The following is a 257,722-nucleotide window of genomic DNA, read 5'->3' on the forward strand; positions in this document are numbered from 1 at the left end:
TTCCCTGCACCTTAAATCTGTGTCCTCTCGTAGCGACCATTTCAACCCGGGGAAATAGCCTCTGAGAATCCACCCTATCTATTCCTCTCAACATTTTATAAACCTCTATCAGGTCGCCTCTCAACCTACGTCTCTCCAGGGAGAAGAGACCCAGTTCCCTCAACCTATCTTCATAAGGCATGCCTCCCAGTCCAGGCAACATCCTTGTAAATCTCCTCTGCACCCTTTCAATAGCCTCCACATCCTTCCTATAGTGAGGCGACCAGAACTGCGCACAGTACTCCAAGCGGGGTCAGACAAGGGTCTTATAAAGTTGCAGCATTACCTCCCGACTCCTAAACTCAATCCCTCGATTAATGAAGGCCAGTACACCATACGCGTTCTTGACCACATCCTCCACCTGCGAGGCCGATTTAAGAGTCCTGTGGACCCGGACCCCAAGATCCTTCTGCTCTTCAACACTGCTAAGACTCCTACCCTTGATAGTGTACTCGTTCATCCCGTTGGTTCTGCCAAAATGGACGACTACGCATTTATCCGCGTTGAAGTCCATCTGCCACTTCTCCGCCCAGTCTTGCATCCTATTTATGTCCTGCTGCAACTCCTGACATCCTTCCAGACCATCCACAGCACCACCGACCTTCATGTCATCGGCGAACTTACTAACCCATCCCTCCACTTCCTCATCTAGGTCATTTATGAAAATGACAAACAGCAAGGGTCCTAGAACAGATCCCTGGGGCACTCCACTGGTGACTGACCTCCATACAGAAAAAGACCCACCCACAACCACTCTCTGCCTTCTGCAGGCAAGCCAGTTCTGGATCCACAAGGCCAAAGCCCCCTGGATCCCATGCCCTCTCACCTTCTCAAGAAGATCTCAGCTCCCAGCATCATCTACCATACAGAAAGGGGCCATTTGGCCTATTAAGATTTGATTGTGAGGTATCATATCTTCTCGGGCGGCACAGTGGGTTAGCACTGCTGCCTCTCAGCGCTAGAGACCCGGGTTCAATTCTGGCCTCGGGTCACTATCTGTGTGGGCTCTGCACATTCTCCCCGTGTCTGCGTGGGATTCCTCTGGGTGCTCTGGTTTCCTCTCTCAGTCCGAAGGTGTGCAGGTTAGGGGCACTGGCCATGGGGAAAGGGTGGGGTTATGGGGATAGGCTAGGGGGAGGGTAAGATATTCTGTCAGAGTCAGTGCAGACTTGATGGGCTGAATGGCCTCTTCTGCTCTGTTGTGCTTGTCTGATTTTACCTGACTCCTCTAGACACTGCCTTGTACATTAGAGACTGCCTTATCTGCAAAAAGGATTAAAAAAACCACTCCATCCGCAAATTACTTACGGATTCGGTGCAAGTGGAATATCTCCCAATCCCTGTCACATCCACAAGACCCCACGTTCCCAATCCCAGTGGGAAAGCGATCGGACTCCTCGGCCCCCGTTCAGAGGGACCTTCTCCCCGCCCCACAGTTCCAGACAGCCCGCGGAGAAATCGGGAAGATTCTCACAATTCTTCCTCCGTGGCTCGCTCGCCCTTTCTCCTCCCTCCTCTTTGAAGACTCCCAGGATGTTTCTGGAGGTCCCCATTCCCACCACAACCAACCACTGGCCACATCTGTGGCCCCCCCCCTCCCCTCCCCTTCCAAACTCTAACCAGAACCTGTTACCGTTGATAACCATCAAGAACCTGAGGTGTTTCTCCCTCTGGTGCTTGGACCGCAGATGGATTTTTGCTTGTTCCCTTTCAGTGTGTCGAGGGTCGGGTGCGCCAGTTCCAGGGGGGGGGTTCGGTGGCCTAGCACACTGTCTAGAACCCCAGCGCCCCAGTGCCGAGGGTTAGCTGAACAGACCTTATTTCTCCCTCTCGCTTTGTGAGTGACACGAACCAAAGATCAGTCTTATTCTATTTTTTAATTTAGGTAGGTGAGTTTCGAGGTTTAGTTTTAGCTTTCGTAAGGGTTAGCGTAGCTGGGGAAATGGTTTCCATGGGGGATATCAGGAGGTGTGCACAGGTCTCTCTTTGACTGCGTTTCATATTTTGGTTGCGTTGTGCGTGTTTTAAGTCCAATACATTTCGAGCCAGTGGCCTGATGCCGGGATTTTAGTTTCTTGGCGCTCGCTGCGTCACTCCATCTCCTCTGTCCAATCCTGTTTGGAAGATAAATTTCTGTTGGTTGGGTTTGGAGGTGATTGACTGGGGAGTGCCAGTGGTGAGCTGCCTGCGTTCTGTCAACCTGTGTACGTCCCGCGTAACTGGCGCCTTTCACCATTTTTTTTATACTTTTTTTTTGTAGGGAAATTAAAAGTGAGCGTTGCAGGCGATTTGTGACGATCTCAAACTGATCCCCGTGTCCGTGTCTGCTGCTTTCTCTGTCTGATTCCACTCACTGTGAGTCACTCGGATCCGTCCAGCATTGTAAAAACAGACTTGCATTCGTATAGCGCCTTTCACGGCCTCAGGCACCCTCAAGCGTTTTGCACCCGATGGAGTGCCTTTGGAGCCTTGACACCGGAAGCGCCGGGTAAAGTTGCGTCAATTTGTGCACAGCAAGCTCCCACAAACACCAGTGTGATGAATGACTAATGGCCACGATTTTCCCCATCCCGCTGCAATATTAATGCAGTGGGCCTAGAAAACTGCGTGGCGGGGTTTGGGGGGGTGGGGGGTGACGCGCGGGATCCGTGCCCCATTCGCTTCTCCCAGGGAGGTGGGGCTAGCATTTAAATTATGTTTTAAATATCATTTAAATGCTATTAACAGGACCAGGACTGAATTCTCCAGGCCCGCTAGTCTCTTCCCCTCCCCGCCCCCCCTACCACCAGAGTATTTCACTCCAGTGGGGATTATACTAGCTCCCCACTTTTGGGGAACTAGCGGTCTGAGCCCACTGGAATTGGGGGGGGGGGTTACCCCCTGCATATGGGTACCTGGGCAGTGCCAACTAGGCACCATGGCACTGCCCATCAGGCATGGGTTAGTACCAAGGGGCGTGGGGCCTATTGATGGCAGGGCCTGGGGGGGCGCGATCAGTGGGGGTGACAGCTCCCTCTGCCCGTTGGGATCGATGGGGGCAAGGTGGAGGCCGGCAATCGGGCGGGGGTTGCTGGGGTAGGGGGAGGGAGGTGGGGGGGAGGGGGTGGGGCAGGAGGAAGGGGGCTGGAGATCGGCTGGTCCGGGATGGGGGGTGTGGTGGTGGGTCAAAGCTGGCTTAGGAATGGTCGGGGACAGTAATTGGGGGTTTGGTGGGGGGTGGGGGCAGCTCGACAGGGGTCCTGGTCGCTGGCCGGCAAGCGGGAGGCTGGCAGTCCGGGGCCACTGCACATCCGCACAGAGTCCCGCTGGTTTCAGGGTGGGGGCAGGTCTTGCATCCTGAGATCTAACAGTACTCGCAACTGCCTCTGCATTGCACGCAGTGTGGGAGATCCTGCTCTCAACTCCCGCTGAAAGAAAACCAGCGGGAATTACTCCAGCTTTCCCACAAATTCGACACTTAGAGTTTTCCCGGGAGAATTCTGCCCTGTCTCTTTCCTTCGACACCGTCGCTTCAGGGAACGAGCGCTGCCGAGACATGGAGGAGAATTTCCCTGCTCTTCGAGTATTGCCACTGGATCTTCGACAGCTGTCCGAGGAGGCTGGAGAACATCTAAAAAAAACCAGCTCCTCCAACAGGATAGCACTCCCTGAGTACTGGGAGAATCGGTATGGATCTAGCACTCACGTCTATGGAGTGAGCACTGAGACAGAGAGCATTATGCACTGAGCCCCAATTTTAGACAGTTGATGGATAGATGGATTTAAATCTAAACGTGTTCACTTCTACCTGGCAATTGCTGCTGACATTGTGCTGCTATAGATACTGGGAAGGTATCAGCCCTTTGCAACTCAACCCTTCCATTACAACACTGTCACTGCGAGCCAATACACTGTCTATCCATTTGTGCAGTCTTGGGCTGATACTAAGGTGCCGTGTGGTACCTTGTCAAAGGCCTTGCTAAAGTCCATGTAGACAACATCAGCTGCACTGCCCTCATCTACCTTCTTGGTTACCCCTTCAAAAAACTCAGTCAAATTTGTGAGACATGATTTTCCACTCACAAAGCCATGCTGACTCCCCAATCAGTCCTCGAGTCTCTAAATGCCTGTAGATCCTGTCTCTAAAAATACCTTCCAACAACTTACCCACCACAGATGTGAGGCTCACTGGCCTGTAGTTCTCAGGCTTTTCCCTGCAGCCCTTTTTAAGCAAAGGCACAACATTTGTCACTCTCCAATCTTCAGGCTCCTCACCCGTGACTATCGATGATTCAAATATCCCGGCTAGGGGACCCGCAATTTCCTCCCTAGCCTCCCACAATGTCCTGGGACACACTTCATCTGGTCCCAGGGATTTATCTACCTTGACGCGCCTAAAGACTTTCAGCACCTCCTCCTCTTTTATATGTTCACTCCTCAAGACACCACTATTTCCCCAAGTTCCCTAACATCCATGCTTTTAGTCAACAGTGAATACTGATGAGAAATATTCATTTAGGATCTCACCCATCTCTTGTGGATCTGTACACATAGATGATCCTGTTGATCCTGAAGAGCCCCTACTTTCTCCCTTGTTACTCTTTTGCCTTTTAACATCACTGAAGAAAATGCTGAACAAATATCTCCTACAGGGCTCCCAATCGGAGCTTCCCTTTCATAAGAACATAAGAACATAAGAAATAGGAGCAGGAGTAGGCCATCTAGCCCTTCGAGCCTGCCCCGCCACTCAATAAGATCATGGCTGATCTGTCGTGGCTCAGTTCCACTTTCCCGCCCTCTCCCCATAACCCTTAATCCCCTCTCTTATCAAAAACCCATCAACCCGCGTCTTAAAAATATTTAGCGAGGCAGCCTCCACCACTTCAACGGGCAGAGAATTCCAGAGATTCACCACCCTTTGAGTGAAGAAGTTCCTCCTCAACTCCGTTCTAAACCGCCCTCCCCTTTATCTTGAGGCTGTGCCCCCTAGTCCTACTGTCTTTTTTGAGCAGGAAGAGTCTCTCCACCTCTATCCTATCTATCCCATTCATCATCTTATACGTCTCAATGAGATCTCCCCTCATTCTTCTAAACTCTAACGTGTACAAGCCTAGTTTATTCAGCCTCTCCTCATAGCTCAACCCCCTCAACTCCGGTATCAGCCTAATAAACCTCCTCTGCACTCCCTCCAAGGCCAAAATATCTTTGCGCAGGTGCGGCGCCCAAAATTGCACACAGTACTCTGGCTGCGGCCTCACCAATGCCCTATACAGCTGCAGCAAGACCTCCCTACTTTTATATTCAATCCCCCTCACTATGAAGGCCAGCATCCCATTCGCCTTCCTGACCACCTGCTGCACCTGCAGGCTGGGTTTTTGCGACTCATGCACAAGGACCCCGAGGTCCCTCTGCACCGTCGCCTGCTGCAGTTTTTCGCCACGTAAGTAATAGTCCTTCCTACCATTCTTCCTACCAAAGTGGACCACCTCACACTTGCCAACATTAAATTCCATTTGCCATTTCCTGGCCCATTCGCCCAGCCTATCTAGATCCTTCTGCAGACTCTCCACACCCTCCGCACAATTTGCCTTTCCCCCAATCTTGGTGTCATCAGCAAATTTCGACACCCTACACTCGGTTCCCTCCTCCAGATCATCTATATAAATGGTAAATAGCTGAGGCCCCAGTACCGACCCCGGGGCACTCCACTAGTCACCATCCGCCAATCCGAATAGCACCCGTTGACCCCCACTCTCTGCCTCCTATTTGACAACCAATCCTCTATCCACGCTAACACCCTACCCCCAACTCCATGCCCCTCGACCTTCTGCAATAACCTCTTGTGAGGTACTTTGTCAAACGCCTTCTGAAAATCCAGAAAGACCACATCCACTGGCTCTCCTCTATCCACCGCCCTAGACACATCCTCATAGAACTCCAGTAAATTTGTCAGACACGACTTCCCTTTAATGAAACCGTGCTGCGTCTGCTCTATCAAGCAATTCCCTTCAAGATGCCTCGCAATTTCCTCCTTAATGACAGATTCTAACATTTTACCTACCACAGACGTTAAACTAACCGGCCTATAATTCCCCGCCTTTTGCCTGGCACCCTTCTTAAACAACGGCGTAACATTAGCCGTTTTCCAATCTTCCGGCACTTCCCCGGAATCCAGCGACGTCTGGAAAATAACCACCAAGGCATCCACTATCACCTCCGCCATTTCTTTCAGAACCCTCGGATGCATTTCGCAGCCTTTAACTATTGTTGTCTCCAATGTTTGACTTCAGAGAAAAGGCACAAGGACTAATGGATCCAGGACTCAATCCTGCATTTTCCAAGTCAGTGAGAAGTCTCGCAACACCAGGTTAGAGTCCAACAGGTTTATTTGATAGTAAACACCACCAGCTTTCGGAAAACCGTTTCCAAAAGCTAGTGCCGATTACTATCAAATAAACCTGTTGGACTTTAACCTGGTGCTGTGGGGCTTCTCAGTGTGTTTACCCCAGTCCAACGCCGACATCTCCACATCATTTCTCCGAATCCTCAGAGTCCATTATTAAAGATCAGATCGCAGAGTACTTGGAAGTGCCTGGTAAACTAGGACTGAGTCAGCACGGCTTTGTCAGGGGGAGGTCATGTCTGACAAATCTGTTCGAGTTCTTTGAGGAGGTAACAAGGAAGTTAGATAAAGGAGAACCAGTGGATGTGACTTAAGGAGATTTCCAGAAGACCTTTGACAAGGTGCCACAGAGGAGACTGTTAAATAAGTTAAGGGCCCATAGTGTTATGGGTGAGATCCTGGCAATTGATAGAGGATTGGCTGACTGGCAGAAGGCAGAGAGTAGGCTTTTCACAGGATGGCAGCCGGTGACTAATGGTGTGCCTCAGGGGTCAGTGCTGGGACCACAACTTTTCACAAAATACATTAACAATTTGGAAAAAGGAACTGAAGGCACTGTTGCTAAGTTTGCAGGTGATACAAAGATATATAGAGGGACAGGTAATACTGAGGAGGCAGGAGGGTTACAGAAGGACTTGGACAGGTTAGGAGAGTGGGCAAAGAAATGGCAGATGGAATACAATGTGGAAAAGTGTGAGGTTCTGCACTTTGGAAGGAGAGATGGAGGCACAGACTATTTTCTAAATGGGAAAATGCTTAGGAAATCAGAAACACAAAGGGACTTGGGAATCATTGTTCAAGATTCTCTTAAGGTTAATGTGCAGGTTCAGTGAGGAAGGCAAATGCAATGTTAGCACTCATGTCGAGAGGGCTAGAATACAAGAGCAGGGATGGACTTCTGAGGCTGTATCAGGCTCTGGTCAGACCCCATTTGGAATATTGTGAGCAGTTTTGGGCCCCGTATCTAAGGAAGGATGTGCTGGCCTTGGAAAGGGTCCAGAGGAAGTTCACAAGAATGATCCCTGCAATGAAGAGCTTGTTGTATAAGGAACAGTTGAAGACTCTGGGTCTGTACTCATCGGAGTTTAGAAGGCTAAGGAGAGGATCTTATTGAAACTTACAGGATACTGTGAGGCCCTGGATAGAGTGGACATGGAGAAGATGTTTCCCCTAGTTGGAAAAACTAGAACCAGAGGGCACAACCTCAGGCTAAAGGGACAATCCTTTAAAACAGAGATCAGGAGGAATTTCTTCAGCCAGAGAGTGGTGAATCTGTGCAACCTTTTGCTGCAGAAGGCTGTGGAGGCCAGGTCACTGAGTGTCTTTAAGAAGAGATAGATAGGTTCTTGAATGATAAGGGGATCAGGGGTTATGGGGAAAAGGCAGGAGAATGGGGATGAGAAAAATTATCAGCCATGATTGAATGGAGAAGCAGACTCGATGGACCGAGTGGCCTCATTCCACTCCTATGTCTTTTGGTCTCATCGAATGGAGGAGGTGAAGAAGGGAGAGGCTTCACCATGTGCAGTTCCAGCAGAAGGCACAGACTGGGTGACACAGCCAACCTGAGTGTGAACAGGAGGATGAGGAGGAGAGACCCAGAGAGCAGAGAGACCTCTCCAGACTGAGAGTATAACATCAAAGAGTCTCCGACTTACAACAGAGTGGGAAGCAGTGTCGGGAATGTCTGTGATTGTCCACAGACCTAATTCATCACATATTCTTCATAAAGACTTGACAAAGGGTCATCCAGACTGGAAATGATGGTTCGATTCTCTCTCTCTACAGAGGCTGTCAGACCTGCTGAGATTTTCCAGCATTTTTAATTATTGTGTTGGATAGTTAAAACACTAAAACTGATTATTGAATAATAAAGTTTATGGAAGTCTTTTCTATTAATATTTATTATAATTAAAAGGCTCTCATTCACATTATACAGAATATAATTCCAATCTCACCTTCTGATCATTTCAATGGGAGGCCCCTCTGCTCATTAATTCATTTAAACCTGGAGACCTGGATTCACACCCAGACACACACTCACACACACTCACGCTCACACACGCACTCACACACACTCACACACACTCACATACACACACACAACTCACACACTCACACACACACACACACACACTCAGACACACACACTCACACACACTCACACTCAGACACACACACACTCACTCACACTCACACACATACATACACACACACACACGCTCACACGCACAACTCACACACACACACACGCACTCACACAGACACACACACACTCACACACACACACTCACACTCACACACACACAACTCACACACACTCACACACACAACTCTCTCACACACACACACTCACACACAACTCGCACTCATTCACACACACACACTCACACACTCAGACACACTCTCACACACACACACTCACACACACACAACTCACAATCACAATCACACACACACTCACACACACTCACACACACACAACTCACAGTCACACACACACATTCATACTCACACACACACACTAACACACACACTCACATACATACAGTCACACACACACTCATGCACACACTCACACACACTGACACACTGTCTCTCACACTCACACACACTCACACACACATTCACACACACTCACATACACACTCACACACAAACACTCACTCACACACTCACTCACACAGACATTCACACACACTTACACTCACACACACTTACACTCACACACTCTTTCTCACACACACACACACAACTCACACACACTCACACACTCACAACTCACACACACACACAACTCAGACACACACACACTCATTCACACACACACACACAACTCACACACATTCACAGACACACACACACTCTCACTCATTCACACACACACACACTCACACACACACACAACTCACAATCACACACACACTATCACACACACAGTCACACACACAACTCACACAGTCACACACACACATTCATACTCACACACACTAACACACACACTCACATACATACAGTCACACACACTCACGCACACACACTGACACACTTTCTCTCATACTCACACACACTCACACACACACTGACACACACTGACACACTTTCTCTCACACTCTCTCACACACTCACACACACATTCACACACTCACATACACACACACACACTCACTCACACAGACATTCACACACACTTACACTCACACACTGACACACTCACACACTCTTTCTCACACACACACACACACTCACACACACACACGCACACACACACATACACACGCACACACATACACACACACTCACACACTCACACACACACACGCACACACACACACACACACACACCCTGGTCCCTGAAGCTGTGAGGCAACAGTGCTAACCACTATGCCACCCCTACTGCGTTATCTAAGAAACACTGACCGTTTAAATGCAGAAAGTCTGCAGAATTCTTTGGTATGAAGGGACCTAGGTGTCTTTTTATATTAATCACAAAAACTAATATGCAGCTACAACAAGTAATTTGGAAGGCAAATAGAATGTTGGCCTGTACTGCAAAGGGGATTGGAACATAATATCGTTAAAACCCTTGCTACAACTTTACAGCACACCAGTGTGCCCACACCTATAGTGCATAGAATTTTGGTCTCCTTACTTAACAACTGATGTACTTGCATTGGAACCAGTTCAGAGAAGATTCCTGGAGTGTAAAGATTGAAGTCCTGGATGTGGATTCTTGGTGAAGTCATCCATGATAAAGTGTTATTGGGGAGAGGATTCCAAGCCTGTTGTTTAAGAATGAAGCTTAGAAACATTCTTGTGGAAGTCAGGACTCTAGTGAGACCAGTTGGTTCACAGTGTGACAAGCATCTGGGGGATTTAGATAAGAAAGTCACAGAAGTTATTTTGGGTGCCTGACAACAGTTTGCCCATTGTTCACACAGACTGTTTACTTACTGTGAATGTTAGAGTATAGGATATAGCGTATAAGTGAGTGCGTGCGTGTGTGTGTAAGAGTATGTATGAGTGTGAGTGTGTGTGTGAGTGTGTGTGTGTGAGTGTGGTTATCTCTTTAACCTATGTTAATGCTATCTCCACTCACAATTTCTACATCTTTAAGACTTGAATAGCAGGTTAGCTGTAAAGACTCACATTCTAATCAGTATTCTGGAAACTGTGTGTGACTTTATATTCCCTTCTCTGATAAGAACCCTCTACACACCTGACAAAGGAACACTGTTTCTGAAAGCTTGTGAGATTACTATCAAATAAACTGGTCGGACTTAAACCTGGTGTTGTGAGACTTCTTACTGTGTTTACCCCAGTCCAACGCCGGCATCTCCACATCGTTGCTGTAAAGCAGACATAGAAATGCAACATTAGTGTGGATAGAGGATTGGTTGTCTAATAGGAGGCAGAGAGTAGGTGTCAATGGGTGCTATTCTGATTGGCGGATGGTGACTAGCGGAGTGCCGCAGGGTTCGGTGCTGGGGCCTCAGCTATTTACCATTTATATAGATGATCTGGAGGAGGGGGCTGAGTGTAGGGTGACGAAATTTGCTGATGACACAAAGATGAGTGGAAAAGCAAATTGTGCGGAGGGTGTGGAAAGTCTGCAGGGGGATCTGGATAGGCTGAGCGAGTGGGCGAGGACCTGGCAGATGGAGTACAATGTTGGCAAGTGTGAGGTTATCCACTTTGGCAGAAATAATAGTAGGAGGGAGGGATTACTATTTAAAGAGCGAAAAGCTGCAGCATGCTACGGTGCAGAGGGACCTGGGGGTCCTTGTGCATGAGTCGCAAAAACCCAGTCTGCAGGTGCAGCAGGTGGTCAGGAAGGCGAATGGGATGCTGGCCTTTATAGCGAGGGGGGATTGAATATAAAAGTAGGGAGGTCTTGCTGCAACTGTACAGGGCACTGGTGAGGCCGCAGCTGGAGTACTGTGTGCAGTTTTGGTTGCCGCATTTGCGCAAGGATATATTGGCCTTGGAGGGAGTGCAGAGGAGGTTTACTAGGATGATGCCGGAGATGAGGGGGTTGGACTATGAGGAGAGACTAAGTAGGCTGGGTCTGTACTCGTTGGAGTTTAGAAGAATGAGGGGAGATCTCATAGAGACGTATAAGATAATGAAAGGGATGGATAGGGTAGAGGTAGAGAGATTCTTCCCGCTTAGAAAGGACAGCAGGACTAGAGGGCACAGCATCAAGATAAGGGGGAGGCAGTTTAGATCAGAGTTGAGGAGGAACTTCACTCAAAGGGTGGTGAATCTTTGGAATTCTCTGCCCGTTGAAGTGGTGGAGGCTGCCTCGCTAAATATATTTAAGTCACGGGTAGATCAGTTTCTGATAGCCAGGGGGATTAAGGGTTATGGGGAGAAAGCGGGAAAGTGGAACTGATCCACTTCAGATCAGCCATGATCTTATTGAATGGCGGGGCAGGCTCGAAGGGCTAGATGGCCTACTCCTGCTCCTATTTCTTATGTTCTTATGTTCTTATGCAGGGATTCTATGAGCTGGGCTGGCTGATGTGCAGTAAGGAGGACGAGGGAAAGCTTTGCCCAGAAGTTCCCAATTAATAACGTTTGCGACTCTTCAGAACAATTTCCCAAGTAAACATTCCTCAAGAAGTAGCTTCCGCTCCAAATGTTGACTCTTTATCAGAGCTTCCTGTCACTCCAACACTGGAACCAGCCATTATTTCCATATAGATTTCAGGAAAGGGTTCCTTAAGAAGAATGACACATCATGTTTATATAATTCTGGGTATTTAAGTTTAGCTCAGTCTTGTGTCTCACCGTGTCAGCACTGAGTGGGTCTTTGCAGCCTTTTAAACCTATTGTTTCCTTCTCTCTCACTCTGAAAGGGGTCGGTTTGTGAAGAGGTTGGAGTGAGGACTCTTAACTGCTCACATTTGAAGGTAGGCTGGATGGTAAATCTTAATCCGGGATCTTGCCCTTTACGTGGGAGCGGTTTATCGGAGAGGGGGACAGTCAGTCTGGGACTGAAACATCGGAGCACAGCTCGCCCTCAGGATGTGCCTTTATCCCCAATTCCGCATCTGTCCGATCGACAAACTCCCCCCACTAAAAGAATCCCAACGGGAAATACCGGAAAAACGCCTTTAGCCAGAGAGTGGGGGGGGGATGTGGAGCAGTCGAGGCGAATAGTATCGATGTCTCTGAGGGAAAACTGGATAAACACATGAGGGGGAAAGTAATAGAAAGACAGTGAGGGGGGAGATGATGGGGATAGTCGAAGGAGACTCAGGGGGGGCACAAGCTCTAGGCTAGACCCGATGGGCTGAATGGCCTCTTTTATTACTCTAGCTTTCTCTGTAAATTTGAAACTGGAACACTCCAACACATTCTCTGTGTTGTGTTTACTCTTGCTCCTGATCTGTCATGCACACACATTCTCATGCACACTCATAAGAACATAAGAAATAGGAGCAGGAGTCGGCCATCTAGCCCTTCGAGCCTGCCCCGCCATTCAATAAGATCATGGCTGATCTGAAGTGGATCAGTTCCACTTTCCCGCTTTCTCCCCATAACCCTTAATTCCCCTGTCTATCAGAAACCTGATAGATTTCTCTCACTCATTCTCTCTCACGCTCTCTTGTGCTCTCTCCCTCTCTTCTCCTCGGGATCTGTCTCTCTCTGTATCTCTTCCTCGCTCTCTATTTCTCTCTCCCTCTCTCTCTCTCACTATTGTCATCAATGAGAAACCTGCCGCTGGAAGATAATTTTTGTGGAGACAGGAGATAGCAGTTTTTCACTGACTTTGAGAGGTGTTGGGTCTAATCTCCAAATGAAGAACTAGAGGGCATGATATTGGGTTGATTGTGATACAGTGAGGGAGTGAACCCGTGGGAAATCGGACTTTGTGAAACGATCTCCTTCCTTGCCTCTTTTTCCATTTCAAATTCCTTTCATTGTTGTTGGTTTTTGAAGGAAGAGATTGTTGATTAAACACAATGACACGTCCTGTAATGGACTAGCCCGCTACAAGCTTCCTGTCAGTTATTAAGCAGCCTGGCTCCTCCTCTTCGAAACAAAACCTTGCCCCGTTTTTCGAAGCGCGGTGATGTAACACTTTATTAACCCGCTGCATTTCAACTGGGAGAAACTTCCCACCAACTGGTTTGGAAACCTGCCCAAGGTGCTCGGACATTCGCAGCAAGGGTCTGCCCAAGGCTGTGAGGAAATGAACCTGTTTCCCGCGTAACTCTGTTTTCAGACGGTATTCAAAATGTGCAGATTCTGTTCCAATAACCGATGCTGCTTTTGTTTGTAACTGACAGCCTCTGTTGTTGCTGCAGCAACATAATTGATCTAAATTGCTAAAACGTTTGTTTTAATCTGGGCTAATGCTGTTCTGATATTTTAGTGTTTTCCCCTGTTTTGTCTGCAGTCCGGTTTGATTAGGTTGATTGACAGAGTGGGTGGGATGAGGCTCACACAGAGAATTCAAGTCATTTGTTGCGTGGGATCTTTAGTGAGAGGGAGCTTTGCCTGTCTCTCTCTCTCTCTGGTTTGGAGTCTGGGATTTGCAAGGAAACAAGTCCCTTTTTCTGGAGGCTACAGACCTAACTCCTCCCACTAACCACATTATCCCATGACCCTGTGTACCTAAACCCACATTCCATTCCTGTCATCCAAACCCCAGCGGAAATCTCCAGCTATAAACAAAAATCCATTAGCTCTATCCTAAGTAAGCATTCAATGGCTAAAATGAGCAATTATCCTGCTCCCCCGGCATCTGAGCTGAGTGTTTCCAGACACACTGACTGCCTTTTGAATAAAACTGAATTTTAAGCGTTCTACAGAAACATTAAAACAAACATACACGTGTATCTATAGCAACTGCCCACTATGATCAGAGACCTCTGACCGAACTCTTTGAATGGTGTGCAGCAGAGGTGGGGTGTCATCTATCCACGATGGCATAGACATCCTCCCAGTCTGGAAGACAGTGGCAGCCTGAGTGAGTGCCAGCTCACTACAGAACAGGGAGGGGTAGCAGTCGGAGGAAGCTGAGTCAGTGGCCAGGGTAAATCTACCTCCTCCACTCTCCCCTGCACACACGCCTAGCACCCCCAAGTCGATCTCTCGCTCACGGGTTCCCAACACCTATCACAAGCCCCTCACCCCCCCCCCCCCACCCACCCCCGCCCCCAAACTACTCCCACCTCCATATTCCCCACCGTGAGCTGTTCTGCTCTCCCACTCCATCCCCATCTGTCTCATTGCAAGCAAACCCCACCATAAGAGGTGTGAGTGGACGCAGTGTTGCAGATTCCTGCCAGAGCTCCGAGCCCTCATGCCCTTTGAGGAGCGAGGATTGGAGCTGGCCAGGGGAGGAGGAGGACTCTTAGTTGATAAGGTTTTGTGTGAGGCTCGAGCATTGGCGCTGCTTTCCTCGCAACAGCTACAGCCTCTCCGTCACCTGCGGGGCACTGGTCCTGACCTGGTGGCCCTCCAGGGTCTCTGCTGCTGCTCTCTCGCCATGAGGGGCATTGCCAATTTACCCCCAGAATCATTCACTGAAAAGGGGGGTAACACCACAGTGTGCAGTGAGGATTCCTGATGTGGAGATGCTGGCGTTGGACTGGGGTGGGCACAGTAAGTAATCTCACAACACCAGGTTAAAAACCCAACAGGTTCACTTTTGTAGCACGTGCTTTTGGAGAATGATGAAGGAGCAGTGCTCCGAAAGCTCTTTCTGTGAGGATTTCTGAGAGAGTCCTGACCCTCACCCCTGTGGGATTTCCACCCTGGCACTCCCTACTGAGTGACTGTCTCTCTGCTGTCCCTCACACCCTTCCCTCTGACACTGTAGGGCGGCACGGTGGCACAGTGGTTAGCTCTGCTGCCTCACGGCACCAAGGACCCCCGTCCCATTCTGGGTCACTGTCTGTGTGGAGTTTGCACATTCTCCTCGTGTCTGTGTGGGTTCCCTCCGGGTGCTCCGGTTTCACCCAACAGTCTGTAAGACATGCTGGTTATGGCGCGTTGGCCGTACTAAATTCTCCCTCAGTGTACCCGAACGAGTGGCGATTTTCACAGTAACTTCATTGCAGTGTTAATATAAGCCTTACTTGAGAACTAATGAATAAACTTTAAACAGCCTGACATTGGTCCTTCCCAACGGCACCGAGATGAAGTGAGTAGACCCTCCAGAGTCTACAAATTCCCCACCCGTACCCCACCCCCACAAACACCTTCCTCCTGCCCCCGGCCAAGCCGGGAATGGGACGTTGAGTGGTTGTACGAGGCCAGCTTCTGCACCCTGACTGGGTACCTGTGTTTGATCGCTGTTTTCTGTTGGTTCCTTTCAGTGTTGGATTGGAGGCCTCACTCCGTCAAGATGAGCTGGTCCGTGCTGGCACGGTTTCTCAAGGAGGTGGACAGCCACTCCAGGTTCGTGGGTAAGATCTGGCTGGTTGTCCTGATGATTTGCCGCTTTGCCCTCCTGGAGCTGGGCGGAGCTGCCGCTTACGGGGATGAGCAGAGCGCCTTCAGCTGCGACTCCCAGCAGCTGGGCTGTGAGACCGCCTGCTACAATTCCTTCGCGCCCTTGTCCCACGCCCGCTTCTGGGCCTTCCACATCGTCACGGTCTCAGTGCCGCCCGTCGCGTACCTGGGCTGCGCCCTCCAGCGGATCGCTCGGGCGGAGGGCAGGAGGGGGGCGCGCCGCGGGGCCGAGGAGGGCGCGGAGCCTGACGATAAGGTGGGCCCCACGGCCTGCGTGGAGATTGGGCGCCAGCCCGAGGCTGACAGGAAAACCCCTGAGAAGCAGCAGCATGATGGGCGGAGGCGTACGAAGGAGGACGGCCTCATGAAGCTCTACACCTCCCAACTCCTGCTGAGAACACTCTTGGAGGTCGCTTTCCTGGTGGGTCAGTACTTTCTCTACGGGTTTAAGGTGCCAAACGTCCACAAATGCGGTAGCCACCCGTGTCCCTTTCAGGTTGACTGCGTCGTGCCCCGTTCCACGGAGAAAACCATCTTCTTGCTGGTCATGTTCACGTCCGGCGCTCTCTGCTCCTTCCTCAACTTTGCCGAGCTCTTTCACCTGGGCCTTGGTGGCGTCCGGGACGGTTTGAGGGGCAGGCGCTCGGCCTTCCCTGTCTCACGCACTGCCTCCTTCACCCTGGACAGCGAGGACGAGGCGGCCAGGGAGGCCGGGCAAGCTGGACCGGGAAGACTGGAGATGTCGGAGGCCGTTCGCCAACCCGTGAAGAGTCTCCAGGGGCGGCTGAAGATGGCTAACCGCGAGCCGGGGGAGATCCCTCACCAGCTGAGGAGTGAGTCAGGCGGCATGGTGGGCGACCAGAACCGACTGAACTCTGCCCAGGAAGAAGCCTCCTCCATCTCCTCATAAACCAGACCCACCATCCCAGGGATTCATCAGGTGAATGTCCATTTCACTCCCTCCTCTGTGTATCTTTCCTTAGGGAATGGGACTCTGCACACTGCTCCAATTGAGGCCTTCCCAAGGCTCTGTAAACTTGCAGCAAGATATCGTTACTCCTGCACTTAAATCCCGTGTAATAAAGTCCATCACCTCACTTGCCTTCTTCACAGCTTGCTGAATCTGCCTGCCAGCTTTTAGCGACTTATGAATAAGGGCAACCTTTGAATTCCCCAACCTCTATCTAAAAACAATCTTACTTTCTGTTTTCATCAAATCCTACAGTGCAGAATGAGGCCATTCAGCCCATTGAGTCTAGACCAATAAAAATCCCACCCAGGCCCCATCCCCATAAACCCATGCATTTACCCTAACTCGTCCCCTGGCACTAGGGGCAATTTAGCATGGCCAACCCATTTAACCTGTACATCTTTGGACTGTGGGAGGGAACATGGGTGGCACAGTGGCACAGTGGGTTAGCACTGCTGCTTCACAGCGCCAGGGACCCGAGTTCGGTTCCCAGCACGGGTCACTGTCTGTGTGGAGTTTGCATGTTTTTCCTGTGTCTGTGTGGGTTTCCTCCGGGTGCTCCGGTTTCCTCCCACGTTCAAAGATGTGTGGGTTAGGTGGATTGGCCGTGCTAAATTGCCCCTTAGTATCAGGGGACTAGTTAGGGTAGTTAGTAGGACTAGGAGGCACAGCCTCAAGGTAAAAGGGGGGGCGGTTTAGAACGGAGTTGAGGAGGAACTTCTTCACTCAAAGGGTGGTGAATCTCTGGAATTCTCTGCCCGTTGAAGTGGTGGAGGCTGCCTCGCTAAATATTTTTAAGACGCGGGTTGATGGGTTTTTGATAAGAGAGGGGATTAAGGGTTATGGGGAGAGGGCGGGAAAGTGGAACTGAGCCACAACAGATCAGCCATGATCTTATTGAATGGCGGGGCAGGCTCGAAGGGCTAGATGGCCTACTCCTGCTCCTATTTCTTATGTTCTTATGTTATGTTCTAAATGCATGGGTTTTTGGGGATAGGGCCTGGGTGGGATTGCGGTCGGTGCAGTCTCGATGGGCCAAATGGCCTCCTCTCGCACAGTAAAATTCTATGAAGTGGAAACCGGAGCACCCAGAAGAAAACCCACACAGACACGGGGAGGACATACAAACTCCGCAAAAACAGTGACCTGAGGCCGGAATTGAACTGGGGTCACTGCAGCGGGACTGGAGAATCCTGCTGGCGTGAACAGCCAGGGAACCCCATCCATGATTTCCCTTTGACAAATCCATGCGACCTTGTCCAGTTTTACCAGTAATTTCTAGATGTTTTTAGTCAGAGGTTGGGGAATTCAAAGGTTGCCCTCATTCAAAAGTTGCCAAGAGCTAGCAGGCAGATTCAGCAAGCTGTGAAGAAGGCAAGTGAGGTGATGGACTTTATTACACAGGATTTAAGTGCAGGAGTGAAGATCATTCTCGCTACATCATTGCTTACAGTAGATTCTAACGTTCTCCCCACTGCTGACGTCAGACTCGAGGGGCTAAGTGGCCTTCTCCTGCTGCTATGTTCCTTCCTGTGTCTCGCTGATGATGTGAAGAAACCAACCACTCGCTACCCTCACAGGTAACCATTTCTCCTTTTACCTTTTGCAGGTCGGCAGATGCAATGCCGATGGAACAGGCTCTTCGACCGTGAGATTTGGAGACAGTTGATGCTCGCAGCAGTGAGAGGATCTTGACTATGTTACAATCCCAGCTGATGATACGAGTGGACAAGTCAGATCCCAGGATGGAACTTGGTTTGATGGACCCTAAGTTCAGCTTTTGCTTAGAAGGCAGTAACTGAGATTCTGCAAATGAGCTTTTAACGAAAGTAAACGTTTATTAAACACAAAAAGAATAATTACATTACACTATTCCTTCTACACTTTTATAAATATGTACAGATTCATAAGGATAATGCAACATATAAAATCCATCTTGTACCCTCATGTTCAGAGTAAATACACAGTCCACATAAACCAATAGACAAACTCTGCTCTGAAACCTAGCGACAGTTCCCACTCAGAGTAACTTCTACGGACTTGTCATCAGCTCCTCAGATACTGAAGCAGCCTATGTCCAAATGCAGCGAGGCCTGGGCCATATCCAAACAGGGGGTTTGAGTTTAAGAGTCGTGGGGTTATGCTGCAACTATACAGGATCTTGATGAGACCACATTTGGAATATTGTGCGCAGCTCTGGTCACCTCACTATAAGAAGGATGTGGAAGCATCGGAGAGAGTGCAGAGGGGATTTACCAGGATGCTGCCTGGTTTGGAAGGTAGGTCTTATGAGGAAAGGTTGAAAGAGCTGGGGCTTTTCTCTTTAGAGTGGAGGAGGATGAGAGGCGACTTAGTAGAGGTTTATAAGATGATGAGGGGGATAGATAGAGTGGACGTGCAGAGACTATTTCCTCGGGTGGATGTAGCTGTTACTAGGGGGCATAACTATAAGGTTCATGGTGGGAGATATAGGAAGGATGTCCGAGGTAGGTTCTTTACTCAGAGAGTGGTTAGGGTGTGGAACAGACTGCCTGCTGTGATAGTGGAGTCGGACACTTTAGGAACTTTCAAGCAGTTATTGGATAGGTACACACCAGAATGATAGGGAGTGGGATAGCTTGATCTTGGGTTCCGACACAGCTTGGCACAACATCGAGGGCCAAAGGGCCTGCACTGTTCTATGTTCTATATTCTATGTTCAATCTTGTGCTGAAAACTGGCAAGTAACATCCGTGCTACACAAGTGTCAGACAATAACCACCTCCAACTATCCAGTCATTGACATTCAATGAGATCACCGTCATTAAATTCCCACAATCCACCTCACCGAGATTACCATTGGCCAATAACTCAACCAGACCGGAGATATAAAAACTGCAGCGACAAGAGCAGCGCAGAATCTCGGGATCAGCGTTCTGGAGATTGATATTCAGTTCCTGGAGACTCCAGGACACCTCTGGAGGGGAGGTGACTAGGTGTGTAGATGAGGATAGTGCAGTTGGTGTAGTCTACATGGACTTCAGTAAGGCTTCTGACAAGGTACCTCATGAGGTATTAATCAAGATGTTAAAAGCCCATGGGATCTGGGGCAATTTAGCAAACTGGGTCCAAAATTGGGTCTGTGGCAGGAGGCAGAGAGAGTGATGGTTGAAGGTTGGTTTTGTGACTGGAAGCCTGTGTCCTGTGGTCTTCCACAGGGATCGGTGCTGGGTCCCTTGTTGTTTGTAGTGTACATTAATGATCTGGATGTGAATGTTGGAGGTGTAATAAGTAAGTCTGCAGAGGATACTAGAATTGATGGTTTGGTGAACAGTGAGAAGCAAAGCCTCAGATTACAGGATGATATAGATGGACTGGTTAGATAGCCAGAACAGTGGAGTTTAAGGCTGAAAAGTGTGAGTTGATGCATTTTGCAGGTTCTAACAAGGCTGGGGAATTTATAATGAACAGTGGGACACTAAGAAGTACAGAGGATCAGAGGGACCTTGGGGTGCATGTACATAGATTTCTGAAGACAGTGTGACAGTTTGATAAGGTGGTTAACAAGGCATGTGGGATATTTAGTAGTGAATAAGTGCTGGAAATTGGGATTGGAATAGATAGGTGCTTAATGGCTAGGGTGAACGCAATGGGCTGAAAGGCCTCTTTCTGTGCTATAAAACTCCTTGGGCCAAACCTTCTCACCCAACCCATCAGAGGAATTGTAACGGGTGGGACAGGACCATGCAAATTTTCATTAACCTCGGATGGGATTTTTTGGTTTTGGCGCAGCCAAAAGATTCCATCCTCGGATCTACATCACTAAACCCCCCAGCTCTATATTCTTCCACAGGAGGAAACATTCTCTCTACACCCACCCTGTCAACAGCCATCAGGATCTTAAAGGTTTCAGTCAAGTTGCCTCTTACTAATCAAAACTCCAATAGATACAAACCCAACCTGTCCAACTTCTCCAAAGACAATCTCTGAACTATTTCCATTTATACTGTCCATTAAATAAGGAGACCAGTACTGTACACACTACTCCAAATGTGGCTTCACCAATGACCAATACAACTGAAGTATAACCTCCCTTCTTTTGTATTCAATTCCCCCCGCAATAAATGATAACATTCGACTACCTTTTCTAATTACTTACTGTACTAGCCTTTTGTAATTCATGCATTAGGACACCCAGATCCCTCTGCATCTCGGAGCTCTGCAATCTCTCGCCATTTAGGTTACATGACTTTCATTCTCCCAGCCAAAATTACACATTCGCCCACGCCGTACCCCATTTTTTATTCATTCATGAGACATGGGCATCGCTGGCTGACCAGCATTTATTGCCCACCCCTAGTTGCCCTTGAGAGAAGGAGAGAGGAACTTTGCAAGGAGAAGAACGTTGCAAGGAGAGGTTGAAACCTTGGAGGTGGATCCTCGGTGAGGGCACCTGAGAGAAAGCATAATTTGGGAGAAGATTCAAGACGTGTTTTTTGTGAGCGGAGGTAAGAGTTTTGAGTATGAAAGATAGAAGCATCTGTCTTGGTTTCAGTGAGTGGATGCCTGACCACTTTTCACCTGTTGGCTCACATGGTCTGTATACTTACTGAGAACATTAGAGCATAAGATAGATAGTGAAAATGGTGCAATCTGTATAAATCTGTAAATCTCTGTAAAGGTGTAGCTGTGGGATAAAGGAGTTGTGTAATATAACTTATCAATTCTTGCTGGATGAATGTTTTATTATTTTGCTGTAAGTTTATCTGCTGAGTCCTGTGACTGTTCAGTTGCTGCCCTCCACGTTCCTCAATAAAAGATTAAAGTTGGGATTGATCAAGCCAGATTCCATCCTGGGATTCGACGCACCTGGCAACAACATCAGCTGGGATCATAACACTATTTTCCAATCAAATGAAACTTCTCCTAACGTAGAGAATTTCGAAAGATTAAAACTCATGCATAAACCATGTCTCACACTCTAATTGTTCCCCGCTGACAAACCTGTTTGTTATTCTTTGTATATTTTGTACAGCCTGAATTGGATCTCCCTTAATCTGATGCACATATAATTCCCTAAATTTGTACCCCCTTTATTGTGGAGTTCCACTAGAGGCAGACAAAAGTGTCGGGGATCAACGAAAGACTTGAATAAGACACTCACCGAGTGTTAAAATGGGCAGCATTTTAAATTTTAAATTTCCTTCAACCAGTTTAACAATGTTCTATATTCTGGTCGCCACATTACAGGAAGGATGTGGCGACTATGGAGAGGGTGCAGAAGAGGTTTATCAGGATGCTGCCTGGATTAGAGGGAATGAGCTATAAGGAGAGACTGGGCAAACCAGGCTTGTTTTTTCTGGAGCAGTGTAGGCTGAGGGGAGACCTGACAGACGTCTATAAAATGATGAGAGGCATCAATAGGGTTGACAGTCAGAATCTTTTTCCCAGAGTTGAAGTGTCTAAAACTAGGAGGCGTGCACTTAAGATGAGAGGGGGAAAGTCAAAGGAGATGTGAGGTGCAATTTTAGTTAATCGCGGATGGTGGGACCTCTCTTGGAATCTTTCGCTCTGCTTGGAATCTTTCTATTCTGTGCATTCAAGTCTGCAACTGCATCTCAGTTAATCAATCATTTAACCTCATTTCCATGCCCTCAATCCGCCATCTACAAAGCACAAGTCAGGAGTGTTTGGAATACTTTCCATTTGCCTGGATGAGCACAGCTCCAACAACACTCAAGAAGCTCAACATCAGCCAGGATAAAGCAGCCCTGCTTGATTGCTATCCCTTCCACAAACCTTCGCTCCCTCCATCACTGGCACAGAGTGGTAGCCACGTGCACCATCTACATCACAGGAACTCACCAAGGCTCCTCAGACAGCACTTTCCAAACCCACGACCTCTACCACCTGGAAGGTCAAAGGCAGCAGATACCCGGGAGCACCACCAACTGGAGATTCCCCTCCAGGTCACTCACCATCCTGACTTGGAAATATATCAGCCTTTCCTTCACTGCTGCTGGGTCAAAACCCCGAAACTCCCTCCCTAACAGCACTGTGGGTGTACCTACATCACAGGGACTGCAGCGGTTCAAGAAGGCAGCTCACCACCACCATCTCAAGGCACAACTAGGGATGGGTAATAAATGCTGGATTGTGAATTGATTTTTGAAAATTCTGTGCTTTAATCAACGACTTAACTGTTTTATTGAATCATTGATTTGATTTTTTGTATTCTATTAGCCTTGTCGTGCATTTCTATATGGTTGTAAACCCGGAATAGAACAGACCTTAACTACTCTCCAGCTACTTAACAGATACCTGCCAAGCGATATCCCTGAAATAGGGCAAGAACCTAGAAAAAGTTTTGAAAAAACAAAGGCGAACCTCCCTGTCCTCCTCATCGGGCATCCTCAGCTTCCGGCTCTCTGCTAAGGTCACACACTAGTGCTCGGTGACACAGTTTGTCATTATGTGCTCTGAAAATGAAGGTATTCGCTAGACCCAAGTACACACAATTCACATGATGAGAAACACCACGTGACCAAGACTCAAGAGAGAGAGAGAGAGAAAGAGAAAGAGTTTCTGGATTCAGCAGAGTAACTGCATATCATATATATACAATACGGTTATACCCTGATAAACCAGTTATTGTTTAAATATACCAATGTCTCAGCAGTTGTCCTTCAACCAGTTTAACAATGTTCTATATTCACATGAATATACAAGGAATAGAGGGATATAGACCAAGGGCAGGCAGAAGGGATTAGTTTAATTTGGTGACATGTTTGGCCAGAGGGCCTGTTCATGTACAGTTCTATGTTCTAATGTGTAACATGGTGGCAGCTTTGATGGATCCCAAAATCTTGCAAATTCTGTTTTATTGGCAATTGCAAGTCTGACCCAGAAGAGGAGTGCCAAAGTCACTGGAGTCAGTTAGAGAACTCCAAACTGTTCCAGTGGGACTCCAGCACAGCGCGTGATGGTCCATGAATAAAACTCCTGGCCAACCCATCATAGGCTTTGAGTCGAAGAACCAAGAGAAGAACATGGCACCGCTGAGCACTCCTTCAAATGGGTGAAAAAGAAACTTGTATTTTCTTAAGGTGCCCTGGGCACCTTTAAGCTAGCAAGTGTGGGTTTCAACAAGTCAGTAAGATATAGGAGCAGAAGTAGGCCATTCAGCCCATCCAGTCTGCCCTGTCATTCAGTGAGATTGTGGCTGACCTGATATGGTAGTCACCAACTTCACTTTACTCCCTGATCCCCCTAACCCTCGATTCCCTTACTGATTATATATCTGTCCATCTCAGCCTTGGACATACTTAATGACCCAGTCGCTACAGCCTTTTGTGATAAAGACTTCCACAGTTTCACTACCCACAGTTCTGGTGCCCTTATCGAAGGAAAAATGTGTTGGTATTAGAGGCAGTCCAGAGAAGGGTCACGAGGTTGATTCCGAGGAGAGAGGGATTTTCTTATGAGGAGAGGTTGAGTAGGTTGGCCTGTACTCACTGGAGTTTAGAAGAATTGAGACATACAAGATTCTCAGCGGGACTGACAGGATAGATGATCAGAAGTTGTTTCACGGTTTATTTATTAGTGTCACAAGTAGGTTACATTAACACTGCAATGAAATTATTGTGAAAATCCCCTAGTTGCCACACTCTGGCACCTGTTTGGGTTACACTGAGGGAGAATTTAGCAATGCACCCTAACCAACACGTCTTTCAGACTGTGGGAGGAAACTGGAGCACCCGGAGGAAACCCACACAGACGCGGGGAGAATGTGCAAACTCCACACAGACAGTGACCCGAGCCAGGAATCAAACCTGGGTCCTTGGCGCTGTGAGGCAGCAGTGCTAACCACCGTGCAACCTTGTGGGAGAGTATAGGACCAGGAGGCAGAATCTCAGAGTAAGGAGTTCATCCATTGAAGAATGAGGTGGGGAGGGATTTCTTCTCTTGGAGAGTAGCCAGGGTGACTCATCGCTCAACTTCCCCCACAATTGACATCTCATCAAGGCATCACGTAGCAGCACATGACACAGTGGTAGCACTGCTGCACAGGGATCCGAATTCAACTCTCTGTCTGTGTGGAGTTTGCACATTCTCCCCGTGTCTGCCTGGGTTTCCTATGGATGCTCCGGTTTCCCCCCCACAGTGCCGGTTAGGTGGATTGGCCATGCTAAAATTGCCCCTTAATGTCCCAAGATGTGCAGGTTAGGTGAATTGGTAAATGTGTGGGGTTATAGTGATAGGGCTCCATCCTCTGGCCCTTTTGTGTAGAGCAAATCACACATAGGGGACATGTATTGAACCTAATCTTTGCTTAATCACTCTAGTCAAATGCTTTTCTTACACCCTCATACAGGCCAAGTGTAGTGAGTCCACACCCAGGGAGGGACGGCAGAGATCACTAACCTTATGGAATCGGAGGGTTCTGTGGCTGACATTGAACATAATAAGAACATAAGAACATAAGAAATAGGAGCAGGAGTAGGCCATCTAGCCCTTCGAGCCTGCCCCACCATTCAATAAGATCATGGCCGATCTGTCGTGGCTCAGTTCCACATTCCCGCCCTCTCCCCATAACCCTTAATCCCCTCGCTTATCAAAAACCCATCAACCCGCGTCTTAAAAATATTTAGCGAGGCAGCCTCCACCACCTCAACGGGCAGAGAATTCCAGAGATTCACCACCCTTTGAGTGAAGAAGTTCCTCCTCAACTCCATTCTAAACCGCCCCCCCTTTATCTTGAGGCTGTGCCCTCTAGTCCTACTGTCCTTTCTGAGCAGGAAGAGTCTCTCCACCTCTATCCTATCCATCCCATTCATCATCTTATACGTCTCAATGAGATCTCCCCTCATTCTTCTAAACTCTAACGAGTACAAGCCTAGTTTATTCAGCCTCTCCTCATAGCTCAACCCCCTCAACTCTGGTATCAGCCTAGTAAACCTCCTCTGCACTCCCTCCAAGGCCAAAATATCCTTGCATAAGTGCAGCGACCAACACTGCACACAGTACTCCAGCTGCGGCCTCACCAATGCCCTATACAGCCGCAGCAAGACCTCCCTACTTTTATATTCAATCCCCCTCGCTATGAAGGCCAGCGTGCCGGGGAGGACAGGGGGATATCACTCCTGTTGGGGGGGGCGGGGGTAAGTTTATTTCTTAGTGTCGCTAGTAGGCTTACCTTAACACTGCAATGAAGTTACTGTGAAAATCCCCCAGTCGCCACACTCCAGGGCCTGTTCGGGTCAACGCACCCTAACCAGCACATCTTTCAGACTGTGGGAGGAAACCGGAGCACCTGGAGGAAACCCACACAGACACGGGGAGAACGTGCAGACTCCGCACAGACAGTGACCCAAGCCGAGAATTGAACGCGGGTCCCTGTCACTGTGAGGCAGCGGTGCTAACCACTGTGCCAACGTGAATATTGGAGAATGGATGAATTCTGAAATGGCTCTGAAAGTGGTGATGGATAAAAAGGGAAGTTTTAGGTATTTTGTCCGGGTAAGGAGCTGAATATTTGAAAAGTCTGACCTCGGTGGTTCACCCTTCAACCAGATTAATTATCAGAAACAACACATTTATCAAGGGCACTCGGTTAGAATAGAATCAACAAACCTTGTTATAATAGTGGCTTCATGGCCCTGAGTTTAAACATTAGACCCTAACAGCATTCAAAGGAATTGCTTTCACAATGCATAGATTTCCATTTTATTCCTTATTTCACACCCATTCCCACACGGAGCTTCCAATTCAGCAACACCTGAGCTTTACAATTCATATCCATGGACTCACCCGCACCACCCACCCCCCACCCCCCCACCCCCCACCGTACCCCTGTCATCTCCTCCAACCCCACAACCCTTTGAGATCCGAGGATGTCCGAGGTAGATTCTTTACCCAGAGAGTGGCTGGGGTGTGGAATGCACTGCCTGCTGTGATAGTGGAGTCGGACACTTTAGGAACTTTCAAGCGGTTATTGGATAGGCACATGGAGCACACCAGAATGGTAGGGAGTGGGAGAGCTTGATCTTGGGTTTGATCATAGCTCGGCACAACATTGAGGGCCGAAGGGCCTGCACTGTGCTGTAATGTTCTATGTTCTACGTCTATCTCACTGCTCCTCTCATTCTGTTCTCTTGAGCATCCACTAAATTATGATCCCTTGAGGTTCATTAAGGTTTGAAGCAAGAGGGACTACATCTACTCCTGTGAATTTGCAGGCTCCATAAATAGCCTCATTTTCTCCATCAGTCCAGAACACACGGTCTTCAAATACTGTCACAGTGAAAGGATGAACAAGAACCTCACTTGACAAAATAATTCTCCTTCTATCTTGTCCACTTAGGTCTTCATTGGATAATGTGTGCACTTCTGAGTCAACCTAATATTGGCACCTTATAATGTCTACACTGTACCCCGCCCAATCCCCTTCATCGTAAACACAGACACATTCATTGCACGTCACTGTAAATACTGACACACTCCCCAGGGACACCCCCTGTAAATAGACCATAAGACACAGGAGCAGAATTAGGCCACTCGGCCCATCGATTCTGCTCTGCCATTCAATCATAGCTGATTTTTTTTCTCATCCCCATCCTCCTGCCTTTTCCCCATAACTGCTGATCCCCTTATTAATCAAGAACCTATCTATCTCTGTCTTGAAGACACTCAATGACCTGGCCTCCACAGCCTCCTGTGGCAAAGAGTTCCATAGATTCACCACTCTCTGGCTGAAGAAATTCTTCTTCATCTCTGTTTTAAAGGATCATCCCTTTAGCCTGAGGTTGCGCCCTCTGGTTCTAGTTTTTCCTACTAGTGAAAACATCCTCTCCACATCCACTCTATCCAGGCCTTGCACTACTCTGTAAGTTTCAAAAAGATCCCCCCTCATCCTTCTAAACTCCAATGAGTACAGACTCAGAGTCCTCAACCATCCTCATACGACAAGCTCTTCATTCCAGGAATCATTCTTGTGAACCTCCTCTGGACCCTTTCCTAGGCCAGCACATCCTTCCTTAGATACAGGGCCCAAAACTACTCACAATATTCCAAATGGAGACTGACCAGAGCCTTATACAGTCTCAGAAGTCCACCCCTGCTCTTGTGTTCTAGCCCTCTCGACATGAATGTTAACATTGCATTTGCCTTCCTAATTGCCAACACCAACATCCTCCCCCCGCACCTGAAGATCCCCCTATAAACCCTGACACACTCTCCAGGGATGTTCCAGGAAGTGTGTCAGTAGATACAAGGGGTCCCCAGGGGAGTGTGTCAGTATTTACAGAGGGACCCCGGGGAGTGTGTCAGTATTTACAGGGGGGTCCCCGGGGAGTGTGTCAGTATTTACAGGGGGTCCCCGGGGATTGTGTCAGTATTTACAGGGTGTCCCCGGGGAGTGTGTCAGTATTTACAGGGGGTCCCCGGGGAGTGTGTCAGTATTTACAGGGGGTCCCTGGGGAGTGTGTCAGTATTTACAGGGGGTCCCTGGGGAGTGTGTCAGTATTTACAGGGGGTCCCCGGGGAGTGTGTCAGTATTTACAGGGGGTCCCTGGGGAGTGTGTCAGTATTTACAGGGGGTCCCTGGGGAGTGTGTCAGTATTTACAGGGGGTCCCTGGGGAGTGTGTCAGTATTTACAGGGGGTTCCCGGGGAGTGTGTCAGTATTTACAGGGGGTTCCCAGGGAGTGTGTCGGTGTTTACAGGGAGAGTGGGTAGGGGAAGTGGGGGGAGGGTAAAGGTGGTGTCAACATCTTTGGAACCTGTCCCACAACAACAATGACTGGAGGACTGGAGTCCGTGAGAATTGCTGTCAGTGTCTGCACCCTGGGGGATACTGAAGCAAAAATGAAAGAAGATCTTCTAAATTTCCTGCTTAATGAAGGAACGTTTACAACTGATTAAAAGGTGGGATGCCTTGTGAATTTACCTGACTGGTTCTGCCCGTGAACCAGGAACTGTGAAATATGAGCTGTTTCTTTCGAAGGTTTAAAATGGTGCATTGTCATCGTGGTGGTATCGGGTGGTGTTTTGTTATAATCTGAAGGTGCAATGTGTCCAAATGACTCAGAATGAGGGTGATGTTGGAAGTTGCGGAGGATTCATTACGTTTTAATGGAAGAAGATTTATTGGGTTCGATTTCGGTCGCAGAGCAGGGAATCTGTAACATCCTGTCCGTTTGTCATTCAATATCTGGATTTATTGGCAACAAGCAACTTTATAAAAGACATTTATCAAAACAGTGTTAGTTCACCAATCAGTTCAATCCATTTGCAAACAATGGAGACAAACCAGTTTCCAGGATTGTGCTGGGGTTAACAGGGGGTCCCCGGGGAGTGTGTCAGTATTTACAGGGGGTCCCCGGGGAGTGTGTCAGTATTTACAGGGGGTCCCCGGGGAGTGTGTCAGTATTTACAGGGGGGTCCCCGGGGATTGTGTCAGTATTTACAGGGGGGTCCCCGGGGATTGTGTCAGTATTTACAGGGGGGTCCCCGGGGATTGTGTCAGTATTTACAGGGGGGTCCCCGGGGAGTGTGTCAGTATTTACAGGGGGGTCCCCGGGGAGTGTGTCAGTATTTACAGGGGGGTCCCCGGGGAGTGTGTCAGTATTTACAGGGGGTTCCCGGAGGGGGAGTGTGACAGTATTTACAGAGGGTCCCCGGGGAGTGTGTCAGTATTTACAGGGGGGTCCCGGAGGGGGAGTGTATCAGTATTTACAGGGGGGTCCCGGAGGGGGAGTGTGTCAGTATTTACAGAGGGTCCCCGGGGAGTGTGTCAGTATTTACAGGGGGGTCCCCGGGGAGTGTGTCAGTATTTACAGGGGGTCCCCGGGGGAGTGTGTCAGTATTTACAGGGGGGTCCCCGGGGAGTGTGTCAGTATTTACAGGGGGTCCCCGGGGAGTGTGTCAGTATTTACAGAGGGTCCCCGGGGAGTGTGTCAGTATTTACAGGGGGTCCCCGGGAAGTGTGTCAGTATTTACAGGGGGGTCCCCGGGGAGTGTGTCAGTATTTACAGGGGGGTCCCCGGGGAGTGTGTCAGTATTTACAGGGGGTCCCCGGGAAGTGTGTCAGTATTTACAGGGGGGTCCCCGGGGAGTGTGTCAGTATTTACAGGGGGGTCCCCGGGGAGTGTGTCAGTATTTACAGGGGGGTCCCCGGGGAGTGTGTCAGTATTTACAGGGGGACCCCGGGGAGTGTGTCAGTATTTACAGGGGGGTCCCCGGGGATTGTGTCAGTATTTACAGGGGGGTCCCCGGGGAGTGTGTCAGTATTTACAGGGGGGTCCCCGGGGAGTGTGTCAGTATTTACAGGGGGGTCCCCGGGGATTGTGTCAGTATTTACAGGGGGGTCCCCGGGGATTGTGTCAGTATTTACAGGGGGGTCCCCGGGGATTGTGTCAGTATTTACAGGGGGGTCCCCGGGGAGTGTGTCAGTATTTACAGGGGGGTCCCCGGGGAGTGTGTCAGTATTTACAGGGGGGTCCCCGGGGATTGTGTCAGTATTTACAGGGGGGTCCCCGGGGATTGTGTCAGTATTTACAGGGGGGTCCCCGGGGATTGTGTCAGTACTTACAGGGGGGCCCCTGGGGAGTGTGTCAGTATTTACAGGGGGGTCCCCGGGGAGTGTGTCAGTATTTACAGGGGGGTCCCCGGGGAGTGTGACTCCACCAATCGACATGGACCCAGTAGTAGGATAGAGGATGGTTGGCCTAAAAACGGGGAAGTTATGTTGCAGCTGTATAAGGTGCTGGTGAGGCCACACCTGGGGTACTGTGTACAGTTTTGGTCTCCTTATTTGAGAAAGGATATACTGGCACTGGAGGGGGTGCAGAGGAGATTCACTAGGTTGATTCCGGAGTTGAGAGGGTTGGCTTATGAGGAGAGACTGAGTAAACTGGGGCTATACTCATTGGAATTCAGAAGAATGAGAGTAGATCTTATGGAAACCAATAAGATTATGAAGGGAATAGATAAGATAGAAGCAGGGAGGTTGTTTCCACTGGCGGGTGAAACTAGAACCAGGGGCATAACCTCAAAATAAGGGGGAGCAGATTTAGGACTGAGTTGTGGAGGAACTTCTTCACCCAAAGGGTTGTGAATCTGTGGAATTCCCTGCCCTGTGAAGCAGTTGAGGGTCCCTCATTGAATGTTTTTAAGGCAAAGACACATTTTTGAACAGTAAAGGAATTAAGGTTCTGGGGAGTGGGTGGGTAAGTGGAGCTGAGTCCACAAAAAGATCAGCCATGATTTTATTGAATGGCGGGGCAGGCTCGAGGGGCCAGATGGCCGACTCCTGCTCCTATTTCTTATTTTCTTAAAACTAACAATTGGAAACTAAGATATGCCCTGTAAATGCTGACACGTGTAATACATATGTTCATTATCATTTCCCAAAGTTGTTTAGATTTGGCACTGATCCTATTAACTTGTAAGTTTGCAAATGATACACCACTTTTTAATAAAGAAGGAATAAAAGCAATGAATTACAGGCCAGTTAGCCTGACATCAGTTATGTAAATGCTTAAATCTATTATTAAGGACGTCTTAATGATGCACTGAGAAAAGTATGATGAGATTAGAATAAACCAGAATGGTTTTAACGAAGGAAAATCATGTTTCACAAATTTATTAATGTTTTTTAAGGATGTAACTAGTAGGATAGATAAAGGGGAACCAGTAGATGTGGTATACTTGGATTTCCAAAAGGCAAAGTGTTGATTTTCAAAGAAACTGGCTGTGTTTGTACAAGGATACAGAAAGTTAGTATTCAGGTACAGCAAGCAATTAGGAAGGCAATGTTGACCATCATTGCAAGAGGATTGGAGTATTCGAGTAAAGAAGTTTGTTATAGCTATGCAGGGTTTTGATGAGACTACATCTGGAGTATTGTGTGCAGTTTTGGTCTCCACTTTTAAGGAAGGATATACTGACATTGGAGATAGTCCAGCAAAGGTTCACTGGATTGATCCACGGCACAAGAGGGTTGTCCTATGATAAGGGGTTGATATTCTCTAGAGTTTAGAGGAATGAGAGGCAAACTCATTGAACCTGATAAGATTCTGAAGGGGCCTGACAGAGTTAACACTGAGAGATTGTTACCCCTGTTCGGGGAATCTGAAATGCGGGCGCACAATCTCAGGATAAGGGGCCAATCATTGAGGACTGAGATAAGGAGAAATAACTTCACCTGAATGGAATTATGAATTCTCGACCCCAGAGCTTTACGGTTGCTCCATCGTTGAATATACTTAAGGCTGGGACAGGCAGATTTTTGGTCTCTTGGGGAATTAAGGGATACGGGGAGCGATCGGGAGATAGAGTTGAAACCACAAGTCAGCCATGGTGGTATTGGATGGCAGAGCAGGTTTGATGGGCCGAGTGGTCTACTCCTTGTGTGCTGATGTCCCTGTGACTTTCACAATCCTGGGGCTTTATCATGTGACCTCTACCCTCCAATTGCCTGCTTCCCCCTTCAAATCTCTACCCCCAATGGCCACCAGTCACAGGGTTTTCTCCAACTGGAAAGGGCACAGACTCTTTGAAAGCTGATTGGATGATTCTTAATTGTATTCCTTTCCTTTCCCAAATGCCAACAACTTTATAATTAACAAAGAACAAACACGCTGAGAGAATTGAATGCGTTTTATTATTCATGAGGGTTCTTTTCCTGAGTTCTACCCAAGATGAATCTCCAGTTTGTGGAGGGTTTCAGATATTCTTGAGTGACCCAGCTACTCTGGGAGGGGGATTTAAATGCAGGCACACTCCTCGATGATGATGTTGGGGATAGTCTCGTATTTGAAGGTGTAACCATTGTCGGAAGTTGTCCTCACTCTCAGGGGCTTCATTGTTCCGGGGACGGAAGTACAGCAGACCTTGAAGCCGAGGCTGGACGTGAGGCAGTTGGAGTTGGAGCAGGTGCCGTTGCAGTAGTAGAAGGTGAAGCTGCTGGGCTGGACAATCCAGTTGCTCCATCCCAGCTCCTCGAAGGAGATGTTGACAGAGGAGCGATGGCAATCATTGTGGATCAGCTCGGGAGGCGGAGGCCTCTGCAGGAGGCTGATGTAGGCGGGCGACCAGGGGATGGTCGCACGCCTGGATCGGGAGCGCCTGGCGGCCCTGGTGGTGGACAGGATGAAGGGCAGGTTCACCTCGTCCTTCTGGCACCGGCACCTGAAGCACTCGACCTGCAGGAACAGCATCTTGTGCGAGATGTACGGGAGGAAGTTCTCGGAGATGTGGAAGATGACCCAGAGCCCCTTGATCGCCATGCTCTCAGCTGCCCGGGCCAAGCTGCCAGACTCGGTGTGGAAGTACAGCACAGCGGGGGGGTCAGCGCTGAGGGTTAAGTAGGCTCCAGCATAGAACCAGAGCTCAGCGGCAATCACCTCACAGCGGTGAGAATGCAACGAGGTCTGGAAGATGTAACTGAAGTTCCTCATAAATCCGTTATACTCTAAATTACACAGGAGATCTGTAATGAAAGGAGAGTGGGGTGGGGGGGGAGGGGACATGGAGAGGAAAGGGTTAAAACTAAATTTAAACTGCAGAGAAAACAGAAAGATTCACACCGTCTTTGTTTGTTAATGACCAATGTGGATTGTCACATTGCTGTTCCATTTGTATTTTAGTTCAATATTTCGTTGGCTCTCTCATCGAATCAATCAGAGAATCCCCTACAGTGTGAAAGGAGGCCATTCAGTCCATCAAGCCTGCACCGACATCAAACCTACCCATAACCCCGTGTATTTACCCTGCTAATCCCCCTGACACTAAGGGGACGATTCTCCCAAGAGTGGGAAAACTGCTCTAAATCCCGACTGTTTTGTCAGTTCAGTTCCTCACCCGAATCTCCGCACTCTGTGCCCCAAGCCGGGAATTACGTCAGAAACCCCGGATCCAAGGAATATTCACGCCGGAGTCTGACAGTTCTGGAACACTGCGAACGCGCAGTGGTCCCGACCTGTCAGTCTCCCCGATCGCCGGTCAGCCTGAGACCCCCGCAGCGCTGCCCCTCCAGCTCCCCCCCCCCAACTCCCGCCATGGCCCGATCGTGGCTCCCATAACAATTCCCGGGCCAGCCCTGACCCCCCTACCCCCCCAGCGTGGACCACTCTGATATCCAGCCCCCTGCACCCAGCCGTGGTGACCGCCCCCCCCCCCCTCCCCCACCCCCTTCACCCCGGCAGGCACCTCTCCCCCCCCCACCCCCCCCTCCTGCAACCTGCTGACTCCCCCGGGGTCAGACTCCCCGGGAAGCAGGCGCCCCCCCCCCCCTCCCACCCCCGCCCCCTGACAGGCCACCCACCTCCCCTGGCCCGCCCAATCACTGCCCTCCCTCCAGCCCAGACCGATCCCAATGCAGAGTGGCAGTGGGAGCCCCCACCACCACCAATCGCACCTAGGCCGTGCCCACAATAGGCCCCACCTCCTTGGCACTGCCCAGTGCCAAGGAGGCGGTGCCAAGCTGGACCCTAGGCATGGACACTTTGCCCCTTGTGCAGTGCCGGGGGTACTGGCTGGCACTGCCAGAGTGCCTGTCTCCGGGGGGGGGGGCACCCCCCTCCCGCCCAATCCCTTGGAGGGCCCCGAAAGGCCCTGTTAATTACCTAATTAGCATACTTAAAACAGATTTAAACGATATACCTGCCTTCCCGCCGGTTTCCGGCGTACTCTGACCGGTGACTGTTCCCCGGCTCCAGGAGACGCACGTGCGTTCCTGGTACAGGGCCGCGGGCATGCGTCTCCTAGCCAGACACACCCAGAAAAGTGACGAGCCGCAATGGGAGAATTGTATCACGGCCAATCCACCCATCCTGCACATCTTTGGACTGTGGGAGGAAACCCATGCAGACACGGGGAGAATGCGCAGGCTCCTCACAGGTAATGACCCGAGCCGGGAATCGAACCCGGGTCCCTGGCGCTGTGAGGCAGCAGCGCTAACCACTGTGCCACCCTGCCACTCTACTAACCCCCGAAACTTCCACCCAAGTTTCCATGCTGTCTGTAAACTTCATTTACTTTAATAAAGACTTGAGCCAATTGTGTCAAATGTGCTCTGTCAGCTCCCCCTGTGCTCTTTGCCTGCTGTTGCTCACTGGGTGATAATTTCACCTTTCACTCAGGCAGTTTTGGGCTCGGGAGCCACTGGCGCTGATGATCGGGGCTGAGCCTGCCATACAGAGGGAGTGCCGCACTGTCGTAGCTGCTTTCCTTCAGAAGCAATGCTCAGCTTGTCAGCTGCCTCACTGGAGGATGTCAGAGATCCCACAGCAACTGATTCGAAGAAGAATCGACAGGTTGAGGGAGCTGGGTCTCTTCTCCCTGGAGAGACGAAGGTTGAGAGGCGACCTGATAGAGGTTTATAAGATGTTGAGAGGTATATAAGAACATAAGAACATAAGAAATAGGAGCAGGAGTAGGCCATCTGGCCCTTCGAGCCTGCCCCGCCATTCAATAAGATCATGGCTGATCTGTCGTGGCTCAGTTCCACTTTCCCGCCCTCTCCCCATAACCCTTAATCCCCTCTCTTATCAAAAACCCATCAACCCGCTTCTTAAAAATATTTAGCGAGGCAGCCTCCACCACTTCAACGGGCAGAGAATTCCAGAGATTCACCACCCTTTGAGTGAAGAAGTTCCTCCTCAACTCCATTCTAAACCGCCCCCCCTTTATCTTGAGGCTGTGCCCCCTAGTCCTACTGTCTTTTTTGAGCAGGAAGAGTCTCTCCACCTCTATCCTATCCATCCCATTCATCATCTTATACGTCTCAATGAGATCTCCCCTCATTCTTCTAAACTCTAACGAGTACAAGCCTAGTTTATTCAGCCTCTCCTCATAGCTCAACCCCCTCAACTCCGGTATCAGCCTAGTAAACCTCCTCTGCACTCCCTCCAAGGCCAAAATATCCTTGCGCAGGTGCGGCGCCCAAAACTGCACACAGTACTCCAGCTGCGGCCTCACCAATGCCCTATACAGCTGCAGCAAGACCTCCCTACTTTTATATTCAATCCCCCTCGCTATGAAGATCGGGTGGATTCTCGGAGGCTATTTCCCAGGGCTGAAATGGTCGCTATGAGAGGACACAGGTTTAAGGTGCTGGGGAGCAGGTACAGAGGAGATGTTAGGGGTAAGTTTTTCACTCAGAGGGTGGTGAGTGAGTGGAATCGGCTGCCGTAGGTGGTGGTGGAGGCGAACTCGCTGGGGTCTTTTAAAAGACTTCTGGATGAGTACATGGGGTCTAATGGGATTGAGGGTTATAGATAGGCCTGGTAGGTATGGATATGATTGGTGCAACTTGTGGGCCGAAGGGCCTGTTTGTGCTGTAGTTTTTTATATTCTGTGTTAATCAGGAAGTTCCCCCGGGCCCCTGGCCATCATCACCATTATCGGTCATTAGCGCGCTGCTCTGTGTGGGATCTTGCTGTGCGCAGTTGTTACCACATTGCGAGAGGGTTCGAGTACTGGAGCAGGGGCGTGTTGTTGCAATTATTACAGGTGAGGCCACACCTGGCGTGTGGTGAGCAGTTTGGGTCTCCTTTTCTGAGGAAGGATGTTCTTGTTCTCGAGGGATTGCAGCGAAGGGATTACCAGGGGATGGTGGGGCTGATGTATGAGGAGAGATTGACTCGGTTAGGATCAATGGGATCGAAGGTTTTGGGGAGAAAGCGGGATTAGGCTATTGAGTTGGACGATCAGTCATGACGGTGATGAACGGTGGAGCAGGCTCGATGGGCTGAGTGGCCTCCTCCTCCTATCTTCTACGTTTCTATGTAACAGTCAGTGAAGTTTAGAAAGTTCTTTACTGGCTTTGCAGTGTTTCATATGAACCTGGGGTTGTGGAAGGTGCTAAAAGCAAGTATTTCTTTCTTTTATATAGAAAACAGCACAGTGGATGGTAGCACAGTAGTTAACACTGCTGCCTCACAGTGCCAGGGGCCTGGGTTCAATTCCTGGCTTGGATTAATTTCTGCGTAGAGTCCATAAGACATTGGAGCAGAATTAGGCCATTCGGCCCATCAAATCTGCTCTGCCATTCAATCATGGCTGATATTTTTCTCATCCCCATTCTCCTGCCTTTTCCCCATAACCCCTGATCCCCCTATTAATCAAGAACCTATCTATCTCTGTCTTAAAGACACTCAAAGGTCTCCACAGCCTTCTGTGGCAAAGAGTTCCACAGATTCCCCACTCTCTCTGGCTGAAGAAATTCCTCCTCATCTCTGTTTTAAAGGATCGTCCCTTTAGCCTGAGGTTGTGCCCTCTGGTTCTAGTTTTTCCTACTAGTGGAAACATCCTCTCCACGTCCACTCAGTATCCTGTAAGTTTCAATAAGATCCCCCTCTCATCCTTCTAACTCCAGACCAAGAGTCTTCAACTGTTTCTTATACGACAAGCTCTTCACACCAGGGATCATTCTTGTGAATCCCCTCTGGACCCTTTCCAAGGCCAGCACATCCTTCCTTAGATACAGAGCCCAAAACTGCTCACAATACTCCAAATGGGGTCTGACCAGAGCCTTATACAGCCTCAGAAGTCCATCCCTGCTCTTGTATTCTAACCCTCTTGACATGAATGCTAACATTGCATTTGCCTTCCTAACTGCCGACTGAACCCGCACACTAACCTTAAGAGAATCTTGAACAATAACTCCCAAGTCCCTTTGTGCTTCTGATTTCCTAAACATTTTTCCATTTTCCCATTTAGAATCTGCACATTCTCCCTGTGTCTGCGTGGGTTTCCTCCGGGTGCTCCGGTTTCCTCCCACAGTCCAAAAGACGTGCTGGTTAGGGTGCATTGACCCAAACAGGTGCCCGAGTGTGGGACTAGGAGATTTTCACAGTAACTTCCTTACAGTGTTAATGTCAGCCTTACTTGTGACACTAATCAACTTTAATCAACAAGTTTACAGAAAGAAGGGTGAATCTTACAGGCCATCGGGAACGAAATGACATTCGATTTCTCATCGTCCTTGTCGGATTTTTGGTGGCCAATCCACCGGGTGATGCGTCGCGCCAGTCTGTCCCTCTTGAATGGATTGCGCAGCTCCTGGTTGGTTGCGTTGTAGCTATGCGGAGGTTCAGTTAGTCCCAGGCTCTGCAGAATCTTCTCCTGCACGGTGGTAATGATTGCATCCTGGCTGAGACTGTGCATTGAGCAGGAACCTCCCAGCGCAGAGACCAGGAACTGCCAAATCAGCAGCGCCACGACCAGCGTAACCCGGGGCACTGGCATCACAGAAACCCTCTGAGAAATGAGTAGCCCAGACATCGAGAGAGTGGGAGAGAGAGACAGAGAAAGAGAGAGAGATAAAGGGAGGGAATGAAGAGTATCAGGATAGGAGGGTAGGAGGTACACAGGCACACAGGATGAGAGAGATGATGAGAGAGGGGAGAATAGGGTGCAGAGAGGTAAAGTAAGACAGAAACATAGAGCAAGAGAGACACACAGAGAGAGAGACAGAGAGAGAGACAGAAAATGGGGGAGACAGAAAGAGAGGGACAGAGAGACAGAAAGTGGGAGAGACAGAGAGATACACAGAGAAAGAGAGAGGCAGAGTGAGTGAGAGAGAGAAAAACAGAGAGAGAGAGAAAATGAGACAGAACAAAGATCCAAAGAGTGAAGCACAGGCAAAGAAAGATATTTATAGAGAGAGAAAGTGGTAAAAAAAAAGTGTGAGAGAGTCTGAGAGACAGCGAGAGAGACAGACAGGGAGAGACAGAGTGAGAGAGAAAGCAAACAGCAGGCAGTGAGAGGGAAAATGAGACTGGGTGAGTATGGGGGGAGAAGCAGACAGAGATGTACTCACACTGAGATTCAGAGAAAACGAGACAGAGAATGAGACAAAATGTGACACTGAATGAGAATGTGAGAGAGATAGGCTGCCAGATTTACACTGAGGGTGAGAGGGATAGGTAAAGACTGGGAGTAAGTGAAGGAATCAGAGAGACAGGCACAAGGGCCCAGAAACAAAGATGGAATATAGCAATGGGGACTTAGAGTTGGAAAGACAATGGGACAGTCACAAAGAGCGGACAGAATGAGACAGAGACACAACTGAGCACAGATACAGACTTAGACAAGAGAGAGGGATAACAACGGCCTCGTATTATAGTCTTTAGAATTCCAACAGCCCCAGTAAATCGACACGTCCTCAAATGTTCACGTGGAAGGAGACTCTTGTCATTCACCCTGAAGGTATTGGTCAGTGTCCGGCCCCTTGACCTAGCTGCCCTTTGTCTCTCTCCTCAGCTGAGCCGCAGTTCAGTGTGAGAGAGCTGACTGGCCACTCACTATCAGAGCCCTGATAGTCTAGTGACATTGGGTACATCCTGTACGATTGTAGTCAGAGCAATGACGCAACTCCCTCCGTTCTAGTCCTGTGCTATCTCATCTCAGAAACACAAAGCTGTATCTGTGGAATTTCTTGTTTTGGACCCAGGAGTAAAGAGGTTGCTGTGTCCCAGTGATTGCAACCCAAATAAAAATTTCAGAGAGAGAGAGAGAGAGAGAGAGGGAATGGGGCAAAGCAACTCCTCACTGACTGGGATGCACCTCCACACCACTCTCACAGTGTGGGGCCTCCACTCCGCTATCACAGGGTGAGGCCTCCACACTGCTCTGGCAAGGGGTGAGGTTCCCTCTGTCGGCCACGTCATGCCTTTAGCTGACCATCCCCCTCACCCCTTTTGTTAGCCTGGAGTGGGGAAGGAGAGAAGGCCAGTTGGGTTTGTTTTGGACAGATACTGCATTCACATTTCTATAGCACCTTTCACATCCTCAGCATAATCCTACAGCTTGTTACAGCCAATGATGTGAAATGAAGTCATTGTAGGAAATGCGGTGGAAAGTTTGCACGAGAGAGTTTAGTTGAGGGACAAATATTGGTCAGGACACAAAGGAGAAATCTCCTTACCTTCAACATAGCATTGTGGCACCTTTGATGCCCATTGGAGAGGGCAGACGGAGTCTTGGTTCCTCATGGTTGACAGTGCGGCACTCCCTCAGTACTGACCCTCTGACAGTGCGGCACTCCCTCAGTACTGACCCTCTGACAGTGCAGCACTCCCTCAGTACTGACCCTCTGACAGTGCGGCACTCCCTCAGCACTGACCCTCTGACAGTGCGGCACTCCCTCAGCACTGACCCTCTGACAGTGCGGCACTCCCTCAGTACTGACCCTCTGACAGTGCGGCACTCCCTCAGCACTGACCCTCTGACAGTGCGGCACTCCCTCAGCACTGACCCTCTGACAGTGCGGCACTCCCTCAGCACTGACCCTCTGACAGTGCGGCACTCCCTCAGCACTGACCCTCTGACAGTGCGGCACTCCCTCAGCACTGACCCTCTGACAGTGCGGCACTCCCTCAGTACTGACCCTCTGACAGTGCGGCACTCCCTCAGTACTGACCCTCTGACAGTGCGGCACTCCCTCAGTACTGACCCTCTGACAGTGCGGCACTCCCTCAGTACTGACCCTCTGACAGTGCGGCACTCCCTCAGTACTGACCCTCTGACAGTGCGGCACTCCCTCAGCACTGACCCTCTGACAGTGCGGCACTCCCTCAGTACTGACCCTCTGACAGTGCGGCACTCCCTCAGCACTGACCCTCTGACAGTGCAGCACTCCCTCAGCACTGACCCTCTGACAGTGCGGCACTCCCTCAGTACTGACCCTCTGACAGTGCAGCACTCCCTCAGCACTGACCCTCAGACAGTGCGGCACCCCCTCAGCACTGACCCTCTGACAGTGCAGCACTCCCTCAGCACTGACCCTCTGACAGTGCGGCACTCCCTCAGTACTGACCCTCTGACAGTGCGGCACTCCCTCAGTACTGACCCTCTGACAGTGCGGCACTCCCTCAGTACTGACCCTCTGACAGTGCGGCACTCCCTCAGCACTGACCCTCTGACAGCGTGACACTCCCTCAGTACTGACCCTCTGACAGTGCGGCACTCCCTCAGTACTGACCCTCTGACAGTGCGGCACTCCCTCAGCACTGACCCTCTGACAGCGTGACGCTCCCTCAGTACTGACCCTCTGACAGTGCGGCACTCCCTCAGTACTGACCCTCTGACAGTGCGGCACTCCCTCAGCACTGACCCTCTGACAGTGCGGCACTCCCTCAGTACTGACCCTCTGACAGTGCGGCACTCCCTCAGCACCGACCCTCTGACAGTGCGGCACTCCCTCAGTACTGACCCTCTGACAGTGCGGCACTCCCTCAGTACTGACCCTCTGACAGTGCGGCACTCCCTCAGTACTGACCCTCTGACAGTGCGGCACTCCCTCAGCACTGACCCTCTGACAGCGTGACACTCCCTCAGTACTGACCCTCTGACAGTGCGGCACTCCCTCAGTACTGACCCTCTGACAGTGCGGCACTCCCTCAGCACCGACCCTCTGACAGTGCGGCACTCCCTCAGTACTGACCCTCTGACAGTGCGGCACTCCCTCAGTATTGACCCTCTGACAGCGTGACACTCCCTCAGTACTGACCCTCTGACAGTGCGGCACTCCCTCAGTACTGACCCTCTGACAGTGCGGCACTCCCTCAGCACTGACCCTCTGACAGTGCGGCACTCCCTCAGTACTGACCCTCTGACAGTGCGGCAGTCCCTCAGCACTGACCCTCTGACAGTGTGGCACTCCCTCAGCACTGACCCTCTGACAGTGCGGCACTCCCTCAGTACTGACCCTCTGACAGTGCGGCACTCCCTCAGTACTGACCCTCTGACAGTGCGGCACTCCCTCAGCACTGACCCTCTGACAGTGCGGCACTCCCTCAGTACTGACCCTCTGACAGTGCGGCACTCCCTCAGTACTGACCCTCTGACAGTGCGGCACTCCCTCAGCACCGACCCTCTGACAGTGCGGCACTCCCTCAGCACTGACCCTCTGACAGTGCGGCACTCCCTCAGCACTGACCCTCTGACAGTGCGGCACTCCCTCAGTGCTGCACTAGTAAGACAGGCCTGGACCTTGTGCTTAGGTTTCTGCAGGGGGGTGGCGGAGTTTGGACCCACAACATTCTGACCTACTGTATTGACACTGCCTACAGTGTGTGTGTGTAGTTTAAGGATAAATGTGGGAATTGGGATGAGCTGGGAGGACACCATTGCCAGCATGGACTGGCTGGGCCGAAGGGCCTGTTTCCATGCTGTATGGCTCTGTGGTTCTATTGACGGGATTTTCCTGTCCCGCCAGGCATGGGAGTCGTTGCAAAGATCCGTTGACCTTGGGCAGGATTTTCCAGTCTTGGGGCAAGTGGGCTGGTAAATCCCACCCTACCACCCTCTGACAGCGATAAGATCTCCGGCCTATAGACACCGGGCTGCCACACAAAGGGGCCGGAGTCGCACGTGGAGGTCCCCAAACTGCATCTCAGGGTACGCCCTTCCGTTATTTTCCAGAACCTTCTCAATGCAGCCAGGCTTTGTCACCAGTATAGAGTGTGGTCCATCGCCAATGCAGGGTGGCTCCCACTGTCAAGTATCTCAGCGGGAGCGTAAACAGAGCTGTCAGCAAGTCAGCAATTTCACACAGAGCCGACGGATACTTCCAGAAGAGTGACATCATCGGGAGAGATCAGCGCCTTGGTGATAAATGTTGTTTTACATATATATAGAGAGAGAGAGAGAGGATTTAACTCACTGTTATCCTCCAGTCACTCAGTGAGGCGTCACATGGAATGTCTAACATGCCCCCGCTCGAGTGAGGGGAATATTCCAGAAGGCATCGTCAAGAACTTCCCCTGATAGGTGGCTCACGGCCTGTTGTTAGCGTGTCAGCGGGAGGAGATACCAGTGTAGGCCAACAGGTAGGCCGGGGCGGACGGTGGCTCACACTGCTGCCTCACAGCGCCAGGGGCCCTGGTTCGATTCCCGGCTCGGATCAGCGTCCGTCCGGAGCTTGCACGTTCTCCCCGCGTCTGTGTGGGTTTCCTCCGGGTGCTCGGATTTCCTCCCCAGTCCGAGAGACGTGCTGGTTAGGGGTGCGTTGACCCAAACAGGCGCTGGAGTGTGGCGACTAGGGGAATTTCACAGTAACTTCGTTGCAGTGTTAATGGAAGCCTGACTTGCGACTAATGAATAAACGTTCTGTCCTTTCTGGGAAGGGAATCCTCACCCGGTCTGGCCTAGCTGGGACTCCAGAGCCACGGCAATGTGGTCGAACCTGAACTGCCCTCTGGCAATGAGGGATGGGCAATAAATGCTGTTAAAAAGTCTGACAACACCAGGTTTTAGTCCAACCGATTTATTTGATAATAGATTCACAAGCTTTCGGGGTTAGTCCCTTCGTCAGGTGAAGAACTTCGTCACCTGACGAAGGGACTAACCCTGAAAGCTTGTGAGTCTATTATCAAATAAATCGGTTGGACTAAAACCTGGTGTTGTCAGACTTTTTACTGTGTTAACGCCAGTCCAACGCCAGCATCTCCGCATCATGACAATAAAGGCTGGCCAGCCAGTGACACCCATGTCCTAAGAATAAATAATAATAAAAAACTACACTTCAGAAGTGGCTGTAAAGCACTTTGGGATATTCTGAAACAGTGAAAGGTGCTATATAAATTCAGAGCTTGCTCTCTCTCCCTTGCTCTCTGTTCCTTGCCTCTAACTCTAACCAGTCTCATCTCCCTCAGCTGCTGTGTATCAAATATCAAGGCAGTTTGGATCCATCGAATTCCATCAGCCTCCCTCCCGGCTTCTCCCAACCCCCCCATTGCTTGGCTGAGGAAGCACAGATCCTTAGTGTCACTCAAATGCAGTCACATACCACTTTGTCCCCCTCCCCTCCCCTCCCTATCCTAATGACTAATTCTGAATTCCTGCCACGACACAGATAAGGGGCTTCCAACTCAGGCACTCACTCATGCCCCCTTCCACCTCTCCTCATGCTGGCACACTAACAACAGCCAACTTAAGCTGCCCAGTCAATGAAAGTTGTTCATCCCCCCCCCAACCACCCAACACAACTCCCTCCTGACGGCACCACCACCGCCCCCCCCCCCCCCCTCCCCCCCCCCCCACCCCTCACTGTCACCCATCAGTCCAACTTTATCAGCGGCAGGGGATATTTTAGGAGGTAAAACAGCTGAACAAACCCAAGCTCCTTCAAACAATGACCTGCAGAGCAGTGCGGGAGGGCAGAGAGCGACACGGACCGGCTGAGGGGAACTGGGGGGGTTGGGGGGGGGAGACACGCAGAGCTTAAAATAGTCTTGTTGCTGAGAGGGGCTATTCCTGTGGGACGGGAGTGCACACTGTTAACACTCTGACTCATGGGGAGGAAAGCTTAAGAAATAAGCTTCACAGAAGGTTGGAGAGAACTCTGAGGGAAAACAAACTGCTCTGTGACTGTCCCCGAACCCTCGGCTAACTGGCTGGTGAGTAAAATATCCTGGATTGTTTCATTCTGTTCTGTGGAAGGCAAGTAGCAGTGAAGATCTTTAAGAGGGGGTTGGAATTCTAATTGGGATATCAAATGGCTTTAATGTTTTTGGGTAATGAGTGATATCGTATTAGATAGATTTCATACTGCAGTGTTACAAAGCCCTGGTCAGACTGCGCCCGGGATACTGTCAGGAATTCTGTACGTCTCAACCTATCCGAACCCAGTCCGGGATATATATATTTAAATATATTTAAGACGCGGGTTGATGGGTTTTTGATAAGCGAGGGGATTAAGGGTTATGGGGAGAGGGCGGGAATGTGGAACTGAGCCACGACAGATCAGCCATGATCTTATTGAATGGCGGGGCAGGCTCGAAGGGCTGGATGGCCTACTCCTGCTCCTATTTCTTATGTTCTTATGGGATCTCCTTCTCCTCCTCCTGGACGGTCCCTGAACATCGAAGAGGACTCGCTCCCACTCCTGGTTCTGGGATGGTTAAAATCCAACCTGTGCAATCAAAAGAGAAAATGCTGGAAAATCTCAGCGGGTCTGGCAGCATCTGTAAGGAGAGAAAAGAGCTGACGTTTCGAGTCTCGATGACCCTTTGACAAAGCCGCTGCGATTTTCCAGCACTTCCTCCTCTGATTCCAGGTTCCAGGATCTGCAGTAATTTGCTTTTATCCTGTGCCATTTAAAGAATCTGTCGCAGGGAGACGGGTGATGTGCTAACGGTTGGCTGAATGGGTTATTTGGAGGTTTGTATGCTCCCTCCAATGCCTCAACTTCACCTCTTTAAGTTTATTCATTAGTGTCACAAGTAAGGCTGACCTCTGGGTGCTCCGGTTTCCTCCCACAGTCCAAAGATGTGTGGGTTAGGTTGATTGGCCAGGCTAAGAAATTGCCCCTTAGAGTCCAGGGATGCGTAGGTTAGAGGGATTAGTGGGTATACGGGGGGGGGTAGGGCCTGGGTGGGATTGTGTTCGGTGCAGACTCGATGGGCCGAAGGGCTTCTTTCTGCACTGTAGGGATTCTATGATTCTATTAACGCCACAATGAAGTGAGTGTGAAAATCCACTAGTTGCCACACTCGGGCACCTGTTTGGGTACACTGAGGGAGAATTTAGCATGGCCAATCTACCTAACCAGCATATGTGCCAGACTGCAGGAGGAAACCGGAGCACCCGGAGGAAACCCACGCAGACATGGGGAGAACGTGCAGATTCCACACAGACAGTGACCCAGGCCGGGAATTGAACCCGGGTCCCTGGCACTGTGAGGCAGCAGTGCCAACCCACTGTGCCACCGTGGATGTTTGTTATGACGTCTGTCAATATATTTGGTAAGAAGTCTCACAACACCAGGTTAAAGTCCAACCAGTTTATTTGATAGTAAACCCACAAGCTTTCGAGGTTTGCCCCTTCGTCAAGTGAGTGTGTTTACTATCAAATAAACCTGTTGGACTTTAACCTGGTGTTGTGAGACTTCTTACTGTGTTTACCCCAGTCCAACGCCGGCATCTCCACAATATATTTGGTGCCATTCTGAATGAATCTTCTCCATTTGGGTCGGTCACAAGCCAGGCTCTCCCATGAGTCGATGGGAATGTTTAACCTCTTTGGGAATGTTTTGAGAACGTCCTTAAGGTATTCCCACTTTCCCGCTGAGAGCCTGCCACTGCAGTCGAGTGGAGCAGTTGCTCTGGGTGTTCAGTGTCATGGATGTGAGCCACGTGCCCCTCCCAATGGAGCTGCCTTGATGCTGGGTGGGTTGATGTGGGGGAGGACATTGTGTTGAGCCATCTTTCTTGCTGACGGATTTGAAGGATCTTGTCCAGCCTGATCTCTCCTTATCTTTGAGATGCTGATTGTCGCTAGTCCAAGTCTGGGATTGTCACCGTGTAAAAGGCAGAGGTTCTTTTCTTGAACCTGTTCAAGAGAACTTCCTTGGAGCCGTAGAAATCCTACAAGTGCAGAATGAGGCCATTCGGTCCATCGAGTCTGCACCCACCCTCTGAAGGAGCGCCCTGCCTGGGTCCACATTCCTCAGCCTACCGCTGTAACCCCACTTACTGATCATGGCCAATCCACCTCACCTGCACATCTTTGGACTGTGAGAGGTCAGTTTGGTTCCGTGCCCGATGAGGAAGGATTCCTGGGAATGTCGCGGGTGATGTGGATCAGGTGTCAGGAGAGAAATATTCGGGGAAACGTGATCATAACATTTAGACTAGCCCTGGGAGAAGATCAAGGAGAAATGTGGAGGATGCTGAAGTTGAGTGGGTTGAGACTGGATCTACTCTGGGTGAATTGGAATTCCAGATTGACAGGAAGAACTGTAACAGGGCAGGGGGATTGTCTTTAAAGAGGATGTGGTTTGGGTTCAGTCGAATAACAATCCCATGGAGGGCAAACATAGGACAAACAAAGCCAGAGCTACCTATGACAAAGAACAAAGAACAGTATAGCAGAGGATCAGGCCCCTCGGCCCATCAAGCCTGCACTGACACATGACTTTCTAAACTAAAGACCCTTTGCCTCCCCGTGGTCTGTATCCCTCTACTCGCTGCCTATTCATGTATCTGTCAAGATGCCTCTTAAACGTTGCTATTGTATCTGCTTCCAGTCAGAGAAAACACCATCCAAAGATGTGGGGGTTAGGTGAATTGGCCATGCTCAGTTGTCCCTCAGTATCAGGGGGACTGGCTAGGGTAAATGCATGGGGTTATGGGGATAGGGCCTGAGTGGGGTTGTGGTCGGTAAAGATTCAATGGGCCAAATGGCCTCCTTCTGCAGTGTAGGATTCCATCCTGCACCCAGTCAATCCAGCCCTGTTGGAATTTTATATGGCATGAGACTGTTGGTATAATGTCCCATCCATTGCTGGGATCTGTCTGCACATCCCCCTGCCTTGGCAAAGCAGCCAGCATAATTCAGGATCTCACGCACTCGGACATTCTCTCTTCCACCCTCTTCCGTTGGGGAAAAGATACAAAAGTCTGAGGTCACGCACCAACCGACTCAATAACAGCTTCTAATAAGAACATAAGAACATAAGAAATAGGAGCAGGAGTAGGCCATCTAGCCCTTCGAGCCTGCCCCGCCATTCAATAAGATCATGGCTGATCTGTCATGTCTCAGTTCCACATTCCCGCCCTCTCCCCATAACCCTTAATCCCCTCGCTTATCAAAAACCCATCAACCCGCGTCTTAAAAATATTTAGCGAGGCAGCCTCCACCACCTCAACGGGCAGAGAATTCCAGAGATTCACCACCCTTTGAGTGAAGAAGTTCCTCCTCAACTCCATTCTAAACCGCCTCCCCTTTATCTTGAGGCTGTGCCCCCTAGTCCTACTGTCCTTTCTGAGCGGGAAGAGTCTCTCCACCTCTATCCTATCCATCCCATTCATCATCTTATATGTCTCAATGAGATCTCCCCTCATTCTTCTAAACTCTAACGAGTACAAGCCTAGTTTATTCAGCCTCTCCTCATAGCTCAACCCCCTCAACTCCGGCATCAGCCTAGTAAACCTCCTCTGCACTCCCTCCAAGGCCAAAATATCCTTGCGTAAGTACGGCGACCAAAACTGCACACAGTACTCCAGCTGCGGCCTCACCAATGCCCTATACAGCTGCAGCGAGACCTCCCTACTTTTATATCCAATCCCCCTCGCTATGAAGGCCAGCATCCCATTCGCCTTCCTGACCACCTGCTGCACCTGCAAGCTGGGTTTTTGCGACTCATGCACAAGGACCCCGAGGTCCCTCTGTACCGTCACCTGCTGCAGTTTTTCGCCACGTAAGTAATAGTCCTTCCTACCATTATTCCTACCAAAGTGAACCACCTCGCACTTGCCAACATTAAATTCCATTTGCCATTTCTTCCATCAGACTTTTGAATGGACCTACCTCGCATTAAGTTGATCCTTCTCTATACCCTAGCTATGACTGTAACACTACATTCTGCACTCTCTCCTTTCCTTCTCTATGAACAGTATGCTTTGTCTGTATAAAGTGCAAGAAACAATTCTTTTCACTGTATACTATTACACGTGACAATAAGTCAAATCAAATCAAAATTGTATGGATAGATGTGAAGATCTGAGAAGGATGTCCCAGATGCTTTTGTCATGAATATTGTTTATCTACTAGAAAGACACCGAACTACATTAATAGATATACACAATCAATGGAGTTTCCCCATCTCGTTCTCCATGGGAATCACAGCGGGCAGGACACGGACATGCATTGTGATTAGTATGGCCAGAAAATCCCGCCCAGTATCCTTCAATTTTCAGAGTCCCAAATCTCCCTGCTTCCCTATCTTCAGAACAAAACCTCCCCCCCACTCCCTCCCCCACCGCACCAAAACAAAAGTCCTTTAGGCGTTTAACAACTTTGGGAATATCCAGCAATAGTTACCATACCAGGCACTTATATCTTTGGGTAAAAGCAAAATACTGTGGATGATGGGAATCTGAAATTAGCACAGAAATGCTGGATTGCCCCAGGAATAGAGGGGACTTAAACCATTCATTATACAAAGGACAAAGAACAAAGAACAAAATCAGCCCGGGGAACAGGCCCTTTGGCCCAACGAGCCCTCGCCGCCATCTCAACACCACCAGTCCCCCTCTCCACCCACGACCCTTGTCTAATGTTTTATGGCCATCCAGATTGAGGGAAACTGATTTAGGGACAATTTATTCCTGCCAATCAGCCTAACAGCACATCTTTGGGGTGTGGGAGGAAACCGGAGCACCCGGAGAAAACCCACGCAAGCACGGGGAGAATGCGCAAACTCCCACAGACACCGGCCCAAATCCATGTGTCTGCACAGCAATCAGCGATAGTCACTGAGCTGTCGTCTTGCCCAGTATCTGGTCCAGTTTAGGCACACACTAACGACATGAAGCACTAGGCCAATCTCGAACAACCAAGAGCAGCCCCAGTACGACCCATCGCGTGTATGCCCCTCATTGGATGCAAGGCGGACCAACTTAAAACCTGTGAATGAAAAGAGAAAAAAAAAATTATGTTTCTGTCTCTGCAGATGTGACCAAACCTGCTGAGTTAATCCAGCATTTTCTACTTTCACTGCTTATATCCTCAGGGTTGTTCCTGACTTTGAGCAGAAAAGCTGATTTTCCAAACAGGCTTCTCTGGGGACGCAACTCGTTGGTAACTCTCACAACTTTTCCTGCGGCAGGCTCTGTCCTCAAAATAGCTAACATTCATCGGGTGAAGTTGCTCCTGATGTACCATTCTCCCTTTCGATCTTCTGAACTAACTCCTCAGAACTCATTCGTAATTATCGTCATTTCATGAGCCCACCTTTTAGAGCACACTTACGAAGCTCACACTGCATTTTTAAAACATTCATTCTTGGGACATGGGGGTCACTGGCTGGGCCAGTATTTATTGCCCATCCTTAGTTGCCCGAGAGCAGTTGAGAGTCAACGACGTTGCTGTGGCCCTGGACTCACACGTAGGCCAGACCAGGTAAGGACGGCAGATTTCCTTCCCGAAAGGACATTGGTGAAACAGATAGGTTTTTCTGACAATCATTTCATGGTCATCAGTCAGTTCTTATTAGCTAGCTTATGAGGAGAGATTAAATAGGCTGGGCCTGTACTCGTTGGAGTTTAGAAGGCTGAGGGGGGATCTTATAGAGACGTACAAGATAATGAAGGGGATGGATAGGGTAGAGGTAGAGAGATTCTTCCCGCTTAGAAAGGATAGTGGAACTAGGGGGCACAGCCTCAAGATAAAGGGGGGGGTGCAGTTTAGATCGGAGTTGAGGAGGAACTTCTTCACTCAAAGGGTGGTGAATCTCTGGAATTCTCTGCCCATTGAAGTGGTGGAGGCTGCCTCGCTAAATATATTTAAGCCACGGGTAGATAGCTTTTTGACAGACAAGGGAATTAAGGGTTATGGGGAGAAAGCGGGAAAGTGGAACTGATCCACTTCAGATCAGCCATGATCTTACTGAATGGCGGGGCAGACTCGAAGGGCTAAATGGCCTACTCCTGCTCCTATTTCTTATGTTCTTAATTCCAGATTTTTTTTATTGAATTAAAATTCCACTATCTGCCATGGTGGGATTTGAACCCGGGTCCCCAGGACATTGGCAGAACATTCAGCATCTCCTCCTTTGAACTTCTAATATCTGTTTCTCAAATCCTTGACATTCCATTTCCCATTCTTAGCAACTTGCCTTCTATAAACATCTGTTTACAGCGATGCTGGGCTTATCAACCTAGCAAAAACACAAATTATATCAACCCAGCTGAACTGTATCGACCTCTGGGCTGGCACAGCGGCACAGTGGTTAGCACTGCTGCCTCACAGCACCAGGTACCTGGGTTCAATTCCAGCCGAGGGTCACTGCCTCTACAGCGTGTTTGCATGTTCTTCCCGTATGTGGGTTTCCTCTGGGTGTTTCAGTTTCCTCCCACAGTCCAAATATGTACAAGTTAGCTGGGTTGGCCATGCTAAATTGCCCCTAAGTGTCTCAAGATGTGTGGATAGCAGGGTAGACATGTGGGGTTACAGGGATAGGGCCTGGGTAAGATGCTCTTTAGGAGAGTCAATGGGCCGAGTGGCCTCCTTCTGCACCGTAGGGATTCTATGACCACACAGTTTCCATTTTTAAAGCATTTATAAAAGCATCCAACCAACAGAACACATTCCCAATTACTGGATTCCCTTGATTTTTCCCCATTAGCACGACTTCCGAAGGAGAATGTATCAAATCTGCATTCACTGAGGGCCACTGGAGGTCATCAGTTTGTCCTGGAGGTCATTTGCTCTCTGGTGACTGAGTGACGGTGTGAGTGTGGAATGTTTGACCCCACTTACCAGGAATCAGCTTCCAGTAAGGAATAAGTGAACAGGAGAACGTGGTTATGCTGTATCAGTGTCAGCACCTTGGAGCTGCTATCAACAGTGCCTGCATTCCAGCCGGGAGCGAGTGTGAATTCCTGCCTGGGCAGTGTCAGAGCACAATTCACAGCCGGTTAAATCTTTGGGAGCTGAACCATTAGGAATCAACAACAACAACCTGCATTTACACGGAACCCGCAGCACAGTAAACTTTCCAAGGCATTTCACAGGAGCAAACCAATTCTGATCTCCAGTACGGAGATTCTGGGCAAATCTCCAAAGTCTTGGTCACTGAGGGAGAATCATAGAATCCCTACAGTGCAGAAGGAGGCCATTCAGTCCATTGAGTCTGTACCGATCACAATTCCACCTTGGCCCTATTGCCATGGTGGCACAGTGGGTTAGCACTGCTGCCTCACAGCGCCAGGGTCCTAGGTTCGATTCCCAGCTTGGGTCACTGTCTGTGTGGAGTCTGCACATTCTCCCCGTGTCTGCGTGGGTTTCCTCCGGGTGCCCCGGTTTCCTCCCACGGTCCGAAAGCCGAACAGGCACTAGAGTGTGGTGACCAGGGGAATTTCATAGTAACTTCATTGCAGTGTTAATGTAAGCCTTACTTGTGGACACTAATAAATAAACTAAACCAGAAAAACTATTTACATTGCTAATCCCCCTGACACTAGGATCAATTTAGCTCAGCCAATTAATCAAGGGGAAGCGATGGCCTAGTGGTATTATTGCTAGATTATTAATCCAGAAACTCAGCTAATGCTCTGGGGACCCGAGTTCGAGTCTCACTGCGGCAGATGTAAAATTTGAATTTAATGAAAAGAAATTTGGAATTAAGAATCTACTGATAACGCGAAGTCATTGATGATTGTTGGAAAAGCCCATCTGGTTCACTAATGTCCTTTAGGGAAGGAAATCTGCCATCCTTACCCAGTCTGGCCTACATGTGACTCCAGAGCCACAGCCAATGTGGTTGAATCTTAACTGCCCTGGCAACGAGGGGTGGCTAATAAATGCTGACTGAGATGAAGGTAACTCAGCAGTTGAGTTTATTGTCAGCAGGAGGCCATTCAGCCCTTTGGACACTGCTCCGACTGTTCCATTACATTATATCTGGTCTGGATCTTGACCTCGGCCTATCCAGGCTGGACCCTTGACCCTGAACTAAAATAATTGATCATCCCAGGATTGGAAAGTCACACCCGATCCTCAATTTCAACAGCTTTGGAGACAAAAGTAAAGTTTAAGGTTGATTTATTAGTGTCACAAGTAGGCTTACATTAACACTGCAATGAGGTTACTGTGAAAATCCCCTAGTCACCACAGTCCGGTGCCTGTTCGGGTACACTGAGGGAGAATTTAGCACGGCCAATCCACAGAACCAGCACGTCTTTTGGACAGCGGGAGAAAACTGGAGCACCCGGAGGAAACCCATGCAGACATGGGGAGAACATGCAGACTCTGCACAGACAGTGACCCAAGCTGGGAATCGAATCTGGTCCAAAGAACAAAGAAAATTACAGCACAGGAACAGGCCCTCCAAGCCTGCACCGACCATGCTGCCCGACTGAACTAAAACCCCCCTATCCTTCTGGGGACCGTATCCCTCTATTCCCATCCTAGTCATGGATTTGTCCAGACGCCCCTTAAAACTCACTATCATATCCACTTCCACTCCCTCCCCTGGAAGCGGGTTCCAGGCACCCACCACCCTCTGTGTAAAAAACTGGCCTCGTACATCTCCTTTAAACCTTGTCCCTCGCACCTTAAACCTGTGCCCCCCCGCGTAATTGACTCTGGTCCTGTGAGGCAGCAGTGCTAACCCCTGTGTCACCGTGCCGCGCATGTATTAACATACAGTGAAAAGTATTGTTTCTTGCGCGCTGTACAGACAAATCATACCATTCACAGAGAAGGAAAGGAGAGAGTGCAGAATGTAGTGTTACAGTCACAGTTAGGGTGTGGAGAAAGATCAACTTAATGCGAAGTAGGTCCATTCAGAAGTCTGACAGCAGCAGGGAAGAAGCTGTTCTTGAGTCGGTCGGTACGTGACCTCAGACTTCAGTATCTTTTTCCCAACGGAAGAAGGTGGAAGAGAGAATGTCTGGGGTGGGTGGGCTCGTTAATTATGCTGGCTGCTTTGATGAGACGGCGGGAAGTGTAGACAGAACTTACCCTGATGCTAATTATTGTTTGAGAAAAGGTGTTGAGATGATTTGATGTGGATTTTTTTAGGTGGATGACCTAAAGGCGACTCCTGAATTGCTGTTTCCTTTGAATATTCTTCATCAATGGATGTGTTTGGTGGAGCCCCGAGATTCTTGTCGTACCCCCGGACTTTCACCGTGCCAAACGGGGCTGACGCAGTCCTGAAATGTCAAATTGCAGGAGACCCTCGGCCCACGGTGATCTGGGAGAGGGACAAGGCCCAGATCCATCCCTCAGAGCGGTTTCACTTCCTGGAGGACGGGAACATCTACAACCTGGTGGTGTCGCAGGCGAGGATGGAGGACAGCGGGCAGTACATCTGCAAGGCCAAGAACGGGGTGGGGGAGACCTACGCTGCCGCCACCCTCATGGTGGAGGAGGAGGACGCCAACCCTGGGAACAAGCCGGCCTTCCTGGTCAAGCCCACCTCGGCCAGGGTGGCGCGAGGGGACAATGTGGTCTTCACCGGCCAGCTGGCCGGGTGCCCTGTGCCCACGGTGACCTGGGAGAAGGATGGCCAGAAACTGGGCGAGATCTTTGAGAGCGGGCATTTCAGCGAGGGCTGCGACGGGGGCGGGTGGCATCACCTGAAGATCTTCAGCATCCGCGTACCCGACGCGGGCGTGTATCTCTGCAAGGCACGTAACGCTTTTGGTGAAGCTATGTCAGCAGCTGTTCTCCTGGTAGACCCTGGCACCCATACCCATGAGACGGAGCCCCCCGCGGACCCCGCTGCCAGTCACCCCAGCGCCAACGGCATCCTGGATGGTGAGGGGCTGGAGGGCGGCCGTTTCCTCCAAGAGGCGAGGCGGGAGAGGCGGCATCGGAGCCGACATCGCAACCGTGAGTCGCGGCCGACCTCTCGAAGCGGCCACCAGCACCGGGACGGCGAAGACGCTCCCAGAGTGTCCAAAGTCAAAGTCTTCTCCGTCTCGGAAGGCAAGCACGCCAAGTTCCGCTGCTACGTCACCGGCAAGCCCAAACCTGAGATCATCTGGAGGAAGGATGGCAAGCTGATTGCCCCTGGTAGGCGTCACCTCCTGTACGAGGACAGGGAAGGCTATTTCATCCTGAAGTTGCTGTACTGTAAGCAGCAGGATAACGGTCTGTACGCCTGTGCGGCCTCCAATGCAGCTGGTCAGACACTCAGCGCAGTGCTACTCCATGTTAAAGGTAATGACCCCTCACGCAGTGGAATTCTTCTCCAACAGCGGGAGTGGGGGGGGGTTAGAAGTGGGAATAAAAAACACCTCGGGACATGGAGCCTACGCTTTGTTTTAATTCATTCACTCATTGAATGTGGGCTCAAGGCCAGCATTTATTGCCCATCCCTATTTGCCCCTTGTAAAGGTGGCGCTGAGCTGCCTACTTGGACCCACTGCAGTCCCGGGGGGGCGTAGGTACACCCGCAGTGCTGTTAGGGAGGGAGTCCCAGGATTTTGACCCAGTGACAGTGAAGGAACGGCCGCTATATTTCCAAGTCAGGATGGTGAGTGACTCGGAGAGGGACCTCCAGGTGGGGGTGTTCCCAGGTACCTGCTGCTTTTGTCCTTTTGGGTGCCAGAGTCATGGGTTTGGGGTGCCAGTCAAACGGGCTGCTTTGTGTTGGATGGTACATAGAACATAGAACATAGAACATTACAGCGCAGAACAGGCCCTTCGGCCCACGATGTTGCGTCGACCAGTTAAAAAGCAATGACCCTCTAACCTAAACCAATCCCTTTCCATCCATAAACCTATCCACGGATCTCTTAAACGCCCCCAAACTAGGCGCATTTACAACTGCAGCAGGCAGGGCATTCCAGTCCCTCACCACCCTCTGGGTAAAGAACCTACCCCTGACATCCGTCCTATAACTACCTCCCCTTAATTTAAAGCCATGCCCCCTTGTGCTAGCTTTCTCCATCCGAGGAAAAAGGCTATCACTGTCCACCCTATCTAAACCTCTAATCATCTTATATGTTTCAATAAGATCCCCTCTTAGCCGCCTTCTTTCCAGCGAAAACAACCCCAAATCTCTCAGTCTCTCCTCATAGGACCTCCCCTCCATACCAGGCAACATCCTGGTAAACCTCCTCTGCACCCTCTCCAAAGCCTCCACATCCTTCCTGTAATGTGGGGACCAGAACTGCACACAGTACTCCAAGTGCGGCCGCACCCGAGTTGTGTACAGTTGCAACATGACGCTGCGACTCCTAAATTCAATCCCCCTACCAATAGTGTCGAGCTTCTTGAGTGTTGTTGGAGCTGCAGCCATCCAGGCAAGTGGAGGGGTGTGATAGCATTGGGAAGGGTGCGGAGGAGATTTATCAGGATGCAACGTGAGAGTTTTAGTTTTGAAGTGAGATTGGATAGACTGGGGTTGTTCTATCTGGAACAGAGGAGACTGAGGGGGAACATGATGGAAACGTATAAGATTATGAGGGGTTTAGATATAGTAGACTGGAAGAAACTTCTCCCTTTGGTGGAGGAATCAATAACTAGGGAGGAAAGATTTAAATGTAAGTGACGGGAGGCCGAGAGGGGACTTGAGGAAAAACTTCACCACCCACAGGGTGGTGGGAATCTGGAACTCACTGCCTGAAAGGGTAGGTGGAGGCACAGACCCTCATAACATTTAAGGATATTTAAATGTGCTCTTGTGATGCCAAGGCATACAAGGCTATGGGCCATGTATTGGAAAACGGGATCCGGATAGTTGGGTGGTTTGTCTTTGAGTGGCACAGATGCGATGGGCTGAAGGGTCTTTACTGTGTCCTACGCCTCTATAACTCTATCACACTCCTGATTTCTGCCTCATCCATCACCTTAAACATTCACTCCCTCCACTACCAATGCACCGGTGGTTAGCACCGCTGCCTCACAGCGCCAGGGACCCGGGTTCGAATCCCAGCTCGGGTCACTGTCTGTGCAGAGTCTGCACATTCTCCCCATGTCGGCATGGGTTTCGTCTGGGTGCTGCGGTTTCCTCTCACATTCCAAAGATGTGCGGGTTAGGTGGATTGGCCCTTAGTGTCCCGGGATGCGTAGGTTAGAGGGATTAGTGGGTAAATTTGTAGGGATATGGAGATGGGGCCTGGATGGGATTGTGGTCAGTGCAGACTCAATGGGCCGAATGGCCTCTTTCTGCACTGTAGGGATTCTATGATTCATTGCAGTGTTAATGTAAGCCTACTTGCGATACTAATAAATAAAGTTTAAACTTTAAAAACACAGTGACAGCAGTGTGTACCATCGATAAGATACACCAGCCCGTGATGCTCACATTCCATGCATTAATGATCATCAAATTCTTCCAAAGAGAGATAAGTTGTTCCAGAAAGCTGATCCTTTCTGTCTCCTCTCTAGAACCTCGCATCAAGTTCAAGAATCAGCTGCAGGATGTTGAGGTGAATGAGAGAGAGCAGGCCGTTCTGGAGTGTGAGGTTCCGGGAGACTCCATCCCAGCTGTGTGGTACCTTGAAGACCGTAAGCTGCACTCCAGCGCCAAGTACATCATTGAGCAGCAAGGCAGCCTGCGACGCCTCACCATCAAGGACATCACCATGGACGATGATGGCGTTTACCTCTGTGAGATGAAAGATGGCGGCAGGAGCATCGCAGAGGTGGCGGTGAAAGGTAATGGGCTGGAAACCCGTGTAATGGCGGAGTCTCTCCAAGGAGAGGGACGTTGATGGATTGCGGAGAGGGCAAAGCTGGGAGGTCACCATCCACCCAACGCCCCAGCCGCAATCTGGAACCAGCTAACCCCACCATCAGGACTGGCAGTGCCAACCAGCCACTCTCCCTGTTGAATTCTCCGCACCGGTTCCTTTCCAGGACCGAGGGCAGGATGGGTGGCCGTGTCCACCATCTCCCCCAGTCGCACTGCCGGCCAATATGATCGAGTTCTTAAATGCCGCACTGTCAGAGGATCAGTACTGAGGGAGTGCCGCACTGTCAGAGGATCAGTACTGAGGGAGTGCCGCACTGTCACAGGGTCAGTGCTGAGGGAGTGCCGCACTGTCAGAGGGTCAGTGCTGAGGGAGTGCTGCGCTGTCAGAGGGTCAGTGCTGAGGGAGTGCCGCACTGTCAGAGGGTCAGTACTGAGGGAGTGCCGCACTGTCAGAGGGTCAGTGCTGAGGGAGTGCCGCACTGTCAGAGGGTCAGTGCTGAGGGAGTGCCGCACTGTCAGAGGGTCAGTGCTGAGGGAGTGCCGCACTGTCAGAGGGTCAGTGCTGAGGGAGTGCCGCACTGTCAGAGGGTCAGTACTGAGGGAGTGCCGCACTGTCAGAGGGTCAGTGCTGAGGGAGTGCCGCACTGTCAGAGGGTCAGTGCTGAGGGAGTGCCGCACTGTCAGAGGGTCAGTACTGAGGGAGTGCCGCACTGTCAGAGGTTTCCACAACCAATATCGCTTAAATAGATGATCCAATTATTGTCACAATGTTATTATGGAGCTTTGCACAAATTGTTATTTGAAAGTGGGTGCCTGTGACAGTGCAGCACTCTATGTGTGGGACTGCTTTTAGTGTTCAGATCCTGGAGTGGGATTCGAACCTGCAATGTTCTGAATCGGAGACAGGTCTGAGGCCCACTCGCGGTGAGTGAAGGCAAAAGTGCTCGCGGGTCAGGGTTTATTTTAATGTCTCAAAGTCTTTGCTCTCTCCCCTCCCCACCCCACCCCACCCCCGCAGGTAAAATAGTGAAGCGGTTACCACGGAAACTGGACGTGGCGGAGGGGGAGAATGCGGCATTCTGTGCCGACTTGGATGAGGAGAACGTGGAGGTTTCCTGGTACAAGGACGGGGAGTTATTGAGGGAGTCGCACAAGACCATTATCAAATCCTTCGGGAAGACACACATCCTGGTCTTTGTCAACGCCACGACGGAAGATTCTGGAGTCATCACCTTTGTGATCAGTGACTCCAAGTCGTCGTCCCAGCTGCGAGTGAAACGTAAGTGGCTCAAAGCCAGACTGAGCAATCAATACCCAACTGGTACCAATCTGTATCTTAACTTCTCATCTTCTTAACTCTCCACCTACCCAACCAAATCATTTAATCTCCTTAAATCTTCAACGGGGGGATTACATGGCGTTACAGGATAGGGCTGGGGTGGGATTGTTGTCAGTGCAGACCCGATGGGCTGAGTGGCCTCCCTCTGTACTGGCATCCTATGAAAGTACGGCGTAGAGTACTGGTCTCCCTATGAATGAAAGGATATCGCTGTGTTAGGAGCCGTTCAGAGAAGGCTGGCTTGACTGATACCTGGGTTGGCGGTGTTTATTCGATGGGGAATGATTGGATAGGTCGGGCCTACACTCATTGGAGTTTAGAAGATTGAGAGATGACCTTATTGAAACAGATAAGGTCCTGAGGGGACTTGACAGTGTGGAAGTTGGGAGGATGTTTCTCTTTGTGGGAGAGACCAGAACTTCATGACACAGCTTAAAAATAAGGAGGTTGGGAGGTGGGGGGACTCCCATTGAAGAAAGAGATAAAGGAAAATATTTCCTTTGAGGCTTGTGAGTCTTTGGAATTCTCTTGCCAGGAAGTGGTGGAGTCAGGGTCCATGAATATCCTTAAGGCACAGAGATAGACTCTCGACTAACAAGGAAGTTGGAGGTTATCGGGGGTGGGCAGAATGTGGAGTTAAGGCCACAGTCAGATTGGACATAATCTTATTGAGTGGCAGATAGGCTCAAAGGGCTGAATGGCCTACTCCTGCTCCTAACACACACATTCCCGGGCCATTGACCAAGCTTTTGGTCACCTATCCTCACCTCAGCTAATGAGGTTTGATGACAGAGTTTGTCTGACAATGCCGTGACGCACATTGGGATATGATACTATGGGAGGCACGGAGGGTTAGCACCGCTGCCTCACAGCGCCAGGGACCCGGGTTCAATTCCCGGCTTGGGTCACTGTCTGTGCAGAGTCTGCACATCCTCCCCGTGTCTGCGTGGGTTTCCTCCGGGTGCTCCAGTTTCCTCCCACAGTCCATAAAGATGTGCGGGTTAGATGAAATGGCCATGCTAAATTGCATCTTAGGGTATATACCAGGATGTGTAGCTTAGGGGTATTAGTGGGGTAACTATGGGAATATGGCCTGGGTAAGATGCTCTGTCAGAGAGTTGGCATCGACTCGATGGGCCGAATGGCTCCCTTCTGCACTGTTCTATGACTGTGTGAATGACACTATAGAATTGGAAGCTGTTGTGTGTGTTCCATCTTGTAGCCAGAAGACAGACGCCACCAGGTGCCCCAGTGAACGTCCGGATGAGTTGCGACAAGCCCAATGTTGCCTCCCTGCTGTGGGCTCCACCGCCCGACTGCCGCAGGAACGGGGTGACGGCGTACGTGATCGAGCGGCAGGAGGTGGGCAGCGAGGAGTGGGTGCGCTGCCTCACTGCTGACAGCAACACGGCGGTGGAGATACTGGGCGACAGTGTCCCTGCTGAGGCGCGCTATCGATTTCGGGTCTGCTCCGTCAACAACTACGGGAGGAGCGAGCAGGTGGAGTTTCCCGGAACGGTACATCTGGGTAAGAGGGGGAAGGGTAACACTGGGGGTGATGTGGGAGGGGGGGTGGGGGGAGGGGGCGGTGAGGGGCAGTGGGGGAGATGGGTCTGAGAAGGCTGCAGAGAAAGTTGTGGAGCAGCAGTCCAACATTCTGCATCCCTTCCTCATTCCCCATCCCAGGGTTAGGATTTTGGGATTGGACAGAGAGAGGACATGATCTCTTTTCTTCGTGCTCTGTCGGTTTTCCTTCAGCTCACGTCTAACCCTCATTGTCCCCTGTGATGCCTTGCCCTCTAGTTTGGCTTTGGGTTAGAGTTAGGGTTAGGGTTAGGATTAGAGTTAGGGTTAGGGTTAGGGTTAGAGTTAGGGTTAGGGTTAGAGTTAGGGTTAGGGTTAGAGTTAGGGTTAGGGTTAGGGTTAGAGCTAGGGTTAGGGTTAGGATTAGAGTTAGGGTTAGGTTTAGGGTTAGGGTTAGGATTAAAGTTAGGGTTAGGGTTAGGGTTAGAGTTAAGGTTAGGGTTCGGGTTAGGATTAGAGTTAGGGTTAGGGTTAGGGTTAGGGTTAGAGTTAGGGTTAGGGTTAGAGTTAGGGTTAGGGTTAGGATTAGAGTTTGGGTTAGGGATAGGGTGAGAGTTAGGGTTAGGGTTAGAGTTAGGGTTAGGGTTAGGGTTAGAGCTAGGGTTAGGGTTAGGATTAGAGTTAGGGTTAGGTTTAGGGTTAGGGTTAGGATTAAAGTTAGGGTTAGGGTTAGGGTTAGAGTTAAGGTTAGGGTTCGGGTTAGGATTAGAGTTAGGGTTAGGGTTAGGGTTAGGGTTAGAGTTAGGGTTAGGGTTAGAGTTAGGGTTAGGGTTAGGATTAGAGTTTGGGTTAGGGATAGGGTGAGAGTTAGGGTTAGGGTTCGAGTTAGGGTTAGGGTTAGGGTTAGGGTTAGAGCTAGGGTTAGGGTTAGGATTAGAGTTAGGGTCAGGTTTAGGGTTAGGGTTAGGATTAAAGTTAGGGTTAGGGTTAGGGTTAGAGTTAAGGTTAGGGTTAGGGTTAGGATTAGAGTTAGGGTTAGGTTTAGGGTTTGGGTTCGGATTAGAGTTAGGGTTAGGGTTAGGGTTAGAGTTAGTGTTATGGTGAGGGGCAGAGCAGTGCAGAGTTAGCAACAAAGGCTGGATTTTACCATCTGCAGCAATGAAATGATCCACGTTGCTGCACTTGAATATCACTGCCCACAAACATTTCACCACCACTGGACCTCCCCTTTCCCGAAAGGAGTTTAATTCTTCTCTGCAGTCAAGAGGGTCTCCAGGGGTGTCGCTTCAATGATGTCAACAACCAGCAACCAGTAAATCACGTTGTTGCACTCTCACAGACAGGAAGGCAGGGATTTAGTAACCCTTCATAATTTACTTTTAATTTAAAATTTCAGGTATGGAATATGTGGGTTGGAATTTTCCAACCATTCACTCCAGCAGGATTTTCCTGCTGCAGTCTGGCTTGTTGCCAAGTTCTCCATCTTCGCTGCAGTGGGAGTGTGGCATGAACATGTTTGCATGTTCTCCCTGTGTCTGCGTGGGTTTCCTCTGGGTGCTCCGGTTTCCTCCCATGGTCCAAAAGACGTGCCGGTCAGGGTGCATTGTCCATGCTAAATTCTCCCTCGGTGTACCTGAACAGGCACTGGAGTGTGGCGACTAGGGGATTTTCACAGTAACTTCATTGCAGTGTTAATGTAAGCCTACTTATGACACGAATAATAAAAAGGCAGAGTAGAAGATGGGGGAGGCTGTTACGGTGCTGAGTATAACTGTACCTCTCTCCCTCCAGTCCCATCCGCCAGGATTCACACTCACCTGAACGATATGATCGTGTATCAGGGCACCGACGCACAGTTTAGCATCGAGCTTTCCACCTCAGTCCTTGGAACTTGGCACATGAAAGGACGGCAGCTCCATGACGATGAGAGGTTCAAGATTGAGCAGTCCAGATCGCACCATTCGCTGCTCATCAGAGGGGTCAGGATGGAGGAGAATGAGTCTGAGATCACATTTGTTGCTCATGGAGTGAGGGACTCCGCCATTCTGTTTGTCAAAGGTAAGGTCAGCCTTTCCCTGAAGAAGTGAGGAGAGTCAGTGTGCCAGGCAACAGCAGGAGGCCATTAAACCCCTCAGCCTGTTATAAAAGACCAGGAGGAGGCCATTCGGCCCCTCGAGACTGCTACACAGAGCAGGTGTTTCTTATTTTATCGTTTTCAGATCTTTCCATCTCCTTACCCCTCTGTAATCTCCACCAGCCCCCCAATCCTCTGCACTCCTCCAATTCTATCCTTTTCCTCGTTCCCTTTGTTCTATCACAGGATTTCACTCCCTAAATCTCTCGGACTCTCGACATTCCTCTGCTCCTTAATCCTTCCTTAAAACCTACCGCTGTGACAAGAGGCGGAATTTTCTCATTCCGCCTGACACGGGAATCGTTCTGGGTGGGACAAGGACCCTGCGTTGGCCTCGGGTGGGATTTTTCGAACTTGGGTTGAGCAAGCCTAAAGAGTTTGGTCACTGGTCACTAATACCTGGTTATCTGGCTCAGAAACAATCTCTGTTGGGTTACGGTACCCGGGAAACAGTTTTGGGGTGGTTCTTTGGGGTGCTATACAAATGCAATATTGTTACTTTGAGGTTACTTAGCACAGCAGGTCTGTTCCACCATTCAACTCAATCGTAGTTAATTTGCAACCTCAACATTCCTCCATTGGGCGGTACGGTGGCACAGTGGTTAGCACTGCTGCCTCACAGCGCCAGGGAACCGGGTTCAATTCCGGCTTGGGTCCCTGCCTGGGTGGAGCCTACACGTTCTCCCCGTGTCTGCGTGGGTTTCCTCTGGGTGCTCCGGTTTTCTCCCACAATCCGAAAGACGAGCTGGTCGGGTGGATTGGCCGTGCTAAATTCTCCCTCGGTGTACCCGAACAGGCGCTGGAGTGTGGCACAGTAACTGCATTGCAGTGTTAATGTAAGCCTACTTGTGACACTAATAAATAAACTTAAAATCCCTCAGTAACATCACGTGGGAGAGGTGAGTTGGCCCTTCCTGAGCTGAACAGTCCCATCCTGACTTGGAAATATATCGGCCGTTCCTTCACTGTCACTGGGGCAAAATCCTGCAACTCCCTCCCTAACAGCACTGCGGGTGTACCTACACCACGGGGACTGCAGCGGGTTCAGGAAGGCAGCTCAGCACCACCTTCTCAAGGGGCAATTAGAGATGGGTAATAAATGATGGTCCTCGCCTAGCACATTCCGTTAAAGAATAAATTGCAAAGAGGAACCATCAGATGTACAAAATCCGCAGACTGATCCTTGAATATTTCTTTTATCGGCTTCACTTTGTCGGGACAATTCAAAACACAGTTTCAAAATATTCAAGAACGTAAATGCAGTCGGCTCATTCCCAATGCTGATACAGCAATCCAAGGTCATCGTTGCGAAGTCAACCTTTAACCACTGGAAATTGACACACCATCCTGACTTGGAAATATGTAGCTGTTCCTTCACTGTCGCTGGGTCAAAATCCTGGGACTCTAACAGCACTGTGGGTGTACCTACACCACATGAAGGCAGCTCACCGCCGCCTTCTCAAAGGGCAGATAGGGATGGGCAATTAAAACTAGCCCAGCCAGCGAAACCCACATCCCGCGAATGAATAACAAAAGCAAAATGCCTTTGAATGGATGACACGGTGGTCAGCACAGCCGCCTCATAGTGTCAGGGACCCAGGTTCAGTTCCTAGCTTGGGTCGCTGTCTGTGCGGAGTCTGTACCTTCTCCCCGTGTCCACGTGGGTTTCCTCCGGGTGCTCTGGTTTCCTACCGCGGTCCAAAGATGCGCAGGTTAGGTGGATTAGCAATGATAAACTGGCCAATAGTATCCCAAGATGCATAGATTAGTGGGGTAAACGCATGGGGTTACGAGTAAAGAGCCTGAACAAGGTGCTCTCGTGAAGAGTTGGCGCCGACTCGATGGGCTAAATGGCCTCCTCCTGTGCTGTAGGGATTCTATAATATCTCCACGTGCGCCTCATTTGGTTTCGTTCCTCTGAAACACCTTGCAGTATTTACGATGGGAGAAGGTGCCGTATAATTGTAAGTTGTTGTTGTTTAGCTGCCCCGGTGAGAATCACAACGAGTCCTGGGATGGACCGAGTTCAGCAGATTGCAGCCTCAGAGACCATCGTCCTCTGCTGCCAGCTCTCGAGGTCAGACGCCAAGGTCCGCTGGAGCAAAGACGATGAGGAGCTCGCCCCCAGTGACCGACTCACTATCCAATCGCTGGGCCGGATGCGGAGGCTGACCGTCCAGTCCGCACGGCCGTCGGATTCTGGTCAGTACGCCTGCGACGCGGTGGACGACGTCGTAGAGTTCAGCGTCAATGTTTTCGGTAAGTCCTGCCGCGAGGCCGGTGACGGTTTGCGGGACTGTTGAAGATTAAGGGGAAATTTATTTTGGTGTTCAAGATCATGGAAGGTTGTCACAGCGGAAATAAAGAGAAAATATTTCCCCCCCACTATCCCTGTGACCTCCTCCAGCCCAACACCTCATGGTTTCTGAACTCCACTAATTCTGGGCTTGAATCTTGCCTGATTTTAGCCTCTCCATCACTGGCGACCGTGCCTTCAGCTGCCTGGACTCTAACCTCTGGAATTCCCTCTCTAAACCTCTCCGGTTCTCTCCTTTAAGACTCTTCATAAAAGTGACCTTTTGCTACTCATCCATGTATCTCCTTCTGTGACCAAAATGGCGTGAAATTTTGTCTGATTATATTTCCACGCTTAAGACTTTGTGTTATTACAAGTTATTTTCATAGAACTATGGAATCCTACTGTGCAGAAAGAGGCCATTCAGCCCATCGAGTCTGCCTCGACCACAATCCCACCCAGGCCCGATCCCCAAAACCCCATGCTTTCACCCTAGCTCGTTCCCCTGACTCCAAGGGGCAATTTAGCACGGCCAACCCACCCAACCCGTACATCTTCGGAGTGTAGGAGGAAACTGGAGCCCCCGGAGGAAACCCACGCAGACACGGGGAGAACGTGCAGACTCCACACAGACAGTGACCCAGGTCGGGAATCGAACCTGGGACCCTGGGTTGTGAGGCAGCAGTGCTAACCACTGTGCCACCGTGCTGCCCCTCTTGTTGCTGTTGTGTCCTGCAATGTTGGAGGACAATACCTCAGCTTGCTCTCGCCTCTGAGTCAGGAAGTTGAGGTTGTAAGGCCTACTCTGCGCCTCCTTTGGACTCGTATTGAGGGAGTGCCGAGCGATTCAGGGAGGTTTCGCTGGAATCATATACAACATTATTAGTTAGACCACAACTTGAGCTCTGCGTGCAGTTCTTGTCACCTCATTACAGAAAGGATGTCATTGCATTAGTGAGGGTACAGAGGAAATCCATGAGGATGTTGCCAGAACTGGAAAATTGCAGCTATGAGGAAAGATTGGATTAGCTGGGGTTGTTTCTTTGGAACAAGGGAAGGTGATGGCCTCGCAGTATCATCGCTAGACCGTGAAAGTCAGCTAATGTTCTGGGGACCTGGGTTCGAATCCCACCACGGCAGATGGTGGAATTTGAATTCAATTTAAAGAATTCTGGAATTAAGAATCTACTGATGACCATGAAACCATTGTCGGAAAAAAACCATCTGGTTCACTAATGTCTCCTTTAGGGAAGGAAATCTGCAGTCCTTACCCGGTCTGGCCTACATGTGACTCCAGAGCCACAGCAATGTGGCTGACTCTCAACTGCCCTCGGGTGACGGGGAATGGGTAATAAATGCTGGGCCAGCCAGCGATGCCCATGTCCCACAAATGAATACAAAAAAAACTGAGGAGGATGAGGGGAGATTTGATTTGAGATGTTGAAAATGGTAAGTGTTTAGAATGGAGGGGAAGGACATACTGGAGCGGGTGTAGGACAGACCATGCAAAGACCTGTTGATTTTGGGAGGGATTTCCTGGTTTTGGGGTGAGCTTGGTCAGAAAAATTGCCTCAGCAAAGCAGTCAGCATAATTAAAGACCCTACACACCCCGGACAGTCTCTCTTCCACCTTCTTCTGTCGGGAAAAAGATACAAAAGTCTGAGGACACGTACCGACCGATTCAAGAATAGCTTCTTCCCTGCTGCTGTCAGACTTTTGAATGAACTTGCCTCGCATAAAATTGATCTTTCTTTACACCCTAGCTATGACTGTAACACTACGTTCTGCTTTCCTTCTCTACGAATGGTATGCTTTATCTGTACAGCGCGCAAGAAACAATACTTTTCGCTGTATACAAATACATGACAATAATAAACTAAATCAAACAATACAGATGCCCAGACTATCAGCCTGGATCGCGTGCTGCAGCCTCTACTCAGACCCATGGCCTATCGAGTGACACATTGTTCAGTGTATCAGCTGGGATGGACGGAGGACAGTGAGGTCAAACCAGGGGACAGTGGCTTGTTTCTGAAGATATGAAAGGGTTGAGGAATCGGGTGAAGAGGCAGTGGTTGCCGGGGTTGAGTGGTGCGTACTGGTTCTCAGAATGCTTATGTTCTTAAGTAACCTGATAGGCAGTGCAGTAATGGGCCCTGAATAGCAACTTACACAGAATCTGCCTCTCCACAGCAGCTATCTCTGTTGGCAGCTGTTCACTGTGCTTGTAATGTCATTTATAACACTTCAGACAAGAATTCATGGTTTCTGGAACTCACTTGTCCTCTCTTGTTTAAGTGTAGCATCGGGCATTCCTCACATGCCAACTGTCTGCGAATGTTTCTGAATGGATCACAAGTATTGAAGAGGTTAGCTCTGAGCAGAATCTCCTGCAGTGAGACACAGCCTTGGAGAGAGGGTGCGGAGGAGGTTTATTAGAATGGTACCAGGAACAAGAGATTGGGCAACATAGTGGCACAATTGTTAGCACAGCTGCCTCACAGTGCCAGAGACCTGGGTTCGATCCCTGGCTTGCGTCACTGTCTATGTGGAGTTTGCACATTCTCCCCGTGTCTGTGTGGGTTTCCTCTGGGTGCTCCGGTTTCCTCCCACAGTCCAAAGATGTGCGAGTTAGGTGGATTGGCCGTGTTAAGTTGCCCCTTAGTGTCGGGGGATTAGCGGGGCAAATACGTGGGGCTAAGGGAATAGGGGCTGGGTGGGATTGAGGTCAGTGCAGACTCGATGGGCCGAAAGGCCTCCTTCAATACAGAAAGTAGGGATTTTATGATTCTATGACTTCAGTTAAGGTGGAGACGAAGCTGGGGTTGTTCTCTTAGAGGAAAGAGGTTAACAGGAGGCTTTCAAAATCATGTGGGGTTTTTGATAAATAAAATGAAACTGTTTCCCCCGACAGGAGGACCAGTGATCAGAGGGGCACAGATTGGCGATAGCCAGCAGGGATGAGGAATTTCTCAGTGAGTTGCTGTGATCTGGAAGGTCCTGCCTGAAAGGGCAGTGGAAGCAGATTCAACAGGAACTTTCAAAAGGGAATTGGATACATAGTTGATGGGGTCAAATTTACAAGGGTATGGGGTAAGAACAGGGGAATGAGTGGGACCAATTGGGTGGAACTAGCACAGACATAGTGGGCTGAATGGCCTTGGTCTGAGTTGTAAGCTTTGATGAACAGGAGGCACAGTGGGTTAGCACTGCTGCCCCACAGCACCAGGGACCTGGGTTCAATTCCGGCCTTGTGTCACTGTCTGCGTGGGGTTTGCACATTCTCCCCGTGTCGGCATGGGTTTCCTCTGGATGCTCCGGTTTCCTCCCACACTCCAAAGATACGCAGGTTAGGTGGATTGACCATACTAAATTGTCCCTTAGTGTCAGGGGGACTAGCTAGGGTAAATGCTTGGGGTTATGGGGATAGGCCCTGGCTGGGATTGTGGTTGGTACAGATTCGATGGGCTGAGTGGCCTCCTTCTGCGCTGTAGGGATTCTATGATCTTATTCGATGAGGGTGAAGGTTGTGTCATTTCCCTATTGGTTTCCTCCCTCCCTCCGAGGCTTGAGTCCAAATCTACCTGCCTCGTTCTCCAATTTTCCGAGCTTCATGTGTGAACTTACGCATTGCTGCCTGTACCCCAACTCGTGCAAGCTCCCCTTTATCTGCTCTGCTCACTCACCGACACATTCAGCCCCGCAACAACCTGATTTCCAAATTCTCATCCTTACTTTGAAATCATTTTGGTCCTCACTGTGTTTCATCCGGCTCAGGAGAACATGGAGAGACGATATAAAATAGAATGTACAGTTACAAAAAGGGGAGCAGAGGGAGCCGGGTGTATCTGTGCACAGATCACTGAAGGTGGCAGGACAGGTAGAGAGAGCAGTTAATGAAGCTTATAGTATCCTGGGCTTTATTAATAGGAGCACAGAGTACAAGGGCAAGGAGGTTATGCTGAACTTACACAAGACACTAGTTAGACCTCAGCTGGAATATTCTGGGAGCCACAGTACAGGAAGGATGTGAACACATTGGAGAGAGCGCAGAAGAAGTTTACAAGAACGGTTCCAGAGACGGGAAACTTCAGTTATGAGGATAGATTGGAGAGGTTGGGACTGTCCTCCTCGGAGCGAAAAAGGCTGAGGGGAGATTTCAAAGAGATGTTCAAAATCATGAGTTGGCTGGTCAGGGAGAAACTGTTCCCGCTCGTAAAAGAATCGTGAAGGAGGGGGAGCGCACTTTAAAGTGGTTTGTAAAAGAACTAAAAGTGAAGCGAGAAAAGCTTTTCCACCCAGCGAGTGGCTGGGGGCTGGAATGCGTTGCCTGGGAGTGTGATGGAGGCAGGTTCAATCGAGGCAACCAAGAGGACGTTTGGTGATTAATCGATGAGAAACAATGTGCAGAGGTATGGAGAAAAGACAGGGGAGTGGCACTAAGCCTCGTTTGGAGAGCCAGGACTGACATGATGGACTGAATGGCCTCCTTCTACACCATAACAATTGTGATCCTGTGAACACCTCCTTACTGACCTGTTCCCGATGCCTCAGGGCTACGCAGAGACGGACCGACTGAAACATGTGTAACAAGAGCTCATTCACATTGCTTTCAGCTGTCTGCTCCACGCTCACAGCTATTTTAGTTCCAGTAACTTCTACAGTTTGTTTACTTTTCTCTGAATCCACACCCAGGCTTAACCAATCAAATATGATGGGGGCGGCACTGTGGTTAGCACTGCTGCCTCACAGTGCCAAGGACCCCATGTTCGGTTCCCGGCTTGGTTCTAACCAGAGTCTGCACATTCTCCTCGTGTCTGCGTGGGTTTCCTCTGGGTGCTCCGGTTTCCCCCCACAATTTGAAACACGTGCTGGTTAGGGTGCATTGGCCGTGCTAAATTCTCCCTCAGTGTACCCGAACAGGCGCCGGAGTGTGGCGACTAGGGGATTTTCACAGTAACTTCATTGCAGTGTTAATATAAGCCTATTTGTGACGCTAACAGATAAACTTTAAAACTTGATACTTAACTGTAAATAGTAAACAGCATTAACGGAGGGATTGAGGGAGAGTGAGGGCATTAATGGAGGGATTGAGGGAGAGTGAGAGCATTAACGGAGGGATTGAGGGAGAGTGGGAGCATTAACGGAGAGAGTGACAGTATTTACTGAGGGGGTTATTCGTTATAGGCCATGGGCATCGCTGGCTGGGTCAGCATTCACTGCCCATCCCTGAGAGTATTAGAGAGTTAACCACATTGCTGTGGCTTTGGAATTACATGTAGGCCAGACCAGGTAAGGACGGCAGATTTCCTTCCCTAAAGGACATTCATGAACCTGATGGGTTTTTACAACCAATCAACAATGGTTTCACGGTCACCTTTAGACTTGCAATTCCAGATTTTTATTGAATTCAAATTTCACCATCTGCCATGGTGGGATTCCAACCCACAGAGCGTTACCCTGGGTCCCTGAATAACCAGTCCAGTGACAATACCACTGTGTCACTACCTCAACTGAGGGCGTGGGGGTTGGGGCGGGAGACAGCATTAACTGAGGGATTGAGGGGGGAGACAGCATTAACTGAGGGATTGAGGGGGGAGACAGCATTAACTGAGGGATTGAGGGAGAGTGAGAGCATTAACTGAGGGAGTGAGGGGGGAGACAGCATTAACTGAGGGGTTGAGGGAGAGTGAGAGCATTAACTGAGGGATTGAGGGGGGAGACAGCATTAACTGAGGGATTGAGGGAGAGTGAGAGCATTAACTGAGGGATTGAGGGGGGGAGACAGCATTAACTGAGGGATTGAGGGAGAGTGAGAGCATTAAATGAGGGATTGAGGGGGGAGACAGCATTAACTGAGGGATTGAGGGGGAGACAGCATTAACTGAGGGATTGAGGGGGGGAGACAGCATTAACTGAGGGATTGAGGGGGAGACAGCATTAACTGAGGGAGTGAGGGGGGTGAGACAGCATTAACTGAGGGATTGAGGGGGGAGACAGCATTAACTGAGGGATTGAGGAGGAGACAGCATTAACTGAGGGATTGAGGGGGGGAGACAGCATTAACTGAGGGATTGAGGGGGAGAGACAGCATTAACTGAGGGATTGAGGGGGGTGAGACAGCATTAACTGAGGGATTGAGGGGAGAGAGCATTAACTGAGGGATTGAGGGGGAGTGAGAGCATTAACTGAGGGATTGAGGGGGGAGACAGCATTAACTGAGGGAGTGAGGGGGGACTCAGCATTAACTGAGGGATTGAGGGGGGAGAGACAGCATTAACTGAGGGATTGAGGGAGAGTGAGAGCATTAACTGAGGGATTGAGGGAGAGTGAGAGCATTAACTGAGGGATTGAGGGAGAGTGAGAGCATTAACTGAGGGATTGAGGGGGGAGACAGCATTAACTGAGGGATTGAGGGGGAGAGACAGCATTAACTGAGGGATTGAGGGGAGAGACAGCATTAACTGAGGGATTGAGGGAGAGTGAGAGCATTAACTGAGGGATTGAGGGGGGAGACAGCATTAACTGAGGGATTGAGGGGAGAGACAGCATTAACTGAGGGATTGAGGGAGAGTGAGAGCATTAACTGAGGGATTGAGGGGGGAGACAGCATTAACTGAAGGATTGAGGGGGGAGACAGCATTAACTGAGGGATTGAGGGGGGAGACAGCATTAACTGAAGGATTGAGGGGGGAGACAGCATTAACTGAGGGATTGAGGGGGGAGACAGCATTAACTGAGGGATTGAGAGAGAGTGAGAGCATTAACTGAGGGATTGAGGGGGGAGACAGCATTAACTGAGGGATTGAGGGGGGAGACAGCATTAACGGAGGGATTGAGGGGGGAGACAGCATTAACTGAGGGATTGAGGGGGGAGACAGCATTAACGGAGGGATTGAGGGGGGAGACAGCATTAACTGAGGGATTGAGGGGGGAGCGTTAGCTGCACAGTTTAGTTTTTGCACAGTATTTCTGTCACGTCTCTGCCTCTTTCAGAATCTCCGGTGAGGATCGTGAACAGTGCAGACGATACCAAGGGGGAATATCTGGTTTCTGAGCGTATCGTGCTGACCTGTCAGCTTTCCCGCCCGAACGCTGACGTGACCTGGTACAAGGATGGATTGGAAATTGAGGAAGACGGGAATATCATTATGGAGTCACAGGGAGTCCGCAGGAGTCTGATTATCCAGACGGCCGGAAGGGAAGATTCTGGAGAATATGTTTGCGATGCTGGGGATGATTCCATCTTTTACGATATCACGGTGAATGGTCAGTAACTATCCAGCCCCTCCCCCCAACACAATAACCCGCGTTGCTCCAATCAGATTCCACGTTGGGTGTGGAGAGTTTTGGGGTAATTTGGGAATGAAGTTAGGTGCGTCAACAGTGAACAGTCAGTAACACCCCAAATCACAACGTTGTGGGTTCAAGACCCACTCCAGTCCGGTACTGAGGGAGTGCCGCACTGTCAGAGGGTCAGTGCTGAGGGAGTGCCGCACTGTCAGAGGGTCAGTACTGAGGGAGTGCCGCACTGTCAGAGGGTCAGTGCTGAGGGAGTGCCGCACTGTCAGAGGGTCAGTACTGAGGGAGTGCCGCACTGTCAGAGGGTCAGTGCTGAGGGAGTGCCGCACTGTCAGAGGGTCAGTGCTGAGGGAGTGCCGCACTGTCAGGGGGTCAGTGCTGAGGGGGTGCCGCACTGTCAGAGGGTCAGTGCTGAGGGAGTGCCGCACTGTCAGAGGGTCAGTGCTGAGGGAGTGCCGCACTGTCAGAGGGTCAGTGCTGAGGGAGTGCCGCACTGTCAGAGGGTCAGTGCTGAGGGAGTGCCGCACTGTCAGAGGGTCAGTGCTGAGGGGGTGCCGCACTGTCAGAGGGTCAGTGCTGAGGGGGTGCCGCACTGTCAGAGGGTCAGTGCTGAGGGAGTGCTGCACTGTTAGAGGGTCAGTGCTGAGGGGGTGCCGCACTGTCAGAGGGTCAGTGCTGAGGGGGTGCCGCACTGTCAGAGGGTCAGTGCTGAGGGAGTGCTGCACTGTTAGAGGGTCAGTACTGAGGGAGTGCCGCACTGTCAGAGGGTCAGTACTGAGGGAGTGCTGCACTGTTAGAGGGTCAGTGCTGAGGGAGTGCCGCACTGTCAGAGGGTTAGTACTGAGGGAGTGCCGCACTGTCAGAGGGTCAGTACTGAGGGAGTGCCGCACTGTCAGAGGGTCAGTGCTGAGGGAGTGCTGCACTGTTAGAGGGTCAGTGCTGAGGGGGTGCCGCACTGTCAGAGGGTCAGTGCTGAGGGAGTGCTGCACTGTCAGAGGGTCAGTGCTGAGGGGGTGCCGCACTGTCAGAGGGTCAGTGCTGAGGGGGTGCCGCACTGTCAGAGGGTCAGTGCTGAGGGAGTGCTGCACTGTTAGAGGGTCAGTACTGAGGGAGTGCTGCACTGTCAGAGGGTTAGTACTGAGGGAGTGCCGCACTGTCAGAGGGTCAGTACTGAGGGAGTGCCGCACTGTCAGAGGGTCAGTGCTGAGGGAGTGCTGCACTGTTAGAGGGTCAGTGCTGAGGGGGTGCCGCACTGTCAGAGGGTCAGTGCTGAGGGGGTGCCGCACTGTCAGAGGGTCAGTGCTGAGGGAGTGCCGCACTGTCAGAGGGTCAGTGCTGAGGGAGTGCCGCACTGTCAGAGAGTCAGTGCTGAGGGAGTGCCGCACTGTCAGAGGGTCAGTGCTGAGGGAGTGCCGCACTGTCAGAGGGTCAGTGCTGAGGGAGTGCCGCACTGTCAGAGGGTCAGTGCTGAGGGAGTGCCGCACTGTCAGAGGGTCAGTACTGAGGGAGTGCCGCACTGTCAGAGGGTCAGTACCGAGGGAGTGCCGCACTGTCAGAGGGTCAGTACTGAGGGAGTGCCGCATTGTCTGTTGTGCCATGTTTTGCATGAGACATTAATCCCAGGCCCTAGCTGCTGTCTCAGATGAGACCATAGGAAATAGGAACACGAGGAGGCCATTCTGCCCTCTGAGCCTGCTCCAACATTTAATGAGCTCATGGCTGATTTAACACTCATTAAGACCATTTTCCTGCCTCATCTCCATAACCCTAATTCCCCGACTGATTATAAACCAATTGATCTCGGCCTTGGGAATGTTCAAGGACTCCACCTCCACAGTTTCCTGTGGAAAGAATTCCAAAGGTTCATGACTCTCTGAGAGAAGAAACTCATCCTCAAATCTGTTTTAATGAGCCCCCTGTTATTCTGTGACTCTGTCCTCTAGTCCCACACTCTCCCCTGATGGAAAACTCCTCCCAATATTTACCCTGTCTAACCCGCTAAGAATCTGATCTCTCTCAATCATAGCACCTTTCATTCTTTCTCAACTCCAAGGGGGACAGACCCAACCTGTTTAATCTTTCCTCATAGGGCAGTCCCTCTGTACCCGGGACCATCCTGTAAACACCCTCTGTACCACCCCCAATGATAATATGTCTTTCCTTCAATAAATGGACCATAACAGTGCACAGTATTTTAAATGTGGCCTCACTCGTACTTGTACAGTCGCAGCATCACCTCTTCACTGTTATATACTCTAGCCCCCTTGAAATAAAAGCCAGTATTTCATTTCCCTCCCCTATTACCTCCTGCATCTATATTCTAGTTTCTGCGTTTCAGGAACAGGGACCCCAACTCCCTTTGTGCTCCAGCTTTCTGCAGTCTCTCTCTCTGTTCAAATAATAATCCACCTTCTCATTCTTTCTTCCAAAATGAACAACCTCACATTTTCCCATATTTAATTCCAGTGGCCAATTTTTTGCCACTCCCTCAAACTGCCAATATCTCTCTGTAAATTGTTTATATCCTCCTCACAGCCTGCCTTCCCTGCTGCCTGCGTATCATTCACAAATTTGTCCAAAGCAGCCAGCATAATTAAGGACCCCACGTGCCCCGGACATTCTCTCTTCCGTCGGGAAAAAGATACAAAAGTCTGAGGTCCCGTACCGACCGACTTAAGAACAGCTTCTTCCCTGCTGCTGTCAGACTTTTGAATGGACCTACCTCGCATTAGGTTGATCTTTCTCTACACCCTAGCTGTGACTGTAACACTACATTCTGCACTCTCTCCTTTCCTTCTCTATGAACGGTATGCTTTGTCCGTACTGCGCGCAAGAAACAATACTTTTCACTGTATGCTAATACATGTGACAATAATAAATCAAATCAAATCAAATCACATCGGTACTCTGTTCCTTCCTCCAAATCATTAATATAAGTTGTAAAGAGCTGTAGTCCCAGCACTGATCCCTGTGACACTCCACTGGTTACCACCCTTCAGCTTGAGAAAGACCCCCTTATCGCTACTCACTGCTTCCTGTTAGTTAGACAATCCATTATCCACACTAGAATTTTACCTCCAGCACCACGAGCTCCAATCTTGTGTAGAAGGCTTTCATGTGGCATCTTATCAAATTGTCTTATGAAAATCCAAAATATACGACATCGATTAGTTCCCCTCTATCTACCCTGGCTGAGACCTCCTCAAAGAACTCTCAGGTGGGCGTATTTAGGGTTAGCGCTGCAAAGAGGAGCAGGAGAGTTCCTCCCGGTGACCTGAGGCCAATCTTTACTCCTTAAACAACATCAGGTAAATAGAGAATATAGTTCTGATCACAGTGCTGTTTGTGGGATCTTCCTATGCAAACGAAATGACTACACTTTGGAAAGCAGGTGATTGCAAAGTGTTTGGAAGTGGTTAAAGGTGCGATAGAAATGAAAGTTTGAGAGGAAAGGATTTTCCTTAGTAAGTTCAGTAAGGCCTCCAGGAACAATTGGATTTAGAATGGAGTCCAGCCATAATCTAACTGAATGACACAACCGGCCTGAGGGGCTGAATAGATCCCCCCTGTTCCTGTGTAATAGATGGAGGGGCTGAATGGCCTCACCCTGTTCCTGTGCAACAAGTTTTAGGGGAAAATAACCTCTTTCTGTTTCTCTTTATAATGCTTGAGGGGCTGAATGGCCTTCTTCTGTTCCTAAGTTCTTTCTCCCTTTCACCTTCAGAGCCCCCGGCGATGTTGCGAGCCCTTGAGGATGGTGCTCAGGGTGAGTACCTGAGCTCTGAGCCAGTGGTGCTGCGATGTGAGACTTCCCAAGTGGACACCCCAGTGAAATGGTACAAGGATGGCCAGGAGCTGGAGGGAGGCCAGGGTGTGAAGCTGGAGGCTGAGGGGACCCTCAGGAAGCTGGTGATCCTCAGAGGCTCCAGGAGTGACAGCGGGAAGTACGTCTGCATGGCAGCGGACAAAGCTGTGTCCTTCGATGTCAGTGTATCAGGTAAGGGCACTGAACCGGGGCGGGGGAGGCAACTTGAGGGTCCCAACTAGAAACACCACACACACAGTCTCACTCATAGCCCGAGGGATAGAGTTAAAACGGTGCTTGATGGTAGGCTGATAAGGCAGGGGGGAAGGAGAGAAAAGAACTCCCATCTCCCAGTTAGAAGATGGGACACAGCTGGTGGGAATCTTCAGCATTTGATATTTTGTTCTTAAAGCTTCCAGTTATTGTGTCTAATTTCTTTTTCTCCCTTCTTTTCTATTTCTCTCTGTCGCTCTCTTTCACTTTCTTCTACTCTCTATCTGCCTGTGCCTCTCTTCCCTCCCTCTCTGGAATGGACTCAATGGGCCGAATGGCCACTCTGTGTGCCATAATGATTCTAACTCTCTTTTGCTCATCCCTATCTCATTATACCACTCTGCCCCTCTCTTTCTGTCTCTCCTGTTTCTCACACTCTCTATTTCTTTCCTCTCTTTTTCGTTCTTCCTCTATTCTCTTCCTCTCCCTCCCTCTCTCCCCCGTGCTTTCTTACTCTTTCCCCTCCCCCTCGCTTCCACGGTGTTGGATCCAGAGCCTCCGGTGAAAATCATCGACAGTTCCCCTGCGGTGAAGAGCGTGCTGACCGGTGATGAGCTTGTCCTCTGGTGTGAGCTCTCGCGGCCCGAGGCGGAGGTGAGATGGTACAAGGATGGGGTGGAGGTGGAGAGGAACAAGAGGTCCATGATGGTTGTGGACGGAACGTGGAGGAAGCTGACCATTCGCCCGGTTACAATGGAGGACCGAGGGATATACGTGTGCAACGCAATGGACGATACAGCCAAGTTTGAAGTGACCGTCTCCGGTGAGTCCCCGGTCATGCTACATGTGACCCATTGACCCATTCACCTCTACCCATTGACCCCTGACCCATTGTCCCTTTGACCCATTAATCCATTGACACATGACCCCTGACCCATTGATCCATTAACCCATTGATCCATTCCCACTGGCTCTCATCCAGGATGAGGCTACTAAGGGCCATGAGTGAAGCCCAGCCCATAGACAAACCAGCCTCCCATCCATTGACTCTGTCTACACTTCCTGCTGCCTCGGAAAAGCAGCCAGCATAATTACAGACACCACACACCTCAGACATCCTCTCGTTCTCTTTTCTCCATTGGGAAAAAGATACAAAAGTCTGAGGTCACGCATCAACCGACTCAAGAACACCTTCTTCTCTGCTGCTGTCAGACTTTTGAATGGGCTTACTTCACACTAAATTGATCTTTCCCTACACCCTAGCTATAACTGTAACACTACATTCTGCATTTCTCCTTTCCTTCTCTATGACCGGTATGCTTTGCCTGTATAGCGCACAAGAAACAATACTTTTACGTGTATTAATACATGAGACAATAATAAATCAGAGCTCCAAACAGTGGGAAAGAGAAAGTCCAAACTATTTTCGGGATGAATTGTCACATCCAGAGACAAAACAAGAAAATCAAAATCATGTGGGCCAAAGGGCCTATTTGTGCTATACTTTTTCTATGACTCTATGATTCTACGTCCCGGTTTTCAGTAATTAAAGGCACAGCCACTCGTGGAGTAGTGATTAGAATCTGGAATGGTCCACAGGTTAGAAACGGAGGAGAACAGAGATCTTGGAAGGTTTGTTTTTATTCATTCACAGGATGTGGGTGTTGCCGGCTAGTCCAGCATTTATTGCCCATCCCTAATTGCCCCTTGAGAAGCTGGTGCTGAGTTGCCTCCTTGAACTGTTGCTATTCATGTGGTGTAGGTACACCCATGGTGCTGTTAGGGAGGAATTTGACCCAGCGGCAGTGAATGAATGGTCGATATATTTCCAAGTCAGGAGTGCTGGTGGAGAAGATCCAGGTGGTGGAGTTTCCAGGTATCTGCTGCCCTTGTCCTTCTAGATAGTAATGGTATTGGGTTTGGAAGGAGCTTGGTCAGGCAGTGCGGTGCATCTTGTAGATGGTGCATCCTGCTGCCACTGTGGTGGAGGGAATGACTGTTGAAGGTGGCGGATGCAGTGGCAATCAAATGACTGCTTTGTCTTGGATGGTGTCGAGCTTCTTGAGTGTTGTTGGAGCTGCACCCATCCAGGCAAGTGAACATAAGAACATAAGAACATAAGAACATAAGAAATAGGAGCAGGAGTAGGCCATCCAGCCCTTCGAGCCTGCCCCGCCATTCAATAAGATCATGGCTGATCTGTCGTGGCTCAGTTCCACTTTCCCGCCCTCTCCCCATAACCCTTAATCCCCTCTCTTATCAAAAACCCATCAACCCGCGTCTTAAAAATATTTAGCGAGGCAGCCTCCACCACTTCAACGGGCAGAGAATTCCAGAGATTCACCACCCTTTGAGTGAAGAAGTTCCTCCTCAACTCCGTTCTAAACCGCCCCCCTTTTATCTTGAGGCTGTGCCCCCTAGTCCTATTGTCTTTTTTGAGCGGGAAGAGTCTTTCCACCCCTATCCTATCCATCCCATTCATCATCTTATACGTCTCAATGAGATCTCCTCTCATTCTTCTAAACTCTAACGAGTACAAGCCCAGTTTATTCAGCCTCTCCTCATAGCTCAACCCCCTCAACTCCGGTATCAGCCTAGTAAACCTCCTCTGCACTCCCTCCAAGGCCAAAATATCTTTGCGCAGGTGCGGCGCCCAAAAATGCACACAGTACTCCAGTTGCGGCCTCACTAATGCCCTATACAGCTGCAGCAAGACCTCCCTACTTTTATATTCAATCCCCTTCGCTATGAAGGCCAGCATCCCATTCGCCTTCCTGACCACCTGCTGCACCTGCAAGCTGGGTTTTTGCGACTCATGCACAAGGACCCCGAGGTCCCTCTGCACCGTCGCCTGCTGCAGTTTTTCGCCCCGTAAGTAATAGTCCTTCCTACCATTCTTCCTACCAAAGTGGACCACCTCACACTTGCCAACATTAAATTCCATTTGCCATTTCCTGGCCCATTCGCCCAGCCTATCTAGATCCTTCTGCAGACTCTCCACACCCTCCGCACAATTTGCCGTTCCCCCAATCTTGGTGTCATCAGCAAATTTCGACACTCTACACTCGGTTCCCTCCTCCAGATCATCTATATAAATGGTAAAAAGCTGAGGCCCCAGCACCGACCCCTGGGGCACTCCACTAGTCACCATCCGCCAATCCGAATAGCACCCGTTGACCCCCACTCTCTGCCTCCTATTTGACAACCAATCCTCTATCCACGCTAACACCCTACCCCAACTCCATGTCCCTCGACCTTCTGCAATAACCTCTTGTGAGGCACTTTGTCAAACGCTTTCTGAAAATCTAGAAAGACCACATCCACCGGCTCTCCTCTATCCACCGCCCTAGACACATCCTCATAGAACTCCAGTAAATTTGTCAGACACGACTTCCCTTTAATGAAACCGTGCTGCGTCTGCTCTATCAAGCAATTCGCTTCAAGATGCCTCGCAATTTCCTCCTTAATGACAGATTCTAACATTTTACCTACCACAGACGTTAAACTAACCGGCCTATAATTCCCCGCCTTTTGCCTGGCACCCTTCTTAAACAACGGCGTAACATTAGCCGTTTTCCAATCATCCGGCACTTCCCCGGAATCCAGCGACGTTTGGAAAATAACCACCAAGGCATCCACTATCACCTCCGCCATTTCTTTCAGAACCCTCGGATGCATTCCATCCGGTCCTGGGGACTTGTCCACAATCAGCCCTTCCAGTCTGTCGAGCACCGCCTTTCTAGTAACAGTAATGTCATTAAGACCCTCCAGTCCTATCACCTTTCCATCGCTAACACCCGGCAAATTATTCACGTCCTCCTCCGTGAAGACAGAAACAAAAAAGTTATTCAATATCTTAGCCATATCCCCATCCCCTACCACTAGGTCCCCTTTCTCATCCTCTAAAGGACCAACATTCACCCTAGCCAGCCTCTTCCTTTTTATATATTTATAAAAACTCTTGCTATCCTTTTTTATATTAAGCGCTAGTCCAGCTTCATAGTTTCTCCTACCCTTCTTTATCAACTTCTTTGTCAATCTTTGTTGACATTTAAACCTCTCCCAATCCTCTTCTCGCCCACTACTCTTAGCTACTCTAAATTCCTCCGCTTTTAGTTTAACACTTTCCTTCACCTCCTTCGTTATCCACTGCTTATTACCTCTCCTCCCACTATCCTTTTTGACCATCGGAATAAATTTCTGTTGAGCACCAAGAAAGATCTCCTTAAAGATCCTCCACTGCTCCTCAACAGACCCTCCCTCCAACGCGCTCTCCCAGTCCACATTCGCCAATTCTTCTCTCATCCTACCGTATTCCCCTCTATTCAAACAAAGGACGCGTGTCTGGGAACCCACTTTCTCCTCCTCCATCTGCACCAGAAACTCCACCATACAATGATCACTCTCCCCAAGAGGATCCTTCACCACAAGGTCCCTAATTCTACCCGCTTCATTACATAGTACCAGATCCAAGATAGCTCGCTCCCTCGTCGGCTCCAACACACACTGTTCGAGGAAACTATCCCGGCAGCATTCCAAGAACTCTTCCTCGAGCCCCCCACGTCCAACAAAGTGGAGAGTATTCCATCACACTCCGGACTTGTGCCTTGTAGACGGTGGACAAGCTTTGGGGAGTCAGGAGGTGAGTTACTCACTGCAGAGTCTTCAACCTCTGAGCTGCTCTGGTAGGCACAGCATTCATATGACTAGTCCAATTTCAGTGGTAACCCTCGGAAAGTTGATAGTGGGGGTTCAGCCATGTCACTAGCGATTGGGCAGTTGGGAAATGAAGTTCTTTTTTGCAGGAACTATATCAATGGCTTCAGTCTTCCTAATAATTGGAGAAAACCCCTGCTCCTCCAGCGCTCGATGCTGGATAAGCAGTGTGATAAAAGTGGAGGAGTGGAGAGAGGTGGTGGGGAGATGGAACTGGGGGGTCATCAGTGTACATGTGAGAACTAACGCTGTGTTTTCAGATCTAATACAGCATGTGTCACCCATGAGACTGTCCCTGTCCCTTCAAACACCTTGTCACTAGCTCACCCCCAGCAGTGTGACAGAGTGACCGGAGAACAAACAGTGGTGATAACGCTGTGTGGAGTAATTATCAGGGTGCTCGAGGTATATACATCGGAAATGGGTCTCTGGGATTTCCTCCAGTTTCATGTTTCCACCTGAATTCTATTCCTGTTTCATATTCACCACAGTAACTCTCTCTCTTTACCTTCCTATTTTCTCTTAGTTACAAAAATGTCCAGAGGGGCAATTTTTTTCACACAGAGGGTGGTGAGTGTCTGGAACAAGCTGTCAGAGGTAGTAGTAGAGGCGGGTACAATTTTATCTTTTAAAAACCATTCAGACTGTTACGTGGGTACAATGGGTATAGAGGGATATGGGCCAAATGCAGGCAACTGGGATTCGTGTAAGGGATTTAAAAAATAAGGGCAGCATGGACAAGTTGGGCTGTTTCCATGCTGTAAACCTCTACGATTCTATGACTCTGTCTCTTTTCTTACTAAGAAGCTTCAGAACATCAAGTTAAAGTCTAATAGGTTTATTTGGAATCATGAGCTTCCGGGGCGCTGTTCCTTCCTCCGGCTAGTAATGAAGGAGCAGTGCTCCGAAAGCTTGTGATTCCAAATAAACCTGTTGGACTAGGGGGCACAGCCTCAAGATAAAGGGGGGGGCGGTTTAGAACGGAGTTGAGGAGGAACTTCTTCACTCAAAGGGTGGTGAATCTCTGGAATTCTCTGCCCGTTGAAGTGGTGGAGGCTGCCTCGCTAAATATTTTTAAGAAGCGGGTTGATGGGTTTTTGATAAGAGAGGGGATTAAGGGTTATGGGGAGAGGGCGGGAAAGTGGAACTGATCCACGACAGATCAGCCATGATCTTATTGAATGGCGGGGCAGGCTCGAAGGGCCAGATGGCCTACTCCTGCTCCTATTTCTTATGTTCTTATGTTCTTAACCTGGTGTTGTGAGACTTCTTACTGTGCTTACCCCAGTCCAACGCCGGCATCTCCACATCTTTTCTTACTGTTATTTGTGCCTCACTTTCCGTTTCATGTTCTCTCTGCATTTCACTCTTCCTCCATCTCCGTTTCTCTGTCTCACTCTTTGTCTGCCTCTCTCTTTCTCTTCCTCTCTGATAATCTCTCTCTTTCTCTCTCTCATTCTCTTGTTTGTCTTAATATCTCACTCTATATTTATTTCCTTTCCCTCTCGCTGTATTTCTGTTTCTCTCCTGCTCTCGTGCTGTTTCTCTCCATCGTTTTTTGTCTGCTCTCTATATCTTCCTTGCCTTCTCTCTTCCTGCTTCTTTCTCTCACTTCCTCTTTGCATCTTCTTCCTTTTTCTTTCTCTCTCGCTTCCACGGTGTTGGATCCAGAGCCTCCGGTGAAAATCATCGGCAGTTCCCCTGCGGTGAAGAGCGTGCTGACCGGTGATGAGGTTGTCCTCTGGTGTGAGCTCTCGCGGCCCGAGGCGGAGGTGAGGTGGTACAAGGACGGGGTGGAGGTGGAGAGGAGCGAGAGGTCCATGGTGGAGGTGGATGGAGCGCAGAGGAGGCTGACAATCCGCTCGGTTACAACAGAGGACCGAGGGACGTACGTGTGTGACACAGTGGACGATATGGTCAAGTTTGGAGTGACCGTCTCTGGTGAGTCCCCGGTCAAACTGCACACAAACTTTGTATTTCACTTCCTAGACCAGGGTCACTGACTTTCCTCTGCAGAGGTCACACACACAGAGGTCACATGCCAAATGTTAGACTGCAGAGGTCACACAGAGGAGTCCAGTATCCTTGCTGGGAGGTACCCTCACACTATGTGGGAGGTTTTAAACTAATTTGGCAGGGGGAAGGGACACAGACTAAATGTACATTTGGGAGCAAGGTTCAGTCAAATAGTAGAAATAAAACAGGCAAGTCCAGCAGGCAGAGCAGACACGGGCATGGTAAAGCTCATGGGAGGACTGGAAGACTAAATACATCTATTTTAACACAGGAGCCTGTCTGGTAAGGCAGAGGAACCTGGAGCATTGATTAGCAAGGGAAATATGATATTGTTGCAATCACTGAGACGTGGTTGAAAGAAGCTCTGGGTTGTGTGCCGGTGGTGGAGGGAGTGACTGTTGAAGGCAGGGGATGCAGTGGCAATCAAATGACTTCTTTGTCCTGGATGGTGTCGAGCTTCTCAAGTGTTGTTGGAGCTGTACCCATCCAGGCAAGTGGGGAGTATTCCATCACACTCCTGACTTGTGCCTTGTAGACTGTGGCCAGGCTCTGGGGAGTCAGGAGGTGAGTTACTCACTGCAGTCTTCAGCCTCTGAGCTGCTCTGGTAGGCACAGCATTCATAACATCCAGTTTCAATGGCAGCCCTCGGAAAGTTGATATTGGGGTTTCAGCCGTGTCACTAGCGATTGGGCAGTTGGGAAATGAAGTTTTTTTTGCAGGAACTATATCCATGGCTCCAGTCTTCCTGGTATTTAATTGGAGAAAACTTCTGTATATACACCGAGCACCCTGATAATCACTCCACACAGCATTATCACCACCGTTTGTGCTTTGGTCACTCTGTCACACTGCTGGGGGTGAGCTAGTGACAAGGTGTTTAAAGGGACAGGGACAGTCTCATGTGTGACACATGCTGTATTAGATCTGAAAACACAGCATTAGTTCTCACATGTACACTGATGACCCCCCCCCGCAGTTCCATCTCCCCACCACCTCTCTCCACTCCTCCACTTTTATCACACTGCTTATCCAACATCCAGACTCAACATTCCAAGTTTCAGGTCTGCTAGAGGGGGGGAATGTAAGAGAGGAGGGGGCATTGCATTATTGATAAAGGAGATCATCACTGCTTTAATAGGGAGGGTGCCTGATCTCTTCAAGTGTGGCTGTATGGATGGAGTTTAGAAATAAAAAAAGGGGCAATATTTTTGCTGGGGTTATACGATGGGCCTCCCAACCGCCAGAGGGCGATAGAGGAGTAGTTCTGTTGGCAAATCACAGAGGGGTGTAAGAGAGATGGGATTTTAGTAAGAGCGGATTTCAAACTCACCAACATTAACTGGAATTGCCTTAGTGTGAAAGGCATAGATAGGGTGGAATCCAGGAGAACTTTTTTGTGTTATTACATGGATAGTCCTATTCAGCACAGGGCAGTGTGCTAGACCTAATTTGAGAGAATGAATTTGGGCAAGTGGTCAAAATGTCATTGAGGGAGCATATTGGGAATAGTGACCATAACTCTGTAAGGTTCAAAGTCACTCTGGAAAGGGATAAGGATAATTCAGAAAGCAAGTGTCTGGGCTGGGAGAAGAGGGATCTCAATATCATTAGGCAGGATCTGTCAAACGTGGACTGGGAGCAGCTATTTACGGGGAAATCTACATTTGGGAAAGTGGGAGTCTTTTAAAAGTGAAATAGTGAGAGTTCCTCCAAGAGTGAAGGCAAGGGTGACAAAGTCCAGGGAACCCCGGATATCAAGGGATAAAGAAAAGAAAGGATGTATATGGGAGGTATAGAGCCCTAAAAACAGGGGAGGCCCTTCAGGTGTGTAGAGAGTGTAGAGAGGTGCTTGGTAAATGGGATTAGCTACTTCATGGTTGGTACAGACATGGTGGGTCAAAGGGTCTGTTTCTGTGCTGTATAAATCCACGACCCAAGGTCACACCTCAAAAATCACACCCCAAAGGTTAAACCCCACAGGTCACACCCTGGACACGATGATCCTGAAATTCACCAGGATTCTCCTGGTCTCTGCAGAACCTCCAGAGAAATGGTCACTTTCCACATTGTCGTCATTCCGGATGCGAGCTAAGGGATCACAGAGGGAAACGGGTCAATGACTGGTTTCAGTGAGTTACACAGGGTGACGGGAAGGCAGTCCGCAGGGCCGAGTGGTCACACTCTGTGCTCTCCAACCTTGTTACAGAGGCAAAATAATCTGAGAAAAGCAGTTACTGTTCATTGGTTTATATTTCCCACATCAGTTTTTTCGCTGTATTTGTAACTCACTCTTTCATTCCCTCACTCTCTGTCACACTCTGACTCTCACTCTCACTTCATAAGTGATCTTTATCAATTTGTACCTCTTCATTCTTCTCTCTATCTTTTGCTATTCCTCTCTTGCTCCATTCATTGCCTTTCATTGCCTCTCTCTCCTTCTCTCTTCCTCTAACTCATCTTTTTTTCTACCGCTGTCTCTCCTATTTCTCTCTGTTTCCCTCTTCCTCTCTTGCTCTGTCACTCTGTCTTCATCTCTTTCACTTCCTCACTCCCTTTCTATCCCCTCTGTTTGTATCACTCATTTTCTCTACCCTCTACTTTTTTTCTCTTCCTCTCTCCAACTGTCTTCCAACAATTCTCTCTTTCTCTCTCTCCATCTGTCTCACTCTGTTTCTCTCTTCCCCTTCCACGGTGTTGGATCCAGAGCCTCCGGTGAGAATCATCGACAGTTCCCCTGCGGTGAAGAGCGTGCTGACCGGTGATGAGGTTGTCCTCTCCTGTGAGCTCTCGCGGCCCGAGGCGGAGGTGAGATGGTACAAGGATGGGGTGGAGGTGGAGAGGAGTGAGAGGTCCGTGATGGAGGTGGACAGAGCGTGGAGGAAGCTGACCATTCGCTCGGTTACGCTGAAGGACCGAGGGACCTATGTGTGCGATGCAGTGGACGATATGGCCAAGTTTGAAGTGACCGTCTCCGGTGAGTCACCAGCACTTGATACTTGACCCAATGACCCTTGAACCATTGGCCCTTGACCCATTCAACAGAATTCTATTTCTCCTTCATCTTCTTCAAGTAATTGTGACTCTCTCTCTTTCATTCTCCCATTCACTCTCTCTGTTTCCCTATTTCTCCCTCTCCTTGTCTCTTTTTCTCTCTGTCCTTTGATATTTCTATTGTTCTTGCTGTCTGTTTCATGTTCTCTCTCCATTTCATCCTTCCTCCTGTTTCTGTTTCTCTCTCTTTTCCCTGAACTCTCCCTATTCTCTCCCCCCTCTCTTGCTATCTCACTCTTGTTGGTTCCGCCTTTCTTTCTGTCTTCATCTATGTCTCTCTGTCTTTCTCTTCCTTTGCCTTGCTCTCTTTCTTTATCTCTCTGTTGCATCTCTCTGCATATCTTCCTTGCTTATGTTTCTCATCTGCTCCATTTATATCTCTCTCTCTACTTCTTCCTATCCACGTCTCTCCCTCTTTTTTCACACACACTTTCACTCTTTCTGCATTTCCTCCTATCTCTCTTTCTGTACTTCTCTCTTTCTCTCTCTCTTTCTTTCTCTCTCTTTCACGATGTTGGATCCAGAGCCTCCGGTGAAAATCATCGACAGTTCCCCTGCAGTGAAGAGCGTGCTGACCGGTGGTGATGTTGTCCTTTGGTGTGAGCTCTCGCGGCCCGAGGCGGAGGTGAGATGGTACAAGGATGGGTTGGAGGTGGGGAGGAGCAAAACGTTCTTGGTGGAGGTGGACGGAGTGCGGAGGGGGCTGACAATCCGCTCGGTTACGATGGAGGATCGAGGGACGTACGTGTGTGATGCCGTGGATGACTCGGTCGAGTTTGAAGTGACCGTCTCCGGTGAGTCTCCGGTCAACCACACCCAAACTTCATATTTCATTTCCTAGAACTGGTTCGCTGACCTCACACCCCAGGGGTCAAGTCCCAGAGGTCATGTCCCAGAGGTCATGTCCCAGAGGTCACACCCCAGCGGTCATGTCCCAGAGATCACATCCCAGAGGTCATGTCCCAGAGGTCACACCCCAGAGGTCACGCCCCAGAAGTCACATCCCAGAGGTCACATCCCAGAGGTCACGTCCCAGAGATCACATAACATAAAGTCACCATAATCCCAGATGACCATTGACTGTTTTCCTCTTTGAGGCAGAGAGCTAACTGGTGATGATTTAACCTGAGGATCACCACAACTCAGGCGAGGGACAAGCCTGCAAAAGCAGGACTTTCATAGTAACCTCAGCCGGTCTGGGAATTGAACCCAAACTGGAATAGTTTAGGTTAGAGGGTCATTAGATTGGTTCCACTGGTGGGCGCAACATTGAGGGCTGAAGGGCCTGTACTGCGCTGTAATGTTCTATGTTCAAACTGTTGGCGTCGCTCTGAATCAGCTGTCTAACCAACTGAGCTAAAGTGACCCCAAAGGACATGATCCAAAAGTCACATTCCGAACATGATGACCATGAAATCCGCTAGGATTCTCCTGGTCTCTGTGCAACCTCCAGAACAATGGTTATTTTCTGCCATTGACCTCATTCCCTCTGGGATTCCCAGTGGTTTCACTGAGTTACAACGGAAGACAGCCAGCAGGGTCTGAGGGCTGAGTGGCCACACTCTGTGGCAGGGCTGGGTAACCCATGCCAGTGTGTGGGCCGTAGGAATGGCCTCAGTCAGTGTGGTGAGCAATCAGCTCACACCTCACTTACCCTTGCTTTCCATGCCAATCACTTCATTAGGAAAAAAGATCGTGTGGACGGGAATCAGTGGAATGTGACAACTCCGAGCGTGGGGAACAATCAACAAAATATCTGGTGGGTCGGAGGGATTTGTAATCCAGGTGGGCAGCGTGTGGTCCCAGGGCTGCAGGTTGTCCATCGCTGCTGTGTGCTCTCGAACCTTGTTAAACGATCTGGGTAAAGCCCTCACTGTTCATTGGTTTATATTTCCCTCTTTGCAGCTTTTTTGCTGTAATTATAACTCTTTCATTCACCCTCACTCTCTTGACACACTCTCCCTCTCACTTCATAATTACCACCTTTATCTTTCCCTTTTTCCCTCCATCTTTCTTTCTCGCTCCATGTTTTCGTGCCTCTCCCTCCGCTCTCTTCCTCGACCTCATTTTCTTTTCCTCTCTCTGCCTCTCCATATCTACCTGCCTTCCGTTGCTTGTTTTTCTCTCTCTCTCTCATTCTGTTCCTCTCCCCTTCTCTCTGATTCCTTTTACCCTCTTGCTCGCTGCCTCTCTCACTTTCTTTCTGTCCGTCTCACCCTATCCCTCCTTCTTTCGATCCTCTCCCCCTCTACCTCTATTTTCTCCTCTCCCTCATTTTCTTTCTTTCTCTGCCTTGCTCCAACCCTTCTATCAACTGTCTCTTTCTTGTTCACCCTTTCTTTCTTTCTCTCTCTCTCCCTCGCTCTCTCTTCCGCGGTGTTGGATCCAGAGCCTCCAGTGAAAATCATCGACAGTTCCCCTGCGGTGAAGAGCGTGCTGACCAGCGGTGAGCTTGTCCTCTGGTGTGAGCTCTCGCGGCCCGAGGCGGGGGTGAGATGGTACAAGGATGGGGTGGAGGTGGAGAGGAGCGAGAGGTCAGTGATGGAGGTGGATGGAGCGTGGAGGAGACTGACTATTCGGCCGGTTACGATGGAGGACCGAGGGACGTACGTGTGCGATGCAGTGGACGACTCAACCAAGTTTGAAGTTACCATCTCCGGTAAGTCCCCAGTCGAGTTGCAAATACAGTTCATATTTCAGCTCCCCAGCCCCAGTTCCTCGGCTGACTCATCTCGTGGGATCTTGCTTCGATCAGACAGGACAAAGACTGGACATCGAAAGGTCAGGAATGGGGTTCATCAGCAGTGACGGTGTAGAAGAAACCTTCATCTATATAGCACCATTCATCCGGGTCTCCCAAAATTGTTTACAGCCAACGAAATACATTTAAAGTTTGGTTACTGTTGTGACGTGGGAAAGATGGCAGCCAATCTGCGCACAGGAAGATCCCACAGGCGGTAACGACTTGGCTTCAGGACACTGGGGCGAGCTCCCCTGCCCATCCTCCCAATCCTGCCCCCTTTTTACATCCACCCGACAGGTCAGACTGGGCTTATTGCCTCATGCGATCAACGGCACCTCCGACAGTGCAGCACTCCCCCAGGGCCGGCCCAGGACCCGGCTTCAATCACCGTCCGTGTGGCGTTTGCACATTTCCCTCTGTGACTGCGTGGGTCTCCTCCGGGCGCTCCGGACTCCCACGATCCGAAGATGTGCGGGTTAGACGGATTGGCCGCGTTAAATTGCTCCTTAGTGTCGGAGGGACTAGCTGGGGTAAATGCACGGGGATATGGGGATAGGGACTGGGAGGGATTGTGGTCGGTGCAGACTCGATGGGCCGAATATCCTCCCCCTGCACTGTAGGGAATTCTATGATCTATGACAGAGTGTCAATTTGTGTTGGATTGGGACGTTTTTTTTAGAACGTCAAAGGTGCTATATAAATGCAAGTTGTTGTCATTGAGTTGTCGTTGAACCAACAACTCGCTGCTTCTACCTGCAGAGCCACCGGTCAAGATCATCCGATTGGCTAACGAACAGACAGACCGCAAGTATGTGACCTCCGAGGGCATTGAGCTGGAGTGTGAGCTGTCTCGCTCCAGCGGTGTGGCCAAATGGTACAAGGACGGGGAAAAGCTGGTGGGAAACGAGAGGATATCCATCGGGAAGGAGGGGACGGTGCGGTCGCTGCGGATCCTGGACGCTCGGACAACAGACTCGGGGGAGTACCTGTGTGATGTCCAGGACGACAGCGTCATATTCCAAGTCTCCGTGGATGGTAACGTATCTCGGCCTCAGCCCCCTCACTGAACCTCTGCCCAGGTTCTCACCCCATCGCTGGGGTGGGGGGGGAGGAGTGGTGGGGGCAGGGGGGTGACATGTGGGGTCTCTGAGATTTCCCCCACCCCCCCAACCTGGCTGAGGCTATAAATAGGCCCCCCCCTGCTGTGATGCTGAGCTATATCGCACAGGCAGGAACTCCAGCCTCAGTACCCGTCACTGATGGGACAGCAGGAACACTCTGATATTCCTGACTGACTGACACTCTTTTTGTTCCTGCAAGCCACCGTCCCACCCCCAACCTCCCGATCCTCTCCCGAAATCCTGGAACATGTTCCTCCCAAACTACAGCACACTACAGGCCAGTTAGTATAACTTCAGTTCCTGGAAAAATATTAGAATCCATTATTCAGGATGGGATAGCAGTGTATTTAGAACATAGAACAGTACAGCACAGTACAGGCCCTTCAGCCCTCAATGTTGTGCCGAGCTATGTCATAAGAACATAAGAAATAGGAGCAGGAGTAGGCCATCTAGCCCTTCGAGCCTGCCCCGCCATTCAATAAGATCATGGCTGATCTGAAGTGGATCAGTTCCACTTTCCCGCTTTCTCCCCATAACCCTTAATCCCCCTGTCTATCAGAAATCTATCTACCCGTGACTTGAATATATGCAACGAGGCAGCCTCCACCACTCCAACGGGCAGAGAATTCCAGAGATTCACCACCCTTTGAGTGAAGAAGTTCCTCCTCAACTCTGTTCTAAACTGCACCCCCCCCCCTCCCAACTTATCTTGAGGCTGTGCCCTCTAGTTCTGTCCAAACCCAAGATCAAGGTCTCCCACTCCCTATCATTCTGGTGTGTTCCATGTGCCTATCCAATAACCGCTTGGAAGTTCCTAAAGTGTCCAACTCCACTATCACAGCAGGCAGTTCATTCCACACCCCAACCACTCTCTGAGTAAAGAATCTACCTCGGACATTCCTCCTGTACTATAATTTAGAAAGTTATTGTCCGATCAAACAGATTCAGTGTGGTTTAGTGAAGGGGAATTAATCTCTGACAAATGTGTAGAGTTCTCTGAGGAGGTCTCAGCCAGGGCAGAGAGAGGAGAACCAGTCGATGTTGTGTATTTGGATTTTCAAAAGACAACAAAAAAACTAGCAAGCAAGATAGGAGCTCACGGGATTGGGGGCAATATTCTGGTCGGATGGAGGATTGGCTAACCAACAGGAGGCAATGAGTAACGATAAGGGGGGTCTTTCTCAGGTTGGAGAGCAGTAACCAGTGGAGTGTCACAGGGATCAGTGCTGGGACTGCGGCTCTTTACAATACGTATTAATGATTTGGAGAAAGGAACAGTGTGTGCTGTGGACAAATTTGTAGATGAAAGTTAGAATACAGGTGATAAAAGGGGAGGGAATTGGAATGCTGGCTTTTATTTCAAGGGGGCTGGAGTATCTAAGCGAAGAAGTGTTGCTGCAATTGTACAAGGTACACGTGAGGCCACATTTACAATTCTGTAATTAAGTACCATTATGCTCCTCTTATTTAAGGCAAGATATTGGAGGCGGCACAGAGGGTGTTTACAGGATGATCCCGGGAATGGAGGTACTGCCCTACGAGGAAAGATTAAACAGGTTGGGTCTGTCTCTCTTGGAGTTGAGAAAGAACGAGAGGGTCTTTTTCTGCATGGAGGTCGGTCACCAGTGGAGTGCCCCAGGGATCTGTTCTAGGACCCTTGCTGTTTGTCACTTTCATAAATGACCTGGATGAGGAAGTGGAGGGATGGGTTAGTAAGTTCGCCGACGATACGAAGGTTGGTGATGTTGTGGATGGTCTGGAGGGATGTCAGAAGTTGCAGCGTGACATAGATAGGATGCAAAACTGGGCGGAGAAGTGGCAGATAAATGTGTAGTGGTCCATTTTGGCAGGACCAATGGGATGAACGAGTACACTATCAAGGGTAGGAGTCTTAGCTGTGTTGAAGAGCAGAAGGATCTTGGGGTCTGGGTCCACAGGACTCTTAAATCGGCCTCGCAGGTGGAGGATGTGGTCAAGAAGGCGTATGGTGTACTGGCCTTCACTAATCGAGGGATTGAGTTTAGGAGTCGGGAGGTAATGCTGCAACTTTATAAGACCCTTGTCAGACCCCACTTGGAGTACTGTGCACAGTTCTGGTCGCCTCACTACAGGAAGGATGTGGAAGCTATTGAGAGGGTGCAGAGGAGATTTATAAGATTGTTGCCTGGATTGGGAGGCATGCCTTATGAAGATAGGTTGAGGGAGCTGGGACTCTTCTCCCTGGAGAGACGAAGGTTGAGAGGCGACCTGATAGAGGTTTATAAAATGTTGAGAGGAATAGATAGGGTGGACTCTCAGAGGCTATTTCCCAGGGCTGAAATGGTCGCTACGAGAGGACACAGGTTTAAGGTTCTGGGAAGCAAGTACAGAGGAGATGTTAGGGGAAAGTTTTTCACTCAGAGGGTGGTGAGTGAATGGAATCGGCTGCTGTCGGTGGTGGTAGAGGCGAACTCGCTGGGGTCTTTTAAAAGACTTCTGGATGAGTATATGGGATCTAATAGAATTGGGAGTTACAGATAGTTCTATGGCTTGGTAGGTATAGATGTGATCGGTGCAACTTGTGGGCCAAAGGGCCTGTTTGTGCTGTAGTGTTCAATGTTCTATGATATGATTGATAGAGATCAGATTCTTAGCGGGTTAGATAGCGGGTTGGCCTTGGAGGGAGTGCAGAGGAGGTTTACTAGGCTGATACCGGAGTTGAGGGGGTTGAGCTATGAGGAGAGGCTGAATAAACTAGGCTTGTACTCGTTAGAGTTTAGAAGAATGAGGGGAGATCTCATTGAGATGTATAAGATGATGAATGGGATGGATAGGATAGAGGTGGAGAGACTCTTCCCGCTCAGAAAGGACAGTAGGACTAGGGGGCACAGCCTCAAGATAAAGGGGGGGCGGTTTAGAACGGAGTTGAGGAGGAACTTCTTCACTCAAAGGGTGGTGAATCTCTGGAATTCTCTGCCCGTTGAGGTGGTGGAGGCTGCCTCGCTAGATATTTTTAAGACGCGGGTTGATGGGTTTTTGATGAGAGAGGGGATTAAGGGTTATGGGGAGAGGGCGGGAATGTGGAACTGAGCCACGACAGATCAGCCATGATCTTATTGATTGGCGGGGCAGGCTCGAGGGGCTGGATGGCCTACTCCTGCTCCTATTTCTTATGTTCTTATGATATTGGGAAGATGTTTCCATCAGGGGAGAGTGTGGGACCAGAGGACAATTTTACTGCCACACCTGTGCTGCAGTTGGGCAAGGCTCACAGAACGGCGTTCTTCATCGGCCTCGGGGCGAGATGTTATGAACATTGGGTGGGTGAGGCAGTAAAATTCTGGCAATAGTCGCAGAATAAGGGGAGCTCATTTAAGATGGATTTGAGGAAGAATTTCTTCTCTCAGAGAGAGGTGAACTGCTGGAATTCTTTCCCGCAGGAAGCTGTGGGGGTCGAGTCCTTGAACATTTCCAAGGCCGAGATCGATAGGTTTGAATCGGTCGGGAGGATTTAAGGATTACGGAAATAAAGCAGGAAAATGGACTTCCCCTCCCCCCTCGTCCTTCTCCAGCTGTCTGCAGTCTTTGGTCGATTTTGGGTCTCACCGTCCTCCCCTGACACCCTCTCCACTGTCATCCAGCTGGGCGGAACTGCCCTCATCCTGTCCCATTCTTATCATAGATTCCCTACAGTGCAGAAGGAGGCCATTCGGCCCATTGAGCCTGCACTGACAACAATCCCACCCAGGCCCCTATTCCCATAACCCCACATATTTACCCTGCTAATCTCCTGACAGTAGGGTCAATGTAGCGTGGTCAGTCAACCTAACCCACACGTCTTTGGACTGTGAGAGGAAACCGGAGCCCCCGGAGGAAACCCATGCAGACACGAGGAGAATGTGCAAACTCCACACAGACAGTGACCTGAGGCTGGAATTGAACCTGGGTCCTCGGCGCTGTGAGGCAGCAGTGCTAATCACTGTGCCACCGTGCCACGCCTGTCTCATCTTATCCAATTTACTGCCTCGTCTTACCCAATCACAGCCAGAACATCACCATCAATGGTGTCTCTTCCTGCTCCTGCACTGGTACCTCTGGGATCCCTCGAGGGTCTATCCTTGTCCCCTCCTATTTCTCATCTACATGCTGCCCCCCTCAGTGAGATAATGTGAAAATACATTGTTAGTTTTCACAGGTAACTGACCACCACCAGTTCCACCTCCCTGGCACCATCTCTCTCCAGCCTTCCTGAGATCAACGATACTCTATAAAACCTTTGACAAAGCTTCTGGTTGCCTCTCCTGGATCACCATCTATCAATCCACGTCAAAGTTTCAGGCACTCCAATAAGCCTGACTGCATTGAACGTGCTATATAAATTCACATTGCTGTTGTTGTTTAGCTCTGGCAGTGATGGTAGCACACTCTGATACCCTGAGTGGCCGCCACAGTCTCTCCCTCCCGACTTCTTCAAAACATCTGGAACTAAGAACCATTGCTGATTGTCGGAAAAACCCATCTGGTTCACGAATGCCCTTTAGGGAAGGAAATCTGCCTGGTCTGGCCTACATGTGATTCCAGAGCCAAATTAATGTGGTTGACTCTCAACTGCCCTCAGGCAACTCGGGATGAGAAATAATTCCTTCGGGAAAAAGATACAAAAGTCTGAGGTCATGTACCGACCGACTCAAGAGCAGCTTCTTCCCTGCTGCTGTCAGACTTTTGAATGGACCCACCTCGCATTAAGTTGATCTTTCTCTACACCCTCGCTATGACTGTAACACTACATTCTGCACCCTCTCCTTTCCTTCTCTATGAACGGTATGCCTTGTCTGTATAGCGCGCAAGAAACAATACTTTTCACTGTGTGTTAATACGTGTGACAATAATAAATCAAATCATAAATGCCCATATCCCAGGGATGGATAAATAAAAGCTAACTCGGCAGCTTTCCTTGCAGACGCTCCAATGACGATTGTGGGAAGCTCCCAGATCTCAGAAGATCGCAGCTTCACCGAGTCGGAGACCATCGCGATGACCTGCCAGCTCTCCCGCTCCGACATGCCGGTTCGCTGGTATAAGGATGGGACGGAGCTCCGGCCCAGTGAGAAGATCCGGATCGAGTCGCGGGGTCTGATACGGGAGCTGATGATCTTCGACTCGGAGCCCGGAGATTCCGGCCAATACGTGTGTGACGCAGGCTCCGCCAAACTGACCTTCAGAGTGACCGTTGCAGGTATCAGTTAACGTGGTGCAGCGACGGCTAGCCACAAACACCCCTGCTTTACACCCCTCGCGCCAACAAACATCCTTACCCCAGCCTCCTGCAAAAGTCACGAGGAAGTGTCAGCTTGCTGTTCGACCATGGGGGGCCTCGCTATTCCAAATATTTCTTCATTGGGTGTCCAAAGGCATGTCGCTCGCCCTCCCTGGGCCAGATCCCACACTGCAACACCTCTCCCCCTTCCAAGCAGGGGTGAGACCGCTCGGCAGGGAGATGTATGAAACATAGAAGATAGGAGGAAGAGGAGGCCATTCAGCCCCTTGAGTCTGCTCTGCCATTCATCACGATCATGGCTGATCATCCAACTCAATAGCCTAATCCTGCTTTCTCCCCATAATCTTTCATCCCATTCACCCCAAGTGCCACCTCTAGAATATTCATTGTTTTGACATCAACTACTTCCTGTGGTAATGAATTCCACAGGCTCACCACTCTTTGGGTGAAGAAATGTCTCCTCATCCCCATTCTAAATGGTCTACCCCAAGTCCTCAGACTGTGTCCCGTGGTTCTGGACTCTCCCCACCATCGGGAACATCCTCCCTGCATCTACCCTGTCTAATCCTGTTAGAATTTCCTGTTAGTCTCTGTGAGATCCCCTCTCGTTTGTCTGAACTTCAGTGAAAACAATCCTAACCTAGTCAATCTCACAGATCAGTCCCGCCATCCCCAGAATCAGCCTGGTAAACGTTTGCCGCACTTCCTCGCGAATGTGTACGGTGACCCTTCAGACACAATCCATCTTGGATCTCCAGATGAAGTTGAAGGCGGCTTGGGTGACTGCTGCAGGGTTGGGGTTTGCTCTGGGAGTGCCGGCCTAGCTTACTTGTCCAAGCCTCTGGACTTGAAAAAGAGACGGGGGACTCTCTGCTCTCATCTGCCACTGTCCACTTTAACCTTCCTCCAGACCGCTGCATCCAACCCACCCCATGTAGACCCAACAGATTCCTCAACTTGTTCCCCAATCGCAGCAGACGTCCATCCCGCTGTTTTCTAAAACCATCAAATCGCTTCTTCAGCATCAGCCTATCAGAAATGAATGTCACCCAAGCAAGTGCCGAAAAAAATGACCAGCAGCCAATCACAAAGCCTGGGGCTCACGATCACTGACCAATCAGGGAGGCAGATCCTGGCCAATCACGGAAGCACAAGTGTTGACTTTTGTCCAGCTGCTGTGCATTGTGGGTCCATGTTGCTAAGGGGATGGACTGAGACCTGTTGCCTGGGGAACAGCTGAAACCTCGGATGGGATTCCGGGGATGGGATGGGATGTCCTCTGGGCCAGGTCCCGACCAGTTCCGGAGTTTAGCAGCAGAGCGGCCAGTCAGATGGGTTGGTGGCCTGAGAGGTTCCCCGGAGTTGTCCACCTTGAGCCTGAAGTCTCTCAGCGAGGCCTTTCTCTCGATTATCACAGTCACTCTGAGGCCCAACGCTGAAGCTATTTTGATGGTAACCCAGTCAGAGCGTAACCTAATCCCCAAAGACCAAATTAGACTGGTTCACCACGGGGTTAGGCCACTGGGACTTTGATCAGAAACAACAGGTGACTTTGGTTTAGATTTTAAGTTAAGCCCCCCCCCCCAATATTAACCTTAGAGACTGCATCTACATGTGCTGGAGAGAGAGAGAGAGACAGACAGAGAAAGAGAATGAGAGAGTGAGAGAGAGAGAAAAACATAGAGAACAAGAGACAGTGAGAGAAAGAATGTGAGACAGAGAGAGACAAAGGCTAGAGCAAGATCGAGACACAGAGAGAGAGAGAAAGAACCATAGAGAACAAGAGACAGTGAGAGAAAGAATGTGAGACAGAGAGAGACAAAGGCTAGAGCAAGATCGAGACACAGAGAGAGAGAGAGAGAAAGAACCATAGAGAACAACAGACAGAGAAAGAAACAGACAGGAGAAGAATGAAAGACACAGAGAAAGAGAGAGACAAGAGCGAGATAGAGACAGAGAGAGCGAGAGAGAGAGAGAGACAGCGAGAGAGAGAGAAACTTACAGAATAAGAGACAGAGAGAGAGAGACACAGAGAACAAGAGAGAGAGAGGAAGACGAGAAAAAGAAACAAGGAGAGACAGAAATGGAGACAGAAACAGAAAGGGAGAGAGAGACAGAGCAAGAGAGAGAGACAGAGGACTTAATACTCTAGAGTCACAGTCATACACAGAGCCTATCGACTCTGCACTGACAATAATGACCACCAAAGAAGTACTAATCCCAGATCGTTGAACATTATGATATTTCAGGTGTTTATCCAAATACTTTTCCAGTGATCCTCCCAGCACAGAACGTGCTGCCTGAGAGAGGAACACTAACTGAGCTGCCTGGAATTTTCAGAAAGGAAATTGGGCAATTATTTGGAAAAGAAAAAAACATTTGCAGGGGTACGGGGAAAGAGTGGGGGGAGTGGGACTAATCTGGGGATAATTCCTTCAAAGAGACGGCACAGGCTCGATGGGCTGAATGGCCTTCTGTGCTGTGTGATTCTATGAAACCATCACTTCATTCACAGGCAGGATGTGGGAAAGTGTTGGGTGGATGCATTCGGGGTTTTAGAAATACAGAAAGTGGTCCAGATGTTAATGATCTGCGGCTGAGAGGAAACAAGAAACTTTCGATAGCTTTTCCCAAAACACCTCACAGTTATTGTGTCAGGAGTTCATGTTCTTGCCTGTTTCCAGGGGCTGTTAGGCATCAAACTCTCCTTACTGCTTCTGAACTGTTTAAAAAAATATATACCCCATTCTTAAAGTTACAAAGTCAGTGCTCAGAGCGGGCAGACCAGGATCTATCTCCTTGCTTACTCCAAAAACCAAATTCAAACTAAATCCATTTCATGGTCCCCACAGGAGAGACAAACAAGATCCAGGTTGACAAGATAAGGCATCGCACCCCATCTTGGGCTTGATCTGAAGCTCGTTTCTTTACATTGCCAGGGACCCGGGTTCAATTCCCGGTTTGGGGTCACTGTCTGTGTGGAGACTGCACGTTCTCCCCGTGTCTGCGTGGGTTTCCTCCGGGTGCTCCGGTTTCCTCCCACAGTCCAAAGATGTGCGGGTTAGGTGGATTGGCCCTGATAAATTGCCCCTTAGTGTCAGGGGGATTAGCGGGGTAAATACTTGGGGTTATGGGGCTAGAGTCGATGGACTGAATGGCCTCTTTCTGAGGACTCTATGATTCTACGATTCACCTTACCAAAAAGACTAAGAATTAACATGAAACTAAAATGTAAGAATTCATAGAACACACTACAGCACAAACAGGCCCTTTGGCCCACGAATTCACCAAATGCAAAATATTACTTACAAGAAGTCAAAGCAAGCTGACATCTTCATCTGGATATGTTTTTGCCCATTGTTTTATATTGTTACACAGGGACCAGTCACACTAACAGCATGAAGCGATTCCGACAGTAACTGTTGACCAGTAAGTTCACTAGTCTTAGAGATAAAAACCTGAACATTCTTCACAAACTTGGTTACAAATTATGCAACTGCTTTTCCTGAACCACACAAAGGGTCAGTGCTGAGGGAGTGCCGCACTGTCAGAGGGTCAGTGCTGAGGGAGTGCCACACTGTCAGAGGGTCAGTGCTGAGGGAGTGCCGCACTGTCAGAGGATCAGTGCTGAGGGAGTGCCGCACTGTCAGAGGGTCAGTGCTGAGGGAGTGCCGCACTGTCAGAGGGTCAGTGCTGAGGGAGTGCTGCACTGTCAGAGGGTCAGTACTGAGGGAGTGCCGCACTGTCAGAGGGTCAGTGCTGAGGGAGTGCTGCACTGTCAGAGGGTCAGTGCTGAGGGAGTGCTGCACTGTCAGAGGGTCAGTACTGAGGGAGTGCCGCACTGTCAGAGGGTCAGTGCTGAGGGAGTGCTGCACTATCAGAGGGTCAGTACTGAGGGAGTGCTGCACTGTCAGAGGGTCAGTGCTGAGGGAGTGCCGCACTGTCAGAGGGTCAGTGCTGAGGGAGCGCTGCACTATCAGAGGGTCAGTACTGAGGGAGTGCTGCACTGTCAGAGGGTCAGTGCTGAGGGAGTGCCGCACTGTCAGAGGGTCAGTGCTGAGGGAGTGCCGCACTGTCAGAGGGTCAGTACTGAGGGAGCGCCACACTGTCAGAGGGTCAGTACTGAGGGAGTGCCACACTGTCAGAGGGTCAGTGCTGAGGGAGTGTCGCACTGTCAAAGGGTCAGTGCTGAGGGAGTGCCACACTGTCAGAGGGTCAGTGCTGAGGGAGTGCCGCACTGTCAGAGGGTCAGTGCTGAGGGAGTGCCGCACTGTCAGAGGGTCAGTGCTGAGGGGGTTAGATATCTACCCTCTCGGCGGAGAGAATATCTATTATTTGGATAAGTTTACAGGACTCCTTCCCTATGGCTAATTGTATTATCTCTCAGTGAACATTAATCAGAGAATGAGAGAGTGCAATGGGATATTCATCACGGCTAAAAGGTGTCCAGATAAGATTTTCTTTTCTGTTTTCTCTACCAGAGGCTCCCGTGCTGTTTACAAACAAGGAGAAGCATCCGGAAGAGGTCCACGCCAATGAGAATGGCAAGGCTGTACTGGCAGCCATTGTCTCCAAGGAGCATGTCACTGTCACCTGGTACAGGCACAAGGAGGAGGTGTCCGAGGGAGAACAGTACGAGATGAAGAGTGAGTCCCGAGTGCACAGTCTGATCATCAAGAATGTCCAGAAGGAAGATTGCGGATTCTACATCTGCCGCTCCACTGATGATGAGATGGTTTTCAACGTGAATATGGCTGGTAGGAGCGAGCAAAGTTTTGTGAAAGGAAAATCACAGTTGACCAATTTATTTGAGTTATTTCAGGAAGTGCTGGGGATAGAGGGGAACCTGTGGATGTGCCAGAATGCATTGATGAGGTGCCACATCAAAGCTTATTGGGGAAAATAAAAGCTCTTGGTGTAAGGGGTAACACTTTGACATGGTAGAAGATTGGCTGGCTGGCAAGAAACAGAGATTAGGCATAAATGGGATTTTTTTTGCTTTGGTTGTTAGGATGTGATGAGTGGTGTGCCACAGGGATCAGTGCTGGAACCTCAACTGTTAACTATTTACATCAATGACCTGATGAAAGGGATAGGTGGATGGCTGTTAATTTTGATGATAATATAAAGATTCCTTCATTGTGACATGAGATCATCCTACAGAGGAGATGTTAGGGGTAAGTTTTTCACTCAGACTTCTGGATGAGTACATGGGATTTAATGGGATTGAGAGTTCTACATAGTTCTATGGCCTGGTAGGTAGGGATATGATCGACACAACTTGTGGGCCGAAGGGCCTGTTTGTGCTGTAGTGTTCTATGTTCAATTCTCTTTGATCTTTGCAGAGCTCCCGCTCCTGTTTGTGTTGAAGTTGGAGGATTTGTGTGTTCAGAAAGATGGGTCGGTCACTCTCTGGTGTGAGCTCAACAAGGCCAAGGGTGATGTCATGTGGCTGAAGGATGGGAAGGAGGTCCAGCCCAGCCGCAAGCACGTGGTCCGAGCAGAGGGCCGCCTCAGGTCCCTGACACTGACCAAAGTGACGCTCGAAGACGAGGGTGAATATTCCTGTGAGTCCAAGGATGACAGGACGTCAGCACAGCTGTCTGTGCGAGGTTTGTGACGCTGCCCATTTTGTTTGATCCTGCATGCGTTCTGAAACATTAAAGACCACCCACTTCCACCCCTGTAGCATCGGCCACCCTGGCTCTGCTGCTGAAACCCTCACCGGCTCCCTTACTGCCTCCAGACTCCGAATCTCCCAATCCCATCCTGACCAGTCTCCTATCTGCTATTCTCCATAACTCTGAACTCAGCCTGGGCTCTCACTCACACCACGTTCCATTGACCCACCACCCCTGTGCCCGCTGACCTTCACCGGCTCCTGCTCCGCCAACCCCTCGATTTGAAAATTCTCGCCTTTGTTATCAAATCCCATCGTGTCCTCCCCTCTCCCTCTCCCTAACCTCTGTAATCTCCTCCAGCTTCACAACCCTCCGAGCTCTCTGCTCTCCCCCAATTCCCACCTCTTGACCATTCCTGGTTTTAATCGCTCCTTCAGCTGCCGGGGCTCCCAGCGCTGGAATTCTCTTCCTAAACCTTTCCAAGTCTCTATTGTCCATTACGATGTTCCTTAAGATGTATCTCTTTGATCCAGCACTTGATCAACTTCCCAGCATCTCTGTACATGACCTGGTGTTGAGTTATGTTTTCCAAAGCTCCTGTGAAGCATTTTGGGACATTTTTGAAGGTTTTCTTGGTGGGACATGGGCGCCGCTGACTGGGCCAGCATTTATTGCCCAACCCTAGTTGCCCCTTGGGAAGATGGTGGTGAGCTGCCTTCTTGAATCGCCGCAGTCCACGTGCTGTGGGTTGACCCACAGTGCCGTTAGGGAGGGAATTCCAGGATTTTGACCCTGCCAATGTGAAGGAACGGTGATATATTTCCAAATCAGGACGGTGAGTGGGTTGGAGGGGAACTTGCAGGTGGTGGTGTTCCCCTATATCTGCTGCCCTTGTCCATTGAGATGGGAGTGAGTTTGGAAGGTGTTGTTAATAACAATATTAATGCAAGTTGTTGTGCCTTTTTTGCCACCTGGAAGCTGAACGGTTTCTGCCCCCCCTTGTTCCAGTTCCCCGAGTTGTGGAGTTTGTCTCTGATCTCCACAGCATCACGGTGCTGGAGGGAGAAGATGCCAAGTTCAAGTGCATGGTGTCTCCGGAGGACGTGACGCTGACCTGGCGAGTGAACGGTACCGAGATCCCACCCGGCAGTGATAAGTATGTGGCCACGCGGAACGGCCTGTGCCACATGCTGCTGATACGCAACTGCCAGCTGACAGAGGCCGGCAGGGTGACGGCGGAGGCGGAGGGAATGGTCTCCAGTGCCAACCTGCAGGTGCAAGGTAGGACCTCAGATCTGCTCCCAGAGGGGAAGGGAAGGTTAATCCGTATCCAAGCTGGTGTGTTGCCCCCTGGGATATTGACACTGTGTTAAAGATACTAAAAGTGTACACTGTTGCTGCAGAGTGACATCCCCTCCGGACAATAGACTTCAGGTAGGACAGGATTCTGAGAAAGGATGATTTACACTGGCCAGATTCTCATGTGGAATTCAAAAGGGTAACTAGTGATGTTGTTTGCTGTATTTGGATTCACAGAATCACAGAATACTACAGTGCAGAACAGTCCCTTCACCCACTGAGTCTGCACTGATGCATAGAGTCATAGAGGTTTACAGCATGGAGACAGGCCCTTCGGCCCAACTTGCCCATGCCGCTCCTTTTTTTAACCCCCAACCACCCCCAGTTGCCGTGTTTGGTCCATATCCCTCTATACCCATCTTACCCATGTCTTCATGCTTTTTAAAAGACAAAATTGTACCCGCCTCTACTACTACATCTGGCAGCTTGTTCCAGACACTCACCACCCTCTGTGTGAAAAATTTCCCCTCTGGACCCTTTTGTATCTCTCCCCTCTCACCTTAAACTTATGCCTTCTAGTTTTAGACTCCCCTACCTTTGGGAAATGATATTGACTATCTAGCTGATCTATGCCCCTCATTATTTTATAGACCTCTATAAGATCACCCCTCAGCCTCCTACGCTCCAGAGAAAAAAGTCCCAGTCTATCCAGCCTCTCCTTATAACTCAAACCATCAAATCCTGGTAACATCTTAGTAAATCTTTTCTGCACTCTTTCTAGTTTAAAAATATCCTTTCTATAATAGGGTGCCCAGAACTGTACACAGTATTCCAAGTGTGGCCTTCCCAATGTCTTGTACAACTTCAACAAGACGTCCCAACTCCGGTATTCAATGTTCTGACCGATGAAACCAAGCATGCCGAATGCCTTCTTTACCACTCTGTCCACCTGTGACTCCACTTCCAAGGAGCTATGAACATGTATCCCTAGATCTCTTTGTCCTGTAACTCTCCCCAGTGCCCTACTATTAACTGAGTAAGTCCTGCCCTGGTTCAATCTACCAAAATGCATCACCTTGCATTTATCTAAATTAAACTCCATCTGCCATTCGTCAGCCCACTGGCCCTATTGATCAAGATCCTGTTGCAATCCTAGGTAACCTTCTTCATTGCCCACTATGCCACCAATCTTGGTGTCATCTGCATGGCGCGCCAAATACTCATCCAGGTACTTTTTAAAGGATGTGAGGCATCCCACCTCCACCACCCTCCCAGGCAGCGCATTCCAGACCCTCACCACCCTTTGGGTAAAAACGTTTTTCCTCAAATCCCCCCCTAAACCTCCCACCCCTCACTTCCGACTTGTGTCCCCTTGTGACTGACCCTTCAACTAAGGGGAACAGCTGCTCCCTATCCACTCTATCCAAGCCCCTCATGATGTTGAACACCTCAAACAGGTCGCCCCTCAGTCTGCGCTGCTACAGAGGAAACAATCCTTGCCTATCCAACCTCTCTTTGTAACTTCGAAAGAGGGTAGATGATGTATGGTTGCTGGTCGCAGTTTGTAAGATGTTCCCTGGACATGGGAAGGACGACTGAACCATCATTCTCTACCAGAGAATGGTCGTGGCCCAGGACAGTAGATTTGAAAGACATGATCTGCCCCTGAAGGGGGGAAGGGTTCAATCTGTGGAAACAATGGGCAAACAGCCTTTATTGTGGACCAGAGAGAAGGGTCACGTTTATGGCTTAGAAATATAGAATCCCTACGGTGCAGAAGGAGGCCTTTTGGCCCATCGAGCTTGCACTAACAACAATTCCCCCCACCCCCCAATCCCTGTAACCCCAAGCATTTGCCCTGCTAATCCCCTAATGAGAAATTTAGCATGGCCAACCCATCTAACCTGCACATCTTTGGAGCGTGGGAGGAAACCGGAGCACCTGGAGGAAACCCACACAGACATGGGGAGAATGTGCAAACTCCACCCAGACAGTCAGCCAAGCCAGGTATCGAACCAGTTCCCTGGTATTGTGAAGCATTAGTGCTAACCACTGTGCCACTGTGCCGTGCCGCTGGTCAGCCTACACCTTGGACCCTACAACACCGGTCCCGGTCGAATAGATTTAAATCCCCCCCTGCTGGCCACTTTGCACTAAGTCTCCCCCCACTCAATAAGGAAGCTCATACCCACCATGGCGACATGGGGAGATGTACCGATGATTCTCCCACAGCTTTCGTGGCCATTGTAACAATATGGAAATCAGGTTTCAACCTTCTTGGACAGGAATTTCATTACATCACAGGTAGGGATTGGGGAAAATCTGGATCTCGCTGGTGAACTATTATTTAAATGGTAAAATATTGCAGCATGCTGTTGTGCAGAGGGACCTGGGTGTCCTTGTACATGAATCACAAAATGTTGGTTTGCAGGTGCAGCAGGTAATTAAGACGGCAAATAGAATTTTGTCCTTCATTGCCAGAGGGATGGAGTTTAAAAACAGCGAGGTTATTGGCGGAGCAGGCTCGAGGGGCCAGATGGCCGACTCCCGCTCCTAGTTCTTGTGTTCTTTATTCTTGTTAGCCCACTCTCATAGCTTTGACATTCACCTGATCATTCCCACTGGGTGTTCGCTGCGAGTGTGAAACCTCTGCCACAGTGTGAGAGCCATAATGAGAGGGCTGCAGGGGGAAATAAAGGGGAAACTTGTTGTAAACTCTTGAGCTCCTGTTCCCACAGAAACACAAATTGTGTTCAGCAGGAAGATGGCAAATGTGGTGGCAGAGGAATTTCAGGATGCCACCTTCGAGGTGGAGGTGAGCAGTGAGTCAGCCGAGGTCCAGTGGATGAAGCAGGGAGTGGTCATCCAGCCCAGTGCAAAGTTCCTCCTGCAGCAGGACGGCCGTAGCAGGCGGCTAACAGTGTGCAACGCCACGTTCACTGACCGAGGGAGCTACCGCTGTGAGACTCTACACGACAGAACACAGGCCAAGCTCAGCGTGGAACGTAAGTGTGACCCACCTAACCAAACTCCAACCGAGAAGGAGCTTTACTCTGTATCTAACCCTGTGCTGTACCTGTCCTGGGAGTATTTGATGGGGGACAGTGTAGAGGGAGCTTTACTCTGTATCTAACCCCGTGCTGTACCTGTCCTGGGAGTATTTGATGGGGGACAGTGTAGAGGGAGCTTTACTCTGTATCTAACCCCGTGCTGTACCTGTCCTGGGAGTGTTTGATGGGGGACAGTGTAGAGGGAGCTTTACTCTGTATCTAACCCTGTGCTGTACCTGCCCTGGGAGTGTTTGATGGGGACAGTGTAGAGGGAACTTTACTCTGTATCTAACCCCGTGCTGTACTTGCCCTGGGAGTGTTTGATGGGGGGACAGTGTAGAGGGAGCTTTACTCTGTATCTAACCCCGTGCTGTACCTGTCCTGGGAGTGTTTGATGGGGGACAGTGTAGAGGGAGCTTTACTCTGTATCTAACCCCGTGCTGTACTTGCCCTGGGAGTGTTTGATGGGGGGACAGTGTAGAGGGAGCTTTACTCTGTATCTAGTCTGTGTTTGGGGTGTATATATGAGTGTGGTTGGTGATGGAATTGGTCTCCTTTGTTGATTGAATGAGGAGTCTGACATCACCAGGTTAAAGTCCAACGGGTTTATTTGGTAGCACGAGCTTTTGGAGTGCTGCCCCTTCACCAGGTGAATGGTGAATTGGGTTCACAAATAGGGCAAATATATCGACACAGACTCAATTACAAGATAATGGTTGGAGTGTCCAATGCCGGTATCTCCATATCATTGTTGATCGCGGTGAGATCAGCCTGTGGAGGAGAATGTGTTGGGAATGGGATGAGGGGGGACAGAGTGGTGATGCCGGGTATATTTAGCTGCAGGTTTGATATTGTTTCTCTCTCTTTTCCTTTTGGAACCAGCTCGAAGGATAACAGTGAAAAAACCTCTGGAGGACCTGGAGGTTTGCGAGAAAGAGGCGGTCACAGTCCAAGTGGAGTTATCCCACCCGAATGTGGACGGCGTGTGGATTAAAGACGGGATTCGAGTGAAGCCTAACAACAATCGGAGGATCAGCTCATCTGGGAGAGTTCACAGCCTCACGCTCTCCGCCCTCACGCTCGAGGATTCCGGGACCATCACGTTCCAGGCCGGCAGTGTCCGGAGCTCCTCACGGATAACGGTCAAAGGTGAGATTCCCTCCTCCCAAGCCACACCTCGGTGCTGACCATCCTGACAATGCGATCCAGTTTGGACTCACACCTTGAGTAATGGAGCCAGGTAGAGCCGGAGATCCTGGAGGAACAGACGGGTGCCTTCCTGCCTGTTCCAACTCTGTGAAAGATTTATCCAGTCAGTCCCAATTCCTCCATTCAAAAGTCTGACAGCAGCAGGGAAGAAGCTGCTCTTGAGTCGGTCGGTACGTGACCTCAGAGCTTTGTATCTTCTTCCGATGGAAGAAGGTGGAAGAGAGAATGTCCGGGGTGCGTGGGGGGAGGGGGGGGGGTCCTTAATGATGCTGCTGCTTTTCCCGAGGCAGCGGGAAGTGTAGACAGAGACAATGGACGGGAGGCTGGTTTGTGTGATGGATTGGGCTCACCAGAGAGTGGTGATAATGTGGAACTCGCTCCCACAGGGAGGGTAATGACATGGATGTATTTAAAGGAGAAGCTGGATAAACACGGGGGGGGGAAGGGGGGAGGCAGAGACAAAAGAAGGATATGATGATGGGGTGGATTGAAACAGAGTGCGAGGAGGCTTTGCAAACATAAGCAGCTGTATGGAGTTAATGGCCTGTTCCTGTGCTGGGGGAATTGCAGGGACAATGGTGGGGTAGTGGCAACGTCGCTGGGCTAGGTAATCCAGAGACCCCAGGCAAGATTCAGGGACCAGGGTTCAAATCCCACCACGGCAATTAATAAATCTGGAATATAAAACTAGTCGCAGTGATGGTTACTACCGATTGTTGCAAAAACCCATCTGGGTCAATAATGTCCTTTAGGGAAGGAAATCTGCCATCCTTACCCGGTCTGGCCTACCTGTGACTCCAGAGCCACAGCCAATGTGGTTGAATCTTAACTGCCCCTCGGAAATAGCCAAGTGAGACACACAGTTCAGGGGCAATTAGGGATGGGTAACAAATGCTGACCCAGCCAGCCACACCCACATCCCATGGGAGAATAAAGAAATCTATCTTCAGGTATGTGGATATATTGGAGAAGTTGAGAATTGTTCCCCTTGGAGAAGAGAAGTTTGGGAGGAGATTTAATCGCCGTGTTTAAAAGTATGAGGGGGCTGCAGAGCCGGGAGACAGAAACTGCCCCCATTGATGGAAAAGTAGAGAACCAGAGGCAACTTGAGGAATAGCTTTCTCAGAAGTGGCTCGGGTTTGCCGGTGCAGCAGGTAATTAAGAAGGCAAATGGAATTCCGACCTTCATGGCCAGGGGGATGGAGTTTAAAAACAGCGAGGTTATGTTGCAGCTGTATAAGGTGCTGGTGAGGCCACACCTGGAGTACTGTGTACAGTTTTGGTCTCCTTACTTGAGAAAGGATATACTGGCACTGGAGGGGGTACAGAGGAGATTCACTAGGTTGATTCCGGAGTTGAGAGGGTTGGCTTATGAGAAGAGATTGAGTAGACTGGGGCTATACTCATTGGAATTCAGAAGAATGAGGGGAGATCTTATATAAAATTATGAAGGGAATAAAGAACAAATAACAAAATCAGCCCGGGAAACAGGCCCTTCGGCCCAACGAGCCCGCGCCGCCATCTCAACACCACCAGTCCCCCTCTCCCCCCACGACCCTTGTCTAATGTTTTATGGCCATCCAGATTGAGGGAAACTGATTTAGGGACAATTTATTACTGCCAATCAGCCTAACAGCACATCTTTGGGGTGTGGGAGGAAACCGGAGCACCCGGAGAAAACCCACGCAAGCACGGGGAGAATGTGCAAACTCCCACAGACACCGGCCCAAATCCATGTGTCTGCACAGCAATCAGCGATAGTCACTGAGCTGTCGTCTTGCCCAGTATCTGGTCCAGTTTAGGCACACACTAACGACATGAAGCACTAGGCCAATCTCGAACAACCAAGAGCAGCCCCAGTACGACCCATTGCGTGTATGCCCCTCGTTGGACAACAAGGTGGACCGAATTAAAACCTGTGAATGAAAAGAAAAAAAAAATTATTATTGTACCATATCCATTTACCTTATCAGGGATGCCCCAATGCTAATGACCCTTAAAACAATCTCCTATATCCACCCATCTCCAACCCACTCATGTGCCTGTCTAAGTTACTCTTAAATGACACTAGCATGTTTGCCTCCACCACCTTACTTGGCAGAGCATTCCATACCCCCACTACCCTCTGTGTGAGAAACCTCCCTCTAATATCTGTGTTGTACCTCTCCCCCCTCACCTTAAGTCCATGGCCCCTTGTCCTATGTGTCTCTATCATAGGAAATAGCTTACCTCTGTTTACTCTATCTATACCCTTCATAATCTTATATACCTCTATTAGATTCCTCCTCAGTCAGCGTCTTTCAAGGGAAAACAGCCCCAATTTCTTCAATCTTTCCTCATACCCCAGTCCTTCCATACCAGGCAACATTCTGGTAAACCTCCTCTGCACTCTCTCCAGAGTCTCCACGTCCTTCCGGTAGTAAGGCGACCAGAACTGGATGCAGTACTCTAAATGCGGCCTGACCAACGTTCTGTACAACTGCAACATTAGACTCCAGCTCTTATATTCTACACCCCTTCCTATAAAGGCTAACATACCATAGGCTTTCTTCACCACACTCTCCACTTGCACTGCCACCTTCAAAGGCTTGTGCACTTGCACCCCCAGGTCTCACTGCGATTCTATACTCCTTACAGGCTTACACTTTATCATATAACTCCCCCCTACATTATTCCGGCCAAAATGCATCACCTCACATTTATCCGGATTAAACTCCATTTGCCATGTATCTGCCCAATCAACCAGCCTATCAATATCCCGCTGTATTGCCAGACACTGCTCCTCACTGCCCGCCAATCCAGCCATCTTGGTGTCATCAGCAAATTTGCTGATCATAAAAATTGGCTGAGATAGAAGCAGGAAAATTGTTTCCACTGGTGGGTGAAACTAGAACTAGGGGGCATGGCCTCAAAATAAGGGGGAGCAGATTTAGGACTGAGTTGAGGAGGAACTTCTTCACACAAAGGGTTGTGAATCTGTGGAATTCCCTGCCCAATAAAGCAGTTGAGGCTGCCTCGTTGAATGTTTTTAAGAGAAGGATAGATCGATTTTTGAACAGTAAAGGAATTAAGGGTTATGGTGAGCGGGCGGGTAAGTGGAGCTGAGTCCATGAAAAGATCAGCCATGATCTTATTGAATGGCGGGGCAGGCTCGAGGGGCCAGATGGCCGACTCCTGCTCCTATTTCTTATGTTCTTATTGCTGGAATGTGCTGCCTGAGAGTGGGGGAGGCAGAGAAAATCGAGGATTCAACAGGGAATTAAGTCTGTGATTGTACACGAGCAGTGAGAGGGACTTCATCTGAGTGAGACGCAGTGTGAGTGAGAGATCTGGGAATTGGGTGTAAAGGGGTAAGACGCACTTTTTTGCTTTCTAACTTTCACAGAGAGTGTTCTTGCCTGGCTGCAGGAGATGAGGTGAGTTAGTTGGTGATTTGGTGATTAGGCGATTTGATGATTTGGCGATTTAGTGATTTGGAGTGCACCAAGGATTTGAATATAAAAGTAGGGAGGTCTTGCTGCGGCTGTATAGGGCACTGGTGAGGCCGCAGCTGGAGTACTGTGTGCAGTTTTGGGCGCCGCAGTTACACAAGGATATTTTGGCCTTGGAGGGAGTGCAGAGGAGGTTTACTAGGCTGATACCGGAGTTGAGGGGGTTGAACTATGAGGAGAGGCTGAATAAACTAGGCTTGTACTCGTTAGAGTTTAGAAGAATGAGGAGAGATCTCATTGAGACATATAAGATGATGAATGGGATGGATAGGATAGAGGTGGAGAGACTCTTCCCGCTCAGAAAGGACAGTAGGACTAGAGGGCACAGCCTCAAGATAAAGGGGGAGTGGTTTAGAACGGAGTTGAGGAGGAACTTCTTCACTCAAAGGGTGGTGAATCTCTGGAATTCTCTGCCCGTTGAAGTGGTGGAGGCTGCCTCGCTAAATATTTTTAAGACGCGGGTTGATGGGTTTTTGATAAGAGAGGGAATTAAGGGTTATGGGGAGAGGACGGGAATGTGGAACTGAGCCACGACAGATCAGCCATGATCTTATTGAATGGCGGGGCAGGCTCGATGGGCTGGATGGCCTACTCCTGCTCCTATTTCTTATGTTCTTATGATTAGAGTGCAAGCTTAGCGTTTGGATTGGTTGTTACTCTATGACAGAGAAAGGAGCTACCTGTTTAGTAATAATCTAGAAAGTGGATAAGTCCCACTCTCCCCTGGGTGTTAAACAGTGTACAACCAGATGGTTATTTAATAAAACATATAAAAAACATCATAAATAAGTGGGTAATTTAATAAAGTAGTTTTTAAAAACGTGTTAAGGATGACAGGGCAGGTGATGTTGTAAACATGCAGATGCAGCAGGCAGTAAAGAAGGCAAGTGGTATGTTGGGCTTCACAGCGAGGAGATTGGAGTACAGGAGCAGGGATGTCTCGCTGCAGTTATACAGGAGCCTTGGTGAGACCACACCCGGAATATTGGGTGCAGTTTTGGTCTCCTTTTCTGAGGAAGGATGTTCTTGCTCTCGGGGGAGTGCAGGCTGATTCCAGGGATGGTGGGACTGATCTATAAGGAGAGATTGACTCGGTTAGGATTGTTTTTGCTGGGGTTCAGACGAACGAGGGGGGATCTCATAGAGACTGATAAAATTCTAACAGGCCTTAGACAGGGGAGATACAGGAAGGATGTTCCTGATGGTGGGAAGTCCAGAGTCAGGAGTCACAGTCTGAGGATAAGGGGTAAACCATTTAGGACTGAAATTTCTTCACTGTAAGAGGGGTCAGCCTGTGGAATTCTCCACCACAAGAAGTAGCAAAGGCCAAAACTTTGCGTGTTTCCAATAAGGAGTTAGATATCGCTGATGGGGCCTTAAAATCTTCATCTTTATCTAAGTTTCCCTGACGTGTCCTCAGGCTCCTTTGTGATCCGGTGTAAAAATTAGTCTCATAATTGTTCCTGCAAGTGTCCTGGGCTGTTTTACTACATTAAAGGTGCTATATAAATGCAAGTTGTTATTGGACCCGCACATTGAGTGCTGCACTGAGTTCTGGGTAGGAGCTCCTGGGCAGTTCTTCAAACAGCTGCTGGACAGTGGGAGACATCACATGTCCCTGATGCTAAGGGCTCACCAACATCTTCCAGCAGTGAGCAAGGCTTCCCAGCAGGTCAATGACCCTTCTGCAGGAGAGGCGGAGGGTGGGGGCGGTGGGGGTGAGGTGGGGGCAGTGTGTTCAGGGGGTAATGTGTTCGGAGGGTCTGGGGGGAGTGTGTTCGGTGGGGGGGGGAGTGTATTCAGGTGGGGAGTGTGTTTGAGAGGAAATGTGTTCGGGGTGGGGGGAGTGTGTTCGTGGGGGAGGTGTGTGTTTGGGAGGGAATGTGTTCTGGGGGAGTATGTTCAGGGTGAAGGGGGGATTGTTTTCCAGGTTGGGGCTGGAGTGTGTTTGGGTGTCTGGAGGTGACAGGACCTTTTTTTAACGAGGCACTATACAGCGTGTTACACAGAGCTGCAGTGGAATGGGGACTGGGTGCCAAGTGGTTCCCCCATGGGCACTGTCCAATCTCCTGTGCTGGGAGCCACCCTGGTGTCCTCTCACCCAGCCTTGTGCCTGGTCTGTTACAGAGCCCCCTGTGACCTTCCTGAAGCCACTGAAAGATCTGCGGGTTCCAGAAACTACCGTCATCACCTTGGAGTGTGAGCTGTCCAGGCCGAATGCAGACGTCACCTGGTATAAGGTAGGAGGGAGCCAGCTTTCCGCACTCCCCTGATGTACAATCAGATCAGCTGCAGGATTTCACTTTTCCTTGTCCTCTCCTGAAAGGGGCTGGGTCAGTGGGGTCAGGGGTCAACAGAACTCACTGCAAGTTAGAGCACGGGCTGCAGAGGTTTGCACAAGTTCAACTTCACAAAAGTAGAATGTCGGAGAGCAGTCAAGAAGTTAATTAGAATATTCAGCTCTTGAGATAGCGAAGGTATATCTGTCCTGGGAGTGTTTGATGGGGGACAGTGTAGAGGGAGCTTTACTCTGTATCTAACCCCGTGCTGTACCTGTCCTGGGAGTGTTTGATGGGGACAGTGTAGAGGGAGCTTTACTCTGTATCTAACCCCGTGCTGTACCTGTCCTGGGAGTGTTTGATGGGGGACAGTGTAGAGAGAGCTTTACTCTGTATCTAACCCTGTGCTGTACCTGTCCTGGGAGTGTTTGATGGGGGACAGTGTAGAGGGAGCTTTACTCTGTATCTAACCCCGTGCTGTACCTGTCCTGGGAGTGTTTGATGGGGGACAGTGTAGAGAGAGCTTTACTCTGTATCTAACCCTGTGCTGTACCTGTCCTGGGAGTGTTTGATGGGGACAGTGTAGAGGGAGCTTTACTCTGTATCTAACCCCGTGCTGGAACCTCTCCTTTTTACTCATTGAACTTTCCATTGACAGGATGACTTGGAGCTGAAACCCAACAAAAATGTTCGTATTTATTCAATGGGGAGGAAGCGGTTTGCTCACCTGGGGAAATGCGGAGTGCAGGATTCAGGAACTTACACCTGTGAAACCGGTGATATCGCAACCTCTGGAATGCTGACAGTTTATGGTAATTATCGATCCCTGGGCCTTATCTTCACTGGCTGCAGAGCTCACCAATGAGCTTAAGAACATAAGAAATAGGAGCAGGAGTAGGCCATCTAGCCCTTCGAGCCTGCCCCGCCATTCAATAAGATCATGGCTGATCTGTCGTGGCTCAGTTCCACTTTCCCGCTTTCTCCCCATAACCCTTTATTCCCCTGTCTGTCAGAAACCTATCTACCCGTGACTTAAATATATTTAGCGAGGCAGCCTCCACCACTTCAACAGGCAGAGAATTCCAGAGATTCACCATCCTTTGAGTGAAGAAGTTCCTCCTCAACTCCAATGTAAACTGCCCCCCCCCTTATCTTGAGGCTGTGCCCTCTAGTCCTGCTATCCTTTCTAAGCGGGAAGAATCTCTCAACCTCTACCCTATCCATCCCCTTCATAATCTTATGTGTCTCTATTAGATCACCCCTCAGCCTTCTAAACTCCAACCAGTACAGACCCAGTCTATTCGATCTCTCTTCAACCTTCCAGCTTGACTGAAATTCACTCATCCTCTTTTGAAACATTAATATTTTCTTTTGTGTCGGCCATGATTCCGTGCGTAACCTCCTCCCAATGAAGGGCTTGGAGTTTTGATTAATTATTGTCACACATATTGGGATACAGTGAACATTTTGTTTCTCATAAGAACAAACATAAGAACATAAGAAATAGGAGCAGGAGTAGGCCAACTAGCCCTTCGAGCCTGCCCCGCCATTCAATAAGATCATGGCTGATCTGTCGTGGCTCAGTTCCACCTTCCCGCCCTCTCCCCATAACCCTTAATCCCCTCTCTTATCAAAAACCCATCAACCCGCGTCTTAAAAATATTTAGCAAGGCAGCCTCCACCACTTCAATGGGCAGAGAATTCCAGAGATTCACCACCCTTTGAGTGAAGAAGTTCCTCCTCAACTCTGTTCTAAACTGCCCCCCCATTATCTTGAGGCTGTGCCCCCTAATCCTACTGTCCTTTCTGAGCGGGAAGAGTCTCCCCATCTCTATCCTATCCATCCCATTCATCATCTTATACGTCTCAATGAGATCTCCCCTCATTCTTCTAAACTCTAACGAGTACAAGCCTAGTTTATTCAGCCTCTCCTCATAGCTCAACCCCCTCAACTCCGGTATCAGCCTAGTAAACCTCCTCTGCACTCCCTCCAAGGCCAAAATATCCTTGCGTAAGTACAGCGCCCAAAACTGCACACAGTACTCCAGCTGCGGCCTCACCAATGCCCTGTACAGCCACAGCAAGACCTCCCTACTTTTATATTCAATCCCCCTCGCTATGAAGGCCAGCATCCCATTCGCCTTCCTGACCACCTGCTGCACCTGCAAGCTGGGTTTTTGCGACTCATGCACAAGGACCCCCAGGTCCCTCTGCACCGTCGCCTGCTGCAGTTTTTCGCCACGTAAGTAATAGTCCTTCCTACCATTATTCCTACCAAAGTGGACCACCTCGCACTTGCCAACATTAAATTCCATTTGCCATTTCCTGGCCCATTCGCCCAGCCTATCTAGATCCTTCTGCAGACTCTCCACACCCTCCGCACAATTTGCCATTCCACCAATCTTGGTGTCATCAGCAAATTTCGACACCCTACACTCGGTTCCCTCCTCCAGATCATCTATGTAAATGGTAAATAGCTGAGGCCCCAGCACCGACCCCTGGGGCACCCCACTAGTCACCAATTGCCAATCCGAATAGCACCCATTGACCCCCACTCTCTGCCTCCTATTTGACAGCCAATCCTCTATCCACGCTAACACCCTACCCCCAACTCCATGCCCCCTGACCTTCTGCAATAACCTCTTGTGAGGTACCTTGTCAAACGCCTCACGTGCTATACAGACAAAACATACCTTTCACAGAGTACACAGGGAGAAGGAAAGGAGAGGGTGCAGAGTATAGTGTTGCAATTACAAAATAGGGTGTACACAGTAAGAAGTCTCACAACACCAGGTTAAAGTCCAACAGGTTTATTTGGAATCACGAGCTTTCAGAGTGCCACTCCTTCATCAGGTGAGTGGGGAAGGAGCAGCGCTCCAGAAGCTCATGATTCCAAATAAACTTGTTGGACGTTAACCTGGTGTTGTGAGACTTCTTACTGTGCCCACCCCAGTCCAACACCAGCATCTCCACCAGATAAGTTGTAGAGAAAGATCAGCTTAATATGAGGCAGGTCAATAGTTTTTGAGGAGGGATGTGGTGGCCCTGGAGGCAGTTCAGACGAAATCCACCAGATTGATTGCAAGTTTGAAGGGGGTGTCGTGTGAGGAGTGGTTGAGCAGCTTGGCCTTGTACTCACTGGAGTACAGAAAAATGAGGGGGGATTTGATGGAACATAAGAACATAGGAACATGGAGGTTTATAAAATACTCAACAGGATTGGTAAAGTAAAAGTTAACCAAATGTTCCCCCTTCTAGAACAGTCGAGGACAAGAGTTGTAGAGTAAGAGGGGGGAGGTTCAAGACAGATAAGGAGAAACTATTTCTCACAGAGAGTTGTGAACCAGTGGAAACCACTGGCCCAGAGAGCAGTGGACTCAGAATCAATCAATGGATTTCAGAAAGAGATAGATAAATATTTGATCAAAAGTGGGATAAAGGGATGTGGGGAAAAGGCAGGGAAGTGGAGTTAGGATGAGATGGAGGTTAGACATGAACACATGAAGTGGTGGGACAGGCTTGAAGGGCTGAATTATCCACTCTCACTTCTAATTCCTACGTTCCTATATTCCTATGGAAACAATCCAGGTCACTGAGAATGGATGTGTGGATGGGACTTGGTGTGAGGTTGGACAGAGGCAGCGGAGTTTGGATGAGCTTGCGTTTTCAGCCAGTGTGATGTGAGAAGCTCAACAAGACGGCAATGCAATCGTTAAGTTCAGAGGTCACCACTGCACAGGGAAGACAGGAGGAGATGGACAATGTTAGGACTTAAGTAAATGGTCCATGTGTTGGAGAGGGTTTGAAGCTCAGCCAAGCATTGGTTAGAATGGTGAGCCTGCCAGTGGTGTGGGTTTGGTTTCAAAGTAGGATAGGGTGGGTGGGAGAGGTTTTGCTGCGCAGTTTGTATCCAGTGAGTGAGTGATGTTTGTGTTTTTGTCTTCCAGAGCGGGAAATTCAGATTGTGAGGGAGCTGGAGGACCTGGAGGTGCGAGAGAACGACAACGCAGTCTTCGTGTGTGAGGTTTCTCATGAAGAAGTGAAGAGTGAATGGTTAAAGGATGGATATAAAATCAAATCAAACAGCAACGTTAAAATAAGACAGGAGGGTGAGGAAGCCTGGGGCGTTTCACACTTTTGGTTCTTAAAAATATTTCTATGCAAGATATTGGAATGGAGCAAACAACAGTGGGAGTAATTTCCAAATCCATCCAACTAATAAATCAAACCAAATCAAATGAAAGTTTGTTAATGAGATGATATAATACAGATGGAGCTTTATTCTGTATCTAACCCTGTGCTGTACCTGTCCTGGGAGTATTTGATGGGGACAGTGTAGAGGGAGCTTTACTCTGTATCTAACCCCATGCTTTACCTGTCCTGGGAGTGTTTGATGGGGACAGTGTAGAGGGAGCTTTACCCTGTATCTAACCCTGTGCTGTACATAAGAACATAAGAAATAGGAGCAGGAGTGGGCCATCCAGCCCTTCGAGCCTGCCCCGCCATTCAATAAGATCATGGCTGATCTGTCGCTGCTCAGTTCCACTTTCCCGCTTTCTCCCCATAACCCTTAATCCCCTCTCTTATCAAAAACCCATCAATCCGCGTCTTAAAAATATTTAGCGAGGCAGCCTCCACCACTTCAACGGGCAGAGAATTCCAGAGATTCACCACCCTTTGAGTGAAGAAGTTCCTCCTCAACTCCGTTCTAAACCGCCCCCCTTTTATCTTGAGGCTGTGCCCCCTAGTCCTACTGTCTTTTTTGAGCGGGAAGAGTCTCTCCATCTCTATCCTATCCATCCCATTCATCATCTTATACGTCTCAATGAGATCTCCCCTCATTCTCCTGTCCTGGGAGTGTTTGATGGGAGACAGTGTAGAGGGAGCTTTACTCTGTATCTAACCCCGTGCTGTACCTGTCCTCGGAGTGTTTGATGGGGACAGTGTAGAGGGAGCTTTACTCTGTATCTAACCCCGTGCTGTTCCGTCCTGGGAGTGTTTGATGGGGGACAGTGTAGAGGGAACTTTACTCTGTATCTAACCCCGTGCTGTACCTGTCCTGGGAGTGTTTGATGGGGGACAGTGTAGAGGGAACTTTACTCTGTATCTAACCCCGTGCTGTACCTGTCCTGGGAGTGATTGATGGGGGACAGTGTAGAGGGAGCTTTACTCTGTATCTAACCCTGTGCTGTGTGCAGGTATAGATTTATGTTTATGCTTCTGAGGGAAGAACTGGGAACAGAATTGCGTTTGGTTTTGATTTCCTTCAATGTGCTGCCTGACCCTCGTCTCCAGCTCCCCCTCCTCTCCATCCCCCGCACCCCTGCAGTTTACAATGAATCCTGGCCTAGTTTGGTTTAGTGTCTTGCATGAAGCGTCAAGAATGTTGTGCGATGAAAAGCCAGTTTTGTTACGTCTGGTTTTTCTAGGAACCAAACATTTCCTGCTGATCTACAGGGTGAAGGCAGAGGACGCCGGCGAGATTCGGTTCACAGCCAAGAATGTGGAATCTGTGGCCCGCCTGGATGTAAACGGTATTCTATTCTCACTCTGCTATTTCCCGATATTATCAGTGACGGGAGCTGCTGTAAAGTTGCTCAGGGACAGCGCACGGGAAGGTTGTGGGTTAAAGAGAACCGTTCACTCTAACTGGGCGGACACTCCCAGTGCGGCACTGAGGGAGTGCGGTACTGTCAGGGGTGCTGTCTTTCCAGTAAGACTTTTAACTGGGGATCCCTCTGCTGGATGGCAATGTGGCACGATTTCGATAAAGCCATGATGTGGAGATGCCGGTGTTGGACTGGGTTAAGCACAGTCTCACAACACCAGGTTAAAGTCCAACAAGTTTATTTGGTATCACGAGCTTTCGGAGCACCGCTCCTTCATCAGGTGGTGAGGACGTCAGATCATCAGGACTCACCTGGTGGCCGCTGTCCCTTGACTATCTGGAAGGTAGAATCACAGAATCCCTGCAGTGCAAAAGGAGGCCATTCTGCCCATTGAGCCTCTACCGACCACAATCCCTATCCCCGTAACTCCTCACCTTTACCCTGGTAATCCCTCTAACCTACACATTCTGGGACACTAAGGGGCAATTTAGCTTGGCCAATCCACCTAACACATATATCTTTTGGACTGTGGGAGGAAACCGGAGCACCCGGAGGAAACCCACACAGACACGGGGAGAATGTGCAAACTCCACACAGACATTGATCCAAGCTGGGAATCGAACCTGGGTCTCTGGTGCTGTGAGGCAGCAGTGTTAACCACTGTGTCACCTTGTCATGAGCAACAGGTGTAAGCCCCCGACAGCGAGGGAGAGAGAGCAAGAGAGAGAGAGAGGGAAAGAGCGAGAGAGAGGGAGAGAGCGAGAGAGAGAGAGGGAGAGAGCAAGAGAGAGAGAGAGAGGGAGGGAGAGAGAGGGAGAGACAGAGAGAGAGGGAGAGAGCGAGAGAGGGAGAGAGCGAGAGAGGGAGAGAGTGAGAGAGGGAGAGAGTGAGAGAGAGAGAGAGAGAGGGAGGGAAAGAGAGAGGGAGAGAGTGAGAGAGAGAGGGAGAGAGCAAGAGAGTCAGAGAGGGAGGGAGAGAGAGGGAGAGAGAGAGCGAGAGGGAGAGAGCGAGAGAGAGAGAGGGAGAGAGCGAGAGAGAGAGAGAGTGAGAGAGAGAGAGAGAGAGTGAAAGAGAGAGAGAGAGAGAGAAAGAGCAGGGAATCTCCTGAGGTTGATGTGTTCCTCTGATGTTCCGCACATATCTTCTTCTCCCCCAGAGCTGCCAATCAAGATTGTGAAGCCTTTACGGGACAAGACAGCACTGGAGAAACACAAGGTGATCCTGGAGTGTAAGGTCTCCAATCCACGGGCCAGGGTGCGCTGGTTCCGGGGTGAAGGGGAGCTCCATTCCACGGACAAGTACGAGATCTGCAGCGAGGACTGTTACCGCCAACTGGTCATCCATGATGTCAACTTCGAGGATGAGGACACCTACACTTGTGACGCCTTCGATGACAGCTCGTCCGCCAGGGTCCTAGTCGAAGGTACGTCAGACAGTCAGGGGTCCCGATGTCCCCTGGGGCCAGGCCCGTCGGGGTGGGGGGGGGGGGGGCGGTGGTGTCAGGAAACGGTTCCTGAGGAAATCCGGAACCTTCTCCCTCAGGTGCACCATTGAGGCTGGAGTCTCGCTGAGAACTTCAAGCTGAGATTGATGGATATTTACTGGGAAGGGGATTAAGGTTTGTGGATTAGCTGGAGTTAAAATACAAATCAGCCATTGCCTGATTGAATGGGCAAGGAGGGGCTGGAGGGGCTGAATGGTCTCCTCCTGTTCCACATGTACAATGGGAAGGAAGTATCAACAACAGAGAGAGAGAGGGAGAAATAGCGAGTGAGAGAGAGAGAGATGAGCGGGTTAGGTGGATTGGCCAGGCTAAATTGTCCCTCAGTGTCAGGGGGTCTCACTAGGATAAAATGTGTGGGGATGACCTGGAGGAGGGAACCGAGTGTAGGGTGTCGAAATTTGCTGATGACACCAAGATTGGGGGAACGGCAGATTGTGCGGAGGGTGTGGAGAGTCTGCAGAAGGATCTAGATAGGCTGGGCGAATGGGCCAGGAACTGGCAAATGGAATTTAATGTTGGCAAGTGCGAGGTGGTCCACTTTGGTAGGAATAATGGTAGGAAGGACTATTACTTACGTGGCGAAAAACTGCAGCAGGCGACGGTGCAGAGGGACCTCGGGGTCCTTGTGCATGAGTCGCAAAAACCCAGCCTGCAGGTGCAGCAGGTGGTCAGGAAGGCGAATGGGATGCTGGCCTTCATAGCGAGGGGGATTGAATATAAAAGTAGGGAGGTCTTGCTGCAGCTGTATAGGGCATTGGTGAGGCCGCAGCTGGAGTACTGTGTGCAGTTTTGGTTGCCGCACTTACGCAAGGATATTTTGGCCTTGGAGGGAGTGCAGAGGAGGTTTACTAGGCTGATACCGGAGTTGAGGGGGTTGAGCTATGAGGAGAGGCTGAATAAACTAGGCTTGTACTTGTTAGAGTTTAGAAGAATGAGGGGAGATCTCATTGAGACGTATAAGATGATGAATGGGATGGATAGGATAGAGGTGGAGAGACTCTTCCCGCTCAAAATAGACAGTAGGACTAGGGGGCACAGCCTCAAGATAATGGGGGAGCAGTTTAGAACGGAGTTGAGGAGGAACTTCTTCACTCAAAGGGTGGTGAATCTCTGGAATTCTCTGCCCGTTGAAGTGGTGGAGGCTGCCTCGCTAAATATATTTAAGACGCGGGTTGATGGGTTTTTGATAAGAGAGGGGATTAAGGGTTATGGGGAGAGGGCAGGAAAGTGGAACTGAGCCACGACAGATCAGCCATGATCTTATTGAATGGCAGGGCAGGCTCGAAGGGCTGGATGGCCTACTCCTGCTCCTATTTCTTATGTTCGTATGTTATGGGGTTAGGGTCTGGGTGGTTAGTGCAGATTCGATGGGCCAAATGGCCTCCTTCTGCACTGTAGGGATTCTATGAAGCAAGAGAGAGAGAGAAAAATAGAAAGAAAAATGGTGAGATACAAAGAGAGAGAGAAAGAGAAACTGGAATTCCACCACCCCACTCGCCACGGAATCGGAGCGAGCGAGCGGCGGAGAACGGAAAGGTCTTGTCCTCAGGCAGGAATTTCCAGTCTTGTTCAAGTGAGGCTGTAAAATCCCACCCAGAGAATCAGACCCGGAAAGGGAAATAGGGAGATCCAGGAATGGAGAGAGAGATTGAAATGGAGAGAGAAATAGAGAGAGAGAGATATAGAGAGAGAGAGAATGATAAAGAGAGGTAGAGAGAGAAATAGAGAGAGAGATAGAGAGAGAGAAAGATAAAGAGAGGTAGAGAGAGAAATAGAGAGAGAGAGAGCTAGAGAGAGAGAAATAGAGAGAGAGAAAAATAGGGAGAGAGAGAGGTAGAGAGGGAGAAATAGAGAGAGACAGTGTGAGAGAGAGAGAGAGAAATAAAGGAGTGACAGGAAGAGAATGGAAGAACAGGGATACGGAGGAAGAGCTTGGTTCCATTGGAGTGAGAAATTCTCTGACATGTTGTTCCAGAGCAGGCCATTCTGATGGTGAAGGATCTGGAGGATGTGGAGGTGACGGCTCCTCAGGGCATCCAGCTGGAGTGTGAGGTGTCAGTTCCTGTGATCAGACCCCCCAGTGGAGTCTCAATGGACAACTCCTCCAGCACGGGAAGGGAGTCCTCATGGAGAACAAGGGCACAATCCAGAGGCTGATCCTCAGCAGAACCTCCCCCAGCATGAGTGGGGTGGTGAAGTTCATGGCAGGAAAGGCACGCACCAGCGCCCAGCTCACGGTCAAAGGTAAAGCTTCACAGAACAATACAGCGTCACACGGGCAAGAATGTCCATGTATAGAACACCAGAAACAGATGCCGAGGTCCTTCAGAGGAGATAACCAAACAAAATGTTCTTGCTCATTGTAATGTGTTAAAACAGCAAGGAGAAGCTGAGAGAGTTAGGGAGAGAATTCCAGAACTGAGGACATAGTAAGTGGAGGCCTGGCCACCTATAGTACAGTGATGCACATTGGTAAAGCACTGTATAGATACCTCCCTGACAGAGGGGGACTGAGAGACACCAGTCAGTGTTCAGATATCTCCCTGAGAGAGAGGGGATTGAGAGATACCAGTCAATGTACAGATATCTCCCTGACAGGGAGGACTGAGAGATACCAGTCAGTGTACAGATATCTCCCTGAGAGAGAGGGGATTGAGAGACACCAGTCAGTGTACAGATATCTCCCTGACAAGGAGGACTGAGAGATACCAGTCAGTGTACGGATATCTCCCTGACAGAGGTAGGACTGAGAGATACCAGTCAGTGTACAGATATCTCTCTGAGAGAGAGGGGACTGAGAGACACCAGTCAGTGTACAGATATCTCCCTGAGAGAGAGGGGGTTGAGAGATACCAGTCAGTGTACAGATATCTCTCTGAGAGAGAGGGGATTGAGAGATACCAGTCAGTGTACAGATATCTCCCTGAGAGAGAGGGGATTGAGAGATACCAGTCAGTGTACAGATATCTCTCTGAGAGAGAGGGGATTGAGAGACACCAGTCAGTGTACAGATATCTCCCTGAGAGAGAGAGAGAGAGGGGACTGAGAGACACCAGTCAGTGTACAGATATCTCCCTGAGAGAGAGAGAGGGGACTGAGAGACACCAGTCAGTGTACAGATATCTCCCTGACAGAGGGAGGACTGAGAGATACCAGTCAGTGTACAGATATCTCCCTGAGAGAGAGGGGACTGAGAGATACCAGTCAGTGTACAGATATCTCCCTGAGAGAGAGGGGACTGAGAGATACCAGTCAGTGTACAGATATCCCTCTGAGAGAGAGGGGACTGAGAGATACCAGTCAGTGTACAGATATCTCCCTGAGAGAGAGGGGACTGAGAGATACCAGTCAGTGTACAGATATCTCTCTGAGAGAGAGGGGACTGAGAGATACCAGTCAGTGTACAGATATCTCCCTGAGAGAGAGGGGATTGAGAGATACCAGTCAGTGTACAGATATCTCTCTGAGAGAGAGGGGACTGAGAGATACCAGTCAGTGTACAGATATCTCTCTGAGAAGATTGAGAGACACCAGTCAGTGTGCAGATGTCTCCCTTAGAGGGAGACCAATCAGGATACAGATATCTCCCTGAGAGAATGAATAGACTGATCTGCAATAGTTAATATAAAAGGTGTAAGTTACTGATAATTATGGATCTTTCAGGTGAATTAAGTTTATTACTGGGTGTGTTTAACTCCATATTATGACTGGTTTGGGTATTCCTGCAATGCCCAAGTGCTCCCACAGGGTGTCAGCAGTGAGCTTTGAATGTCCTCACTGAAATTCTAGCTGAATTCAGAGCAGTAAATTGGCCTGAAGTAGTTCCTGTTTATGTTCACTGTGTAATTCCGAGCTGCCTGACAGTGTTTTATAGCAAAGTCTCTCTGCCAGTGCAGTGAGGCCTCGATAGCCCTCTCTCTGTAAGAGTGAACATGTTCAGTGATCCTCCTTTCTATCACTGGCTGTTATCCCTGTACCATCTAGCTCTGATTGCTTTCTCTAAACATCTACACAACTATTTACATGATGTTTGGCCCATCTGGTCTATCCCAGCCTTTATGTCCCTCCTACTTTCACTCACCCTATTAATAAATCTTTTTATTCCCCCCCCCCCACCCCTGTTTGTCAAGTTTCCTTTTAACGTATCGCTGCTCCTCACCTCCGTCACTCCTTGGCGTCGAATATTTTTATTCATTCACGGGATGTGGGTGTCGCTGGCCAGGGCAACAGTTGTTGCCCATCCCTTGAGAATTGCCCCTTAAGGAGGTGGTGGTGAGCTGCCTTCTTGAGCCGCTGCAGGCCATGTAATGTAGGTACACCCACAGTGCTGTTAGGGAAGGAGTTCCAGGATTTTGACCCAGCGACGGTGAAGGAACGGCCGATATATTTCCAAGTCAGGATGGTGAGTGACTCGGAGGGGAACCTCCAGGTGGCGGTGTTCCCTGGTGCCTGCTGCCCTTATCCTTCGAGATGGTCGAGGTTCGAGGTTTGGAAGGAGCCTTGGTGAGTTGCTGCAGTGCATCCTGTAGATGGTGCACATAGAACATTACAGCACAGTACAGGCCCTTCGGCCCTCAATGTTGTGCCGAGCTATGTCCAATCCCAAGATCAAGCTTTCCCACGGCCTATAATTCTGGAGTGCTCCGTGTGCCTATCCAATAACTGTTTGAAAGTTCCTAAAGTGTCCAACTCCACTATCACAGCAGGCAGTCTATTCCACACCCCCAACAACTCCGTGCCTTCTGTGTCACTTACTGGTGAGCACCTCATAGCTGATGATCCACAGCATGGCTGCCACTGCATCAGTGATAGAGGAAGGAAGTGCTGACGGTGATGGATGAGATGCTATCAAGTGGGCTGCTTTGCCATGGATGGAGTTGAGCTTCTTGAGTTTTGTTGAACTGCAGCCATCCATCACACTCCTGACTTGTGCTTTGCAGATGGTGGACAGGCTTTGGTGAGTTACTCACTGCAGGATTCCCAGCCTCTGACCTGCTCTGGTAGCCACAATATTTATATGGCTGGGTCCAGTTCAGTTTCTAGTCAATGGTAACTCCCCCAAGATGTCCAATCAGTCCGCCTTGTTGGCCAACAAGAGGCATACACACTGTGGGTCGTACGAGGCCTGCTCTTGGATGTTGCTTCGAGAGTTGTCTAGTGCTTCACGTTATTAGTGTACGCTTAAACTGGACCAACTGACGGGCGACACGACAGCTCAGTGACTATCACTGTTTGCTGTGCAGTTACAGGGACCCGGGTCGGACCTCTGACTTGGGTCGGTGTCTGTGGGAGTTTGCACATTCTCCCCGTGCTTGCGTGGGTTTTCTCCGGGTGCTCCGGTTTCCTCCCACACCCCAAAAACGTGCTTTTAAGCTGATTGGTGTTAACAAATTGTCTCTAAATTAGACCCTCCCTTAATCTGGCGCACATATAATTCTCTAAATTTGCATCCCTTTATTGTGGAGTCCAAGAGGCGTAGACAAAAGGCGTAGGTAGGAGAAGGATTGGAATGAGGCACTCACTGAGTGTTAAAATGGGTGGCATGGGCTCGTTGGGCTGAAGGGCCTGTTTCCTATGCTGTGCTGTTCTTTGTTTGTTGATAGTGAGATTCAGTGATGATAAGGCCACAGAATGTCGAAGGGGCAATGGTTAGATTCTCTGCTCCTGGTGATGGTCATTGCCTGGCATCGTGTCGTGTGAATGTTACTTGCCACACAAATACTAGGCGATGACTGTCACCGACAAGAGAGAATCTAACCATTTCCCCATTCGATGGCCTTACCCTAACTGAATCAGCCCAAGCCTGGGATATTGTCCAGATCTTGTTGCATTTGGACACGAACTGCCTCAGTATCTGAGGAGCGGTGAATGGTGCTGAACATTGTGCAGTCATCGGCGAACATCCCCATTTCTGACCTTATGACACAAGGAGGGTTATTGATGAAGCAGCTGAAGAGGATTTGTTCTTGAACACACACCCCCTGCAGCAACGTCCTGGGACTGAGATGATTGAACCTGACCATCTTCCTTGGACGTGACCCCAGTCGATTTTCCCCCAGATTCTATTTTCTCAGACGTCAGTTTTGCCAGTGTGGTTTGATGCCACACCCAATCACACCCAAGTCCCCACTCTCTGGGTAAAGAGGTTTCTCCTGAATTATCTGCTGTATTTATGAGTGCCTATCTGATATTAATGGTACAATAGACTGATTCCCTAGACAAGCTGAAATATATCTTCTATATTTATCGATCAGAACCTTGTTGATTCCTATTTGTTTTGTTTCCAGCCGATTAGCACCCAGTGGATCAGATTTCCCTTTCACCTGGGCAATTGAACATACAGACTCACGCACTCCAGCGACGGCTCCTCACCGGACCCTGAAGACAGTCGTGTTTTGCCACCCGACACTCGGGGACCTCTCGACCCACTGTCACCCTTCGCTCGGGAACAGGCGACATCGCTGCAAGGACTCCCCGAGTCAGCTGCCTCCCCCCACCCCCTCTCCCCCCAACAACCCCCCCCCCAACCCCCTCTCCCCCCAAAAACGCCCCCCCACCCACCCCCCTCCCCCCAGCTGACACAGATTAGAGCTGATGTGTTTCGGGGGTTATCAAATCTCCTGGACTTTCCAGGAATTCACCTCCAAGGTGTGGCTACAAAACCGAACCCGGGAGTAATATCACAACCACATTATTATTTTTTAATAAACTAATATTTAAATTCTCTTGGGAAATGTGTAATGAGATATGAAAATATTGGAGCTGGGGATTACTAGGTTCCCAATACTCGTGAGAAGTTAGACACATGTTGAGTGGCTGTTGGGTAGAGGGAGTGTGTGAGTGATGTGGTTGGCAGCGTTAGGTTTAGTGGGTTGGCAACCCCTGGGTTTATTAGGCACCTGTCTGGTTCAATCCCAGTCTCCTCTCCCTCTATACCAAGTTAGCTGATTTTTGTCTTGGGGGGGGATTGGGGGTGGTGGCTCCAAGATTGACCTCAAGAACTCCTGGGTTGCTGCTCAGAATAGTAACCTCCAGCATGCCAGCCCCTGATCCCTAGCCAACGGTCCGTTTGCCCAGAGGAACGCGTGCACGCAACCAGGGGACACTTGGCAGTGAAGCACTCCAAGTTCAATAGACACACACTGCTTGGCCATCTGACCGCCAGCCCAGAGTGGACCAGTACCTTCAGGGTGAATCCCCCACCCGCTCCTTAATCATCGCCACTCACTGCCAATGCTCAGCATTCACAAACCTGCTCCTCTTGGGCTGCACAGCCTGGATCCTGGAACTCTACTGACCAACTGCCCTTCCTTCCACTCTGCAGAGTCTGGGCACTAATCCCTACCAACCCCCCCACCCCCCCCCACCCCCCACCTCCCCTCCCCGCCCCCCACCTCCCCTCCCCCCCCCCCACACCTCCCCTCCCCTCCCCCCCCCCCCTCCACCTCCCCTCCCCTCCCCTCCCCCCCTCCCCCCCCACCTCCCCTCCCCTCCCCTCCCCTCCCCCCCCACCTCCCCTCCCCTCCCCTCCCCTCCCCCCCCCCCTCCCCTCCCTCCCTCCCCCCCCCACCCCACCTCCCTCTTCCACATCTGTGATGGAGTCCCCAGTCATTACCCATTTCTGTCGCCCCCCCCGCTGTGACCCACATCCACACCATTCTTGTCTCTCGACTCTACAATTCCAATGCTGCCCTGGACAACCTTCCACTCTCTGTAAATATCAGCTCATTCAGCTGCTGTCCTGAGCCCAAACACACATCAAGTCATGTCCATCCTTCACACCAATTTCCAAAATATTCCCTCTATTGAGTATCGTAGCCCAGGTCAAACCCCTCAGAATTTGAACTCCTCCTCCAAAGTCTTTGTCCGAACCAGCATCCTTTGCTAAATTTCAATATTCCGACCCCCCCCCCCCCCCCCCCGGTTTAGTCACTGCCAGCTCTCTATTCTGGACTGACCCACCTCTCTGATTCACCTCGGCCCTGGAGACTGTACCTTCAGTTGTTGGGGGAAGCTCCACTCAGTAAATTCCCTTCCTCTCCTCCAAGGCAGATTGTCCAGCCTCAAACCCACCTCACTGACCAAGTAATTGGTCATCTCCCTCAATCTTCTGCTCCGTCTTATCACCCACCCACCCACCCACCCAAGCTCCTTTGGGTCATTTATTTCGGTAACAATAGTAGCTGCGATTTCACAAAAGATCTACAAAACGTTGTGACTGTAGCCCAATCCATCACGCAAACCTCCCATCTATTGACTCTGTTTACACTTCCCACTGCCTTGGCAAAGCAGCCAGCATAATTAAGGACCCCACACACCCCGGACATTCTCGCTTCCACCCTCTTCCATCGGGAAGATATAAAAGTCTGAGGTCACGTACCGACCGACTCAAAAACAGCTTCTTCCCTGCTGCTGTCAGACTTTTGAATGATGTGGAGTTGTCAGTGTTGGACTGGGAAAAGCGCAATAAGAAGTCTCACACCAGGTTAAAGTCCACCTGATGAAGAAGCAGTGCTCCAAAAGCTCGTGCTACCAAAGAAACCCATGAGACTTTGACTTGGTGTTGTGAGACTAGTTACTGTGACTTCTGAATGGACTTCCTTGCATTAAATTGATCTTTCTCTACACCCTAGCTATGACTGTAACACTACATTCTGGACCCTCTTGTTTTCTTCTCTATGAACAGTATGTTTGGCTTTATAGTGTGCAAGAAACAATACTTTTCACTGTATGTCAATACATGTGACGATAATAAATCAAATCAAAATATGTACACAATCTGCTGACAATACTTCCTGGCAGTCATGTTTACACTTTTCTAACACTGAATAAAGAAATATCAGGATCCTGCCCAACAATTCTTACACACCCCACCATCACTCTCACATGCTCCATTATCTCATACTCAACCCCCCCACCATCACTCTCTCATGCACACACCCCACAATCTCACATTCACACCCCCACTGTCACTCTCACATCACACACACACACACACACACCCCACCATCACTCTCACACACACCCCCAACAATCACACACACACACAGCCCAGCATCACTTTCTCACACTTTCACCCCCACAATCAGATACACACACCCCACACATCAGTTGGCAGTGTGAGTTGGCCAGTGTTTTGTCACGCTGGGTCTTTCTGAGCTCCCTTGATTCCAATCAGAAACACAATTGCTTTATGATGTTATTATTTCCTGTAATAAAAAGTCGCACCAGATGGCACTGTGTGTTTTACTTCCGCCTTCGATCTTGGACTGAGTAGAATTAGACCATTCAGCACCATCAGGACTGGTCTTCTGCTTCAACACCATTCCCTGCCACCACGGCCCCCCCGTCCCCCGATTCCTTTCAGTCAGTTTGTGGGTTCGAATCCTGCTTCAGGGACCTGAGCACAAAATCTAGTTCCTGCCTCCTGCACGGTGCTGAGGGAGTGCGGCACTGTCAGAGACTTCATCGTCTTTCGGTGAGATGCCAACACCAGATCCCTGCCTGCCTGCTCAGGCGGATATAACCGATCCCGTGGCGTTCCTTTGAAGAGCAGCAGAGTTCCCCCCCCCGCGCCGGGTCTCCTGGTCAATGTTTATCCTCACAACACCAGGTTAAAGTCCAACAGGTTTATTTGGTGACACGAGCAACCAGCTTTCGGAGCGCTGCTCCTTCGTCAAGTGGGAGTTCTGTTCACAAACAGGGCATACATAGACACAAACTCAATCTACAAGATAATGGGCTTTAACCTGGTGTTGTGAGACTTCTCACTGTGCTTACCCCACCGGCATCTCCACATCATCAATACTTATCCCACAGCTGACATCGCTAACAGAGATCATTTGGTTGTTTTCACACTGCTGATCATGGGATAAAGAACATGGAACAGGCCCTTCGGCCCACTAAGTCTGTGCTGACACAGATGCACCGCCCCCCCCACCCCCAATCTAATATTTTCTTGCCTCTACGTGGTCCATATTCCTCTATTCCCTGCCTACATCCAGATGTCTCTTGAACTTCCACCACCTCCTCCAGCGTTCCAGGCATTCACCACCCTCTGTGAGAAAAACCTGCCTCTTACCTCTCTTATAAACTTTCCCCCCTCTCACTCCCAACCTATGCTAGTGACTGACACATGACAGGATTTAAAATAGTTTGGCAGGGGGTGGGAACCAAAGCAAAGGTGAATTAACTGAAGGGGAACTAGAGAGTAGGGCCAGTAAGACTCAGAGAACGAGCAAGCAGGGTGGGCTTGTGAATCAAAGTGGGTCTGGTGGACAGAAGTGCATTTAACATAGGACACTACAACACAAACAGGCCCTTCGGCCCACAAGTTGCGCCGATCACATCTATACCTACCCAGGCCTATCTATAACTCCCTATCCCATTAAATCCCATGTACTCATCCAGAAATCTTTTAAAAGACCCCAGCAAGTTCGCCTCTACCACCACCGACGGCAGCCGATTCCACTCACTCACCATCCTCCGAGTGAAAAACTTACCCCCGACATCTCCTCTGTTACATCTTCTCTCATTTGTTTCAATGCGAGAACTGTAACAGGTAAGGCAGATGAACTGAGAGTTTGGATTAATACTAGGAACTATGATATTGTTGCTATTACAAAGACTTGGTTAAGGGAAGGACAGGATTGGCAGCTTAAGATTCCAGATACTGATGTTGCAGGCGAGATAGAGGGGGATGTAAAAAGGGTGGGGGAGTTGCACTGCTGGTTGAGGAGAATATCGCAGCTGTACTGCAGGAGGACTCCTCAGAGGGCTCGTACAGTGAGGCAATATGGGTAGAGCTCAGGAAGGGTGTAGTCACAATGTTGGGTGTTTACTATAGGCCGCCCAACAGCCAGTGGGAGATAGAGGAACAGATATGTAGGCAGATTTTGGCAAGATGTAAAAGTAACAGAGTTGTTGTGGTGGAAAATTTTAACTTCCCCTATACTGACTGGGACTCACTTAGTGCTAGGGGTATGGACAGGTCAGAGTTTGTAAGGACCATCCAGGAGGGTTTCTTGAAACCGTACGTAGATAGTATAACTAGTGAGGGGCCATACTGGTATGTGGAATGAGCCCAGCCAGGTGGTTGATGTTTCAGGAGGGAAGCAGTTCAGGAACAGTGACCACAATTCAGTAAGCTTTAAGGTACTGATGGATAAAGGAAAGTGTAATCCTCAAGTTAAGGTGTTAAATTGGGGGAAGGCTAATTACAACAATATTAGGCAGGCAGGAACTGAAGGGGGCAGATGTTTGAGGGCAAATCAACATCTGGCACGAGGGAAGCCTTCAAGTGTAAGTTGATAGGAATTCAGGACCAGAACGTTCCTGTAAAGATGAAGGATAAGTATGGCAAGTTTTGGGAATCTTGGATAACAAGAGATATTGTGAGCCTAGTCAAGGAGAAAAAGGAAGCATTTGTCGAGGCTAGGAGGCTGGGAACACTCGAAGGAAGTGTGGAATTACAAGGAAAGTAGAAAGAAACTTAAGCAAGGAGTAAGGAGGGCTAAAAGGGATCACAAAAAAATCATTGGCCAACAGGATTAAGAGAAATCCCAAGGCTTTTTATACATATATAAACACCAAGAGGGTAGCCAGGGAGAGGGTTGGCCCACTCATGGGCAGGGGAGGGAATCTATGCATGGAGCCAGAGGAAATGGGTGAGGTACACTGGGGAGACCATGCAGATGCTACAACAACAGATGAATAAACACCACTGGACAATCACCAGGCAAGACTGTTCTCTTCCTGTTGGGGAACACTTCAACGGCAATCACTGGCATTCGGCCTCTGATCTTCAGGTAAGCGTTCTCCAAGGCGGCCTTCATGACAATGCAGAGTCGCTGAGCAGAGACTGATAGCCAAGTTCTGCACACATGAGGACGGCTTCAACCAGGGTCTTAAGTTCATGTCACACTGTCTGTAACCCTCATGACATGCCTGGAGTTGCAAAATCTCACTCACTGTCCTGTCTGGAGACAATACACATCTCTAACCCTTTAAGACTTGATTAGCTGTAAACTCTCACATTCCAATCATTATTCTGTAAATTGAGTCTGTGTCTTTATATGCCCTGTTTGTGAACAGAACTCCCACTGACCTGACAAAGGAGCAGCGCTCCGAAAGCTAGTGGCGTTTGCTACCAAATAAACCTGTTGGACTTTAACCTGGTATTGTGAGACTTCTTACTGTGTTTACCCCAGTCCAACACTGTGGGCAGTACAGTAGCACAGTGGTTAGCACTGCTGCTACACAGCTCCAGGGTCCTGGGTTTGATCCCCGGCTCAGGTCACTGTCAGTGTGCAGTTTGCACATTGTCCTCATGTCTGCGTGGGTTTCCTCCGGGTACTCTGGTTTCCTCCCACAGTCCAAAGATGTGCAGGTTAGGTTGATTGGCCAAGCTAAGAAATTGCCCCTTAGTGTCCAGGGATGCGTAGGTTAGAGGGATTAGTGGGTATAATATGTAGGGATATGGGGGTAGGGCCTGGGTGGGATTGTGGTTGGTGCAGACTTGATGGGACGAAGGGCCTCTTTCTGCACTGTAGGGTTCTATGATTCATGAACACTGGCATCTCTACATCACGACTATAAGGGAGATCCCAGAGGATTGGAGAATAGCCAATGTTGTTCCTTTGTATTAGAAAGGTAGGAAGAATAATCCGGGTAATTACAGGCCGTTGAGCCTTACATCAGTGGTAGGGAAATTATTGGAGAGGATTCGAGACGGGATTTATTCCCACTTGGAAATAAGTGGACATATTAGTGAGAGACAACATAGTTTTGTGAAGGGGAGGTCACGTCTCATTAACTTGATCAAGCTTTTTGAGGAAGTGACCAAGATGATTAAAGATAGGGCAGTGGATGTTGTCTACATGGACTTCAGTAAGGTCTTTGACACAATCCCTCATTGCAGACTGGAGCAGAAGTCACACGGGATCAGAGGTGAGCCAACAAGGTGGATATAGAACTGGCTTGGTCAAAGAAGACAGAGGGTAGAAGTGGAAGGGTGTGTCTCCGAGTGGAGGGCTGTGACAAATAGCGTTCCTCAGGGATCAGTGTTGGGACCTTTGCTGTTTGTAGTAGGTATAAATAATCAAGATGAAAATATAACTGGTTTGATTAGTAAGTTTGGGAATGACACAAAGGTATGATTCTAAAACAATCCAAGGTTGTTCAATCTTTCTTCAGAGTCCATACTCTCCAAACCAGGCAACATCCAGGTGAATCTCTTCTACACCCTTTCCAACACATCACTGGAATCTTGCTATGCGCAAATTCATCGCTGCATTTCGACACTTCAACTGTGTCTACACTTCAGAATGAAAACTTACTTTGTTAGTGCTTTGGGATATCCTGAGATCGTGAGAGGCAAGTTTGTTTTCTGACAGGCAGCCTCAGACTTACGGGCGTCCTGTTAAACTCAAAACCAGCCACGCCCTTCCAGCACACTGCAAATCATCGGATCAAAGCTCAGTTCTCACGGGTCCATCTGTCCCTTCGTCTTTTTAATAGGACTCAGGATCACATTTAGCACAAAAAATGCTTTTTTATCCTCGGGTTCTGTACATTCAAGCTGAACATATACATTTGATTAGCACATAGTCATTGAGTAATATATTAATATTTCTAATCAGGAGTGCAGTTTGAGAAATATCATCTCCTCCACCTTAAATACTTTCCACAGTCCTGCGGATCGGGCAATGTTGTCACAGTAACCACCTCTCGTGTTCCACTCTGCCTCCCCAGCTCAATTCTCTCCAGTCCTGTTCAGGTGTGCTGGGTCCATCAGCAGCGAGATCCCCCCCCACCCCGATTAGGGGACATTCTAGGGAGGAGGCAAGGCTGCTTTAAAGGTCTATGAAGCTGCTCTCTGCCTGTTCTCAGGGCCACAAGGTATCACAGCGCTGGATGAGACAGTGCCTGGTTCACCTGGGTCGCTGGCTAATACACATTGCACCCCCCCACCCATAAACAATGAAGTGGTCCTTCACTGATCGGAGTTGGTGAAACGTGTGGGACAACCGCACTGTTTGTTTACACAGCAGTGTGCTTGCCCAGCACAGAGCAGCCAGGGACGCATTCACCTAATTCAGCCACACTCTCCAAAACCTGCTTCACAATATCTGCTCCGAGCTTTGCCTTTTGTCTATCCCTCCTCTCTGGGTTCTTGCTAATTTGCCTTAGCTTGATGATATAAAAAAAAATCTCTGCCCCTTTCCCTCAATTTTTATCTCCCCTCCTGTCTGTTACAGGCAACAATTACCCGAGGTGATGGGGTGGGGACACCATGAAGTGAGTATGGAGTTCATGAGAAGAGACAGCTCAGTGGTTCACCCTTGGGGTTGATACATGGGGTTTGTCCAGTAGGGTAAGGAACAACAGACTGCAGCTGGCCCAGCTTAACCGCTTAGAGCAATCTTGGGGTCCAATACTGACATCTCTGAACAGTACTGACATTGGGAATGGAGTTTGGACCCTGGGCTCGTCACCTCACTGGGTGGATCTAACTGACTGTGTCAAAAGCTGGGCAGACAGGCCTCCAGGCTACACAAGACCATCCCTGACTCAGCACTCATTGGCAGTCACAAAGAAGGGGGACAGGGAGGCCTGTGAGAGCTGCTCAAAGACATGGCAGACTGGCACCCAATGGGGAGCGTACCTGTGCAGGTGCAGAGGCCAGGTGAGCACTTCCACATGATGACCCTCGAGGGAACATTTACCAAGCATGGCACGGGGAATCTAACCTGGTTCCTTCCACCCCAGCAACCCCCCCCCCTCCCCCCATACCTTTTAGCTTTGACAAAGGATCATCTGGACTCGAAACGTCAGCTCTTTTCTCTCCTTAGAGGCTGCCAGACCTGCTGAGACTTTCCAGTATTTTCTCCTTTAGTTGTCAGGTGTATCTAGTGAGTGGCACTCTCATCTCACACTCAGAAGATTCAAGTCCCCATGACAGTGAATTGTGCCCCATAACTAAGTCTGTCACTTACACTGCATTACTGGAGGAGTGCAGCATTGTCAGAGGTGCCACCTTTCTGATGAGTCATTAAATTAAATCCCCATCTGGCCCCCTCTGGGTGGATGTATAAGATCCTGCAACAGGAACCAAGTTTATCCCTTAATCAACATCATTAAAACAAACCGTATCTGGTCATTATCACATTGCTGTTTTGGAACTGGCTGCTCACATCCTACATGATGAGGAGATGGCGGAGTTATCCTATATTACAGCAGTGACTACACTTCAAAGTTACTTCACTGGCTATCAAGCACTGAGGGAACTCCCAAGGTCATGGACAGAAGTCTTTTGACACACAGCAGAAGGGAGAGACACTCAAATCCGAGAGACAGATCAGATCCCAAGTCTTGGCAATGTTTAACCCCATCTCTCACTGTTCTATTTGTCTTACCTCCTCTACCCCGGGAATCAGGCTGTGTTAAGTCTCTGCTCTGAACACGTAGATGAAGCACGCACAGACTTATCCTCCCAATCAGAGCTGCAACAAAGAGGCTAGCTAACCTCCTCCAACCACTCGGCATTCTGCATTCGCTCTTGCTCCAGTGCCAGAGAGGGGGATGGAGAGATTTGGGAGTGGGGGGTGGTGGTCAGTGTCAAAGTGACAGCACTCACAAAGAAACAGGTCCCTCTGTCCCCATGATAAAAAGCAGGGGAATGGGTCCAAGGCCAAGCTGGGAATATTCTCCGGGAACAGACAGTTAAGGGGGAGAAGTGTTCAAAATGATGGGGGGGGGTTTCTAATGGGAGAAATAAGAAAAGTAACAAGGAGAATGTTTACTGCTAAAGGTCCATTACCAGAAGGATGTGGAGGCTTTGGAGAGGGTACAGAAAAGATTTACCAGGATGTTGCCTGGTATGGAGGGCATTAGCTATGAGGAAAGGTTGGAGAAACTTAAGTTTGGTCTCACTGGAGAACTGGAGGTTAAGGGACGACCAGATAGAGGTTTACATAAGTGGCATGGACAGAATGGATAGTCAGATGCTCTTGCCTTGGGTAGAAAAGTCAAGTACTCAGCGACATAGGTTTAAGGTACATGGGGAAAAGTTTAGAGAGGTGGTGAATGTTTGGAACGCACTGCCCGGGGAGGTGGTGAGAACAGGTACGATTGCGTCATTTAAGGGGCAACTAGACAAATACATGAATAGGATGGGAATGGAAGGATACAGACTCCGTAAGTGTGTACGCTTTTAGTTCAGGCAGGCATCGTGATCGGCGCAGGCTTGGAGGGCTGAAGGGCCTGTTCCTGTGCTGTACTGTTCTTTGTATTACCAGAAAAAGGTTCAAAATGATTGGCAGATGAAACAGGAGGTGGATGAGATCACTGATGCTGAGAATATTGCAGGAGCATGAGACCGGGATTTGGATAGTGGCCTGCAGTTGATGGTGGAAGGAGATTCCATGGTGACTCTCAAAAGGGAACTGGATAAATACTTAAAGGGTAAAACATTCCCAAGCTCTGGGGAAAGAACTCGCGGAGCAGGATTGATGGGATAGCTCTTTCAAAGGGCCAGTACGGTCCTGTTGGGCTGACTAGCCTCCAGCTGTGCTATAAGAAACCAGAGGTTGTCTCTCCACACGCTCCCACGTTTGGGAATTTATCTTGGGATTCCCAGCATGGGTTGTACACACTGTCTCTGTCTCCTGCTCCATTCTGAGAGAGACAGAACAGTCTCTGAGCAGCTACAGGAGACGTGAAGATGATTGACTGACACAAAAAACTCTCGTGGGCTCAACTATTCTGGCACCAAGCCAAAGAAGCCCAGGTTTGAATGTACTGAGCTGGTTCGTCAGTGTATGCAGGGAATTGGGATGTTAACTGGCCTCACTGGGGGATGGAGTCTACAATGGACCAACAGCCCTGGTCGCCATTACCTGGCTGTCATTGGTGGAGGAAGGGGGTGGAGAACAGTGGAACTGCTCAATTACAATGCCCTCCATTGTCTAATATCCTGTCAATACCCAGTAACAGGGCTCATACACAAAGGGCACATACTTGGGGCCCAGTGCTGATGGACTGCACCCTGGTAATGGTGAGAACCTTTAAGACTGGCCTGCAGCTGTGACAACAAAGACCAACATAAAGACTGTGTTCGGGACCTGGCTCAACCTGCTCTCTGTCCCCAGCGACACTCAGCAAACACAGAACAGTTTCCCCTGGCTTCGATTCTCAGGGTCATTCTGGCTGTTGCTCTGTATTGCATATGCATTGTGATAAAAAGAGGGAGGGCAGAATTCCTGCTGCCAGGACCTCCCTCCCCCCCACCTCCCCCCCCCTCCCCTCCCCCTGTGGAGCTGGGTAACAAAAATTCCCCAGTGCGAAGTCCATTCCAAAGTGGCTCTTCAATTTCCATACATTCTACACCGAGGGTTCGTTAACCGCCCGACTCCAGCATCACGTCTCGTGGACACGTCATCGTCAACCTTCCATTACGCCGCGAGGCTGATGGCGTGAAACCAATATTGTTTAGTTAGTTAATCGTGTCCTTCAGTGGAAGTTCAGTTGATTAACAGATTTCTCAGTCGCCGCTCAAGAAGTAAATGCAGCCAGTGAGGTCGATTATCACATCTCTTTACCATGCGCTGTCAGCCATCTCACTCTATGGTAACCCCGCATCCTCCTCCTTGCCTTCCAGAATCTTCTGTGGAGACTGCAGCACTGCAGCAACCCGGCCCCACATGCTGCGGTGATGCTGTGATCGGTTATGTTTGTCCAGTTTGCGTCCTTCTCTTCACCTCACTTCTCTACTTCAAGGCACCAGCCCTTTTCCACAGGGGACTGGGGTTTCTCTCCTCAGCCACAGTGACAGTCTTGATAGACATAACGCAACAGTGGGTCGGACTGAGTTTAAAAATGGCAAATCCTTGGTCCGCTTTGTTTGGGTTCTTGCATCAATATGAGGCAGGTTGTACACACGCACACACGCCTGCTGATTTACACAGCGAAACACCCAGGCCACATTGGACCAGCCCCACTCTCAGTTGCCGGCAGCCTCCTGAAGATGAAGGCTTTCCCGTTACCTGCCTGTCCAACCTTTCCGTTGACTAGGAGCTGGCGTTCAGGCTGAGCAGCTGCTTGTCGTTGGCATCGGCCGAGCCGGGGGGGTGGTCAGGCTGCGGCTCCCCGTCTCTGCTGTCCCGCAGGCAAAGGGCATGGCTCACCTGCACCTTGCCCACCCCCTCGCCTGGGTCGCCCACCGCTTTCAGCGGGTGGTGCCGCTGGATGTGCTTGACCACCTGGAACTTCTGCTTGGCCTTGTAGCTGCAGTGACGGCAGAAGAAGGGGTGCTCGTTGGTGTGGGTGAGATAGTGGTGGCGCAGGCCAGCCTGCCAGCGGAAACCACGGCAGCACACGCTGCAGACGTACGGCTTCGCCTCGCTATGCTTCTTCAGGTGAGTCTTCAGGAGGAAGCGAGTCTTGAAACCCTTCCCACACTGCTCACAGATAAAGCTGCGAGTTTCCTTGTGCCGGGTCTCCTTGTGGGTCCTCAGTGCATCCGCACGGTTGGTGCAGTAATCACACTCATCGCACTGGTAGGGTTTGGCACCTGTGAACGAGAATGCTGCGATTAACTGAGCACAGGGAGGAGCTTATCCAGCCCAATACCATTAACCAGGCTCCCGAACCCAGGACTGAACCTTTAACTGAGCTAACATTAATCAAACACCCTAATCAGGTCACCGCCATCAATCAACATTTAACTAGAGACATTCCCAGCCAACCAGACTAATAGCATTAACCAGACATACTAACTAATCACTGCTACATTTATTTATATTTTAATTTATTTATGGGACATGGGTGTTGCTGGTTGGCCAGCATTTATTGTCCATCCCTTATTGCCCTTGTTCAGAGAGCAGTTGAGAATCAACCACATTGCTGTGGCTTTGAAGTCACATGTAGGCCAGGCCAGGTAAGGACAGCAGATTTCCTCCCCTAAAGGACATGAGTGAACTAGACGGGTTTTTCCAACAATGGTTTCACGGTCATCAGTAGGTTCTTAATTCCAGAGTTTTTTTTATTGAATTCCAATTCACCATCTGCCGTGGAGGGATTCGAACCCGAGTCACAGAACATCAGCTGAGTTCTGGATTAATAGTCTAGCGACAATCCCACTAGGCCATTGCCTCCCCAACTAGATGCACTAACACATTTAGCCTTGCAAACCACGGACTATACATGCTAATCAAGCTGACTGCACCCCACACTGATGTGAAGCTGCTATTGGGCATCCAGTGAGTGACTGGAGTCCGACTTGTTTTCTCAAATCATCTGAACACTGAGAACAGCTGCTCCCAATCCGTCCCTAGGAACACACTGGACGTGTGGTGGAAACACTGAAACTGCAAAGATACACTGGGGTGGCACAGTGGTTAGCGCTGCTGCCTCACAGCACCAGGGACCCGGTTCAATTCCCGGCCTTGGGTCACTGTCTGTGCAGAGTCTGCACGTTCTCCCCATGTCTGCATGGGTTTCCTCCGGGTGCTCCGGTTTCCTCCCACAGTCCAAAGATGTGCGGGTTAGGTATTGGCCATGCTAAATTGCCCCTTAGTGTCAGGGGGACTCGCTAGGGTAAATAAATGGGTTTGCGGGATAGGGCTTGGGTGGGATTGTGGTCGTTGCAGACTCAATGGGCTGAATGGCCTCCTTCTGCACTGTAGGATTTTGATTCTATATCACTTGCAGCACATATAACCCACTTCCCCTGCAGGGATCAACGTCAGTGGCCACTCCTTTAACCAGCACAGCTATGGTGGGGTGATCCCTGGCTATCAGCTAATACATTTCTCATGATGTGACACTGTGCTGTGGCAGTACTTTACCTGTGTGTTTCGTCATGTGGTACTTGAGTTGGTTAATCCACTTGCATTTATAGCCACACTCTGGGCACAGGTATTTCCTCTCCTCTTGGTGAATCCGCATGTGGTACTGAAGGACAGAGAGAAAATTTGGTAATGTGTGGCCACACACATCCATACAAAGCAATGTGAGTCTTGTTACTAGGACACCAGTAACAGCTGGATGACAAATCTGCCCACTTCAACACTGGAACATTTTGAAGACAAACAATACCTGATTGTGTCCTTACTTAAACGGACATGAGCCTGTAGAGTTGTTTAAGTCTAGGATACAGCACAGGTGGAGATGGGGCTGTCACTGTATAACACTAGGGTACAGTACTGGTGGGGACGGGTCTGTCACTGTATAACACTGGGGTACAGTACTGGTGGGGACGGGGCTGTCACTGTATAACACTAGGGTACAGTACTGGTGGGGACAGGTCTGTCACTGTATAACACTGGGGTACAGTACTGGTGGGGATGGGTCTGTCACTGTATAACACTGGGGTACAGTACTGGTGGGGATGGGTCTGTCACTGTATAACACTGGGGTACAGTACTGGTGGGGATGGGTCTGTCACTGTATAATACTAGGATACAGTACTGGTGGGGATGGCTCTATGTTTTAGGTTGTGGGTGTGGTTGACATGGCAAGTCTTTCCTCATGTTCTTACACCCATCCTTAACATACGAGTTTAAAAGCCGGTCACTGAATTTTGCCCAGGCCGATGTGATTGGAGACTTTGGGAAGGTTCAGGTAAGCACTAAGACCATTCTCCAGTTAATTGGCCTCTGCTGGGACGGGTTTTCAGATGAGTATTTATCAGGGCAATGCTGAAAAGTGTTTTGGGATACCGGGAGAGGTCAAAAGGCGCTATATTAATGGAAGACTTTGCATTAAATCAAGTTACAATTTTCCTGGCATTTTTCACAATTTTGGCGTACAGATCAAAGTGGAGCGAACGTTTAGCCTGATTCCACACCTTACAGGGAGGGGAATTAATCATTCGCAGATCAAAATCAGGTGAGATAATGAAATTCAAAGTGAATCAGCAAATTGCTGCAGCGTGCACCGGACAAAACCAGACTCAACAACCATACAATGAGGTGAGGATGCAGAGAAGTGGTTTCCAACATTAAGGTTTTCACACAAATCAAGTGTGTACAAGAACTTTACTCTGTATCTAACCCCGTGCTGTACCTGTCCTGGGAGTGTTTGATGGGGGCAGTGTAGAGGGAGCTTTACTCTGTATCTAACCCTGTGCTGTACCTGTCCTGGGAGTGTTTGATGGGGGGACAGTGTAGAGGGAGCTTTACTCTGTATCTAACCCCGTGCTGTACCTGTCCTGGGAGTGTTTGATGGGGACAGTGTAGAGGGAGCTTTACTCTGTATCTAACCCCGTGCTGTACCTGTCCTGGGAGTGTTTGATGGGGGACAGTGTAGAGGAAGCTTTACTCTGTATCTAACCCCGTGCTGTATCTGTCCTGGGAGTGTTTGATGGGGACAGTGTAGAGGGAGCTTTACTCTGTATCTAACCCTGTGCTGTACCTGTCCTGGGAGTGTGTGATGGGGGACAGTGTAGAGGGAACTTTACTCTGTATCTAACCCCGTGCTGTACCTGTCCTGGGAGTGTGTGATGGGGGACAGTGTAGAGAAAGACGGGCTTCTGGATGTCCTCAAGTGCTCTACGGGCAATAAACTATAGTTGAAGTGTAATCATTGTTGCAGAAAATTAAATAAACAGGCAGATGGTTGACTGTTGAATATTGTCCCGGACACCAGGAAAATAAAAATATAAAATAATATTCCAGTGTCAATAGAACAGACATCATACTCTTATCACTGAGAGTCTTTCTGAAATCCTTCTGTCATCAGGAAATACAGTCTCCTCTCTGAATGCTGACCCTGCCTTTGGAATACACACCCTCTCCAGTTGTATGAAGTCCCACAACATTTATTTAATAATAAGCAAGGAAATCAGAGCTCTGTTACTGAGATCCTTCATCCAATGCCACCAGAAACACATCAACTGCACAAACATCTATTGATGATTGCCTGACCTTACATTGTATGAAATAGATGACACCATCAGCCTATTTAAAAATCAGTGTCAACTTTTAAATTAATTGTTGAGGAATGCACATTTAGTCCTGGCCTTGCTAGCAACATTCAAAATCCTACGAAATGAATAACATTCTCACACAGTGCTTCAGGACATTCTGAAATCATTATTTTTTGGGATGCGGGTGTTGCTGGCTCGACCAGTATTTATTGCCCACTGCTAATTGCCCTCGAGAAGTTGAAGGGGAACCGCTTCACGAACCACTGCAGTCTGTGTAGTGAAGACATTCTCTCTCAGTCTGTTGGGAAGGGAGTTTCAGGACATCGACCCAGCAATGATGGAGGACAGGTGACAAATGTCCAGATCAGGAGGGGTTATAACTTGGAGGCATCAGTCTTTGTCCCTCTGTGCAGGGGCAGGGAGAGAAATCAATGCTCCTGGTGCTTAACCTGTTGCTAGGATCCTTATTCCAAACACCCTTCCCTCCCATCCTTCAGATATCAAGAACTGGTGCATATAATCAGAGAGCAAAGTGCTGCAAAGCTGGAAATCTGAAATAAATAGAAAATACTGGAAATACTCAGCAGGTCAGGCAGAGTTTGTGGAGAGAGAAACAGAGCTAATGTTTCAGGTCCACAAGCTGCACTATTCTGATGAAGGCTCACTGACCTCTGTTTCTCCATGCACAGATGCCGCCAGATGTAATGAGCATTTCCAACAGATCGCATTCTGCGATCTTCCCAGCGCAAATCCCTCTTATGAGAGTTTGCAGCCATAACAGGATTTGCATCCATGTCGATGGGCGTGGAAAATCCCAGCCACTGGCTCTGCCTTTCTGCATTAAGATTTTCTAAGTGCTCCACTATAATCTCCGTAATAATAGATTCTAACATTCTCGCTATGACAGATTTTAATCTAGCTGGCCTGTAATTTCCCACTTTCTGTCCCCCTCCTTTCTCGAACAGAGGAGTCACATTCACCATTTTCCAATCTGATTGGACTGTTCTAGAATCACGAACTATTCTAGAATCTGATATTTTGTAAAAGTAGAAGCAACGAATCCACAATCACAGCAGCCTTTTCTTTAAGACCCTCAGGTGAAGTCCATTGGGACTTGGGACTTGTCAGCCTTTAGTTTGAGTAGCTTTCTCAGTGCCCTTTCCCCGGTAACTGTAAATGTTTTGAGTTCCTCCTTCCCTTTCACCCTGATTCACAATTATTTCTGGGCTGTTATTTGTATCTTCAACAGTGAAGACAGATGCAAAATATCTGTTCAATATTTTCACCATTTCATTACTTTCCATTATTAATTCCCCAGACTCACTCATTAAAGGAATAAACATTCACTTTACTTACTTTTTTTTTAAAATACCTAAAGTTTATTCATTAGTCACAAGTAAGGCTTATATTAACACTGCAATGAAGTTACTGTGAAAATCCCCTAGTCGCCACACTCCAGCACACTCCACTTCAGGTTGCACTGAAGGAGAATTTAGCACAGGCAATGCACCCTAACCAGCAGATCTTGGGACTGGAGGAAGCACCCGGAGGAAACCCATGGAGACATGGGGAAAATGTGTAAACTCCACACAGCGTGATCCAAGCCGGGAATTGAACTCGGGTCCCTGGCGCTGTGAGGCAGCACTGCTAACCACTGTGCCGCCCTATAGAAACTATTGCTGTCTGTTTTTATATTTCTATCAAACTTCATCTCAGGGCCTAATTTCTCCCTTATTACTTTTTAAGTCACTCTTTGCTGGCTTCTAATATTCTGTCCAATCATCTACCCTGCCAATAACTACATTCTTTTCTTTTTAACTACCATCGTTAGCTGTCAATGATGCATTCTTCTTTTCGGCTTCTTCCTTCTGACGGGGATGTGCCTTTCTTTGATGTTATAAAATATCTCCTCAAATGTCATCCACAGGTCCATCCCTTAACCCAATATTCCAACCCATTTCAATCAGCTCTGTCTTCATACCTTCGTGTAGTTTTAAATTTAAAACAGTAGTCTTAGTGTGTACTGTAAATTACACAGATTAATACAAAGGCCTCTGTTCTTTGCAGACAGAAAGAACAGGTACACACATTGCACCTGTTTCAGTGACTGTCATTCGCTGATTCATCCTCCAAGGCAATGCCCTGACCAGTCAGGGTCGGGCTGTCTGGTTTAAATTTCAAACAATGCATGGCTGTTAACTATCAGTCAGCATCAACTCTTTCATTCTCCATGGCAGCAGCACTTGCCAACCATTCAGCACTTTCTTCTGTACAGTAAAAATTGTTTGCCCCTTAAACTAGTTTTCTTGCGAGCATCCTGATGAGTGCAAAACTGAAAGTTTCAACAAGTCTCTTTCTTCAAGCATACAGGGCCCTGATTTATCCCATCAAAGCTTTTGTTGATGAAACCCACCCCTTTCTTTTCTTCCCCCTAATATCATTGTTGCAAGGGCAGCTTGCATTTATAAGGCGGCTTTAACATAGTAAAACTTCCTAAGCCGTTCACCTCACAGAAGCAATGTCAAATTTGGCATCAAGCTTCACAGGAGATATTTGGCTGGGTAACTGAAAGCTTGGTCAGTAAGATCAGGGGGTGGGGCGGTAATTCCGGAGCATCGGGCCTGGTTGCTGGAGGTACCACTATAAATGGTAAGGCAGTGAAAATCAAGGATAAGGAAGAGATCAGGAATGAGAGGAGTGCAGGGATTAGGGAATGTGGGGCTGGAGATTACATAGATACGGGCGGCACGGTGGCAGTGGTTAGCACTGCTACCTCACAACACCAGGGACCTGGGTTCAATTCCCAGCTTGGGTTACCGTTTGTGTGGAGTCTGCACATCCTCCCCGTGTCTGCGTGGGTTTCGTCCCACAGTCGAAAAGACACGCCGGTTGTGTGCACTGGCCACCCTAAATTCTCCCTCAGTGTACCAGAACAAGTGCCAGAGTGTGGCGGGGATTTTCACAGTAACTTCATTGCACTGTTAATGTAAGCCTTACTTGTGACACTAATAAATAGATGTTACTTTTTAAAAGGATGTGTGTTGGTGGGGCTGAGGATAAGGATGAATTATTGAGTGTGGCCAGACTGGGGAATTAGTGCCGGTGAGCAGGCACAGTAATGACGGGACTGCTGTGGAATAACGTGTGGCGCTCACACCCCTGGACGCAAAACGTTCTCACCTTCAAGCGAGATGGGTCTGCACAGGCATAGCTGCAGAGGTGACACTTGTAGGGTTTCTCGCCGGTGTGAATACGGATGTGCCAAGTGATCTTCTGTCGGTTCTTGGTGGTGTAGTCACAGTCGGTGCACTTGTAGAGGCGCGTGCCCCCGTGAGCCTTCATGTGGTAGTCAAACACCATCTGGTGACGGCAGGCAAAGTCGCAGAAGGGGCAGCGGAAGGGCTTGCCTCCCTCGGTCCCCGGTCCGTCCTCCTCTTCGTGGGTGTCCAGTAGGTGCTGGATCAGCTGCTGCCGCTCCCGGGTGGCAAAGCCACAGTGCTGACAGTGGTGGCTGAAGTGAACCTTCTTGTGCTCCTCCAGCGTCTCCCGCCTCTCGAAGCGTTCCTTGCAGACGGAGCATTCCAGCTGCGGGTGCTGCCGCTGGACGTGGCTCCTGAGGGTGGACTCGCTGTAACAGGCGAACACGCAAGAGGGGCAGCCGTGGCAGACTTTCTCCTCGTGTTGTCGCAGGCAGTGCTGCTTGAGGGCTCCCTCCGAGCTGAAGCGGGCCTCACAGCGCCCGCAGGCCGCACTGGGCTCACCGGCGTGGCAGCTGCTGACGTGCCGGGTGATATCGTTCTGATTGTAGCCGCTATAGTCGCACAGGGCGCAGAAGTGGGTGGGTCGCTTCTCGTGGACCCGCAGCTTGTGGATGCGGAGCTTGGAGCCGGTGCCAAACGTCTGCTGGCAGGCGTCACATGTCAGACGTCCCACGCCCGTGTGCAGGGACTCGTGGGCGTCGAGGCGGTAGCGCCGGGTTGTGCTGAAGTTGCAGTAGTTGCACTTGTAGGGCTTGATGCCGTCGTGCTTGATGGCCACATGCTGCTTCAGGCACCTGGCCTGCTTACAGGTGAACGGGCAGAGCTGGCAGCTCAGCCGTGGCCTCTTACGGCAGCACTTCTTGCCGTGCAAGCGGGTGTGGTGTTTGAGGGCCGCTGCAGACTTGCAGACAAACGAGCAGAGGTTGCACTGGAGCTCACCCGGCTTCATGCAGCCTTTCTTCTTGTGGGTGTCCAAGGCTCGCTCCTGGTAGCAGCTGAAGGGGCACGAAGGGCAAAAGAAGCGCCTCTGCTTGGGGCTGCCCTCCACCTCCGAGCTGCCACTGTTCTCCAGGTTGTCTCCATCTCCGCTGCCCTCCTCCTCCTCCCCACTGGAGGACCCTTTCTCCAGCTCATCCGAGTCACTCTGCTCCGACATCTCCTCTTCCTCGGTGTGTTTGATGGCCTGATGGTTCCTCAGCGCCCTCTCCGAGCGGAAGAGCAACTCGCAGAAGCCGCAGGGCAGTTTGAGGGGAGCCGGGCACCCACTGGCCATGTGATTGCTGATATCCGACTCACTGGAGCAGACAAAGGGGCAGGAGGCACAGTGGAACCTGCCCTGCTCGCACCGGAACTTCCAAGTCCCGGAGTCCTGCTGTGATTCCTCGTTCAGCTCTGTACGCGGTGACGATACTTCCCTCGGGCTGGATGGGAAAGTCCCGCTGTGAACTGGTGGAGCAGAATCCAAAGACTCCTGGGTGAAGAATCCAGCTTCCTCCCCCTCGCAGGCAGCCAGGAGTTCCCCTTCAGTGTGGCCACGCTCCGGGACATGGACTGATGGCAGGAGCTCCCCTTCAGTGTGGCCATGCTCTGGCTCATGGACGGATGGCAGTTCTTCAGCTGCATTGTCTTCGCCAACTCCACACTCCGCTGTCACTTTGGCGACTGGTCTATCAGGCTTAGCCGGATCTGGGCTTGGCTCCTGCCTCTCGCTCCCATTGTCACTGACTGGATTGTCTTTCCTCTTGGGTACTGCTCTCACTTTCCTCACCTCTGTCTCGGTGCCTTCCTCCTTCTCTCCATCCAGCCTGACCTGGGAGTCTCGAACTGTTGCCTGCCGCATGTACAGCTTGTGTTTCTTTATGATGACGGGACATTTCTTTTGTAGGTGGGTGTTGAGTCCTCGCTGTTGCTTAAAAGTGGCCCCACAGGCCGTGCACACCAGGGGGGACTTCTTGTTCTGGCAGCCAGACTTTGTATGAAGGACCATGGCTTTCTCCTTCCTGGTGACGTAGGAGCACCTCTCACACTTGAACACCTGGGCATCGGTTTGCACCACCAACATCTGCACTCTCCCCTCCAGGACCAGGGCCTGGGCCTGCTGCTTGTCCTGTTTCCGCAAAGCCTTTATCTCGGATTCAGACTGGGAAAGCTGTGCCTGCTCCTGACTTTCAGGATGGTCTGGGTCAGCACTGGCCTGCCTCTCCGTTTCAACCTCCTGAAACTCAGCCTCGCCCTGGTTTGTGTTACCAGCCTGAGGCAGGCAAGGCTCGATCGCGCTAATCCAGCTCCCATCCGCCTTGACACCCGTGGCTGCGTCAACTTCCAGCTGGGCGGGCCCGCCAATCTGTTCGCTTTTACCCGAAAGCTCATAACCATTGTCCTGATCCTCATCAGCAAAGACGTCGACACTGTTCCCCACCTCCTCGCCGTGTCCAATGATGTGGTCGCCACCCCCAGCCCCTTCCTCCTCCTCACAGTGATCCCCAATGTCAACCTCGTCAGTGCCGTCCTCAGCCTGTACGTCAACCCCAGTATTCAGCCCAAAGTCCCTGTATATGGTTCCAGTGTCGCAGGGACCCCAGGAGTCCAGGATAGGCAGCTGCGGGCCAGAATTTGTCACTTCGTCTGATGGGGTGTTGTGAAATTCCAGTTGGGCTTCAAATACCTGTTCCAGTTGGGAGTTGCTTCCACCCAGGCTTTTCTGCAACTCCCTCTCCACGTCACAGCTGATGTCTGTGGCTGCTTGGCTGGGTTCTGTGGTGTCGGGCACAGCTCCAGGCCCCGCAGGGACAGGATACACTAGGTGCTGCTCTAACTGTCCCGGTTCTTGTGGTGCGGCACTACTTTGTGGTGCTTCCCCAGGATCTGAGAGCCCTTGTCCATACAGAGAGGTCCCAAAGGCATGCTGGTACACCTTATCCTGTTCCTCCACAACAACAGAGTTCTTCTTTGGCCACACCTCGCTCCTCGGAACTGCCACGGTCATTTCTGTCCTGGCCGAGGTGGAAAGAGTTATACTTGTGTCGCTGTACCCCAGAAGGATGTGGGTGGAGTTCATGGCCATCTCCTCCTTGGCATAGTTCTCCAGCCACTCTTTGTCCCCCGGCACGTAGCCATGGACCTTCCTCTTGTGAAAGAAGAGGCTGGTGTTGCTGAAGGTCTTGTAGGAGCACAGGGCACAGCGGAACTCCTTGTGCTTGGTGTGTTTGCAGTTCTCGTGGTTGAGGAGCGCCTGTTTGTACCTTGTCTGGTAGCTGCAGTACTGGCATTGGTACAGGGGTACCTGATAGTCTTTCGAATGCTTCACTTGCATGTGCTTCTGCAGCTCGTACTTGCGCTTGCAAGCAAAACCACACACCTCACAGATAAGTGACTTGCCCTGGTGTCTGAGCTTGTGGCTACTGAGCTGGTCTGCTCGGTGACAGCGATATGAGCATTGATTACAATGGTACCTGCAAAGAGACAGATAGCAGGAACACAATGACAGGTATTCAGTTTCAAAGAGAAGACCGGGGTTTGGAAACCACAACCTCACACTTCCCTCATTTCCTCTTACAATGCTTCTGATCTTTTCCTATTTCTGCAAACGTGCTTTTTCCTAAAAAGCTGCAAATAAACATTTTGATGTATTTGCTCTCTTCATTCTGGGCGCCGATATCAAGCATCCGCTGTACCTGTCTTAGGAGTGTTTGATGGGGGACAGTGTAGAGGGAGCTTTACTCTGTATCTAACCCCGTGCTGTATCTGTCCTGGGAGTGTTTGATGGGGAACAGTGTACAGAGAGCTTTACTCTGTATTTAACTCCGTGCTGTACCTGGCGTGGAGTGTTTGATGGGGGTTATGCAGAGGGAGCTTTACTCTGTATCTAACCCCGTGCTGTACCTGTTCTAGGAGTGTTTGATGGGGACAGTGTAGAGGGAGCTTTACTCTATATCTAACCCCATGCTGTACCTGTCCTGGGAGTGGTTGATGGGGACAGTTTAGAGGGAGTTTTACTCTGTATCTAATCTGATGCTGGACCTATCCTGGGAGTGTTTGATGGGGACAATGTAGAGGGGGCTTCACTCTGTATCTAACCCCGTGCTGTACCTGTCCTAGGAATATTTGATGGGGGCAGTTTAGAGGGAGTTTTACTCTGTATCTAATCCGGTGCTGTACCTATCCTGGGAGTGTTTGATGGGGGACAGTGTAGAGGGAGCTTTCTTCGCTCTGTATCTAACCCCGTGCTGTACCTGCCCTGGGAGTGTTTGATTGCAATAATGGATATCGCCCCCAGTAAAAAGTACATTCTTTGTCAAGCAGACAGTTCATACACAAGACAGAGTATTTACCTCAGGTCTCCAGTGTGCTTGCGCATGTGCACGGTCAGGTAGTGTTTCCACTTAGTGATGTAACCACACTCTGTACACATGTAGTTCTTATCGTCAGAATGTGTAAGCATGTGCTTCGACAGATAGCCAACGTCCCTGCAGGTGAAATCGCACAGTTCACATTTATGTGGCTTCTCGCCTAGAAAGGAGGGTTTAAAACCACAAAAAAATAAAAAAATAATTAGACCCAGGCACATCCTCCACCAATATGACTCCAACTCTTTAAACCTGGACAGAATGTTGGTTAGACCGCTTGGAGTAACTGTGCACAGTTTTGGTCTCTATATTATTCATAGAATTCTACAGTGCAGACAAGGCCATTCAGCCCATCAAGTCTGCATCGACTCTCTGACAGAGCATCTGAACCAGGCCTTCTCCCTTGCTCCATCACCTACCCCACTCATTTCCCAGACGCATCTTGGGAGACTAAGGTGCAGTTGAGCATGACCAATCCACCTAATCAGCACATCTTTCGGACTGTGGGAGGAAACCGAAGCACCTGGAGGAAACCCATGTGGATACAGGGAGAACGTGCAGACACTGCACAGACACCCAAGGTTGGAATCGCACCCGGGTCCCTGGTGCTGTGAAACAGCGGTGCTAGTTATAACAAAGGATTAACAAATATGGAAATGTGGCAAAGAAAATGTTTCCAAAGATATCATCATCTCCTTGCTGTTGCTTGGTGAGTGACTTGTATCAGGCAGATCCAAGCTCTGCGGCATTCCCTTCTGCAACCCAGTTCAAAGAGCTTGTTAACACCTATCAAGAAAGGCCACTTCAATGGGAATCCTGATCTTCGGTAATACAAGACAGTCACTATTGTGGGTGTGTAGGTTTGGAATTCTCTTCCACAATAACAACTGAAGCTAGATCAATTGTTAACCTTAATTCTGAGACTTAGAGGTTCATATGAGGAGTTGGGTGGCATGGTAGCACAGCGGTTAGCGCTGCCGTTTCACAGCGCCAGGGTCCTGGGTTCGATTCCCGGCTCGGGTCACTGTCTGTGTGGAGTTTGCACATTCTCCTCGTGTCTGCGTGGGTTTCCTCCGGGTGCTTCGGTTTTCTCCCACAGTCCAAAGATGTGCGGGTTAGGTTGATTGGCCATGCTAAGAAATTGGTCCTTAGTGTCCAGGGATGCGTATGTTAGAGGGATTAGTGGGTATAATATGTAGAGATATGGGGCTAGGGCCTGGGTGGGATTGTGTTTGGTGCAGACTCAATGGGCCGAAGGGCCTCCTTTGGCACTGTAGGGTTCTATTCTATGGTCGCTCAGACCACAGAACCTGCTCTGTCATTCAATCTGCTGATCTGTCTGTGGCCTTAACTCCACTTCCCAGCCCATTCACCAGGACCCTCAATTCTCTGGTCGATCAAAAATCTGCCTAACTCAGCCACAAACGTATTCAAATCGCCCAGCATCCAGAGGGAGAGACCCTCAGAGAGAAAATATCCTCCATGCACGGTGGCACAGTGGTTAGCACTGCTGCCTCACAGCGCCAGGGACCCAGGTTCAATTCCAGCCTCTGTGTCACTGTGGAGTGTGGAGCTTGCACATTCTCCTCGTGTCTGCGTGGGATTCCTCCGGGTGTTCTGGTTTCCTCCCACAGTCCAAAGACGTGCGGGTTAGGTTGATTGGCCACGCTAAATTGACCCTAGTGTCAGGGGATTAACAGGATAAATACGTGCAGTTACAGGATTGGGCCTGAGTAGGATGTGATTGGTACAGACTCAATGGGCTGAATGGCCTCCTTCTGAACTGTAGGCATTCTATGATAATCTATGATTCTCTGTTTTAAATGGAGACCCTTAACATCAAACTGTGCTCCACTGTTCTAGCTTCCCACAACAGGAAGCTTCTCTCAGTATCTATCCTGTACCACTTCCCGAGAAACTAACAGGTTTTAATCAGATCACCGATGAGGAATGGGCAGGTTGTCTTGAGAGGAACGGTTGGACAGGTCGGGATTGAATCCGCTGGAGTTTAGAAGAGTAAGAAGCAACTCGATCAAAATCTTTCAGATCCTGAGGGGTATGGAGAGGGTGGATGTGGAGAGGACGTTTTCCACTGTTTAAAATTAAGGGATCGCCCATTTCAGACAGAGATGAGGAAAAATTATTTCTCAGAGGGCGGTGACTCTCCAGAACTCTCTTCCTCAAAAGGCAGTGGAAGCGGAGACTTTGAATATTTTTAAAGCCGAGCTGGATAGATTCTTGAGTAACAAGGGTGGGGGGGGGTGGTGGTTGAAAGGTTATCAAGGGGGGGGTCAGCAGGAACGTGGGTTTGAGGTTACAATCAGAGCAGCCATGCTTTTATAGAATAGTGCAGCAGGTTCAAGGACCCCCACACAGCAAAGCCTCCATTTTAAAATTCTTGTACTTGCAATCACAACTCACCAATCCCCTATTGTTCTCTTGTGTATTGGTTTTTATTATTGATCCACCATCCTGGAATTCCTTCCCGTAACCTCTCCATTCTCTCTCCGCCGTTAAGACACTCCTACAAACTTCCCTTTGTAACCAGCGTTTTGCTTCCCAGCCAAACTGTCCCCCATCAGACACTCCCAGGACAGGTACAGCACGGGGTTAGATACAGAGTAAAACTCCCTCTACACTGTCCCCCATCAAACACTCCCAGGACAGGTACAGCACGGGGTTAGATACAGAGTAAAGCTCCCTCTACACTGTCCCCCACCAAACACTCCCAGGACAGGTACAGCACGGGGTTAGATAGAGTAAAGCTCCCTCTACACTGTCCCCATCAAACACTCCCAGGACAGGTACAGCACGGGGTTAGATAGAGTAAAGCTCCCTCTACACTGTCCCCTCCATCAAACACTCCCAGGACAGGTACAGCACAGGGTTAGATAGAGTAAAGCTCCCTCTACACTGTCCCCCATCAAACACTCCCAGGACAGGTACAGCACGGGGTTAGATACAGAGTAAAGCTCCCTCTACACTGTCCCCCATCAAACACTCCCAGGACAGGTACAGCACGGGGTTAGATACAGAGTAAAGCTCCCTCTACACTGTCTCCCATCAAACACTCCCAAGACAGGTACAGCACGGGGTTCGATACAGAATAAAGCTTCTCTGTGTGCTTTACTGGGTGACAGTGAGAATTCCCCTCTCTGAGATGTCTTTCTGCTGCTCTACCCATGTGTTCTGGTTATTCGCACTGACCTGTGTGCAGGAGGATGTGTCTGTTGAGAACTCTCTTGTGCGCTGTGGCAAAGTCACATTCGGTGCACTTGTGGATCTTCTCGTTGGCGTGCATCTTGCCCACGTGGTCATTGAACTCCACCGGGTTGAAGGTCTTGTACGGGCAGAAGTTGCATGCCAGCTCCTCGCTGCCTGGGTGCCCTCTCCGCTTGTGCCGCCGGAATACATGCTTGTTGGAGCAGACAAAGTCACACTGGTCACAGTGGAAGGCGTAATGAGTCCTGCGGTGGGCCTCCATTCCCGCCTCCGTGCCAAACAGCGAGCCACACGTGCGATAGCGGCACTCGATCGCCCTGGCACCGTGCACCTCCTTCAGGTGACGGACAAAATCCTTGCGCTCCTCCGCCGTGTAGCTGCAGCCTCCCTCGAAACAGTCCAGAGGCCGTCGCTCCTCCTTGTGGGTCTTCATGTGCTCCTTCAGCGAGTTACTGACAGTAAACTTCTCCTCGCACGCCGGGCACGAGTACACGTCTGAGTAGAAGTTGGTAGTGTTCTCATGCATGCTGGCCATGTGTCGATTCAGGGAGTTCTTCTCCACGGCGCTGTAATCGCATAACGGGCAGTGGTGGGTCTTCTCACCCAGCTCCCGCATCAGATGGACTTTCAGCTTGCCCTTGCTGGTAAAGAACTTCTGGCAGTGAGGGCACTGGAGGCTGGGGTCTGGGAAGTGCAGGTGAAGGTGCTCGACCAAATGTGTTCTCTTTTTAAAGCAGCGCTTGCATTCGGGACAGATGTGTGTCTTGTACAGATGTTCCATTCCTTCTTGGACGTCAACTGGGACAGACAATTAAAAACAAAGGAGGTCAAAGAGATACTTCAAAAGGGTTAAAACACACACACACACACACACACACACACACACACACACACACACACACAGACACTCTCACACATCGGCTGTGGCTCAATGGGTAGTGCTCTCTTTCCAAGTTAGAAGGCTGTGGGTTCACAGACACTTGGACATAAAATCCAGGCTGACACACCACTGCTGTACAGACAGGAGTGCTGCACCGTCACGTGTTGTCTTTCAGATAGGAAATAAAACCAAGGCCCCACCTGCCTTTTCCCGAGGGACCCAAAGTCCTCTGAAAAGGAGTTTTCCTCGGTTTCCCACGGCCAACGTTACTTCCACAGCCAATGTCACTCGTACAGACTACCCAGTCATTTATCTCATTGCTGCTTTTGGGATCTTAACTGTGCACAAATTTGTTCTGGGGTTTTCTACATCACAGCAGTGTTTACAGTGAGATGTTGGTTGGTTGTATAGCGCTCTGGAGTGCCCTGAGGTTGTCAAAGATGCTATGTAAATGTGGGCTCTTTCCAGCTCTTATTCACCTTTGAAGTGTCTCTGTCTGAGGGACTTGGATTCTCTGCTGCTATCTCTTTCTGAGCCTGTTTCTGACAGCAGCTCTTCCTCTTCACACCTGGGCCGCTTCCGCTTTCTGGACAGTCTCTGCGCCAAGCTATCACCTTCTTCCGTCTGCTGTCTCCTTCCCTCTTGGTCTCCATCCTCTTCCCCAGCGCTCCCGCTCTCATCTACAAGGAAACAAAGAGCCCGTCTCACACCAAGTGCTGAGTTTGACATTCGATATGATCATTCTAAATGGAATGGAAAGTTTGATTACTAATCCAGTTTACAGCCTGACCATCAGCCAATGATACTGTGCAGTATTAAAAATACTTTCATATTTGCTTAATTCTTTATAGTAGAAGTTTTAAAATTTATTAGAGCCACAAGGAGGCTTACATTGACATAGGAACATAAGAACTAGGAGCAGGAGTGGGCCATCTGGCCCCTCAAGCCTGTTCCACCATTCAATAAGATCATGGCTGATTTTTTTGTTACACTGCAATGAAGTTACTGTGAAAATCCACTAATCACCACACTCCAGCGCCTGTTTGGGGACACTGAGAGGGAATTTAGCAAGGCCAATGCTCCTAACTAGCGCATCTTTCGGGCTGTGGGAGGAAACCGGAGCACCTGGAGGAAACCCACGCAGACACAGGGAGAACGTGCCAACTCCATACAGGTACTGACCCAAGCCAGGAATTGAACCCGGTCCCTGGCCCTGAGAGGCAGCAGTGCTAACCACTGTGCCACCGTGCTGCCTATTACTGGGCTATATTGAGTTTATGGCACAGAAGCAGGCCATTCAGCTCAACTGAGCTACACCAGAGTTTACACACCACACCAACCTCCTCCCACCCTACTTTATCTCATCTTATCTGCATATCTTTCCATTCCTTACTCTATCATATGTTTATATAGCTTCCTCTAAAATGTTATTCATCTCAATGACTCTCTGTATGATAGCGAGTCCCACAATCTTACCACTCCTTGAGTTCCCAGTTGGATTTATTAGTGACTATCTGATAGATCTGGATCCTAGTTTTGGTCTCCCTTAGGAGTGGAAACATCCTCTCGACATCTACCAGCAAATCTCTTCATCACTTAAAAGCCCTCTATTATATCACCCCTCAATCTTCTCTTTTCTAAAGAACAGAGATCCCCCCCACCCATAAAATCTTTCCTGATAGGAATCATAGAATCCCTACAGTGCAGAAGTAGGCTACTCGGCCCATCGAGTCTACACCGACCACAATCCCACCCAGGCCCTATTCCCGTAACTCCATGCATTTATCCCAACTAGTCCCCCTGACACTAAGGGGCAATTTAGCATGGCCAATCCACCTAATCAGCACATCTTTGGACACATCTTTGGAATAATCTCGTCATTTTGGAAATTTGAGAAACATTTTTGCACCTCCTTCCATGCCTCGCAAGATTTGAACCAGAGCTACGCACAGTACACCAAATGTGGGCAAACCAAATCTGTGTTTGTAATGGATATTGCCTATGTAAACTTGTCACAGTGTAACTGCACCCCCTGCCAGTGGGGGGTGCTGTAGCATCACCACTAGCTTGCTACAATGTGAGCAGAGTTTGCAGATGCAATTCACTCCCCGTGGTCTAACCAAGGTTCTGTACAAGTTCAACACAACTTCCTTGCTTTGCCATTCAACTCTCCCAGAAATGTACCCAACTCTGTATTACAAACATCGGCCAGAGCAGCCCTAGAGTCCTTCGTTCCTCCAGCCCATTACCCAAATAGAATGTCTCCTAGTTACCTTTCCTACCAAAATGAACTACTTCACACACTTCTACATCAAAATTGACTCGCCGCTTGCATGTTCTTTCTGCAAATTTAGCAATAATGCCTTCCAGCATTTTGTCACACTCTTCCCTGGGATTAACAATATCATACATCCTTGCTGTGCTTACCACTCATGATTACAAATGGTTACAAACCAAGTACCAATAGTATTGTTCATTGTCTATTCATCTATGCATTTACAAAACCAGCTATGGGGTTGGGCAACTTAAAAAAAAACCCTTTGCCGCAGAACCGGCTCAAAACCAGAACCCCTGACAGCACTGTGACAATTCACACCATAAAACAGAACGAGACAACGTTGATATAGAAATTTGCAATGGTAAATGTCAACCGAGATGTTTGATGAAAGGCTGCAGCAGTGGAAAGCATTGCTTGCAGACAGATAACAAACTAATCAATGCAGGAGGAGTCTGGACTCAGTGAAACAGGGGTGCAGTATTCGGGTACACCGAGGGACAATTTAGCACAGTCAATGCACCCAACCAGCATTTCTTTCAAACTGTGGGAGGAAACCGGAGGAAACCCACGCAGACACGGAGAGAACGTGCAGACTCCACACAGACAGTGACCCCAGCCAGGAATCAAATCTGGGTCCATGGCGCTGTGTGGCAGCTGTGCTAATCACCGTGCCGCCCGTTAGAGGAAAGAGAAGATAGAGAAAGAGGCAACAAGAATTAGGGAAGTTATTCCAGAGCTTTTTCCAGCAGCTGAAGGCGAGGCAGCCAATGGCAGAGCTATTAAAATCAGCAAAGCTGAACTAGAGGAGCTCAGACAGCATGGAGGGTATGTGGGACCAGTGAAATTACAGAGATCGGGAATGGGCCACGGAAGGATCTGAAAGCACTGACAAAAATTGTAAAACTGCAGCGCTGGCAGATCAGATTAGTGAGGATAGGGGTGGTGGGTGAAATGGACCTGTTGCAAGTTAGGATGCAGGCAGTAGAGTCTTGGATGACATTCCATGGTGGGAATTCTTTGGAGTAGAACGAACGAGAAAATGTTTGAGGGACCACAGTCCTCTCTATTCTGCAGTCCCATGCTTCTCCAGGTTTCTACCTCTCTGCCTTCCTTGAAGCCACAGTAAAAAGTCTGACAACACCAGGTTTAAGTCCAACCGATTTATTTGATAATACTCACAAGCTTTCGAGGGGACTGCCTCTTCGTCAGGTGAATGGAGAGTTCTGGCCTCAGACAGAGCATATAGAGCACAGACAGTTTAGAGATTACAAGGCAAGAATCAGTAATCTCTAAACTGTCTGTGCTTTATATGCTCTGTCTGAGGCCAGAACTCTCCATTCACCTGACGAAGAGGCAGTCCCCTCGAAAGCTTGTGAGTATTATCAAATAAATCGGTTGGACTTAAACCTGGTGTTGTCAGACTTTTTACTGTGTTTACGCCAGTCCAACGCCGGCATTCCCACATCATGACTTCCTTGAAGCCTACCTCTGACTAAACCTTTCGCCACGAGTCACAGTGTAACAACTGCCTCAGTATCAAATTCTGTTTCTGACCATTCCTGCCAGATTTATAACATTTAATTGCACTGAAGGCAAGACAGTGTCATATGCAAAAACAGCAAAGCAATATTTATTGTTTCAGTTCTGAGTATTAACCACATGATGTGGGGCTGGAACCATGCCCAGGCCAGACTAAGCACGGCAGATTACCATCCGTGAAGGACAAGGCAAACCCTTGTTGGACTTTTAAATCATGATCATTCAACTAACCCTATGTTACTGAATTCAATTTGCCACAGGGTGATTTGAGCACTCAAACTCAAATGGGCAGCACACGATTAGCACTGCTGCCTCACAGCTCCAGGGACCCGGGTTCCATTCCCAACTTGGGTCACTGTCTGTGTGGAGTCTGCATGTTCTCCCCGTGTCTGCGTGGGTTTCCTCTGGGTGCTCTGGTTCTCCAAAGATGGGGTTAGGTTGATTGGCCGTGCTAAATTGTCCCTTAGTGCCAGAGGGACTGGCTAGGGTAAACGAATGGGATTATGGGGATAGGGCCAGGGTGAGATTGTGGTTGGTGCAGACTTGATGGGCCGAATGGCCTCCTGCCACATCATAGCTCCTGTGATGCTATGAACTCTGGATTGCTAGTACAGTATTATCAGTATAATTGTGTGAATGAGTGTGTGCCAGGCAGTTACCTACCAGAGTGTACAGTCAGATGCTTCTTCAATACTTTGCGGTAGGGGCTGGTAAAATCACACCTGTTACAGCTGTAAGCTGCTTTGTCGCGATGCGTCCCGCTGTAGTGCTTGCTCAGGTCGTGTGCTACACAACTCTTAAAAAGGCAAAGTTTACACTTGAACTTCTTTTCTTTCAGCCTCCCCCGCTTCTTGTGCTGAGCTAGGAGCTTGGTGCTGGAGCAAGCAAAGTCGCACTGGTCACAGCGAAATGGGTAGTGGTCACGTCGGTGCTCTTCCATCTCTGCCACGCCCTGGAATACCAATCCGCAGGTCCGGAAAGAGCAGGGGACGGGAGTGGCACTGCAATTGGTTCTCAACTGCCCAGGTTGCTGGCCACTGCAACCCTCCACCTTTCCAGCACCATGCGTGACCGCGTGCTCCTTCAAAGCCCTTGCCCGGGCAAACTCTTTGCCGCAAACCAGACACGGGTACTTTTCCCGGGTAGCAATGCCCGCAACGGCCAGGACAATACTGTTTTCCTCACTGACGGTGCCCTGCTTCCTACACGAGATCCTGGGGCTCTTTGCCTGCAATCTGTCCTCGTCACCGTGCCTGGGAGACAGGGCTTGCTGCGTGTCCGGTGTATGATGACGCAGGTGGATGGCCAATAGGTTCTGGTCCTCAAAGCTCTCGTTGCATTGATGGCAGCAGTAAAGTTCCTCCATCTGAATCAAAGCATCTGGTGAGAACATAAAACGGTCAGTGACTCACTATTTATCCAATGGACAGAGTACAAGCCAGTGTCGTAGTCCAGGGCCTCTGTGCAAGGTGCTGGGACCTAGCTCTGCTCCTGCTTTTCAGAGGAAATTGAGTGGCCTTGTGCATGAAACAAAAGTCAATGTGCAGGTACAGCAATCAATTAGGAAGGCAACTTGTGTGTTAGTCTTTATTCCAAGGAAGAATAAGGAAGGCTTGCTGCAGTTGTGGAGTTAAGATACAGATTAGCTGTGATCGAATTGAATGGACAGAATAGGCTCAAGGGACTGACCGGTCTCCTATCAGAAAGGTTAGATCCCATCAGCTGCATAATAGGTTCCACAGACACTGAGCTCCTCTCAGTACCTCACTTAGTTGTGAATTTTGTAATCACCCATGTTTAATTATATGCAAAGGGCATTAATTTGGGTTTCAATAAGAACAATCAGCGGGGCAGTGGGGGTTTAAGGGAGCTTGTCTCTCGGCTCTCTGCCTCTCTATAATGGCTACACTCGAGGCCGTATGGCCTTGGAGAGGGAGCATGTTGTATCCACACTCAGGTCTGCCTTGCCCTGCGGGCACCATGGGGGCACATCACCACTCCCAGGAATGACATCTTGATTTGATTTATTAAGTTTCCTTCTGAAGTTATATTTTAGTTACAGGGGCCCACCAGGGGCTATCATCCTGTAATTTCTGATTAATTTTTAGATTGCTTTCTTAAATGCAGGGCATTTTGATTGACTGATTTTCAGATGTTGAGAGACTATCAATAAGGATGTCCCCACCAGAGGTCTCACCTTTTTATCAGTTTATTTTATATTGCTTCCCCTCCCCGTCATACTGAGCCACCACCACCACCATACCCCCTGCCGCGCTAGGGTCACTGTCGATTCAGAGCCTGCACATTCTCCCTGTGTCTGCGTGGGTTTCCTCTGAGTGTTCCAGTTTCCTCCCACAGTCGGAAAGACGTGCTGGTTGAGTGAATGTAAATTCTTCCTCAGTGTGCCTGAACAGGCACTGGAATGTGGCGACTAGAGGATTTTCACAATAATTTCATTGCAGTGTTAATGTAAGCCTACTGTGACACTAATAAATAAATAAACTTTAACTTTACATCAACAGCCCCAGCAACAAAATCTGAGTATGATAAGTTTTTTGGGCACTGTGTCCCTTTGAGGGGCTGTTAACCTGTTTATCCGTATATCCATTAATGAGTTTATTTTTATTGGTGTGCTCAGAGTATAAAGAGACAGTTATTGAAATGGTGATGTGGTTGTTAGCTGTACATTTGTGATGACTCATTCTGCAAATAAACGATGCACTGAGTAAAGGCTGGCTCCAACATTATTCCTTCATCAACTGGTTTTCTGGAATGGAACACAGTTTCACGAGAGGGGAGCCATATCCTAACCCCACTTGTGCAGGGGGGGAGAGGGCGCGGGGGGTGGAGAGGGGAGGGCGCGGGGGGTGGAGAGGGGAGGGCGCGGGAGGCGGAGGGGAGAGGAAGCGGGGAGGCGGAGGGGAGAGGAAGCGGGGAGGCGGAGGGGAGAAGAAGCGGGGGAGGCAGCGGGGAGAAGAAGCGGGGGAGGTGGCCGGGGAGTAGGGGGGAGAGTGAGGAGGCGGGGGCGGGCAGGGGGAGGGCGGGAGGGTGCAGGGGGAGAGAGGGTGCAGGGGGAGAGAGGGTGCAGGGGAGGAGGGCGAGGAGAGGAAGGAGGGGGAGGAGGGTGTACAGAAAGATCAACTTAATGCGAGGTAGATCCATTCAAAATTGTACCTTCAGACTGATCCTTTCCAATAGTTTCCTGGCTCACCTCATGCTTATCAGACGGCACAGTGCACAGTGGTTAGCACTGCTGCCTCTCAGCACCAGGGACCCGGGTTCAATTCCAGCCTTGGGTAACTGTCGGTGCGGAGTCTGCACATTCTCGCCTGTCTGCGTGGGTTTCCTCCAGGTGCACCGGTTTCCTCCCACAGGCCAAAGATGTCCAACCTAGGGTTTGGTTGATTGGCCATGCTAAATTGCCCCTCAGTATCAGGGGGATTAGCAAGGTAAATAAGTGAAGTTATGGGGATAGGGGCTGAGTGGGTTTGTGGTCAGTACAGATGCAATGGGTCAAATGGCCTCCTTCTGCTCTGTAGGAATTCTATGATTCTAAACCCTCTGTATACACCAGCTTATCCAAGATTCTCCTGCCTGCACTCTAGCGCGTACCAGTCACCCATCACCTCTACGCCTGCTCACTGACCTACACTGGCTCCTGATCCAACAACCTCCCTGTTTGAAAATTCCCATCCTGGTTTTCAAATCCCTGCATGGTCTCGTTTTAACATTCCCTGTATGGAATTTCCTGGCAATTAGGAATGTGCGGTGCAGGGAACAAGCTGGCCACCCACGAGCAATGTTCCTTTTACCACGTGCAAGTGCAAAACCTGGTGCCAATCTTAAAGGGCTGCGCAGCGCCTCACATACATAGCAAGGGCTGCAGAGGACATTGGCCTCACTCTCGCCTCGCTCCGTAATCTGACCCAGCCCCACAAAGCTCCAATAACAAAAGAAATACCGCAGATGCTGGAAATCTGAAATACAAACAAAACAGAAAATGCTGGGGGAAAACCCAGAGAGAAAATAACAAACTTCTAAAGATATCTGCGCTCCTCCAATCAGCTTATCACTACCAACAGCAGAAATCCCCAGGTACAACCTCACTTGGCAACACTGGACAGAGCACGACTGAATTCAGAGATGACAGACGATTCTGTAAAATGGAAGATGTGGGAAGTGTGATTGTGGTCATGAGTCTAGACCATGGAATGTGTCACAACAACTTGCCCGGTAAGATTTGTTGTGGGAGTTCCCTGGAACCAACGGCCCTGATCTGTATCCATTCAGTTGCGCTCTGTCCAATGTCTCCAAGCAAGATTGAAGTTGGGGTCTTCTGCTGTTGATGAGCTGTAAGCGCATTTCCAAACTTGGCTTCTGAAGAGGCCGTTGACTGCACAGACAAACTAGACACCACAGTATTAGCTTTTCCCATCATATAATAACACTCTGATAGTGCACCAGACTTAGATACCATGTTAAGTACCTGGAGGGGTGTTGGTTGCCTCCATCGTCTCATCCCGCTGGGCAGTTTCTTCACTGCTTGCTGACAGTTCCTGTGTGGACGTCACTGTCACCTCCAGGGTTACTGTCTGACACATGTCCTTGCGGCCAGCCTCCTCCTGAGGATCGACACTCTGCCCTTCCTCCACCATGAGGTGTGCCACGTCCGCCTCAAAGCACCCATCACCTTGGAGACCATGCGGCCCGCTCCGCAGCTCGATGATGCCGTGGAGTGCATAGTCCTGCTCGGAAGCAAATTCCGTGAAGATACCACCATTCTCTGCTACTCCCTGCTCTTCCATCTCGGCTGCCTTCAATTTCTTTGGCCCTCGTTCACCTCCAGTCACGATGGCCGTTAACCTTTCCCCCGCAGAACCGAGATCTGCCAACATACGGACAAAGAAAAGGAATAAAGGAGGAGAAACTGTTTCCAGTGGCAGATGCGCAACAGATGTCAAATAATTAGCAGAAGAACTGGGGGTCGGGACGGGGTGGTGGGGGGTGTGGGGATCTTTTTACGTGGCAAGTTGTTCTGAGCTCAAATGCACTGCCTGAAACAGATCCAACAGAGACTTTCAAAAGGGAATTGGATAAATACTTAAAAAGGAAATCTTTACAGGGGTAAAGGACAGAGAAGCAGAACATGTTCCATAACTCTTTCAAGTTATTACAGCACAAAAGGTGGGTGAAGAGATAAGGGGATCGATGATGGGGTGCAGGGAAGGGGGTTGAACAAGTTTTGGAGAGGAAGGGGCCAGACTGAGGATTTTTTAAATCATTCATGGGATATGGGCGTCACTGGCTAGATGTAAGAAAGGAGAAAAGATATCGAAAGGACGGCAGATCACGAACCCACTCAGGTCAACCTACAACACAGGTCAGGCTGAGAGACTTTGCCGTCGCACCTCTCTCACACTCCTCAACCACCTCACACACCAGCTCTACAGCAAACGCTGCATCCTGGAAACCAAGATAGAGTCCATATTCTCAACTTAAGCTCAGGACACAGACCAGCTGCGAAACTCTGTCAAGCTGATGAAACAAAGAAACTACACCAACTACATTCACACCAAGAACAGGAAACTTGAGAAACTCAGCATCACCACCAGCAACAACCAAGCCTCCCCCGGCACCACAATAGGAAACAGTACCACCGCAGGAAGTCTATTGTCAACTTATCAGACAACATACCAGATGAAATCGAAGTTCTCAGCCGAGTTCTGCCCCACCACCAAAATGGACCCCATCAGTCTCGTAGTGGACACAGAGGAATTCATCAGGCGAATGAGGCTGCGGCAGTTCTTCCACAAACCCCAAGAGGCCAACAGCGAATATAATGAGACAGCCAATGAACCGACAGAGAGATCCGCAGTGCAGCAACTGAAGAGGAAAGAGTCCAATTGGACTCCTCCGGAAGGCTGCTGCCCTCAACTGGACATGTATGCCCAAACCATCAGGAGGTGTGTCAACACCAGATTCATCAACTGCACTCACAAGACAGTCCCGAACATCACCCAAGCACAATACAGTGCCATCCATGCTCTCAAGACCAACCGTTGTCATCAAACCAGCAGACAAAGGAGGGGCCATCGTCATCCTGAACAGAACAGATTACTGCAAAGAACTGTACTGACAACTAAACAATGAGGAACACTACAGACAGTTACCCACAGATCCGACCAAAGAACATACCTGTCAACTCACCATTTTGATCAAGATCTTTGATCCAGACCTTCAGGGCACTCCCCGCATTGGAGATCTCTACTGCCTCCCAAAGATACACAAGGCAAACACACCTGGCCGTCCCATCGTATCAGGCAATGGGACCCTGTGCAAGAACTTCTCTGGCTACATCGAGGGCATCCTGAAACCCATTGTACAAAGAACCACCTGCTTTTGTCACGACACGAACGGATTTCCTACAGAAACTCAGAACACACGGAGCAGTTGAACCAGGGACACTCCTCGTCACTATGGATGTCTCGGCGTTCTACACCAACATCCCCCATGACGATGGCACTGCTGCAACTGCCTCAGTACTCAACGCCGACAACTGCCAGTTTCCAGATGCAATTTCACAACTTATTCACTTCATCCCGGACCACAATGTCTTCACCTTCAACCAGTTCTTCATCCAGATGCACAGAACAGCCATGGGGACCAAATTTGCACCTCAATATGCCAACATCTCTATGCACAGGCTCGAACAAGACTTCTTCACCACACAGGACCTTCAACCAGTGCTATACACTAGATACGTTGATGACATTTTCTTCCTTTGGACTCATGGGGAACGATCACTGAATCAACTATATGACAACATCAAGTTCCATCCCACCATCAGACTCACCACAGACTATTCTCCGGAATCAGTGGCATTCTTGGACACACGCATCGCCATCAAGGATGGTGACCTCAGCACCTCACTGTACCGCAAGCCCACAGATAACTTCACGATGCTCCACTTCTCCAGCTTCCACCCTAAACACGTTAAAAAAGCCATCCCCTACAGACAAGCCCTCCGTATACACAGGATCTGCTCAGATGAGGAGGATCGCAACAGACACCTCCAGACGCTGCAAGATGCCCTCATAAGAACAGGATATGGCGCTCAATTCATTGATCGACAGTTCCGACATGCCACAGCAAAAAACCGCACCGACCTCCTCAGAAGACAAACACGGGACACGGTGGACAGAGTACCCTTCGTCGTGCAGTACTTCCCCGGAGCGGAGAAGCTATGACATCTTCTCCAGAGTCTTCAACACATCATTGATGAAGACGAACATCTCACCAAGGCCATCCCCACTTCTTGCCTTCAAACAACTGCACAACCTCAAACAGACCATTGTTTGCAGCAAACTATCCAGCCTTCAGGAGAAGTGACCACGACAACGCATAGCCCAGCCACAGCAATCTCTGCAAGACATGCTGGATCATCGACATGGAGACATCATCACACGAGAACACCATCCACCAGGTACACGGTACATACTCTTGCAACTTGGCCAACTCGACCAGCTTGAGACGTGGAAAATTACGACAGTAAAGACATTGGCTGGGATTCTGTGGCCGTTCACGCTGGTGGGTTTCCCTGGTCCCACAGGTGGCGCACCCCCTGCCACAGGTCTCCCATCAGCATGGGGTGACTTCAATGGGAATTGCCATGGTCAGTGGAGGGAGCAGAGGACCCCACCAGCAGCTAAAAGTGTACCACTTCCCACTGCCAAGAAAAGCACAGAGACCAGGAGAACTGAGGAGTTTAGAAGGATGAGGGGGGATCTTATAGAGACGTATAAGATAATGAAGGGGATGGATAGGGTAGAGGTAGAGAGATTCTTCCCGCTCAGAAAGGACAGCAGGACTAGAGGGCACAGCCTCAAGATAAGGGGGGGTGCAGTTTAGATCGGAGTTGAGGAGGAACTTCTTCACTCAAAGGGTGGTGAATCTCTGGAATTCTCTGCCTGTTGAAGTGGTGGAGGCTACCTCACTGAATGTATTTAAGTCACGGGTAGATAGGTTTCTGATAGACAGGGGAATTAAGGGGAGAAAGCGGGAAAGTGGAACTGATCCACTTCAGATCAGCCATGATCTTATTGAATGGCGGGGCAGGCTCGAAGGGCTAGATGGCCTACTCCTGCTCCTATTTCTTATGTTCTTATTATGTTCTTATGTTGTCTACCTGATACGCTGCAGGAAAGGATGTCCTGAAGCATGGTACTTGGGGAGACCATGTAGACGCTACGAAAACGGATGAATGAACATCACTCGACAATCACCAGGCAAGACTGTTCCCTTCATGTTGGCGAACACTTCAGTGGTCACAGGCATTCAGTCTCTGATCTTCGGGTAAGCATTCTCCAATGCGGCCTTTGTTACACATCTCAGCGCAGAGTCGCTGAGCACAAAACGATAGCCAAGTTCTGCACACATGAACACGGCCTCAACTGGGATCTTGGGCTCACGTCACAGTATCTGTAACACCCATGACTCGCCTGGGCTTGTAAAATCTCACTTACTGTCCTGTCTGGAGACAATATACATCTCTTTAACCTATGTTAATGCTATCTCCACTCACATTGTCTGCATCTTTAAGACTTGAATAGCAGGTTAGCTGTAAAGACTCACATTCTAATCAGTATTCTGTAAACTGTGTGTGACTTTATATGCCCTTCTCTGATCAGAACCTTCCACACACCTGACGAAGGAACACCATTTCCGAAAGCTTGTGAGATTACTATCAAATAAACTGGTTGGACTCTAACCTGGCGTGTTGAGACTTCTTACTGTGTTTACCCCAGTCCAACGCCTGCATCTCTACATCGTCACTGGCTACTTGAGTACTTGCCCTTGAGTAGGTGGCAAAGAGCTATCTGTATGGCATGCAAGAAACAATACTTTTTACTGTATACTATTACGTGGCAATAATAAATCAAATCGAATCTTTGCTGCTAGAGGAGTTCCAGGATTTTGACCCAGTGACAATAAAGGAACAGCGATATATTTCCAAGTCAGGATGGTGAGTGATTTGAGGAGAACCACCCGGTGGTGGTATTCCCAGGTATCTGTTGCTCTTGTCCTTCGAGATGATAGTCATGGGTTTGGAAGGCGCTGTTGAAGGAGCATTGGTGAGTTTCTGTAGTGTATCTTGTATCTATGACTGTTCATCAGTGGTGAAGGGAGTGAATGTCTGTGGAAGGGATAGGAATCAAGCGGGCTGCTTCGTCCTGGGTTGTGTCAAGCTTCTTGAGTGTTGTTGGAGCCGCACTCATCCAGCAATCGGACAGTATTCCATCACACTCCTTATCTGTGCCTTGTAGATAATGAACGGGCTTTAGGGAATCAGGAGATGAGTTCCTCACCACAGGATTCCTAGCCTTTGATCTGCTCTTGTAGCCACTATATTTATATGGCTTGTCCAATTTAGTTTCAGACCAATGGTAACCCCTAGAATGCTGATAGTGGGGAATTCGGTGATGATAATGTCATTGAATGTCAAGGGGTGATGCCTAGATTCCCTCTTGCTGGAGATGGTCATTGCCTGGCACTTGCCAATCGTCAGCCCAAACATGGATGATGTCCACGTCTTGCTGCATTTGGACATGGATCGCTTCAGAATCTGAGGAGTGGCGAATGGTGCTGAACATTGTGCAATCATCTGCAAACATCCTCACGAGGATGGAAGATCATCCCTGAAGCAGCTGAGGATGGTTGAACCTAGGACATTACCCTGAGAGATTCCCACTGTGATGTCCTAGAACTCAGATGATTGACGTCCAATCACTATCTTCCTTTATGCCGGGTTTGACTCCAGCCAGCGGAGGGTCTTCCCAATACCCACTGGCTCCAGTCACAGCAGCTCATGGGTGACCAGTCTTGAGTTGCGAGATGTGTTTGAAGTGTATCCTATTTAGCACGGTGGTAGTGTCACACAACACAATGGAGGGTATCCTCAATGTGAAGATGAAACTTTGACTCCACAAGAACTATGCAGTCGTCACTGCTACTGATACTGTCATGGACAAATTTGTCTGCGGCAGGTATGTTGGTGAGGATGAAGTCAAGTATGTTTTTCCCTCTTATTGGTTCCCTCACCACCTGCTGCCGTCCCAGTCTAGCAGCGATGGCCTTCAAGACCTGGCCAGCTCAATCTGTGGTGGTACTCCCTGTCCACTCTTGGTAACTGACAGTGAATTCCCCCCAACACAGAGTACATTCTGTGCCTTTGCCACCCACAATGCTTCCTCCAAGTGGTGTACATCATGGAGGAGAACTGATACATCAGCTGAAGGGGACAGTACTTAATAATCAACAGGATTGCCCATGTTTGACCTGGTGCCACAAGACTTTGTGGGGCCCAGAGTCGATGTTCTTGACTCCCAGGGCAACTCTCCCGATTGTACACCAGTGTGCCACTGCCCCTGTTGGGTCTGTCTTGGTGATGAGAAAGGACATATTCAGGAAGTGATGGTGGTGTCTGGGACATTATCTGTAAGGTACAGTTCTGTGATTTATAACTATGTCCTTTGCAGTGATTGAATACGATTGCACAAAGGAGTCAGAGAGCTGCTAGGGTTGGTGGGAGGGGGGTGATCTAGGGTCAGGGAGGTGATCTTGGATCAAAGGTAGGGGTTCAGGAATTGAGGATAGGGTTTAAGGGGTTTGGGTTAAGAGTTGGGGAAATGTTTTGGGAGTGTGATTTTGGAGTGGGGGAATGTTGGAGCAGGAGAGTTGGGGGTAGGAATTCTGTTTTTTTTCTCAGAGGCTTTGACAGGTTTTTTTGAGAGGTTTTGGGGCAGATGTGAAATGTTTTGGGGAGGGTTATTTAGGGATGTTACGGTGAGGGTTTGGGCAGATTTGGGATGTTTTGGGGGTATTTTTTGGGAGTTGGGGTTGTGTGAGGGGTTATGCATGCAGGGGGGTTGGTGGTGTGGGGCGTGTTGTGTGTGTGTGGGGGGTGTTTGTGTGAGGGGTTGTGTAAGGGGGGGTGTTGTGTGTGTATAGGGGTGTTGTGTGTGTGTGGGGGGGGGGTTTGTGTGAGGGGTTGTGTAGGGTGGTGTTATGTATGTGTGTAGGAGGATTGTGTGTGTGTGGGTGGGGGGGGGGTTGTGTGAGGGGTTGTGTGTGTGTGTGTGTGTGGGGGTTTGTGTGAGGGGTTGTGTGTGTGTGGGGGTGCTATATGTGTGTGGGTGGGGGGGTTGGTAGTTTGTGAGGGGTTCTGTGTGTGTGGGGGTTGGTTGTGTGGGTGTGTTGTGTGTGTGTATGGGGGGGTTGTGTGGGTGTGGGGGGGGTGTGTGAGGGGGTGTGGGTGTGGGGGGGTGTGTGAGGGGTTGTGTGTGTGTGGGTGGGGGGTTGGTTGTGTGTGTGGGGTTCTGTGTGTGTGTGTGGGGGGGAGGTGGTTGTGTGAGGGGTTCTGTGTGTGTGTGGGGGGTTCTGTGTGTGTGTGTGTGGGGGGGTTCTGTGTGTGGGTGGGGGTGTTGTGTGTGAGGGGTTCTGTGTGTGTGGGGGGGGGGTTGTGTGTGAGGGGTTCTGTGTGTGGGGGGTTGTGTGTGAGGGGTTGTGTGTGTGTGTGGGTGGAGGAGTTGTGTGTGTGTGGGTGGAGGGGTTGTGTGTGAGGGGTTCTGTGTGTGGGTGGGGGGGTTGTGTGTGAGGGGTTCTGTGTGTGTGGGGGGGTTGTGTGTGAGGGGTTCTGTGTGTGTGTGTGGGGTTGTGTGTGAAGGGCTGTGTGTGTGTGTGGGTGTGGGGGGGGGTTGTGTGTGTGTGGGGGGGGTTGTGTGTGAGGGGTTGTGTGTGTGTGGGTGGAGGGGTTGTGTGTGAGGGGTTCTGTGTGTGTGTGTGTGTGTGTGTATGTGTGTGTGTGTGTGGGGGGGGTTGTGTGTGAGGGGTTCTGTGTGTGTGTGTGTGTGGGGGGTTGTGTGTGAGGGGTTCTGTGTGTGTGTGTGGGGGGGTCTGTGTGAGGGGTTCTGTGTGTGTGTGTGGGGGGGGGTTGTGTGTGAGGGGTTCTGTGTGTGTGTGTGTGTGGGTCTGTGTGAGGGGTTCTGTGTGTGTGGGTGTGTGGGGGTCTGTGTGAGGGGTTCTGTGTGTGTGTGTGTGTGTGGGGGGGGTTGTGTGTGAGGGGTTCTGTGTGTGTGTGTGTGTGGGGGTCTGTGTGAGGGGTTCTGTGTGTGTGGGTGTGGGGGGGTCTGTGTGAGGGGTTCTGTGTGTGTGTGGGGGGGGTTGTGTGTGTGTGGGGGAGTCTGTGTGAGGGGTTCTGTGTGTGTGTGTGTGTGTGTGGGGGGGTCTGTGTGAGGGGGGGGGGGGGTCTCCTCTTTCTCTCTCTCCCCCGGCGGGGCCCGCCCGCCTCTCGGACTCTCCCTCCCGCGGCCTCTCGGGGCGCTGGGCCGGCGCGGTACTCACCGTGCGGGGCCGGGGCTGCTCCCCGCTCTCAGCCCGGGCTCTCTGTGTCCCCGGGGGGGGTTGTCCCGGGCCGCGGTGTCCCCGGGCCGCAGTGTGCCGCTCCCTCCCGCTCGCTCTCGGTTTATTTTCCGCCCGCCCGCCTGGTTGATGACTGGGACCTTTCCCGCCGCGGGCGACTCTCTGCCGGCCCCGAACGGGGGGTAGGGGACGGCGGGGCGGAGAAGGTGGGGGAGGGGGGAGTCTATTGTACGATCTGCCTCGCTTCGTGCAGTGCTGCCCAATGGAAAATACTGAGAGCGGGGCACCGATTCTGAACCTGTGTTTGGAAAAGCATTCAGGCATTAGCTAGGGCAGCCCTGCCCACAGCCGAAGGACCTTTGGGCGGTGGCTTGGCCAAAGTGAAGCCACGGCGGCCATCTTGGATTAGGGCAGCTTCTGGTAGAATGGGCAGAGTGTGACCCATTGCACACTGTTGACAGCTCTGGCCAGTGACCCATTGCACAGTATTGGCAGCTCTGGCCAGTGACCCATTGTACACTGTTGACAGCTCTGGACAGTGACCCATTGAACACAGTAAAAAGTTTGACAACACCAGGTTTTAGTCCAACTGATTTATTTGATAGTAAACTCACAAGCTTTCGAGGGGACTCCCTCTTGTCCCCTCGAAAGCTTGTGTGTTTACCCCAGTCCAACGCCGGCACGTCCATACAGTGGCCCATTGTACAGTGTAGGTAGCTCTGTAAGAAGTCTCACAACACCAGCTCTGGCCAGTGACCATTGCAGCCCATGAGAAAGAGGAGAGAGCTCCCATACCCCAAAATATAAACAAATAGCAGCACAAAGAGAGAACAAAAACAAGAAAGTTCTGACAAATCAAAAATTATGAGGAGTTGCCTTTGCCATCTCATTTTTAACCCTGAGATGGGAAGAGTAGCCCTATAGTGAAAAGGTTAACAGATATGTCAAGCAGGAAAAAAAAACATGCACCCACCAAGCTTAACTACAAAACAAATAGCCAGAACACTAAACAGTGCACTATTAGTTTTCAGGCAGGAATCTCACAACAAACAGAAAGAGCCTGTCTAAATGACAGACATGGTCTTCAGATAACTCCATTGCTCTGCTCCCCACATTAAGACTCAGTCTGGGACAGACCATTAAATCAGACATTTAGGTGTGGAGTAGTTGATTGCGACCTACAATCCATATGCAAGCTGGGATGTCAAAGATATTTTGAACAGTAGCCTACTAATGTAATCAAACTTCATGCTGATTGGATATGATAAATACATAGTCATGCAAGGATTGTGATAAGAGTTATATCTATCTTATTCATGATGTGACCTTAATCAATAGTTGTGAGTGGATAGAGATAATTCCTATACTTTGATCGGCCTATGTTAATTATTTGTAATTGAATTTGAAACTATATTTGTTTGTGAAGGTGGCACAGTGGTTAGCCCTGTTGCCTCTCAGTGCCAGGGACCTGGGTTCAGTTCCAGCCTCAGGTCACTTTCTGTGTGGCGTTTGTACATTCTCCCCATCCAAAGATATGTGGGTTAGGTTGATTGGCCCTAGTCACAGGGGATTAGCAGGGTAAATATGTGGGGTTGCAGGAATGGAGTCTAGGTGGGATTGTGGTCAGTGCAAATTTGATGCACTCTAGGGATTCTATGATTCTAGAACTCTGTGACTCAGTCTAGTTGCTAGATGGGAACAAGGTTGTAATCAATTAAAAGCCTGAATACCAAAGCCAACAACAGATAATCTGTGCCCTCTAGTTCTTGATTCTTTCACGATTGGCAATGGTTTCTCCCTATCCACCATCTCCAGACCCCTCAAATAACTCCATCAGATCACCTCTCCTCCCAGGAAAACACTTCCAACGATCTTAGAACGAAGTTTTACACTACACAACACCGCCACAGCAATCTCTAGGATGTGCTGGATCATTGACATGGATGCCATCATCTCATGTGAGAATACCATCCATCAAGTACATGGTACATAGTCTTACACTGCAGAAAAGGATTCCCAAGGCATGGTACTTTGGGGAGACCATGCAGACGCTATGACAATGGATGAATGAACACCGCTCGACAATCACCAGGGAGGAGTGTTCCCTTCCTGTCAGGGAGCACTTCAGCAATCATGGGCATTCAGTCTCTCATCTTCAGGTAAGTGTTCTCCAAGGTGGCCTTCAAGAAACACGATAACACAATCACCAAGCAGAAACTCATGAGGATGACCTCAACCAGGGTCTAATGTTCATGTCACACTATCTGTAACCCCCATGGCTTGCAAAATCTTATTAATTGGCTTGAGACAATTCACACCTCTTGAACCTGTACTTAACGCTCTCTCCACTCGCGTTGTCTGCACGTGTAAAGACTTGATTACCTGTTGAGGCTCAAATTCCAACCGTTATTTTGTAATTGAATCCGTGTCTATATATGCTGTGTTTGTGAACTCAACTTTCCACTCACCTGATGAAGGAGCAGCACTCTGAAAGTTTATGCTACCAAATAAACCTGTTGGATTTTAACCTGGTGTTGAAATTTCTTACTGTGCCTATCCCAGTCCAATGCCAGCATCTCCACGTCATGACATTCAATGAGATCATGACCGACCTGATGTGATAACCTCACCTCCCACCTTAACCCTAGATTCCCTTACTGATTAAGTTCTGTCCACCTCAGCCTTGAATACACTTAACCACTTAAATTTGGTAAAGAATTCCACAGACTCACTATCCTCAAGAGAAGAAATTCCTCTTCATCTCTGTCTAGTATAATGTCATCCCTGGAGAATGGCGATACAAATCAGTTACCAACCGAAACACAAAAATTGAGTCAAGTACTGGCTTGGTTTCAAACCTGTCTGGATTTTGCTGTATTTGAACAAGGGCTGCTTCAGTACGAGTCACCACAAATGGTGCTGAACATTGTTCAGTCAGCAGTGAACATCTCCACTTTTGACCTTACGATGGAGGGAAGGTCATTGACGAAGCAGCTGAAGATGGTTGGGCCTCGGACACCACCCTGAGGACCTGCTGCAGAGATGTCCTGGAGCTGAGATGATTGACCTCCACAACCATCTTCCTTTGTGCCAAGTATGATTCCAATCAGAGAGTTTTCCCAATTCCCATTGACTCCAGTTTTTCTGGGACTCCTTGATGTCACACTCAATCAAATCTTGATGCCAAGGGCAGTTACTCGCACCTCATTTGAGTTTGGGTCTTTTTAGGCATGTTTGAACAAAGGCTGTAATGAGGTTAGGAGCTGAATGACCCTGGCAGAACCCAAATTAAGCGTCAGTCTATTACTAAGCACATGACGCTGGATAGCACTGTTGATGACCCCTTCCATCACTTTACTGGTGATTAAGAGTAGACTGATTGGATTTATCCTGTTTTATTTACAGGACACACTTGGGCAATTTTCCACATTGCCAGGTAGATGCCAATGTCACAACTGCCCAGGAACAACTTGACTAGGGGCATGGCAAGTCTCCAGTACTGTTGAAGGGATGCCAGGGCTCATAATTTTTGCTGCATCCAGCCGTTTCTTAACATCACGTGGAGGGAATCGAACTGGCTGAAGACCGTGATGTTGGGGAACTCTAGCAGAGGCCGAGATGGATCATCTACCAGACACTCCAAAGCAAATTCTATTTTCAGAAGAGAGAATTTTGGTGCTGGAGGGAAAAGGGGGCAACCCCCAGCTTGGCCTCTTTGTGCTGTAACTATTCTATGTGTGGACCACCTGGTCCTTTGCCCATTCCACCATTTGACAGGATCGTGGCTGTGAATCACATTATCATCGGATCCCTACAGTACAGGAGGTGGCCATTTGGCCCATCAAGTCTGAACCAACTCTAAACAGAGCAGCTTACCCAGCTCCACCCCCCACCTTATCCCCATAACCCTCCTGCATTTACCTCCAGATTCTGTGGACCCATATGAACTCTGGGTTTTACCAAATGACATTACTATAAGTGAATAATATATTACAATATAGAATCACTGCTGAAGAGGGGTGTGGAGAAAGCTACATCACTCCTCCAGTTATCCCATTCCACACAACTTCTCCAGTGTATTGCTGTACCTTAGCCCCCTCCACAAAAAAGAATAAATCGCACAATTCATTTCAAACCTTTATTTGTGGGCTATTTATATGCAAATACATCTCATTGCACCATCAGTAGTTGTGGTGAATTAACACGCGTTTTGCTAATGGACACTATGTTATTCAGAGACCTCCGTTCTTATCTCCACCCCAAAATTAGAGACATTCTCCATTTCCAATTCTCGCTGCTGTCGGCCACATTCCAACCCTGGGAAAGAAAAGGGGTGGAGAAGGGAAAGAGTGGATGCTGGTCATGTCTGTGCGAGGTCAGTAACGTGATTTACATGGGGATGTTCAATTTAGACCCATCTACAGTGTTCACAGCATCTAGACAATGCTACTGTGCTTTGTTCAAAGAGATAATAAAAGCAAGTGCCAATGTGCATTGGCAAATCAAAGAGGATGCAGTAGAATGAGCAACTGTACAGTGCACAAATGATCAAGCCCAAAAGGATCAAATTTTAATACATCTTAACGATTCATCCATGGTATAAAAATAATGTGGAGATGCCAGTGTTGGACTGGGGGAAAACACAGTAAGAAGTCTCAACACCAGGTTAAAGTCCAACAGGTTTATTTGGTAGCAAACGCCACAAGCTTTGGGAGCACTGCCCCTTCGTCAGGTGAATGGGAGATCTCATTGGCTCTGAAAGCTAGGGGCGTTTGCTACCAAATAAACCTGTTGGACCTGGTGTTGAGAGACTATAAAAATAAGCAAACATTAAAGAATCTACATCCTTCCATTACATTCTAAAAGCACTGGAAAAAGGAGCCACACCTTGCACCCTGGGAATAGATTCATTGCAAGTGTTGATTCTGTTGAGTGCTGATGGGACTGAGCTTCTGCCCAGTGTCACTGCAGAACCATATACCCGGTGACTGTAGTGCTTCTAATAGCCGATTTGGGGAAATGCAGTTAGTAATCTCAACATCGATAGAAAGCCACCTCAAGTGTAAGTTTTACGGTAACTCACCGGGAGCAGAAAGATTTTGTTGAGGTGGGTTTGGCAGAACAGGTTCTAAATAAAGTTGACAGCCTCCCCAAAACAGAATTTGATGCGTCCCTGATTGAATTTGGAATTAATACAAATCATTTTATTAAATCAGAACCAATTAGTTCACATCTCTAAAACATTCCCTTTTCTTTCTTCAGGTTTCTCTGTTTCCACTCTGGCATGGCATCGAACTTCAGTCTGGAGACATTAAAAACCTTCTGGAAGTCTTGATTTGAAAGGTACTCCTGTGGTGAAGGCAAAATAGGATGACAAGGGCATCAGCTCAGAGCTACAGGCAAGGAGGATCTTGTATTGTGGAAATATACATCAGTAGAGAATGCACCAGTGTTAGGGAGTTGTTGTTCAATAACCATTCCGCATCCAAGCCGACACTTCCAGTGCAGTACTGAGTGAGTGCTGCACTGTCTGGGATCATAGAAACTCGACAGTGCAGAATGAGGCCATTAGGCACATCAAGCGTGCACCGACAACGATCCCACCCCAGGCCCCATCTCCACAACATTTATCCCTCTAATCCACACATCCTGGGACACTATGGGCAACTTAGTATGGCCAATGCACCTAACCAGCACATCCTTGTACTGTGGGAAGAAACCAGAACAAATCCATGCAGACACAGGGAGAATGTGCAAACTCCACTCAGACAGTGACCCAAGCCGGGAATTGAACTCAGGTCCCTGGAGCTGTGAGGCAGCAGTGCTGACCCACTGTGCCACCCAATCCTATTAGACCCAGCCCCTTTCGGACCTCAGGTACTTCAGTGTTGAGAGTAGAAGAATCTGTGGTCTTGACAAAAACATATCCCTCAGCTGAGATCACTAACCATGTTATCTGGTCATTATTTATATCCTGTGGGTTACCACTGACCCAAACACTAGACAAGCCACACAAGCACTATGGTTCTGCAGCAAGTAACCCAACTCCTCATTCCCCAAAGTCTGTCTACTGAGTGCCACTCCAACAACACAACCACCCATCCTGGTCCTCCCATGCTAGTCGAGAAAGCCCACCAATGCCTTTCTCAGGAGGTTAAGGAAATTTAGCACATCTGTTACGACTCTCACCAACTTGAACAGATACATCCGGAAAGAATGTTTGGTGCATCACAGCCTTATATGGCTCCTGCTCTGTCCAAGAGTGCAAAAAACAAACTACAAAAAAAGGTGTGAACTGATTCTGTTGCTACTTCCTGCTGCCTCAGAAAAGCAGCCAGTATAATCAAGGACCCTGTGCACCCTGGACGTTCTCTCTCCCACCTTCTCCTGTCAGAAAAAAAAGATACAAAAGTCTTAGGTCATGCACCAAACAACTCAAGACCAGCTTCTTGCCTGCTGCTGTCAGGCTTCTGAATGGACCCACCTCGCATTAAGCTGATCTTTCTTTTCACACTAGCTATGACTGTAATACCACATTCTGCACTCTCTCCTTTCCTTCTCTATGAATGGTATGCTTGGTCTGTATAGCATGCAAGAAACAATACTTTTCACTGTATACTGACACACAACAATAAATAATAAAACATCTCAGTTCACCTGCTGCTGAAACCCTCATCACCTCTAGATGTGACTATTCAACAGCCCTCAGGTCACCACCCATTAGAACAGTACAGCACAGTACAGGCCCTTCGGCCCTCAATGTTGTGCCGAGCTATGTCCAAACCCAAGATCAAGCTCTCCCACTCCCTGTCATTCTGGTGTGCTCCATGTGCCTATCCAATAACCGCTTGAAAGTTCCTAAAGTGTCCAACTCCTGTCAGGGGTAGGTTCTTTACCCAGAGGGTGGTGAGGGATTGGAATGCCCTGCCTGCTGCAGTTGTAAATGCGCCTAGTTTGGGGGCGTTTAAGAGATCCGTGGATAGGTTTATCGATGGTCAGGGTTTGGTTTAGGTTAGAGGGTCATTGTTTTTTTTAAAACTGGTCGGCACAACATCGTGGGCCGAAGGGCCTGTTCTGCGTTCTATGTTCTGCGTTCTACGTTCTAACTCCACTATCACAGCAAGCAGTGCATTCCACATTACCCCAGGCACTCAGTGAAGAATTTACCTCGGTCGTCCCTCCTATATCTCCCACCATGAATCTTCTAGTTATGCCCCCTAGTAACAGCTACATCCACCCGAGAAAATATTCTAAATTTCAGATCTTCCAAAAGTTCTAACTCACGCCAGTTGTCATTCCATTAACACCTCTGTGTTTCCTGACTGGCATCTTGTTCTTTTACGGGATGTGGGTGTCACTGGCTAGGACAACATTTATTGCCCATTCCTAATTGTCCCTTGGGAAGGTGGTGGTGAGCTGCCTTCTTGAACTGCTGCAGTACCTGTGGTGTTGGTACACCCATTAGGGAAGGAACCCTAGGATTTTTGACCCAGTAACATTGAGGGAATGGCAACAAATCAGGCTGGTAAGTGACCTGGAGGGGCACCTCCAGGTAGTTGTGTTCCCAGGCACCTGTTGGCCTTTGGTGGCAGAGGTTATGAGTTTGGAAGGTGCTATCGAAGGAACCTTGATGAGTTCCTTCTTGTACACACTGCTACCTGGCAGAGTAAATAGTATGCCAGTCAAGTGGGCTGCTTTGTCCTGGTTGGCATCAAGCTTCTAGAGTGTTGGAGTTGCACTCCTGATTTATGCCATGTAGATGTTGGACAGGCTTTGGGGAGTCAGGATAGGAGTTACTCTCTACAAGATTCTTAACTCCTGACCTGCTCTTGTAGCCACAGTCTTTATATGGCTAGTGTATTCAATTTCTGGTCAGTAGTAACCTCCAGGATACTGATAGTTGGAGGGTATCACTGAATTTCAAGAGGAGATGGTTAGATTTTCTTTCTGGTGATGCCATTGCCTGACATGTGGCACAAATGTTATAAGCCCAAGCCTGAATTTTGCCCAGGTCTTGCTGCATCTGAGGAGTTCCAAATGGTGACCATTGATCAGCAAACATTCCCAGTTCTGACCTTATAAATGGAGGAAAGGTCATTGATGAAGCAGCTAAAGATGGTTGGGTGTAGGACACTCCCGAGGAACTCCTGTAGAGATGTCCTGAAACTGAGATGATTGACCTCCAATCACCACAACCATCTTCCTTTGTGCCAGGTATGACTCCAGCCAGCAGAGTTTTCCCCATCCTCATTAACTGCAGGGTCCCTGGATGCCCACACTGGATCAAATGCTGCCTTGAGGCAGTCACTCTCACCTCTCCTCAAGTTCAGCTCTTTTGTCCATGTTGAACCAAGGCTATAATGAGGGCAGGATCCTGGCAGAACCCAAACTTGTTGGTGCTTTTGATGACCCTTTCCATCATTTTACTGACCGCGAATAGACTGATGGGGCGGTAAATGGCCAGGTCGGATTTGTCCAGCTTTGTGTACGGGACATACCTGGGCAATTTTCCACCAGATGCCAGTGTTCCACCTGTACTGGAAGAGCTTGGTTAAGGGCACAGCAAGTTCTGGAGCACAAGTCTTCACTGTTGCTGGAATATTATCAGGGCCAATGGCCTTTGCAGTATCCTGTCCCTTCAGCCATTTCTTGATATCGCAGGGAGTGTCAAACCTGGTTTTATAATCACTCCTGTGAAGTACTTCCAAATATATTTACGTTAAAAGGTGCTACGTAAATGCAAATTGTGCTACATAAGTGCTGTATCAATGAGAACCCAGGGTTTCTCCTTGTGCAGAGGAGGTAATCAGAAACATGATGGACACCTCCTTCCCCTCCCCAAACACTGGAGCCACGAGGGAGTGTTATCTAATGCGGCAGGCATCAGGATTCCCCCTCCACCTCCCCCTCTTCTCACACTCTGACCTGGTGTTTATTTCTTCTCTGCTTTCATCCACTTTCCTCAGTTACTTGTCATTCTCACCGATCCCAATCTTCCCCTCCCGCTCCAATCCCAGTGAGCACACAATTCCCAGTCCAATCTCCATCTGACTCACCTCCTTCCTTGTTGGATCCACTCCCTGCGGCAGCTCCTCGGGCTGTTTATTGATCAGTTGCTCCGCAGGATAGGAGGGCAAGCACCCCGACCCCGAATATGTACCCTCACAACTTGTAGAGTTTTGAAGTCTGTCTAGATCCTGGAAAGGAGGGAGGTGCAGAAAAAAAAAGGATTAAAAAGTAAAAAGTAAAACAGAATTATGTCTTGAATCCATAGAATCCCCCCAGTGCAGAAAGAGGCCATTCAGCCCATCAAGTCTGCACTAACTCTGCAAAAGAGCATCCCACTCAGGTCTATCCCTTCCATCCTATTGCTGTAACCCCATGCATTTACCTTGGCTAATTCACATAACCCAGACATCTCTGGACACTAAGGCACAATTTAGCGTGGCCAATCCACCAAGCACCTGGAGGAAACCCAAGCAGACACTGGGAGAACGTGCAAATTCCGCACAGACAATGACCCAAGGCTGAAATCGAATCCGGGTCCCTGGTGCTGTGAGGCACAGTAACCTGGTGTTGAGAGACTTCTTAAAGTCCAACAGATTTATTTGTAGCAAACCCCACTAGCTTTCGGAACTGGCTGTTCCCGCGTCAGGTGGGTCAGCAGTGCTACCCACTGTGCCACCCACTGAGTTGTGGGTTCAAGTCCCCTCCAGAGAGAGTTCAGCACTCATACCCAGGCTGACAACTACAGGACTGAGGGAGTGCGGCACTGTCAGAGGTACAGTCTTTTAGATGAGATGTTAAACAAAGGCTGGTCTTCCCTCTCGGGTGGGCTTTTTCTTTTTAATTCATAGGCAGGGTGTGGGTGTTGCTGGCTAGGCCCAACATTTATTGCCCATCCCCGATTACCCTTCAGAAGGGTGGTGGTGAGCCGCCTTCTTGAACCTGCTGCAGTCCACATGACTTAGGTACACCCACACAGTGCTGTTAGGGAGGGATTTTGACCCAGTGACAGCGAAGGAACGATGATTTATTTCCAATTCAGAATGGTGAGCAAATTGGAGGGGAACCTCCGGATGGTGGTGGTACCAGGTATCTGCTGCCCTTCTACCTTCTAGATAGTAGGGATTGTGGGTTTGGAAGGTATTGAAGGAGTTCACTCTTTCCTCAATCCCACAACCTTTTTCCTTTAGATAATTATTTACTTCTCTCTTGGAAATTACTATTGAATCTGCTTCCATGCTTTATCAGATAGCGCCTTCCAGATCACAACAGTGTGCGGAGTACAAAAAATTTCAAGTCCCTCTGATGTTTTGAGTCATTATTTATAAATCACTCTGGTTAGTGATTTTTTTGTTTTAAACTTATGCCATCAAAACCTTTCATGATTTTGGCACCTCTGTCAGGTCTGTATTTAAACCTTCTCCACTCCAAGCACCACCCTCTGCAGTCTCCCAGACAGAAGTCCCTCAGCCCTGGCATCATTCTGGTAAATCCCACACCCTTCAAGGCCTCGACATTCCAGCTCTGATGGCAAACGACGGACCTGAAACGTTAACCCAGGTTCCTCACTCCACAGATGCTGAGTATTTTCCGGCACGTTTTGGAACGAAAAGAAGCCCCTTATGTGAATATGAAAATTCAGCATCATTCCCCACATCCTGTTTTGCTGTGAAAATCTTGCTTACCTGTATCAGTCCATCAATGCCTTGAGGATCATCCAAATCAGTCTTCATCTCTTCATCTCTTCCATGCTTAGAAAAGGAGAAATAGAGGGGGAAACGAGAGTATCAGAATCCAATCTCACTACAATCCCGGAACAGTGCCGAGGGAGTGCTGCGCTACTGGGAGTGCCATCTTTCAGATGAAGACGTCAGACATACGTGCACATGTGTGGATAACAAAACTCGGACGGATTGTAAACCATGAAGAGAACAATGGAGAATTTCTAAAGCACAGATGTCTTGTTGAAGTTGTACAAGACATTGGTAAGGCCACATTTGGAATACTGTGTGCAGTTCTGGTCACCCTATTATAGAAAGGAGATTATTAAACTAGAAAGAGTGCAGAAAAGATTTATTAGGATGCTACCGGGACTTGGTTTGAGATAAGGAGAGGCTAGATAGACTGGGACTTTTTTCTCTGGAGCGTAGAGACTTAGGGGTGATCTTATAGCGGTCTATAAAATAATGAGGGGCATAGATCGGCTAAATAGTCAACATCTTTTCCCAAAGGTAAGGAAATCTAAAACTAGAGGGTATAGGTTTGAGGGGAAAGACATACAAAAGAAAGAGTCCAGAGGGGTAATATTTTCCCCTACACAAGGTGGGTGTCTGGAACGAGCTGCCAGAGGCAGTAATAGAGGTGGCTATAATTTTGTCTTTAAAAAGCATTTAGACAGTTACATGGGTACTTGGGGTATGGGCCCAACACGGGCAATTGGGACTAGCTCAGTGGTTAAAAACTGGGCAGCATGGTCAAGTTGGGCCAAAGGGCCTGTTTCTATGCTCTAAACCTCTGATGCTAAGCTAGTGGAGTGGCAGGTAAAGTTCAATGCAGAGACATGCGAGATGATGAATCTTGGTAAGAACATTAGGGAAAAAAAAGGGATAAAATTCTTAAGGGGGGAGGTGGTGCAGGAGCAGAGGGAGCCGGGTGTATCTGTGCACAGTTAACTGAAGGTGGCAGGACAGGTGGAGAGAGCAGTTAATGAAGCCTAATGTTATCCTGGGCTTTATTAATAGGAGCTCAGAGTACAAGAGCAAGGAGGTTATGCTGAACTTACACAAGACACTAGTTAGACCTCAGCTGGAATATTGTGTACAGTTCTGGGTGCCACACTATAGGAATGATGTAAACATGTTGGAGAGAGTGCAGAAGAGGTTTACAAGAATGGTCCCAGAGATGAGAAACTTCAGTTATGAGGATAGATTGGAGAGGTTGGGACTGACCTCCTTGGAGAACGTCGAACAGTACAGGCCCTTCGGCCCTCGGTGTTGTGCCGAGCTATGTCCAAACCCAAGATCAAGCTATCCCACTCCCTATCATTCTGGTGTGTACCTATCCAATAGCTGCTTGAAAGTTCCTAAAGTGTCTGACTCCACTATCACAGCAGGCAGTGCATTCCACACCCCAACCACTCTGAGTAAAGAATCTACTTTGGACATTCCTTCTATATCTCCCATCATGAACCTTATAGTTATGCCCCCTAGTAATAGCTATATCCACCTGAGGAAATAGTCTCTAAACGTCCACTCTATCTATCCCTCTCATCATCTTATAAACCTCTACTAAGTCGCCTCTCATCCTCCTCTGCTCTAAAAGAGAAAAGCCCCAGCTCTCTCAACCTTTCCTCATAAGACCTACCCTCCAAACCAGGCAGCATCCTGGTAGATCTCCTCTGCATTCTCTCCGATGCTTCCACATCCTTCTTAGAGTGAGGTGACCAGAGCTGCGCACAATATTCCATGTGTGGTCCCACCAAGGAGAAAAGGCAGCTAAGAGGAGATTTGATAGAAGTTGTCAAAATCATGAAGGGGCTGGAGAGAGCAGACAGGGAGAAATGGTTCCCACTCATAAAAGGATCAAGAATGAGAGAGAGCATGAATTCAAAGTAATTGACAAAAGAAGCGAGTGTGATGGAAGGAAAAGCTTTTCCACCCAGCGAGTGTTTTGGGTGGGGCTTGCACTGCCTGGAAGTGTGGCGGAAGCAGGTTTAATTGAGGCATTCAAGAGGGCATTAGATGATTTGAACAATGTACAAGGGTACATGGAAAAGGCAGGGGGATGACATGAAGTCATGATGCTTATTTGGGGAGCTGGTGCAGACACGATGGGTCAAATGGCCTCATCTGGACTGTAACAATTCTGTGAAAGATCCTAGGGCTGGTATTTCAAAGAACGGTGGAATCCTCCAGTGTTCTGGACCCACATTTGTCTCAACCAATGCAATTGTTAAACCATATTCTTGTTGTTGAGATCACTGCTGTCTGCAGGGGGTTGCTGCAGGATTGTGAAATGCTGTGTGACGTCCTGAGGTCATGAAAGGCGCTATCCTTTTCTTTCAAAATTCATTACACTCTTCCCAGAAATAGCTTGGCTGCCTCGATGGCCAGAAAGACATTTTCTCACATCTTCCTGCCTAGGAGACCATTCGGCCCACTGTCTGTGGTGAAAGAGTCACAATTAGTCCCACTCCCCTTCCCATTTTCCCCAAACCCTACAGACCCTGCCTTTTCAAACATTATCCAATTTATTTTTTGAAAGTTATTATTGAATCTGCTTCCGATGCATTTTAGATAACTCCTGCGTAAAAACCAAAGAAGAAATCGCCTGGCTTTTCTGCTTGTTATTTTTAATCTGAGTCCTTCTGTTACCCTGCAGCTATAGAAGCTGCTTCACTATATCCATCATCAGTAACCCACTACCTTCTCTGCTCCAGGAACAATTCCAGGTTTGGGCCCCTCACCCCCCAAGCAAATTCCCTCTTCCATCCTCTCCAAGACCCTCGCATCCTCCCTGAAGGTGTGGTACCCAGAATGGGGCAACACTCCAGCTGAGGTCTAATCAGTGATGTCAAGGAGGTTTAGCACAGCCTCCTTTACTTGTTTATTCCAAGCCTCCAGTTGGAATCCTTAAGTGCGGGAAGGAGGCCATTTGGCCCATCGAGCCTGCAGCGACAATGATCCCATCGAGGCCCTATCCCTGTAACCCGATACATTTATCCTGCTAATCCCCCTGAAACTAACGGACAAATCATCATGGCCAATCCACCTAACTCACACACCTTTGGACTGTGGGAGGAAACCCACGCAGAGACGGGAAGAATGTGCAGACTCTGCACAGACAGCATCTCAAGCTGGGAATTGAACCTTGGTCCTTGACGCTGTGAGGAAGCAGTGCTAACCACTGTGCCACCTTGTCAGTTATATATAGCCAAGCTTTCTCTACACCTTTGAATGGCTTTACCGCTACATCCATATAGATCTGTCCTGATCCAGGTCTCTGTTCCTGCACCTTACCCACTTTGGTTCCTTTCCATGAATATTCTCAATGACTGAGGATCTGCAGCCCACTGGGGAGAGAATTTTGAAAACCCACAACCCTCTGATCGAAGGAAGTTCTCATCCCAGTCCCCGATGCTTAATGTCTTACCCTGAGAGCGCACACCCTTGCTTTAGATTCACCAGCCGGGGGAGGATGATATTTATCCTGTCAATCCCCCTTAGCAACGTGTACATTTCAATGAGATCAGGCCTCATTCTCAATGAGAGAGGAAAAAGGCCCATTTTAGTCAATTTCTCCTCAGATAGGAGTTTATTAGTTGGCTATCAGTCTGGAAGAAGCATTGTTGCTTCTCCTCAAAGTATATCATAAGGAAGGGAGACCGAAACACTACACAATTCCAGGTGCGGTCTCATTGCACCCTGCGCAATTGCAGTAAGATTCCCTTATTCTTGTACTCGGTTTAGAACAGAGTTGAGGAGGAACTTCTTCACTCAAAGGGTGGTGAATCTCTGGAATTCTCTGCCCGTTGAGGTGGTGGAGGCTGCCTCGCTAAATATTTTTAAGATGTGGGTTGATGGGTTTTTGATAAGAGAGGGGATTAAGGGTTATGGGGAGAGGGCGGGAATGTGGAACTGAGACACGACAGATCAGCCATGATCTTATTGAATGGCGGGGCAGGCTCGAAGGGCTGGATGGCCTACTCCTGCTCCTATTTCTTATGTTCTTATGTTCTCACAACCCCTGTGCAATAACCAATCCCAATGCTACACATTGGGATTGGTTAAAAATAAGGGGATGCTCATTTAAGACAGAGGAGGAGACATTTCTTTTCCTGAGGGTCACTAGTCTTTTTGCCTTTACAGGAAGTGTGTCTTTAAATACTTAAGGCAGAACGAGATAGATTCTTGATTAGATTATAAAGGTGAAAGGTTAAATCAGGGGTTGGCAGGAATGTGGGGCTGAGATTACCATCAGTTCAGCCATGATCTTATTGAATGGTGGAGCAGGCTTGAGGGGCCTCATACCTAACCTCTTGCTGAATGTGCGGGGTTACAGTAGGGAAGTTGCTCTGATGGGAGCTAGCAAAGACAAGACAGGCCAAATGGCCTCCTGTTCTGTTGTAACCATTTCCGAGCAAGCTGGAAAGTAAATCGCTTGATGTTAGGAATCCTGCAAATACGGTTCACTTGAGAAAGGATATACTGGCACTGGAGGGGGTGCAGAGGGGAATCGCTAGGTTGATTCCGGAGTTGAAAGGGTTGGCTTATGAGGAGAGACTGAGTAGACTCAGGCTATATATAGGCATTCCGAAGAACGAGGGGAGATCTTATAGAAACATGAGATTATGAAGGGAATAGATAAGATAGAAGCAGGGAAGCTGTTTCCTCTGGAGGGTGAAACTAAAACTAGGGGGCATAGCTTTAAAATAAGGGGAAGCAGATTTAGGACTGAGTTAAGGAGGAACTTCTTCACCCAAAGGCTTGTGAATCTGTGGAATTCCCTGCCCAGTGAAGCAGTTGAGGCTACTTCATTGAATGTTTTTAAGGCAAGGATTGATAGATTTTTGAACAGTAAAGGAATTAAGGATTATGGTGAGTGGGTGGGTAAGTGGAGCTGAGTCCATGAAAAGAGCAGCCATGACCTTATTGAATGGCAGAGCAGGCTCGAGGGGCCAGATGGCCGACTCCTGCTCCTACCCCTAGTTCTTATGTCCTTATGGATTAGACACAACGCCACCTACTTACATTCCACAGATATTGATCCCAGGCCATGAACCAGCCAGTGAAAGTTGGGGGCTCGAAGCCTTGCTTGATGATTATGACTGGGGTGTCAGGGTCACGCTTGCTTGGGTGGGTGTCTAAGTATTCTTGTGCAACAACAATAGAGTTCTTCTTCTCTTCTTCATTGGCTCCTTTACCGATCCACAGAAAGATCTGCCGAGTGAGAAGAGAGAACATTTAGCTTCCAACCCAAACAAGACTGGGCCTCTTTTCTCTGGAGGCCCAATCATAGAAACCCTACAGAAGGAGGCCATTTGGCCCATCGAGTCTGCACCGACAACAATCCCACCCTAGGCCCGATCCCCGTAACCTCACATATTGACCCCGCTAATCCCTCTAACCTACGTATCCCGGGACACTAAGGGGCAATTTAGCATGGCCAATCCACCTAACCAGCGCATCTTTAGACTGCGGGAGGAAACCGGAGCACCTGGAGGAAACCCAGGCAGACACGGGGAGGACATGCAAGCTCCACACAGACAGTGGCCCAAGCCAGGAATTGAATCTGGGTCCCTGGCGTTGTGCTCACAGCAGGGCTAACCACCGTGCCACGTGGCTATGCTTCATAAATGGAAGATGGAAAAGAGATATGGACAGGGGGAGGCAAATAGTTCCTTCCAATGGGAATGTGGATGATGTACAGCCTCTACCTGCTTTTGCATCTCTAATAACCCTCACCCAACAAAAAAACCTAGCAATCTGTAACTATTGATGGAGACGATAGATAAAACACAAACTGGCTGGGAGATTCCAGTGTGGGCCTCACAATCTTTGTAGCGGCTTCCACACTGTATCCAACAAACTCCAGCACAGACCCAAGACCAGAACTCCAAAAACTGATTACAGGGATGAGATTTCACGCGCGACATTATAATTATTTATTTCATAAACCTGTTCCCAGGTGTCCAAGAGCATGACATCAGAATCATCCAGGTCATCCTGGGTGAAATTCACAATCTCCGTGGCAACAAAACGCCCAGTCTGGTTGGAGCATTCAAACAGGCGTGGAACAATAGTATCAAACTCCTGTTGTAGCCTGAAATGAAAAGCGTTACTAGTAATTGCAAGAGTAACTGAGATCCTTTACCCTGTTTGCTTCAGTCTCCACTCACCTGAGGAAGGAGCAGTGCTCCAAAAGCTCGTGGTTCCAGATAAACCTGTTGGACTTGAACCTGGTGTTGAGACTTCTTACTGTACTTCAGTCTATGCAGCAGCTTCATTTAAAGATATTTCTGCCGCCGCAACTAATTAACTACATGCACAGAAGGCTGAATGCTAATTAAAAATTGACTGCATTCCTGAAGGGTACACAATACAGGCAAACACGTTTTTCACAACAGCGGCTGCAAGGATTGTTTTTCTATGATAGAGACAGACTGTGAAAAACATTTCCAATAACGAGATAATGGTTGAAATATAGTTTGGATTTTAGCGTGTTTGTGTTTTCTCAGTTTGAGATCTCTTCAGGTTCAGCACAGGGGCTGGCAGTAGCAACCAGTCTCCAAAATTTGCTTCTGTCACGTTAATCTTTAAGTTCTGTTCAATAAAGGAAAACCATTTTACAGCTCGTATCAGTGCTGTCCCTGTGTCAATCAAATGGGCAGAAAGCAGGTATAAATGGCACTGCGCCAAGATCTTAGGACACTGCCCAAGGCCAGGCAGCCTGTAAGAAACCAGCTTGGATGAGCTTCAAGTTTTTATGTGTCCAGATCACCAACAACCTATCCTGGTCCCCCCCAAGCCGACACTATAGATAAGAAAGCCCCACCAACGCCTCTACTTTCTCAGAAGACAAAGGAAATTTGGCATGTCAGTTATGACTCCTGCGAACTTTTACAGATACACCATAGAAAGCATTCTTTCTGGTTGTATCACAGCTTGGTATGGCTCCTGCTCTGCCCAAGACCACAAGAAACTACAAAAAGGTCATAACTATAGCCCAGTCTATCACACAAATCAGCCTCCTATCTTCCCACTGCCTCAGCAAAGCAACCCACATAATTAAGGACCTCACACACCCTGGACATTCTCTCTTCCACCTTCCTTCGGGAAAAAGATACAAGTCTGAGGTCACGTACCAACCAACTCAAGAACAGCTTCTTCCCTGCTGCTGTCAGACTTTTGAATGGACTTGCCTCGCACTAAGTTGATCTTTCTCTACACCCTCGCTGTGACTGTAACACTACATTCTGCACTCCCTCCTTTCCTTCTCTATGAATGGTGTGCCTCTTCTGTATAGTGTGCAAGAAGCAATACTTTTCACTGTATACTAATACATATCAAAATAATAAATCAAAAATATGCCTACAACAGGCCTGCATGTGTTTATGCCAGCCTCAAGAATAAATACTGGTGTTTTGAAGAACAGAATCCACAGAAGAAGAAATGAACCTCAAGCTTGATGAGTTTGGATCCCTCTTCACATCCGTACAGCACAAGGATACAGATGCCCCCATGGGTCAGATGAGTATAGATTTTAATTACTATGTTTGTAAAATTATAGAGTTACAGGGGAACAGAAGCATTGATTTGAAGGGCGGGGGGGGCGGGTCATTAGTATTTAAAAGAGTTTTGTTACATTTTCCTAATAAGGTGCGATTTGATTTAATGATAATGCTTTTGGGTCTATCAATTAACCGGAGCAAGGGTCTCGGTTAACACCTCTCAAACTCTTTACAAAAGATATGAAACACCTCAAATCAGGCCACCTCCCAAAATTCTAAATTTGTGAAAAAGGTCCTAGTACAAAACAACCTCGTCCACCAAAATCAGATCTCCATTCGGGTTAATGTCAGTGGCAAGGTGGGGTTCCGCCTGATCACATTTTTCATGACTTGCATCAAGTTCTTCCTGAACTATGGTTCGAGGGTCAGTTTGACAAGGTGATATTGTTGAATACATAATTCCCTTTTTGTGATGTAGTTGAGGTTGTAGCCATAGGAGCAAGATATTAATAATTAATAAAGCCACTGTTGACAGGAATGCTGTCCTGGGTGTCATTGACGGCAAAACACCTTTCTAAAATTGTATTTCTACATCAGCACCATTTGACTCATCCCAAAGTGCTTTAACTTCAAGGGATTTTTGAAGTCATCATGAAGCTGGGGAAAATAATTGTAGATTGGGAGGTAGGAAGTTAGAATTTGCAGTTTGTAAAATGCGGGAATGGGGAAAGCATTGTGTGATCCCATTAAAAGATGGTGCTTTTTCTGTGCTCAGAGATTTAAAAATGCAGATACACAGAGAGCCCAAACTGAAATATTTGTATCAAAAGGCCAAGCAGCAGTTTTTAACCAAGGCAACAGGCTTTTGAATTTAGCCAATCAATTTGAATCAGGCACTTCCATACCAAAAACCTATTAACTTTAAATCTGATGGTTTTGACAACCTAGGGCTAATCCTGTTGTGGGAAATATTGATATGTCATCAGGGGTATAAAAGAAGGGGACAGTGGGACAAAGAGTAGAGCAACTGCCAGCTGCCAGAGATAACAGCCTCTCAAGGGAGAGGATCTCTGACTCACAGCTTCCTCTGTTTTAGAGAAAGCACCATCTAGTTAGCAAAGGTACCAAAGAAGAAAGACATTCCAGATAGAACGATCAGCAGAGAAGGCCCAGAATATTCCCGAAGACACAAAACCTGATCGTAATTGGAGTGACAAAATTCTATATTGTGAATGAGTGGGAATTGTGTTTATTTGAACACCTTACCAGTAGAATCTTGTTTTATTTGAGAATAGTTAGAAGGGATTTATTTGGTTTGTTAATCATAGAATCAGAAACCATACAGCGAGAAAGAGGCCATTTGACCCATCGAGTCTATACTGACCACAATCCCACCCACACCCTACTCCCATATCGCCACATATTTTCCCCACTAATCCCTCTAAATTACACATCTCAGGACTCTAAGGGGCAATTTTAGCACGGCCAATCAACCTAACCCGCACATCTTTGGACTATGGGAGGAAACCCACGCAGACATGAGAATGTGTGAAATAATAGTTTAATTTGCTCACCATTAGATGAATAAATCGTTACGTGTTGATTTGAGAGAGCGCGTCAGGGATTTATTTTGTATTTAACCGCTAGAATCTGCTGAAGAGAAGGTCATTGAAACATAGAAGATAGGAGCATGAAGAGGCCATTCAGCCCCTCGAGCCTGCTTGTCACTCATCACAACCATGGCTGATTGTCCAACTCAATAGTTAATCCTGCTTTTTCCTCCCTCCACCACCCCCCATAATATTTGATCCCATTCACTCCAAGCGCTGTATCCAGGCGCCTCTTCAATACATTCAAATATTTTGACATCAACTACTTCCTGTGGAATGAATTCCACACTCTTTGGGTGAGGAAACGTATCCTCATTTCCATCCTAAATGGTCTACCCCGAATCCTCAGACTGTGACCCCCTGGTTCTGGACTCCCTCCACCATTGGGAACATCCTCCCTGCATCTACCCTGTCTAATCCTGTTAGAATTTTATAAATCTCTATGAGATCCCTCCTCATTCGTCTGAACTCCAGTGAAAAATTCTAACCTAGGTCAATCTCTCCTCATACATCAGTCCCACCATCCCCAGAATCAGCCTGGAACCTTTGGTGCACCCCCTTGAAAGCAAAAACATCCTTCCTCAGAAAAGGAGACCAAAACTGCTCACAATGTTCTAGACGTGACCTCACCCAGGCTCTGTATAATTGCAACAACACATCCCTGCTCCTGTACTCAAACTCTCGCAATGAAGGCCAACATACCATTTGCCTTCTTTACCTCCTGCTGCACCTGCATGCTTACTTCCAGCAACTGGTGCACAAGGACACCCAGGTCCTGCTGCACACTCTCCTCTCCCAATTTAGCACCATTCAGGTCACACCACTTCACACACACTTTTTACAGATTATAGGACGAGGTATTCCTCTTTGGCTGTTAGTTCTCAGACAGGAATCCACCTCTGCTGCTTGTAGGTGTTACAAAGCAATGTGATAAGTGACCAGGTTGTTTGTAAACATATTGGACCCTTGTCTTCAAAAATAACACGATCTTGCCTGATGCCATCCACCCAAATGGACAGGCAAAACCTCGGGTTTAAAAGTGGCACAAGAAAGATGGCTGCTTCAGAAACACACATCTTCCTCAGTACTGCACAGCCATTGAGTGAGGGAGTGGAAAGCATGATTCCTGCTGGACATACTTGCTGAAATATTATCAGAGTGGCCTCGCCTTCAGCAGGCGAAGGGGTGTACCTTTTGCTGTCGGCATATGCTCCCTTCCCTCCAAGAGATACCCAGAAGTCAGCAGGTTCTTGGCACTCGTACACGCTTTGCTTGTCCTGCCTGGAGATGGAGTCAGCCACTCTCTTGGCAACCTCTCTCTCGTCACCACTGCACCCCTACAACAGAAGAGTGAAGAGAAAAGTGAAGGTGATACAAACTTGAACTTTCTTACTCATATTGTCAACATCCTTCCCTTCATCCTAAGGAAGGCATCACAAATTTTCATTTAGACCATGAAGCCTCCATCCTCAGATGGGAATTTACATTGGGGTGAATGATAAATTGCCTGGGTTCCATTGTAGATGAGGCAGCGTGGGGGAAAATGCCAATTATGTAAGAATAATTCCTCCCTCCCCACTCCCACGAGCATCCAATGCATCGAAAGGATTTTGCGTGTTGCATGATGCAAACATTGGCTCCACAAAGAAAGACAATGAGAGTCTTTTCCTCAAACTACGTTGGCCTTCACCTTGGCTGGCAGGCTCATGACTTTGGCCATTTTCAAAATTCACAAGTCTAGTTGATTCAGTATGCACCCACCCTCCACCGTCACCTTCCTCCCAATTAATTAACCCAGGCACACCAGGATTTAAACTCACTTCCCCTTGTGGTGGATGGATTACAGCTCGTTTGAAGGGACTAAATTAAAGGGAACATAATAAAAAAAATGAAGAGTCACGTTTGGAATCAAAACCGTTTCTCTTGCCACCAGATGCTGTGTTGTTCCAGCATTTCCTATAAGGCATTGGTGTTACGGTTCAGGTCAGAAACTCCAAAGTTATTTCTGGAGCCCATCTGAATAAGTTTTGCATCTTGAATTTGGCTAGGATAAGCACAGACGCTTCACTTCAGGTATGATTTGAATGACCCAGTAGGGAGCTTTATCAAACAAATGATATAGTTATTGTGTATTAAGAAAATTAGCAAGAACTTTAATTACAAAGAAACAATAACAACTATAATGTATAACCCTTAAACAAATATCTCTGAAGTGTTCCATTTAAAACCAAAACCCGTAAACAACAAAAACACTGTTCACAGGTTTAACAGCACAGTCTACAGCTCACATGATAATTGGAACTCAAGTCCTTTGGTTGAAGTCTGCACTTCTGTGGATTCACTTTGAACAGTTTGGGGATCAGACATTTTCCCAAAGCACCAGACAGGCTCCAATCCAGCCCCCAACAACAGCAAACTCCTACCCTCCAGGGAAACAAGATCTGAGAGTTATAGAATCCTACAGTGCAGGAGGTGGCCATTCAGCCCATTGAGTCTGCACCGACCACAATCCCACCCAGGCCCTATCCCCATAACCCCATGCATTGACCCTAGCTAGTCCCCCTGACACTAGGGCAATTTAGCATGGCCAATCTAACCTGCACATCTTTCTGACTGTGGCAGACATGGGGAGAATGTGCAGACTTAGCACACGGTGACCAAGCTGGGAATTAAACCCGGGTCCCTGGTGCTGTGAGGCAGTAGTGCTAACCCACTGTGCCACTTTGTTGCCTTAAATGTATCTTTGACTGCACATCTCATTTTACTTTCCTGGAACAGACATTTTTTTTTCCTGATGTGAGAGAATTACATAAGAACATAAGAACATAAGAAATAGGAGCAGGAGTAGGCCATCTGGCCCTTCGAGCCTGCCCCGCCATTCAATAAGATCATGGCTGATCTGTCGTGGCTCAGTTCCACTTTCCCGCCCTCTCCCCATAACCCTTAATCCCCTCTCTTATCAAAAACCCATCAACCCGCTTCTTAAAAATATTTAGCGAGGCAGCCTCCACCACTTCAACGGGCAGAGAATTCCAGAGATTCACCACCCTTTGAGTGAAGAAGTTCCTCCTCAACTCCGTTCTGAACCGCCCCCCCTTTATCTTGAGGCTGTGCCCCCTAGTCCTACTGTCTTTTTTGAGCGGGAAGAGTCTTTCCACCTCTATCCTATCCATCCCATTCATCATCTTATACGTCTCAATGAGATCTCCCCTCATTCTTCTAAACTCTAACGAGTACAAGCCTAGTTTATTCAGCCTCTCCTCATAGCTCAACCCCCTCAACTCCGGTATCAGCCTAGTAAACCTCCTCTGCACTCCCTCCAAGGCCAAAATATCCTTGCGCAGGTGCGGCGCCCAAAACTGCACACAGTACTCCAGCTGCGGCCTCACCAATGCCCTATACAGCTGCAGCAAGACCTCCCTACTTTTATATTCAATCCCCCTCGCTATGAAGGCCAGCATCCCATTCGCCTTCCTGACCACCTGCTGCACCTGCAGGCTGGGTTTTTGCGACTCATGCACAAGGACCCCGAGGTCCCTCTGCACCGTCGCCTGCTGCAGTTTTTCGCCCCGTAAGTAATAGTCCTTCCTACCATTCTTCCTACCAAAGTGGACCACCTCACACTTCTTCCACAAATTAATCATGCATCACCATCACCTGCTTTCTGAACTTAAACCAGGCACTTTGTCAAATGATATTTTTCCCAGAACTGCCTGAGCTTATCCCAATATGAGCTGCTACTTCCATTACGGCTGGTTTTCAGCTACGATGTGGAGATGCCGGCGTTGGACTGGGGTGGGCACAGTAGGAAGTCTCACAACACCAGGTTAAAGTCCAACAGGCTTATTTGGTAGCACAAGCCACTAGCTTTCGGAGAGCTGCTCCTTCGTCAGGTAAGTGGGAGTTCTGTTCACACACAGGGCATTAAAAAAATTCACTTTGCAAGATAATGGTTGGAATGAGAGTCTTTATGGGTAATCAAGTCTCAAGGGTACAGGCAACGTGACAGAGAGGGTTACGTACAGGCTAACGAGGTGTATATTGTCTCCAGACAGGACAGTTAGTGAGATGTTGCAAGTTCAGGCAAGTCAGGGGGGTTACAGATAGTATGACATGAATCCGGTTGAGGCTGTCCTCATGTGTGCAGAACTTGGCTATCAGTCTCTGCTCAGTTACTCTGTATTGTCGTGAGTTGTGAAGGCCGTGTTGGAGAACACTTATCTGAAGATCAGAAGCTGAATGCCCATGACTGCTGAAGTGTTCCCAACAGGAAGAGAACACTCTTGCCTACTGATTGCTGAGCAGTGTTCGTTCATCCGCTGTTGTCTGCATGGTCTCCCCAATGTACCATGTCTGGGTTTGCAAAAGCTCACTAACTGTCCTGGTTGGGGACAATACACATCCCTTGAACCTGTGCTTGGCCCTCTCTCCACTCACATTGTTTGTACCTTAATGAATTGATTACCTGTAAAGACTTGCATTCCAACCATTACTCTGTAAATTGAGTTTTTGTCTTTATATGCCCTGTTTGAGAACAGAACTCCCACTCACCTGAGAAGGAACAACACTCCGAAAGCTAGGGGCGTTTGAACATAAGAAATAGGAGCAGGAGTAGGCCATCTAGCCCTTCAAGCCTGCCCTGCCATTCAATAAGATCATGGCTGATCTGAAATGGATCAATTCCACTTTCCCCACTTTCTCCCCATAACCCTTAATTCCCCTGTCTATCAGAAACCTATCTACCCGTGACTGAAATATATTTAGCGAGGTAGCCTCCACCACTTCAACGGGCAGAGAATTCCAGAGATTCACCACCCTTTGAGTGAAGAAGTTCCTCCTCAACTTGGATCTAAACTGCACCCCCCTTTATCTTGAGGCTGTGCCCTCTGGTCCCGCTATCCTTTCTAAGTGGGAAGAATGTCTCTACCTCTACCCTATCCATCCCCTTCATTACCTTATACGTTTCTATAAGATTCCCCCTCATCCTTCTAAACTCCAACAAGTACAGACCCAGTCTATTTAGCCTTTCTTCATTGTCCAACCTCCTCATCAGAGTCCAATCCCCTCATCTCCAGTTTGCTACCAAATAAATCTGTTGGACTTTAACCTGGTGTTGCGAGACTTGTAATTGCATTTTCAAAAACAGCAGGGAGAGGGGGAAAACACTCCTTTTTAGTTTGCTGTCCCTTCTAAAACCCAACTGAAACCAAAATAACTCTCGTCACCTCCCACCAATGACATCACTCAAGGCTGGTGAGTATGAGGCAAACGGAGGGTCCTCAAGGATCATCTTTTTATTAAAAACCCTTTCTTGAAGGTACACTGCCACCACATGGGAATGGCTATTGGACCCCAATCTTAGTGCTGAAAGTGTCTGAAACGTTCTCACCTTCCCATACCACAGAAAGCAACGGGTACTAGTCTTCAACACAAAGACATCATTGGAGTTGAGGGAAGCAAAGCGTGCTGGCACTTCAAACGTCTTGGTTTTGTATTCATTCTTTCCACGGATTTGGAAGAGATGCGCATGGGCATCTTGTTCCTTCTCTGCGTCGAGGTAACTCCCCTGGAAAAAAAAACAGATATTGTTTTAAAGCTTATTTATTAACGCAAGCCTACTTGTGACACGAACATTGCATTGAAGTTAGTGTGAAAATCCCCTAATCGCCACACTCTGGTGCCTGTTTGGGTACACTGAGGGAGAATTTAGCATGCCCAATGCACCCAGCCCGCACATCTTTTGGACTGTGGGAACACGGACACATGGGAACATGTAGACTCTGACCCAAGCCAGGAATGGAACCCAAATCCCTGGCTCTGTGCTCGAAACCACAAGGTATATTTGTAAAGCCAGACAAGACCCCAACAATTTTCTAACCCAAAGAGAAAATACTGGAAAATCTCAGCAGGTCTGGCAGCATTTGTAAAGAGAGAGAAAAGAACTGACATTTTGAATCCAGATGATCCTTTGTCAAATTTTCTAAATTTCCAACACTTTTATATTTTGGCATAATTTCTGTCAAGAAATTAGGAATCTTTAATCCAAACAAGCTTCATTCATAATATAACAAAACGAAGCAGGTGAGTTGAGGCAGGAGAAGTACATGTAAGTTATGATGGAGACAGCATGGAGTCAGGTCCGAAAGGTCAGAGGACGTTCAAGACCGGTTCCATCTCTGGAATGTCATCATAGAAAGACTGCACACATCCAAACCCAAGTTTCCTGCCCTTCGCCCGCCATACCCCACTTACCTCAAAAACTATAAGTTTGCCTTTAAAAATGGCAGTCAAGTGTTGCGGTTCTTTCCCCATGGGGACACGGACTTGTACAGGCTCTCCATTGTACTGCTGGTCAAGGGCAACGGCCTGGTAGGCGGAGGCTGTGATGTCACCCTGACTGGCATGCTTACCCTGAAAGAAAACAGAAGGAAAACCTGATCAAAATCTCCTCGTTCCTTTCCCGTGAAGCTTACAGCACCTCACATACCTTCGATAACAGATGGATAAGAAGATGAAACAGGAGCAAGAGTAGGCCTTCAGCCTGCTCTGCTATTGTGCGAGATCGTGGCCAACCTTCAACATCCAATCTTCACCTAACAAGCACGATAGGCAGTTTCACAACACCAGGTTAAAGTCCAACAGGTTTATTTGGGATCACGAGCTTTCAGAACATTGCTCCTTCCTTGCCTGAGGAAGGAGCAGTGCTCCAAAAGCTCGTGATTCCAAATAAACCTGTTGGACTTTAACCTGGTGTTGAGACTTCTTAATGTGTCCCACCCCAGTCCAACACCACATCATTTTACAAGGAACGATTACACAAGCTAGGATTGCCTCAAATTTAGAACATTTAAATGGGGCTATTTGATTCACAATATTATTCTATTTATAAACTCCCCACACACTCCCCCAAACCCATTAGATTAGATTCCAGTCTGTAACTCGCTCCCGGGTGTCTGTTATTCTATATATAAACCATCCCGAACCTCTCATTTAGATTCCAGTCTGTAACTCACTCCCGGGTATCTGTTATTCTATATATAAACCACCCCGAACCCCTCGATTAGATTCCAGTCTGTAACTCACTCCCGGGTATCTGTTATTCTATATATAAACCATCCCGAACCTCTCATTTAGATTCCAGTCTGTAACTCACTCCCGGGTATCTGTTATTCTATATATAAACCACCCCGAACCCCTCGATTAGATTCCAGTCTGTAACTCACTCCCGGGTGTCTGTTATTCTATATATAAACCACCCCGAACCGTTTGATTAGTTTCCCTTACTCACTCCCAGATAAAATTAGAGTTATAAAGTGCGCAGTGTCACACGGACCTGCCAGATGTAGAGGATGTGATGGAGCTTGTTGCTGACGGTATAGGTGTACAGAATCAGGTAGCAGTTTGCACTGTAGAAACGTCCTTGCTTTCTCTTCTCTATAGGTTTCAGTTCCAGATCCTCGATCACCCACACCTGGAAGCAGATCAGATTGGTCAGCGAGGACAAAGAGATGACAGATTTCATTTGTATCCTGGTGTGCAGGCTGTAGGGATAGTGGGACTATAACCAGTCCCGGAATGAGAAGGGAAAAGAGAGGTGGACGCTGGAGAGAGGGTTTTTGTATCAGTGTAAAGTGAAAAGTATATTTCTTGCACACGCTACAGATAAAGCATACTGCACATAAGGAGAGAGTGCAGAATGTAGTGTTACAGTCATAGCTAGGGTGTAGAGAAAAGATCAACTTAATGCAAGGTAGGTACATTCAAAAGTCTGACAGCAGCAGGGAAGAAGCTGTTCTTGAGTCGGTTGGTATGTGACCTCAGCCTTTTATAGTTTTCCGATGGGAGAAGGTAGAAGACAGTATATCCAGTGTACATTGGGCCCTTAATTATGCTGGCTGCTTTGCTGAGTTAGTGAGAAGTGTAGACAGAGTCAATGGATGGGAGGCTGTTTTGTGTGAAGGATTGGGCTACGTTCATGATATTTTGTAGTTCCTTGTGGTCTTGGGCTGAGCAGGAGCCCATACCAAGCTGTGATCCATAGAAAGCATTCTTTCTGGTTGTAGCATCTGTAAAAGTCTGGTGAGTTGTAGCTGACATACCAAATTTCCTTAGTCTTCTGAGAAAGTAGAGGCATTGGCGGGCTTTCTTAACAATAGCGTCAGCAATGGGGGGACCAGGACAGATTGGTTGTGATTTGGACACCTAAAAACTTAAAGGGCCTCTGGGGCAGACAGGAAAAAAAATGGCAAATCTAAATCATTTGAGGGAAGGAAGTCCCATGTCTCTTACCCTTCCCCATTCCAAGTACCAAGTCACATCGGGCGTTAGTTACACTAAACCCATTGTTGAACAGGCAGTGCTGGTTTGGAATGCTGGACTAACCAAAGAGGTGATAAGTGCTGAAAAACGAGCAGCAAAACCAATCCTCGGTGACATGTAACAAAGCGGCTGACACTAAAACTAGGGGAATAAAAGTAAATTATTGCAGATGCTGGAATCTGAAACAAAAAATCCAGAAAATGCTGGAAAATCTCAGCAGGTCTGGCAACACCTGTGGAGAGAGAATAGAGCCAGCCTTGAGTCAGGGTGACCCTTGGTCACAAACTATGGAATGTGTTCCCTCGTTGAAAGTTAGAAAAAGTACGAGCACCCATGTACGAGAAAACTCTGGAATCCTATTACCACTATCCCTCGCTGCAGCCACACCAAAGTAAACGTGTGCTGGAGTCGAGGAAATAAAACACCATTCCACAAGATTATAGAATGGATAAACTACAGTCAGGCCAATCCCCTACCCAAAAACTCATTAGTTTGAGAGTGAATTTAATGGATTTGACCCAATGCACGATGAAGACTTAGTGCAGTTTCATTCTGCAATTTAAAACCTGCCTTTTTCAAGAGTACATGTTGAAGTTGTAATTGTGAAATATTTTTTATTTTAGATTATTTATCATTGTGATCACTGCTTTTATTTTACCCCCATGCAGCATTTGCTGCCATTATCTAATAAACCAATAAATCATCTTTCTTGGAGAACCACCAAACTAGATCACTCTCCATATCAATGTTGAGGTCAGTAGCCTGGCCAACTTGCATTTACATAGCACCTTTGCCATGGCAAGGAATGCTCACTCGGCAGGGATGCTAATCAAACATGGAGCTACGTAGGAAGATGTTAGAATTGTGATCCAAAGGCTTTAATCAAAGTAGCTTTGAGGGCCATCTCAAGGCGAGGGAGGTGGAGAAGTTAAGGTGGGAATCTCAGAGGGCGAAGAGTCTAGGCAGTGAGATTGGGATGGAGCGTATGGAGTTGTAGCGGAAAGACCGGAATTGGCGGAGAGCAGAGACTGAAAGGTTGTAGCGGGCTTTACAGAGATAAGGAGCAGTGAGGCTGGGGTGGGAATCCTTGTTGAGTAGGTTGTGTAGGAATGTGCAACGGTACCTCTACATCGCCAGACCCATCATCCACCATCCTCTCTCGGGCTGCGAGCTCCGGCTTGGCATGCATGTTCATGGCATCAAACTTCACCCGCTCAACTTTGGCTGGGTAACGAGGGCAGAGGGGAATACAGAACAGTTACAGCACAGCAAGCAGCCATTTCATCAGTCACATCTCACTTGGCTCTCCCCACTCCCTCACCTTTCCCTGCAAACATTACCCATTTAGATCATCGTTAAACTCCCTTCTGAGAGTCCCGGGTGGTACATTCCAGATCCTAATCACAAGATGCACGGAGGATTTTCCTGATCTCATCTTGGATTTTCACCCCTTCTGTCAACGGGATAGTTCCTCTCTATCTACACTGGTGGCACGGTGGTCAACACTGCTGCCTCACGGGGCCAGGGACCCGGTTTCAATTCCAGCCTTGGTTGACTGGTGCGGAATTTGCACAATGTGCTGATTAGGTGAATTGGCCATGCCAAATTGTGCCCTTAGCGCCTCAAGACATATAGGTTAGGGGAATTAGTAGGGTTAATATGGGGGTCACAGCAATAGGGCCCTGAATAAGATGCTCTGTTGGAGAGCCAGTACAGACTCAATGGGCCAAACGACCTCTTTCTACTGTCCAGAGCACCCAGTACCAAACCTCCTCAATTCTCTCCCCACCCCCCCAAAGGAGGACAATCCCTGCCCCTTCTCCATTCCCCCCAGAACCATAACTCCCCCCCCCCAGGCATTACTCATTTCAAATCAAAGTCAGGTGGCCAAACCTCCCCCTGCCCACACTGCATCCCCCGGCCAGCCTGTCCCACCCCGCTGGGGGCTCACGTACCGATCTTGCCGACGCTGTGAGTTTTGCCCAGGCCGGCTGTCTGATACTTCACCGTCCACTTCTGAAAAAGCTGCTTAAAGAGGGCTGACTCGGCACCGTCATTCTCCAACTCAATGTTCACAGATTCACGATAACTCTTGGCTTTGATGAAGCCCTGAGAATTAAAACGAGAACCACAGCTGTCAGTTCCTCAATAAATACTTGACTTGCATTTATATAGCACCTTTCACGGCCACAAGACATCCCAAAGCACTTTACACCAATTGGCTGGAACTGCAGTGACCAACTAGCACTTAGCAAGCACCCACGTGCAGCAATATCAGGGCTAGATAACCATGTTAAAGGAGGTTGGTTGATTGATTAGAGACAAGAGGAAGAGCTTCCTCAGTTCTTTGACAAGCAGTGCCGTGGGGCTCCCTCAGTGCCAGCCTGGGGGTTAGATTTGAATCCAGGACCTGGTGACTCAGGGGCGAGAGTGTTGCCAACAATCAAATTTCACTCGCATCTTATTTTACCTCAGAACCCCCTGATTACCAATGTCTAAATTCAGTCCCTGCCAAAGTTTATTTTATTAGTCACAAGTCAGGCTTACATTAACACTGCAATGAAGTTAGTGAAATTCCCCTGCTTCTGAAAATCTTGACATGTTTGCTTCAGAATAATTTACTAATTATGTGTGGGGGGGTGATTACAGCGATAGAAAAACGGTGTGTGCTTGGGTAAGATGCTGTTTTGGAGAGTTGGTTCAGATTTGATGGGCTGAATGGCCTCCTTCTGCACTGTAGAGATTGAAGTTAAAGTTCCCTGAAGAACATTCACTTGTGTCTTGGTAACTCAGTATAAACTGACCATTGCTTTAAAATTCAAACCGAATTTAAGAAGCTTCAGTGATCAGTGTCTCCAGATAGGTTTAATGTGGTTGGGAGGGTTTACATTGTGGTCAACAAGGGATCAGTTGTGTGGGAAAGCAGGGATGGACTAGAGGGTCTTTGCCAGACTATCATTGTTTGTTTATTTCCTTAACACGGTCAGGATTATGATTCCTAAATATGAAGGAAAAAAGAAATCACCCAAACCAGAGGGATGGCAGTGATCCAAGCCTCACTATTTCTCTGAGGTGAGGATTAGCCAATAATATCAAATAAATACCATCAAATAAATCAGCTGGACTTAAACCTGGTGTTGTCAGACTTTTTACTGTGTTTAGCCAATAAACCTGGCCCTGCCAGCAACACACTGAAGATGAATCTGCTATCTTACTTAACCACTTGTTCATGTTGATGTGAAGTACTTTCCAATAGAAGCCAGCCTCCATCCATTAACTCTGTCTACACTCCCCACTGCCTTGGAAAATTAAGGACCCCACACACCCTGGACATCCTCTCCCCCATGTTCTTCCATCAATAAAAAGGTGGAAAAGTCTGAGTTCACGTACCAACCAACTCAAAAACAATTTCTTTCCTACTGTCATCAGTTGATCTTTCTCTACACCCTAGCTATGACTGTAACACTACATTCTGCACTCTCTCCTTTCCTTTTCTGTGAACAGTATAAGAACATAAGAAATAGGAGCAGGAGTAGGCCATCTAGCCCTTCGAGCCTGCCCCGCCATTCAATAAGATCATGGCTGATCTGAAGTGGATTAGTTCCACTTTCCCGCTTTCTCCGCATAACCCTTAATCCCCTTGTCTATCAGAAACCTATCTACCCATGACTTAAATATATTTAGTGAGGTAGCCTCCACCACATCAACGGGCAGAGAATTCCAAAGATTCACCACTGTGTGTGAAGAAGTTCCTCCTCAACTCTGATCTAAACTGCTCCCCCCTTATCTTGAGGCTGTGCCCTCTAGTCCTGCTGTCCTTTCTAAGCAGGAAGAATCTCTCTACCTCTACCCGATCCATTATCTACCTCCCCCTTCATTATCTGTATGTCTCCATAAGATACCCCCTCAGCCTTCTAAACTCCAACGAGTACAGACCCGGTCTATTTAGTCTCTCTTCATAGGCTAACCCCCTCAGTGCGAGCTGTGCCATACTCACCATTGCTCTGGTTAGGGAGGACTCTCGCTCCTGTTGGGACGCCTTCTTCCCCTTCCATACAAAGATTTTCAATCCACCTTGGTCCACAATGTAGCAATCCTAAAATAAAATTGAACAGCTTACAATTCTAAGTTGCTTAGAGTTTTAAAACTTGTATTCCTGTATCTCAACCCCACAGAGTGTTTTACAGTCAAGTGAATCCGAAAGAGAATCCCACTCAGGCCCTCTGCTCCACCCCCAGTCACCCTGCCGATTTGTTATGTCCAATCCACCTAATCGGCGCATCTTTGGAGTGGGAGACGAAACTGGAAGAAACCCATGCACAGATGGGGAGAATGGCATCACGGCAGTGAGCACTGCTGCTTCACAGCGCCAGGGACCCAGGTTCAATTCCCAGCATGGGTCACTGTCTGTGTGGAGTTTGCACATTCTTCCCATGTCTGCATGGGTTTCCTCCGGATGCTCCGGTTTCCTCCCACAGTCCCAAAGATGTGCGGATTAGGTGCATTGGCTGTGCTAAATTGACCCTAGTGTCAGGGGATTAGCAGGGTAAATACATGGGGTTACAAGGTTGAGGCATGGGTGGGATTGCAGTTGGTGCAGACTCAATGGGCTGAATGGCCTCCTCCTGCACTGGGAGGGACTCTATTCTATCCAGGTGCCCTCATTTTGTTCCACAGTCCAAAGATGTACAGTTTAGTGGGGTCAGCCATGGTAAGTGCATCGGATTACAGAGATAGGACTGGAGAGGCAGCCTGGATAAGATACCCTTGTCAGAGAGTCAGTGCAGACTTGATGGGCCAAATGGCCTCTTCTGCTCTGCTGGGATTGTGACAACACTGGAAAGAAAATGCATTATGTGATGCAGTCTCAGTTTCATTTTTATTTTGAGCAGAGCACACACACACAGCCCTGATGGCCTGGTGAAGCATAGATCCAGGTAGCAGGTGACCGAGGACTTCACACGTCGTGACTCTCTGGATATTATTAAACTACAAAGAATGCAGAAGAGATTTACTAGGATGCTACCTGGACTTGATGGTTTGAGTTATAAGGAGAGGCTGGATAGGTTGGGACCTTTTTCTCTGGAGCGTAGGAGGCTGAGGGGTGATCTTATAGAGGTCTATAAAATAATGAGCGGCACAGATCAGCTAGATAGTCAATATCTCTTCCCAAAGGCAGAGGAGTCTAAAACTAGAGGGCACAGGTTTAAGGTGAGACCATAAGATGTAAGAGCAGAATTAGGCCACTCGGCCCATCAAGTCTGCTCCACCATTCAATCATGGTTCTCATCCCCATTCTCCTGCCTTTTCCCCATAACCCCTCATCCCCTTATCAATCAAGGGCCCATCTATCTCAGAGGGGAGAAATACAAGAGTGTCCATAGGGGTAATTTTTTCACACAGAGGGTGGAGTGTGTCTGGAACAAACTGCCAGGGGTAATAGTAGAGGCAGGTACAATTTTGTCTTTTGAAAAACATTTAGACTGTTACATGGGTACGATGGGTATAGAGGAATATGGGCCAAATGTAGGCAATTGGGACTGGCTTTGGAGTTAAAAGCAATGGGCAGCATGGACAAGTTGGGCCGAAGGGCCTGTTTCCATATTGAAACCTCTGTGACCCTGCCCCTCTCCTGTAGCCATGCTTGTTGCCAGGTATCCCTGGAGGGGAAGCAATGGGGTGTCCATCGGCACAGGAATGGCCTTAGTGCCTGCGGGCACCAATAGGGACCAGGGTGCTTGATCAACATCCAATCACATTTTTGATGTTTTACATTTCCTTTGAGATTCTGTTCACTTCGATGCCGCGTTCTTTTAAGGAGCTGACTTTTCACAAACCATCCCAGATCGCGCACCCTCGGGTTCTGACCTCGCGGAAACAGTTTCTCCTCAAACCCTCCCTTCCTGAAGTGCAATTGTTTCACTCACTTCACTACTCAGCAGGTCCTGAGTCAGAGGTCGAGCAGCCACTTCCTTTACCACGAGATTTCCCTCGGCGTCAGTCACTCTGGAGAGGAAGGATAGACATTGAGTAACCACACTGGGGTTAACCCCCAAGATTGGCCTGAATCTGTCAGCACTGGACAATCCATTCAAAGCATCCAATGATTCTGCTCCTAAAGTGTCCAAAATCTTGTCCCTCCAAACAGGATTTCCAGACACCCGTTGTCAAATTATTCATTTTTGTATCTAATTTATTTAGAGTCTCCATCTCATATCTCTTAATTCCCACTGCATTCTCTGCCCCCAAACATCCACCATTCCCCAGAATCCTGACCTTCACAGCGCCAGAGACCAAGGTTCATTTCTGGCCTCTGTCACTAACTCTGTGTGGAGTTTGCACATTCCCCCAGTGTCTGCATGGGTTTCCTCCAGTTCCTTCCACCCAAGGGTCAGGGGGGGCGGGATTAGCAGGGTAAACGTGCGGGGTTACGGGGATTGGTGCAGACTCGATGGGCTAAAAGGATTCTGCACCATTCCCTCCCTCTCTGCCCACCAACCCACATTCTCCCCAAATTCCAGTAATGAACCCCTGGCTCACCGGTAAAGTTTTACTGCTGTCTTCTGATGTTGGTCCACCACTTCATCTGGAATGGGCGGTTTGATTTCTCTCCGCTCACCCAGTAGGTGACACATCAACTTCCATGCATGTGGAGAGGCCGTCTCATCCTGCCCGTCCACCACGACAACTTGACCACGCCCCCCACGCTCCCGGTCCCGGATATCTTTAGCCAATTGCATTGCCTGAAACACCAAAACACACAATAAGGCAGTCGCATAATAGGGATTGCAACTCCAGGCACCACAGAAGACCATTCGGCCCCTTAAGCCTGCTCTACCATTCAGTAGGATCATGACCTAACACATGCACAGTATCCCAAGGTGACACCCATGAGCATTGGCAAAGACGGACATTGAGCCGCTCAAGGAGATATGAGGAATGGATAGCCACCCCAAAAAGGCGGAAGGTCTTGGTGATGCAATGGGTTGTGCCCCTACCCCTGAATCAGAAGCTCCGGGTTCGAGTCCCACCCCAGGATTTGGTGGCCAAGGGAGGTGCGTACATAACGCGGTCAAACAGGTCATGTGTCAACCTGCAAAATCCTTCCAAACACAGCGATGACAGGCAGCAACAACTGGGAGAGAAATTGGTGCCTCCATCATCACTGTCCATAACTCCAGGCTACAACACACACGTGAGAAAAACATGCATGTTACCACTCAGATTCCTGGGTTCCCTAGTGAAGTGTATACACATCACCACGGAGGAAGTGGGGTAGAGGCAGAGGGAGTCAAGAGAATCCCAGACAACTGAGAGCGTGTCCACCAATAATGGAATGATTAAAATTGGGGACTAGAGAAAGCAGAATTGGACAAGTGAGGAAAACTCTGACAATTTGGGGGCTTGAGGAGGTTACAGAGATAGGGAGGGGACAAAGATGGGGGAATTTGAAAATAAAGATTAGAATAAGGTGGAGTTCCAAACAAAAAAGGAGGAGGCGATGAAACGCAACTAATGTTCTGGGGACCTGGGTTTGAATTCAATAAAAACTATCTGGAATTAAGATATCTTTTCTTAATAAAAATTTTATTTTTTTTTAATGACCATGAAATCATTGTCAATTATTGGAAAAACCCTTCTGGTTTACTACTGCCCTTTAGGGAAGGAAATCTGCCATCCTTATGCAGTCTGGCCTACACGTGACTCCAGAGCTACAGCAATGTGGTTGACTCTCAACTGCCCAAGTGAGACACTCAGTTCAAGGGCAGTTAGGGATGGGCAATAAATGCTGGCCAACCAGCAATGCCCATGTCCCATGAATGGGTTTTTAAAAATCTGACCAGGCTCTGGGTGAAGACTGACCAACTGTTTCGAACTTTGACCCGGTAAAACAGAACCAGGGAGAGACTCACCACAAACATTGGGGTTCAGGTGGGGTATCACAAAAAGGACAGTCCCCATGATGGAAAGTGGCAGGTTGATGGTTTTTGATGCACTTTCAGGGACTTCATTCATTAACAGCAAGGGATTTGTCATGGAGAGCAGTCACCTGTTGGCAGCCAATTGTAGAATAGCTCTGCCTTGGAGCACTCTTTCCCGTGGGGTGATTCCCCCGCTCGAGTCCAGATTGGAACCCACTATCCCCAAGCTACCAAACACATATATCCAGCACACAGGTTTGATCAATAATAACATGTAACAGGCATAGCTCATCAGGATCTCAATACCCAAACCACATTTAACCTGGTTTGTGTAGCAATTAGCTCCAATGGTTAAGGAAGACAATATAGACCATCTTCTGAGGAAACTCAGTCACATCATAGCAGGACAAACTTCAGCAGCTCAAGGTGGTGGTTGATGCCACCTTCTCACCACATGTAAATACCAAGTCCGTCATTGGCAACCAACAACTTTTTAAAACAATAACATTGTCAAAAGTAACTTAGACAGCAGGGTTAGAATCACACTGCAGCCAGTGTCTAAGAGGGGGGAGGGAGGTCAATAGTGAAAATGAGGGGAACCCAATGAGCTAATTTCCTCTGGATAATCTGACAGTAACATGACCCTCCCCCACGCGCCATCCATTCTGTCTCCACTGGTTCCGTAGAGGAGCCAACGTGAGTCTGTTACCTTGAGTCGCTCTTTGTGGTTGCTCAGAGGTCCATTCCACTGCACTATCACCTTCCCCATGTCCAGCAGGAAGACATCACCAGTGTTGAAACTCTTCCAATTCAATGCAACCTGAAAAGATTCACAAAATCCGATCACACATCCACCCCAAAGCAGCCTTATGGACGCGCCAACACCAATTGTACAATGTAGGGTTTTTTTTAAAAAAAAAGTGATTTTTAATTTCCTCACACAGATGCTTAGGCATTAACAAAAAACTTGAATTATCCTCAGTGTAGATCTGGTCTGGTTTTGCTGATTTTAACAATAGTCATTGGAAATTTAGTATCATGGTAATGGAGAGATAGTGGTGATGTCAAGAGCATTCTAGCAGTCTATCCTTTATTTCATTATTATGCTTATCTAGCTTCTTGCGCCTAATAGTAGCTCTGCTATTCACCTCAACCACTCCCTGGGTTAGTGACCGCACCTTCTCACCACTTTGTGGGTGAAGAGATTGCTCCTTAATCCTCCTCTTTTGCATTTATTCTTGACTATCTTATATTTATGGCCCAGCTTTGGACTTGCCAAGAGTTTCTCTCGTTACCCCTCGGCCATCCTTTTCGAAGAGGGAATCAAGTTTAATCTTTCCTGATAGCAGAGGTTGCAATGGTCATCATTAGAGGCACCTTCCCCAATGCCTCGATACTGTCTTCCTATCGAGACCAGGCAATGTTCTACACAACTTTATCAAACTTGATTTTTCAATTGAATCCCTTTGGGAATGAAATCTGTTCTTTGCCTCATTGCGAGGATTTAATGATCTGCGTCACTGTTTGAGTGTCTGGTGTTATCAGTGTTTCCACTTATACATTTGCCAATTGCTCTCATGTTAAGCTTGTGGAACAAGTCTTCTTGTGATCCAGTCGCTGCAAAGGTTTAAACTCCTGGTCCCAGAGTCACTTTCTGATCCACACTGAACAAGATAGTATTTCCTGTCTTTACCTCCAGCAGCAGGAAGGACAGGACCTGAATATTGCTGAAGAGAGAGTTGGGTGAGATTTTACAGCCTCGCTCAGGCGAGACTGGAAATTCCAGCCCAAGTTCAGCAGATATTTCCATCGGCGGACCCTCGCCCGCAGCAATTCCACGGCGGATGAGGCGGTAGAATTCCGACCACCTCGTTCCGTCTTGTATTCAGGATAAGTGCAAATAGTGCCACTAACGACAACTGACACAACAGGAGAAAGGGCAGCACCTGCAGAACAATCCCGAGTGTGCCAATAGCTACACCAACAACCCTTTTAAGATCATCAGGTGAGATTGGAATATGGTTCGTTCACACTAGACGGATGTGACAAACATTCGTATTCAGAGCAGTGATCCTGGCCAATTTCGCCCCCCTCAAGACTAACCTACAGGCTCATTACACCACCCACCACTGCAGCCCCTAACAGCAAGACAGGAGTGACGAGGTGGTGCCAATAGGAGGAGTGTTCTTTATTTTATTCAGCGGCAGTCTGGCACATTCTCAGCGACTATCCTGGGAGATATAGAATGGGATGCGAGTTAAATTCGGTCACAATGCTCACCTCACCAGCATACACATTCTTCCGCCCCTTCACATGAAGCAGCCTCAGCACATCATAGGTGTTGGTCTCCACATGTTTCAATCCACTAGCGACACCTCCCCGCTTGGTACTGCCAAAAAAACCCAGAACATTATCACCAATAATGTGCCAGCTGTGACTCAGTGGATATAACAATTGTCAGGGATTCAAATCCCACCTTCCCACTGTTACCAATACAGACCCCAGCCCTCACTCCGCTCCCCCCGTTACCAATACAGACCCCAGCCCTCACTCCATTCCCCCGTTACCAATACAGGTCCCAGCTCTCACTCCGCTCCATTTTCCCTCCTCTTCTTCTTCATTCCTCCATGGGATGTGGGTGTTGCTGGCTGGGCCAAGCTTTTGTTGGCCATCCCTAATTGCCCCTGAACTGAATGTGTCAGCCTTTTCAGAGGGCAGTTAAGAGTCAACTACATTGGCTGTGGCTCTGGGTCACATGTATGCCAGACCAGGTAGGGATGGCAGATTTCCTTCCCTAAAAGGACACTGGTGTACCAGACGGGTTTTGCGATGACAGTTTCATGGTCACCATTACTGAGACTAGCTTTATATTCCAGATTTATTCATTGGATTTAAATTCCACCAGTTCCCATCGTGGGATTTGAACTCATGTCCCCCAAAGCTTGAGCCTGGGCCTCTGGATTACTAATCCGGGGACATTCGCATTAGTTGATAGCACAGGGGGTTAGCACTGCTGCCTCACAGCACCGGGGACCTGGGTTCAATTCCCAGCTTGGGCCACTGTCTGTGTGGAGTTTGCACATTCTCCCTGTGTCTGTGTGAGTTTCCTCCGACAACCCAATGATGTGCAGGCTAGATGGACTGGCCATGATAAATCTTTGGAGTTACGGGGATAGGGTGGAGGGGAGGGCCTACGTCAGAGAGTCAGCACAGACTCAATGGGCCAGCTGGCCTCTTCCTGCACTCCCGGGGTTCTATGAGCACTACACCACCACCTCCCCCTCTACCCCAGTGCTTACCCTGCTACTGTTGGCTAGTATCTCAACTAAAAGAGGCTTTACTTACATGAAGCCCTTCTTGAAGTAACCCCTGAAGGATTCAGACTCGTACAGCTGCACCTCCCGGTGTTGCACAGCCTTGCCCCCCAGGTAATCGTCCATCTGACAAGTGTACACCGCAGCTGCTCCCTGTTCATCCTGCGAGGAGTCTTTCCCGATCCAGAAGTGGATGTCGTAGGTGAAGGAACTTCCGCTTTTATGGGTCTGGAAGACAAATTAATCAGTTCCAGTGGGCGTTGAACCTGCTGCCACGGCCAATCGCTGCACAGAACAAACACCTTTAGAAAAGGGAAGCTGGAGAGGAAGGAAAGGGAATGTGCTGGTAGGGCTGTGGGGGGGGTGCGGTCGGGGATCACGGTGGGCTGAGAAGGACAGACACCAAACAGTTGGGTGGAAGGGTCTTTATCTGGGCAACACACACTTATACAACTTACCTGGGGGTTTTATTCTTATGAAATCCCTGACTCCAATACTCCCAAATTGGAAGAATGTACTCAGGATTGGGAAGCAATCCAACAAATATCCCATTTGGAATTAGAGTTTTACAGCATAGAAACAGGCCCACTTGTCCATACTGCTGAACTTTTACCATTAAGCTAATCCCACTTGTTTGCACTTGGCCCATATCCCACTATGCCCATGTCACTGTCTAAATGCTTCTTGAAAAAAAAAGACAAAATTGTACCCGCCTCTACTACTACCTCTGGCAGCTTGTTCCAGACACTCACCACCCTCTGCATGAAATAATTGCCCCCTCTGGACATTTTTGTATCTCTCCCCTCTCACCTTAAACCTATGCCCTCTAGTTTTAGACTCCCCTACCTTTGGGAAAGGATGTTTCTATCTGCTTCTCTCCCAGAAGTGTTTGCCGTGGGATTGAGTGCATTAGATAACCAGTAGCCTCCTGATTTCAATCCCAAGTGGCTCACATTGTGTGAAATGCATTGGGCTGCTATTCTACCACAAGTGGCAGCACTCAACCCAATCGTGATCCAGTCCCAGACCCTGGCAAAAGCATTAGACCCACTGAGAAAATATTAGAAAGAGATGGCATGGATTAAATTTAAGTTTATTATTGTCACAAGTAGGCTTACATTAACACTGCAATGAAGTTATGGTGGAAATCCCCGGGTCGCCACACTCCAGTGCCTGTTCGGGTACACTGAGGGAGAATTTAGCACGGCCAATGCATCTAACCAGCACGTATTTCAGACTGTGGGAGGAAACTGGAGCTCCCAGAGGAAACCCACGCAGATACAGGGAGAACGTGCAGACTCCACACAGACAGTGACCCAAGCTGGGAATCGAACCCAGGTCCCTGGCACTGAGAGGCAGCAGTGCCAACCACTGTAGGGGTTATATCATCGCCAGCATGTTTGTTTGATGATCCAAGTGGGTGAATCACAGTAAGCGAGAGGCAAGTTGAAATACAAAATTGTGGATTGGGAAGTTTAGGGAATTCCAGAGCTTGGGCCTGGGCAGCTGGAGGCATGACCACCAGAAACGCACAACAAAACAGGGTTGGAGCTTGGAATTGTTATTTATGGGATGTGGGTGTCACTGACCGGGCCTTACCTTCACTGCTACAAGGTGCAGTCAGTGGTCTCACAACTCCAGGTTAAAGTCTAACGGGTTTATTTGGTAGGTGTGAGCTTTCAGAGAGCTGCCCCTTTCATCAGGCAACTCATTTTCATAAAGTGGTGCTGAGCCACTGCAGTCCATGTGGTGTAGGTACACCCACAGTGCTGTTAGGGAGGGAGTTCAAGGATTTTGACCCAGCGATTGTGAAGGAATGGCCAATACGTTTCCAAGTCAGGATGGTGAGTGACTTGGAGAGCAACCTCCAGGTGGGGGTGCTTCCAGGTACCTGCTGCTCTGGTTCTTCCAGATGGAAGAGGTCTTATGTTTGGCAGGTGCTGTCTAAGGGACCTCAGTGAGTTGCTGCAGTGCACCTTGTAGATGGCACACACTGTGCAATGGTGGAGGGAGTGAATTTTTGTGGAAGGGATAGCTATCAAACGGAATTGGCTTTGTCTTGGATGGTGTTGAGCTTCTTGAGTGTTTTTGGAGCTGTACCCATCCAGGCAAGTGGAGAGTATTCCATCACACTCCTGACTTGTGCCTTGTAGATGTTGGACAAGCTTTGGGGAGTCAGGTGAGTTACTTACCGCAGCATTCTCAACTCCGACCTGCTCTGGTAGCCACTATTTATATGGCCGGGTCTCAGTTCAGTTTCTGGTCAAAGATAATCCCCAGGATGCGGATAGTGGGGGGTTCAGCACATGTCAAGAGGCAATGGTTATATCCTCAGAGTTATAGGGCTGGAGAGAGGTGAGGCAGTGGAGGAGAGAGTGTAAGACATATCAAGGTATAGCTGTATCAGAAGCCTGTGTGTGTGTGTCAGTGAAGAGGATGATGCAGGCAGGGAGAGTTTATCATTGAGACAGAGTAACTGTTTCACTCACTGCAAACAGAACATAACAATCTCCTTCGAAGAAGCTGCCATAGCATTTCCGCGGCACAGGAACCATCTGCATATTCTGTAGAAAAATAAATACCCAGACATCACAAAAACAGACTTGTCATTTGGTAAATCTGTTGTTATAGCAACATGAGGCAGTGCTAACTCCCCCGAGACAGACAGTTACTTTTTGTGGAGTGCGGTTTGGGTGACGCAGTCAACAAGAGAGCCGGAGATAACACTGCACTGCTTAGAAAAACACAATGCAGGTGTTCCTCTAAAATGTGAGGAAAGGTGTCAGGTATTAGCGTTACGTATGAGTTAGATACAGAGTAAAGCTCCCTCTACACTGTCCCCCCATCAAACACTCCCAGGACAGGTACAGCACAGGGTTAGATACAGAGTAAAGCTCCCTCTACACTGTCCCCCCATCAAACACTCCCAGGACAGGTACAGCACGGGGTTAGATACAGAGTAAAGCTCCCTCTACACTGTCCCCCCATCAAACACTCCCAGGACAGGTACAGCACGGGGTTAGATACAGAGTAAAGCTCCCTCTACACTGTCCCCCCATCAAACACTCCCAGGACAGGTATATAGAACATTACAGCGCAGTACAGACCCTTCGGCCCTCGATGTTGCACTGACCTGCGAAACAAATCTAAAACCCATCTAACCTACACTATTCCAACATCATGGGGCTGGATACAGAGTAAGGCTCTCTCTCTTTTCACCTAGAGTGATGTGGTACACTCAGCATCAGACAAATGCTGCTCTAATCCAGAGAGCTCTGAAGATAAATCCCAGTACAGGTATTTGAGAAACTGAATTAAAACACAAGTTCAACACAAAGCTGGTTTCAGTAAAAGACCATGAAGCTGATGAATAAACATTAAACTCCAGCCCCACCCCAGTGCTTACTGACCTCTGGGACGGTCCTACAAGCCCCCCCTCAATAAATGCCTAAACCTTGCCCCAACACCCGGATCCCAAGGTTCTCCCAACACTTGAAGGAATTTGCACATTCCGAGGTAAAGATAAATGACTGCAGATGCTGGAACCTGGAACAGAAAATGCTGGAAAATCTCAGCAGGTCTGATTGTTCTCTGTCCTCCGACACTGAGTCAATATTTTCTGACGAAAGGTCATCCAGACGCGAAATGTTGGCTCCGTTCTCCCTCCACAGACACCGTCAGACCTGCTGAGATTTTCCAGCACTTGGAGCCACAATCCACAACCACTGCTATCCCCCCGCCCCCCTCCCCCCACCACCACCACCAGTGCCACACTTTCACACGAGGGTTCCACTTGCCTCTATCCGCCATATCTGAATCCCCGGTGTGGTTTTATTCAGGGTTTTGAAGATGGCATCGGTCAGCTCCGGCATGGCTGTTGTCGTGGGATACCTTCAACAATAAGAAAAGAGACATGAAACGAGACACCAAACTCCCAACATTTCCATCACACATCCCAACTTGGTGCCACACTCTAGGAAGATGTTCAAAACCTTGATGAATCTTAAGGAGATTCATTAAAAGGGATGGAGAAAAAGATATCCATGTGTAAAGAGCCCCAAAGTAGCGATCACAAACACAAGCTGGTCAGTAATAAATCCAATACAGAATTCTACAGAAGCAGAACGCGGAACTCACTATTACAAAGAGTGGAAGTAGAGATGTATTGAAAGGGGTGGGTGTGCGGGGATGGAGATTGGAGGAAACGCTGATGTGGGATTGGTGAAAGGTTGCTCGGGTGAGGGTACAAACACCACAATAAACCCCAGGCTGGCTCACCCGTTTCCCACGCTTTACCATCACCCAACACAACAGGACCAGGGACTTCACTGAACTGAATTAAACGATGGTACAAATCGAGAGAGCATCCTCGTAAAGGGGCATTTGTAAATGCTCAAAACCAGAATGTGATGGATGAGTCAAATACCCCAGACCGAGCGTACCCATTGGCCTCAACTGTGCCAGCAGATATCACGTGCCTCCTCTCCAGGGATACCCCAAACACTGGTACAACAGAGGGGCAGACAAGTGGACCGGATGCTAACTCCCTGGGCTTGTTGATAAGTTTGGCCAGGTTCACAGGGAGATCCTCCTCCTTCCCAAACCCTCTCCACCGAGTGCCCGAAGATCAGGGGCATAGGACTAAAGTGCAAACAAACTGTAAGAAAGGGGAGGTTTAACATTGAGTCTAGTTTATAGCACGGACAAGAAATCCTTCTCCTTCCCCCCCCCCACCCCTCTCCCTCAAGTCTTGGGAAGGAAACTGGTTCAGGTTCACTAGAGGGTTAAATTAAAGTGATAAGTTGCATTAGGCTGTATTTCCTCCAATGTAAATGTTATAAAGGGGGTTTTCACTGAGGGAGATTTGATGAAGGAGAGTCAGAAATGTTCTGCAATTGGGGAATCCAAGGTTCAGTACATTATTCCTCCTGCCTTCTGTAGCTGGGAAACTGCAACATTAACAGAAAGCCAATGGTTTCTGACAGGACAGCTGGAACAGAGATAGGAGAATCATACAGCTCAGGAGGAGGCCATTCAGCCCATCACGTCTACCCTGAAGTAGCTTTTCATTGATTTCACTCCCTCTGCAAAATCATCCTCTCGTCCAGTTCCTACCGGATCTGCTTCCGCTGCCCTCGGATCACAACAACTGGCTGAATTTACTGATCCTCAGCTTCTCTCTGGCTCTCCTGCTAACATCTTCAATCTGTGGGTTCTGAAGGACGATATTCAACTTGAAACGTTAACAGATTCTCTCTCCACAGATGCTGCCAGACCTGCTGAGATTTTATTTCAGATCTCCAGTACCTGAAAGTTAACGTTTGTTTCCTCATCCATCGCAAAACCTGTTTGTGGTGGTGATGGTGTGTGTGTGTGTGTGTGTGTGTGTGTGTGTGTGTGTGTGTGTGTGTGTGTGTGTGTGTGTGTGTGTGTGTGTGTGTGTGTGTGTGTGTGTGTGTGTGTGTGTGTGTGTGTGTGTGTGTGTGTGTGTGTGTGTGTGTGTGTGTATTCTAGAACAAGGGGCAGAACTTCACAATTGGAGGTGTACAAGATGCTAAAGGGGGTTGACAGGGCAGATCTTTCCTCTTGTTGGATGTTGAAGAGAGCGAGAGGCCATCGTTTTAGGCTAAGGGGTGGCAGGTTTAGAACAGAAATGAGGAGGAATTCTACCAGTGGATGGCGGAACACTAACCGTCTCCTGAAATTTGTTTAATTAGTAGTGGGACAAAGCGGACAGGAGGGCGGTGATGAGGTCGAAACATTTGTTTCCCCTGCCCAGGTGGGCCCACATGGCTTGCCCCCACAGACTGGTGGCCAGAAATGAACAGTTAATCCACCGTCAATCCAACAATGGCGATTAAATATTATTGTGACAATGAGCAGTCACCCTAAGGTCACTGAATTGACAGGTGTATCTATTGCATCATGAGCTCTCTGCTACAATACAGCCAGTCGAGTGACTCAGATTCCTGGTTTATAGGAGTTCAAAGGTGTGACAAAGGAGTATGCAGCACGGGGGAAAAGGCAGCTTAAAGAGTAGAGAAAACAAGAGGGGTTATAAAAAGACGAGAGTCAATACTTATTTTATGGCCATCTTAGAACATAACCTTATAAGGCCACTGCAGATAAACTGGTGGTTAACATTAAGCTTGTATGAATGGGAAAGCAGAGCATGTCATTGGCTCCGATTACACATTACGGCTCTAGTGTGGCGCTGTCAGAGTCGCTAACCTCCAAGATCGGTCTGGAATACCGCCCTGCGCAATCCCGGGGGAAAAACAAGTGCAAGGAGAGAAAAAAAAATTCTCTCTCCTTACAGATGCTGCCAGACCTGCTGAGATTTCTCAGCATTTTCCTTTTGGTTTCAGATTCCAGCATCCACAGCTATTTGTCTTTACCCGAGGGGAAAAAAAAACAGGTTTTTAAATTCTCTTTGGCCACTTATTAACCTGGTTGAAAATTAGAGGGTGGGGGGGGTGCTGTTTGATACAATGAGTTATTGAGTCTTTCTGATTGGTTTAGGAAGGTAGTGTGTTACACGATGGATGCGTTGGCCAATTAATGGCTGGAGAGTGGGGTGGGGTGAGGGGGCACGTGGTGGGGGGAGTCATGTAGTCACAGCTCCAGGAAATGTATTTAATCCCAGTTGGGAGTTTGGAGGAAAGCTGGAGATTTTTGGAGAAAGCGAGTTTGATTTTCAGCACCGGGTGTGAAGATTTGCTGGAAATCTCTCCGGAAAAGGCAGGCTCGAATTGTGAAGTTCTGCCCCTTGTTCTAGAACACACACGCACCATCACTGCCACAAACGGGTTTTCGCGACGGATTTAAAATGTGCGCAGTTTTGGTCCCTCAGCCGAGGAAGGACGTCAACAAGTTGGAGGTGGTTCAGACAAGGTTCACTCGATTGATTCCAGGGATGAAGGGTTTGGCTGATGGCGAGAGATTAGTTGTTTCGGTTTATACTTGGGAGTTTAGAAGAACGAGGGGAGAACTATTGGAGGTGTACAAGATGCTAGAGGGGGTTGACAGGTTTCCTCTTGCTGGGCATCGAAGAGAACGAGAGGCCATTGTTTTAGGCTAAGGGTTGGCAGATTTAGAACAGAAATGAGGAGGAATTCTATCAGTGGATGGCAGAACACTAACTGTCTCCTGAAATTTGTTTAATTAGTAGTGGGTTGAAGTGGACAGGAGGGCGGTGGTGAGGTAGAGATGAGATCAGCCATGATGTATTGAATGGTGGAGCAGGCTCGAGGGGCTGAACTGCCTACGCCAGCTCCTAATTCTCATTCTTCTGATCGTATCAAATCACGTGGACAGGGATCAATCTTGTAGGAACTTGTAGGTTCATGTTTCAATGAGATTGAATGAGGTTGAGGCCCACTCAGTCTGTCGGTGGGAGGGATGCAGGGATCACATTCTTCAAAAAGGAAATGGTAATATTACTGAGCTAGCAATCCTGAGGTTCAGGCTATTGGGACCCAGGTTCAAATCCCACTACAGCAGCTGGAGGAATGAAATTCAATGACAAAATCTGGAATCAAAACGCTAATCTCAGTAATAATAACCATCAAACCAAAACCCAGCTGGTCACTGATCTCCTGTAGGGAAGGAAATCTGCCGTCCTTACCCGGTCTGGCCTACACGTGACTCCAGAGCCACCGCAATGTGGGTGATGCTGAACTGCCCTCCGAAATGGTTCAGCAACACTCTCAGTTCAAGGGATGCGCAACAAATGCTGGTCTTGCCAGTGACAGCCCATCACAAAAGTGATCGTGTTTAAAAAAATATATACCCAGTACCCTATTCACCATCTGATCAGGGCACTGAAGTCCAAATCCTCTTTCTTCCATCCCGAGAAAGTTGCCCATTTCACTTGAAGATGCATTGATACAGCACCGATTATCCATTCTGTGTGAAACGTTCTAACGTGCTTCAGAGGAGCGCTCACAAAATTTGACACCAAGCCACACAACAACACATCAGGAGCAGGGCAGGTCAATGTCATAGGTTATAAAGAGCAGGTTATTGAGGTAGAGAGACAGCAGTTTAGCAAGGCTCAGGGCCTAGGCAGCCAAAGCTACATGCATCTATAAGAACATAAGAAATAGGAGCAGGAGTAGGTCATCTAGCCCTTCGAGCCTGCCCCGCCATTCAATAAGATCATGGCTGATCTGAAGTGGATCAGTTCCACTTTCCTGCTTTCTCCCCATAACCCCCATGATGCAGCAATTGAAAACTGGGAATGCACAGGAATTCCAAAGGAAGGGATTTCACAAGAGGTGATTGAAGGAAAGGATGAACTATTGTTTCCCCAATATTGAGGCATTGGGATTACATGTTGCTGCTCCACACACGACCCTTTGTCACCTTGGCAGGTCAGAGCTCCTGTCCTAGTCCACTGTCTTCCCTCCATTAAACTCCCACCTGCCCAACACCTTGGTGTACAATCCTGTCCGACAAATCTTCTTCGCCCATCACCTAGAGGCTGGAGTTGCCAACTCCGGATTCAGGTACCCCCCCACCTCTGAAGAATCACATGACTGAACACTTCCAACCACACTACCCCCACACCCCTACCATTGGCTGTGGGAGGCAGCCAATAGACCAGCCAATCAGACTCTACATTATGACAGATTATCAAATTGGATAGACAACCAAAGCTGCCCCGCCCGGCTCTAAATATTTCTATAACACAAGGGCTTGGAAGAATGTTTTAACATTATTTCGTATTTGGTCTTTCTCACAGCAACCATTCTGGAGACTGGTCTTAAATTCTGATGAGTGTAAACCCTCCACTCATCATAGCTCTGACACCTCGTACAAAATCCTCCAATGGAATGAGGCCAACTTCACACACGTTCCCCCACCCTCACTCCTGGATTACAGGAAACATGGTGCAGCATCCAGTCCGCACTTCAGTGGGAAGTACGGGGGGGAGGGGAGGTTAACACAGCCACCCAATCCTCCAACAAATACTAATAATTGGTGAAGCATTTCAGTGTCAGGGAGAGAGTGTCAAGTGGGACATCTCGTCAGGACTTCAGGATGTATGTGATACTGTTTGGGAGCTGGGGAATTAATTATACCACAGCACAGAGAGTATTTCTGCTTTGCTGGAGAAAGTAATTCAACCCCCTATCCCTTCTCCCTGCAGAGCAATGGGGTGACAAAGGTGAACTATCCCTAAAGCCAAGTCCACACAATCACCTCAACCTCAAAGACCATGGGGTAGCACAGTGGTTAGCACTGCTGCCCCACAGCACAAGGGATCCTGGGTTCGATTCCCAGCTTGGGTGACTGTGCGTTGAGTTTACACATTCTCCCAGTGTCTGTGTGGGTTTCGTCCAGGTGCCCCGGTTTCCTCCCAAAGACGTGCTGGTTAGGGTGCATTGGTCCTGCTAAATTCTCCCTCAGTGTACCCAAACAGGCACCAGAGTCTGACGATAGAGGATTTTCACTGTAACTGCATTGCAGTGTTAATATATGCCTACTTGTGGCACTAATCAACCAACTTTAAAAACTTAAGCAGCAGCACAGTGCTGACCAAAGTGTGCAAAACCTCTAAACATCTCGACTGGCCCGACAACTCCCATTATCTTTGGCCCACGTAACTACCTTGGGTCACCGCATCCAACAATATAAACCCTGGTAAATAAAAATATGTGATAACAATCCATCTTTGTACAACTGGAGAGAAAAGAAACAGGCCCATCTGTAGCAAGTGACAACTGCCTGAGAAATGGGGATTATTGATTCATTACACACAACTTTTACACCCCACCTGGAGGCAAGAGCTTAAAAAGGTATTACTTCAGTCAAATCACTGACTCAAGAACAGCTTCTTCCCTGCTGGAATCAGGCTTTTGAATGGACCTACCTCACATTAAGTTGACATTTTCCTACACCCTAGCGGTGACTGAAACACCACTCTCTCTCTCTCCTTTCCTTCTCTAAGAATCCTCTCCAATAGTTTCCCTATCACTGACATCAAGGTCACTGGCCCATAATTACATATCTGAGTTATCCTTGCTGCCCTCCTTAAATAACGGGACAACATTGGCGATCCTCCAATCCTCTGGGACCTCACCAGTGACCAAAGAAACAAAGATTTCTGTTATAGACCCAACAATTTCATCTCATAAAAGGTCCCCCCATGCAAGGCTTATTGAGAAAGTTGGGGGGGGGGGAGGGGGTGACATGGGGTATGCTTTGTCTGTATAGCACGCAAGATAAAATACTTTTCACTGTATACTAATGCATATGACAATAAATCAAAAAATCAGGCTGAAATTCCTGGATTTAGCCTTCAGCTTCTCACAATAAATACAACAGAGAGAGGAGATTACCAATGGTACTCTGGAGGAGAAAAAATTCACACAGCCATCAAATCAAGCAGAGAGTATTTACGAGGAAGAAATCACCTGGCAACAAACTCACAGAATATTACTTCCCACTTTCAAACAAAAGTGGGGTTTATTTCCAACATCTTTCATTTTCACCGATATTAAAATAAAACATTTATTTTCAGAGGCAGCTCACAGCGAGAGAGAGAGAGAGAGGAGAAACGAGCTTACCTTCAAGCTGCAAGTCTCGCCAGGAGAGAGAAATTGAGAGTTCTGACACGTCAAACCGGGTGAACTTCGCACTTTGAGCTTGTATAAACTTCACAAATTACCTACACGACTAATCACTTTGCAACAACGCCTGACATATATAGAGACAGAGCAAATTACACAGCCCATCAAATTAGGGACAGGGGGATGGGGGGGTGGGGGTGGGGAAGAGGTTCAAGGTATCCAAGATATGAGAAACTTGGTGAAGTGATTTGTTGGTGTGTGATGTTAATTGGTAAATTGTTAGCAATTTGCTAATTAATTGATGAGACTGAAGTCAGTCCAGTTTTTGGTTGCTGGGATTCTGTTAAAGGAGAGTAGGAACCTTATAGAAACATAGAAAATAGGAGCAGCAGAAGGCCATTCAGCCCTTCAAATTTACTTCACCATTCATTCATCCAACTCAGTAACCTTTCTCCTGTATACTTTTGCCCCAAGGGCTTTAGAACATTACAGCGCAGAACAGGCCCTTCGGCCCACGATGTTGCGCCGACCAGCTTTCTAAAAAAAAACAACACTAACCCACTAATCTAAACCAATCCCATTTCGTCCATAAACCTATCCACGGATCTCTTAAACGCCCCCAAACTAGGCGCATTTACAACTGCAGCTGGCAGGGCATTCCAGTCCCTCACCACCCTCTGGGTAAAGAACCTACCCCTGACATCAGTCCTATAACTACCCCCCCTTAATTTAAAGCCGTGCCCCCTCGTGCTAGCTTTCTCTATCCTAGGAAAAAGGCTATCACTATCCACCCTGTCTAAACCTCTAATCATCTTATATGTTTCAATAAGGTCCCCTCTTAGCCGCCCTCTTTCCAGCGAAAACAACCCCAAATCTCTCAGTCTCTCCTCATAGGATCTCCCCTCCATACCAGGCAACATCCTGGTAAACCTCCTCTGCACCCTCTCCAAAGCCTCTACATCCTTCCTGTAATGTGGGGACCAGAACTGCACACAGTACTCCAAGTGCGGCTGCACCAGAGCTGTGTACAGTTGCAACATGACGCTGCGACTCCTAAATTCAATCCCCCTACCAATAAACGCCAAGACACCATATGCCTTCTTAACAACCTTATCTACTTGATTCCCAACTTTCAGGGATCTATGTACACATACACCTAGATCCCTCTGCTCCTCCACACTATTCAAAGTCCTCCCGTTAGCCCTATACTCAACACATCTGTTATTCCTACCGAAATGAATTACCTCACACTTCTCCGCATTAAACTCCATCCGCCACCTCGCGGCCCAGCTCTGCAACCTTTCTAAGTCACCCTGCAAACTATGACACCCTTCCTCACAATCTACCACACCACCGACTTTGGTGTCATCAGCAAACTTACTAATCCACCCAACTATACCCTCATCCAGATCATTAATAAAAATTACAAACAGCGGTGGCCCCAAAACAGATCCCTGAGGCACACCACTCGTAACTGAACTCCATGACGAATATTTACCATCAACCACCACCCTCTGTCTCCTATCTGCTAGCCAATTCCTGATCCAATTACCTAGATCACCCCCAATCCCATACATCTGCATTTTCTGCAGAAGCCTACCATGGTGAACCTTATCAAACGCCTTACTAATATCCATATACACCACGTCAACTGCCTTACCCCTATCCACCTCTTTGGTCACTTTCTCAAAGAACTCGATAAGGTTAGTAAGGCACGACCTACCCGCTACAAAACCATGCTGACTGTCTCTAATCAATTCATTACTCTCCAAATAACTATAAATCCTGTCTCTAATAATCCTTTCCAAAACCTTACCCACCACAGAAGTAAGACTCACCGGTCTATAGTTCCCAGGGAAGTCTCTTCTCCCCTTCTTAAACAATGGGACAACATTTGCTGTCCTCCAATCTTCCGGTACTATACCAGAGACCAACGACGACCTGAAGATCAGAGCCAGAGGCTCCGCAATCACCTCTCTTGCCTCCCAGAGAATCCTAGGGTAAATCCCATCCGGACCAGGGGACTTGTCTATTTTCAAACCCTCTAAAATATCCAGCACATCCCCCGTATCAACTGCAATACTATCTATTTTACACCCCTGCACCCCAGTGTCCTCCTCAGCTACATTCATGTCCCCTTGCGTGAACACCGAAGAGAAATATTGGTTCAACGCCTCTCCAATCTCCTCCGGTTCCACACACAACTTCCCTCTACTGTCAGTAACTGGCCCTAATCTTGCCCTAACCAACCTTCTGTTCTTGACATACCTGTAAAACGCCTTAGGGTTCTCCTTAATCCTATCAGCCAAAGTCATCTCATGTCCTCTTTTAGCCCTTCTTAACTCCCTCTTCAACTCCCTCCTAGCCAATCTAAAACTTTCTAATGCACTACCTGAGCCCTCAAGCCTCATCCGAACATAAGCCTCCTTTTTCTTCCTAACCAACGAATCAACTTTTTTAGTGCACCACGGTTCCCTGGGCCTACCAAATCCTCCTTGCCTGACAGGGATATACTTATCACAGACCTGCAGTAGCTGCTCCTTGAAAAATCTCCACATCTCGGACGTTTCCAGTCCCTGTAATCTCCTAGTCCAACCAATGCTTCCTAATTCTCTCCTAATAGCCTCATAATTACCCCTCCCCCAGCTGAAACCACTGACCCGAGGTTCATGCCTATCCCTTTCCATCACTAAGGTGAACGTAATCGAATTGTGGTCACTATCCCCAAAATGCACACCAACTTCCAAGTCTAGCACCTGGTCTGGCTCATTACCCAGCACCAAATCCAATATAGCCTCACCCCTAGTCGGCCTATCTACATACTGAGTCAAAAAACCTTCCTGCACGCTTTGTACAAACACTGACCCCTCTAACGAGCTAGAGCTATAGCAATTCCAATCAACATGAGTAAAGTTAAAGTCCCCCATAACAATTACCCTATTACTTTCACCCCTAACAAGGATCGTCTCCGCAATCCTTTCCTCAACCTCTCTAGAACTATTTGGAGGTCTATAAAAGACTCCCAACAGGGTGACCTCTCCTCTCCTATTTCTAATCTCCGCCCATACTACCTCAACAGACAAGTCCTCATTAAAGTTCCTCTCTGACACTGTGATACAGTCCTTGACCAATAATGCTACCCCACCCCCCCTTCTACCTCCTTCTCTACTCCGACTAAAGCATTTGTACCCCGGGACCTGCAACATCCATTCCTGACCCTGCTCTATCCAAGTCTCTGAAATGGCCACAACATCAAAGTCCCAGGTACTGGTCCATGCTGCAAGTTCATCCACTTTATTGCGAATACTCCTCGCATTAAAGTATACGCATTTCAAACCCTGCTCCGCCCCACCCCCACAATGCCGTGCATTGCAGTCCCCATCTATGTCCCCCTCACCCCCCCCCTCTGAATCAGTTTAAACCACTCCGCATAACCTTCACAAATTTACCCCCCAGGATATTTGTTCCCCTCTGGTTCAGGTGTAGCCCATCCCTCTTATAGAGGTCCCACCTTCCCCAGAACGAGCCCCAATTGCTCAAGTATTTGAACCCCTCCCTCCTGCACCATCCCCTCAGCCACGAGTTCAAACTTTCCCTCTCTCTATTCCTCTCTAAACTATCCCGTGGCACAGGCAAGAGTCCAGAGATAACCACTCTGTCTGACTTGGCCTTTAGCTTCCACCCCAACTCCATGAATCTCTGCTTAATATCCCCTTCCCTTAGCCTCCCTATATCATGCGTCCCCACATGAATTATAACTTGGGGTTGATCTCCCTCTCCCCTGAGAGTCTTGAATATCCTCTCTGATACATCCCGGACCCCAGCCCCTGGTAGGCAACACACCAGCCCTGAGTCCCTATCATTGCTACCGACTCTCCTACCCGTCCCTTTAACGGTGGAGTCCCCAATCACAAGTCCCAATCTTTTGCAACCCCTAACCACCTGAGCTTTCACACTAGGCTCACCCCCAGAGACCTGCTCCCTTTGGCTATCCCCAGTTGAATCATCCTCAACTGTAGCCTCCAGGACCGAAAACTTATTTTGGAGGGGAACAGCCCCAGGGGATTGTCCCACCACATTCTTCTTTCCCCTCCTCGTGGCAGTGACCCAAGACTGGTTTCTAGGAGTGACAATCTCCTTATAACTCCTATCAATGTCCACCTCTGCCTCCCGAATTATGCGGAGTTACTCTAACTCCACCTCCAGCTCCTTTACACGCTCCTCCAGAAGCTGCAATCTAACACACTTCCTACAAGTAAACTCACCTGAAACACTACTAGATTCCCTCACCACATACATCCCACAGGAGATGCAGCTTACTGCCTGAACTGCTTCTTGAAAACATACAATGCTTTGGTCTCAGCTGCTTTCTATGGTAGTAAATTCTACAGGCTCACCACACCCTGGGTGAGGAAATTTCTCCTCGTCTCTGTACTGTTCTGTACACCATGGGAAACATCCTTCCTGCATTTACCCCATCCAGTCCTGTTAGAATTTTATAGGTTTCTATGAAATCCTCCTTCTAAATGAAACAGTGGCACACTGGTTAGCACTGCTGCCTCACAGCGCCAGGGATCTGGATTCGATTCTCGACATGGGTCGCTGTCTGTGTGGAGTTTGCACATTCTCCCCGTGTCTGCGTGGGTTTCCTCTGAGTGCCCCAGTTTCCTCCTACAATCTAAAAGATGTGCTGGTTAGGTGCATTGACTCAAACAGGCGCCAGAGTGTGGCAACTAGGGGAATTTCACAGTAACTCCATTGCGGTGTTAATGTAAACCCACTTGTGACACTGATAAATAAACTTTCTGAACTCCAGCCAATATAATCCTGAACCAATTCGATCTCTCCTCACATGACAATCCTAGAAATCAGTCTGGTAAACCTTCACTGCACTCCCTCCAAAGCAAGAATGTCCTTCCTCAGATAAGGTGACCAAAACCGCACACAATATCCAGGTGTGCACTTACCAAGACCCTGAATAATTGTATCGAGACATCCCTGCCCCCGTACCCTGAATGGGGGCTGCCAGAATTTTCCTGGATTGGCTTCACCATTGGCTGACTGTCCACATAAAACATTTATTTGTATTCCATTAAGATAAAGTTAATTTATTAGTCACAAGTAGGCTTACATTAACACCGCAATAAAGTTACTGTGAAATTTCCCTGGTCTCCACACTCCAGCACCCATTTGGGTCAATGTATCGAACCAGCACATCTTTCAGACATAAGCCAGGGATCGAACCCAGGTTCCTGGTGCTATGAGGCTAACCACTGTGCAACCCTGTCATCCCAGTTTCAACCATGAGAGGTGACCTGATTAAGCTCGTTGCAATGGAAAGAGAATTTGATAGGTTAGATATTTGGGCAAATCAAGAGCAAGCTTAAACATCATAAATTGGAACCAGTTGATTCAGGGGTGATATTGAAGAACAGCACGGTGCCTTATTGTACCCTACAGCCCTCCAAGCCTGTGCCGATTATGTTGTCCTATCGAGACCAATTGCTTATATCCCTCTATTCTCCGTTTATTCACATGTCTACCCAGATAAATCTTAATTGTGACTCATGTATTTGACTCAACCACCTCAATGGCAGTACATTCCAGGCCCCCACCACCTTCTGTGTAAAAACCTTCCCCTGCACATCTCCACTGAACATTTCCCCTCTTGCTTTGAACTTGTGCCCCCTTGTAATTGTCATTTCTGCCCTGGGGGAAAAGCTTCTAAGTGTTCACCTTATCTATACCCTCATAATTTTATAAGTCTCTATCAGGTCACCCCTCAGCCTTCGTCTCTCCAGGGAGAACAATCCCAGTTTATTCAATCTCTCTTTGTAGCAAATACCCTCCATACCAGACAACATCCTGGTAAACCTTTTCTGTAAGCTCTCCAAAGCCTCCACACCCTCCTGGTAGTATGGTGACAGAATATTCCAAATGTGGCCGAACCAATGTTTTATACAACTGTAACATAATTTGCCAACTTGTATACTCGCTGTCCCGACTGATGAAGACAAGCATGCCCTATGCTTTCTTCACCACTGTTTCCACCTGTGCTGCCATTTATAAGGACCTATGGACCTGTACTCCCGGATCTCTCTGTGTGTCTATGCCCCTTGTTCCTAATATATGTATAATCTGCCATTTATTTTATAGCTCCCACCTTTTACAATTGGATTGAGAATTGGATCTACCAAAATGCATCACCTCACATTTGTTCGGATTAAGTTCCATCTGCCATTTCTCCGCCCATTTTTCCAGCCTAACTATATCCTGCTGTACTCTCTGACAATCTTCATCGCTATCCGCAACTCCGCCAATCTTAATATTATCCGCAAACTTGCTAATCAGACCAGCTATTTTTCCTTCCAAGCCATTTATATATATATTACAAACTGGAGAGGTTCCAGCACTGATCCCTGCAGAACACCGCTAGTTACAGACCTCCATTCAGAAAAACACCCTTCTCTGGCTACCTTCTGTCTTTTATGGCCAAGCCAGTTCTGTAGCTATCTAGCTAGTTCACCTTTGATCCCGTGAAATTTAATCTTTTGCACCAGCATTCCAATGAGGGACCTTATCAAATGCTTTACTAAAGTCCATCTAGACAACATCCACAGCCCTTCCCTTATCAATCATTTTTGTCACTTCCTCAAAAAACTCAATTAAATTAGAGAGACATGACCTCCCACATCTGTCTGTTGCTAACAAGACCATTCAGTTCCAAATGTGCATAGATCCTATTCCTAAGAATCCTCTCCAATAGTTTCCCTATCACTGACATCAAGGTCACTGGCCCATAATTATATATCTGGGTTATCTTTGCTGCCCTCCTTAAATAACGGGACAACATTGGCGATCCTCCAATCCTCTGGGACCTCACCAATGGCCAATGAAGAAACAAAGATTTCTGTTATAGGCCCAACAATTTCATCTCGTAAGGTCCCCCACGCAAGGCTTATTGAGAAAGTCAGGGGGCATGGGATCCAAGGGGACATTGCTTTGTGGATCCAGAACTGGCTTGCCCGCAGAGGGCAGACAGTGGTTGTAGATGGGTCATATTCTGCATGGAGGTCGGTCACCAGTGGAGCGCCCCAGGGATCTGTTCTGGGACCCTTGCTGTTTGTGATTTTTATAAATGACCTGGATGAGGAAGTGGAGGGATGGGTTGGTAAGTTTGCCGATGACACTCAAAAAAGACAGTAGGACTAGGGGGCACAGCCTCAAGATAAAGGGGAGGCGGTTTAGAACGGAGTTGAGGAGGAACTTCTTCACTCAAAGGGTGGTGAATCTCTGGAATTCTCTGCCCGTTGAAGTGGTGGAGGCTGCCTCGCTAAATATTTTTAAGAAGCGGGTTGATGGGTTTTGATAAGAGAGGGGATTAAGGGTTATGGGGAGAGGGCGGGAAAGTGGAACTGAGCCACAACAGATCAGCCATGATCTTATTGAATGGCGGGGCAGGCTCGAAGGGCTAGATGGCCTACTCCTGCTCCTATTTCTTATGTTCTTATGTTCTTATGACACGAAGGTTGGAGGTGTTGTGGATAGTGTGGAGGGATGTCAGAAATGGCAGCGTGACATAGATAGGATGCAAGACTGGGCGGAGAAGTGGCAGATGGACTTCAACCTGGATAAATGTGTAGTAGTCCATTTTGGCAGGTAAAATGGGATGAAGGAGTATAATATTAAGGGTAAAACTCTTAGCAGTGTGGAAACTCAGAAGGATCTTGGGATCCGGGTTCATAGGACTCTCAAATCGGTTTCGCAGGTAGAGGATGTGGTTAAGAAGGTGTACTGACCTTCATCGATTGAGGAATTGAGTTTAAGAGCCGGGAGATAATGATGCAGCTTTATAAGACCCTGGTCAGAGCCCACTTGGAGTACTGTGCGCAGTTCTAGTCGCCTCATTACAGGAAGGATGTGGAAGCTATTGAGAGGGTGCAGAGGAGATTTACAAGGATGTTGCCTGGATTGGGAGGCATGCCTTATGAGGATAGGTTGAGAGAGCTTGGTCTTTTCTCCTTCGAGAGACGAAGGATGAGAGGTGACCTGATAGAGGTGTATAAGATGATGAGAGGTCTTGATCAGGTGGACTCTCAGAGGCTTTTTCCAGGGCTGAAACGGCTGCCACAAGAGGACACAGGTTTAAGGTGCTGGGGAGCAGGTACAGAGGAGATGTCAGGGGTAAGTTTTTCACTCAGAGGGTGGTGAGTGAGTGGAATCGGCTGCCGTCGGTGGTGGTGGAGGCAAATTCGATAGGGTCTTTTAAGAGACTTCTGGATGAGTATATGGGACTTAATAGGATTGAGGGTTATAGACAGGCCTAGTAGGTAGGGATATGATCAGTGCAACTTGTGGGCCGAAGGGCCTGTTTGTGCTGGAGTTTTTCTGATTCTATGATTCCATGATCCCATGTCTCCCTCAGTAATTTGGGATAGTAGCCATCTGGCCCTGGGGATTTGTCTGCCTTCATGTTTTTTTAATTCCCCTAACACTTCCTCCCTCATAATGATGACTTGTTTTAAAGGGTTTATACGCCTCTCCGAGACACCATCAATCGATGTGTCCCTCTCCTTTGTGAATACTGAATCAAAGTACTCATTAAGGGCTTGTACTCGTTAGAGTTTAGAAGAATGAGGGGAGATCTCATTGAGACGTATAAAATGATGAATGGGATGGATAGGATAGAGGTGGAGAGGCTCTTCCCGCTCAGAAAGGACAGTAGGACTAGGGGGCACAGCCTCAAGGTAAAGGGGGGGGCGGTTTAGAACAGAGTTGAGGAGGAACTTCTTCACTCAAAGGGTGGTGAATCTCTGGAATTCTCTGCCCGTTGAAGTGGTGGAGGCTGCCTCGCTAAATATTTTTAAGACGTGGGTTGATGAGTTTTTGATAAGAGAGGGGATTAAGGGTTATGGGGAGAGGGCGGGAAAGTGGAACTGAGACACGACAGATCAGCCATGATCTTATTGAATGGCGGGGCAGGCTCAAAGGGCTAGATGGCCTACTCCTGCTCCTATTTCTTATGTTCTTATGTTCTTATCTCACCCACTTCCTTTGGTTCTACACATAGTTTCGATCCTTTGTCCATAAGTGGACCAACACTTTTTCTAGTTACTTTCTTGTTCCTAATGTATGTATAAAATGCCTTGGGATTCTCCTCAATCCTGCCTGCTGAGGACATTTCGTGACCCATTTTTGCTCCTGACTCCCTGTTTGAGCCCTTTTCTCCTTTCCCTGTATTCTTCAAGTGCTTCATCTGTTTTTAGTTGTCTACACCTCATGTACGCATCCTTTTTTCTTTTTGACGAGATTCACAATTTCCCTGGCCATCCATGGTTCCTGAATCCTGCCTTTCCTGTCCTTCCGTTTCACAGGCACATGCCTGTCCTGCACTCTGATCAACTGCTCCTTAAAAGATTCCCACATGCCAAATGTGGATTTATCCTCAAACAGCCTCTCCCAAACAACAGCCTCCGAATCCTGCCTAATCCAGTTATGGTTAGCCTCCCCCCAATTTAGCACCTTAACTCTAGAACAACAACGTCCTTTTCCATGAGTATCTGAAAGCTTATGGAATTATGGTCACTGTTCGCCACGTGTTCCCCTACTACAATTTTGATGACCTGGCTGGGCTTATTCCCTAGTACTAGGTCCAGTATAGCCCCCTCTCCAGTCGGACTATCCACATACTGTTCCAAAAAGCCTTCCTGGACACACTTAACAAATTCCCTGCAATCCCAGCCCTTAACCCTGAGGCATTTCCAGTCAATAGGAGGAAATTTAAAGTCTCCCTTTCCAACAACGCTATTATTTCTACATCTGTCCAGAATCTGTTAACATATCCATTCTTCAGGTAAAACACTTTTTTATTTACATGATGGGGAGTAGAACTCAACCTCCTGTGGGTTACCATTGACCAGAAACTGAACTGGACTAGCCATGTAAATACAACGGCTACCAGAGCGGGTTAAACACTGGGGCACCTTTGGCGAATAACTCACCTCCTGACTCCCCAAAGCCTGGGTACAAAGCACAAGCCAGGAGGGACGAGTGCAGCTCCCAACAACACTCAAGAAGCTCAACACCATCCAGAGCAAAGCAGCCCGTTTGATTGCTACCCCTTCCACAAGCATTCAAGCCCTTCACCATTGATCTCCAGTGGCAGCCATGTTTACAAGATGCACTGCAGCAACTCACCAAGGCTCCTTAGGCAGCACCTTCCAAACCCACCACCTCTACCATCCAGAAGAACGAGAGCAGCAGATACCAGGGAACACCACCACCTGGAGATTAACAGCTCCAGTTACACACAAACATCTCCAAGCCCCTCACCATTCTGACTTGGAAATATGTCAGCTGTTCCTTCACTGTCCCTGAGTCAAAATCCTGGAACTCCCTCCCTAACAGCACTGTGAGTGTACCTACAGGGACTGCAAGAAGGCGGTTCACCGCCCCCTTCTCAAGGGCAATTAGACATGGGCAATAAATACTGGCCCAGTCACTGATGCCCACATCCTGTAAAATGAGTTTTAAAAAGAATCTCCCCCACCAGCACAGAATTCATTTGAGATTTCAAGGCTGTGATTGGCAGCTTTCTGTTGGCTGCGGGATATCGAGGGATAGGGAGGAAAAGTTGGACATTTGTGACTGCGGAATGGATCAGCCCTGGTGTAAGGTGGTACAGGTCTGTGGGGCTGAATGGTCTCCTCCTATTCCTATCTTGGGTAAAAACATGGTCACACAGGGCAGGGTGGTGATTGGCTCATTGCATTTAATTGTGGGTACATTTCTACAAAAGATTCTTTCTGAATAATTCCATTGCAGCAAAACTTTTGCAAATTCCCACCCGCCGCCCCCCCATTTCCCGCCCTCCACTCCCCCCCATCCACTTTCCCCTCACCTGCTTTACTCCCATTCCCCCCTTCCCACCTATCCATTCCCTCATCCCAAACTATCCATCCCCCCAATTCCCTCTCACTCCCCCTCCACCCATTTCCTGCACTCATTCGCCCCTCATTTCTCCCTGCACCCATTCCCCCCTCCACTCTCCCCCCAACCTACTTTGCCCCCTCACTCCACTCTCCTCCCTCACTCCACTCTCCTCCGTCACCCCACTCTCCTCCCTCACCCCACTCTCCTCCCTCACCCCACTCTCCTCCCTCACCCCACTCTCCTCCCTCACCCCACTCTCCTCCCTCACCCACTCCTTCCTTTCCCTTCAGAATCATGAAAAATAAATCATTACAATTAATTTTAGTATTCCTGTTTCTGGGAGATCTCATGGTGAGATTCCCCTTTTAGTAACCTCTTAGTCATAGAATGATGCAGCACTTGAGGCCATTTGGCCCCTCCTGTCTATGCTGGCTCTTTATAGAACATAGAACACTACAGCACAAACAGGCCCTTCGGCCCACAAGTTGCGCCGATCATATCCATACCTACCAGGCCTATCTATAACTCCCAATCCCATTAAATCCCATGTACTCACCCAGAAGTCTTTTAAAAGATCCCAGGAAGTTCACCTCCACCACCACCGATGGCAGCTGATTCCATTCACTCACCACCCTCTGAGTGAAAAACTTACCCCTAACATCTCCTCTGTACCTGCTCCCCAGCACCTTAAACCTGTGTCCTCTCGTAGCGACCATTTCAGCCCTGGGAAATAGCCTCCGAGAATCCACCCTATCTATACCTCTCAACATCTTATAAACCTCTATCAGGTCGCCTCCCAACCTTCGTCTCTCCAGGGAGAAGAGTCCCAGCTCCCTCAACCTATCCTCATAAGGCATGCCTCCCAATCCAGGCAACATCCTTGTAAATCTCCTCTGCACCCTCTCAATAGCTTCCACATCCTTCCTGTAGTGAGGCGACCAGAACCGCGCACAGTTTGACGGAGCTGCCCAATTATTCCCATTCCTCCTGCTCTTTCCCCATATCCCTGCGGATATTCCCTTTTCAAATTCCTGTTTCCACCGCCCTTTCTGACAGCACGTCCCAAAAGACAACAACTCAGGGTGGGAAGAAACACCACCACCCCCCCCTCCCCATCTCCCCCCGATCAATCACCTTTAGCCTGTGTCCTCTGGTGACTGCGAAAGGAGACCTTCCTCACTCTATCAAAACCCTTACTCATATTAAACACCTCGATCGAATCCCCCCCCCCACTTCTCGTTCTCAGTCTCTCAAACCTCTGAAGTGACTCTGATCAGACTTCCCTTTTAAGGGGTTTCTGATGGTGAGATCCTCTTTAAACAGCAGATTAACAGCCCCAGTTACACACAAACATCTGCTCCTCGAGTCTTCCAGCCAGCTGAAATCCACACTGCTGTGACCATGGTGACTCTCACCTCAACTGACTCTGTCAGCGTGAAAAGGACAACATCTTCCGGCAAGATCCAAAAAGAATTGTCTCCCCCCCAACGAAGCGGGGGAAACGCCAGCATTCACAGCACCGAACCCAGCTGGCAAGGGAAACATTTAAACTTCGCTCATTGCATTTATTAAGCACCGCAGCACTTCACCGAGTCTCTAAAACGCCTTCCAAACACAAGACCGTTACCATCCAGAAGGACAAGAGCAGCAGGTACCTGGGAACACCACCACCAAGGTTCCCCTCCAACTCACCATCCCAACTTAAAGTTTGTTTATTAGTGTTACAAGTAGTCTTATATTAACATTGTAGTGAAGCTACTGTGAAAATCCCCTAGTCGCCACACTCCGGCACCTGTTTGGGTACACTGAGGGAGAATTTAGCATGGTCAATGCGCCCTAACCAGCACATCTTTGGGGTGTGGGAGGAAACCGGAGCACCCGGAGGAAACCCACGCAGACATGAGGAGAATGTGCAAAGTCCACACAGACCCAAGCTGGGATTCGAACCCAGGTCCCTGGCACTGTGAGGCAGCAGTGCTAACCACTGTGCCACCGTGCTACCCCTTGGAAATATATCGGCCGTTCCTTCACTGTCGCTGAGTCAAAATCTTACAACTCCCTCCCTAACAGCACTGTGGGTGTACCTACACCACATGGGCTGCAGCGATTCCAGAAGGCAGCTCACTCACCCACTTCTTATCATAGAACCTCTACAGTGCAGGAGGAAGCCATTCGGCCCATCGGGTTTGCACTGACCCCCTGACAGAGCATCTTACCCAGGTCCATCCACCTCAGCCCACTTCACTACCCAATCCCAGTAACCATGGCTAATTTACCATGGCTAATCCCCCTAACATCTTGGGATAATAAGGGGCAGTTTAACGTGGCCAATCCGCCTAATCTGCACAGCCTTGGACATCTTGAGGGGCAATTAGGGATGAGGAGTACATGCTGTCACGGTGTGGGGTGGGGGGGGGGTGCATGGAGGGTGTATAGAAGGGTGAGAACTGGAGGGTGTTTTTTTAAAAAAAATTAAATCCAGGACCAACCAGCGCCTGTTCCCACCAGCCTCTCACCCCACCTGCCATTCCCCGGAATGAAAGTCCCAGTTGCTGGCTGCCATTTCTAAAGGGGGTTCTCCCGTCTTGGCAGACTGGTTCTCCCAGCTGGCAGCAAACATCCTGGGCATTTGGCTCTAAGTTTTGCAGGGCTCCCTGCCAGGAGGGGCTCAGTCAGTGGGTGGAGGGCTAAGAGTACAGTGCACTGCCCTCCGAAACGCGACTTCATAAACAAGCTCTCCTCCACCCCACCTAATCAGTACAGGGATATCAGTATTTATGGGAAGAGCGGATATCAGATTGAGAAACCTCGAGATTCTGGAATTGAGAGAAACCTTTGGACAGCTGTCAGCAACTCCATGGCAACGCCTTTTGACAATGTGCCAGAGGTTCCCGGCACCTTTGACTATCTCATCCATTCTCACAATTTACATTAACCAGCCCTACTAGAACCATGGAATCCCTGCAGAAAGAGGCCATTTGCCCCATTGAGTTATCACCAAAAACAATCCCACCTAGGCCCTGACGTAACCCCACACATTTACCCCACTAATCCCTCGAACCGACGCATCCCAGGACACTAAGGGGCAACTCAGCGTGGCCAATCCACCTAACCTGCACATCCTTGGACTACTAAACTAACAAATTCAAACAACTAACTCAAATAAACTTACCAACTAACACTAACAGGCTAACAGTACCATTAGTAACAAACATTAGTGCCAGCTTTAGGTAACATTAACAATTTATCCACGATATTGTCCTACAATGAACAAGTGCCAGAAATTCCTGTCAAGGGAATTGGCTTTTGGGCACTGTTCCAAAGAACAATGCAGGTCTGGTGGATTGGCCATGTTAAGTTGCCCCCTTAGGGTCCAAAGATGTTGAGGTCAGGTGGATTGGCCATGCTAAATTGCCCCTTGATGTTTAACAAAGTGTATGATAGGTGGATTAGCCATGATAAATACGCAGCGTCATGAGACTAGGGCAGGGGTGGGGTGAACCTGGGTAAGAGGTTCTTCCAGAGAGTCAGTGCAGACTCAGTGGGCTGAATGGACTCCTTCTGCACGTAGCGATTTTATGGATCCTATGGTTCGGCCCGCATTCTGGATGTAAAACATCCCATTGTCAGAGTTTCACAGAGCTGGGAGCTTTCCCCAATGCCCTGGGGCCAACATTCATCCATCCAATTATCACTAAAAATTGATGACGTGGTCGTGATCACATTGCTGATTGTGGGATCTTGCTGTGCACTAATAGGCTGCTGTGTTTCCTACATTACCACAGTGCCTACACTTCAAGAAGATTCTATTGACTGTGAAAGGCATAATGTAATGAAAGCTCTCTTCAAACAAGGCATGGTAACGCTGCCATAGTCTCGGGTGACCATAGGGCTGCACTCCTCTTTGAGGGGGGGAGACCTGACTGGTGGTGACTGAACCCGAGGATGGCCACCCCTCAGGCAAGGGGCAAGGTTGTGAAGGTGGGGCCTTTGTGAATACCCTCAGCCGGTGTGGGAATTGAACCCCCGCTCTTGGTGTGGCTCTGCACCATGAACCTGTAGTCCAGCTGACTGAACTAAACCAATGCCTTTCTTCAAATATATTCGTCCAGGGTGATGGGCATCGTTGGCACTTACTGCCCCTCCCTTGCTCACGCGTGGCACTCTCTCTGAAACTGCAGCTTCCAACTCCAAATCCGATTGGTGACTTGGGATAAGTGTAACTGTTTAAACCGTCCCCGCAGCTCCCGGACATCTCACTGAGGCCCCAACAAATTCTCAGATGGAAGCCATCGTGAAGGCTGGAGGTTTCCATCTGTCATTTATTGCAAGTTTGAATCGGAACTTTGTGTAAGAGCCCGAGCGATTGGCTCACTGCTCAATGGAATGTGTGTTCGGCTATTCCTACCAAGAGAATTAACAAAGGAATCGGGAAATTATATGCACCATTCTGTTCCCCCACATCACACAAAAAATATAGAGGCATTAGAGAAGGAGCAAAAAAGCTTCAGAAGGATGTTACTAAGACTGAGCTGTTCTACCATTCAGGACACTTCAGGAGAGCTGGAACCTTTTCTCAAGGAAAGAGTACATTGATAGATGACCTGATTGTGGAGAGAGGTGAACATAAGAACATAAGAAATAGGAGCAGGAGTAGGCCATCTAGCCCTTCGAGCCTGCCCCGCCATTCAATAAGATCATGGCTGATCTGTCGTGGCTCAGTTCCACTTTCCCGCCTTCTCCCCATAACCCTTAATTCCCTTGTCTATCAGAAACCTATCTACCCGTGACTGAAATATATTCAGCGAGGCAGCCTCCACCACTTCAACGGGCAGAGAATTCCAGAGATTCACCACCCTTTGAGTGAAGAAGTTCCTCCTCAACTCTGATCTAAACTGCACCCCCTCCTTATCTTGAGGCTGTGCCCCCTAGTCCCGCTATCCTTTCTAAGCGAATCAGAGAACCCTGATAGTTCAGGAGGAAGCCAATTGGCCCATCAAGTCTGCATCAACTCTCCGACAGAGCATCTTTCTAGGCCAACCACCTGCCCCCTCTCCCTCCACCCCCACAACTCATGCAGTTAACCCACTAATCTTCCTAACCTATACATCTTGGGGCACTAAAGGGGCAATTTAGCATGGCCAATCTGCCTAACTTACACATCTTGGGACACTAAGGGGCAATTTAGCATGGCCAATCCATCCAACTTACAAATCTTCGAAGTGTGGGAGGAAACTGGAGCACCCGGAGGAAACCCACACAGACACGAGGGGAATGTACAAACTCCACACAGGCTGTGACCCCAGCTGGAATCGATCCCAGGTCCCTAGAGCTGTGAGGCAACACTGCTAACCACCGTGCTACCGTGCCACTTTTTAAAAAGCATTTAGACAGTTACACGGGTACGATGAGTGTAGAGGGGTATGGGCCAATTGCGGGCAATTGGGATTAGCTTAGTGGTTAAAGAAAGGGGCGGCATGGACAGGTTGGGCCGAAGGGCCTGTTTCCATGCTGTAAATCTCTATGAATCTATGGGTCTAAATACCTCTCATTCTCCTAAACTCCAGTGAGAGAAGGTCACAGTCTGTTTTCGCAGATTGTCATTCTGAACACGAGGAGCAGATGGAGGCCATTCAGGCTTTGAGTGTGTCTGCCATTTAACCAGAGTGTGGCCAATCCCGCAGCTTAATCCCATTAACCAGCTTTATCTTCATATCCCTTCACACCAAAACAACCGACTGACGGGCAATGGTTCCAAAGGCAAAGTTAAAGTTAATTTATTAATCGCAATTAAGGCTGACATTAACACTGCAATGAAGTTACCATGAAATTCTCCTAGTCACTGCACTCTGGCGCCTGTTTGGGTCAATGCACCCTAACCAGCATGTCTTTAAGGCTGTAGGAAGAAACTGGAGCACCCAGAGGAAACCCACACAGACATGGGGAGAATATGCAAACTCCACACAGACAGTGACCCAAGCATGGGAATTGAACCCAGGACCCTGGCACTGTGAGACAGCAGTGCTAACCACTGTGCCAGCTCCCTAATAGGGGACATAATAGCTTGAAATCCCAACCCAGGTTCTATGTTGATACACTGCGGGCTGGAGGTGCTGTATTTTAGATGAGATATTAAACCAGGCTTTGTTTGCTCCGTACAATGAATGTAAAAGGCTCCCCTGCACTCTTTCAGAGAGTGAGGGAGTTCTCCCCACTATCGTGGGCCAGTATTTATCCTTTAACCAACATTACGAGAAAGCAGATGATCTGGTCATTATCGCATTGTTGTCTAGAGGGGTTGGGAGATAAATGGCCAGGATTTCTGTTCTCGATCACTGCTCCTTAGGCAGTGTAGTGCTCCCTCGGAACTGCACTGAGAGCAACAGCGGAGGTTTTGTGTGAACTCATGACCTTCTGAATCAGAGGGGAAATAAGACTTGCATTTCTATAGCATCTTTCATGATCTCATAATATCCTAAAGTGCTTTGGAGCCAATTAAATATTTATGAAGGGTAATTGCTGTTGTCGTGTAGGAAATGTAACAGCCAGGTTATACACAGCAAGATCCCAAAATCAGCACTGTGATAATGACCAGATCATCTGGTTTTGTGATGTTGATCGAGGGATAAACATTGGCCAGAACATTGCGGGGGAATTCAACTGATCTTCTTCGAAAGAGTGCTGTGGTTTCTTTGACCTGAGAGAAAAGCTGGGGCCTCGGTTTAACATCTCACCTGAGAGACAGCACCCCCGACAGTGCGGCACTCCCTCAGTGCTGCAGTGTGCGTGTCAGCTAGGACTGCGTGCTCAAGTTTCTGCATGTTGGACCCTGAACTCATCCTTACTCTGACTGAGAGGCGACTGAAACATGGCTGACCCATGGTTGACCCCATCAATCTTCCCAACAGAAAAAGGCCATTCAGCCCCTTGAACCAGGGGATTGGATTCACCGTTTGGAAGCCATGTTGTCCAACCCTGCTCTCCCGACCTCTCTCCAATCAGTATGCAAATGACTTTCTACAACATCATTAGTTGTACCTAGATAGGCGCATGAGCAGAGTAGAGATGGAGGGATACAAAAGATTGTTCTAATTAAGAATCAAGAGCCTCAGGATGTTCCTGGGAATCAACAGATTCCTATGGGTTGTCCAACATATTTTATGCACCAGAGTCTTATGTTTGAGCTTCTGGGGATCTTCTGTGAATGTCTGTATAAGTTGTGTATGTTTATTGATGTTGTTTTTTTACATTGACGGGTGATTCAGTCTGCCTTGTTGGCCAACAAGGGGCATACACGTGGTGGGTTGTACGAGGGCTGCTCTTGGATGTTGCTTCGAGAGTTGCCTAGTCCTTCACGCCGTTAGTGTGCGCTTAAACTGGACCAACTGACGGGCAATGCGACAGCTCAGTGACTATCACTGTTTGCTGTGCAGATACAGGGACCCGGGTCGGATCTCCAACTTGGGTCGGTGTCTGTGGGAGTTTGCACATTCTCCCCGTGCTTGCGTGGGTTTTCTCCGGGTGCTCTGGTTTCCTCCCACACCCCAAAAAAGTGCTTTTAGGCTGATTGGCATTAACAAATTGTCCCTAAATTAGACCTCCCTTAATCTGGCGCACATATAAATCTCTAAATTTGCACCCCTTTATTGTGGAGTCCAAGAGGCGTAGACAAAAGTTGTAGGTAGGAGAAGGATTGGAATGAGGCACTCACTGAGTGTTAAAATGGGCGGCGTGGGCTCGTTGGGTCGAAGGGCCTGTTTCCTGTGCTGTTCTTTGTTCTTTGTAGGTGCAGAAGGAAACTAAAAGTGTTCGATACTGCAGGTGGTCAGGCCAGCGTAAATTCATTCCGAGATAAACTTTGACCTCTGTTCAGTAATTCATGGAGTGATTGTGGTATTGAGGGCTTGATTACTCTGACAGGGTATTTATAAACCTCCTATAATCATCTCACTTTGACTGTAAAAGCATAAAACTCTGGCTATTAACTCAGCAAACCTCTCTCCCATTGCACGCATCAGTGCATCTGTTTCAGGGCCAACTAGATTTGAACCCACAATATTACAGCATGAGGCTCTTCCACACTCTCCCCATCAACACTCCCAGGACAGGTACAGCACGGGGTTAGATACAGAGTAAAGCTCCCTCTACACTGTCCCCATCAAACACTCCCAGGACAGGTACAGCACGGGGTTAGATACAGAGTAAAGCTCCCTCTACACTGTCCCCATCAAACACTCCCAGGACAGGTACAGCACGGAGTTAGGTATAGAGTAAAGCTCCCTCTACACTGTCCCCCATCAAACACTCCCAGGACAGGTACAGCACGGGGTTAGATACAGAGTAAAGCTCTCTCTACACTGTCCCCCATCAAACACTCCCAGGACAGGTACAGCACGGGGTTAGATACAGAGTAAAGCTCCCTCTACACTGTCCCCATCAAACACTCCCAGGACAGGTACAGCACGGGGTTAGATACAGAGTAAAGCTCCCTCTACACTATCCCCCCATCAAACACTCCCAGGACAGGTACAGCACGGGGTTAGATACAGAGTAAAGCTCCCTCTACACTGTCCCCATCAAACACTCCCAGGACAGGGACAGCACGGGGTTAGATACAGAGTAAAGCTCCCTCTATACTGTCCCCCATCAAACACTCCCAGGACAGGTACAGCACAGGGTTAGATACAGAGTAAAGCTCCCTCTACACTGTCCCCATCAAACACTCCCAGGACAGGTACAGCACGGGGTTAGATACAGAGTAAAGCTCCCTCTACACTGTCCCCATCAAACACTCCCAGGACAGGTACAGCACGGGGTTAGATACAGAGTAAAGCTCCCTCTACACTGTCCCCATCAAACACTCCCAGGACAGGTACAGCACGGGGTTAGTTACAGAGTAAAGCTCCCTCTACACTGTCCCCATCAAACACTCCCAGGACAGGGACAGCACGGGGTTAGATACAGAGTAAAGCTCCCTCTACACTGTCCCCATCAAACACTCCCGGGACAGGTACACCACTGGGTTAGATACAGAGTAAAGCTCCCTCTACACTGTCCCCCATCAAACACTCCCAGGACAGGTACAGCACGGGGTTAGATACAGAGTAAAGCTCCCTCTTAGTTCTTTGAGAATGTGACTGAGCACATTGATGAAGGGAGAGCGGTGGACGTGGTTTACATGGACTTCAGCAAGGCGTTTGATAAGGTTCCCCCATGCAAGACTTCTTGAGAAAGTGAGAGGGCATGGGATCCAAGGGGCTTTGGCCTTGTGGATCCAGAACTGGCTTGGCTGCAGAAGGCGGAGAGTGGTTGTGGATGGGTCTTTTTCTGCATGGAGGTCGGTCACCAGTGGAGTGCCCCAGGGATCTAGGAGCCTTGCTGTTTGTCATTTTCATAAATGACCTGGATGAGGAAGTGGAGGGATGGGTAAGTAAGTTCGCAGACAATACGAAGGTTGGTGGTGTAGTGGATGGTCTGGAGGGATGTCAGAAGTTGCAGCGGGACATAGATAAGATGCAGGACTGGGCGGAGAAGTGGCAGATGGACTTCAACGTAGATAAATGTGTAGTGGTCCATTTTGGCAGGACCAATGGGATGAAGGAGTACAAGATCAAGGGTAGGAGTCTTAGCTGTGTTAAAGAGCAGAAGGATCTTGGGGTCTGGGTCCACAGGACTCTTAAATCGGCCTCGCAGGTGGAGGATGTGGTCAAGAAGGTGTATGGTGTACTGGCCTTCATTAATCGAGGGATTGAGTTTAGGAGTCAGGAGGTAATGCTGCAACTTTATAAGACCCTTGTCAGACCCCACTTGGAGTACTGCGTGCAGTTCTGGTTGCCTCACTATAGGAAGGACGTAGAAGCTATTGAAAGGGTACAGAGGAGATTTACAAGGATGTTGCCTGGATTGGGAGGCATGCCTTATGAAGTTAGGTTGAGGGAGCTGGGACTCTTCTCCCTGGCGAGACGAAGGGTGAGAGGTGACCTGATAGAGGTTTATAAGATGTTGAGAGGAATAGATAGGGTGGATTTTTGGAGGCTATTTCCCAGGGCTGAAATGGTCACTACGAGAGGACACAGATTTAAGATGCAGGGAAGCAAGTGCAGAGGAGATGTTAGGGGTAAGGTTTTCACTCAGAGGGTGGTGAGTGAATGGAATCGGCTGCCGTCGGTGGTGGTGGAGGCGAACTTGCTGGGGTCTTTTAAAAGACTTCTGGATGAATGTATGGGAGCTATGGGATTGGGGGTTATAGATAGGTCTATGGCTTAGTAGGTATAGAAGTGATCGGTGCAACTAGTGGGCCGAAGGGCCTGTTTGTGCTGTAGTGTTCTATGTTCTATGTTCTACACTGTCGCCGTCAGTCTCTCCCAGGACAGTAACAGCCACCTGAAGAAGGGGCTAACCCGAAAGCTAGTGAGTTTACTATCAAATAAATCGGTTGGACTGAAACCTGGTGTTGTCAGGTTTTTACTGCATCAAACACTCCCAGGACAGGTACAGCACGGGGTTAGATACAGAGTGAAGCTCCCTCTACACTGTTCCCCATCAAACACTCCCAGGACAGGTACAGCACGGGGTTAGATACAGAGTAAAGCTCCCTCTACACTGTCCCCCATCAAACACTCCCAGGACAGGTACAGCATGGGGTTAGATACAGAGTAAAGCTCCCTCTACAATGTCCCCCATCAAACACTCCCAGGACAGGTACAGCATGGGGTTAGATACAGAGTAAAGCTCCCTCTACACTGTCCCCATCAAACACTCCCAGGACAGGTACAGCATGGGGTTAGATTCAGAGTAAAGCTCCCTCTACACTGTCCCCCATCAAACACTCCCAGGACAGGTACTGCACGGGGTTAGATACAGAGTAAAGCTCCCTCTACACTGTCCCCATCAAACACTCCCAGGACAGGTACAGCACGGGGTTAGATACAGAGTAAAGCTCCCTCTACACTGTCCCCATCAAACACTCCCAGGACAGATACAGCACAGGGTAAGGTTTGTGTCCTGTCACAATATTCCATTCTCAGTCCCACCTTAGCAAACCCACTGTACTGGTCTGACGTTTTCTTATCCCAGTTGCCTGTTGTAGTGAGAGGCTAAATGTGTTGATGGTGATTTGTAACTCGACCCTCATCTGAAACTTTCCCGGAAGGTTAAATGTGGACCCTCCCTGCTGTACCTGATGATGTGGATCGCTGCCACTGAGCCGACACCTCAGCTCAGTCAATGTGGGTTAGCCAATTGTGGGGCGATTAAAATTGTGGGTAAGCAAGAGGCGAAAGGGAGGGATCTCCGAGAGTTACACAACGGGGTGAGGGGGTGATGGATTCAGAGACAGGGACATGTGAAACCATGGAAGGATCTGGAATCCAGTATGAACCCTGGATTTGGAGACTGGGAGTCAATGTCTCCCTCTCTCCAGCAGTCTCTCAAAGTGAAGAGGACACTTACCAAGGAGAACAGAGTGAGGCAAGAGCTTACACGTGGAGTCTTTTAACAGGGGGAGGCTGCTATTTGCCGCAGCTGGGGGTCTGGCTGAGAAGATATATTGGAAGGAATTTACAGACTGATAATCAAATCGTATGATCAATACCTGAGATGGGAGCCAGTGGAGGTCACAGCGGGTGATGGATGGGTGGATATGGTTTGGTGAGGGTTATCGGGAAGTGAAATGATGGGAGGGGGGGGGGGGGGGGAGGGATTGGTGTGTGAGCAGAATAGTGTGAGGTGGAATTATTGTGCTGCTTCTGTCTGCCTACCTGCCGAATGTGTACGGTCCCTTCTTAAAATAGCAATTTATAGTATTATTACGATTATTTATTTATAATTTATGGCACCTTTATTTTTTTTTAAGTTTATTTATTCGTATCACAAGTAAAGCTTACATTAACACTGCAATGAAGTTACTGTGAAATTCCCCGAGTTGCCACACTCCTGTTTGGGTCAATGCACCCTAACCAACACATCTTTCAGACTGTGGGAGGAAACTGGAGCACCCGGAGGAAACCCACACAGACACGGGGAGAATGTGCAGACTCCACACAGGCAGTGACCCAAGCTGGGAATCGAACCCAGGTTCCCGGCACTGTGAAGCACTGTGCCATCGTGCCACCTTTAGGGTAAATTTAGGGTAGATGAAGGGTGTCATGTGACCTAGTCTGCAATCTACCTGGCAGTCAGCCTGGGTGGTCTGATTATCAGAGATCAGAGGCAGGTTTAGATTGTTTCACTGAGAAGAAACAAGTATACTTATGTGTGGAGACAATGGCAGCAGCTTCTGGGTTTACAGCGAATAGACTTTGAGTCTCCCAAAGTGCTAGGAAGGTGTAAAAGGTACTTTGACAAAGGGTCATCTAGACTCGAAATATCAACTCTTTTCTCTCCTTATGGATGCTGCCAGACCTGCTGAGATTTTTCCAGTGTTTTCTCTTTTGGTTTCAGATTCCAGCATTTGCAGTTAATTGCTTTTATCCAGTGTTATAGATTCTCCCTCTACACTGTCCAAAAATGTGGGGGTTAGGTGGATTGGCCATGTTAAATTTTCCCTTGGTGTCAGGGGGACTAGCTAGGGTAAATGCATGGGATCATGGGGATAGGGCCTGGTCGGTGCAGACTTGATGGGCCAAATGGCCTCCTTCTGCACTGTGATTCTATGTTTGTTAACTGTTGTGTTATAAATGGCCAATTGGGCCAAATTGTGGTGAAGTTGGTATTTGTAAAGATTATAAAACAATTGTAAAGATGCTAAGAGCAGAAAGCATTGCATGGTCTGTTTATTTTGTCAGTACTGAAGAGAAGCAGCTGCATGGTGTACACAGACTGAAACATTATATTGTGAGGCTAGGCAGTAGGGTTGCCAAGATGACAGGTTGTTTTGAATTTTGACCAATCAGTTTACACTAGGCATTTAAATAGCAGCAGCCTATCATATTTGAGTTCCATGTTTAGTTAACCCGTTCACTGTTAGTTAGATAAATAATGTGTGACTTGTTATTTTACAGAGGGGGTTCAGGGTGTTATTTTGATTTAACTGCTAAAAGATGCTGAAGTGCAGACAGTCCCCCTTCTCACACACTCTAACAGATCATAAAGGGAGGTACCTCGCTTTGAGTGGTTGACTGTAGGTTCTCAAAGAAGAGATCAACCTCCCCTTTGTAGCAAAAGATAGCTAATTAACATTAGTTAGTGTGTTTCAAATTACCATGGAGAAGAGGGCAGTGGATACCATTTTTGAGATCAGGTTACCGGCTTCCCTACAAATCAATGAATGACAGAAACAGACAGAAGATGTTTTGTGTGGTCAGCACACAGAAAAGGGTGGTGGACTTTGCGAGCCATCATAGCTGGAGGCAGAGAGTAGACAGGATGAAATTCATCCTGCAGTTTTCCCGTTCATTCTGGCATGGCCAAGGGGAAGGAGAATCATTGGAATGGGCTTTGCTGCTATGGCAGGTTTAGGAAACGCACCAGAAATCTGAGGAAAGGGCTTAGAGATGGTTAAAATTTATTTATTGGTGTCACAAGTAGGCTTACATTAACACTGCAATGAAGCTACTGCGAAAACCCCATAGTTGCCACACTCCGGCGCCTGTTCGGGTACACTGAGGGAGAATTTAGCCTGAATAGAGGGATTGCAGCCAAATTCACTGATGATGAAAAAGTAGGTGAGAAAGCAAGTTGTGATGAGGATACAAAGGGACACGGAGAGGGTGGGCAAAAATTGGCAGGTGGGGAATAAGATGGGAAAATGTGAACTTGTCCATTTTGGCTCGAGAAGCAAAATATTCTTTAAACAGGGAGAGTTTGCAGGATTTTGCAGCCGTGATGTGGAGTTGCCGGCGTTGGAGTGGGGTCGGCAGCATAAGAAGTCGCACAACACCCGGGTAAAGTCCAACAGGTTTATGTGGCAGCGCGAGCTTTCGGAGTGCGGCTCCTTCATCAGGTGAATTCCAGGTGAATGAGGATTTTGTAGTTGGGAAACATTGTACACAAATCACAAAAAGTTAGCAGGCAGGTGCAATGAGTAATTATCTGAAGGAATTTTTTTCCAGTATTTTGGGGTTTATTGTGTAATGGAATTAAACAGCTTGTTTGTCTGTGTGCGTGTAACTAAGTTCATTAAACTGAAGACAGTTGAGCTATGAGGTTGAAGACAGAAAAAACAGAATCTAGGTGTGAAAGGCAGGCACTTGAAGTAAATATGGCCAAGCTGAATTTTCTACAGGGCAGGAACGGTGGCACAGTGGTTAACAACAAAGAACAAAAAACAAAATCAGCCCGGGAAACAGGCCCTTTGGCCCAACGAGCCCGCGCCGCCATCTCAACACCACCAGTCCCCCTCTCCCCCCACGACCCCTGTCTAATGTTTTATGGCCATCCAGATTGAGGGAAGCTGATTTAGGGACAATTTATTCCTGCCAATCAGCCTAACAGCACATCTTTGGGGTGTGGGAGGAAACCGGAGCACCCGGAGAAAACCCACGCAAGCACGGGGAGAATGCGCAAACTCCCACAGACACCGGCCCAAATCCATGTGTCTGCACAGCAATCAGCGATAGTCACTGAGCTGTCGTTTTGCCCAGTATCTTGTCCAGTTTAGGCACACACTAACGACATGAAGCACTAGGCCAATCCTGAACAACCAAGAGCAGCCCCAGTACGACCCATCGCGTGTATGCCCCTCGTTGGACACGAGGTGGACCGACTTAAAACCTGTGAATGAGAAGAGGAAAACATTATTAACACTGCTGCATCACAGTGCCAAGGATCTGGGTTTGATTCCAGCCTTGGATCACTGTCTGTGTGGAGTTTGCACATTCTCCCTGTGACTATGTGGGTTTCCTTTAGGTGCTCCAGTTTCCTTCCATGTTCCAAACGTGTGCAGGTTAGGGGAATTGGCCATGCTAAATTGCCCCTTAATGTCCAAAGATGTGTAGATTAGTGCATGTGGGGATTGTTTGGTTCTAAGTAAATTAAAATGATTAGAAATTTGCATTAGGGGATAAAAAAAGGTCTATTTTGTTCAATTGTTAAATTCCAAAGAAAAGTAAAGGGGGTTTTGCAGTAACTAGGTAGTTAGACATGTTCTGATATTCAGTCTTCCCTACTATTAAAAATATGGAAATACAGCACGGACTCAGACCTGGAAGCAGTGAGTTACATAGTTCCCTTGTGATAAGACTAAGTCCTGAGAGCCCTAACCGATGATATCACTCGCTTATAGTGAAACCCACTAAAGAGATCGGTATGTACATTCAGGTAGGAAGATGCTTTCTATAACACTGTATAACAGGTTTACAACGTGGGCAAGGTCACAACTAATTAAAGCTCTTGAATTTCAGTTTGCCTCAAGCGGGAAAGAAATCATAAAAGATTTTTATATTCTGGGAGACATAAATTCCAAAGACAGATAAGGACAATGGAATCCGGATGAAAGAGCAGAAGGAGAGTTGATGAAAGGTTAGTGGGTGTGGTCAAGCAAGACTTCCTGGAGTGCATCTCTGTGCTGGGAAAAGTGCTGTCAAAAGTTGTAATCATAGAGTAATAGAGGTTTACAACAAGGAAACCAGCCCTTCGGTCCAACTTATCCACGCGCCCAGTTTTTACAACTGTAGCTGCAGCTTCCAGATATCCAGATATTCCAGAAATCTATCTGTTTTATCAGGAAGCAGGGCTTTGTTTTAAAGTTTCTTGAATTTCTACAGCAGAGTGGGGTGAGAGAGAGAAGCCCTGTGATGTACCTTCCCTATAGCAACAGTAAGAAGTCTCACAACCCCAGGTTAAAGTCCAAAAGGCTTATTTTAGTAGCACAAGGTTTCGGAGCGCTGCCCCTGCCTAGGCACTGTTCTGATGAAGGGGCAGCGCTCTAAAAGCTCGTGCTACCAAATAAACCTGTTGGTCTGTAACCTGGCGTTGTGAGGCTACTTCCTGTGCCCACCCCAGTCCAACACCGGCAACTCCACATCATGGCTTCCCTACAGCAACAGTGGGTTTGTTTTGTGGCAATGTTAGAGAAATTTTATAGATGAAATACCAATGAGGGATTGTTGCCTACAGGGATGTTTACTTGTGAATCTGGCCAAGCAGGGAATCTTTTGGGGAGAAAATTATGTAAGACTAATTTTACCCATGTATATGTAACCTTGTGTGTTTAAGTTTTCTTTACCTCTTTTAATGAATGTTTTAATTTTATATTCTCCTCCCGTTTACCCGAACAGGCGCCGGAGTGTGGCAACAAGGGGATTTTCACAGTAACTTCATTGCAGTGTTAACGTAAGCCTACTTGTGACACTAATAAATAAACTTTAACTTTACATCAACACAATTTGACTTTGATAAATATTACCTTTTTGTCACTGTAGCCCTTTAAAAACTTTTTAAAAGTGAAGGAGGGATATATCTGTCACATTCGTAATATATGAGGCTGTATAAGGCTCTGGTCAGACCCCATTTGGAGCGTTGTGAGCAGTTTTAGGCCCCGTATCTAAGGACAAATGTGCCAGACCTTGGGAAGGGTCCAGAGGAAGTTCACAAGTATGACCCCTAGAATGAAGAGCTTATCATATGAGGAACAGCTGAGGACTCTGGGTCTGTACCTGTTGGACTTTAGGAGGACGAGGGAGATTCTTATTGAAACTTACAGGATACTGCGAGGCCTGGATAGAGTGGACGTGGAGAGGATGTTTCTGCTTGTAGGAAAAACTAGAACCAGAGGGCACAACCTCAGGCTGAAGTGACAATCCTTTAAAACAGAGATGAGGAGGAATTTCTTCAGCCACAGAGTGGGGAATCTGTGGAACTCTTTGCCGCAGAAGGCTGTGGAGGCCAGGTCATCGAGTGTCTTTAAGACAGAGAACAAAGAACGAAGAACAAAGAAAGTTACACCACAGAACAGGTCCTTTGGCCCTCCAAGCCTGCACTGTCCATATTGCTTAACTTAATTAAAACTCCCCTACCCTTCCAGGGACCATATCCCTCTATTCCCATCCTATTCATGTACTTGTCAAAACGCCCGTTAACAGTCACTACCCTATCCGCTTCCACTACCTCCCCCGGCAACAAGCTCCAGACACCCACTACTCTCTGTGTAAAAATTCTGCCTCGTACATCTCCTTTAAAGCTTACCCCTTGCACCTTAAACCTGTGCCCCCTACTAATTGACTCTTCCACCCAGAGATAGAAAGATTCTTGATTGATGAGGGGATTGGGGGTTATGGGGAAAAGGCAGGAGAATGGGGATGAGAAAAATATCAGCCATGATTGAATGGCGGAGCAGATGGGCCGAGTGGCCTAATTCTGCTCCTATGTCTTATGGTCTTAAGGGCTTATATGATAGAGACATAGGTGTTTGTAGCATGGAGACAGACCCTTTGGTCCATACTGCCCAGTTTTTACCACTAAGTTAGCCCCACTTGCCCATGTTTGGCCCATATCCCTCTATACCCATCTTACCCATACACTCCTCCACATTGACTTGGTCCCCTGATATCAATGATTCCAGATCCTCAATCTCACCTTTCGCCTCTTAAGTGTGAAGAAGTTTGCAGCCTTTCAGTCAGGCACTGGTTATCAAACGAGGTGACCACAGGATGGGGGAACTGGCAGTTGTAAGGGGTGGGGGCAGCAGGGTGGGGGCGGCAGGGTGGGGTGAGGGATGGGGGAGGTAATACAAGTGAAACTAAAGTGAGACTAGGAGTTGTGGTTGTAGAACGCTCTCTGTGGCTGGGATTTATCAAGTTCCGGTGAATTGGTTCGCCCTATCAAGATCTTTTAATGATTTTCTCTTTCGGATCCTGCCTGGTGTATTTAAGCTTTAACTAGGCAGATTCCGACCTCGCAGTAAACACCCTCCCGTATCCCAGTCGGGAAGCAAAGGGGGTTCACGTGACTCATAGACTGGAATGGGCTGCAGTGTCCGAGTCTCACTCACTCACAGGAGAAATCTGCCCACGGCCCCTGGAAAGGGGAGAAGCAGGAGGCCCTTTAAGGCGAAACTGAACCTCAGGCCTTTTGAACGGAGCAGAAAAGCCCGGACTGAGGGGCTGGTGAATCCTATTTTGTTTCACATTTGTTCCCCCCCGGCTGCTACAGTTACACCCACCCAATAAAAGCACGGTGACACCTACAGAGACTCTTTAACCCTCTGAAGATTCGAGGCAATAGGATCTGTAGATTAAAGATTGCAAACTTTGGTTAGACTCGTTACAAAGCAGCTAACATTGATATTCATATCCTAGAATCTTAGAATGCCCACAGTACAGAAGAAGGCCATTCGGCCCATCGACTCTGCACCGACCACAATCCCACCCAGGCCCTATTCTCATAACTCCACATATTTACCCTTCTAATCCCCCTGATACTAGGGTCAATTTATCATGGCCAATCCATCTAACCCGCACGTCTTTGTCCCGTGGGAGGAAACCGGAGCACCCGGAGGAAACCCATGCAGACACGGGGAGAACGTGCAGTCTTCTCACAGACAGTGACCCGAAACTGGAATTGAATCCAGGTCCCTGGCGCTGTGAGGCAGCAGTGCCAACCGCTGTGCCACTTAATAAATTGGCCAATTAATAAATATTTGTATTTATAATAAAGGAATCTATGAGTATGAATGGGGGCAGGTTGGCTTCAATGGATTGGGAGAATTCGTCAGGGTACAGAAACGTGGGAAATAGGAGCAGGAGGAGGCCATTCGGCCCTTAGAACGTGCTCCACCATTCCTTCATGGCTGATCATCCAGCTTACTAGCCTGTCCCTGCTTTCCCCCCTTATCCTTTACTGCCCTTTGCCCCTAGAGCTATAGCGAACTCCTTCTTGGAAACATAACAGGGTGAAATTCTCCCATCCCACCTGCCACAGGAATCGTAGCGGGCGGGACAGAAAATTTGGCCGACCACATGAAGGTCCGATGACCTCGGGCAGGAATTTCCAGACCTGGGGTGCACGCAGCTGGAAAATCCCACCCACAATGTTTTGGCCTCAGCTGCTTTCTGTGGTAGTGAATTCCACAGGCTGGCCACCCTCTGGGTGAAGAATTTCTCCCTCGCCTCAGCCCTAGATGTTTTAGCACGTCTCCTTAGACTGATGATGGAAGACAGGCCATGGCTGGTATTTAAAGAATGAATACATTGTTGGCCACAGGTATACATTCCTATAAACCCAGAGGAAAAGTGAGTCAACCATGGCCAACCAGCAGTTAAAGTTAGTTCAAAGGAAATCTTACAAAGGTCTAATAAAGAAAGTTAAAAGCCGGAAGACTGGGAGCATTTCAGAAAACAACAAACCAAGACCAAGAAACTAATGGGGGGAGAATCAGAATGAAAGTAAACTAGCCAAAATCTTAAACCGTAAAATATAAGTATGTCCGTAAGTATGTATAACAGGGGGAAGATGTGGTGTGGTGGTATTGTTGTTGGACTAGCAATTCAGAAACCCAATAACGTTCTGGGGACCTGGGTTCGAATCCCACAGCAGACGGTGGAATTTAAATTTAAATAAAACACATCTGGAATTAAGAATCTACTGATGACCATGAAACCATTGTTGGAAAAACCCACCTAGTTCACAAATGTCCTTTAGGGAAGGAAATCTGCCTTCCTTACCCGGTCTGGCCTACATGTGACTCCAAAGCCACAGCAATGTGGTTGGCTCTTAAAATGCCCTCAGGGATGGGGAATACATACCGGCCAGCTGCTGACACCCCCATCTCATGAACAAATAATAAAAGGAAAAGCTCAGCAAAGACAGACGTGGGTCCATTATCGGACAAGACTGGAGGATTTATAATGAGGTTTAGGGAAAAGACAGAGAAGCTGCACAAGCACATTGGACGGGATTTTCCAGCCACGCTTTTCCCATGCTGGAAATTCTCTCCAAAGTCAATGCACGGTCCGCAGAATTTTCCGTCCCATCCGCTAGATTCCCGTGGGGGGTTGGACGGGAAAATTTCACTCTCTGTCTTCATGGAAGGAGATGCAAAACAAAACCTCCCAGTATGACAGAGAACAGCGTGAATGAGGAACTGAAAGTTGTTAGTATCAGTAAGAAGGTTGTATTGGAAATATTAATGGGACTGAAATCCCCAGTACCTGATATTATGCACTCAGAGCGTTGAAAGAGGTTGCTATAGGGATAGTGGTGAATATCTTCCAAAATTCTACAGATTCTAGAACAGTTCCTGGAGATAGGAAGTTAGTGAATGTCACCCCACTGTTTAACAAGGGAGAGAGAGAGAAAACCAGGAACTACAGACCAGTTAGCCTGACATCAGTGGGAGGGAAAATGCCAGAATCGATTATAAAGTAAGTATTAAATAAACATTTAGGAAAAACAATGGTCTGATTGGCCAATTCATCTAACCCGCACCTCTTTGGACTGCGAGGGAAGCCAGAGGGAATCCCACGCAGACACGAGGAGAATGTGCAAACTCCACACAAGCCTGAGGCTGGAATTGAACCTGGGTTCCTGGCACTGTGAGGCAGCAGTGCTAACCACTATGTCAATGTGCCACCATTGGACAGTTATTTGGTAACACAGAACCTGAGTATTGCTGGAAAAAGGGATATGCTGTCGAAGCTTCAGCCTTGCACTCAGCAGGACAATACGCAAGAAAATATCAACAGTAACAGGAACAACAATCTATACAACACGAGTGTGCTGACTGATTGGCAAGTGGGCTTTGATTGGTAGAGGTGTTGCCATGGACAATGCAGCAGGGAACAGTTAACTGCCAAGCTTTGGTTCAAATGTAAACCAGGCAGGTCATATGTGATTCGTCAAGGCATTGGCTCGGAGAAAGATCAAGGGAATGGCTGTTCCCCTCCCTAAGGTTTTGTTTATTTGAAAAGGTTTTGTGAGTATGGACTGGTAAGGTAGGGTCTGTAATGGTCTGTTGCAAATAACCAAATGGACATCCTGTTTGATTTGATCTCAGTGACTGATACCTGTCTACCCACTCCGCCAAACCGTCCACGTCCTTTGGGAGTTCGATAAAATCCTAACACAGTTTACAATTTTCGCAATGTCGATATCATCCGTCAGTTCTGAAATCATGCCCTGTACACCACGGTCTTTGTTATTAACCTTTATCAGGAAAAGGAAGGGCCCCACCCTGATCCCTGGGGAACACCACCACAAGCCTTTCTCCAAACCCCCGTTAATCACCAGAATCATAAAAGCCTGACAGTGCAGGAGGAGGCCATTTGGCCCATCGAGTCTGCGCCGAACACAATCCCGTCCAGGCACCATCCCCAAAACCCCACATATTTACCCTGCTAATCCCTCTAACGTACACATCCTGGGACACGAAGGAGCAATTTAGCCAATCAACCTAACCTGCATTTCTTTGGACTGTGGGAGGAAACCGGAGCACCCGGAAGAAACCCACACAGACACGGGGAGAATGTGCAAACTCCACATAGACAGTGACCCAAGCCGGGTATCGAACCCAGGTCCCTGCCGCCGTGAGGTAGCAGTGCTAACCACTCCCTGTTTCCATTGACATTTTGCTCCAGACTATTGTTTCTAGAAGCTTCCCCATTACCAAAGTTAATCTGACTAGCCTGTAGTTGCCGGGCTTACCCTTCTTCATCCTCGGGTCTTCAAAGAATTGTCCAGTGGCATAGTTGATGCATTGGTTTTAATTTTCCAACACTCACTAGATTCAGGGAAGGTCATGTGAGGTTAGAACTTAGAAAATGTAACTCCTTAGTTCAGAAAGCAGGAAACTACAGACAAATTAGCTTAATATCTGTTACAAGGAAAATGTTAGACGCTATTATTAAAGAAATACTAACAGTGCATTGGGATACGCTCAGGGTAATCAGGCAGAGTCAACATGGTTTTGTGAAAGGGATATCACATTTAACCAACTTATTGTTGTTCTCTGAAGAAGTGAGGTGTTTCAGCTGATAAAGGGGAACTGATGGATGTACTGTGCTTAGATTTCCAGAGGGTATTTGTTAAGATTTGATTTAAGAACATAAGAACATAAGAAATAGGAGCAGGAGTAGGCCATCTAGCCCTTCGAGCCTGCCCCGCCATTCAATAAGATCATGGCTGATCTGTTGTGGCTCAGTTCCACTTTCCCGCCCTCTCCCCATAACCCTTAATCCCCTCTCTTATCAAAAACCCATCAACCCGCTTCTTAAAAATATTTAGCGAGGCAGCCTCCACCACTTCAACGGGCAGAGAATTCCAGAGATTCACCACCCTTTGAGTGAAGAAGTTCCTCCTCAACTCCGTTCTAAACCGCCTCCCCTTTATCTTGAGGCTGTGCCCCCTAGTCCTACTGTCTTTTTTGAGCGGGAAGAGTCTCTCCACCTCTATCCTATCCATCCCATTCATCATCTTATACGTCTCAATGAGATCTCCCCTCATTCTTCTAAACTCTAACGAGTACAAGCCCAGTTTATTCAGCCTCTCCTCATAGCTCAATCCCCTCAACTCCAGTATCAGCCTAGTAAACCTCCTCTGCACTCCCTCCAGGGCCAAAATATCCTTGCGCAGGTGCGGCGCCCAAAACTGCACACAGTACTCCAGCTGCGGCCTCACCAATGCCCTATACAGCTGCAGCAAGACCTCCCTACTTTTATATTCAATCCCCCTCGCTATGAAGGCCAGCATCCCATTCGCCTTCCTGACCACCTGCTGCACCTGCAAGCTGGGTTTTTGCGACTCATGATTTATTATTTATTATTTATTATTTGATTTATTATTTACATGTGTATTGGTATACAGTGAAAAGTATTGTTTCTTGCACGCTATACAGATAAAGCATACCATTCATAGAGTACATAGGGGAGAAGGAAAGGAGAGAGTGCAGAATGTAGTGTTACAGTCATAGTGAGGGTGTAGAGGAAGATCAACTTAATGCAAGGTAAGCCCATTCAGAAGTCTGACAGCAGCAGGGAAGAAACCGTTCTTGAGTTGGTTGGTGCGTGGCCTCAGGCTTTTGTATCTTTTTCCTGACAGAAGAAGGCGGAAAAAAGAATGTCCAGGATGCGTGGGGTCCTTAATTATACTGGCGTCTTTGCCAAGGCAGTGGGAATTGTAGACAGAGTCAATGGACGATAGACTAGTTTGAGTGAAGGAGGGGTGCCAAATCAAAGGTTATTGCAGAATATAAAACTCATGGTCTGGTGGGTAACATATTGGCATGGGGTGAAGGTCAGCCAGCTAACATGAAGTGGAGAGTTGGCATAAATGGGTCTTTTTTCAGGTTGGCGGAATGTGATGAATGGTGTGTCAGAGGGATCAGTGCTGAGACCTCGGCTGTTTACAATTTATATAAATCACCTCACGAAGGGATGAATGGAATGGAAGCTAGATTTGCTGATGATAGAAAGATAGGCAGGAAAGTAAGATGTGAAGAGGATATAAGATGGCTAGAAAAAGATATGGATAGATTACGTAAGCAGGCAAAGAGAAAAATTGTCCATTTTGGCAGGGGAAATAAAAAAGCTTGTTACCTAAAGGGTGAGAGATTGGAGAGCCCTGAGATGTAGAGGGATCTGGATATCTGAGTGCATGAATCACAAAAGGCCAGTACGCGCACACTGCAAGTCATTAGGAGAGCTACTGGAATGTTATCATTTATTGTGAAAGGAAATCGAGAACAAAAGTAGAGAGGTTGTGCTTTAGTTATAAAAAAGTGAAGTCACCGTAATCCCAGATGACTAAAGGCTTCTCTCCTCCTTGAGGGGGAGGGCGGACTGGTGGTGATTTAATCCGAGAATCACCACACCTCAGGCAAGGGGCAAGGTTGAGAAGGCGGGGCCTTCACGAATGTTCTTCAACTCAAGCCAGTGCGGGAACTGAACCCACGCTGCCGGCGAGGCTCTGCATCACTAACCGTGCGGTCTCCTTATCTGAGGAAAGATGTAAACGCTTTGGAAACAGTTCAGGGAAGTTAACAAGACTAATAACTGGGATGGGCGGATTGTCTTTTCAGAGACGGTTGGACAGGCTGGGCTTGTATCCACTGGAGTCTGGAAGAGTAAGAGGCAACTTCATTGAAACATATAAGATCCTGAGGGGTGTTGACAGGGTGAATGTGGAGAGGATATTTCCCACTGTGGAAAATCTAGATCTTGGGGTCATTGTTTAAAAATTAAGGGGTCCCTCATTTAAAAGGGAGGTGAGGTAACAGTGTTATCTCTTGAGCTCTCTACCTGATGACCTTGAGCTGGCCCGGGAACACAAGCCCCGATCTGACCCCCCGCATACCCTAACACGCTCGCTGCACTGGATACCAAAGATCAGGGACATGCGGCTGAAGTGAGCTGGAATTGGAGTGGGGGGGGGCCCCTCTCTGATAATTAGAAAGGTGCTGCCTCCTCCCACAGTCCACAAACACACGAGACACGGCCTCTCGGCAACACAGAAACTAAAGGCCGCCCGGCCATCCACAAACCACCGTCACCTCGTGCTGTACAGGACACAAATAGACAGGGAATAGAGCGATACTGACTGCATCTTTAGCTTGGAAAGGCATCATGTGTCAGCACGGGACTTGGTGGGCCGAAGGGCCTGTCCCTCTGCCGTACTGTTGTGTGTTCTTTGACTGCTGTATTCAACATGGTGAAAGAGAGAACTCCCAAATTGTGCCCAGCTCTGGGTGGCAGGCTGCAATACCGTTGGCAGCGGCGGGGGCCTGGGTTCGATTCCCGGCTCGGGTCACCGCCTGTGTGGAGTTTACACATTCTCCCTGTGTCTGCGTGGGTTTCCTCCGGGTGCTCCGGTTTCCTCCCACCGTCCAAAGACGTGTGGGTTAGGGTGCATTGGCTGTGCTAAGTTAATCTTTAGTGTCAGGGTAAATGCATTGGGTTATGGGGATAGGGCCTGGATAGGATTGTGGTTGGTGCAGACTCGATGGGCCAAATGGCCTCCTTCTGCACTGTAAGATTCTATAATTATTCCCCCCACACAACAGGCCACAGTTTCTGTGCCATAGTGTTCTATGGTTCTATGTGGAGGGTGTGCAGAGAGACAGTGACAAAGGTGATTTATCCCAAAGGTAATGCACCCCCCCCCCCAGCACAGTCTGCCCTGTAAATCCAACTGCAAAATCCATCTCCCAGATTATTCACCACAGAAAATTCAGACACAAAAATAATACACCAGTTATACTGTATTAAAATCTTTAATTACATTTTAATAGAAGGCACTTGAACTATTTCAAGGCAAGATTAGCTCTACACTGCCTCCTGGCTGGAGGCAGCTTGAATTACAGCAGGGCAGCACCCAATCAGATTACAGACATCTCAGTCACTCCTTTCCACTCTCCCCGCATCCCCCAAAACACTCCAGCCTCCCCCCCCGCCGCCTTCCCCCAGGCAGGGGAACCCGGGGTGATACCCGCAGTGTCTCCACACTGAGAGCCAATTCACAAGCTCAGTGGGGTGGGGGTTTCTCAGGGCAGAGAGGAACCTCTGACTTGGGGGGGGGAGTGGGGGTGGGGGTGCAGAGAGTGTTAATGCCGACACTTGTTGTGGGGGGGGGGGCAACTTCCTCAGACGGTGTGACTAAGTTGTGAGGGGGAGAAAAACATTAACACATCACTCCTGGTGTCAGCCTCTTCTCCCCCTCCATCAGTAAAAACTCCAATCATTTTCCTACCATTTCTCCAGAATGTGTCGACCTCCTGCCAGGAAAATATACCCCTTCATGTGATCCCCTGTCTGGTGAGTACCAGTCAGTTATCCCACTCTGAAGGGGGGGCACAGTACAACAAGACTGGTCCTGACTTTTGACAATTCTCCGCTCACTCCCCCCGCACTAAACCAGAGCCACAGTGTTACAAAGAGTCCCAGGCCAACCCCACAACCCCCACACCTCAGGGAGGGAAGGGAGAGAGAGAGAGCCTGGAGCAACTATGAAGTCAGGGCCCTTTAAACTGGAGAGCAGGGGCTGAGCGTGGCACGAGAGAATGACCGCGCCATTCTTGCTTCCAGATGTAACGCTGCCATTTGTCTGGTCACATTCTCCTGCCGTGAGGTATCGCAGACTGGGTTTCTGCAAAAAAAAAAGGCAATCCCATAATGTGGGGGTACATCCACTGTACACAGTCACTGTCATATCCCCCCCCCTCCCCAATTGTGCACACACCTATGGTACTTTGACACATGCCCCCATGTCACCATCACCAGTGACAGCATGCCCCACGCCAAAGTAAATCACAAAGTCTACAAAATAAAGAATTGGAAACACTCTCCTCTTGCTCACACCACTCTGATATCTCCCCCGTGTTTTCACAGTCTCCGGCCCAGGGTGGAGATGTCGCTCTGATGGGGGCACAGTCTAAACTGGCTCAGATTATCAAACAGCTGCCTGGAAGGAGGAGTTGGGAAGGTTTCCATCCTGAGGACTCTTCCCACAGCTCCCATGGAAAATCGTGCTTCTAGACAAATTCCCCGATCCCTGATGAAGGGCCAGTGAAGTCCCAGGGAAGAATAACCCCCTCCCATCCCCACCCTCCCGTGGGCCCAGGTACTGCTGCTCAATCCAAACTCATTATCCCGTCCTTCAGAAGCTCTCATCCCGATCTCCCCCAGAAACCTCTGGTGTGAGAGAGGACGCAGATACTCAAGCAGAGGAACATCCAATGTAGGGTCATCCCCACCCAGTCTCCCCCATACGCCCACTTTGACAAGTTGTACCCCTAGCGAACCGTCGCTCCTGGCTAAACGGAAAGCCCACCCATGGCTCCGGAAAGCCCCATTGCCGAAGGAAACATGGCTGGGAGGAGTGTGGAGACACGGGGAGGGGGAGGGAACGGGAACGTTCCTCCAAATCTTTCGGCACACCGATGGGAGACAGCATTGCAGCCTTTGGCTCAGTCTAGCCGAGACACACAGCAGCATAGACAAATATCAGGATTCCAGCGACCGAGCAGAACGCCAGGCGGGGGTTCGAAACCCACTCCCCTCGATGGCCAGGACTCGGTGCGCCCCTCTCAGCCCCAGGACCGACCCCTGCTTACTGCCCCCCCTCCCGTGAGCTTTGGTCCCTGGGATTCATGACCCGTGTTCCAGCAACCTGACCACAATCAAGGCAATTATTGACTCCTATTCAACTATTAAATTGAATTATATTATAAACAATTAAATTTAATTACATTTATTAAATGTAATCATTCCTAAATGATTAAGTTGGCGATAATTTTGCCCAGTTACTGACACAGTGCTCCCCACCATCCCCACCCCCTGCATTTCCCATGGCCCAGCCATGGGCTTTGTCCCGATTACAAATCTAATCCAGGACGATTGGAGAATTTTCCCAGTTAGCGGCGGGAGGTTAGAACCCGGGAATGTCGACAGAGGACGCTAATAAATCCAGCGGGGAATTCCGGAGTTACTTCACCCAGAGGGAGAGTGGGGAGAATGTGGAACTCGCTCCCACTGGCTGAGGGGAATAGTAGGGATATTTTTAAGGGATACAAGTCCACAAAGAGAGGGAAGGATAGAAGGATCGGCTGACAGGGTGGGAGAAACATTAACGCCAGCATTGAGCAGTTGGACCAAACAGCCTGTTTTTTGTGCTTTGCAATCTTTCGGAGGTAGAGAAGGGGCTATCACTCCCTCCCTCCCTCCCCTCTCTGTCCAGATCCCAACTCCACTGTGGATCGGAGGCGTCGGGAATGGAGTGGTGATTAAAACTGGCGTTCCTCGGATCGGAACCTGGCACTGACGGATGGGGATTCTGCTCCACTCAGTATCAACAGGAAGCTGCCAGGAAGTTTCATTATTTAAATCGTAAAAATACAATTGAACTGAGTGGAGGCTGGACCCCCCCCTCAACAACTCCCTGCCCAGGACAGAGAGAGGGCAACTCAACAGGGGAAGGCACAGGAAACCTCAACCCTGACCCCAGGGCTGAGCCCCTCACACAACCAGGCTTAAAACACACACTCCCAGCACCATAGCCCCCCTCCCCTCAGAGCGCCCCTCCTCGGCCCTCCACCCGCACAGCCCTCCACCCCCTCACATCCCCTCTCCCTCAAAGATCCTCTGGCCCTCAAAACAGCCCTCCTCCTCCTCCTCCTCCTCAGGCCTGGGGCTAGCAGCCAGCAATGTTGGGGGGAGGGTTGGGTTGGGTTGGGGGTCGGCAGTGTTGTTGAGGTGGTCCCAGGTTTTGGAAGGAATGCTATCAGCCTCGGAGGAACCCAGCTGGTCCCAGTCCAGTGTAATGCTGGCTATTGCTCACAGTGGGGGGGGATAGAGGGGGAGAGGGGGGAGTACACCCTCAAAATGCTGTGATTGTTACAGGAGGAGAGGAAGGGAGACCTCATACTGCAGGGGTGGGGGTGGTAGCCGTGAGGAGTCAGGCAGAAGATGAGGGTTCACCCCCCACCCCACCC

The 257,722-nt window shown here is 48.7% G+C and overlaps 4 protein-coding genes and 1 pseudogene across 4 annotated transcripts; 2 read left to right on the forward strand and 3 right to left on the reverse strand.

Moving 5' to 3' along the window:
* The first annotated feature begins 15,785 nt into the window (after positions 1-15,785).
* Positions 15,786-16,802, forward strand: LOC145350224 (gap junction gamma-1 protein pseudogene; annotated as a pseudogene).
* Positions 16,803-32,485: 15,683 nt separating this feature from the next.
* On the reverse strand, positions 32,486-39,840 carry inha (inhibin subunit alpha). Its single transcript, XM_080199287.1, has 3 exons — positions 39,774-39,840; positions 37,789-38,085; positions 32,486-33,332 (listed from the first exon to the last, which is right to left on the reverse strand). Exons 1-3 carry the CDS (start codon positions 39,838-39,840, stop codon positions 32,608-32,610), a joined length of 1,089 nt encoding a protein of 362 aa, XP_080055413.1. The 3' UTR covers positions 32,486-32,607.
* A 4,219-nt stretch (positions 39,841-44,059) lies between these two features.
* On the forward strand, positions 44,060-124,881 carry obsl1a (obscurin like cytoskeletal adaptor 1a). The gene is given in 29 exon segments (XM_080199289.1): positions 44,060-44,247; positions 53,378-54,523; positions 56,699-56,968; positions 58,024-58,284; positions 59,567-59,872; positions 61,660-61,926; positions 63,986-64,261; positions 71,296-71,568; positions 75,326-75,598; positions 76,173-76,442; positions 82,007-82,276; positions 85,057-85,326; positions 85,928-86,197; positions 87,793-88,062; positions 88,906-89,181; positions 94,207-94,482; positions 99,006-99,281; positions 99,870-100,136; positions 101,154-101,426; positions 104,183-104,449; positions 105,377-105,643; positions 111,322-111,434; positions 112,132-112,285; positions 115,421-115,582; positions 116,903-117,007; positions 118,239-118,505; positions 120,562-120,663; positions 120,666-120,830; positions 124,874-124,881. Coding segments are annotated over 28 exon segments (7,344 nt in total). The 5' UTR covers positions 44,060-44,247; positions 53,378-53,433.
* An 11,024-nt stretch (positions 124,882-135,905) lies between these two features.
* Positions 135,906-168,549, reverse strand: znf142 (zinc finger protein 142). Its single transcript, XM_080199586.1, has 9 exons — positions 168,439-168,549; positions 160,526-160,924; positions 156,703-157,419; positions 152,702-152,902; positions 151,328-152,140; positions 148,106-148,283; positions 143,695-147,226; positions 138,434-138,539; positions 135,906-137,157 (listed from the first exon to the last, which is right to left on the reverse strand). Exons 2-9 carry the CDS (start codon positions 160,842-160,844, stop codon positions 136,655-136,657), a joined length of 6,369 nt encoding a protein of 2,122 aa, XP_080055712.1. The 5' UTR covers positions 160,845-160,924; positions 168,439-168,549; the 3' UTR covers positions 135,906-136,654.
* Positions 168,550-173,154: 4,605 nt separating this feature from the next.
* On the reverse strand, positions 173,155-211,739 carry LOC145350227 (villin-1-like). Its single transcript, XM_080199290.1, has 19 exons — positions 211,654-211,739; positions 210,346-210,420; positions 207,888-208,084; positions 206,823-206,931; positions 205,252-205,362; positions 203,161-203,363; positions 202,548-202,626; positions 200,618-200,716; positions 198,576-198,729; positions 197,744-197,844; positions 195,635-195,772; positions 194,545-194,712; positions 193,691-193,867; positions 189,493-189,638; positions 185,139-185,283; positions 184,212-184,400; positions 179,148-179,213; positions 177,513-177,653; positions 173,155-173,805 (listed from the first exon to the last, which is right to left on the reverse strand). Exons 1-19 carry the CDS (start codon positions 211,726-211,728, stop codon positions 173,692-173,694), a joined length of 2,487 nt encoding a protein of 828 aa, XP_080055416.1. The 5' UTR covers positions 211,729-211,739; the 3' UTR covers positions 173,155-173,691.
* Positions 211,740-257,722: the final 45,983 nt, after the last annotated feature.

Source organism: Carcharhinus amblyrhynchos, chromosome 11 (genome assembly GCF_965287045.1).
Source record: "Carcharhinus amblyrhynchos chromosome 11, sCarAmb.v2.hapA, whole genome shotgun sequence".
Lineage (NCBI taxonomy): Eukaryota > Metazoa > Chordata > Chondrichthyes > Carcharhiniformes > Carcharhinidae > Carcharhinus > Carcharhinus amblyrhynchos.

Excerpts from the sequence above, each read along its gene's own strand:
- LOC145350227 (XM_080199290.1), bottom strand. The coding sequence starts at position 211,728 with ATGCCGGAGCTGACCGATGCCATCTTCAAAACCCTGAATAAAACCACA. Across the intron at positions 203,364-205,251 it reads ACCACAAAGAGCGACTCAAG|GCAATGCAATTGGCTAAAGA; the intron begins GTAACAGACTCA and ends TTGGTGTTTCAG. Across the intron at positions 197,845-198,575 it reads TCACAGCGTCGGCAAGATCG|CCAAAGTTGAGCGGGTGAAG; the intron begins GTACGTGAGCCC and ends CTCGTTACCCAG.
- inha (XM_080199287.1), bottom strand. The coding sequence starts at position 39,840 with ATGAGGAACCAAGACTCCGTCTGCCCTCTCCAATGGGCATCAAAGGTG. Across the intron at positions 38,086-39,773 it reads GCCACAATGCTATGTTGAAG|TGCCCCGGGTTACGCTGGTC; the intron begins GTAAGGAGATTT and ends CTGTGATGCCAG. Across the intron at positions 33,333-37,788 it reads CATTTCGTTCCCGATGGCCT|ATCTCCTGTGTAATTTAGAG; the intron begins GTAAGATTCACC and ends CTTTCATTACAG.
- znf142 (XM_080199586.1), bottom strand. The coding sequence starts at position 160,844 with ATGGAAGAGCAGGGAGTAGCAGAGAATGGTGGTATCTTCACGGAATTT. Across the intron at positions 157,420-160,525 it reads GGCAACCAACACCCCTCCAG|ATGCTTTGATTCAGATGGAG; the intron begins GTACTTAACATG and ends TGTTCTCACCAG. Across the intron at positions 137,158-138,433 it reads CCACATGACGAAACACACAG|GTGCCAAACCCTACCAGTGC; the intron begins GTAAAGTACTGC and ends TCTCGTTCACAG.